The 237,221-nt window shown below is 39.9% G+C and overlaps 1 protein-coding gene and 1 long non-coding RNA gene across 35 annotated transcripts; one reads left to right on the plus strand and one right to left on the minus strand.

The window, feature by feature from the left end:
- Window positions 1-7,002: 7,002 nt before the first annotated feature.
- CALD1 (caldesmon 1) lies at window positions 7,003-236,235 on the plus strand. 34 transcript variants are annotated; one of them, XM_054494609.2, is made up of 15 exons: window positions 41,149-41,454; window positions 106,386-106,473; window positions 130,204-130,315; window positions 194,229-194,375; window positions 198,501-199,590; window positions 201,205-201,282; window positions 206,624-206,769; window positions 213,034-213,295; window positions 215,897-216,037; window positions 223,668-223,711; window positions 223,808-223,889; window positions 225,534-225,671; window positions 226,093-226,188; window positions 230,893-230,973; window positions 233,934-236,235. In XM_054494609.2, the coding sequence occupies exons 3-15, from the start codon at window positions 130,245-130,247 to the stop codon at window positions 233,937-233,939; spliced, it is 2,382 nt and encodes a 793-aa protein (XP_054350584.1). In that variant the 5' UTR covers window positions 41,149-41,454; window positions 106,386-106,473; window positions 130,204-130,244; the 3' UTR covers window positions 233,940-236,235. The 34 variants fall into 34 exon arrangements, with proteins under 34 accessions (XP_063523892.1, XP_063523915.1, XP_063523912.1 ...); XM_063667824.1 differs by having other exon boundaries at window positions 223,811-223,889; XM_054494611.2 differs by having other exon boundaries at window positions 198,501-198,903.
- On the minus strand, window positions 116,395-127,877 carry LOC134739893 (uncharacterized). The gene is made up of 3 exons (XR_010126991.1): window positions 127,699-127,877; window positions 124,649-124,753; window positions 116,395-118,823 (listed from the first exon to the last, which is right to left on the minus strand). It is a non-coding gene; the product is annotated as an uncharacterized LOC134739893 (long non-coding RNA).
- Window positions 236,236-237,221: the final 986 nt, after the last annotated feature.

The following is a 237,221-nucleotide window of genomic DNA, read 5'->3' on the forward strand; positions in this document are numbered from 1 at the left end:
TGTTTTCTTCACTTTGACTATGAGATTTTCTGGCTTAACAACTGTTGACAGCCCACGTGTTGCGTGTGCAATAGTCTAAATTCCCTGTCCTTGCATTTAAGGTCATCTATTATCTGGCCTCCAATTAAATAAATTTTCTAGTAGTTTTAGTGAAGATTTTGATTGTTCACTTTTGAAAATTCTTATTAACAAAGTAGGTGAGAGCTGTCTGATATATAAAACTGTCATATGGATCCTCAACTATAGGACCAGCATTGCGGCATGTCAAGACAGTTTTAAATCTTGATTCTGTCAACTCTCTTATGTCTCTTTTAAAATCCCCTCTAGACTTGTGTCATTGCACATTTGATCAGCATACTTACTGCATCCTCATTCAAGGTACTGATACAAATGTTGGCCAAAAGGAGTCTAAGAGAATAGCCCAACAGTTCAATTGCAGAGCCCTGGGCAGACTTAATTGTGTCCACTAATCATTTTAGATATGATTGTTCAAGTAGTTTTGAATTCATTCTGAAGTTTTGAATTCTTACCATGTGCAAGTGTTTTTATTTATTTTAGGATTCGTTGTATCAATCCACAACTTAGCACATGTGCTGGTCTCAACAGGCACTCAATGCCTGCTTCTTAAGTTTAATTATGGAGGGAACATTGGTGACTTGACTTCAAGTCATAGAAGCAATGTAAGTGGGGCAGAGCTTTACCTTGAATGGTTTTTGGAGCTTGTCTGTTTTCTATAGTGGGAAACAAGCAAAAACTATATGGAAGAGATCAGCCCACACAATGTGACACAAATGGGCACAAACAAAAGGGATTTAGCAATGGACAAAATGGACCAAGACAGTATCTTAAGCCTAGCAATTTGTACAGTTCTGTGACTTATCCAAGGCTACATTTACCCAATAAATGATGGACCTGGAATTAGAACCTAGGTCTTATCACTTCCGATCCATCAACCCCCTATACTGTCAGGTTTAGTACCATACGTAACATGAAATAGCATGTGGGTCCCACCTAAACTATGTTTTCTATCTGTTTTTAAGCCAAGCTTGCTGTTCACTTTCTGGTTTTGCTGGGCACATACATGAAGTGCACTTCCCAGCCTCCTGTGCAGGTAGGGTGGTCATGTGACTGATGTGCACTACTCCCAGGCCTGGGCCACAAAAACGTTCCACATGCCATCATCTCTCTCCTTTCCCCATTAACTGCTGACTTCCTAGAACTGCAAAGAATAAGAGGAGAGGGAAGCCACTAAATAGAAGAAATTAGATTTCCCTAATGACACATGGAAGGCAGCCTGTCAATCAGGATCACTTCATGTGACTTCACGTGAGTGAGAAATAAGCTTCCATTGTCTTAAGCCACTGAGATTTTGGAGGCTCTTTATTGAGGCAGGCAAATATTCTAGCAAATGCACCTTCAAACTAAAGCCTCAAATTGGAGTCCAAGAGTAACAATCAAATGGCATAGTTTTATTCTTAAGTCACCTATTAAATGATGTCCACTACATTCTTCACTGATAATCTAGATGTAGAAATGGATATTCTCATAAAATTTAAGGGAGACACAAGCATTTCAGGAACATTTAAAATAAAATAATATTCAAGAATGTCATAGACCCAGTGTAACTTCATATCAGCAAGGTATTTTGAATAAAATGGTGAAATAGGGATACCTCTCAATGAATTTAAAACTACTTGAACAATCATACCCAAAATGATTAGTGGACACAATTAAGTATTCTGAGGGCTCTGCAACTGAACTGTTGGGCTATTCTCTTAGCCTCATTTTGGTCAACATTTGAATCAGTGCCTTGAATGAGGAAGTAGTAGGTATGTTGATCAAATATGCAATGACACAAGTCTGGAGGGGATTAAAAAAAAGACATAAGAGAGTTGACAGAATCAAGATTTAAAATTATCTTGACATGCTGCAATGCTGGGCCAAGACTAACAACACAAAATGTAATAAGGATAAATGCAAAGTCTTATTTTTAGGTCCAAAAAAGAATTATAGGGATACAGGATGGAGAACATGCAACTTGGCAGCAATTGATGTGAAAAGGCCCTGGGGGTCTTGTTTGACCAAAAGCTTCATGTAAGCCAACAGTGTGATATGGCTCCACAAACTTACTGCATTAATGGAAGCATTGTGTGATGATCGTGAGAAGTATTGGGCTCTGTGCTCCTCAGATGGAATCTGGGACATTATTTTTAAATTCTGTGTACATTGGAACAGTGACAAACTAGAGACTATGCAGAGGAGGTGACGAGGATTGTGAATAAAGATGTCTCCTGGTTCTGCACCCAAGGCATACTGCTGGTAACCTTTTTCGTGCTGCGCTACTCCTCCAGCTCTGTTCTGTGGTCTGTCTTCTCCACTAGACTACAAGCTCATTAGCAAAGGGATAATAATAGCAATACCACCAACAATGGTTGGAGTTAGCATTTATTGGATTCTTACCATGTGCAAGGCCCTTCTCTAAATGCTTTACACATGTATCTTATTCAATCTTCACAGCAATTCTATGAAATTCTTCTACTAGTGTCCCCATTTTATGGATGAATTGAGGCATAGCGAGGTTAGGTACCTTAGTAAATCTGGGGGTCTGGGCAAAAAAATCAGGCATTTGGACTCTAGGACTGATACTCCTATCCCACATGCTATCTGCCCAATTGAGCTCTGTATTATTAGTCCATTCTCACATTGCTATAAGGACACATCTGAGACTGGCTGATTTATAAAGGAAAGAGGTTTAATTGACTCACAGTTCCACAAGGCTGGGGAGGCCTCAGGAAACTTACAGTTATGGTGGAAAGGGAAGCAAACACGTCCTTCTTCACATGGCAGCAGCAAGGAGAAGTGAAGAGGGGGAAAAGCCCCTTATAAAACTATCGGATCTTGTGAGAACACATTATCACAAGACCAGCATGGAGGTAACCGCCCCCATTATTCAATTACCTCCCACCAGGTCCCTCCCATGACACATGGAGATTATGGGACTACAGTTCAATATGAGATTTGGGTGGGGACACAGCCAAACCATATTAGCTCTGAAACTCTTTGATCTCAAGCACTCAATTCATATTCAATAGTTTTAATGGGGTTGAGGCAATTAACACATAAAAACAAAGCTATAGAAAGAACCAAAGAGGCAGAGTTACTCCCTGTCCAGGAAGTTGCTTTAGTGCCCAATGCATATTTTAAAAAAGATATAGATCCCTGAGGTTTTGACACACCTGGGCACCAATGCTAGTAGTCACATGTGCAATAATAATCTGGTGTTTTTTACAGTTCGTTTTTTATTTTCAAAACCCATTTTTAAAAACCTGGATGTCCTTTAATCCTCCAAATTGCCTTGTGAATTAAACGTGGCAAGTTAAGAGATGAGGAAACAAACCCTGAAACTTTATGTTTATTCACCCATCAGTGTATTTATTCAGCAAACATTAATTAAATGCCTACTATGTTCCAGTCACTACAGCAAGATCAGTCACAAGAACTTTGTAAGGTGGTGTTATTTTCTTCATTCTACAGTTAAGGATATAGAAGTCCTGAAGACTGCAGTAGCACTAGCACTGTGAGGTATTGATACACACACACACACACACACACACACACACACACACATATTTGTGATGTACGTCTTGGCCCCATATTACATTTTTCTCTTTCAATGGGTGGAACTGGAACAGTCATTTCCTTGCTGCTTCATTGTTAAATTTCAAAGGTCTGTGCAATGGAAAGGGCTTAAGTGGTATCTAATTAGTGGTTGAGTAGTAACTGGGTTCTTGGTTCCCAAGGTGATGTTCTTACCATGAGATAGGCTATGTGAAAAAACTCAAAGTGACATTCATGCAAAAGAAGGCCATTCCTAACAGTAAGGATGAAAATGCAAATAAATGTCTATTAGTAAATGAGATCACCCTTGGAGAATGCTTTGAGATCTTTGGGGAAATGTGGTTGGGATGGGGGAGCATGCTGGGACACCTTCCCTCTGTGGGATCCAGACATTCCAGGCTCCCAGCCTCCCAGCTGTGGAATGTCTTGGAATGTGCTCGAAGCCCTGTGGGCTTTGAAGCCTGGGAGCAGTAGAGATCTGCTGGCAGGGGCTGGTTGGGGCCCACCTGGGATCTCTGGTGTGGTTCAGCAGCCCCCAGGGCTGGAAGGTGAAGAAACTAATAGGAAATGCAGAACTTGTCACCGCAGGCAGCTCTGAAAGCAGAGGTCAGCCTGGAGATTAAAGGAGAAACAGCGGTTCCTCTGCCCTTCTTACCAGTATCGAACATCTCAGCATAATTTCCCACAAAGACTGTCCAAGTGCCTTCCCTTTGCCCTGTCTCCACTGGAAGTTAGCAGTGTAACTAACACCTACCCTTCTTTTTTATAAATGAGCATCATCTCCCTGAGCAGTGTTCTGTTTCTTTAAGGTTAGGACTGCAGAGAGATTGTGGGAGGTGGCAGGGAAGGCTGGTGAGTACTGATAGTGGAAAGAGAGGGTCCACCAGATGTGGAGGCTCCTGGGAACCCTCCTTGCCTACCTCTCTGCCTCAGTTTGTAAAGCCACAAAAGCCAGCCCTTTACAGCAGCCTTTTAAAGTCAATCTAAGATCTTATACTCATAGGAAAAGATTTTTGCTTCTTTCCTGGGAGGCCTTAGGGATTTCCACATTTCCCAGCACTTCTCAGAAGAGAGCTAGTGGGAGGAGAAGATGACTGCTTTAAGTGCAGTTGGCAAAAACTTGGGGATCAGCCCCCTTGGCCCTGGCTTGGTTCTTCCATGAAGAAGCATCTTCAACTTTCATTGCCAAAGGGTGTTTTGCTTCTGTCGAGGGGAGGAGAAGATAGGAGAGGAAATAAAAGCACAAAAATGAAAAACAAAGAATTCCTGAAGGTCTGATAAGCAGTTCAACTATGCACCAAAACATAAATATTTGGCCAAATTAGTTACTCCAAATGCTTTATATTTCTAAAATTGAGCCTCAGTTTTGTTATACTTTGAAGTTTTTCAGCTCTTCACAATCCTGAGCAAATCTAAGGGGGGTGGGAATTGGAGTTCATTTCCTTCTCTGAGAGCTCAGCAAATATTTAACTTCTTTCCTCTGATGCCTGGTAAAGTGATCTTGCTGTTTTGTCGAACATCTCTTTCAAAGTGGAGATGTTCTCTGTGCAGTGACTCGATTTAGCATTTCGTTAATGAACGAGACATAAGCAGCATGTGCTGGATACTATTCGCTTGGAATCAATCAGAAAAGTGTTGCTGGTTATTAAAATATCTGTATCCTAACATAATCTGTGACAGTGTCTGTAGTCTAACTTCTGTCCACTTTTTGTTGAATTCACCTTTTGAGATTTGCATGACTTTACTTGTGGAGTTTCTCACAAATATAAGACTTAAATCTAGTTTATTTGCACAATCACATAGCAGAAATTACTTGTTCCCCGAGGCAGAAGAATTCACATGCGTAAAGTTGAGGTCTATTTTAGTATGATCCTCAAGGAGTTGGTTAATTTCCTCACTGAAGTCCTCTGATACAATCAATGAAAAATAGCCAATCAGATTAGTTGTTTGCGATCATTTTAAAAATAAGCGGGCTGTGTTAAGGTTTGGATGAGAGTGGACCCCTCTTTTCCTGCAGCAGCCATGGTCAATGGGAAGACCAAGGAGAGAAGATGCAAGAACAGGGCCTCACGGTTAAGCCCTTGGCCACTGGGAAACCTTCTCTAGTAGCAGCTTGTAGTAATGAGAGAGATTTTTATTAAAGCAGACAATGGGTGTTGTTACACAGAACTGTCGCTTTCCTAGGGGAGGTAAAGTGGCTGAGGAAATATTCGAGCCTGCTCTCAGGCCTGAAATCTTTTGACTTCATTCTCAGGAAGCAAGACTGGGTCTACCTCCAGATGTCTCTGATGGGATTTAGTGTGCAGCTTGAAATGCAGGTTGGTTATTTAATGAAGAAAATCAGAAGTCTTGCCTCTTTAAAGTTGGTTTTAAACATTTATTTTATTCTTTTCTATCAGGAAGTTGTGTGTGTGTGTGTGCAGAAAGAATGAGAGAGCAAGATTAATTTAATAATTTTATGTATGAAATGTTGGACATATTGAAAGCAGAGGAGGTAACATCACATATGCAGATGTTACCTGAATTCCTCCAGAAACCAAGCAAAATCAAAGTAAGCTAATTAAAGTAAGTTTACTAGAGCAATATTCGTCACCAAACATTGGCAGAGTAGGCTTGGTTACCATGGTAAATATCTGCAAGTCGTTCCCTAGGGGAGCCTCATCCTTTCCTTAGCTACACCCTTTGTTTCTGCTCTTCCTTGAAGAGCCTTGGAAGGCTTTTCTCTCTTTGCTCTTGAAAGGGCAGCTGAAATGCCTCTTCTCCAGGAAGACTTTCCTGGAGAAAAGAAGCAGCCCACCTTTCTCTGGACTCCCATAGAACTTTACTTCCATGTCTTTCAGGCATGTGTTTAATTGTGCCACATATCATAGTAATTTATGTTCAAATTTCTCTAATCACATTTATCTAATCTCTTCTACTGATTTATAAGCTCCACAAAGGCAAGATTTAGGATAGATTTCACTTTGTACCTCCACGTGGATTTTAGCACAGTACCTTGCACCTTATAGGCACACAATATGTGTGTGTTTAATTAATAAAATAAACACATCCAAACCCACTTCTAGTGTATAGCAGTAACCTATAACCTAAGTGTTCTTACCAGAGAGGATAAAATTAAAACTCCATTTAAAAATTAATCAAATAAATACCTCTGTTATTTTCTCCATCCCAATTCAGTATCAGGCATCTTAAATTTGGTCAGAATTAGTTGAGTAGTTTAGAGTTTCATGGTTTAAGCAAACATTTGTTCTTTTTCTTCCTTTTCTTTCTTTGGAACAGATGAAACTTTGCTGGACAAAAAGGAAAAATATCTGGGTGGGAGAAATTGGGTGGGGCCAGTTAAGACTGCATTCCGCTACTGGATTTAGTTGAAAATATCAAGCTGTTTTCAAGAATTCTGGATTAAACTCCCTCCCTCGCATTGTATTCAGGGATGCCTTCCTTGAAGAATTGAAAGCAGAAAGATTTGGGAGCTGAGAGTTAAGCTGAACAAAAGGTAACTATTTTAAATCAAAACATCTGCTAGAGAGGTGAATTTAACTTAAATTCCAAGGGGCAATTGCCGTTCAGCTCTCACCTCACGGACCTATCTTCTCTGATAAATTTTCCCTGGCTACATTAATAAAAGTTCAGGAGGAAGTGTCGTTTTGCTATACTTTAGAAATAGCAACTTAAAATATACTTCAACTTCTTTTAATGTCCCAGAAGTTGTGCCTTTCATCTCCCAATTGTTCTTTATAATACATGGTGTGATGTGGCCTTAATAGATAAGCAATTCCTGTTCTTTTTGCTCAGAATCCAAGAGTTTTGGAAGATTTTGGAAACCCTTTTGTTGTGGTGATCGTGGTATTTATTTCTCAACTTGTGATGTATGGTGTTATCTACCATGGTTGTGTGGGTTGATGAAGCCACTGCTATTAGTTCATGTTGACTGAAGAGAACCTATGGAGAAGGTAGTAGGAAGAGCTTAACTGGAATCTCCAGAAATGGTGCCTTCAGGAGTCAAAGCTTGGACTCTGTCATTTGAATGCTCTCCCATGCTATGGTCTGAATGTTTGTGTCTCTTCAAAATTCATATGTTGAAATCCTAACTCCAAGATGATAATAGAAGATGATGCCTTTGGGAGGTGACTAAATCATAAGGGCCGATTCCCTCATGAATGGGAATGGGCTGAAGAGAGACCCCTTGTCCCCTTCACTCTGTGAGGACACAGCAAGAAGGCACTGTCTGTAATCCAGAAAGCAGACCTGCACCAGACACCAAATCTGCCTTGATCTTGGCTTGCTAGCCTCCAGAGCTGTGAGAAATACATTTTTGTTGTTTATAAGCCACCTGGTTTATGGTAATTTGTTCTGGCAGTCCAAACGGTCTAAGACAAAAAATTAGTACTGAGAAGTGGGGGTGCTGCTGTATTAAATACTTAAAATGTGGAAGCAGCTTTGGAACTGGATAATGAGTAGAGGCTGGAAGAGTTTTGAGGTGCATGCTAGAAAAAGCCTACATTGTGGTGAACCAACCATTAAGGGCAATATTGCTGAGGGCCCAGAAAGAAAAAAGGAGAGCTGTAGAGAAAACCTCAGTGTTTTTAGAGAATGCCTAAGTGGTCATGAACAGAAAATGTTAGTAGAAATATGAACGGTAAAGGCTATTCTGATGAGGCCATTCAGATGGAAATGAGAAATATGTTATTGGAAATGAGAGAAAAGGCAATTCTATTTAAGAAGTGGCAAAGAATTTGGCTTCTCTGTGTTCTTGTCCTAGTGTTTTGTGGAAGGTAGAACTTGTGAGTGATGAAATTAAATATTTAGCTGAAACTATTTCCAAGCAAAGTGTTGAAGATGTAGCCTGGTTTCTCTTGACTGCTTATAGTAAAATGAAAGAAGAGAGAAATGATTTAAAGATGGAATTTTTAATTAAAAGGAATGCAGAGCTTAAAATTTTAGAAGATTCTTAGTCTATTCACATTGAAAAAATATGAGAAAACTTGTGTGGAAGAGAACAAGGGTGTGGCCAAATGATTATTTGATAAGAAAGTTAGTATAGATTGTCATCTCAATGGAAGCCAGGTGCTATTCATCAAGATAATTGGGACATTTATCATCTCAGCCCTGGAACCAAAGATAGAAGAAGTGACTCAAGGATGCAGAGCAAGGAATAGGTCTTTGAGAAAGCAAGCCAGAAGAGTGAGATAAAGTGCAGATGTGGAATGATCCAGCCTCAGAGGATGTTTCGTACTAAGGTCAAGATGCACATGGAGCCAGGAACCCAGGTGCTCATTCTAACAATGTGAAAGAATTCTGTTTCGCCAACCCTAGAGGGAGTTGTTCAAAGTTCCAGAAAACAGCAGTAGGATTCATGATGCCAAGGAAGGGTGAACTATATATTTCTGTAATTTAATTTAAACGAAATCCAGGACCTATTGTTTGAGACAATGGATTAAGAATGACTCAGAAAGCATTGTGGAGATCACTGGGGCTGCCCTTCCCATCATAGGTCCTAGAGTGCAGAACAATATCAAAGGAAGGCCATCACTGCCCAGAGCAGCCTTATATCAGGGGCTCTACTCGCTGCACTCCATCCCTGTGCCCCGTGGCTGCCCCAGGGCCAGCTTAGGTGGCTCCAGTGCAGCATGCTCGGCACCCAGCAAAGCCATGGGGGCATGGCTGCCTCTACCTGGATTTCAAAGAATGCCCTGGAAAGCCATAGGCCCAGGCAGACAAACACCACAAAGGTGGGGCCACCACAGAGAGTCCCCACTAAGGCAATACCCAGTGGAACCATGCAAGTGGGGACACCACTGAGACCACAGACCAGTAGAGCCCCTAGCATGTGATTCCCATGAACTGCAGGCACTCAACTCCAAACTGAGAGAGCTGTGCCATAGGCTACAACTGGAAAATCTATGGTGGCTGGGCTGTCCAAGGCCACGAAGGCAGGCAAAGCTGCAGAGGTAGGACTGCCATCCCAGTGGGTCTGCAAGGCAGGACCTCTGCCCCAGCACCTAGACAGCGGAACACTGAGCCAAAAATATTATGCTTGAGCATTAAGATTTTGGACTTGCTCAGAACTTGCCACTTCTTTTTTTACTATTTCTCCATCTTGGAATGGGAATATCTAGCCTATGCCTGTCCCATCATTTTATTTTGGAAGCACTTAACATGTTTAATTTTAGAGGTTCACAGTTCAGGACGGATAGTACCTGGGGTCTCACCCATATCTAATTTGGATGACATTTAGATGAGACCCTGGACTTCAGACTTTTAAATTGATGCTGGACTGAGTTAAAACTTCAGGGCTCTTGGGATGAAATGAATATATTTTGCATGCAAGAAGGACATGAGGCTGGGCACACTGGCTCACGCCTATAATCCCAGCACTTTGGGAGGCTGAGGTGGGTGGATCACCTGAGGTCAGGAGTTCGAGACCAGCCTGGCCAACATGGTGAAGCCCTATCTCTACTAAAAATACAAAAAAATTGGCTGGGCGTGGTGGCAGGTACCTGTAATCCCAGCTACTGAGGAGGCTGAGGCAGGAGAATGGCTTGAACCTGGAAGGCAGAGGTTGCAGTGAGCCAAGATTGTGCCATTGCATTCCAGCCTGTGCAACAAGAGTGAAGCTCCATCCCCCCACCAAGAAAAACCAAAAAAACAAACAAACATGAATTTGGGTAGAGGCAGGGGTGAAATTCTATGGTCTGAATGTTTGTTTCTCCTCCAAAATTCATGTTGAAATCCTAGCCCTCAAGGTGACGGTATTATGAGGTACTGCCTTTGGGAGGTGATTAGGTCATCAGGGCAGTCTTCATGTATGGGATTAATGCCCTCATCAAAAAGGCTAGAGGGAGACCCCCACCCCTTTCACCATGTGAGGACACAGCAAGAAGGCACTGTCTATAGGCAGAAAGCAGACTCTCACCGGACCCTGAATCTGCCCTGAGTTTGGACTTCCTGACCTCGGGAGCTGTGAGAAATAAATTTTCATTATTTATAAGCCACCCAGTTTATAGTATTTTGTTGTGGCAGCTCAAGTGGAATAAGACACCCCAATTTGGACTTTTTGGAAAGCGGGACCTAGTGAGAAATAATATTTCAAGAACTGGAGATTAGTCTAATGAGGCCCAATGAATGAAAAAAGAAAAGGGACTTATTTGTTTGTCTTCAAAGGAATACCTCTCAGCCCTGGAACCAAAGATAGAAGAAGTGACTCAAGGATGCAGAGCAAGGACTGGGTCTTTAAGAAGCAAGGCCAGGGGCCAGGCATGGTGGCTCGCACCTGTAATTCCAGCATTTTGGGAGGCCGAGGTGGGCGGATCACTTGAGGTCAGGAGTTCAACACCAGCCTGGCCAAAATGGTGAAACCCCATCTCTACTAAAAATACAAAATTAGCTGGGCATGATGGCGCATGCCTGTAATCCCAGCTACTTGGTAGGCTGAGGCAGGAGAATCGCTTGAACCCAGGAAGTTGCGGTGAGCCAAGATCACGCCATTGCACTCCAGCCTGAGCAAAAAGAGTGAAAAAAAGCAAGGCTAGAAGAGTGAGGTAAGGCATGGATGTGGAATGATCCCGCCTCAGGGGATGCCTGATGTGTAAGGTCAAGATGCACCTGGAGCCAGGGACCCAGGTGCTCATTCTAACACCATGAAGGAATTCTGTTTCGCCAAAACTACAAAGTTTTTCAACATTCCAGAAAACAGCAGTAAGGTTCAGTGATGCCATGGAAGGGTGGACTATATTTCTGTAATTTAATTTAAAGAACTGACATAGGTTTCTCAGGGATACACAAAAGAGGTTCTTACTCTCATAGAAAGAGCTGACTCTTGAATCGCTTTAGGGAATGCAGTTCCCAGTAAACAGGTGCCTTCTATAAGGGAAACATAGAAACTTCAGGGAGGGCTCCCAGAGAGCTGCTGGGCTGGTGTTGGTGTCTCTGAACTTGAAAGAGTGGCCTCATGACACCCAGATTTCCAAGACACAGACCAACTGTCTTGGGGGACAAGTTGGAAGGTTGATATGGCAAGTGTTAAAACAAACAAACAAACAAACCCTGCAAACTAGATTTAGTTGCTGCTTCAGGAAGGTACTGCCATTGCTGGGGTGACCTGAAGACCTGTTCGCCAACAGGAGCAAGGAACCCCCGTCCCTTCCTCCATCCAGGCTTGTGGTCTCTCTCTGGTGCCCCCAATTGGCAGAGCCTAACAGGGTGTCTGCTGGCCAAGCAGAAAGGTGTTGTGCAGAGTCCTAGCCTCAGTGGAATACAGGAGAGTGGGTCTGGAGTTGCGAGGTCACAGCTTTTTAAGTGGCACGTTCTCCATATAGCGTCCCAAGACACATGTTTCTTTCCTAGTAGAACCATGTATTACCAATTACAGCTATAATTGTATTTGAGCCCTTTCTAGGTACCTTCTCTTGGGAGAACCATACCTAGCTTCTGCAGATTTAAAAATCCTGCCATCTCAAAAGCTGAGGCACATGTTTGACTATGTTTATCCTTTCCATTCCTAGCTATTAACAGAAAAAAAAAAGCTACTTTCACTTTCTTCTGAAAAGTCAAGAGCATATCCACCAAACTCTCTAGCACATATCCAATATTTGAAGTTTCTCATCACCACTGTATAAAATATATATTCAATTACCAATTCTACACATTACTTCTCTATTTTTTTTTCATCTGTTCATAATGCATGATTAATTTTCTCCTTCTGGTCAGGTGACCTATACCAAAGTTCCAGAGCAGGTCACTTACATTTTTCTCTGACTCACTTCTCTACAGTGTTTCTGTTTTTGGGTTACTCAAGTGAATATCTTATTGACAGATCATACCATTCAGTCTCCCCTTATTACAGCCTGTCATTTGGGAATATGGCATGCTTCTCCATCACTGTATTTTAATCTGAAGCCCCTTCCCACCATGTCTCAAAAAATAACATTATGGTGTAACCTCAAGCTTGGTTCACTTACAATGCACACTGAGACATTATGATATAGTGACCTCTGGACCAGATTGCCCATGTCCAAATCCCTGCTTTTCTGCCTACCAGCTGTACATGTCCTTATGCAAGTTATTTAACTTCCATAAGCCTCATTTTTCTCCATCTGTGAAATGGAAGTAACAATACCTACCTTGTAAGGTTGTTCCTAAGATGAAAGGAAATATACAGTCAGTAAGTGCTCAATCAATGACACCTATTATTAGTATAATGGTTTTGAGGCTGTTAGCATTATTTCCATCTCCTCTCTGCCTTCCAATACTTTGGGGGTGCAAATCCCAGGCATCTCCCATACCCTTATTCATATTCTCATCTTACACTTGTTGTCTTCCATAGGAACCATGTTCATAGGTTTATCAAGGTGATTGTCCTTCTTTCTTCCTTTACTTAAAGTTTTTCAGTTGGATCACCCAGACTCTGGTCAAATATCCTTCCCTCGCCAAGAATACATCATTTATCCCAGTACCTAGAACCATGGCTTTGGCTTATAAATCTCACTTCTGTTTATCATATTTGTAATTGTACATTCAACCCACAGATTTTTCTTTCTCTTCAAAGTCTTTATTGTTGGTAGAAAAAATGATTATATAAGTTTATCATCTAGGGCTGGGCGTGGTGGCTCACAACTGTAGTCCCAGCACTTCAGGAGGCTGAGGCAGTGAATCGCTTGAGCTCAGGAGTTTGAGACAAGCCTGGGCAACATGGCGAAACCCTGTCTCTACCAAAAATACAAAAAATTAGGCAGGTGTGGTGGTGTGCTCCTGTAGTCCCAGCTACTTGGGAGGCTGAGGTGGGATGATTGCTTGAGCCAGGAGACGGAGGTTGCAGTGAGCTGAGATCGTGCCACTGCACTCCAGCCTGGGTGACAGAGTGATACTCGTTTCAAAAAAAAAAAAAAAAAGTTTGTTATCTATACTCTTGAGTCCTTTGATTCCTCACCCAAGGTATAGTTTCTTTTCAGAAATGTCATTCATGCAATATTTTAGCTCAAGACATACTGGGAGGAGATTTCCAGGAGAAAGTTAATATGGATCTTCAAGTGGCAGAAGAATCAGGAAGATCAGACCTGAGAGCTTAATGGAATAGCTTTCAAGAGCATGATGAATCATCTTGGGTGTGCGACTTGGACAGAATGCTTATTTCATATAGGCTAAGTAGAGAGTATTGAGCCTGTCAGAAAAGGAAGCTTTCAGCCTGTTGCCAAAGAAATTCGCTAGTCAAAATAACCAGTCAAATAATTTCCAAATTAATTATTTTTCATTTTGTTTTTGTATTTGTACATCCAGTCTCAGATTCCCAAAGGAATAAGTTATGATTTTAGCACACAAAAGTTTAGCTTCTTCTCATCACCACCCTAAACCATCTAAATTATAAAAGTGAAACTATGTATTATACAGTGGTACCTTCATAAATCTATTTCCAAGTGCCAGAAAATAGGCATTATGAGTGGGGAATTTCATATGTGTCCATGCATGCACAGAGTTCAGGCTCGGGGAGATAAATGTGTCAAGAATGCATAACCACAGCCGAGTAATTATGCAACTTCTATTTCTGCCAAAAAATTTTGAGCCTGATTTATGTCGGATCAGAATATAAATCCAGTCTTTGCACCGATTATCAAAAATACACTTTTAAGGCTGGGTGCAGTGGCTCACACCTGTAATCCCAGCACTTTAGGAGGCCGAGGCGGGCAGATCACCGGAGGTAAGGAGTTCGAGACCAGCCTGGCCAACATGGTGAAACATTGTCTCTACTAAAAAATACAAAAATTAGCCGGGCGTGGTGGCATGGTGGCGGGGACCTATAATCCCAGCTACTCAGGAGGCTGAAGGAGGAGAAGCACTTGAACCCAGAAGGTGGAAGTTTCAGTGAGCTGAGACGGCACCACTGCACTCCAGCCTGGGCAACAGAACGAGACTCTGTATCAAAAAAAAAAACCAAAAAACCAAAAAACAAAACAAAACAAAAAAACACTTTTCACACTTTTCAGTGTTGAATGTATTATTTTCAGACAGAATATAATTAATGGAATGCTATATTGGGTCCATGCTGCAAAATCCGCTGGGCCTTGGGGTGGAGTGGGAGCCTGTCTAGAGAAAAAAGACAAGACTCAGCTCTGGAAAGAGAACTGAAACGAAGGATCCAGAAATTGTTATGACTTGATAAACCTTGGGCCTAAGGTCTCATATGAGCAAATAATGAGAGGAGCCACCTTAATTTTTATGGGAAAAAAATAGGTGTATCATCTCATTTGCTAAAAAAAAAATCAGATGAAATTGTTCTGAGGGAGTGGATTCCCAGGATTCTCCACCCTTTGTATGCCTCACCTTTGCCAGGTGCCACCAATCACCAACTCTAAATTTGTAAGGCCAGGGCAATGCATCTGAGTCCTGGAGAATCACTTGCGGAGTTTTGAAAAATACTGACATCCGGCTCCACCTAGGAAATGTTAGTTTAATTAGACTGGGATGCAGCCTAGGCATTGCTAGTTTTCTTAAAGCACGCTAGGTAAGAAGCACTGGTCTAGGCCAACTGCCCTGAGGATGGCTCCTGCCTTGCAAAGACTATGACTTTGCGAGACAGAGATGCAGAGATGCACACAGGACAACAGTGGGGCCTCTTCCCTATTCTTACTGCCCTTTCTCCTTCATGTTCTTTATTCTCCTGCCTTGTAGTGCTGGTCCTTGACTACAGATTGTCTTGCATCTATTGTCTATAATCTAATGCTTCTGATACCCAGATGCCTGCTGATCCCTCCCTGGCCTGCTCTGACTCCAGAAATTTGTATTTCCTTCTGAGTATTTGCCCACTCTGTTGCAAACTCTGGCTTTGCAAGCTCCCCTAGCTGCATTGACTTGAAGCAGGCATCTGATTCAACCATCTCAGTTAGATTCTGACTTCCAGTCCCTTCTCTCTGGCAGGAGGCTGGGGACATCTCCACAGGCAGCCCCTGACCATATTTGTTTAACACGTAACTTCTGTGAGATGAGATGAAGTCACAGCCCATCCATCTAGATAGCCATCTTCTTGTCATAGGATGAAACCAGCCTGGGTTTGAATCCTGGGTGAGGAAGTCACAACAGAGTGAGAGAGAGAAAGCCTAGGTGACTAGGGGGTAGGTTCCTGTGCTAGGGCCTGAGATGTGGAAAGGAGAGACTTTATAAAGAGAAGGGAGAAGAGAAAATGATGAGTAAGACCATCTTCTTTAGGTAAACCTAAGTGTGTATTATAAATGTTAGCACTGGCCACTGTCGCTTATAAATTGCTGCTGTCATTTAAAGAATTCTGTATCATGTCTTCTTCATGACTTTTTAATACCACCGTTGTCTCAAAGTACAAGCACAGAAGTGTAAGTTGAAAAGAAAATGTGTATAAAATAATACATATGCTCTAATTTTCAACCAAATATGAAAAGTAAACCTAAAACCCACTGCTGATATCCATGTATAATCCGTTTTGGCTCCCAGAGGTACCTCTGTTAACAGTTGTGTAGTCCCGGAAGGACTGTTTGACATACAAAAAAATACATGTATGATATTGCTTCGTGTGTGTTTTATATAACTGGAATAATACCACATATATCATTAGGAAAATTACTTTTTTTCACTCAACAGTCTATAATAGAGATCTTTCATTTCACCACATATAGATCTCATTCTACTGAACTACTAAATGCTAACTATGGACAAATAAACTATTTCCAATGTATACAATTACAAACAATTGTATAAATACAATGTATAGCTTATATGTGTGTGTGAAGGTTTCTTTAGAGAAGATCAGGAAAAGTAAAATTGTTAGAAAATAGGGTAGATGAATTTTTATTTTAAATAGGTATTGTCAAATTTAAACCTCACCTAGTAATGCAAGAGAATACCATTTTACATTACTCTACTCAACACTATTACATATTTTACTTTATTTTATTATTATTATTATTATTTTTAGATGAAGTCTCACTCTGTCACCCAGGCTGGAGTACAGTGGCCCGATCTGGGCTCACTGTAATGTCTACTTCCCAGGTTCAAGCGATTCTCCTGCCTCAGACTTCTGAGTAGCTGGGATTACAGGCGCCCACCACCACTCTTGGCTAATTTTTGTATTTTTAGTAGAGACAGGGTTTCACCATGTTGGCCAGGCTGGTCTCGAACTCGTGACCTCCAGTGATCTGCCTGCCTCAGCCTCCTAAAGTGCTGGGATTACGGGCGTGATCCACCATGCCCGGCCACATATTTCAAATGTTGCTTCTCTGGAATGGTATTTCTTTGTTTGCACTTAAGTATTTTTTTCATTACTGGTGTGGTGAAAATATGCTTCATTATTGTTTCAATTTGCTTTTCATTGATTACAAGTAAGATTGAACATTTTTGTGTATGCCTACTATTATTTGGTTTTACTCCTCTATGAATCCACTTCCCATATTCTTTGCCCACTTTTCTATTGGGTGGCTTATCTTTCTTGTTATTGATATAGGAGTGATTTATAGATTACGGATTTCCTTCAGGGCACAATTCACATTGTAGTCTACTTGAATGGCTCCCCCCGGTGGTGCACAGTACACAGCCTGCACAGCCATAACTGGCAGTCAGCTTTTGTTTGTGATAAATATGTAAATATTTTATCTTTACTCTGTCTCTTGTCTTTACATTTTACTTGTGTTATTTTTCACAGTGTAGAAGTTGTTTTTCTACTCATATTTATCGTTCTTTTCCTTTGTGTTGTTTGCCTTCTGAGTCTTAAGATAATCTTTCCTACCCAAAGTAAAACATTTTCCTGTATTTCCTCTGATTCTTTTATAGTTTTACTTTCTATGCTCATATATTTAATCTATCTGGAAATGACTGGTGGATGATGTGAGACAGGGGTCTAAACATTATCTTTGTCCAAATTGATAACCAATAATACCAACAAATTATTGAATAGACATCCAAAAGACATCCCTTACCTAAAATACTACCTCCACCATCATGCCCAGCTAATTTGTGTATTTTTAGTAGAGACGGGGTTTCACTATGTTGGCTGGACTCGTCTTGAACTCCTGACCTCAGGTGATCCACCCGCCACGGCCTCCCAAAGTGTTGGGATTATAGGCGAGAGGCAGGAGAATTGCTCGAACCTGGGAGGCGGAGGTTGCAGTGAGCCGAAATCATGCCATTGCACTCCAGCCTGGGGACAAGAGTGAGACTTTGTCTCAAAAAAAAAAAAAAAAAATTAAAAATTAAAAAAACCCTAAAAATTAAAAATTAAAAAATTAAATACTACCTCTATCATATGGCATTTTTTCCTATATTCATAGGTCCATTTTGAGGCTCTGAATTCTGTTCTTATGATTAAAATTATATTTGGAGAAATTATTCATTTAGCTACAGTAGTCATGGGTTATCCCTGATCTGTTAGTAAGTGAGAGGTTGGGTTTAAATAAAAATCTACTCTATATTAAGTTTAATTCATAGTATATAACTTGATGTTATAATAAACTATGTATTATAAATTATATGGAATTCTCGCTTCTGACAGGAGGCTCAATCTAAATAATCCTTTTGTTATCTTTTAGAGCTCCCACATTGAGGACCTGCATGATTCTTAGATACGGATCTTGGTGTCCAGTGAAGCAGCCAACTTGTTTTTATTTCTTCCTGAATATTATTATGACTTGAAACTTGTAACTTGATTCATAGTGTATTAATAAAATTAATTCATATATCTTTTAAGTAAACTGATAATTTAGAACAAGAGTCCAAAAATAGAAATATGAGCTTTTCCGTGGGCCCGTATGAACCTTAAATGCCATCCCATAGCACAGTTTGACAAATAGTAGTCAGTGAATAAATATATGCAGAATGAATGAAAGTAGTACGATGCGTAACTTGAAAACCACCACTTACGCTCCTTTTTCTAGGCACTTTACTGATTTGCTTCATTCAGAGTAGCTGTTTTGCTCTTGCTGTTTTAAGGCACATGATATTAGAACTTGGCCTGAATTGCTTTCTTTGCCAGAAAATTTTGAGTCAATTTAGCTTTTTTCTTGGGCTTTTTTTTTTTTAAAGCCTGAGACACTTAGTTGTTTAGTTATTGGCTATCAAATAAACCGCTGAAGCATAAACCTTATTCTCCATATTGGCTTTCCATATGGTGCAATTGAACGAAAACTGCACTTACTTTACTCTCCCTTCTCTCTAGAGAGCACGGCCTACGTAGACTAGAATGTGAATGACAACCCCTGGAGTTGTGCAGTGCACAGTACTGTTCTCCTTCCATCTCCCACTTCCATTCTCTGTGTTTCTCTGTTCCAAAAGATCCTCCTGGTTCTGCCTATAGATAGATCCTGCTATCTATCCTATATGTTCACTTGTTGATGCCTACAATTTGCAGCTCTGTGTTCCTTGAAGACCTCATTCCACAGACTGCAAAGGTTACTCATGTAATTAGCCTGGAGACTTCTAGCAGTTTCCAGGCATGAGTTCTTATCAGGGTTTGTCTTACAAGAGTTCAAATGGTCTCCTATATGACTATTTTAAAAATATGGAGGCCAGGCGCGGTGGCTCATGCCTGTAATCCCAGCGCTTTGGGAGGCTGAGGTGAGTGGATCACGAGATCAGGAGTCCTAGACCAGCCTGGCCAACATGGTAAAAACCTGTCTCTACTAAAAATACAAAAATTAGCCGGGCATGGTGGTGCGTGCCTGTAATCCCAGCTACTCGGGATGCTGAGGCATGAGAATTGCTTGAACCCGGGAGGCGGAGGTTGCAGTGAGGAGAGATCATGCCACCGCACTCCAGCCTGGGCAACAAAGCTAGACTCTGTCTAAAAAAATAAAAATAAAAAAAAAAAAGGAGTCCAGCAAAATTTCAGAATGGCTGTACAGGAGGATGGCGTGCTCATCCACACAGGTATTATTGATTCTGCACAAGCATCTATCTGATGACAATGCAAGGCTCGTACCTTGAGTCAAACTTGTAACCAGCTGAGCACAGGGACTCTGTTCAGTATAGCAAACACAGTTTATGTGGGCCCACCCAGAAACTTTCTACAAGTACATTCTACATGCTGAGTGTGCGGGTGAGGCTAGCTGATTCAGACTGTTGTGTGCAACTCTATGCTTCTTTCCTAAAGCCTGTGTGAGATGATGCAAAGTTAAAGTCAAAACCCCAAGACTTATGGATTGTTAGAACTGAAAACACTTTAGGGACTTTCTTGTTGAACCATCTCATTTTAGAACTGGGATGACTGCCTGTTGACTCTAGTATATTTCATTTATAAATATATAGGCACACACATTTATAACATATATAATCAACCATATTAATCATATTACTAGCAAATGAATGAAAAATTCATATACATTTAAACTTTAAGTGAACTGGTCATTTGGGATATAAGCATGTGAAGTTAGCTCTCCTTTCTTTTAAATATCTGCAGCTCCCATTGGGGTGTGTGTGTGTGTGTGTGTGTGTGTGTGTGTGTGTGTGTGTGTTTCCAAGAACATAGCAGTGGAGAAGTTACTAATTGCCACCCATTAGACAGATGGGAATGGTTAAAATGTGGAACAGTTTCCAGCTCCCTGTGGAATTCTGGCTGGCTGTTTCTTTACTCCAAAGTCTGTTTTACTTTGTGAAACAGTTTTATTTTTTAAGTAACATTTACTTATTATTCCTCAAAGGGATGCTGGGAAAGAGACTCCCCTTATTGCTGTTCTCATAGTAACATGTGAGACAACTACATGTACACAGGGCTTGACAGTCTCTTCCTGAGAAGATACACTGAGAATAGCTCGGAGGATCTAGGCAAACACCTGTCACTCAGCTCAGCACCCACATCTGTACCCTTCCTTCCCAGCCCTAGGCCCCTTTACGCTGACAGAAATCCTGGCACATGGCAATTCTCCAAATCAAGGTTGTTTAAAAATTCCTACAGGCTACTGATTAGGCATTTATTCCCCTGTGGCTATTTCTAAAGATAAAAATAACACCTTAGAGAGTCTGTGGATCTTTCTAGTTAGTGCACTGTGACCCTATATAGACTTCAGCCCCAAAATGCATGACCATCACATTTATAAAGAGCTACTCAAAACAAGTTAAACCTACAGGCAATGCCCTCTAGCAAACTAGAGTCTAGAATATACTAGTAAGACACCAATCATTCCACAAATATTTATTGAGGCTCTCTTCTGGGCACTGCAGAGTTCATGAGAAAAAAATAGATCTGCCTCTGTCTTCAAAAGTCTAAGTGCAAGATAGAGACTGAAAAGTCACAAGGTGATTGCAGTAGAGGAGAATGAGCACAATTACATTGAAAGTTCACTGTGTGGGGGCTAGGAGGGCTCTTAACTCAGACTTGGGCAGTCATAAAGGTTACCTAGAAGAAGGCCAGAGGTGATCTACCTGGACACAGATACGGAGGAACAGAGCTCAAGGCAGAGAGAACAGCATGTGTGAAAACCTGAGGACAAGAGGCAGCAAGGCACATTCAGGAATGAAAAACAGTTTAATCTGGCTAAAGTGGAGAGTGAGTGTGTGCATGTGTGTGAGGGGGTGAAGGCAGATTTGGGAGGGATGTCCAAGATGCTCCTGGACAGAGGGCTAGGAGCTAAATTATTAAGGGCTGGCCTTTTAAGTCCTTTGTAGATGACTAACCTTTATCCATGAACCATTCATCCTACCATGTGCCAAGAACTAGTACTGGGGATAAAGCAACAAATAAAACAGACAAAGAATGAGCCCTCAAGGAGCTTCCATTCTCGTGAAGGGTGGAGGAAAGTCAATGAACAAGTAATCAAATTGAATATATAGTATGTCAAGCAGCAATAAATGCCAAGAAGAAAAATAACTCAAGGTGGGCGATAGGCAATGTGGCAGGACGGTTCTCATTCTCGTTCTCTTTTCACATAGGGTCAGTGAGGTCTCCTTGATGTGGTGGCATTCAGCAGAGATCTAAGGAAGTGCAGGAAGAAATTATGAAGATATGTGCAGGGGAAAGTCTGGGCAGAGGAAAGAAGATGGAGGGCTGGATCACCAGGTGCTCAGTGTGTTGCAGGAACAACCAGAGGCTACTCTGGCTAGAGCAAAGGGAGAGAGCACAGAAGCAGTAGGAGATGAAGTCTGAGAGATAGAAGGGCAAGATTACAGAGAGACTTATAGGATTGTATCCTGAGTGTGGTAGGAAATCAAATGTGAGTTTTCAATAGGGAGGTAGCATAACCCTGCTTGCACAGTTCTAGCTGCAGAAGAATGGATTGAGGGTGGGGTTTGGGGATAGAGTGGCAGAGCAGGCAGGGAGACCTGCTTATTGCATAAAATCAGATAAGCAATGATGATAACCTAAGCAAGGTAATAATATTGGAATATGTGACAAATTAGAGGCAGAAGAGAGAGACAAAATTGAAGGATGCTAAGAGGACCCTGTCCCTTGATTCCAAAATATTTTTTATCATAACTTGCACACTGACTGAAGTTTTTCTTATTACAGTATCTCTCTTGAGTTTAAAGAATTGAAAGATTCTATTTGGGCAAATGGTGTTTTTGTTTTTGGTCTGAAAAACACAGAATTTAGAGAGAAAAATAAAAGGATGATATATAAAAAAATGCATTTACATAAATTAAAGATGTATGCATATGAAGCAATACTTACAACTTTGGAAGAAGACTTGCAATATAGAAAATGCACAGGAAATAGAATAGGATGGTTGCCTACAGTGGGGAGAAGATAAGAGGATGTTATAAAAATAATAAAACAAAACGAAACGAAAGAACAAAGTTCCAGAACGCAAATTTTTTCCTTCTTTCTTCCTTTTTTAACTTTTGTTTTAGGTTTAGAGGTATATATGCAGAATTATTATGTAGGTAAACTGCACATAGGTATCAAGTATAGTACCCTGTTTTTTCAGACAGATCAAAACAGTAAACGTTGTTGAGCACTAGCAACTCAGTACTGCTTTGTTAGTTGTTCTAGTTTAGAGGAGGCCTCTGAGAGAACAGGTCTCGGGATAGTCAGGCTTTAACAGCGAATGGTGAAAAGGAGAAATGCTAGACAAATGATGCCAAGAAAGGTGGGTATCATGTGACCAGTCAGAGCTAGATCGTTAGGACATAAGAAGTGAGAAAAACAGAATTCTGAAAACGAATTTTACCTCCTCCACAGTTTCACCTAAAATTGGCTCTGCATGAAGTTTTATTTTTACTTCTCCCTAACCCCAACCCCCTGCTCCAACCCAGTTTTCCAAACGATATCCTGTTCTGACATTTAAGAAAAAACTTTAGTGTTTTCCCCTCTGCGCGCAGTGGAATTTCACCAATTTCTTTGGAATGACAAGTATCAGAAAAAGTTCTGCGGCTGCTGCTGAAACCACTGCTCCATAATCTACTGAGGTTCAAGGTCTCGTAGAAGGAAAATTTGCAGTTGATTAATTTAAAGATAAAAAAATAAAACTGGCAGTCAGGAGGTTACTTGAGTTTTATCTCAGTTTTGTGCTGATAACATAGCTAAGTACTTCTTAGTTTACAAAGCATGTTCACATTGCTTAATCTCTTTGATCTTCATATCAACTCTTGTGAGGCAGCTACTTTACAAGTGAGAAAACTAAAACTCAGAGAGTTTAAATGACTTTCTCAAGTTGCTTAACTTGTAATCTGCACTCTTTCTGTGTTAGAACTCTTCCTGTGTCCTGAGGTCAGGTTCTAAACCTGTCTTTGCTTCCTGTAAGTGAACGTTATAACATTTGCCAATTAACTTCATGGGGATATAGAAAAGAAAAGTGATGATAGTGTGGGTGACACAACCCGTTGGATGAAAAATGCCAATAGACATTTACCATTGTTTGTATTATTATTATTATTTTTGAAATATTTGCAATCAGGTCTTTGCAGCTTATAAACCATCTTAAAAGAGTAGTATTTAGCAGGAACAGACCTGGGAACCCCCAGTTTGGCTCCCTACCATCAGGCAACCTTCTCTGTGAGTTTCCCAAGGGAAGAAATAGGTACAGAGGCCAGTACTGGACGAAGGAGCACTTTTCCTATTGGCCGGAGCCTTGGTCTCCAAATGCAGGGTATCTTCCAACTGATCTTAGTTGGACTACAATTGAATCTTCAGTTGAATCTTGGACCTTATCACTCCATTGAGGAAGAAGCCTGGTCCAAAGCCCACCAGCCAGCAAAATGAAGAGGAAGCAGAAAATAGAAATGGCCAGGTGCTCTTCTAAGTGAGTGTAGTCCCAGCTCTCCTTGCCACTCCAGCCTGGTAAAGGGAGCATCTGGCCCTAAATAGATATATTCTATGGCTCTAGGCTCTAGTGCCTAGATAATGTAGAATGGTCTCTTTGAACTTGGGCAGTCTCGAGCATGGGTTTTCTTCATGGGAGGCGAGGAGTGTTACAGTTCTGGATTGGGAGAGTTGCTAAAAGCCATCCTAGCTAAGGGTTCTGTATTAGTCCATTCTCACATTACTATAAAGAAATACCTGAAACTGGGTAATTTATAAAGAAAAGAGGTTTAATTGGCTCACGGTTTCACTGGCTGTGCAGGAAGCATGATGCTGACATCTGCATGGCTTCTGGGGAGGTTTCAGGAAACTTACAATCCTGGTGGAAGGCAAAGGGGAAGCAACCCCATCTTACATGGCTGGAGGAGGAGGGAGACAGACAGCAGGGAGATGCCACACACTTTTAAACAAACAGATCTCGAGAGCACTCACTCACTCACTATCACGAGAACAGCACCAAGGGGGAAATCCACACCCATGATCCAATCACCTCCCACCAGGCCCCACCTCCAACATTGGGGATTACAACTGGGCATGAGATTTGGGCCAGGACACAGATCCAAATCATATAGGGTTCTGAAAGTAAGAAGAATCCCAAAATTTGGAAATGAGATCAGGAAGTTAAAATGCTCTAAAATTCATTCATCCCATAACATTTTGTGTGATATTATACCAGACGCTGGGATACAGAAATGAGTACTTGCTCAATTAGATCTAGATCTAGATCTAGGCCCATATCTCTATCTATCTATACCTCTATCTACCTATTATCTATTTATCTATCTAATCTATCTATTTATCTGTCTATCTATCTAATCGGTCTCTCAGTCTATCTGTCTATCTAGAGTCACATATTGTAAATAGTCTACTTAAATAAAAACTTCCCAGAAATTAACTATTCAACAAAGTGATTTTGAGATTTAGAGATAGTCTTTCTAAGGAGATAGATTCCTATAAAACACCAGGAAATATTCAACTAAACATGATACATAAACATGAGATCCATTACTTCAAAGAAGGCAGTGTAAATGGCAGACAAAGAGAAGGCAAGTGTTTTAGAGTTTGAGCAAGAAGAACATATGAGTAATCCTCTGGTATTATTTTAGGGAGAAGAAGTTCTTCGAGCAATGGGGCTTAGTTTTTCAGACAGAAATATCCCTAAAGAGGGGCAATTTATCAGCCACCACAGATTGCTGGAGCCATCTCTCCAGATTGGCCAGCCTCTTGGGTTATCGGTCAGAACTTTCCCTAACACCTCTTTCTCTGTGTCCTGAGAGGGGCTGTCCACCAGAGAGAAGACTTGTTATAAATGGCCACCTGAGTTTTCCCTCTCAGAATATATTTCCCACTAGCTGGGCGCAATGGCTCATGTCTGTAATCCCAGCACTTTGGGAGGCCAAGGCGGGTGGGTCACGAGGTCAGGAGTTTGAGACCAGCCTGGCTAACATGGTGAAACCCCGTCTCTACTAAAAATACAAAAATTAGCTGGATGTGGTGGCAGGTGCCTGTAATCCCACCTACTCAGGAGGCTGAAGCATGAAAATTGTTGGAACCCAGGAGGCAGAGGTTGCAGTGAGCCGAGATCGTGCCATTGCACTCCAGCCTGGGCAACAGGGCGAGACTCCATCTCAAAAAAAAAAAAAAATGTATTTCCCACTTTAACTTAGCTAATTGGCACTCTAGTTTCTAAATCAGCCCTTAGCCATACTTAGATGTTTGTTATTATTATGGCTACTACTTCTCTGCCTTCCAGAAGATACATGTAACAAAGTGTCCCCAAAGTCCATACAAGGGTAGTTCTGTGTGTGGTATACCTGGCATTCCTGGGCATGTGGGAGGACTGTATCATTAGCTCCCCTTTGCAGACACCTGCACCTCTTAATTAGGGTAGCAACAAACAACCAGACTCCAGGGCTCTTGGCCTGGACCCAAATCCACACTCACCGTTCCCCAGGCACCAACTTGCATTCTCAGATTTGGTTCTGGGTTTGTGTACAAGTTGAATATAAATAATTTTGTCAAGGTACCTTCATATTTTGTTTGCATTTTTAAATTCTGGCTCAGAAAGGGAGTACAGAAAAAGAGAAAAAAAGAGAAATATAGGTAGGGATTATATATGGCTGATGATTTTATGGTATAGACTTGATGTTTTAAAATTGTGTTTGCCTTGTTCACCACGACGGCATTAGGACTTAATAGAGTAACACATAACAGGCACTCAAGAAATATTTGTCAATTATTCATTGATTAATTAGTTATTCATTAGCTATCACTCAACTATTAATTAATTAGTTGTTAATCTAGTTAGGGAAACAGGATGGATATACTTAAATACAATCAAATCAAATAATTCAAGTCAGTAAATGATAAAGAGAAAATGAGAGTCTGACCTCACTTCTTGGATTGCAAGTTGTCCGAGAAAGGGTGTGAGCTGGGTGCTGGGATTTTAGAGGCAGCTTTCAAGTGGGTCTGCAGCCAGAATGGGCAAATGTGAAGCGGGAGAAGCACCAAGACTGAAGTCACTGAGGCAGGAGGTGCACTACATGATGTGGGGCTGGTGCCAAGGAGAAAAGAGAGGGAGAAAGAAGAAGTTTGTGCAGGGAATTGTAGGAAAGGCAAGCAGAGGGACGATGATTGATTCCCCTAAAATGCTCAGCCAAGCCTTAACTTTATCTTATTGGTAGTAAGATGATATTGAAGGTGTCTGAGCAATTGCATTAATTTGCAATGAAAACAAAGTTCAGGCCGGGCGCGGTGGCTTATGCCTCTGATCCCAGCACTTTGGAAAGCCGAGATGGGCGGATCACGACGTCAGGAGTTTGAGAGCAGCCTGGCCAACATGGTGAAACCCTGTCTCTACTAACAATACAAAAATTAGCTGAGTGTGGTGGTGCGCGCCTGTAATCCCAGTTACTCTGGAGGCTGAGGCAGGATAATTGCTTAAACCCGGGGGCAGAAGTTGCAGTGAGCTGAGATTGTGCCACTGTACTCCAGCCTGGATGACAGGGCAAGACTCTGTCTCGGGAAAAAAAAAAAAAAAAGAAAGAAAAGTTCAGGGTATAAATATGCATATTATTTGTTATCACAACAGCTAATTGTTAACAACATGAGAACAATGAGATTTTTTTAAAAACCCTAGTAAGATAGGAATGACCTCTTCCTCCTTGGTTGCCTGACATAACCCCCACTGCACAGAATTTTTGTGGGAAACCCGCCCCACTACCGCACTTATGCAATTCCATGTATATCTGCCAGCAAAAGGCAAACCCCTTTTACGAGAAGGGCAGGTACAGTGTCTTATACAGTATCAACGTATTCCCAGGTGATATTGTTTGAATATTTGTCCCCACCCAAATCTCATGTTGAATTGTAATCTGCAGTATTGGAGGTGGGGCCTGGTAGGAGGTGATCGGATCATGGGGATGGATTTCTCATGAATGGTTTAGCACCATCTTCTTGGTGCTGTCCTCAAAGGTGATTGGATCGTGGTGATGGATTTCTCATGAATGATTTAGCACCATCTTCTTGGTGCTGTCCTCAAAGGTGATTGGATCGTGGTGATGGATTTCTCATGAATGATTTAGCACCATCTTCTTGGTGCTGTCCTCAAAGGTGATTGGATCGTGGTGATGGATTTCTCATGAATGATTTAGCACCATCTTCTTGGTGCTGTCCTCAAAGGTGATTGGATCATGGTGATGGATTTCTCATGAATGATTTAGCACCATCTTCTTAGTGCTGTCCTCAGGATAGTGAGTGAGTTCTCACAATATCTGGCTGTTTAAAAGTGTATGGCACCTCTCTCTCTCTTTCTCTCTCTCTCTCTAGCTAGCTCCTGTTTTCACCATGTGAAGCACCTGCTCCTGCTTTGCCTTCCATCATGATTGAAAGATTCCTGAGGCTTCACCAGAAGGTGGGCAGGTGCCGATACCATGCTTCCTATAAAGCCTGCAGAACCATGAGCCCCTTAAACCTCTTTTCTTTTTTTGTTTTTTTGAGAGGGAGTCTCACTCTGTCACCCAGGCTGGAGTGCAGTGGCACGATCTTGGCTCACTGCAACTTCCGCCTCCTGGGTTCAACCGATTCTTCTGCCTCAGGCTCCCATGTAGCTGGGACTACAGGCCACCATGCCTGGCTAATTCTTGTACTTTTGGTAGAGATGCAGTTTCACCATGTTGGCCAGTCTAGTCTCGAACTCCTGACCTCGGGTGATCCACCTGCCTCAGCCTCCCAAAGTGCTGGGATTACAGGCATGAGCCACTGCACCCGGCCTCCTCTTTTCTTTATAAATTGCCCAGTCTCAGGTATTTTTAGCAATGCTAGAATGGCCTAATACATCAGGACTGAGAAAAGTTTTAGTACAGAGAAGCTACTTCATAAATGTTTATTGTGTGTAAGTAAATGAGCAGTTAGTTCACAAAGCAGCTTCATAGGCATTTTATTTCATTCAATTCTTACTTCTGTCCTGTGAAGTAGGTATTATTGGTTTCTAGGAGGGAGATCAAGCCTGGACCTGGGAGGATGCCCATGTTTAGGGAAAAGAAAGCACAAGTAGAAAACGTCAAGAGGCCAGAGAGATAGGACGATAGGCTAGACACTGGCGTCAGGAGCCACCAAAGACGAAGAGAGAAGCAAGAGGAGTTAGGGAGCATGGCGGGCAGACAGGGAGGGAGGAAGGGAGGCTGAAGACATAATGCCCCTGGATCAAGAGGTGAGGTCATGGACGAAGAACAGGGAGAGGCTGCTTCATAAACTAATCATTTGGAGAAATTTGACACTAAGAGGAAAGAGAAGAGTGGAGCTAAAAGAAACAAGAGTCAGTCAAAGGTATTTTTGCCCCAACCCTTGGACATGTTTATAGACAGAGAGGAGGGACCAACAGAGAGACGAAAGAGCAGGAAGCAGCGTGAGGTGAAATGAAGCTGAAAGGCCCAGTGAGGGTTCAGAAAGGGACGAGACTGTGAAGCTGCAAAGATATTTCAGTTCTCCCTCGTGTATACACACTCTCTCTCTCTCTCTGTCTCTGTGTGAGTGTGTGTGTGTGTGTGTGCATGCGTGTGTGTGTCATAAATCCATCAAACCTCCAGCAGAGATTGATCAGTAGTTAGATGCATCTATATCACACAGTTTGCTTAGTCCAAACAGCCATTTCTCCCCAGTTATCACCAGACTCAGCAATCTCTTTAAAAATATTTTTCGGGTCTTAAAAATAGTCTATCCCCCAAGAGAAATCTCTAGCTTCTTGCCTTTCAGATGACAGTCGGCTAGGCCAAAGCTACAGAATCTCACCCAAAATAGATCAAATATTTTAAATGTTTTCTTATTTGCGCCCCTCACAAGTATGCCTGCAATGCAAAGCCAATTATAAGACTGGCTTTTTTATTTTTTCTTTCTGAAATGAGTGAAGGGCGTGTTTTCTGGTTAGGAGGGGAGGCCAGGCCTCACCAAACAGTCTTGGTTGGATTTCAGACAGGCTTCCTTGAGCATGAACAGGAAGAGGAAACGTGCACGGCTGGGTTAGCACGTGCAGACTTGCAGAGCCAAATGGTCTCTCTCAGGACTTGCCATCCTGGAGTCCATCTCCGGTGCCTGTCAGAGCTTCCCCATTAGAACAGCAGTTCTCTAGAGGCACACACCATGTCTCTGATTCTATGAAAGTGACAATGACAAGATTATAACAAGGACAGAACCTAACACTAAGCCTTGCAGGTAACAGATGTTCAGATGTTGAGTGAATAAATGAATGAATGGACAAATGAATAGCTGAGAAAAATCTAGCCACAGCTTTGCATGACTCAGATACCCATTGGAGACTGGGAGAAATTTCTGGAAACTTTTTGCTTTCTCTAAGGTTACAGCAAATCCAACAGCAATGAATACGGGTGGACTGGGAAGGTTGGAACATGGAGACATCTAGTCATCCTCTATAGCTCAAGAAATAAGGAGACAGAGACTTCCTGGCTGAGGGGATGGCCAGTCCTGTGCCATGGAAGTGAGAAACAGTACCATTTATCTCAGGAGCTCCTTCATCCACACTGGGTCTTCTCTGATCATGCCCTCTTTCATTTTGTCAGGGCCTCAGCCTTATTCCGGACCATCAGTGCCCTTCTTCTTCCACCTGCTGCTCCAGGAGACTGGCCCCATCAAAGTGGGTCAGTGCAGACTCTCATTTCATCTGCACCCTACTCATAAAACAGGTGGCACCAAGCGCTGAGCAGGTGCTGAGCAGGTGCTAAGCAGGCTGTGGCTTAAGTTATTACTCCTTAAAGAGTGACTGTTGATGTTATGGTGTCAAAGCCTTTGTACAAATGTGAGACTAAGCTGAGGACCTCACAGTCAGGGCAGGTCCATTCTCCTGCTAGTTGGGCTGGCCCCAAGTGAGCTACTCTGTTGGCCTGAGGACAAAGAAGCACAGTGGCTTTTCCTGACGTCACAGGAACATCCGAGAAGTAATCTAGAGGACCAGATTACTAGTGCTCTGGGGGGAGAATGTCTCATTTATATTGCAATTTTTTTTTAAAAAAACAAAACAACCAAAAGCTTAAGAATAACACAACAAACACCTGTGTACATGCTCTGCAGTGTTAACAGATGTAATTTTTTTCATATTGCTTAAGATGCTCTTTTATACATTGCTGATACACTTTAAATTTCTTAATTTCAAGACCAGTACCATTCTCCTCTCTCCCTCCTTATGGCCAACAACTATGTTAAATTTGATGTGGTTCTAGTCCATTCTTATATGCATTCTTAAATGATTCATACAAATGGAATAATTCCAATTGCAACCTGCTTCTTTTTTCCCACTTAATATGCTTTTGAGTTTCAGGTACATCTAGGTCATTCATTTTAGCTATTATGTATAATACCCCATCCTATTCCATATATAATATGGTATTAGCTATTATGTATTTTTATAATTATACATATATTTATATAACTAGATATTTAGCTATTATGTTATATATCATGGTTTCTGTAGCCTCTCCCCTGCCAATTGCTATTGGAGCATTTTTAACAACGTTTTTACTACTGCAAACAATGCTCGAATGAGCTTCCTTTGACATGTCTCTTGGCTTAAGAGTGTGAGGGTGTCCCAAGAGGATATACCTAGAAATGGGATTACAGAATATAGATGTGCATACTGAAAGTCACTAGATATTGTCAAATCACTCAACAAAGTGAATGCACCAATCTACTTTCTTATCCAAAATGTGTAAGAATTTGTTTCTGTACATCATCAACAACATTTAGTTTTGCATGATTAAACTTTTTTTCTTTACCAATCTGGTTGGCATTGTTTTAACTTGCATTTTTCTGATGACTAATGAAGTTGAACATCATTTCAAGGCTTTTGACCTTTGCAGTGTTCTCCTAAGTGGACTGTTTATCCTATACCTATTTTTTATTGGGTTTTCTCTTACACACACACACACTCTCTCTCTCTCTGTATCAGTTGATTTGTAGGCATTCCTTGATAGTCTAGATTTTTTTTTTTTTTTTAAGATGGAGTCTTGCTCTGTTGCCCAGACTGGAGTGCAGAGTGCAGTGGTGTGATCTGGGCTCACTGCAACCTCCGCCTCCCGGGTTCAAGCAATTCTCCTGCCTCAACCTCTTAAGTAGCTGGGATTACAGGCGTGCGCCAACATGCCTAGCTAATTTTTGTATTTTTAGTAGAGACAGCATTTCACCATATTGGCCAGGCTGGTCTCGAACTCCTGACCTCAGGTGATCCTCCTGCCTCGGCCTCCCAAAGCACTGGGATTGCAGGTGTGAGCCACCACGCCCAGCCGATAGTCTAGATTCTAATTCTTTGTTTTAAACATTGAAAATTTTCTCTTGGCTTGTCTTTTCCCTTTGTAGATGGTGGCTTTTTTTGAACAGAAATTTTTATTTCTTGATGTAACCAAATTTTTTTCTTTAGTTTAACTCTCACTTAATATTGATAAATATTAGTTACCTTTCTCTTTGTAAAGAGAAAAAATGCTCTCAAACGTCAGTGGCTTACAACAGCAAACATTTGTTTCTTGCTCCCGTCACATGAGGCCTGGGAAATAGTAGCTCTGCTGGTGTTGACTGGACTCAGCGGCCCAGCCCCGCTCCATGTGTCTTCTCATTCTGGAAACCAAACTGCAGAGCAGCCACTATCGGAGGAGGATTCGTTTCCTGTGCTGCTATTACAAATTACCACAAACTGGGTGATAGAACAATACACATTTCTTCTCTCACAGTTCTAGAGGCCAGGAGTACAAAATCAAGGTGTCAACAGGGTCGCTGGCTTTTTCTGGGGCCCTGAGGGAGACTGCACCCCACGCCTCCCTTCCAGCTTCTAGGGGTCACTGGCAAGCCTCAGCATTCCTTGGCTTATAGATGTGTCGCTTCCATCCCTGCCTCTGTATTCACCCCCTCTTCTCCTCCTTGTTTTGTGTATCTCAAATCTCGCTGTCTTTTTCTTGTAAGGCCACTTGTGGTTGGATTTCAGGCCCACCTGGACAATCCAGTACGATTTCATATTGAGATCCTTAATTATACATACAGAGACCCTATTTCCAAATAAGGTCCTATGTGTTTGGATGAACACATTGTCAGGGGGCACTGCTCAACCCACTGCATGTGGTATGCTGTTATCATGGCAAAGGGCAGGTGCTCAACGCAAAAGCAAACATTCGACGCCTCTTTAAGCCTCCCCCATGGACAGGCACGCCGTCACCTCTGGCCACACTGCACTGCTCAAGGCAAACCACATGGTCAAGTCCACCTACTTAGAGTGCTGCAAGGAATTCCATTAAAAGAGGAAGTGAATTGGGTAACAATAACCCAATCTATCACAAGTATATTGTTTGAAAAGTTAAATAATACTATATGACTTTTAACAAAAGCAGGAGTCCTCCACGCCACCCCTTCCTTCAACTGCTTCTTCCCCTGAGCAATGGCTCTCAGCTCCTTCTCAGCCTCCTTTTCTGGGATGTAAATGTTGGGGTGTTAGCTCCCACATCTCTGCTCTTTTCTGTTTGCACTCCCTCAGGTAACTCATTCCTGGTTTTAAATCCTATCTAAAAACTGAAGATTCGCAAATGTGCATCTCAAGCCTGGATCCCTTTTCTGAACACCAGATTTGCATATGACACTCCCTCCCCTCTTAACATCTTAACATGCCTGAAATATGTCTAATATGATTTCCGCCCCTCCCTGCAAATATCCATCCCCCTCAGGGTGCCCGTTCTATTCAATAGCACTCCCATTCACTCCATTATTCAGACCATAACAGGAGACACTCTTGATTCCTCTCTTTTTTTCACAGTCCTCATCTAAGCCATCAGTGAATCTCCATGTCCTAGAAATAAATACTCTCTCAGCTCCCAAGCACCGCTGCCCCAGCCCACAACAGCACCTGTCACCTGGGAGTGGGCAATCACCTCCTGTTTCTGCCTCTGGCAATCTTGCCTGTATTCTAGACAAGGTAGACACAGTGCTTTTTTTTTTCCTGCCTCAAAATCTTCCAATGACCTTCCATCTTAGAACAAGCCCCGCAGTCCTTACCATGGCTAGAAGCCTCTGGATGACAGATCTGGCCACAGGCTCTCACTCCTCCCCAAGTCCCCCTGGGCTCGTTGCTATTTCTTTAATATGCACTTGCTGTCTTGCCTTCTGGAAGGCTTTTCCTTCATGTAGTCTCACTGCTTGTTCCTTCACTTTATTCACGTCTCTGTTGAAAACCTTCTTCAGAAAAGACTTCCCTGTTTCTCCCTATTCCTTTACTCCTTCTTTTCTTTTTATAGCACTTACCACTGCCTGACATTATATATTCATGTATTAGCTAATGTGTATATCTGCCTCCCTCCATCAAAATGTATCTTGTTCACAACATCTAGAACAGGCCCTGGCATGTGGTAGAAACTCAGTAAACATTTGTTCAGTGAGTGAATCAAAGAATAAATGAACTTTTTTTTTTTTTTTTTTTTTTTTGAGACAGGGTCTCACTCAGTCACTCAGGCCGCAGTGCAGTGGTGCAAACATGACTCACTGTAGCTTCGACCTCCCAGGCTCAGGTGACCCTCCCTCCTCACCTACCGAGTAGCTGGGACTACAGGCGTGCACCACCATGCCTGGCTAATTTTTTATACTTTTTGTAGAGATGAGGTTTCAGCATGTTTTCCAGGCTGGCCTCAAACTCCTGGGCTCAAGCGATCTGCCTGCCTCAGCCTCCCAAAATACTGGGATTATAGGAGCAAGCCACCGTGCCCAGCCTTACTGTTCTTTTAGGCATTTATTTCCATGAGCCTAAACAACATACTAATTCTGCTATTTATTACATTTTCAATAGTAGACAGTATCTATGATTTCTTGCTGAATGAAATGAAGGTTTGGCTCTCTTCCCCACCATCATCCTACTAATATGGTCTTGCCTGCTATCCTCTGAATCTAATTACATCATCTTGGTTTTGGTAAAAATCAATGTGCAATATTTCCATTCTTATGATTGTGGTAAATTTTTCTTACAGTTGAACTATATGGTATCCAATGATTACTTTTCCTTTTTTGTACAAATGTTTTTTTTTTAATTATAATGACCTCAATCTTACATTTACTTATTTTCTATGTACTTACTGCAAGTGCTTTTGCCAAGAATACATTGAATAATCTATCTACCTCACTTTTCCTTAAAACATTCCTCCTGGCATCCACTGCTGCAATGTCTAATGGTTGCTTTCTTAATGAGCCATACAGCTATTGTCCTGGGATTTTCTTTTACTATCATGGGACTCTTTCACCTCTATCCTGGGTTTGCATTCTCTGTTTCCTGATTTTTGTCCTCCTTCTTGGTTTCTAATTTTCACTCCAAAGTATTATTCCCCCTTGAGGTGAAGCATATAACCTTGGAACTTGATAATTTCAGAATGAAATATGTTTTCATTCATTATATTGGCCCATTGGGCCCTTTGGATCTGGAAACTTGTATCCTTTAGTTTTCGGAAGTCTTATTTTATTATTTCCTTTGATAATTTTCTTCTTACTATTTTTTTCTGTCCTCTTTTTTACGTACACTCAGGTGTAATTATGTAGTGTTTTTATCTTTTATCTTTTCTATTCCAGCTTGCCTTTTTCTTCATTTTTCTGTAAGATTTTTCTGAATTTTTTTTTTTTTAGGACAAGATCTACCTCTGTTGCCCAAGCTGGGGTGCAGTGGCACAATCATGGCTCACTGTGGCCTCCACCTCCTGGGCTTAAGCTATCCTCCCACCTCAGCCTCCCTAGGACTGGGACTATGGGCGCGTGCCACCATGCTCAGCTAATTTCTGTATTTTTCATAGAGACAGGGTTTTGCCCTGTTGTCCAGGCTGGTCTTGAACTCCTAGGCTCCTTCTTCTCAGCCTCCCAAAGGGCTGGGATTACAGGCATGAACCACCATGCCCAGTTGATTTTTCTAAACCTTATCTTGCATTTCTTGAGTTGAATTTTTGTAAATTTCTGCCATCATACTTTTCATATACAAGCATTCTTTTCTGTTCTCTGAAAGTGCCTTTTTAAAGCCTGATTTTCTTGTTTCATGGATACAATATCTTCTCTTATCTCACTGAGAACTGTAATTGTAGTTTTCTCCAAGTTTTCTTCCATTTCCTACCCAACCTCTCTTCTGTGTGTGTGTGTGTGTGTGTGTGTTTCTGTTGTTTGTTATAATCTCTCTTTCCTTAATGTGATGCTCATATTTAAGAGTGAGGTAGGCCGGGTACGGTGGCTCACGCCTGTAATCCCAGCACTTTGGGAGACCGAGGCAGGTGGATCACGAGGTCAGGAGATTGAAACCAGCCTGGCCAACATGGGGAAACCCCGTCTCTAATAAAAAATACAAAAATTAGCCGGGTGTCGTGGTGGGCACCTGTACTCCCAGCTACTCGGGAGGCTGAGGCAGGAGAATTTGTTGAACCCAGGAGACAGAGGTTGCAGTGAGCTGACGTGGTGCCACTGCACTCCAGCCTGGGTGACAGAGTGAGACTCCGTCTCAAAAAAAAAAAAAAAGAGTGAGGTACTAAGTAGCCAATTGGAAGTTGCTGCAAATGGGTTACTAAAGTGCACTGGACAATGTCTCTCAAATGTCTGTGAGTTTAGGTCTTTTTTTCCATGAGCATGCCAGTTTCTCTGGAATGGAATCCTTCAATTTCCTGTCTGTGGGATACAAACCTGATTGTTGGTGTCCTGGGAGCCCTGCAGGGTGAGGCGATTGGAGATGTTCAGTGTTCAACGAGTTGGCTTTCATTTAAACATTTATTTTCAGCATTCAGCCTCTTCCCTGTTCACTGCTTCACTTGTTCTTCTGAGTCCAGCACTTCATAGAAGAATCAGAATAAACTTCCAGTTTTCCATCTGGTTGAGAGAGAGATGCTCAGCTGGTTGTGTGGGGTAGAGGACGCTATCTGGACTTCTAACTATTCCTTACCCAGACTTTCAACAAATCTGTTTTCTGCTCCACCGCCTGTCCTCAGAGGTTCCCAGGGCTTCCATATCCCGAGTTTTTCCTGATTCTGAGGCTTGAATCAGTGTCCTTCTTGCTGGCATCCTAATTTACAGGACCAGATTTCAGTTTCTCAGCTCTGTTGAGTCAATTTCCAGCCATCTGTCCATTTTCCTTAGTCCAAAATTTGGCTGACATCTGGACTCATGCTAATTCCTTTCAGGTACTCTGTCTTGTAGGATTTATTTATGATTTTTTTATTGCTTTACTATCATTCTGGAGAGGTGTGGGGAAGCAGAAATTAAATGAGTGTTCTGATGTGATCTGCCGTGTTTAACCATATCCTCAAATTTATTAGTCTTTTCATTTGTTAATTCTGTTTTTTATGTTATATACCCTATGATAAAAAAAATTCACCTTCAATTTTTTCTAATCATTTCTAAGTTTGTTTTTTATATAACCTAGTTTATTATAGTGTGTAGTAGAAACTTTGAATCTAAATTTTCTGTTTCCACAAAATTGATTGTAACCCTGCCATTAATAGAGTAATCCACCCTTTTCTTCTTTATTTATAATACTTCCTCTAAAATAATTCATATATGCTGGGGTCTATTTCTAGGCTTTCTGCTTTAGTCTATTGATCTATTTGTTTAGTCTTGTGTGAATAGCGCTTATCTTAATTAGAATTGCTCTATAAAAAAACCTCTTTGCCTATTTTTAGGTCTTTACTTTTAAAATATTTACTATTGTTTTGTCAAGTTCTACAAAATACATCATTTGGAGATTTTAATTAGAATAATGAATGCGGCTGGGCGCGGTGGCTCACGCCTGTAATCCCAGCACTTTGGGAGGCCAAGGCAGGTGGATCACGAGGTCAGGATATCGAGACCATCCTGGCTAACACGGTGAAACCCCGTCTCTACTAAAAATACAAAAAATTAGCTGGGCGTGGTGGCGGGCGCCTGTAGTACCAGCTACTCAGGAGGCTGAGGCAGGAGAATCGCTTGAACCCGGAAAGTGGAGCTTGCAGTGAGCCGAGATCATGCCACTGCACTCCAGCCTGGGCGACAGAGCGAGACTCCGTCTCAAAAAAAAAAAAAGGAAAGAATAATGAATGCATGGATTACTTTGAGGAGAATATATATCTTTACAACTTCCAGGTTTTTCATTCATGAAGATGATACATTTCACCATTTAGTCAGGTTTTTCATGCCCTTAACTCAAGTTTTATAACTTTCTTGCACATATTTTGTTACATTTATTCCCAGGTAATGAACACTTTTTGTTATTATGAATAGCATCTTTTTCCATTACATTTAAAAATTAGAGATGGCTGATTACAGAAACTCTAGGTTTTTGCGTCTTGAACTTAATTCCAACAATCTTGCTAAGCTCTTCTATTAGTTCCAATATATTATAGATCCTCTCAAATTCTCTACACAGATAATCGTACAGCAAATAAAGACCTTTATTTCTCTTTCTAATCCCAGTGGCTATTTTTTCTATTTATTTGTCTTGGTTAGGTATCTAGCACATTTTTTTTAGTTGTAGAAGAGATAGTAGTGGCTTGGTCTTTTCGCTGATTATAATGGGAATGCTTTTAACATTTTATCATTAAGCATGACGTTTGCTATAGATTTCTGGTAAATGCCTCTCATTATGTTTAAAAAGATTCTATTTCTAGTTTTCCAAGAGTTTTTTTTCCAAAATAATTACTAAGTTTACCAAGTATCATTCACCTATTGAGACAATCTTTCTCTTTTCATTTTTCTACTTTTCTTATTTATTTTATTTTATTTTTAAACTGCTAATGTTGTACATTATATCAGTGGATTTTCAGATCTTAAACCATCTCTGGATTGGCCTTATCTCTTTTTTCCACACTGTTGGATTCAATTACTAATTTTTTCATCTGCGTTCATAAGTGCACTTAATCCAAATTCTCTATTGTGTTTGGTACTTTTGTGTCCAATTTTGATATCAAGATTCTACCAGTCTGCTTTTATTGTTTGATAAACCTGGGTGTTGGCAAAGGTTTTATTTGACTAAAAGAATCTGGCAAAGGGTGTTCTGCTGCCTTTTAAAACTTTCAAATCTTCTTTTCTATTGAATAAAGTAGGTACTTTAAGCTGAAAGGAGGTATGTTTTTCACGACTAAATGAAGTAACTAATTTTGAATTAAAAAATGGCCTGTTTTTACTTTTCCCAGGTTGACGTGCAAGCAAAATATAATTTCTTGCTACTGATCTACATCATAGCAAACACTCAGTTGTAACTAAAAAAATACAAAGAATAGTCCAGACATTTCTAAATGTCTTTTTAGATTTATTATGGTTTGATTAGGTAGATCTAGCCTATGATAGACAAGCAGTCCTTTATCTGGGATGATCCAATTGGGACATATATTTCACAGAAATTTCCTATATAAATCTCGTGTATTTTTAGGGCTGTTTACAAATGACCTCTGGAAAGAGTAAATACTATGAAAGTAAAGTTTCCCATGGCAGAGATTCAGCAACACGTATCCTTTTTTTTCTTTTTATTCCCCTTCCTTTCTTTTTTAAATTCTTGATTGTTTAAAAAAAGTAAAAGGACAAAGAAAGAAGAATTTTTCAATATCATGGTATACACTACATGAAATTTGTTAAATTATTCTTCAAACTATATAGTTCCTCCACGATAAGTGTATTTCAAATACATAAAATAGGTTGTGTGGTCACTCATCCACTATACCCTATATATGAGATATCCAGAATTTATCTAGGGAAACATACTATTTTTTTTATCAAAAGACATAACCCAAAAATATTTAGCCATTTATCTTCTAAAAACCATGCAAAATGCAGGTCCCTGCTGTGTTTCCTGTTGATAATATTTTCCCCATTTGTAACACAACTTTTCTTTCCTCTGGAAAGCTGGTATTTATTTTATTCATAGATTGCAAAATTATACCCTGATGCTGTTCCACCAAAGGGCATTATTTATACAAGCAGGGAGAGTGTGGTTTAGGATATAATCAGCAGCGGTAATGGAAAATAGCACTTTCAAACAGGCCTCACTGAGTTATGGAGAATACCACCTGGAGATCATGCACCCGGAACGTCTCTGGACACAGGTCATATCTTTGCACAGAGATCACCGAATGAGCTGTTTTCTGAACTCCCTGATGTCTGCCCTACAATATGTTCAAGCCCAGCAGTTTACCAGAATATGTAGTATTATTCTATCTTTCCTCCCTCTCTGGATTGGGATGTCCCCATCAGCAAAACTGGCCGTGTTCTGAAAATTTATTTCTAAATCATTTATCTGGGATCAGAAGACATTTTCCCACAGGAACAATTTTATAAACAGTGGTGTTCCACAAATGCCTGCTTGTGCCACAGTGTACCTGAAATGCAACATTGACTGTACGATTCCCACCAACCATTATTTATTCTTTCCTCTGGGAAAGTGCATTCCTCTTGGGATGCCTGAGGCTCATCTCTCCCTCTGCCTGGGAGCCTCAGCTATAGCTTTTTGGGGCTGTGCAACAGTAGCAGTCAGGAAGAGGGGAGGGAAGCAACCTTCCCAAGAAAGAGATGAATGTAAAGAGTTGGTATGGATGCTTCTGGGTAACTTGTTAATGCTGGAAGGCTGAAGAAGGAAACCAACAGTGTGAACTGGCTACTTCCCAACTGTTCTAAAAGAGGCACAAAGGGCAGGGACATTTTCGTAAACAGAGATCATTTCTAAGTCACATCTTCATAAACAGGGAAAGGCATATAGTAAAACCTGCCATTTTTAAAGATCAATATCTGGACTTGTAATTAGCCAGGAAAAATATTGTGAAACCTCTTGTTCAGTGATGAAACAGTCTCCAAACATATAACAATGAGACATAGATCTTGCACCTATCCCCAGGCCTGACAAATAGTAAGTGCTCCAAAAAAAGGGGTTTTCAATTTTAATTGAGTACTAATTGAGTGAATTCTATATTGAAAAGGACAAGACTATGTGTGGGCCAGTTACCTTAATTCTCATTAGCATCTGCTAATTCTGACCCTCTTATAGCACACGTCCTAACCATGAAGAGTTGGTCGGAGCACTTTCAAGACGTCACCTGAACATTATGCCACCTCTGCGGGATATATGCATCTGTCTACCCCAGCCCAAAGCAGGTGGTGGGTCTCTTCATACCCTCTCTGATGTGCATCAATTTCTAGGAATTTCTAGTACTATCTCCACATCACCAAATCTGAGGAAACAAAAGAGATAAGGAGAGGAAAGTGAAGCCAGTGAGGATATCCAAGCCTGGAGGACCTTAGGTTTATTCTGGCCAGTATTACTCGCTAAAAAAGACCTATGCTTTTGGTTTCCCTTTGGTCGCTTGTTTTTATAACACATGCAGACACATTTTGGGGAGTTGTGCCTCTTTCAGGCTAGAATTTAGTCTGCTCAGCAGACCCGGGTCCTGTCTCCTTCAGGTTTTAGAATTGCATAACAATTTAAACTCATTTTGTACGTACAAGTACTTTGAAAAGAAATATACTATTAAGACTCCCTCTGGTAAGAAGCCTTTCCCACCCCCACGCCCAATAAACTGATCTGTTAACTTTTTGTTTCAGAGACTGTGCTTTCTTTTTATTGCTGCATTTGTGTTCTACAAGACAGCCTCTTTCTCCAAGATTAACATTTCTTATGATTGTTCCTGACAATGGATTCACTTCCAGAGGCCCTGCTAAGGATAACCAAAAAAGGGCATGGAGCAGGCTGGTTTTGGCAGCCTGCACGCAGTTTCAGAGCTTTTTAGGTCTTGGGTTTTCTGATGAGTGATTTCCTGAGCATGCCTAGGGAATGACAGGCATCTCCACAGGCAGGCTGCATCCACCTTGGCTGGGGTGTCGTCATTGGCTGCCTATTAGAAAAACGACAGGACAATGCATACCACCGCCTGCCGACTGTAAACATAGGGGATATGTGCTCACTTAGCATGGACTTCTGGGAGGGGCCAAGGAAGGGCGGTCTGGAGTTTTATTGAATAGAGCAGTGTGTATTCGGCTGCCTGCCTGCCCGCCTGCTTGCTCTCTGGCTGTGCTCTTGCTTAAAGAAATCAGTCCTTCCTTTCCGACTTAGTCCTCGGGAAGAAGTTTCAGACTACAAGGTAAGGCACAGAAGGCTTTCTTTTTTTATCTTCTAGAGAGAATCTGGGGACTTTCTCCGGCTTTCAGTCAACATTCCTGGCTAAGGTAGCTGGAGATGCAAGAATGTTCAAGGCAATAAACCATGCAAACTCCCGAGCCTGGCTGGGCTTCACTGCCATACGGATATTCCCGGAAGGCAAACAGGATGAGATTTCCAGTTTTGTTTTTAGAGTTTGGACAAGAAGAGCGACCATATAGAGACTTACATTTAGGGAGCACTGGCAACTTTGATGAGGATAGCCTTTTGTTTAGGACAGCCATATGAGATTATACCTGATATCCAAAGGCCAGTGTTAGCAAGCCTACTGCACCAGACTGCTCACACAGTCTCTTCTGCATCTTTTATTGCCAAAGATTTGAAGAGCTTTTGCTTTAAAAACAAAATCAACAATTCTTTAGGTTGATGAGAAGCCAAAAGGGAATGATTTTTTAACCAAAGGCATTTGCGTTATAGTCTGCTGCCAGTATTTAAAACTAGACTTCCAGAGTTGCAAGGAAATATGGTCAGAGATGGAGAGATCACTAGCACCTAGCACTGGTTGGGTTAATGTCACTGATGGGATATTTGCTAAGACAGAAGATGCCTAGGCTGGTCTGTTTCTTATAAAACCTAATAACAAGAGAATGCATGTGCTAGTGGGTGTGTTTTGAGAAAGCACATTTAACGTCCTACCAAACTATTTTTTAAGAAATCTTATTTTCTGTTTGAAAGTGTGCCTGAGTGTGTCTAGAGAATCTAAAGAGATGTCGATTGGAAATGTGTTTCAGAAAGGAAGGAGGCAGGCTTTTATATCGAGATAGACATATTTGGGTGTCTGAAACAGTAGTACAAGGCAGCTAGTTGGTAGTAGCCTGGAATTCCTTTTAGAAAGAGCTGATGGTAAGGGGTGGGGGAGTTTTAGTGCTGTGGCAATACATGGTCAAAAAAAGTGGATGAGAACAAAGTACTTGGTATTTATAGATGCCTTCTATTAACAGGACTATGCAGATGGACTTGTAAACTGAAAATCCTTCTAATGTGTTTGCCAAAACCAGACATATACAGCTAGAACTTGAGTGAAGACTAGATGCTATATGGCAAGCAGGGTAAATCTGATGATTTTTTAGTAGTGCTGGCTATTAAAGACTACCAGTCACAAATGACTGATTCAATTGGATTTTATTCCATGGAATGCGGTAGTTTGGGGTTGGGACTCATTAAATAACCTTTTCTCTTTGTATTTAGAAGTTTGGGGATAATTTTCTTGGGAATGCCTCTTTCTCCTTCTAGAAGTGATATATGAGAACAGAATTCCTTGTGAATTTCCTTCCCTGGAACAGTTCTGAGTAAGTGTGAGAGAAAAGCTGCAGGCGAAAGCTATAGTTTAATTACTGTCCTTCCCTTGAAGAGATCAAGTTCCAAACTATTTTCACAGGGTTTTTAATGTCAATCAAAATATGGAGAGCAATTTTTCTTCTAACTGTTCTCTAAACCATGAAGGGAATGCAGTTTGGAAGGAGATCTATAATCTTGGGATTTGAGGATAAATTCCATTTTGAAACCAACATCTCCGAATCCCTGAAAGTTCAAACTGTGCTATGACCACTCTCTCCAGATCCCCCATTCCCCTCCTCTTGGGCTCCCCACCCCCAACAACCATAAAAACACTCATGTTTTTCCAAGTAACACTTTAGGTATTCTGCTGGTATAGGTAGAGATAGAGTGAGAGGATTTGAGTTTATGCTGAATTTTAGGCAGTTCTTTGTGCTACTTCCTTCCTGTTGAATGTTACCTAGAACACATTTCCCCACATAGTGAGGCCAAAGGAGCACCATGAAAGCACAGTAACTTTCATTTCAGAAATATAATCACAAAATTCCAGAACAAAAAGTCACTAAGAGTTGATCCTAGGACACACAAGGAATGTACGTACAATGGATTGATCCATAAGGAAAGTGCAGGGTTGTTTCAAGTATTCGAAGCAAATAGAATGTGTAATTTAAATCATTCCAATCAAAAGATTGACTTAAGTAAATACACAATTCTTATATTAAAGTTAGGAGAAGGAGAACCAGGCTCAAACTGCAGTTTAAAGGATTTTAAATGAGATACATGAAAGCATTTCCTGACAGTAAGGCAACTGCCTTATTATTAGAATTATTAACAATTCTAATTGGCTCCTGTAACTGGCCTGAGAATCTCCTGGTCTTAGGTAGATAAAACAAGTTGATCCTATGGCCAGCCATGTAAAGTTCCAGAATCTAGCCCAGGTATTCTCTGTTCTGATAAATAAAATGCACCTCAGCAGGCATTTTTATAGAAACACATGTAATTGTCTCCATTTGCCATTTTCATGATAGCATGATTACTAGTTAGTCATTCCTTAGCAAGACGCAAAAGTGATTTAGAGATGGGCATGAAAAGAGATATGCTAGTTCCCCATTTGCCTGTAGTCTATCACATGTCTCAGAAATGTGGTCGGGGGACAGGAAAAATGCTGATAGAGTGGTATGCAAATAGCATGGTAGGACTAAGGAGGAGGTTAGAAAGATGCTGCCAAAGAATTTTCAGACTTCAAAAGGGCGTTTTCTGCATAAGTTCTCTTAGGGCCTGAGAAGATACCATTAGCTCCTTACTGAAAGTCCTTCATCTGTCAGGCTAATCCAAGTTTGCTATTGGAGAGATGCCCATAAGTCCTGAGTAGATGGGTAGCTTAAAGAGAAACTTTTGGCACAGGCTTATGAGCACCACTACAACATCTCAGTTCTAGTATTGGTTCCTCTGCTTAAGTAACCGTGACCTTTTTGAGGAAATCATCAGCTTTTGACTTCATCTGTTGAGTGAAGAATGGACATAGGTAATGCTTCTCCGATGTCCCATAGTGGTTAAGATGTCCAAATGAAATGAAGCTGTTTGCTCCCTCTTCCCTGCAGATTCAATACCCTGAACTGCCTATCATTTGAGTCCTCTGGACATTATGCTCATCTTGGCTGGTATCCTCCACTTCTTACCTAGTATCCCTAATGATCTCTTCCTTTCTCGTATTTGAGGACCCTTGAGTGATATCTTCTCCCTCCTAGTTCTTTCTAGAGCCCTGAGCTGTGTCCAGTGAATACTGGTCTATCCCAATGTTGTCAGAATTTTTACTTTGATGATCACAGACTAAGAGGATACAAATATAAGGAGGTGGAATAAGATGGGCCATCAGTGGTACAAGGCACCAGGAAATCCAAAGATCCACTTGAGCATAAGACCAGTGAGAAAGTGCTGACAACAGAAAGCCCTTAGTAATTGAGGCAGCTTCTCTGCCTCCAGCCAAAAGCATGGAATGAATCCCAGCACGTCATGCCTGGGCCTTGTAGGAGGGGCAAGGAAGGCAGGAACACCTGGCTGTGGTTCCTGTTGGTATTGAAACCAGACTGCTCCACGGAGCTCGCCTCTCACCTCTTTGCCTCTGTCTTTAGTGCTCCCAGCTGTAACGGACCCTGGTTGCATCCCTAACTTCCTTACCCCCAGGCCTCCACCTCTAACCTCTTCCCCAGCTCCCCCATCCCCGTACCGGATAGGGAGCTTTCTTGATCCAACATTGACAATTTGCAAGGGCCAGCTCTAAGATGAGGCCCAGAGTACAGCAGAACACTCTAGCACAGATACGTTCTAGCTAGGGAAAGCCACTTGCACAGACAGAGGAGATGTCAGAGCATGTTTTGTGGTAAGACCCACTCTGCTTCTCACCCCAAACTCATAATTGGCAGGCTGCGGGTAAAGCTATGGGAGGGGGTGGGGGGGAAACTATGACCTGGGCTGTGAGGGAGGGGTGATGAGTTGTTCCCTATGTTGTTCTTCCCTGTGTTGTTGCTATGGAAACCTTTGAGAATCTGATAAAAACTGTGAACACTTAAGGTCCCTTTGTAAACCCACCCTTCATGATTGACAGATAAGAGACCTTTGAGCTGGGGCATGTAAGATGGGGAGTGGGGTCAGATCTGGATTCCCATAGAAGACAAGGGTGGATGGGATCAAAACATGATCTGGAAGGAAGAAAAGAGGGGGTAAATACACAGATGTATAGGTGAAGATTGCATCATATGGCCTCCATTTCGAAGAAAAGAAGGTCATTTCTAGAAAAGAAGCAGTTTTCTATGGGGAGCTTGTGGGGGCTAGAGAAATCCAGGAATGGCTGCTATTAAGTGTACGTAAAAAGAACACCAAGAAGTTAATAAAAGGCTTGCTAAGCAGCAGTAAGGGAATAGTTGAAGGAAAATACATTTTTAAAAAATTTTAGTAAATTGGGTACTCATTTTAGTACACGGCTTTTCTTTGAAAATATATGTATATGTATAAATGATGTATAACTTGAAGATAAATTGCTTTTTGATGGTATCCTGAGGCTTCTGGCATTGTTTTGTGAATACTCCATGAAAGCACTGACTAAAAGGGAATAATCTCACTTGGAGAGAAACATATTAAGTAGGAATATATAATCAGTTCCTTTGACACCCACATATCACATTCCCCCTCGCTTGTCTCAAGATACATTGCTGGGGAACCAGGCTGACTTCACCTTGTGCTGAAGACCAGCAGAACCAAGGCAAAGTGCCCAAGAGGGCCAAGGACCAGTTGGCATCAAAGATATTAGTTCCATTGGGGTCAGGAGGACCAGTCTAAGACAGAATGGATATCAGTTACAAAAATGGGCTAAGTTGTGCATGACAGCCAGGTGAGTAAAGAAGAAACAGCAAAAATCAGAAGTCAGGCAGAGCTTAGCGAAGTAGTGTATGGATGAATAAGGTGAAGTCTGGGAGAGCACATGGCCCAGTGTTAGGAAGAAGTAGACCTCAGTGTGAGCAAACTTTGGTAGCTCAAGTAAAGGGCCAGGATTATAAGACACAGATTAATGAACAGATGGAATCACAGGGATATCCAAGAGCAGAAGCCCAAATAGGACCAGGGCCCAAAGAAAGTAGAGTTAGAGTCAAGGTGGGTGAGAGGATCCCAGCCACAGTCCATGGATGTTTACTCCATCCCTTTCCACTAGTGTGACTCAGCTCAACGCACATGTCTGCCTCTTTCTGTTGTTCTATCAACTGGAAAATTTCTTCTGTGTTTCCAGGTCCAGTCCTGAGAGAGGAGATCTGATTGATTCAGTCAGAGACTATTGTCTTTGGCAAATCCTTTAGTAGGAGGAGAACATCAAAAGCACAGGTGCACCTAAGGATGAATTACTCTAATCCAGGCAGTGGTCATCCCTGGGCAAAGAAGAGCTCAATGGGTAATTTTAGTTAGAAGAGAAATTGAACATGGAAGGCAAATTAGCTGAAATGTCCAACAGCTCTTAATGGGAATCATTGGAATGTTCAGGTGAATATACTCCTAGAGAGGCAAACACCCAATGAATGATCACACAGTTCTTGATGATCACTGTGACATGACCCAGTGAGCCAGCGTTAAGGGAGATTAATCTAGAAGTTTGCACCGCTGGTAACTGAAGGGATAAGAATCATCCATCCCAGAAAGATTTTGGGAAAAAACATTCTGGATATTATCGTTGGCAAGAAACTTCATATGAATCTTCCATGTGATATGGCTCCCTTCAAATGAAAGCAATCTTGAAGATTTAATATGTAATGATTTAACAATTTTAATAAATAAAAACAAGCACAACTCAGTGTAAACCACAATACATAATAAAGTGAATGCATAAAAGCTGGTGTACTCTTAATCACTGGAAGTTTCAGATCTAACCAATATTTGCTATGTAATTTTTAATCCATTGAGCACCCATCATGGTGTTTGTCAAGTGGAGTAAAAAATCCCCTGAGTTCTGCATAGTTCAGATCCCATTTGGGACCTCATGCCCTGTTCTGGGCTCATTTTTCTGAAAGACACGGATACATATGCATTCTAGGGTGAGCATCAAAGGCTGGAGGGAGTCAGGAGGCAAAACATGTGCAGAACAGATAAGGGATCTAGAGCTGTTTATCCCAAAGGAAAGAAAATGAGAAGGCCACATAAATATCTTCTAATATTTGGGGTACTTTTATATGAACATGGGAGAAGGCATTTGTGTTTCTCAAGGCAGCAGAACAGAATTGAATACATAAATTCATAGAATTTTTAAGCTGGGCAAGACCTTAGGAGCTCATTTAGCCCAAGGAGTACATTTAACTTTTCATCTGTATGCCAGCTCCAACCAATTGGCATGTTAAAAAGGATTCTGAGGATGAATCTAAGCTCAGAGGGGAGGGGAAAATGTGATCACTGATAGTGATATCTGTTGTGGAAGAAAAGGACCATATCTACTCAAGTACCATGTTTTAGTCTTCATTAATGTGGTCTGTAGGTTTTTAACCTCTGGGTGGTGGATCCCTGGGAGGCCACAAAGTCATTGCAAGAGGTAAACAAATCCGTATATGCAGCAAGTGCTTTTGGCAAGCTACTCTGAGTAAATAATATATCTTACATCATATGTGCTACTATTTTTCTAATTCTATACATACATTATAATGATAAAATGCTAATTTATTTAAAAGAGTTATTGAATTCATAGTAGCTTTTAGGTTTGTGTTTTTGTGTTTTATTAATGAGTGGACTTAAAACACATAATTATATTATGTGTGGGAAGGTTGGGACAGGAAATTTGGGATCTTAAGTAGAAATTCTTTTTAAAAGAGGAACCAGTGATCTATTTTTTATTCTCCAAAGCCTAGCCACACCAGGTAAAATTATGTATGTATTTGTAGGTTTCTTTGATTAATGTCTGCCCTGTCTTATTGGTCTGTCAGATATATAAGGACAGGAACCTCTATTTTTTTTTCATTCATATATACCCAGTGCGTGGCACACGGCAGAATCTCAATAAATATTTGTTGAATGAAATAACAAACCAAGTGACTTGACCAAAGTCATCCAGTTAATTAGTGGTAAGATAGTTCCAAAACACACAGCTCCTAAGTTCCAAGCAGTTAACCTTTTCAATATACCACATTACTTCCCCTGATAGTAGGAGAGCATGTTTTAACAGTTAGCAAATTTAGGTTATGCAATGCAGCCCAATCTGCCTATATACCCGTGGATCTTAACCAGTATCTTAATCAGAATCAACTGTAGAGCTTTTTGAAAATACACATCCCTGAGACCTATCCTCTAGAGATTCTGATTCAGTAGGTCTAGAAGGGGGTCCAGGCATCTGTAGTTTGTAAAAGCTCCCTGGTGACTCTGATAAAACATCCTGGCTCAGAAACGGTTCTGTGCACCTATCGTTAAAATAATTGATAGTAGATGTATGTAGATACTTATTCCTCAGAAGCCTATTTCTTTAGTTTTGAATAATTTCTTTCTAAAAATTATAGTTGCATATGCCAAATAATCCATTTGGCCAGAAGAGCAAAACCTTTAGTTTTGCTTTTTTTTTCAGTTTAAGCACAAAGTTATCAACTCTGTAAGGTCAAACTTTTCTGATGAGATTTCCAGTGTTTGCTTTTGTAAAGGACTGGAAATGTGGCAAGAATAAAATTTCTGATGGTATTTCCCACTTTCTTTTCCAGCCATCATTACTAAGGGAAATTTAGGCTTAGGGGGAGGGGTGAATCTAGGAGAAAAAAAATTTTAAGTATTTCTGTTCTTAGGAGGTTTTAAGCAGACATTTCGCTTCCTAGGAAAAGCTGAAGATGTTTTTCTCTGTTTCCACTTTGTGGTGAGGATGCACAAATCCTGAAGAGGGGAGAAGCTTCCTCCACCTCCACCCTCACCTCTACATCTTCTCTAGGGCCGGAGTCATCACAGCCCCTGGTTTAGATGCTTCCCTGGGTGGCCCTTTTGAAAGTATGTGGACCCTAAGAGACGGGAGACTTTGAGTGTATGGATGGGGGATAATTTGCTTTTGCAGAAGGACAGAAAATTATCTCTAGGTTCTTCATTTATTCAGCAGTTAGGAATTACATCCTTTGTATTGCGCAGAAGAACCTACCATCTTCAGAGCACTGAGTACATGGATTATATTCACTAAAGATTAGAGAGCCAAAAGTTTCTCTGCAAGAGTGACCTGATCTAGTAAGAATGTCAAAACTGTTACTATATTTGTACCCACGCTCTTTGGTTTAGAGGGCAGGTGCTTCCGTGTGTACATAGAAGCAGAGCTTGTTGGAGAAGAGCAGCTAAAAAGGAATTAGATTAGAATCCACCTCTGTACAATGACACCATCTGGACTCAGTCTCCTTTGTCTCTAACACTGTCCCCACTTTCTCTGCACCCCAAACTCATACTGGCTCCCAAAAGCTCATTGTTAAACCTTCAAGAATTTGGAGAGCCAGTTGTAAAACACAGCATTATAAAAACTAAATCATATAAACTTACAATTAAACACATTGTATGAAAAGCCAAGATAATAAATACTCAAAACTCTTCCTAATTATTTTGCTATGTTTCACTATTATCTATTCTCTTGAGGTTAGTTACATCTATTGTGGCTATATGGTGGAAATACTGTAAAAAATGCTGTGCAACTGAGCTTCTCCTCCCAATTCTTCATTCAGTGATGTCATACCCAGAACTTGAAACTGACCATGATGGAAGTAATTACACCACGGAAATCAGCCCATGCTACAAAGCAGACTCCCCTCCCCTCGCCCAAGAGCTTGTTGCTAAACATTGACTAGCACAGCACTGTCCCTAAGGGATGCAGTGGTAAAATTAGCCTCTGCATTGGAGAGCCAATCGGAATACCTCTGTGGTTCAGTTACATGCATATTCATAATGTATGCTTATGATTGCATATTTGTTTGTTTGCTTGCTTATTTATTTCTTATGCTCCTAGAACATAAGCTCTATGAAAGTAGAGACTTCGTCTGGCTTTTTCAGTGCTGTGATTTGAGCCTAAAAATGTGCTGTGTCCTGCACATAGTATTAATAAATGAGTTAAATGAGTGAAAGAAATAAATGTCAGGCTGGTAGTGGTAGCTCACGCCTGTAGTCCCAGCACTTTGGGTGGCCAAGGCAGGCAGATTGCTTAAGTACAGGAGTTTGAGACTAGCCTGAGCAAAATGGTGAAACCCTGCCTCTACAAAAAATACAAAAATTAGCCGGCCATGGTGGTGTGCATCTGTAGTCCCAGCTACTTGGGAGGCTGAAGTGGGAGGATCACATGAGCTTGGGAGGTCCAAGCTGCAGTGAGCTGAGATTGTACCACTGCACTCCACCCTGGGTGACACAGTGAGACCCTGTCTCAGAAAAAAATAAAAAGTAAAAAAAAAAAAGTCTACAATTTCTTCTTTAAAAATACCTGAAGCCAGTTTTCATGTTGGAGCTCATTGATTCCTCATGAATTGTATCATGCTCAGTGCTTAGAACAGTGCCTGGCACATGCTAAGTAGTGTGTAGATTTTTATTAGGTAAAAATAAAATAAGTTATCTCCATAACAGCTAATTTTACAGATGAAGAAACTGAGTTACGATTAGATTAAGTAATATAGCTAAGGTCCCACAGCTAGTAAGTAGCTGGGTCAGGATCTAAACCCGGGATAATCTGGAGGCATTGCCCACCTTCTTCACCACTGTGCTATGCTGCCTCTTGCTAATTACTCCACGTGACTGAGACTTTGAGAACAAACTTTGGAGTCAGGAGAACTTGAGTTTGAATCTCAAATTTACCACTTTCTTCACTTACAAAATGGGGATGATGATTTCTCCTCCACTTTGTAGTTGTCACAACTACTAGAAGTAATATCTTGAAACTGTTTTGCACGTACGTGATAGACACTAAATTACAAATGGTCAGCTATTGGTTGTGATTTCCTGTGGAGACTACCTGTAAGCGTGGGGCTTAGCCACACACTGTCCCCTGTTGCCTCCTCTAGGCCATCCTGTAGACAGATTAAAAAGGGCTCACTGCTTCTATATTTGAGGTCTCCAGGAGGTAAGACTAGGATCAATAGATACAAGTTCTAGGAAGTCCTATTTCAGATCAGCTTACACACTTTCTAAATAGATATTTCTGTCTCTGAAGCATGAACCTCGCTGCTCTACAGAAGCAGACAACTTCCACTGTCCTCTTCAACCAGAAGGTTTACCTGCTTGCCCTTATCAACAAATCTATGCTGCCTTTAACATTTTAAATCATTTTATCTAGTATAGCTAAAGAGTTGTATTATTCCTGAGATTGGGTTGTTTTGTAGGTTTTCAGTGTTTTAGACCTGGAATGAAAGGAAGTAAGAAAAGAGGGAGGGAGGGGAAAAGAGAAAAAGAAATAAGGAGAGAGAGCGATAGAGATAGAGAGAGAGACAGAGAGAAAGGAGAGGAGAGAGAGAGAGAGGAAGGGAAAAGGGGGAAGAGGAGGGAGGGGAGAAGGAAATTGGAATTTATCTGGAGAAAAAGTACTGAACTTGGGAAAGAGACTGAATAGTAATGGATTGATAGTTATCTGAAGTCCTCACAGGTTAAGGGATGGTTGAGAAGATAAGCTAGCTCATTCAGCTACCTTGCTGGCATACTAGCTATGTGACAGGCACTGTTCTTGTTGAGGACTGCTCTCTCAGAGCAGTAAAGTAAATCAAATAACTTGCCCAAAGTCACACTGCTGGAAAATGCCAGAGCTGTTCAAAGCTCCTCCCTAACTCCAACCCTCTCCATTTCTCTACAGCTATCTGCTCTGTGTCTTCCCCCAAGAAAGCGATGGAAACCAGAGCAGGAGGTTTCCGTAACTAGTCATTATAATTTGTCAGGGAGCCATACTGCAGTTCAACTAGACAAGCACATTGTCATTCCCTGCCATATAAGGAAACAGAGCTAAACACCATTCCTTTCACTATTGACTGGAGAGATTGCTCAAGTTAGAGTCAGACAAGATGAGGATCTAGACCTAGAGCAGTTAAATTAAATTAAAAAAAAAAAGAAAGAAAGCCAGAGAAGTAGTTTGTGTTTTCTTTTCCTGGTACCAGAGATAGTTTAACAAGCAGTTTCCATCCTTCTCCCTGACTCAACAGGAGATTTTCTCTGACCTTAGGCACTAAAGGATTCAACTACTCGTACAAATACTTCAAGCTGTTTTGGTGTTTGATTACGTCAAATTTTAAGAAAAGGCAGAGAATCAGTTCAGGTATTCAAAAGGCCAACATATCCAAAAGGTATTCAAAAGGCCAAGACAGAGCTGCTTCTCTGTGGGTCAGGTAGAAAGTCAAGGACTGTATTTCTCTGTACAGTGATTTACAAAAGAAATTAGTGTCCACTCCCCTTCCCAGCCACTCTCAGAAATACTACTTATTAAGAAGACTTTACATTTAAGTTTGACCTTCTTGTCCAAAGCTGAGAATATTCGCGGGATCACTCTTTGCCTTAAGACTCAGACACTATGGGCACTTTATTTGCTTGTTTGTTTTTTGAGATGAAGTTTTGTTCCGTCACCCAGGTTGGAGTGCAATGGTACGATCTCGGCTCACTGCAACTTCTGCCACCTGGGTTCAAGTGATTCTCCCACCTCAGCCTCCTGAGTAGCTGGGATTACAGGCACACACCACCATGCCTGGTTAATTTTTTGTATTTTTAGTAGAGACGGGGTTTCACTATGTTGGCCAGGCTGGTCTCGAACTCCTGACCTCAAGTGATCTGCCCACTTTGGCCTCTCAAAGTCCTGGGATTACAGGGACCATGCCCAGCCACAATGGGCACTTTAGAATGCGGGTTCAGTAACCAACTTTATGAAGGGAGAAGCAGAGGCATGAACAGTTGAAACTATTTCCTCAAAGACAGCCAGTTCCATCTTGCCATACAGAGTGCCCACACTTTCAGAGAATCCAAAGAGGCATCACTTAGTGTCCCCAGGGAAATGAAAAACAAAAACCAAAAAACAAAAAAACCTGTAAATAGTCTGGTCATCTTCTCCTAACTATCATCTTTGACCAGATTGCATCTGGAGTACCAGTTTATTAGGCATACCCAAGACTGGATAATTTATAAAGAAAGAGGTTTAATGGACTCACAGTTCCACATGACTGGGGAGGCCTCACAATCATGGCAGAAGGCGAATGAGGAGCAAAGTCACAAATTACATGGTGGCAGGCAAAAGAACTTGTGCAGGGGAACTCCCATTTATAAAACCGTCAGATTTCCTGAGACTTATTCACTACCACGAGAATAGTATGGGGGCAACTGCCGCCGTGATTCAGTTATCTCCACCTGGCTCTGCCCTTGACACATGGGATTATTACAATTCAAGGTGAGATTTGGGTGGGGACACAGCCAAACCATATCTGATGCCATAACAAAATGCACGAACAAATTTATTTCTGGATGGAGGTTAGAAGTCCAAGATCAAGGTGTCAGCAGGATTGGTTCCTTCAAGGGCTGTGAGGGAAGTCACTGTTCCAGGCCTCTCTCTTTCACTTATAGATGGTTATCTTTGTGTTCACAAGGCATTCTTTCTGAACATGTATCTGCATCCAAATTTCCTCTTCTTTTTTTTTTTTGAGATGGAGTTTCGCTCTTGTTGCCCAGGCTGGAGAGCAGTAGTGCCATCTCGACTCACTGCAACCTCCATCTCTCAGGTTCAAGCAATTCTCCTGCCTCAGCCTCCCGAGTAGCTGGGATTACAGGCACCCGCCACCATGCCAGGCTAATTTTTTTGTATTTTTAGTAGAGACAAGGTTTTGCCATGTTGGGCAGGCTGGTCTCGAACTCCTGCTGTCAGGTGATCCACCTGCCTCTGCCTCCCAAAGTGCTGGGATTACAGGAGTGAGCCACCGAGCCTGGCCTCCTCTTCTTATAGACACCAGTTGTATTGGATAGGGGCCACCTTCATGACCTCACTTTAACTTGATTACCTCTGTAAAGACTCTATCTCCAAATAAGGTCACATTCTGAGGTCTTAGGGGTTAGGACTGCTTCAACATATGAATACTTGGGGGAGATACAATTCAACCCATAGTACGTCCCAACTCACAATGGTGGTAGAAATCCATATGGCACATTTTCTGAAGCTCAAGTGCCAAAGACCCTACTGCCGCTGGTATTCTATCTTTCCACTGGGTCTAAGGGAATGCTTTGCTAGAAATCCCTCGGCCTTTGGAATTTGCCTTCGACATTTACTTTCTGCCTTTCTCAATATGAAATTCTGATCCCATTAAAAGTCAAAAGAGGTTTTCGAAATGACGCACTGAAGTACAGCTTCACATACTGTGGCCTATCTGTGGACAGCTATGAAACCACGGCGGCAGACCATCTGGTATGAGACCTTTAGGAGCCAAGGAGGGGGCTCAGTGGGAAGGCTTGGCCAGGGCAGCCTGCAAGCCAGGGAGGCAGGCGCTGAGAGGGGAGCAGCTTCAGGGCAGCTGGCCGGGCCAGGGAGGCAGCCACAGAGGGACCTTGTGCATGCCTGCACAGGGCCCAAAGAGGGTGGCCCTTTTCCGTCATTTTTATATATGCTGATCACAACCACAAATCCCCAGACACAAGGAAAAATATTTGAAGCCTACACATATTTGTGCTCTGAATCATTTGTCTCTTGTCTTTGTTTTCCTCTCTCTCCTCTCTATCCATCCTTAAATTTTTATACTTTTTCTCTCAACAGCCCTCCTCACTTTATCTGTCTTTGCTCTAGTTGGTTACAAGTGCCCTTACGTTGTGTCTTGTCTCCATTTTCCATGTTCTATTTTTAAGGTATTTTATTTTAGCCATTATTTCTCTTTGTCCCTTTCCTAAAGCTCTTCTTGGTGCCCATTTCCCAGCTTTGGTCCTGCTCATGGCTTCTCTGTCTTAGGCCAGGGGTAGTCTATAGACAGGATGACTATACCTTTTATCGTCAAACTGGGACACTTTGAAAAGGGAAAGAAGGAGCAGTTAATAATTTCCCCAAAATGCAGTCCTGAAGTGGGACTGTCCCAGGCACACTGCGGAGTGGATGCTTATTCTATCCATGGTGTGGTTTTCTGCTTTCCATAAATCTCTCTTCACCTATCAACCACTCCCTCCATTTATGTACCTTTTTTTTTTTAAAACCTTTTATGTTCTGGTCCTTGTTTTTTTATTTCAACCCCAAGAACCTTTAAGTGTTCTTGTATTTCTATCTTCTTTTATCTCCTCCTCATTCCCTCACTTTACTCTACTCTGCTCTCTATCTTATCTCACCACTTCAATTCTTCTTCTCCCTTGATTTCCTTCTTTTGGGTACAGACTGGACTGCAGCTCACAGAGGCCATGCCTGTCTGCCATGATACATGCAGGACATAGTCCCTGCATTTCTGAAACAAATCAAGGCACAGCTGAGCACATACACACACACTTCAAAATAAGCCACCAAATGTTACAAGCTGCTTTAGGTCTCAGATGAGCCCTGAGTGGACTGTTCACCCTTTCAGCACCTCTACCCAGAGACTAGAACAATCCCTACACCACGCAAGCAGCCATGCCTGTTACTGTTACGGAGACCTGTTCTGTGTATGTGTCTAGGCTTGCACGGGATGCATTTCCTATATGTGTACCTATGTACACCAGAGTTTAAAAATGATGAAAGTATATGACCCAAAAGACAAAAAGAAAGTGACGGGTGAGCTAACTATGCATTGCCTTTGTTATGACTTCAGTAATCTGGATCATCTTATCCTCTAAAGAAATGTATACCAAAGGCCTAGCAATGGCTGCCATAGGTTTTTTGTTGTTGTTGCCAATTGAGACAGAGTCTCACTTTGTCGCCGAGGCTGGAGTGCAGTGGCACAATCTTGGCTCACTACAACCTTCACTTCTCGGGTTCAAGCGATTTTCCTGCCTCAGCCTCCCGAGTAGCTGGGATTACAGGTGTGTGCCACCACGCCCAGCTAATTTTTGTATTTTTAGTAGAAATGGGGTTTCACCATGTTGGCCAGGCTGGTGTTGAACTCCTGACCTCAAGTGATCTGCCCGCCTCAGCCTCCCAAAGTGCTAGGATTACACCATGCCCGGCCTGCTATAGGTCTAACATAAATAACAATAAACTTTTAGGCAACAAGATAGAATAAATATTTATTTTAGTTCTTTTTAAATGTTCTCATGACGTAGTCATCTGCAACTTACGGTTTATTCTGAAAAATCACTTCAATTTTCCAGATATTCCTTAGACTTAAGGTTGTGCAAGGAAGGCCTGAAACTGCTTCCCAACTTGAAAATGAGAAAGGAAGAGTATTTTCCTCTTGTAAGTCACTGGAAGCCAGTCCACAGATACCTGAAATACTTGACAGAATGGTACTGTGTCAGTTGTCAGGAGCTGCTCTCGTCTTTTTTATTTATTTATTTACTTATTTGGGAATTTTGACCATAATTTTCTTTCTCTTTTTTTTTCAAATACTCTAAAAATTAAAGAATGAGGAAAGAAGACAGTTGGCTGTGTCCCCACCCAAATTTTATTTTGAATTGGAGCTCCCATAATTCCCACGTGTGGTGGGAGGGATCCAGTGGGAGGTAATTGAATCATGGGGGTGGGTCTCTTCCATGCTGTCCTCATGGTAGTGAATAACTCTCACGAGATCTGATGGTTTTATACAGGGGAGTTCCCCTGCACATCTTGCCTGCCGCCATGTAAGACATGATTTTTGTTCCTAATTTGCCTTCCACCGTGATTGTGACACTTCCCCAGGAACTGTGAGTCAATTAAACCTCTTTCCTTTATAAATTACCTAGTCTTGGATATGTCATGATTACCAGAGTGAGAACAGACTAATACAACAGTGAAATAGATATTTTATGAATGGAAATACAGGTTTTGTTCAAGTTCTCTTCTTCCTTCCTCTCTCTTTCCCTTCCTTCCCCCTCCTCCTTTTCTTTCTTTCTCTTTCTCCTCATTCTTCACATTTTCCAGTTTTTGTTTCTTCTCCCACTGAGATTGATATGGCTGGAAATGTGCTATTATGATTGGGCAGCCTTGTGCTTTATCCATGGTGGCCTATAGCTCTCTTGCTTATATATATCTTTTTATGAAGATCGATGGTAACAAAAAATACTTCACCCACACTCTGCTGGGTAGATGTGATGGTGGAATGGAAATATCTATCCAGAGAGCTCCCTACTACCCTAAGACTTGATAGAGTCATCCCCAGCCAGCCTGGAGCCACTGACCCACCTATGTCTGGTAACTAGGAAACAAGGAGTGTAGGAGTTTGAGAGTTATTTTTGTTTTTTACTTTTTAAAACTTTCATGCCTTTTCATATTTCTGCTCTCAGATATTCTTTCCATGGGAGTAGTTTCTAGCTTGCTAATTCTTTTTTGAGAGAGTGTTTGCATGAGGTTTTAAGTTTTTTAAGTCTTGGCTCCTATATTTTGTAGGAGCCCTAGACTCCAGATAATGGTCTAATAGAAAATTAGCCCTGGCTCCTGTCTCATATCCGCAGCTGATAATCTGTGTGACTTTGAATGGCCTCCTTGTGCCTTGGGCTTCTTAATTATAAACTGCCAACAGCCTTTTCCCTTCTCTATGATGCCAAGGTGGGGAGCAATGTGATCTTTAATACAAAAGGACGTTAGGCAGTAAAGTGTCTTAAAACACAGACATGGATTTCCTTTCTTCTTCCTTTGAAATATGGAGACTTTTCCTGGTTGGTTTTGGGGGAAGATAGAAATCATATATTCATAAAGGACACACCCCATATTCAGAGTTCAGAATTTGGAGTTTCCAATAATCATCTCATGCACGAGAGCTGACTCCCTCTGCTGGGGCTGCCCCACCCCCAGTTCCAGCCTTTCCTAGTTTTATTTTTATTTATTTATTTATTTATTTTAGAGATAGATAGAGTCTCACTCTGTTGCCCAGGCTGGAGTGCAGTGGTGCAATCATAGCTCACTGCAACCTTGAACTCCTGGGCTCAAGCAATCATCCTGCCCCAACCTCCTGAACAGCTAAAACCACAGACACAGCACCATCGCGCCAGGCTAATTTTGTATTTTTTTGTAGAGAAGGGGTCTCCCTGTGTTGTCCAGGTTGGTCTTGAACTCTTGGCCCCAAGTGATCCTCTGCCTCAGTTTCCCACAGTGCTGGGATTACAGGCATGAGCCACCACACTGGCCCCATCCTCATCTTTAAAAGTAATATTAAGAATCATCTTGTTTGGAGAAACTCTGAAACCCTACAGTGCTGAAAAGGGAGGATTGAGACAGATTGCCATTCAATTGAAGCTTTTCCTCTAATGTGGTAAGAATTTTTTTTTCTTTTTTTCTTTTTTTTGAGACAAAGCCTTGCTCTGTCGCCCAGGCTTGAATGCAGTGGCGCAATCGCAGCTCACGGAAGCCTCAGCCTCCCAAGTAGCTGGGGCTACCACACTTGGCTAGTTGAAAAACTTTATTTTTTGTAGAGACGAGGTTTCATTATATTACTCAAACTGGTTTCGAACTCTAGGGCTCAAGTAATCCTTCCACCTTGGCCTCCCAGTGTGCTGAGATAACAGGCCTGAGCCACTGCACCCGACCAAGAAAACTTTTTTAAAAGCTTTATCTGAAACCAAAGCACATAGTGCACAATGGCAGACTCTTAGACTCTTGTTGCCCTCAGATTTTCTAAAATTGTCTTTTATCAGCATTTAAGTTTCTAACACATGAGATCACATATGTGAAAGTGCTTGTGCTTTGTAATATCTGTGATTTTACTATCTATAGCAGAATATATTAAAGTGTAAAAGTGCTCCAGGAACCTAAGAAGAGTAGAAGAAAAGAATGTTTGACCCCAGCAACTGTGCTTGCAGCCAGACTTGAACGAGCAATCGTGGGTGGGTTAAATTGTTTATTTTTTATTTTTGAGACGGAGTCTTGCTCTGTGGCCAGGCTGGAGTGCAGTGGCGCAATCTGGGCTCACTGCAACCTCCGCCTCCTGGGTTCAAGCAATTTTCCTGCCTCAGCCTCCCGAGTAGCTGGGACTATAGGCATGCACCACCACACTGGCTAATTTTTGTATTTTTAGTAGAGATGGGGTTTCACCATGTTGGCCAGGATGGTCTCGATCTCCTGACCTCAGGTGATCCACCTGCCTCGGCTTCCCAAAGTGTTGGGATTACAGGCGTGAGCCACCATGGCTGGCCAAATTGTTTATTTTTATTGTTCTTTAAATAAAAGTTTATTTTAGAATACTTTTAAATTTACAGAAAAGTAGCAAGAATATTACAGAGTTCTTATACGCCCCACATCCAGTTTCTCCTATTGTTAACATTAAGGCACATTTGTCACAAATAATAAAACAATATTGATGTATTATTATTAATGAAAGTCCAACATTTATTTGGATTGTTTTAGGTTTCTTTAAGCCCCTTAAAATAGAAAAATGTTTCATATGGGGAAAATGTAATGTTCACATTGTAGCTATATGGTTGGAACTCTAATACATGAGTGAAAATGGTTTAAGCTAACTCTTTTCTTGAACATATGCTTACTGGACTGACAATCTCTTGAGGACTTTCCACCTGTAATACCTTAGGCCTCTTCTGGTCTCTGGTTTGTTTCCCTTGAGACCATTAGCAGATTGCTCAGCCTGACCCACACTGGTGCCAGATGTTGGAACCTTCTTGCTGCTGCCAATCTGACTAGTCATTCCAGACAGATGGTAATATCCAGCATCACACCCCCTCCCACAATTTCACAGTTTTAGGCAGAAGTCTTAGAGTGAAAACGTTTACCTGGCTGTTGAATTGCTGAAACTCTGTTTTTAAAGTTGCTTCATACCACAGTGACTTGTGAGAGCTTTGACATTAATAGAAGGTCCAAAAGAAGACCTGAGCGATGTTCCCCCAAATCTTGAGATCTAAAGACTTTCGCCAGTTTTAAAACACTACAATTTATGGAAAATACCTGTTAGTAACAAATAGAGAAATTATAAAGGAGATTGCTTTCTAGAAATCACCCCAATGACAGTATTCCACATCCTGAGCTTCCAAGCTTTCTTTGAAATACGAGTTACCAGCAGACACTAGTGGAAAGAATCTTTTTAATTCAATTTCTGCCTTTGAGCAGCTTGCTGACTGACATCTGGAGGCATCTCAGTCTTCTGGGGTGGCACCTTATGGTAGAAAGCCTGGACTAGATGTGGTCTCTCCTAGTTTTAAATCTGCTTGGATTGGGGCTTTATAACGTTCCCTCAGAAGTCTTGTTGGTGTCCTTTCTATCAGATTTCTTTTTCTACTGTTTCACTTTCATTAACAAATTGCTTCACAGGGGACAAAATTCTAGATGTAGTTCAAATACTAGTTACAAATTCGCTGCCTTCACTAGTTATTTGATTGATCACAGTTGGTTTGTTTTTAAAGTTGATTTTAGGTAGAGATAATCAAACGTGCAACCGAATCAATAAAGTTGAAAATACATCATGATGAGGAAATGTAGGTATCTTCTTTGGTATCTTCATATCAAAAAATTAATTGAGAGGAACCCTTACTAATGAGTGAAACTAATATTCTTGACTCAGAGAACTTCCTTAAAGCCTCAAAATGACAACAATTTGAATTGGTTATTTAACGATAAATAAAGTTGGGAAGAGACACCTTTCATGAAAGGAATGGTTGAACTAACTCTCAAATAGGAAGACATCAAAGTCAAGGAAGAAAGTAAGAGCTCAAGGCTTGGGGTGGAAATGGTTACTAAGTTTAGCCATCTGCTCTGGTCTTTCCTGTTCCACATGTAGCTATATAGTTTACATAAAAGTATCTCTCCAGAGGATCAGAAAGAACAGATTTATGGAACCAGATGTGAGTTAGCATTTCTACAGGTGTGGCTCTGCAGCTGAAAGAACATGTTGTACCAGGGATGAAGTTTCTTATTATGTAATCAATATAAATTACCACTAGACTTTTACAAAGGTTGATAAAGCAAACATGTGTCATTCGGATTGGCCTTCTGGTATATAAAGAGACCCTGCTTCACAACGTGAAAAAATGTACCGTTTGACATTCATAAAAGACTTGGTAGAAAATACCATGACAATAATCAGGCAAGGTTGTTCCCCCTTGCACACAGAGGGGATAGCTGGTGACTAGATGGAAATTGTGCTCATATGTTTTTCTTCATCAAGAAAAACAAGGAACATTTCATAAATATTTTTAAAGTCTCTCAGAATCTGATAAGAAAGGGCCAAGAGGATGAAAATTAGAGGACTGAGGAAAAATAACAGACTGCGAGAGAAAAGATGAAAAAAGGTAGAATTAGTTAACCTACAGAGGAATATATCCTTAGGTGGTATAGAAAATCAGGGTTATAAAAAGAGATTGGTAAATTGCAGATCATTTAAACATTTGCACACAGAGAATTTTAAAATTCTAGACAATAAAGGTAAAAATGTTGCTGATAAATTAATTTGTGTCAAAGTATTTAATACAAATGTTTTGATTTTTTAAAGCTGAGTGTTTTATGCTAGATTTTACAGTGAAACAAAAATAAAAACTTCTATTTTTGGGCTTCTAATTTGCTTAAACTTTTTCAATTTAGTTTAAATGTATTGCTCAAATCTCTGATATTCTTACTAATTAAAATTTTTTTCTTAATCAATTCATTTCCAAGACAGCTGTGTCAATCTCCCATAATGATTGTGGATCTATGACAGTCTCCTTATAAAATTTCTCCTTATAAAATTTGCCATAATTACTGTTCATGTTTCTAACTATGTTGCTTGATACACGTAAGTTTATGATTTTTACATCTTAAAGCATATTTTGTCTGCTATTAATATTGCTACGACATGTTTCTTTTGTTATTTACTTATTACATAAATTTAAAACATTTTATTTTTAATATTTCTAATTATCTTAAAGTGGGTCTCATTAATAGCATATAGATAAATTTCAAAATCTAGTCAGAGAGATTTCTATCATTTAATGTATGAGATAAATCCATTATATTTGTTATTACGGATTATGTACAGGATGTCTGAAAATCTGAAAACAGGGCAAACTTAATTTTAAACAATATATTAGTCACATTTTTAAAATATTTGCTTAATATGTTTTCTTCAAGCTTCAGACAACATTTCAAGTAAAGTATCTTTAAATTTAAAGCAATGTCCAATTTTTTAACCCTAAAAAGTATAATAAATACACTATTTTCTGAATTTCCAGAATTTTTAGACCCTATGTAATGTATTTATTGTACAAAACATATGAGCATATTATTTGAAATGTATCTAACCTACAGTATAAGTGTTTACCCTATATTTTCTGATTTTTTTGGACTCAAGGTAATTTAGTCTTATTTTTAACATCATATTTTGTATTTCTTCTTTCCCATGTGTATTCTTCACGTCTTTATTTTCTCCCTTCCTAGTGTTTTATTATGTTTATTGATTCCCTTTTAGTCTTTACTGTTTGGGTTATATACATCCCTATTCTAGAGAATATTTCTATTAACATTTAATATGCATATATTACAAAGTATAAACTTTATTTTCCCTCCAAACTATCTGTGTTCATTCTATAAGCTATTATTGTTTAATAATCTGTTTCATTTTTAAACCTTGAAAAATTCATTTTTTTTTTAAACAGCCAATTGTTACAATAATTTACCAATATATTTTGTTGATTTCTTTGTTCACTCTTGCTTCTAGCATCTCACTCCCCATTTCTGGGTTCAAATTCCTATTTGATGAACTTATTCTTTAGTAGTTCCTTTAGAGAGTGACTTTGGGTTGTAAGCTCTTAGACTTTGTAAAAATACACTTTTTGCTTTTACGTTTAATTTAGACCTCACTCTTGGATATTTGTTTAGCTGAGTATAGAATATTTTTGCTTGGTACATTGAATAAATCACATTTTCTTCTCTCTCTCTCTCTCTCTTTTTTGAGACAGGGTCTCACTCTGTCACCCAGGCTCCAGTGCAGTAGCACAGTCATGGCTCACTGCAGCCTTGACCTCTGGGGTCAGGGGATTCTCCCACCTTAGCCTCCCGTGTAGCTGGGACTACAGGCACTCACCACTATGCCTGCTAAATTTGTGTATTTTTTTTAAAAGATGGTATTTTGCCATGATGGCCAGGCTGGTCTCAAACTCCTGGGTTTAAGCCATCCTCCCATGTCAGCCTCCCAAAGTGCTGGGATTACAGGTATGAGCCACCACGCCCAGTCAAGATATTATTACATTTTCTTCTCATATCTATTTAGGAGAAGTTGGCTGTCAGTCTTGCTGTCCTGTCTTCTGCCAATGTAATTCATATTTTCTCTCTGGTCATTTTTGTAACTGAAGTAAAAAAGCAAAATTTCCACACAGAGAAATATTCAGATTTTAAGTGTAATATATATGTGTGTGTATGTGTGTAGTATATATACATATGTATGTCTATATATAAGGTATACGTTTGCCATATATGTCAACATATATGTGTGTGTGTGTATGTCATATATATATATCTGCCTATATATGTCAATTTCCATTACCACATTGCCTACCTTAGACATCTACTGTTCTGATTTCTATCACCATAGATCACATGTGTCTATTCTTGGAATTCATATAAAGGGAATCAAATAGTATATATTTTTTGTCTGGTCTGTTTTGTGCAACATAATGTTTTTATGATTCATCCAAGTTGTTGCATGTATAAGTAGTTTATTTTTTAAACTTCATGAATAATATTTCATAGAATTAATATACATAACTTGTTTTCCATTGTCCTGTTAATGGTCATTTGAATCGTTCCCAGTTTGGGATATTATGAATAAAGATATAAGAGATGCTTCTCAACTTATGATGGGGTTATATCCTGATAAAGCTATTGCAAGTTGAAAATATTTTAAGTTGAAAATGCATTTAATACACCTAACCTACTGAAACATCACAGCTTATCCTAGCTTACCTTAAATGTGCTCAGAGCACAGTTGGGCTAAACTATCTAACACAAAGCCTATTTTATAATAAAATGTTGAATCTTATGTACTGCATATCACTAGCCAGAGAAAAGATCAAAATCTGAAATTTGAAGTACACTGAAATTGCAACAGTTCCATACTGTTGTAAAGTCAAATCTTCATAAGTCAAGGACCATCTGTGTAAGATTCAAGTACCGTTTTCCATGTTTGTGTGTGTAAACACAAGTTTTTATTTCTTTTGGCTAAAACTGAGAAGTGGAATTGCTGAGTCTAATGTACATGTTTGACTTTACAAGAAATTGCCAAACTGTTCACTGCGGTGATGCTGTTTTTAACACTTACAAGCAATAAATTAGCATTCCAGTGGCTCCCTATCTTTAACAACATTTGGAGTAGTCAGTCTTTCTAATTTAAACAATTCTAGTAGTTGTTTAGTGGTATCTCATTGTGGTCTTATTTTGCATTTGTCTAATGACAAATGATATTCAGCATATTTTTCGTTCTTATTGAACATAATGTGTATCTTCTATGAAGGATTTATTCAAGTTTCTTGCCCAATCTTTAAATTAAACTGTTTATTATTACTTTGTAGGAGCTCATTATACTTTCTGGATACAAGTCAGATATATGTATTATATTAATACATATTTTCTCCCAGTCAGTGGCTCACCTTTTCATTTCCTTGATGCTGTATTTTGATAAACAAAAGTTTTATATTTTAATGAAATCCAATTTATCATTCTTTAAAATTTTATGGCTAGTTATTTTTCTTTTCTCTTTAAGAAATATTTGCATACTCTAGGTTGCAAGGATCTTCTATTTTAAAAAAACTTTTAGTTTTTGTTTTTATGTTTAGATCTGTGGTCCATGTAGAATGAGTATTTGTGTATGGTGTCAGATAGCAGTTGAGTTTCATTTTTCCCATTTATTTATCCAATTGTTCCAGAACAATTTGTCAAAAAACCTTTTCTTTATGAATTGTATTGACTCCTTGTTGAAAATCGATCATCTCCTGCATAGGTGTGGTTCTATTTTTTTTTTTTTTTTTTGAGACAGTCTCACTCTGTCACCCAGGCTGGAGTGCAGTGGCACAATCTCGGCTCACTGCAACCTTCACCTCCTGGGTTTAAGCGATTCTCTTGCCTCAGCCTCCTCAATAGCTGGGATTACAGGTGCAGGCCAACACACCTGGCTAATTTTTGTATTTTTAGTAGAGACGGGGTTTCGCCATGTTGACCGGGCTGGTCTCGAACTCCTGACCTCAGGTGATCCGCCTGCCTCAGCCTCCCAAAGTGCTGGGATTACAGGTGTGAGCCACCACGCCCAGCCAGGCATGGTTCTATTTCTATAGCTTCTTTTCTGTTCTATAGATTCATTTGTCTATTCTTACAAATACCAAATTGTCTTGATTACTGTGGCTTCATTAATGTTAGACATTGCTTGTTACCTTTCTACTGTTGGAGATAAGGATTTAGTACATTCATACAATCTCCCCATTCAATATGGCATCTTCCCCATACTTTCAATATTACAATAATTGTATGAATACTTCATAGCTTACCACAGAGTATACTATGATTATATTTTCTTTCTATATTACCACTTTCCTTGCTACTATCCCCCATGATTTAATAATGACTTCATTTCTTTTACCTGTTTGTTTTCTATCATTAATGCCTGCCCCAGGGTATCTGACAGGAATGTCAAACCCTTTTTAATACAGTCAAACACATCAGGTAATTTGTCAATTATTTTTCTTTAAAGAGACTTTTCTGGAAACTTCTTGGCATTTTCTAGGTTTGGTGCACAGCTTGCTGTTCTAAATCTTCACTTCACAGTCATCTGAGGCATTTCCTTCCTAGGACTGAAAGGAATTTCCTTTGTATGTGGGCTGAAATTTGAATCCTCCATTTCCTGGTTCCCATTATTCCTCCTTCTTTATACTCTTGTTTTGATGAAGAAGATTGTCTAAGAGCATCTTGAACAAGGGTCCAGGGAAGACAACATTTCTGAAAACTTAATTGTTTTTAGTATCTTTGATTTAAGACGTACTTGATGAATTTATTGGCTGGGCATAGAATTCTAGGCTGGAAATCATTTTTCCTAAAACTTCCCCAAACATACCTGCATTGTAACTGACCAACAGGTTCTCCTTGCCCGCTTCCTAGACAGAGCTGATTTGTCAAGATGGGGAATTGCAATAGAGAAAGAGTAATTCACTCAAAACTGGCTGTAGGGGAGACCAAAGTTTTATTACTGATTACTGCTAAAATCAGTCTTTCTGATAATTCAGGATGGGAATTTTTAAGGGTAATTTGGTGGGTAGGGGGCCAGTGAGTTCGGAGTGCTGATTGGTCAGGTCAGAGATGAAATCATAGGCAGTAGAAGCTGTCTTCTTGAGCTTAGTCAGCTCCTGGGTGGGGACCACAAGCCCAGATGAGACAGTTTTTGGATTTTTATTCATTCTGAACACTATGGGCCTGTTCAATCCAGAAAAACACATCTTATAGCTAGAAATTTTCTTACGTAATTTTGATTATAATTTCCTTCTCCTCATTTCCCATGTTCTGATACACACACTGTCTCCTCTGTCACTGAATTATTGAGAGCTTGAACCTCCTAAACCAACTCTCTGATTTTGTATTTTCTTAACTATATTCTACTTTTCTGTATCTTTTTCTAATTTTTGAGAGTTTCCTTAACTTTGGCTATATATTGTTTTTAGCCATAGTATTTTTAATTTCTAAGGGTTCTTTGTTTATATAACATCCTGTTCCTCTTTCATAGATACAGTAGTTCTCTATGCCCCTGGAAATATCATTTATATTTTCAGTGCCTTTCTGCCCCTGCCTTATCTGAGTTTTCTCTGTGTTCCTGTTTTCTATTATTTGTGCTAGTCTCTGTCTTTCATTCTTCCCTCAGAATCCTGGTGATCCTTGGCTGTCCATATATAGGAGCAAGGCAGTAAAAAGCTGATTAAAAGCTGTGGGTTCAGGAGTGCTGGCTGGCAGAAAATGGGCCAGTTATTTTTCTTCCCATGGCAATCTCCAAATACCCATATCTCTAGATCCTTTTTCTTGAACAAGTTTATCCAAAGATTTTCTTTTTGCTCTGTTACCCAGGCTGGAGTGTAGTGGTGTGATCTCAGCTCACTGTAACCTCTGCCTCTTGGGTTCAAGTGATTCTTCTGCCTCAGCCTCCCGAGTAGCTGGGACTACAGACACGTGCCACCATGCCCGGCCAATTTTTGTATTTTTAGTAGAGATAGGGTTTCCCCATGTTGGCCAGGCTGGCCTTGAACTCATGACCTCAAGTTATCCACCCTCCTTGGCCTCCCAAAGTGCTGGGATTACAGGTGTGAGCCACCACACCCGGCCCCAAAGAAGATTTTCCAAAACTCTTCCTCTGAGTTGTAAGCAAAGGGTCGACATTCTGAGAAGTCTTAGGGCATTACCTGCATTGCAGAGCCATCCCCATGGGATAGTTCCCCCATTTGCCTTTGGTAGGCCCTGTCAGTTTCACTGGTTCTAGGCCATGTTTCACATCAGTGTCCTGGCTAGAATTCCTAAGCAGATAGTTCATATTTGCTTCCCATTCCCTCCCACAAAAAGGGGTTTTTCTCCCCCCAGCCCACAGTTTAGCTGCCTCATTAGTAGGCTGTCATGGGTAGAGTGTTTCCATTTGTGTTCATAGATGAAATGCCACCTTTCTAGCTTGTGGCTTTACACAGGCGCTCAGTTCCAGTTTTCTGCCATGTTACCAATGAATGCTATCATACCCTTAACTCAGGCCAACTTCTCTGTCTTTGAGTTTCCTCTGTATTCTGGAACCTGGAGATGTTCTTCTCTTGCTTACAAGCTCATTTAAGTGTGGTTTGCAAATGTTTTGCTCATTTATTCTGCAACATTTATGCATTTGAAGCAGAGTAGAAATGCTTCTTGGATCTGCTTAGTCCATATTGACCAAAAGTCTAAAGTTATTGATTCAGAATTCTGGACTCTGAGAGCAATCAGTAAATTATAGTGCCTCGGTTTGCTTGTGTGTATGTTATCAATCCTTCGCCAACAATTTTGTCTGTTAAAAAAATTCCTGTTTGAATTTTTATAATACTTATTTTCCTATATCTGTCCATTAGTGTAACACGGTGGTCAAAGGAGAATTTTTTTCTGGTGTTTTCCCTGTCACAACATGGCTCCCAAAGAGTAGATCTAGTAAATGAAACAGATTGCCTTGGACTATCTCAATAACCATTGCCATCATTTTTCCCCCAAATTTCACCTATTTATTCATTCAGCTTGCATTATTAATTGAGGAAAATTAAATCATCTAGTGGAGATTTAGCCTTGAAGGTAATTTCAGATATGACAGCTGTGGTGGAAGATTCTCAGTTTGTATGCAAGTGGAGAAGCATCATCATGGGTAGAGGACTTAGCCCCTGGTCCTAATTTCTATTTTTCCATGCTCAACCTTTTAAATAGAAATGAGTCTTGTAATGGGAAAAATGGAAATATTGCTCCTTGAGGATTTGAAGAATATGAGACCTGAAGACCTCAGATTTTATATCTACTAAAACATTGGCACAACCATGCAACATTCTTTCCATGATACCATGACTGGTTTATTGAGGAGTCTCAACTCACTGGGGTATAAAGAAGAAATGATTTCTATTTTTCCCTATCAGTACTGTTCTGTGTCAAACTTCCTTTTATTACTAGCTACAGGGGGCCTTTAATTACATCTCTGACCAGTTTCTAAACTCAAGAAGGATAAATTGCTCCTACCCTCACCCCACTCCCTCAGGCTAGAGTCTAGTGGCTTAGAATTGTAGGGTTCTGGCTCTTAAACAACTTCTTTTCCTTCATTCCAGTGAATAACCCTAGAATATGGGGGAGCATGAAGAGGGTGGAGGAAGAAGAGGTCTGTACTAGACTTCCTATAATAACTGGTGTTATGAAATGACCTAAGCCAATCTGCCTCTTCACAGTTGTCTGGAGTGGAGTAGTGCGATCTCAGCTCACTGCAACCTCCACCTCTCTGGTTTAAACAATTCTCCTGCCTCAGCCTCCTGAGTAGCTGGGATTACAGGTGCCCGCCACCACACCCAGCTAATTTTTGTACTTTTATTAGAGACGGGGTTTCACCATGTTGGCCAGGCTGGTCTTGAACTCCTGACCTCAGGTGATCCACCTGCCTTCGCCTCCCAAAGTGCTGGGATTACAAGTGTTTTAAGCTACCGTGCCCGGCCAATTATCTCAAATTTTTAGATGTAGGCACCATTTCCTCCCAGATAACCTCAATACCACGTGATATGTTACAATGGAAACAAGTCTCAGAGACTAAATTCTGCCACACGTGAAATAAATAGGCATAAAAACAATTACAAAGCCTGTTCCATACATTTGGTAAAGTCCCCATTCCATCTTTTTTTTTTTTTTTTTTCCAGACAGGGTCTTACTTTGTTGCCCAGGCTTGAGTACAGTGGTGCAATCATGTTTCACCACAGGCCCAAACTCCTGGGCTCAAGCAATCCTCCCACCTCAGCCTCCCGAGTAGCTGGGGCCTTGGGCATGTGCTATCATGCTGGGCTAATTTTTTTTTTTAAGTTACTTTTTGTAGAGACAAGGTCTCACTATGTTACCCAGGCTGGTCTCGAACTCCTGGGCTCAAGTGATCCTCCCAACTCGGCCTGCCAAAGTGCTGAGATTACAGGCGTGAGCCACCGCCTGGCCCCCATTCTATTTTTTAAAGTGCTCTGACAAGTGCTTTTGCACTTTAAGCAAAAGATCCACTCCCTGGCAAGTGTTACAATATTCTAATGGCAGAGCCAGCTCATGTTCTAGTCAGGCCAGAAACTTTCATTAAATGGGCACAGGCCTGAATAGAATCCTAGATCTATGGCATGCCTCTGAATGCTGGGTTTGTCAGATTTCTTAATCCTTGTACACACAAGGATGGAGATGCCTGAATAAGTCTTTCTATCCAACCCAATCACGTATATTGAACACCCACTCATTTGCCTGGTGAAGCATTATTTCTCTGTCCTTTATGCCAATTTGCAGACCTTCAGGTATGGATTTAGAGAATGATATTGAAAACATCAATATTAGGCTTTCTGGAGTGTGTACTCCTGACTAGAGTCCTTCATATGCTAACAGTTCCTAGGGTGCAGATTAGAATTAATTTACATATATTGTCTGCACTGAAGTATTTTAAAACAAATTTTCAACAATATAACATTGGTGACAATGCTGAGCTAACTATTTTAGGTGATGCGGGGCTCATTGCCAAGGGATAAAAAAGTAGTTGAATATTTTAGGATGAAAATAAACTAATGTTAAGAAAATACTACAACCAGGAGAGAGACTATCTCATAGAAAATCTATATTTACTAAGGAAAGAATATGAAGGCTAGAATCCATGAGGATTTTATGTTCCTCCCAGCACCCTACTTTTAAGCTGAAATTACCAATAAAAGTTCATGAGAGACATTGTAGTATAATACCGGGGACACAGGTAGTATACCTACTATAATCCTGCTCATGGGCTCTTGCTAATGAATCATGGTTTTAAATTCTTTTAAATTTTTATGGTTTTAAAATTCTTTTTAATGTAGTATTTTGGGCAGCTGAAGCTGATGGGTCAGAATTGATGCATAAGAGAGAACTTCATTGTAATACAAAAGTCACTGGGTCTGTCCTAGCTGTGAGAACTTAGATAAAATATTGAATCTTTTGAGCTTCCATTTCTTCGTCCACTAAAAGACAGAGGTGAGGGGTGGGAGTTATAAGAACTAAATGAAATAATATAAATAATTTGGCCACTGCCTGTTGAGGCTGGATAAATATCAGTTCCCTCCTCTTGTAGCCACAAAGTTTCAACTAAGCTGATATGTTACATTCTGCTCATGTCTTTTCCAGGAGAACTCCATCTAGAACAAAATGTGCATTCAGCAAGGTATAATTGTGTATGTTTTTACTGTCAGTTTTAGTCATATCTGTCATTTTTTATTTTCCAACATGAAAACGGACGTTTAGGATAGTCACATTGGAAAACAAAGAAAATAAGATTAAAATTCCCTCAAATCAACTTTGGAGCCCTAAAATATTAATGCCTTGACAGCTTACTCACAATCACAAAAGGCTGTGAGCCAACATTCGGCTTTGTATTGCAGAGGTGATGAGAACATATTTTCATTTCTAGAAAAAAATTAAGCTATACAGACAGAAATGGGACATGGGAGCCAAATTCCACAAGAACACCCTTGAGTTTAAGGGTTTTTTCCCCCATCTTTTGACAATATTTAGAAAACCAAAGACTATAAACTTTTAAAAGGAATCTTGGATGACTTACAGAAATAGTAAGGTCACCAAAACACTTTGTAGACATTGAATTTTTATAAAAGTATTTAAGTTGATTAATATTATTCTCAGAGGTAGCATAAACTTAAGGATCGTAAATGCTTACTAAAAGTGAACATATTGGGACTAGTTGCCAACTGCTGCCTAATCAACCCAATTGGTCCAATCCTGCATTTTCAGTGAATTGACTTAAATCCTACTCATATGAAATAAATCAGTGGTCAGAGATAGCAAATCTGCCAATAGGTTACTCTCAGCTGTCTTAATTAGTGTTTCCTACATTTTTCCAGTTTCAGGTACACATTTGAACTGCCAGATTACACCTGGCAGATTACAGCTGATGGAGGATCTATTTGCCCTTTATTTAGTTATATCATAACTTATGTACAAGAATATGTATTATGAGCTCACTGTTAGTAGGGTACATGCATGCTGTTTTTCAAAGAGTCAATATCCTCCTGCCCAGCACCCTGGGACAAGAGTGTCCCCTGTGTGATGGCTCCCTGGGGAGAGAGCTACAACAATCATTGAACTGGCCATCAGAGGATCAAACCATTGACTTTATCTTTAGGGTTCCTCCCACGATAGCTGAAGATCTTCTCTCTTTCTGCACCCACATGAGTGTGGGCCAATTTTTGAAATGGCAGCAGTTTCATAAAACCCAAAGTTTACCTGTGAGGCCTGCTCAAGCCTTCATTCTGTGCTCAGCCTTTGCATTCTCAGTCTGAGAATGCCTCCCATCCTCTTTTAGCTGACGATGCAGCAGCTAGGTGTGTGGGAGTTAGCCTCTTGGCAACTCCTGGGCCATGGAGGAATGGCCAACCACCCAAGTTGCCTACAGATTTTCCCAAGCACATGTCTATCAACATGTGCTGTCAGCCAGGCAGATTGTTTCGATGGTCTTGGATGCTTTTCCATTCACTCTGTACTGATTGAAAATTAATCCATAATTCAAGGTTCAGCTCATATACCTCCACCACCTCCTTATTGCCCCAGTGAGAATAAATGGTTCTCCTCTTGGGTTGCCACAGCACAAACCTCTGTGTATTATATCTGACCAATAGGGTTTACTACTGTCATCTCCCTACTTCGTTAAAAGGCAGGAACAATTTTTATCGATCCTTGTATATCCTTCCCTCAATTCTAGTGCCGAACACAGCATCAGACACAAAGCAGAGGCTCAACAAATGCTGAATTGAACTGAATTCAATTAATTGAAGAAAGGGTTGTTTACTGACACTGTAGTAATACTTTTAATATTATCCTGCCTCGCTAGGGAATCTTCACTGGGAGCAGGGGTCTGGAGTACAATCAGAATCAACTGGACAGTTTTCCAAACTGTACAGGCTAATGGTAGTGGACTGTGTTAAAAAGCTATTCAGGATACTCTGAAATTATCCCTGCTCACATCTCACCAATACTTAATGCTAGTTGAGGACTTTCAAAGAACCCTCCCTGTCCAAAATACATCATTCAGAATCTTCTGTTTAGCTCTCTTCATTTTAATGAAAGTCTCCTAAAACTAGTCCTGGATGTGTTTTCATCACACTTGAAGTTTAATTAACTGATAACTCAGGCACAATGGAAATACTTAGATAGATGCTCTTAAATTACATTTAAACAAAACTATTTACAAGCGATCTAGTAAAAATCTGTGTCTTTAATGGGCTATTTTTAATGTTTCCTAAACAAATTATTGCAGGTGGGCCAATTTTCCCTCTTTACTTGTTACTTAGAAGTCCATTTGGACATGTTCTACCCCGATCTGGTTCTCTCTCCCCACTGGCTACAGAATAGTGTGTTTTTGTTTGAAAGGGTCAAAACATTAAGAATGTGACATCCAAAATATGTGCTATTTTTTTTTCCTGGAGTCAAAACCCCTAAAGTATAAATCCTTTTTAAATGAAGAAAGCAGTGCCAAAAGGAATGAAACATATTTGGTCCTTCTCCAAAACAGAGAGATAGCACTGAAACAGGAAGTGGATGATTTAAATATCCACTCGGCATCTTGGCAACATATTTATGTTTAAGGGACTTAAGGTTAAAAGGTTTTTGTCTGGCCTGGGAACACTCTATCTTCCCTAGGGTTTGGAGGTTTGGGGAAAACTTTTAAAAACTTATCAAATATTTGCAATTAGCGATTTTTTGGAGAACAAATTGTTACTGAGAATGTCATAGGAAATGTTCCCTATATGCTGCATGCTACCATTACTCTCCTACTTCTTATGATAATCTCTTTAGCCACCTAGCTTCACGTGGTAGAAAGTTATTGTTTTATTTCTATAAAGAAAGAAGAATGTGGTTCCAGTTCTTGTAACTACTTCTCCCAAAGTTGGAACTACACAGAATGACTGAATACGCAGAATGCAAAATTGGGGTTCAATTGATTTTGTGTGTGCTGTTTCCAAGGACCACTTAGTGGCCCCATTCTTATAGCTAGAAATCAACAATATTGGGAGTGTTTACACAAGGAAGTAGGCCTTCTCCTACTTCCCACCCTTCAGAGATGACAGACCGCTATTATCCATTTACCAGCACACCACTGGAAAGAATAGTTAAAAAAAAAAAAAAATGAGCTCAAGGTTTTTGGTCTAAAAGACTGGAATAATGATGTTTTCATTTACCAAACTTAGGAAGAACATACAAGGAGGAACTATGGGAGTGCAAGTCAGTAGTTCAGCTTTGAACATTTTATATTTGTCATGACAAATAGGCATTTGATTGGAATTGTTAAATAAGCAGTTGGATATACAAGTCTGGGGTTCAGGGAAGAGGTTGTGAATATATTTATTTGGGAGTCATGCATTTGCATGGTATTTAATGCCAAGAGACAAGACGAGACCAAGCCAGTGAGTTATTAGATAGAGGAGCGCAGTCCCAGGATAATTTTTAGGGTCTTCCAACATTTAAAGGTCAGAGTAAAGACCAGAAACCAGCAAAGGAGACCAAGAAGAGTGGCCAATGGGGCAGAAAGAGAACCAGGAGGGTGAGATGTGCTAGAAGCCAAATGAAGAAAGGACTTCCAAAAGAAGGAAGTGATCAACTGTGTCAAATGCTCATGTATTAATTAAGATGAGAATTGAGAATTGATCATTGGCTTTGGCAATGTAGAAATGTTGATGATCTTGAAAAGCATCAAGGATGGTAGGGAAAAAGCCTGATTGGCATGGGTTCAACAGAAGATGGGAGGAAAAGAACTTGGAGCAGTGAATAGAGACAACATTTTCAGAATTTTTGTTGAAAGAGGGGCGGAGGATTGGAATAGGAGCTGGAGAGTTGTATGGGTTTAACGAAGATTTCTTTTTTTCTCTTAGCTTAAGATGAGATATATTTTGACATGCTTGTATGATGATGAGAATAATATAATAGAGAGAGATCATTGATGATGCATAAGAGAGGTGACAATTGCTAGAGCAATGTCCTTGGGTAGATAAGAGAGCATGAAACCTAGAGCTAAGTAGCGTTGACCTTCAATAGGAGCATGGACAAATCAGGCATCGTTGCAGGAGTAAAGACAAACTATCTGGATTCAGCTATAAGTAGATTGGAACATATGATGGTAGAAGCCTGTGATGCTCTTATCTGATTGCCTCTATTTTCTCAGTTCAATAAGGAAGCAAATTCTTCAACTAAGACTAAGTTAGGGAAGCAGGAGGTTTGGAGACTTTAAGGCAACAGAGGATGTTTGGACTTGGGAAACAGCAGACTTGCCAGGTAGCACTAAGGACCCAGTTGACATTACTGGTAACAAATTTTAAGTAAAAGCACTTAGCTTAGCTGCGTGTTTTCCTCCAGCTGGATTTAGCTGCCTGCCTGCTTGCTATATGGAGAGCAGTGTTTAGAGTGATGAATCAGGGGATGTCAGCTGGTAAAGGGCGGTGGGTGGCTGAGGCATGTGGGAAGACAAGATCATTGGAGGACAGAAGCCCAAGGAACTAAGAGGCCAGGGTATTAGAATGATCACAGACATGAATATTGAAATCTCTGAGAATTATGGCAGAAGTAGCATTGGAAAGAGTTAAAACCAGGAGCTAACATCTAGAAATGAAGGGAGGTAATGCAGGGATCAGGAAATGACTGCAACGAGGAGGGCTAGAGGATAATATTTTCAGGAAGGAAAATAGCTATGGAGCAAGGAGACCATTGCGTCTACTTCCAGGCTCTGTGATACAAAGGGTGTGGAAGCTGTCGGAAGAGCTATAAATCATGAGAGGAAGTATAGAGCATGAAGTTGCAGGGAACATTCAAAGAAGGGTTTGAGATACAGGGTCTTGGCTAATGACTTATCTGGAGTTCCAGAGAAATCAGAAAGGGGAATGACATTGGGTCAGAGTAGGAGATGCATAGAGCCAGTTGGCTATGGGAGTAGGGGTTCCACAAGGATCTGGAAGTCCTGGGGGTCTTGCAGAATGTAAGGCATCATGCAGTCAGTCCCAGTGGTCTCTCATGAAGAGTGTAGTGGTGAGACTGGGACTGCTGTGGAAGGATTTCCTTCCAAGAACACACAGAATTCTGGGGCTCCCTTTCCCCTCCTACTGAGGTTGATTGGAGGCTTGGGAAGGAGTTGGTTACTAAGAGCACACAAAGCTCTGGGGACCACCTTCACTCCTCTAACCCTAAGGAAGATGCTATTTATTCCATACCTTGTTTAATGCTTCAGTGCAGCTGGTCCACAAGGGTTTGCTGTATCCAGAAGAAGGTCAGATAAAGAGTGAAGGCACACCCCTGTTGGAAAAGAAGCAACAGTCTCTCTATGATTGTTGATTCACTGTTTGCCTGTTGACTTCTGGAATTAACACTCAACAGAGTCAAAAAACCTGAGTATTGGTCTTGACTGAGTGTCCTTGGATAAATGCCTCCCCCAATTTGAATTTGAATTTCTTCCTCTGTAAAATAAGGGAGCTGGATCACATGACATCTAGGTTCCCTTCAAGCCCTGAATCTGAGTCTTTAACTGTGGCTTCCTAGCTTTTGGGTTTGGCCTACATTGGCCCCTGGTTCCTACCCTTTATTCTCAGTTTTGCCGTGGTCTAGCTTTTCATTTCTTATGTCAGGAGCGTGGGCCAGCCACAGTACTTTTGACTAGATTGCTTGCTGTCCCTTAGGTAACTGTGTCCTCATCATGTCCAGACAAGTGATGCCAAGGATTGCTGCAATTCTAGCTGGCCTTTGGGGATGAAGTGGGTTAGAACCCAACACACACTAATATGGTTGGAATTTAGGCTGTGCATATTGTCTGAGAAGCAACTATCAAATTGCTTGTATGTCTGTGACATAAAGAACAAGAAGAGATGAAAGGAGAACATATACTCCATGTTGTCTCTCCAGCTGGTCCTCAAGTTGTAGAATTTCTGCCTCTTTTTTTCCCAGTGCTAGTGGGACTTCCCAGTCCCAGTGCCTCCTGGAGAAGTTTCCCCTCATTGTTCCTGGATAAGGAAAACTCTGCTTGGGGTTTTGGTATATGTCACTCTTGCTTTGTGAATATTTACTAAACATGGTTTTGGCTGTATAGCTCTGATGCACTGTAATGATATCATTCACCTATCTGAAGTCTCACTGTTTAGAGGGGTGACCCTCTAAACCATTTCTTGTGGTTTTTAAGGTTGAAGGAATGTTTAACTGAGCCTATGAGGTCCTATACCAAAATTTTACCTATCTTCTGGAAGCTAGTAAGGCCTAGGATTTTTACTAAAGTGAAAAATTCAATGAATTAGTGGAACTGAGAAATTTGGTGTTTGAACAAAATGCATAGAGAAAATGAAAATAGAGACAGAATACGTACCACCATTTACAAATATACAATATTCTCAAAAGAACCAATTATCAAATAAAACATTTTAAGATATCTATCCTTTGAAAAACAAAGCCTACTAATTTTTTAAAAACTATCCTCGAACTGGCATATATTCCCTTTGTAAAATATCAATTCCTTAAGAATCTTTCTTTCAAAATAGCAATTGTGATAACCAGGGTCATTCACTTGTGAACTTGTCTTGTCTCCTCTTAACTAGATCCAGAACATTTGTTTTGCTCAGTGCTGTCCTGCTTTCCCTCAGCCTATCTAAAGTTTTACTAATTTAGTTCAGTTGTATAACTTCCCTACAGTGGGAGTCATCTCCAGCTTTAAAATTTTATTTTTCTGGAATCATGCAAGAGTTTGTTATGCACAAATATGGACTATAGGCTTTAAAAATAAAGCCAAATTTTACGTCAAATTGGAGTTTATCTCAGTGTCTGATTATATAATGTGATGTTGCAAATCAATAGATGTGTCCCTAGCACTGCATCAAGTAAGGATGAGGAACACAGGGGCCATGTCAATCCAAGAGCTTCACAGTTTGTCCACTGGCAGCCATTTATTGAAGGAAATTGCTAGAGTTCTTGGATTTTCCACTTATTAATTTTCACATGCTGGAAAAGGTGCAAATTTGACTAGTTCCATTTAGTTTGCAATTTAAAAGCTACCCCAAAATATTTGAAAGAGCTTATGACATCATTCTTAGATCATGTGTACATGCTCAGAAACCAAACTTATTCCTGAATAGCCCCTTTCTCTTCAGCCAATTTAAGCAATCAGTAGACTGTTTTGTATATGCAACATTAACTCATTTGGAAGATTTATGCTTATGTTGTTGCTCTGACTGAGCTGGTCAGAGGATTTTAGAAGTTTCCAGGCGAATGGGTAAAATATAGGGAGTAAGCACACTTTGAAGTGAACTGTGCCGTCATAGGATCAATGTATTCAGCCAGACACTGGAGAAGACATTTCCACTGTTTCCCATACTAGTTACATTTCATTGACAATCCCATGGCTTCAATAGGTGAGACTCTACTGTGTCAGAAGGTAGAACAATGAGCTTCAGTCTCCTTGAACTTCTCTTGTGGAACCTGTTTCCTTCCTGGCTTTATTACCTTGTCAGAGGATTAGAGATAATTCATTGAATTCGATTATTTGTTGTCACAAATTTTATAACAGTATTGTAGAGCACAGACCAATGGAGAGCTGTTCCCATTTGCTAGGATGTTGTTACTTCTTTGGTTTTATTTTTATTTAATTTTTTTTATCTCTGCTATTCTCCTTTATGGTCAAAATTCTAAAGAGTGCATCTTTGGAGGAATGTAAGGTAGGCAAGCTTGCTAAGAGCTTCTACGAGACTACCTTAAAAGAAGACATATTTAACAAACGGAATCTCAGCATATGGATATAGACCCTCTTGAGCTGGTTAGAAAGGACTTTTTTCTTTATTTGCTCTTTTTGACCACTGATATTTATTTTAATTTTTTTCATTTTTAAACATTTTTATTTTGAAATAAAGTAAAAGATTAACAGGAAGTTACAAAATAGCATAGAAAGGTCGCAAGTACCCTTCACCCAGTTTTCCCCGGTAGTAACATCTTGCACAACTACAGTGCAATACCAAAACCCAAGAAATTGACATTCGTATGATTCACAATGTTATTCAGATAAGAAAGTATTTTTAAAACAAGAAATAATTCATTACAACCATGGGTTTCCTCTAAAAACTGTCCCTTTAACTGAAAAATACCTGATTGTTGTTTATTCAGTACTTCTCCACATTTTGCAGAGGCAAACAAAATCATTTTTATAAATCCCAACCGATGAAGGACAGAACAAAGTCATTGTTCTATTTTTCAAAGTATACAAAAGCTAAATGAGAAAAAAATCATCTGGGAAGGCAGAAATCCATTGGTGCAAAGTTTTTAGAAAGCTAAGTGAAGTAGTAATTATCTTACTCATTCCATTATTGAAGATCTCTTCAAAATTTTATTCATTTGCAATAAAATTGCAATAAATTCATTCCATTCTATTACAATAAAATTTTATTTATTTACAATAAAATTTCCCCATATATTTCTAAAAAGTCACAGTTTTGTGGCAACAAGATTAGAATTTTCAAACAATACTTTTTGTCACACTTGCCTTCAGCCCATTTTGTTATAACCTCATCTGTAATAAACCCAAAATAGTTTATTCTTTTTCTTTATTTCTTGGTTAACTGTTTTTGAGTTTTATATGCACAGATAGCATTCCTTGAAGAAAGAGGCAAGGTATACATACACACAGTTGGGTTGCTATTTTTTTCTTACAATGTATTTATACTGTTGTCAATTTAAAGACCAAAATATTCTCAGGAAAACACAATATTTTACTTTTTAAGGTTCATATTTTATGAGTAATAAATTTAGTTTTGAGGGATAAGATGGAAAACCATAAATATGGAAGCACTCTCTTAAGGTCAACATTAAATCTGATAATATGTAGAATAGATTTAAGACTATTTTGAAGTTTCAACTAGAGTTTCACTCAGTGTGCTTTCTTCTCAGGTTTTAACACTAGTTTACAAAAGGAAAAGTAAATTGCTTTCTGGTAACAAATTATTGCAGAAGATCTTCTACTTAAAGCATAGATGCATTTTTTTTTTCATTTACTTCTCTGTTTTTGAAGGGTTCGATGTTTATTTGGGGGAGGTTTATGTCAATTGTTTAATCAGAAGCAGGCCCCAGAGTTTGCCAGTGATATTTTGGAATGTAGGGTCTACTTCAAAGAAAGGTTCCATGTCTCTTGACCCAGATGAAGCCAATTTTTCATAGTGAAGAGCAAGGTAATTCGATTTTCTTTTTCAGAGCAAAAATTATTTTTAGACTGAATTTGATGGGTCATATTTCTCTGCTCAGTAAATCTTGCAATTATCACTCCATGCTGGAAAATGTAACTCAATAACCCCCCATTGCGCCAGAGCTTCTGTGGGCAGCCGAGCTCCAAGAGGCAGCTGGACATGATGTGAAGTTGGTGTCTATGACATACTACAAGATGGAAACCAAGCAGTCAACCAGTGGCAGTAGTTCACATGCCAACATTTTTGTTTATTTGTAATGGAAAACTTTAGGAGGAAAACACAGGAGACTGGGTGCCGGGGGTGTGAGGTAGAGATTTCAATCCTGTTCAGTCACAGGAAAATCCAAACTGGCCACGCTAAACCAGATCCAAAATCCCAGACTAATTTCCTCTCCTCTTCCTTCTGTGAGTGTTTCTGATTTCACATAAGGCAAGAGCAACTGAGAACAGGTAGCCTGACTAGATGAAGTAGGAACCGTCGTGAGGCCCAGGAGCAAGAACAAAAGGCCTGAAGTTGTAGAACATGCTAGAACATGAATGACAGTCTCTGGGGAATTAAGAAGCATTCTCCATTCTATTCCATGGCCTCTTGCTGACCTAATTCCTAGTCTTCCCTCACGTCTCACCTTAGGATACCACTTCCTGAGGAAAGCTTAACAGACTCAAGTTTGACTTATTACCTTTCTCTATGCCCTGACAATTCTTGATACCCTCTCCAGAGCAGGGTTATCACACCACATTATAATATTTAATATTGACATCCCTACTGGACTGCAAGCCTAATAGAACTGGGGCCATACCGCTCAAGTTTACAATTGCATGCTTTTTGCTTAGCACTGTGTCTAGCACACAGGAAATGCTTAATATATATGTGTTGTTTATGTTAGCCATGCCTTAATGTTTGGGATGCTCCAGATGGCTTAATGAAGTGTTTAACTATCTTTACAACTTCAGCTCAGTCCAATGGTATTGAAATCATCTCTACCAAGTTTAGAAAATTCAGTCAGCATCCAAGAAGCCCTTGTAAAAAACATTTTAGTACCCAATGATGACTACACATAAACCCTCTAGCTCCTGAGCCAGATGTGATGGCACATGCCTGTGGTCCCAGCTACTTGGGAGGCTGAGGCAGGAGGATTGCTTGAGCCCAGAAGTTCAAAGCTGTAGTGAGCTATGATTGTGCCACTGCACTCCATCCTAGGCAACACAGTGACATCCCATCTCAAAAACAAAACAAACAAGCAAAACCCTGGTTTTAAGAAAACAATGAAGATAGCTATGAAAATACACACTGGCCTATAAATGTAAATGCTAAAAGAGAATGGAAACTGAAATAATGGATCTAATGAAAATCAGGCATGGTTTTGAAATTTTGTTAATGTGCTTCTTTTTTCACCCTTCTATTCACTTTAGTTTGATTTTCATAGAAATTCAGATCTAAGAGAGAATTTTGAGTTCATGTCTACACACACGGTAACCAGAAACTTCTAAGACATATTCTCAGCCCATAATGATGAGGGTGGTCTGTCTACATTGTAAGAAGATTAAACTGACAGATCTATGATCTTGTATGTATAGATGGACAATGACCTAAAAGCTATGCTTAAAATTGCCCTGGAGCCATTTTACTCCTGAATCTGTTGGTTTCCGTGGTAAAATATTCAGTTCTATGTTGTCAAAAAGATGAAAAATAAAATCTAGGAGAAATCTGTCATGGGTAGAAGTTGGTGGAACACATTTAATCCACCAGATAAAATGCCTCCGGTCTAAAAGCTGCTGAAAGATACTTGAAAGTCTAGATGTTGGGTGATCTTATCTAGATAGCATTATAAGATATACAAAATATTTGAAGTAAAATCATATTACAAGGAGAAAAATCATTTTCATTGTTCCTGGAAGAAGTCTTTCTGTCTACACTTTACCCACTACAAATGTTGAGATGTTCTGAAGGACTACCTTGCACCTTTAGTAATTAATATCATTTAAAAATTAATCTCTTTTAAAATAAGATTTTCCATAAATGCTAGATGCCCAATTTCAAAGGAAAAATCTATGTGATACTCTGACATATTGGTCAAATATTTTATTCCGGGGGACATGGTGGGTAGCAAGGGGTGGTCGTGGACTGTAGGAAGTGTTGACTTCAAAATATATATTAGCATTTCCATTATTTTAAAAGATTTTTTAAAAGACTAACAATATAACATATGGACAAAGGGATACATTCATTAGAAAAATTTTAATGGTAACATGAAACCACAGTAAACAGTGAAGGAGAGGGGAGGAGAAAAAAGATGCAAACTATTTACTTTCCCTTAGAGGCTAGAATGCAGTTGTTTTCTATTAAACTTAGATTACATTTATGCGTAACTGACTCAATTATAAAATGAAAGCTAAGCAACTGTTGGAATTTGTGATTACACCATGTAAATGTTACATACCTTGGCAATGTAAAATAATAATAATATAATTTTTTAAATAGAGAAGAAAGAGACTGTAAGAAAAAAATGTAAGGGTACAAATTTCCCTATGATTTATAGTAGGGATTCAGATAATGTCTAGTGATAATATCTGTAGTTAAAACAACAACAAGCCCAGTCTTTTAGTTTTTTTCATAATTTTAACTTTTAAAAACCCATATCTCGTTGTAAAGAAACATTTATCTTTAGTTCATCAACTTCTATCACTGAAGCTGTTTCTCTTTGTTAAATTATTGTAAGTAATATTTCTAAATATTAGACTACATTTATAAAACTATTTCTACCTATCCATCTATCTATTTTTATATTTTTAGAGATACCCAGAATTTTATTCACCAAATGTTAACAATTAATTTCTGAGTGCTAGATATAGGTGATTTTTTTAATGTTCTTTATACTTTTTTATGTTTAACTTTTTAAAAGAGTCAACGACATTTTATTTTATTTTATTTTTATTTTTTTGAGACAGAGTCTTGCTCCGTCACCCAGGCTGGAGTGCAACGGCACAATCTCGGCTCACTGCAACCTCTGCCTCCCAGGTTCAAGTGATTCTCCTGCCTCAGCCTCCTGAGTAGCTGGGATTACGGGTGCGCACCACCACGCCTGGCTAATTTTTGTATTTTTAGTAGAGATGTGGTTTCACCATGTTGGCCAAGCTGGTCTCTGGTTCCTGACCTCGTGATCTTCCCATCACAGCCTCCCAAAGTGCTAGGATTACAGGCATGAGCCACTGCACCCTGCCAAGAGTCAACAACATTTTAATAAAAGAGATAGATGTTTATAGAGAGAGATAGTTGACTCTCTCTCTCTTTATTTCTATCTATGATTTCCTTTTTTCTTTCAAAGGTTTAACAATTAATTCTTTAAAACATTGGTTCAATTGTGGCACACCGACCTCTCCTGTTGGCCAGAAACTTATAGGGGGAAGTCTCAATAAAACTATTGAGTCTAAAATCACAAAACAGCTGACAACTTTGTGGCACATCACCCAATTCTTGCAGACAGTGCCAACCCTTGGACAGGTCTATATTATCTTGGGCACGAGACTGCTTGCTAAGTTAAGGTTATATATTGAAGAGAAATCAGATATTTTTATTTCTAGAATTTTCTGTTTGATGAGGGACTGTTGGCTATCTTTTATTTATCTTTTATTTGGGCCAATGCCTAGGCCCAAAAGAGGTTTACCAGATGTGAGGGAAAATGTTATTTCTGCTTTATGTGGTGAGTGATAATGGGTAAATGGGATGAAGGGAAACTTTCCAGAATTTCTAGAATCATATCTTGTCTGAACAAGATATGAATTGATCAGTTCACTTGTCAAACAAGAAAGACATTTGTATCTATCCACAAATTTTATTCTTCAGTTGAATTCAGAATATAGTGATTTTTCATAAGAAATGACAAAACTTAATAAGTTATGCATTTGTTAAAAAAATACTAACTTGTCTAGCATAATCCTGGAATCTCAAACATATTCTGTAGTTGTTTTGTGAGTGAATGCTAACACTCACTGTAAATAAGGCATTGATACTTCCTTGTATAAAAATATTTTAAATTTCTAAAACCTCTCATCATAACATCTCCTTTTCAAACTTCCTCCCCAAATCTTCAAACAACTTATTCTGCTTCATTTGAAGAGAACTAAGTATGGTTTTCATTCATTGCATTTTTCTATTATATTTCTACACTCTACGTTCTATTTGGCAATATAGTTAGTTGCCTTTATCTCCCTGGCTAGATCATGTGTTCTTTGAAAGCAGAAACTATGCTTTGATTTATCCCTGCCTCTCCACTGTAACTAGTTTAGTACTTTACATGTAGAAGCTCTGTACTCAAGTCAACAATGTGGAATTGCCTTAAGATGAAATTGGTGAATAGGTCTGTAGAAAAATGACTTCTCCGTGGGTCACCCTGCCCACCCCAACTGTCCCTCCACATGCCCCCTTAAAATGCAAAATTGCTGGAAGCTTGGGGAAGACGTATGCTTCTTTATGTATGTACATATCATCTCAAAAGGAAAATTTCTGTAATTTTTATCTAAAAGATGCCTATGAGAACAAAGCCAAACAAGTAGCTAAGGCCCGAAGCGCTCAATGGGATGAATAAAATATCTCAATATTTACATGGTTCATTTTGACCGTACCCACAGGGCAGCAAACATCTGCACGAAAAGTAAAAAATTCAGCCTGTTAGATGACTGGTTGTGAAGAGCCAAACATTGGGTATCATGTCATCCACATGTCTGGTTGATTGTATATGAATTGCCCCCTTTTTATCCAGATGGCTTCAGCAATAGATAAAGCATGGAGATTTTTCCACATTTTACATGGTGCTTGGTGTTGTAGAATTCAGCCTTTGTGTGTTCTTTTTCCCCCGTCTTGCTATTGCCTGGATCTCATTAGGAACCATTAGTGATGTAATACTAAACCTATGGAATCTTAAACATGCTTTTAAAATCCTGTGGAATAAAGATGTCTCCTACCAAACCAAAAATGCAGTGGGAATAGACAAAGTTACATTTCTTCAAGAAAAAATGACTCATTTCATAGTTCCCAAACTGTTTTGACTGAAGCTTCTCAAAATAAACTTTCTGGAATATGGAGCCTTTGATGTCTGACTTTGAAAAAAAAAATATCATTTCTCAAAAATACAATTCAATCCTTTTGGGGTGTTCATGTATTTTTGCAGATTAACTTACTTTTATTTCAACAAGTGAATGACACAATATTAAATAGTCATCTGACAAAGAAAGAAAAGTATGTTTGAAGTGGTCTTAACTCCTACATAAACCAAATATAAAGAACATGCCATATGATTTTTTAAATTGCCACAAAAATAGAATTTTCAGAACATTACCAGAAGGGGGATTTGGTCCATTAAGAATAACAAAACAGTTTAGATGTCATGAAAGTAGAAGATTAGGAGTGCCGTTAAGCTTACTAATGAGATTTTTGATTCATATGCTATTTCCTAGGCTAGGCAACATTTTTAATTTTTCACAGTCTTGAACTTTAATCCTTGAAGGGTAATTCAAGTTTCAGAACTTACATACTGCAATTTGTTTGGGGTGGCAATTTGCCATTGATTTGCCTCCGGATTCTTTTGTTCTCTTTCAGCTGGGGGACTCAAAGGTGGTCATTTATTAAGTCCAGGTCTACACATGACCACTGAAACAACTGGTTTTCAATCAAATCTTCTAAATAATCCAACCATTTTTGTGCAGTTGATCAGATTGATTTAAGACATCCATTGCTCTATTCAAACAACAGTGAATGAAATAATTGTATGACTAGACAATCTTTACTTTTCTTTCCTCCTCCTCCTCCTCCTCCTTCTTCTCCTCTTGCTTTTCCTTCTCCTTCTCCTTCTTCTACTTCTTCCTCTTCTTCTTCTTTAATGAGAGTTTCTGTTTGGAGTGGCAGAAGGATTGGTTAAGATGTACATTCTAGCTTCAACTCTTCCACCTCTATCTGATGCTTGAAAAGTTTCTCTTAACCTTTCAAGCCTCATTTTTCTTATCTGTAAATGGAGAGAACAAACGCTCACCTTGTGCTATGTTTGGGACATTAAATAGATGCTGTGGCATTTGATACACAATTGGCCTACAATAAATGCAATTTTTTTCCCAATTCCCCCTCAGTTGTACATATGGAGTTTTCTGCTTTTTTTCATTTTCTATTGTGATGATAACTTCTCAACAGAAGGGTTAAAAGAATATTTGACACTCATTATATACGCTGTTAAAGAATATTAGAACTAGAGATATACCTCACTTGGTCAGATCTGAGCTCCAGGGCCTGATGTCTCTGATGATGGCAAGAAGAGACTGTTGTTGGAATATGTGTTATTCTCTGAGACTTTAAAAATACTACCTTTCCTTCAGAGGCTTTTAAATATCTATTATGCAGTAACATCTCTAAACTACTCTTGAACCTATGCACATTTTTATCATGGTACCAGCATTGAAAGTAATATATTCCAAGTGTTTAATACTTATAATGCAAAGAGGTTTTTCTATTATTTGACCTAAAATCATCACTTTGAAGCTTTAAGATTTAGATAAAGTGGGGAGAAAGGGGGATAGAAAAAGGAGCATGGGAAAAGGGGTAAGGTAATTAACATTTATAAGATGATGGCCAAGTTTATTAGAAAATAGATGGGGTCATACATTTGGGTAGACCTGAGCTTCACTTCCAGCTCTGTCTCATTCCAGGGCATAGAGTTGTTAAGAGAATGTAATGTACCCGCATTAAAATAAATTTGCTTTGTTAACTATAAATTTAAGTTTGGATTTCCTCTTTCCAAGCATTTATTTTTATAAGTGATTAGGGTAATTTAAGGTCTTTAAATTGCTATAAAATATCTAAGCATTAAAGAGGGGTGAGAAAAATTAGCATTTTAAAATTCTCTATATAAGGCTAATTTTGTAGTCGAACTTTTGGATTTATAGATATCTTATGTATATTTTCCCAGAAAAAATGCGAAGATTTCCCTTTTGGTGAAGTCATTTAGGGTTCATTGTTGGTTGGTATAATCTACAAAATTATATTCAATTATGCAATTAATGTAACATATTACATCACATAATAACCCAAGGTCATTTTATACTTACAATAAAAAATTGTTTTGACCCTTCCTGTAGATTAACCTCCCAAATGATTTATTGGTCATTAATAGCTCAATTTTTAGACCCAGGGGTCAGAGTTCAGGGCATTGCAACTGAGAGCAGATCCCTGTGCAGACTGACCAGAGGAGCCTCGGGTATGCTGGGGAGAAATACAAGCACGTTTCTCAATGTCTCAGGCTATCTTTTCCTTCAGTTGCACCAACACCATCTTAATTCAGGTTTCAAGAATCTCCAAACTTACCTACACACTCTAGTTTAGCCCTTTCAAGTATCATTCCATCCTATAAACTGATTTTAAATCTTCCCAAACTACTGTTTATATAAAAAAAACTTAGTCTCAAAATCTTCCCAAACTACTATTTACTTTAAAAATTTTAAATTAAAGAGGGGTGAACAAAACCAGCATTTTTAAATTCTCTATATAAGGATAATTTTATTATTCTATTGTCTGCTCCAAATAATAAAGTAAAAAACTGATGTCCAAGGACCTGGTCAATATTCCTGCTTTCTCCCACCCTCCCAGGCAGGCTTTTGAATATACTCTCCCACGACCACAGCTGCCCATGGCCATAACTGATGTGTTTCTGTTCTGCTGATGTTGCTCCTTCCTCATGTTTGAAATATTCTCACACCTCCTTTCTAGTTATCCAAATCTTAACTCTTTAAGGGCCAATCATCTTCCTGAAGCATCTCCTAAGTACTCCAGCCCACCTAATCAACATACACCAGAGCTTTTCTAGTCCATTCTTCAACTTTTTACAGTTTAGGAGACCCAATTTGCAGAGTTTGTGACTTGTCTGAGGTCACAAAGCAAGTTAGTAGTGTCACCATGACTTAAAATTAAGGTATTTTACCACGAATACTGTTGCCTGAATTCCCTAAACTAATCATGATAACAGACATTTTACTGATAATATTGGTTTTGTATTGTTGGTTCATTGTTCCTAAGTATGAAATCTGGATATGCCCAAATTGTTCCTGGATTATTCTTTCATTTCAGATCCAAATAAAATAATTGGGGCCTCCATCTCAATATTTCTGAGAATCCCCAAGAAAGAGATAAGGTGGTGGGATGCCTTATATTTTTGTCACCTCCTGCTCCAAATTCCAGTCACACATTTACATCCTCAGTCCAACCTCTATCAGCTTAACTCTGAACATGGAAAAGTTCTTTTTTTCTTCATTCCCACAAAGCTGCTGCATTTAACAGACTTTGATGAATGGTTTATGGCATTAAAGTACAGCCCACACTGGATCACAGCTCAAAATTAAATATTTTAATTTGAGAAAAAAATTAACTCTTTAGCTCTTTGCCTTAATTCTCTCCCATGTGATTTTGGGGTGGACAGGGCCATTCAACTTTTACAACCACAAAGCAAGGTCAGGATATTTATGTAAACAAAATATAATAGTTATCTACCCTGGGCTTATGCCCTTAGTAACTCTAAGAAGCAACAGAAGTTTTGACATTAGTTTTTCTTTAACTTGGCCCAGGTTGAAATCTTAGGCAGATCTCCCTATCTCAGTGGACCAGGACAATGTCAGGAGCCAATAGGTATTCATTTGCTACATTCTTAGTTGGGAAAATGAATCCAGCACTATTTTCCAGAATGTAGTAAGATTAGGAAGAATCCAGCACTATTTTCCAGAATGTAGTAAGATTAGGAAGAGAGTAAAAGCAGAAAATGGGCGTTTTTTGCCATTTGCTGAGCTTTTTCTCCATACCAGGTTCTATACTGTTATACATATTACCCCATTTCACTCTCACAACAACCATGCAAGGTAGGCATTCTCCACTTTTCAATGGAGCAAATAAACAATTTGCCAAAGTCATCCAGTAAGAAAGTGGCACAATCCAGAATTCAAACCCAGATCTGCCTGACTTTAAAAGCCTTTCAGGACTTGGCCAGATGACAACGGCAATGGCCCAGGCACAGGAAAGAGTGAGGACCATATCAGATCACATGATATTCCAAATGTACAGAGTGCTGGGAGTCAGACTAAACAGAAATATCAGTCAAAGGTGTTACTTGGGGAAGGTGATGGAGGGTCCATGATGGACTGAGGTTCAGATAGAGATGACTTTTTTTCATTCATTCTTCTGTTTAAAGCTACCGGATTTAACACAAACTCAGGACCTTCTACAGAATCTGAATTGGGTATCCCCAATTCAGATTGGTATCCCCAGGTCACTTAGTTTTTATAACCCAACAAGGGCAATATATTCAATAGACTATCACCAAGAGCCTTTCTGAGCAGCTTGTATTTATTCATCTTGCCTGTGACTGGGCAAAGGGGGCAGGTGTCTGGCTTTTGTTACTGCATAGAAATACAACTTTGGTTTCGTTGATGTGAACCGATAAGCACTGCATGTTAACTGAAATCACACTATGTCCAAACAGAGGACTCCGTGGCACTTTTCTTACTAAAAAGTTGTTAAGTTTGGCAATCCTCACTCTGTTCCAGTCAAACATTTTCTTAACCATATTAGGTTATATGGAAATAAGCCAATATCGCGGCTGGTGTATGAGTAGGTCCTCTGCACCGAGGCAGTTTTCTTGAGAGCATTTTCTCACTGTTTTAAAAGGAATAGAGACAAATGTGGCTCAGAGTATATTTTTAAATGTGGCTGGAAAGAAAAATAAAAATTCACTGATCCAAAAATAATTCAGAATCGCAGCTAGACCAAAGTCAGATTTTTAAGCTGGAAGACTTGGAGAGATTTGGGTATTTGCTTGCTTCTTATTGAAAGACTCAGTCAATTTTTAAAAAGCCCAGCCAACCTTAACACAGATATAGAGGAGGAAATCAGAACAAAATTGCATCATCTGTTCCATAATTGTCCAATGTTGTTCTCGTTGCTTAATCTCGTGGGTTAGAAACCCAGCATTTGAGCTCTGGATTCACTACATTCTGAGTAATCTTAGACACTAGGCTTAATTTCATTGTTTGTCAAATGGGGGGATGATATACTACCTATATCATAGGATTCTTAGGAAAATCCAATGAGATAATGCATGATTCAACTATTACCAAAAAACGTATTATGAGCCTTCTGTTTTTCAAACTACAACACTTGGAGAAAAGTAGCAGCAGAGAAAATAGCTTTTAGGTCTGCCCCTGGTTGCTCTGGTACAGTTATCTGCTTTTCATTTAGATTTATCATATTCTGCTTTGACAGCTAATAACTATTCATCCATATATTCATTCTTTTATTCAGAATATTGAGCACTTAGCAAGTGCCAAGCTCTTAATTAGGAGCTCTTATTCTCATCTTTGCAAATAGATGATAAACCTGTAAAGCTCCCCCCCCATCTTATCGTTAGATACTCTTTTGAAATATTTTTATTTCAAGATACATGTTGGCCATTCATTCACTCCATGTATGTTTATTGAGTGACTACTAAATGGCAGGCAACTGCAAAGTGCTGAAGAATCATTAGTAAACACAATAAATACATCCTCATGGAGATTTCAGTCTAGTAGAAAAGACAGATATTAAATACATAAGTAACCAAACATAAATACCATTGCAAATTGTGATTGTACATGAAGACAAAGAGCAGAGACTTAGAGAATGACATGGAAGTAAAATCTTAAAATTCTATATGTCTAATGCAACAAATTTTAATTTACAATACTTTGGCAATAAATGGATAGGATACTTGAAAACATTATCATCTGATTGTACTGTAACACAAAAATTGGTGTTTTCAGGGTGTTGCAATTATTTAATACTATTCCAACTTTGACTTTGTGGGTTTAAGAAAGGCTAAGAATTATCCAAGTAAGAAGTATGCCTTTATCATTAGGTAACAGTGAGGGACTCATTTCTGGTCTCTGTGGCCAGTAAGCTCTAGATCCATGCAAGAAATTGAAAGCAAGCTTGTGTGACTGGATCACAAAAGAGAGAGGCACAAGAGGAAGCTGGAGAGGCAGGCTGAGCTAGATTATACACGACATTGTAGGTCACGGGAAGAGTTGGATCTGTATTCTAGATGCACTATGAAGCTACTGAAATGTTTTAAGCAGGGGAGTGACATGATTAGATTTATGTTTTTAAAAGGGTAATTGTTTGCAGATGGCTGGAAGATTAGAACAGAAAGACCAGTTGGGAGACTCTTGGAAGGGTCCAGATGAGATGATGGTGGCTTGGATTTGAGTGACAGCAACAATAATGAAGATAAATGAACCATTTTGGGCAAATATCCTGAAGGGAGAATCACCTGGATTTAGTAATTTACTGTAGAGGGAGTAACGGTAGATGAGGAAGGAGGAAGTGTATGAAATGATTCCCAAGTCCAGAGCTTAAGCAACCAGGTAAATATTGGTGTCATTTGCTAAGATGGGAAAAACTTGGGAAACATGGACCGTGTTCAATTCTATCCTGTTTGCTGAGGAAAAAAAAAAGGGGCCGGGGAGTAGTGCTGGAACTTTTTGTGAGTTATAGAGAGGAAACAAAAGTATAAAGCTTAACACCCATCTTCAGAATGCTTGCACCCTAAGCATTAAATCCGCTGTTGATATTTCCTTAACAGGCTTTCTCAAACCACCAGAGGCTCTACTATGATGTGGGTTAGCTCACTCATGGAATTTATTCTCTCTTCACCCTTCCTCTGTGTGTGTCTACATATAATGCAGTTGATTTTAATAATTTAATTTGCTACACCTTTGAATTATCTCATTTATCAAGGCATCAGTCAATCTTAAAAACTAGATCTTTATTTTTTTAAATTTTTAAGTTCAGGGGTACATGTGCAGGATGTGCAGGTTTGTTACACAGGTAAATGTGTGTCATGGGGGTTTGTTATACAGATTATTTCATCACCCAGGTATTAACCCTAGTACCCATTAGTTATTTTTCCTAATCCTCTCTCCCCTCCCACCCTCAACCCTCCAATAAGCCCCAGTGTGTGTTGTTCCCCTCTATGTGTCCATGTGTTCTCATCATTTAGCTCCCACTTATAAGTGAGAACAAGCAGTATTTCGTTTTCTGATCCTGCGTTAGTTTGCTAAGGATAATGGCCACCACCTCCATCCATGTCCCTGCGAAGGATATGATCTCAAACCAGATTTTTAAAGGCAATATTTTTTTTTGGTGCTTCTATAATCTTGGCAGTGAATAATGACAATAGAAGTCTTTACCATTTTATCTTCCTGTTATTTGCTGTAACTCAACTACAAATATTTCAACTTCTCCAGTGGTGTATGTGGAAACAAGAAGAATTCACAGAAAGAAAATGTGATCTGTTTGATTCCCCTGAGAGCCGCTGGTAGAGTACTAAGCTCTACATTACTTAGCAATGCAAAAACAAAGTGGTAGAGATTAAGTGATCAAGATTTATGTACAAGAATATCCATCACAGCACTACTTATAATAGCCCAAACCTGAAATACTCTCAATGTCCAGTGATAAGGGAATGATTACATATAACTGTAAAGTTATCAATCATGTTTTAAAAATTGTATAAAAAATATGTATAATATAATAAGTGAAAAAATTGAGTGCATAACATCACATTTGTTTTTAAAATAGAATCTTACCTTTGTTGAAAAAAAAGACTGGAAGGAAATATATTGAAACTTTAATCTCAGGGTGGGAAGGATGAAAAGAGACTTTAGAATTATTTTCTGCATAATTTCTTTCTTTCTTTTTTTTTGAGATGGAGTCTTGCTCTGTTGCCCAGGCTGGAGTGCAGTGGCGCTATCTCGGCTCACTGCAGCCTCCGCCTCCTAGGTTCAAGAAATTCTCTGCCTCAGCCTCCCGAGTAGGTGGGATTACAGGTGCCCACCACCACGCCTGGCTAATTTTTTTGTATTTTTAGTAGAGATGGGGTTTCACCATCTTGGCCAGGCTGGTCTTGAACTCCTGACCTTGTGATCTGCCCACCTCAGCCTCCCAAAGTGTTGGGATTACAGGCACGAGCCACCGCACCCGGTCTCTGCATAATTTCTGTATTTTCTATAATAAAATGCATATTTGTATACTTTCTATAATAAAATTTATATCTATATAGCACTCAGAGATGGCATAACTTCTACAGATTTGATGATTTTTGTGGAAGAGATCTGAGTTATCTGCGAGTTACCGGCGGCGAATCCATAGGGGTCCACAGCAACTTCAGTCCTTGCCTCCTCAGAAGAAAGAACTCAACTGAGGGGCGTGTAAAGCAGAAAAAGAGATAGAGGCAAGTTTCAGAGCAAGAGTGGAAGTTTATTTTAAAAGCCTTTAGAACAGGAAAGAAAGGCACGCTTGCAAGACACCCAAGCAGGCACGTGAGTGTTAAAGAGAGAAGGTCAAGTGTCCCGTATAACCATGATCCTAGGACTTTTATAAGCTCGTCTTTTCCCCATGATTCTTCCTTGGGGTGGGCATGCACAGAGCCCTTCTTACTCTTGAGAAATGCGCACGTGCAGTATGTTTAGGGAGTTACACACATGCCCATCTGAGGCTTTCTTCCTTCTTCCAGCAGAGTACCCAGGAGATCTTACTTCGTCATTTTTGTCTCTTAATATGCATTTCCAGAAAGCTGTTTCTCTCTGGGGTCTGCATTCAGTTAACACTTTTAAATGTTAACAGGTATGGACCATCAGGAGATTGTCTGTTTCTGGCTGCTCTGAATTATCATTTTTAGAGAGGCAAAGGGATAATTGCCAAACCATCACCTGAAATTTCTAGTGGGTGGTGGGAGAGCCCTCTGCTGCTCCCTGCTCATGACTGACTACCTGTAACAATTTGGGACCTTTTTCAGTAGAGTGAAATAGAAATAAAAGCAGTCTTGAAAACCAGCAATGAATAATTGTCAAGTGCTGCCTGAGATACTGTGGGGTATAAAGTTGTGTGAAAATGTGATTGCTCATTCATGGATCTTATGATCAAGTTCCCACACTCCTGGATTTCCCTTGTTTGGGTTCAAACAGCCTAAGAACATAATAAGGGCAGTTTTGATTTTCGTATCTGAGTTTTTTCTTTTAAGCCACATCAGGAAATGAAGGAACACAGACAGACAGCGGGAGAAATACACTCGCAAAACAACCTAAGTATCTGTGCAGCCTCAATATCATTTAAATTCTGGCTAAGTTTAAGGTTTTTCCTTTTTTTGTTTCCTCCTTCACTCTTCTAGTGTATTCCACATAATGTAGTTGTAGCTCTGCTCAAGGTTCTGGAGTAGCATTTGTATGCAAGCTTAGTTATTTTAAGTTTTTCACAGTTATTTGTTTTTTAACTCTTTAAAAGTAATTTGTCACAATCACATCTTTATGTGCCAGACATATAAGAATTATTGTCTTGTCTCTGGACAGTATGTTTTAGAAGTTTTCCTTATGAAGTTGCAAGACATGTTTTATACTTACGCTTATCAGCTCTATTTAGCCTATAACTGTGTCTGCATAATGCCAGAATTGCCATTTCAACAGAGACCAAGAGCTCCCCAACAGGTATTTGGTGGCAACTGCCAAAAATTTTTATTGAATTAATTTATCTTTTTCACTTAATTCAATCCACTTAGCTATAAATGTTGAACCCACTGAAACTTCTGGTTTTTGGGGGATTTTTTTGGCATATGAAAGGAAGCATTGCTGTGTTTAAAAATGCTATCCTTTGGAGATAAACATTATGGGATGTTCAATATGAAATATCTTATTAATGTGGAAATGGGTTTCATTAACCCATCTGTATCTACACGTTATCCTTCATCTGGTTAAAATTCCACATTTTATAAAAGATAGCAGCTTGGGTTTAAGTTTGTGGCCATGTAAGACTGAAGTTTGATACTGTCCACGTTACCGTCAACCAGCTAATGTATTACCAATAAAAACAGCAGTACTATTCTTCAGTGAGATTCTCATTGTCCACCTTGTGTCCGTTTTCAGTGTAGCCCTGGGAAGAAGGGCACTGGAGAATGTTTCCATCAAGATTTAGAAATGGAAAAGATTGAGCTTCTGGAGACCTCACTTATTTATTCACTTAACACACATTTATTGAGAAACTGCTATGTGATCAGAGCTATGCTAGACACTGGGGATACAGAAATGAATATGACATGAATAATTTAATATTTATTTGCCCACTAGAGTGTTACCCCTCTGAGAGCAGTGATCTTGTCTTTCTCCATCTCTGCTGTCTCCTTAGCAACTCCCATTTAATAACTGGAAATAGAATCCCAAGCGGGTCCTAACTTTTTGTTTCATGAGATAGGAATAGTAGAAGAGCAAATCTCAAACTTTTCCCCCATATGAGGAATGACATTCACAGAAAAGACCCACTTAGAGGAAGACAAATAGGCCTTTTTCTTCCACCGAAGAAAGATGCCTAGAATCCCATTGAATGAGTATCAAGTTTATATGGATAACTTTGAATCCTTCCTAATATTTTAAAAAGTAAATCACATGAAACCTCACATTTCTGATGATACGTCAGAGTAGCAACAATACTGTGATCAGAACTCCACATAGAAAGCTGCTATGGTGGGCCACCATACCTGATGGAAGATCTATTTTGATGTTCAAATGCTTTGAGATTAGGACGGTTGCTTGAAGTATTTATCGCTTGTTACACTTTCTCTGCTGTGTGATTACTGCAAAGACAGGCCAGATTGCAAGGGCCACAAAGGATCAGTTCTTGAGATAATTATTTGAAAACTGTTTAGCCCATGATGGCAGTTAGAAATCGAGCAGTGGATTCTTCCATCCAAAATCAGATGTAGTGATTGATTTGTCCTAAAATAAAAAATAACCAGCTCCTGCTAAATGAACTTAGTTGTTAACTAATCAAACACAGGCAGAGTGGTGTTCTACAAAAAGAACAGATTTGGGGACCCAGCTCCGCCCATCACTAGCTGAGAAGCCTTGGGTAAACCATTTAACCTCTCTAGGCCTTTCTAGGTCTTATTTATAAAATGTTGCCAATAATACTTGTCTTACTGACCTCCAGGGTTGCTATGAAAATCATTTAAGAATAGAGATATGAAAGCCCTGTTTACTGTAAAAGTGCCATGTATTTGTATTCTTAACCCATTTGTGATGTCACTAGGCACTTGGAAATCAGCCCACAAATGGCTGATCTGATTGATGATAGAAGCATAATTGCCCTGTGACCAACCCACTTCATCCCTACCAAACATTCCAGGCATTTCAGTGCAGGAACAAGGTCTATGGGAAAAAGTCAAAAGGAGACTGATCAGAGGAATTCCACTGGCCCTTCCCAGGGCCCTGCGCACAAAATGGTCCCCTGTGCATTGTTATTTTGCTGTGTTTGCCGATGTCCACAGCTTCCTAGACATTAACAGATGGATATCTGGGTGATGATGAACAGACAGAGTGAGTGTGATATTTTACCAGTTTTCTAGTGCAAAGGCCTCTGTATCTAATCTATGGGCTTGCAGCCTTCACTAGTTACTCTTTCAGTTGAATGTGCAAAGAGATAAAGTACTGCCTGCCTTTCTTTAAAATGCTGAGGAATGACATTTAGTGAATTTTTTCAAGGCTACACATACTGATGGTTTTGGTTGCAAGGGTAGGACAAGGTGATTCTAGATCCTGACCTGAGCCCTGTGTCCTGCTGCTGCCCAGATTCTCTCTGTCAGTGTTTCATGCTTGCCACCAACTGAGCTCAAGGCTCTGGATTAGGTCTTACTACACAGCTCTGTGACAGAGAGGAGAGGTGGGCAATACCAGTTGGTTGGAACGTGGGAAAGAGGAACAGGATAATTCCACTTAGGGTGTTATTTTGCTTTGTTTTTTGCTTACCTTAAGCAACTGGCCATAAAGGAAATATATGGCCCTGTCCTTAGGTAGTTAAATTTCAATCAGTAGTCAAAACTAACATTAGAAAAAGTTTTAAGCATACTTTAAACAAACAAGAACATATTATAAATAGGAACATGAAATGTATTTATTACATCAATAAAGTGTGCCTAAATTTTTCAGAGTTGACTTAATTGCACAATAGATACTCCGATCGCTTTGATGACGTGTAGCCTGAACTAGAATTTATTGACTTGAGACACTCCTTCTTTGTGAATATCGAAAATTTCTAAGTACAACCTTTATTGATGAGATTGTCAAAAATTGAGAGTCTAATAGAATTAAAGAGGTTCAATTTTGCCAAACCGGACATTATTAAATTTATCCTATATGCTAGAGGCTGTGCTAAATTCTACAGATAAAAGATAAATGAGGCTAGGTGAGGTGGCTCACACCTGTAATCCCAGAAATTTGGGAGGCCGAGTTAGGCGGATCACCTGAGTTAGGAGTTTGAGACCAGCCTGGCCAACATGGTGAAACCCCGTCTCTACTAAAAATACAAACATTAGCTAGGTGTGGCGGTGGGCGCCTGTAATCCCAGCTACTCAGGAAGCTGAAGCAGGAGAATCACTTGAACCTGGGAGGCAGAGGTTGCAGTGAGCTGAGATCGCGCCACTGCACTCCAGCCTGGTGACAGAGTGAGACTTCATCTCAAAAAAAAAGAAAAAGAAAAAAAAAGATAGATGATATGACTCTTACCCTTGCTCAGATGTCCATCTTGTTTCCTCAGCTTTGCCTCATCAACCATGAGGGTTCTAATCTTCATAGTTGCTTCTCTTTGATAAGTTCTATTTATTTAGGAAGCCATACACAGGCACACAGGCAGAAGAGAACCAGAAGACTGCATCCATTGGAAAATTTAATATACATAAAAATTAAGTGCACCGTTTCTTATCATTTGCTGAAACTTAGGTAACTTAACATCACATCTTACAAACAACAGTCAGTGCTCGCTGATAATGATGACAGTGGTGGTGGCAGTGGTGATGATTACGATGATGAAGGCAAGAGAAACAACTGCCACTGCCTTTTCACAAACATTGGACTTTTTATTATCTACACTAGGTCTTTCGTGATGAGTGGTAGTTATACCCAGCTCAAACTTCAGGTACACTATGACTCTATGAAGAGAAAGATACATTTTTCTCAGTGTCTCTTATGCCTGTAGCCATGGGAAACTTATCAAACACTGACGTCAGCTACTTTCCCATGAGAAGTTCAGAAATTTCATAAGACCACAAATGACTTTCTCTTTCCTATTTGCTTCAGACAAGTACAGAACTTTTCATGAAGCTTAAAAATAAACATCTGACCTTCATGGATACATTCTCATTGCTTCTCCAATCAGAAATCATCTTGCCTGTAAAAATCCACCCTTGTTCTTCTATTAACAATGGAAAGATCTTGGATGATGCAAATAGCATCGCAGATTACTCTTCATTAAATGATTGTCCAAGAGAAAGGAGAAAAGGCTGCAGTGATTAGGCACCATTTTAAGATATCAAAGCCCATCTTTTGTACTATCATAGAACAGGATAAGACCTTTTTTTTTTCATAGTTTTACAACATTGGCTTCTCTGAGAACATACATCTAAGCTATATCCTTTGCACTCCATAAAATTTTAAGAAGAACTCAGCAAAATTTTCCTGGGTAGCTTGCTAGTCTTGGGACCTGACGGCATAGAAATAAACTAAGAATTGAGCCATTCTACTCTCTAGATGCAGAATGACAAAGAAGGCAGAGAAAGAAGCTGATAATATTAAACAAGGGTCAATGGCATGCTAAGTTCAATACTAGGTACTTTATATGTTAGCTCAATCATCACTCAACAGCAGACTTTTTTCTTTCGTTCTTTTTTTTTTTTTCTGAGACGGAGTCTTGCACTGTCACCCAAGCTGGAGTGCAATGGCACGATCTCGGCTCATTGCAACCTCCGTCTCCTGGGTTCACGCGATTCTCCTGCCTCAGCCTCCTGAGTAGCTGGGATTACAGGCACACACCACCACACTGGCTAATTTTTTTTTTTTTTTTTGATTTTTAGTAGAGATGGGGTTTCACTGTGTTGGCCAGACTGGTCTCAAATTCCTGACCTTGTGATCTGCCTGCCTCGGCCTCCCAAAGTGCTGGGATTACAGGTGTGAGCCAATGCACCCGGCCAACAACAGACTTTTATGAAGCATATGATATATGCCAGAGAACATACTAAATGCTTGGTAGGGAGTGATTGATAAGACCACGCCCTTACCATTGGGAAGCCCATACTCATGCAATGCTACCATAGAGGCATTAACCAAGTACAATGGAAGAAGGAAAAAACCCTTCAAGTTAGTAATCACTATCCTCATTTTAAAATTGAAGTAGCTGACATCTGTTAGTTATCTTTGTTAAAGAGCTTCTCTTAGGTTATTAAGTGTAGAGTTCTATGTGACCCTATAGTCAGTCTTACAATTCCATGCTGTTTTAATGGGAAAGATCTATGTTCAATCCAACTGAATGATTTAAAGCTTTGTCTGCTATCCAATAAATCTGTTTGCTACAGAATGCCACAAAAATTCTGACTTTCACTGAATAATTGACTTTTTCTTTAATTATAAGAACAATTTCCTTAATTTCCCACTTTAGCCTGTTTGGTAGCTAAATTCCTAACATATTATCATATTAATACATCTTGTCCCTCTTATCTACTCATTTATACAAATATTTGTATACATTTCCATATGCATAATTCCTAATAACACAGAAAACATATCCCATAAAAATCAAGAGATTCTCATACAGACATAAACCTATACACTAAAATACAAGCATACTATAGATGAATTTGTTCAAGATACATAGGCAAAATCTGAAATGGAAACATACAATTTTAAGAAATAAAGAGGAAACATTGTGCAAGGGCTTGATGCACAAAAGAGCTACAAGAAATAATTTGGGGAAGGTGGGTGGTTAAAAGTGAGGACGAGAAACAGTGTATACTAAGCAAAGGGCTGGATGGATGGTGAAATTTCATGGCATTCTTAAGATGATAAGTAGTCCCTGTATTTGGATTGCCTTGGTATGGGCCACTTGCAAAAACATTCAATATTTCCCTTCTAAGATATGGTAAGCCAAAAAATATATATGGAAAGTTCACTAAGTCATTGGTAAGTAATCCAGTGTTGACTTTTAATTTAGAAATAACTGGCCAAATTGATCCCAGCCTTCCCAACTACAATTCTCCCCCTGCAGAGTACATTGATTTGTATTATCTTATTGTTTTCTCTCATTGTTTGTCTTTCTTTTTATTATTTCATTTTCCTACTGGTACAATACATGACCAGAGATAGTGAACTTTCCTGATTTTATATATTTTGAGCTCATAAATTCCCTGGAGTTGTCATCTTTTCAGACTAAAGCTTCATCTTTTTCTGTTCACATGTTCTAAAAATAATCTTTTTAATGATGTGTAACATATAGAGAAGTGCACAATTTATAATTGTACAGAGTGATGGACTTTCACAGAATGAACACAACTGAGTAGTCAGCATCCAGATCACAAAACAGAATACTACTTGCATTCAGAAGCACCCTAAATGTCCCTTCAGAATCATGCCTTCCCCCACCCAGCCACTGCCTCATGATAATCATTATTCTGATTTCCAACATGAAGTATTAATTTTGTCTGGGCTTCAGTTTTTATATTAATGAAATCATATAGTAATTTTTGTTGTGTTGTTTACATTATGACTCTGAGATTCATTGCCTCAGCAAAACTTAGATCATTCTAATTCCTATATAGGGTTTCATTGTTTGCCTCCCACAATTTATCCATTTTGCTGTTGATAGACATTGAGGTTATTTCCTTTTCACGGCTATTATTAATAGTACTTCTACAAACATTCAAGTTCATGTCTTCTGGTGAATATATGCATGGATTTTTGTTGTATATACGCCTATGAATAAGATCTTTGGGTCACAGGGTATACAAATATTCAGCTTTAGCATATGCTGCCAAATCTTTTTCCCAAGTGATTTTGCCAATTTATATTCCCACAGCAGTGCATGAGCATTTCAGTTGCTCACCAACATTTTGATTTATGTCTTTTAAATTTTAGCTATTCTAGTGGTATGTAGTTTTAGTTCATCATAAGTTTCCATTTGAATTTTTCTAACGATTAATGAGATTGAGCACTTTTTCATATGCTTGTTGACCTTTTTGTCTTTTTTTGTTTTGAGACAAGGTCTCTCTCTGTCCCCAGGCTGGAGTGCAGTGTCATGATCATGGCTTACTGTAGCCTTGACTTCCCTGGCTCAAGAGATCCTCCCACCTTAGCCTCCCAGGTAGCTGAGACTACAGGCATGCACCACCATACCTGGCTAATTTATTTTTTAGTTGTTGGCAATTTTAAATATCCTCTTTTGTGAAATGCCCGTTGAAATCATTACTCATTTCTCTATTAGATCATCCATCTTTTTCTTTTTGATGTGTGGAAATTTTTATATATATTCTGGATGCAAGTTCTTTGTCATCCATATTGCTAATATTTTCTCAATCTATGGCTTGCATCTCCACTCTTTTTATGGTTTTTAGTTTTAATGCAACACAAGTTTTTTTTTTTTTTCTTTTATTGTAATTATTATTATTATTATTATTATTATTGTACTTTAGGTTTTATGGTACATGTGCCCAATGTGCAGGTAAGTTACATATGTATACATGTGCCATGCTGGTGCACTGCACCCACCAACTCGTCATCTAGCATTAGGTATATCTCCCAGTGTTATCCCTCCCCCCTCCCCCCAACCCACAACAGTCCCTGAAGTGTGATGTTCCCCTTCCTGTGTCCATGTGCAACACAAGTTTTTAATTTTTATGTCCCGTTTACAAAATCTTTGCCTATCCCAAAATCATGGGAATTTTTTTTTCCTGAAAGCGCAAATGTGTAAGTTTTCACATGTAGATCCACAATCAATCTGAAAGAATTTGGGGGAATGATGCTAAATAGAGGTCAGGTTTTGATTTTCCTTTTTCCATATAGATATTCATTTAGGTGCGGGATGATGTTACTTTTCTGCAGATAGGGATTGTCTTATCTTCTGGTTGTTTTGATAGAGTTGGGAAAGTTCTCTTCAGTTAAACAGGGGGCTGAGCTGATCTACAACTCATCTTCCATTTTGCATGACTCCTTCAACCTCTGGTTTGCTCCCTCTCCGTGGCTGAACTCTCCAAGGGTCCTAACTAAGGTTGTATCCCAAGACATTTATCACAGCGTAATTTACACACAGTAAAATTTACTCTTTTCAGTGTACAGTTCTGCAAGTTTTGACAAGTGCATATAGTTAAATAACAATCACCATGAATAAGATATAGCGCAGTTCTGTCACCCCAGAATGGTCCTTCCCTCTTGCACTTAAAGTTTTTTCTCCTCAGCTCCACAAGGCTGAGAAGACTGCTCTGCTTCTCAGAAATGTTCTACTTAGTTTCTCTCTTGTATCTTCTTGTCCTTTGTATCTAAAGTATGCCAAATTCCTTGAGGGGGAAATCACTGAATGTAAGATTACTTTTCCAGGCCTTCCTTCTCTCTAAGATGTTGGCCCCTGTAGTCCTGGTTACCACAGCAGCTCTGGGATGCCTCCAAATTAATTTTGGTTTTGTGGAATATTATCCAGAGTTTCTAGTTATTCTCAATGAAAGCACTGGACTGCCACAAGCTATTCCATTGAGGCAAATACCTACGTCAGTCTGGCTACATTCCACAAACTCATCAACAATCTCCTCCAAAACATTTAAAGAAAAATGTTGTATGGAACTCAAAAAGGTAAAAGAAAATGTCAGTGTTGGCAGCTATGGCTGCTCCATGTATCCTGTCATGGAAGGAGCTTTGGAATAAAACAAACCTGGGTTTTAATTCTAACTTGTCATTTATTAACTGTGTGACAACGAATCTTACTTCCAAGTGGGGATAATAAAAAACAACTAGTTTCACAGTTTTCTCATGAAGATTAAATGAAAGAACAGATATCAAATACCTTGCAAATAGTAGGTATTCAATAAATTATAGATATTATTATGTAATATATTATCATTTCTCTTAGAGTTATAAAATGCACTCATCTCTTAGAAATAATAGAGAAGGAGTCAGGATAGGTGGACTTGAAAAGCAATACTCTTCTCTGAGCACCCTGTTAGATGCTGAAAAGGGGGAACTTGGTTGAACTTATTTTATTCAAAATGATATCAAGGTCATTCACATACACAATACATTTTTTTCATGGAAAGATGGTAGAAATAAATCACCTGAATTGAGTACTGTGGCAAATCTATTCCAAATGCTTCATTTTATAGCTGAAGAAATTGAGTGATTAAATGACTTCTATGAGGTCAGTTCACTTGTTAGTATTTATTTAAATGACCCAAATTCCCTAAGATCATATATTTCTTTTCTTCTAACATACTCCTAGCTCCCATGTTTAACTATAAATGTAGAGCAGAGACAATTAATAATGTGTTATTATTACTGGCTCATTCTAACTAAAACCCATCGATCTATTTTTAAATATTTTATTTTAATTTCCATCCCCACAGATTATGTGACTTCCTGCCAACTATGATTGAAATAGCTACTTGCCATTCCTTTCCCATTTTAAGGATTATGTCCTGTAGCTTTTCATTTTTCTGTTATTAAGAAATGATCTGCCTTATCCTCTAATGTATGAAAGGAGCTCGTGCAAGCCTGTAAAACACAGCTCTCTTGAAGTCTACCTAGCAAAAAAGGGAGTGGGGAACCTCCATCCCTCTGGGCACTGGATACAAAGGTGATCATGTGCTTCTTTGGCACTTTCATCTCTGGGCAGGGACAGATCCTCATGCTTTCCAGCAAAGGCAGCCCTGTGGGGATAGTTTTTTGGTAAGACCCTGTGTCCAGCACATCTTTCAGCATTGTGTACTCTACAAACAGACATATGAGCCTGAATGCCACATGGACTGAGTAACTTGGAAGAGTTTCATGATCCCAGAGCACACAGCCATCTCATAAAAGCCTCACACCAGGCTTCTCAAGGGCTCTGCCTGGAACATGCTTCCTTCAGATCTTTACATGGGGGGCTTCTTCCTAGAAATGTGTTTTTAGCCTAGATGTCTCCTTTTCAGAGAGACTATCCCTCACCATCCAACCTCCAGGGACCCTCAGTGGACCTCTTTACACCCTGCTGTTTTTTATTTGCTCAGTCACTATCAGAAATGTGTGTTGTCTGAACTCCAGCAGAGTATAAGCTCCATGGAAGCAGAGCCCTTGTGCATCACCGTGTGCCGTGTCCTGAAGCAGAGGACTCACTCAGTGAACCAGCAAACAGGCTCCTGTATCCACCAAATACACCCAGCACGGTTGGTCAGGCCCTGACTTTGAATACTGGCCTCACCACTAGCTGGGTGAATTCAGGCAAATGACTTCAGCCAAGAAACTTCTCAGTGCTTATCCTAAGATAAGAATATGTATGGGGGGAGGGATAGCATTAGGAGATATACCCAATGCTAAATGACGAGTTAATGGGTGCAGCACACCAACATGGCACATGTATACATATGTAACAAACCTGTACATTGTGCACATGTACCCTAAAACTTAAAGTATAATAATAATAAAATAAAAAAATAAAAAAAGAATATGTATTTTACAAGGTTGTTACAGTCATCAAATGAAATAATGTGTGCAATGTGCTTAGCACGGGGCCTATCACTGAAAAATACTTAACAAACAATAGTTATTATTATTATTTCCATAATGAAAGCAAATCATATTATGAAAAAGTCACAGAGGAATTGTTTTATAAAAATGGTAATGTTGAAATCAGAGACCCTAATTCAACCATGTAAGATAAAATTTTAAATTAATGAAAATCTGGGTCTTCTTGTTAGTTATTTACAATTACTTTTGTAAAGGATCCCTAATTTAACCTTTGCAATGATTCTCTGTTGAAATAAGTTATCATCTCACCCTCCCCTCTTCCCCCACCACCAGCCTCTTAGTATCCATTTGGAAAATGCCGTCTTTCTGAGAATACTTGCAGTAGAAATTTTAAATTAGGATATTAACCATCTCCTGTAAATATATGCTAGCAATGTTTTTCTATTTGTTTAATCTAGAAAGGTGCTAGTTACAGTTTTTCATGCTACTGAATGACTTTAGCTAGAGGTTTCCTGAGGGTTCTAAGAAAATCGCTATCTTAGGGGACTAGAAATCTGATCAAGAGGGAAGAAATTACTTCTTTCTTTTTCTTACACCTTGGTTCTCCTATAGTAAATGTTTTCATATAAAACTCATTTCTCCCCATGCCCGAGGAGATGGTTAAATCAAAGGAGCAATAACTAGTGCCTGGCTGTTTGCCACTGGCTGCAATGGGGACTCAGGGAGGAAGACAGGCTCATTTGCCTAACAGGGCCCAGCTCCCTTCCTGTCTTCCTTCATCTTGGGCCTTTTCCTTCCTTACTACCTCCGGTCTAGACTCAGCTTTCCCTGCAGAGACCTTTGGCAACTGCTTCTGAGCCAGGGCAGCCAGCATCTGTGTGTCGGGCACTGCATTAAAAGCTATGGCTTAAAGGGCTCAAGGGAGAAATGGTTCACCCAGGCATCTATTTGAAGTTGCAAGGTAACTGATGGGAGAGAAAGATCTTAAGACAGGGAGTAAGAGCTTTAGCAACTCTCTGGCCCTTAGACCCTAAATCTGAAAATAGAAAGGAAAGATATTATCTGAAGACAAACTCCACTGTTAGTGACTCTGCCATTCATTTTTTGTTTTCTCTTGAAAGCCTTTCTGTCTTTGTCTCACTAACAAGATAGTTCATGGACATACATAGACACTACAGACCAAAAAAGTTTTCCACTTATAACATTTTCTTCCTTCAGTTTCCCTTTATTCATTATCAAATTTTGAAATAAAATTACTGAGGGGATTGGGAGCAGTGAAAAAGAAACTTGGCAATTAGATACTGTCCCCGGGCTTGTCTTAACTATGCCTCCTTCTCCAGAATAATTTATTCAGAATAAATGGATGGACTCTGCGATAAGTGTATTTTCCTTAAAATACAAATGCACAATAGCTATTTCTACCCCTGCCTTATTTCTCCCTTTAGATTCTAACTAACAACAGTACTTGAGGAAGAAATGATATTTGAAAATATATAGTCTGTATTAACTAAAATTCATTCAACTTAATTATGTTTCCATCCTCCTTTTATTCCAGGTATCACTGGAACATTTCAAGATCATCAAATCAAATTCCACAGGGATTGGTGATCAACCAGAAGGCTCAGACATCTGATTGCTGACCTGTGAGTAAAGTTTACGTTTTATTAATACTTTGGTCTCTGCTCTTAGGAATTACACAGCCTTTGTGCCTGATATTCTAAATTCTTAGATCTAAAGATGCACTGTGAGAAAACAGTTTTTCTGCTGTGGCCCTCCTACTTTACTTACCAATTAATCAGTTAGAATCTATCAAGTTTTGAAGGATCTACCAAGTCTTTTACCCTGTTTTGTAATCTGATTTTTTTTGCTTTATTTTTAAATGTTTCCTGCAATGTAATATCTTTCGCAAAACAGTCCTGGATCAATCATGAAGTCTTCACTTCCTGTGAAAAATGCTAGTGACTTGAATCAATAAAGACAACATGAGTCAGCCTTCCAAGGTGAATAAGCTCACCTTTGTGCAAACACTGGTAATCTCTGGAGCACTAAGTACCCCTCACTTTCAACAAATCTCTCTCACCTGGGAGGAAAACTTCTACCAGAACAAGGACCACCTAGGGAGGTGAAAGAGGGGATTTCCACTTTAGAGGATGGAGAAACCAAAGGGCATTTCACTCATTCACAGTTTTGCTGAGCTTGGCTCCAGTAGGTAGAAAAGTTCTTCAAGAGTTCAGCACACCACTCAGGCAACTGTTGTTTCAAGATTCTATCTGTTGCCCCCATGCAAGTTTTCTCAGGCTACCATAGTGAAAATCCACAGACTGGATGGCTTAAACAACAGAGATTTCTTTTCTCACCATTCTGGAGGGTAGAAGTCTGAGATCAAGGTGTTGGCATGGTGGATTTCTCAAGGCCCTCCTTGCAGATAGCCACCTTCTCCCTGTGTCTTCACATGGTCGTCTCTCCGGGCACACACCTGTCTGGTGTCTTTCTCTCTGTGCCCAAATTTCCTCTTCTTGTAAAAACACCAGTCATATTGGATTAGGCCCACCCTAAAGATCTCATTTTAACTTAATCACTCTTTGAAGAACTCATCTCCAAATGCGGTTACATTCTGAGGTCCTGAAAGTTAGGATTTCAACGTATGAATTTGGGGGAAATACCCTTCAGCCCATAATGCTGCCACCATCATTTTCTCTGTCTAATATGCTGATTTTTTGTTTATTGCACATGGGCTTCCCTCTGTTTCTCCCCTCCTGAACTCCTTTAGCGATTACATTACTCTCAGAGCATCTGCAGTTCCTAGAGTGCATTATAGTCATTTGGGTACAGCTCTCATTTCCCTATGACATTCTATAAATTCTGAAAACAGAGAGTGTGCCTTTTACATCTCTCATAGCACTAGAGGAGGTTTTGTATACAGTAGACATTTTGTAATATTTATTAAATGAATGAATGAATGAATGGAAAGAGGATTAGATGCAGCCTCTGAACCTACAATTTATATGCTTTAAGACTGTCTCCAAATGATGAGTATTAAAGATGCTTTCTCCTCACTTCCCGCCCCCCAAGACAGGTAGAAATAAGTTAAGGCTGAGGAGAAAGATTGAAAGAAAGGTGTGATTGACTAATAGCAGGAGAGTTACCTTTCTCCCAGAGGTAGGAAACAGTAAATAGCATGAGCATGCCCCAGTTAAGGTGGCCTTTCCATGAGAAAACTGTTCGGGGATCCAAGAGGGACTTACTGAGTTTGAAGCCTGTGGGACATGCAAGGGCATGTGTCTAGAAAACAATGCATATGCAGGTCTGAAGGTCAGGTGAGAACCAGAGATGTTCACAGTCACGGCCTACAGGCAGGAAGCAGCAGTGTGTCAATGGATGAGGCCACCAAGGGAGACTGTGTAGAGAGAGAGGAGCAGTGGCTTAAAGATTCCATCAGAAATTGTATATGGAAATTTTTCCTGGTAGATAACAGGAGAAGGACCCGTCCAAGAGGAAGAACACTACACAATACTTCCAATGAAGCTGTGTGAGAACATGTAGATGAGCTAATGTGTGTGTCTATTTTTTCTCCCCTAGTGTTTTTGGACCTATTTTGTTCCTTCTCTGTCCTGTCTTTTGGGGGCTATGCCCCAAACCATTCCTGTGAGCCTTCTCCTACCCACCTTTGCCCCCTTCTAGCTAACTCCACCTATGGTCACTGTCCATCTCCCCTGCTGCCTGCTCAGAGAATCTTAGACAAACTTCCTTTGGGCCCATTTTCTTCATCAGCCAATCAGAGCTGATCAGAATGGACAGGAGGGGAGGCCTGGATGAGAATCCTTAATGATCAAAGAGACAGGGGCAGGTCGTTTTCAGGGTCAGGTGGCTGTGACGCAGTGGTCACAGAGCATCATCTTGTTTAGTCAGTAAAGGCCCCAGATAGGGGTGGAGGGCTGTGCCTCTTTTGCCCTGAACTCCCTCCTTTGTCCGTTGTCCCCTGCTGATTGTCCCACTCCACCTGTTCCCCAGAATAAGTTTTGGCAGTATTTTAGGGTTTCCCTGCCAGACCAGAGAGTAGAGGGGCCAGGCCATGGCCCCTGACAGTCATTACCAGCCTCCTCTCTCTAGGCCTCACCATCAAATGTCATTTCTCATGGAGCCATATTTACCCCTGGGCTGAATTTCCCTAATTTGCTCTGCTAGCATGATGCCAATAAAAGGGGTAAAGGTATTTATTCATCTCTCTTTTATTTTCCAAAGTGTTATTTCTTTTCCTTTAAGTTCTCTCCTTGCTTTACTTTATTTTTCTTCTCTCTCCCTTAGTTCTCCTTCCTTAGTAGAAATGCTTCATCTTCAGGGTGATTTTCTGATTATTAGCAGAAGAGGCTATCAGAGATCCGGAAGCCACCTCCTGCATTTCTTTATTCCCCTACTTCATCCAATTGTTTTAAATGTATATTGAGATACCAGCTTTCTTCAAGAACCCACTTCCACACTTTCCTCTTTGTGTTCTTGGAGCAGCCAGGAAAAAGACGCCCATTTTCTTGAAGGTGCCCAAAGTGTCAGTGACACTTGGGTCAGTGATTTTATGCAAATTACTATTTATATCAAATGAGAAATGTTGAAAGCAAGAGGAAACCCTTTGCAATCCATGAATGGTCTAGTTGGGGTGTTCCAATGAATGATGGCCAGTGGCCAACATAGGTGCCTCCCAACTGTGTTTCATTAATTTCAGTCAGCTCATGGGCTTGGAGGGAAAGATCATTTGCCTAAGAGCATGTAAAAGAAGTGCTTTGAGTTGTAAGCACTTCGAAGGCTTTGCCCTTGTTTTCGAATGGGAGATTTTATAACCACTGTGGGCCAGTATTTTTGAAGTCAGTTGAAGCTCCAGATGGAGTGGAAAGAGAAGCTTGGGTTTTTATTTTATTCTTCTTTTCTTGAGTTTTGCAGAATGAGCCTCCCTGGAAACCCTGACGAAGTCCTTAGTCTCCTTTGGTTCAGGTGGGCCCAAGCTTTTTATAGTAGGATCTGAAGGGATCTTTCTTAAACTAAGATTCCTTCCTGTGGGTTTTTGGTAGTGGCTGTAGAACTAGGCTCATATGGGAGAAGTTCTGGAATCCACTCCCTTCCCTGGGAGTCTCCTCTCAAGGAGACCACTCTCAGGGTCCTTGTCATGAGATATGAGAAGAAAAATCCACAATGAGCCTGGGCATAGTCCAGATGTGGTTAAGGATTGAGGGGACACGAGGTCACAGGTCCCACGGGACTCCCAGCATTCTGGAAACCTTCATAGTAAAGAGGGTAGAGGACATTCCAACACCACCATGTGCAGCTTTAGTAACCTTGCCCAAATAAATGTGTTTCCCCGGCCAGGGAATTGCACCTGGTCTTAAGAGGCACCTCCACGAAAACACACCTTTCTGCCTGGCGTGACCATTGACAGAGAAAGACTGTGCTGAGAAGGTGGACACAGCAGGGAGAAAAACACACAACGGTGCCAGGAGCTCTTGTCTAGAACTCCTTTTCAGGCTTTTTTCCCATAAGCGCAAGTGAGTACACAAGTAGAGAAAAGAATGTTTGTGCTATTTAGCTTTGAACCAAAAACTATCAAGCCTTTCCTAAGGTTCCAACTCTAATAGGATTTGTACAGTTACAGGACACAGACTCAAACTGCTTCTGAACTCTGCTTTAGGATGCCTAACAAGATTAAGTTGTGAACATCTCATACCACGCCGTGCAACAGTACTCAAATAGGACTTAAGCAGAACAAACAGTCTAGGGGAAAAAAAAAACCCTAAGACATTTTCCTTCCTACTATTCTCTGTATCCCAGGCTCAACTTAATGCCAAATTAAATCTGGATTTTTTTTAATAGACGTTTCCTAGAGGAAAAGGCAGAGCTGCATTCCCTGAAACATATTTTAGCCCAAACTTATAACTTGGATTTTTTTCTTTCCTCCTCCCTTTTGCTAATTCAAAACAAAATGTCCATCACATACTCTAACACCAGCCTCTAAGAGCTAGAGACAAATGAAGTCTGAATATTCACGCCAATGTGGTACAAATGAGCTGTGATTTCAGGATGCTGGCTGTTTTACTGACAGGGGAAAAGAACAGTTGACTAGTTTAATATATTTGGCTGAAAACACTTTGCTAAAGAGCAGTAAAGAAGGCCAACGTTAATATTGAATCCTGTTCTTTAATGACCAAATATGATATATCATGGAATGGGGCGTCCTGAGTTTGGGGGAAAGCATTTTATCATATCCACAGGATGCAGACGGGAATGAATGCAAACATATTGCATTCATGTTGGGCCCTAAGGAAGAAGCTCTTCTAGGAGTATTTTCTCCAAGTTCCTCAAAGAATTCCTCCCATAAGTATATGATACCATGATTTTGAATCTGATTTCACACAGAATTACAAAATTATAATTATAAAGACATTTTTTATTATGAGAGACTCCAGGAATCTCTCTGTCTCCCATTATTGGCTAATGGTTTATAAATTTTAAAATGCAACTATAAGTTGGGGTTGATGAGGGAAGCCTGTGACCACCATTAGCACCTTCCTTAAACATGCATATTCAGTCACTCATTAATTCATTCATTCTACAGATATCACTGGACTGGACCTTCTCCATCTCACGTGCCATATTAGTTCTGTGTTACGTTTGCAATTCTAGTATTCCTTACCATAAAATGGGCTTTTTTAAAATTAAATGCAATGGAAAATTTTGTGAATCCAATGACGTGTTCAGTGACGTAAATTGTGATTTCTGATACTGTATATATTTTTCATTGGCTTTGTCTCGGCAAAGGGTCATAATATTTTAAATTTCTCTGCCCTCTCATCCACCTATCATACTTTATTATGCCATTTATAGGCAAAACACAGGCATGCACTGGCTATATCTGTAAATCTACTTTTCTGCAAATCACTTGAAGGGTAATGCATAATTGCCCCCTACATTATTTGTTTCCTAGATTCTAACTTTTGTATAGAATGTTGTTAAAAGCAGACTATAATGTAGTTCCAAGTATGCTCCTTCCTCTGTATCCATAGGGGATTGGTTTCAGGACTCCCGAGGATACCAAAATATATTGATGCTCAATTCCCTGATACACAATGGCATAGTATTTGCATATAATCTATGCATATCCTCTCATATACTTTAAGTCATCTCTAACACCTAATAAAATGTAAATGCTATGTAAATCACTGTTATACTGTATTTCCTGTTATATTTTTTATTGTTGTGTGGTTTTTTAAATTGCATTGGTTTTTTTTAAAAAAAATTTTTCTATCCCTGTTTGATTGAATCTATGGATGCAGAACCCATGGATATGGAGAGCTGATAGTAATTGAATTTAAAAGCAAAATAAGGGTGCTGTGATATTTTTATGAAATGCTCATGAGAATCAAAGATGAGAGACCAGAAGCCAATTTACCGTGAAGTCAGTAGAGTTTAAGCCGCAGGGCCTCTCACGGGGAGAGGTCCCTGCCTCAACACCCCCATGCCTAACTTTTTACATTTATTATTGTATTCTGGTTTTCCAAGAAGGCCTCTCAAATAATCTTCAGGTCCCACAAAACCTGGACCTGCCCTAAAACTGACACAGATAAACTGAGGTGATTTAGCATCATGTCTAAAGCTAATTAAGTGAGCAAAGCAAAGAAATGGTCAAAGTGTGAAATGTGATCATTTATTTTTTTAAGGCTTTAAGACAAATTCAGCTTATTTTCTAAAGTGAACCCCACTTAAGTGAAATAATAAATCAGTTTGCCAAGGCACAAGTGAACATAAACAGAAGATTCATTTTTACTTCATTAATAAACATCAAATATGAACGGAACCTAACATCAAGCAGGCCAAGGCCTCCTGCTGACAGGAAACAGCTCCTAGTAAGAGCATTTGTAGAAGAACATAAATCCTTCCAGGCAATCACGTGATCATTTCATCATTGAGGTCCTTGCTACAGTCTACTTTGTATTATCCATTTACAGGTCTTGTGAGATGTAACAGAGTGTTGTGATTAAAAGCACACAATCTGGGGCTGAGTTGCCTGGATGTAGACCCCAGCTCTACCACTTACTAGCTATGTGACCTTGGGCCAATGACTCACCTTCTCTGGGCCTCTGTCTTTTCATCTGTAAAATGGAAATAATAAGGATTGTCACAAGGATTTGAATTGATATTATCTCAGTTCTTAGAACTGTGCTTGGTACATAGTAAGTGCTACATAACTGTTGTCTAAATAAATCAACTTATCCATCTAGAATGAAAGCTATATGGGATTGCTTGTGGGTTCAGTCTTGCACCTCCTCACAGTGCCTAACATGACACATGGTCAGCCATCAATGAAAGAGAGCAACCCGGGGCCCATGCTGCCCTGCAAGTGTGCTTCCCTTGTCCACCATTGATGTGGTTTGGCTTTGTGTATTCACTCAAATCTCACCTTGAATTGTAATATTCCTCATGTGTCGTGGGAGGGACCAGGTGGGAAGTAATTGAATCTTGGGAGTGGGTTTTTCCCTGTGTTGTTCTCATGATAGTGAATAAGTCTCACAAGATCTGATGGTTTTATAAAGGGGATTTCCCCCACACATGCTCTCTCTTGCCTGCTGCCATGTAAGACGTCCCTTTGCTCCTCATTCACCTTCCACCATGATTGTGAGGCCTCCCAGCCACGTGGAACTGTGATTCAATTAGACATCTTTCCTTTATAAATTACCCAGTCTCAGGTATGTCTTTACTAGCAGTGTGAGAATAGACTAATACAAGCATTTTTTTCAAATTTTGAGTCTGAATGCTCATAGGGATGCAGGGATGCATATGTTCTCCATTTTCCCATAAGCTACCACTCCCCAAATAGTTACCTCTTTGGTCCTTTAAACTATGTGAGTTTGTCATGCCTGATATAAATGAATGATCCCATAACACACGAACACTGCTACAGTTAGTGGCAGCTTTATGGCTCATTGGAGTAAAGAGATGGGCCCATAAGGAAGTGAAATATGAGTCACTTCCACTCCCCGATGCTCTACCTGCAAACCGTGTTCTGGTTAACCTACCTATCCCTGTTTCTAAACTAGAGATCTCAGAAGGGAAATAGGAAATCAGGAATCTGAGCAAGTACTTGCTTAGAAACAGAGACAAGTACAACCTAATGTCAGAGCTGGCCACGGCTCTGTCAGTCATGATAAGCTAGGTTATGCTGGTGTCAGAAACAGCCAAAATCTCAGCGATGTCAAAATGAACGTGTGTTTCTCACTCATGCTTTGTCACTAACCCTGGATAGGCAAGGGTTTCTAGTCCACATCACTGTCATCCATGTTTAGCAACCCCTACTGACAATGACTGTTTGGAAATCTTACCAACCATGATGGAGAGAAAAGAGATCTTTGGAGGGTCTCCTATTGGCAAGTCTACCCCAGAAGTGACATGATACTTCTGCTCAAAACTCATTGGCCAGAATTAGCCTCTTGGCCCCAGATGACCACAAGGGGCAAGCACAATTCTATAATGTGCCCAGAAGAAGTGAAATAAGAATATGGGGCAAACAGCACAAAGGATCAGAGCTGCAACATTATTCGGAACTTGGAGTCTCAGGCCAGAATTCTTCAGCTTTTCAATGAGTTCAACTCAGCAAATATTTCCATTCATAAATAACTGCATAGCAAAGTACTCAGCACTGTGAGGGGATGTCAGAGGAGATGTAGGCCTTGACACTGAGCAGCTTCAGACTTGGTCAAGAGAAAGTGATGGTATAAAACATTTGAACAACAAGCCCATATAGTATTGATCACCAAGAACAAGGCCAATAATTGCTGTAGAAGCTGAAAGGGAGGGTGGTTCTGGGATAAAGATAGGACTTGAGCTGGACTCTAGAAAAATATATGGGATTTGCAGGAATGGAGGGCACTTCAGGTTATGGGCGGCAAGAAGCCAGAGACAAAGGCCCAGAGGCAGAAATGAGGGTGAAATTATTGCAGGATTCAGGAGTTTGGCTTGGCTGTAAGTTGTGTTTGCATGGGAGGGTAGGGTGGGGAGAGGCATCGTGTGGTGGATAGAGTGGAGCCATTTCACAGAGAGCTTCTGGGGTCTGCAGAGAAACAAGATGGTGGTATGTGGGAGGAAGATCATTTTTTCCTGAATAACTCCATTCAAATCCAAGGAATTTGCACCTCCCAATCACCAGCCCTTCCCAGCACATTTATTCCCCAAAACAAGAGTCCCAAATACCCAACAGCTTCCCAGACCTTCTAGGCAGTCACTGAATGGAGACAGTAGTAAACCCTGGGCTGCTCCTGCCTCCAGTTTAAAGCATCTTTGATCACTTCTCCTGCTGACAAAGAATATCCAAGTTCAAGTGAAATAGCCTCTTATTGCTGGGGTCAGTGTAGCCTTTTTGCTATGTAACATCTGTTTTTAAAATTCAGCTGAGAGCTCAGACCTTGACTTAAATCTGTTTAACTTAAAAAGCAGCAAGAGAACATCTTGTTTTCATGAATGTCCAGGGGCTGTGTGTCAACAAATAAAAGGTTTGCTTGTGGTACTCAAAGTGGAAAAGCTGGTTGTGAGATGTTCTGCCACTGGGATAAATTTATTATGGACTGTTTGTTTCTTGGAATCATGCACCAGCATTTGAAAATAAATCAGCATATTTCTGCTTGATGGTGTGTTAGAACCATGCTTTTATTGTTGGAAGTTCACAGAGCTGGATGGGTCTAGAAAGATGCCCTCTTTCATGCCTCCCACCTTAGCCGCATGAAGTTAATGTCTTAACGTGTATTCTCTGGGTCTGCATGAATTCTGGCAACAGCTTCTGATGGATCATTATTTTTATGTGACTTATGTAGGACCTGAAGTGGGAAAGAAGTGGGTGAGACTAGTTCACCATCCCTCAAATCTGACTATTTGCTTTTCTCCTCACCCACCTATTTAGGAGAGAAAAGTGGAAAGGAATTTTATTTATCTGTACCTAGGGGAGCAAATGTCTGGCACGTACTCGATGTCAATTTAATTTGTTGAATGAATACAAACTCCAGTCTTATAAATTTATGTTCCCTGTATGAATTCATGTCTCTATATATATTAATGTCATTCCTTTTGGAAAAGGTGATTACCACCCAGATCTTATTCTAACACATAGGAAACCATTAGATCGTTCCTGTAGTTCTCTCTCATAGTAGCTTCTTTTTTTCTTCTTTTTAGGTTTCTTCCTAAAATTAACCTAATTTGTATTTTATTTGTTGATTATCCATCTCCACCATCAGACTACAAGCACCTTGAGGGCAGAATAGCTGCATTCACATCTTATATGCTACACTAAGCAAGGTAGCTAGTACATGAATATTTCATAAACATTTATTGAATTTTTTATTTATTTACTTTTATTATACTTTAAGTTCTGGGGTACATGTGCAGAACGTGCAGTTTGTTACATAGGTATACACATGCCATGGTTGTTTGCTGCACCCATCAACCCATCACCTACATTAGGTATTTCTCCTAATGCTATCCCTCCCATAGCCCCTCACCCCCACCCCCTGACAGGTCTCAGTGTGTGATGTTCCCCTTCCTGTGCCCATGTGTCCTCATTGTTCAACTTCCAATTATGAGTGAGAACATACTGTGTTTGGTTTTCTGTTCTTGTGTTAGTTTGCTGAGAATGATGGTTTCCAGCTTCATCAATGTCCCTGCAGAGGACATGAACTCATCCTTTTTTATGGCTGCATAGTATTCCATGGTTTATATGTGCCACATTTTTTTTAATCCAGTCTATCATTGATGGACATTTGGGTTGGTTCCAAGTCTTTGCTATTGTGAATAGTGCTGCAATAAACATACATGTGCATGTGTCTTTATAGTAGAATGATTTATAATCCTTTGGGTATATACCCAGTAATGGGATTGCTGGGTCAAATGGTATTTCTAGTTCTAGATCCTTGAGGAATTGCCACACTGTCTTCCACAATGGTTGAGCTAACTTACACTCCCACCAACAGTGTAAAAGCATTCCTATTTCTCCACATCCTCTCCAGCATCTGTTGTTTCCTGACTTTTTAATGATCTACACTGAATATTTTTATTAAAGTTCTCATTGGGATGATGGTTGTAGAGTCTCAGCCACTCTTGATTGTATCTGAATTTAAATATAATGCAGAAGACGACAAGACTTTTAATGCAGCTGAATATGTAGGGGCTTTTTGTGTGATGACACACTCACATTCATTTGGCCATACACACTACTGAAGGTCACGGCGGGATGGGCTAAACTAACCATCTCTATTTTCTCAGTTTAAGGTGGTCAGCTACATCTGTCATATAGCTGGCCTGGATTAATGTCATAGCACAGGGCCGTAGTTCAGGATTTTTTTCCCCTCAAATGAGTAACTCATTCCTGGTGGGATAAATCTGTGACTTTAGCCTTATTAGCAAGAAATTCTGGCCCACAAAGCTATCTGGTAAAGGCAGTGTGATATGGTTTGGATTTGTGTCCCTGCCAAATCTCATGTCGAATTGTGATCCCCATTGTTGGAGGAGGGGCCTGGTGGGAGGTGATTGGATCATGGGGAAGGATTTCCTCCTTGCTGTTCTCGTGATACTGAGTGAGTTCTCACAAGATATGGCTGTTTAAAAGTGTGCAGCACCTCCCCTGCTCTTTCTTCCTCCTACTCCGGCCATGTCAGGCATGCCTGCTTCCTGTTTGCCTTCCACCATGATTGAAAGTCTCCTGAGGCCTCCCCAGCCAGGTTACTCATACAGCCTGCAGAATCATGAGCCAATTAAACTCTTTTCTTTATAAATTACACAGTCTCAGATGGTTCTTTATAGCACTGCAAGAGCAGACGAATGCACAGTGCAAGGATCTAGGGTCAGAAAGGTGTTTTGGTACTCAACAGACCTATGGCTTAATGTCCACATTCACTTGTCCAGTGGTCAATGCAGATCTTTCTGGTGATCAAGCACAATATGAATACTTTCACTTGAGGGGTACGAAGGTGGATTCATTTGCTCCATTTTTCTTTGGCTGCCTGTGTAGATGGAATTGAAATGGGAATGATATGTGCATTCCAAAGGATCTCAAGAGAAATGCTCATTCGTTTACAAGAGGTGCAATCCCACAATAGTTTCTTGCTTTGTATACTTGAAAACATTCCCAAGGAAACAAAATTGGATGCAGAAAAAATATTGGGAGAAAAGAAAAATAATACTCCAAATTCTGAACAATTCTACTTTAACATGTTGATCTGTCTGCCAGCTGGCCACAGGGTTGACTACTTGTAATATATACTTTTGGTAGGCCGTATGTAGTTCTTGGAACTGTTTATATTCGGCTGCAGAAACTTAATTATTCTAAAATTGGCAGGGTGATCTTCGGTTACTTAATACAAAATTGCTTAGTCATCTTTAAACATAGTGCGGACAGCTTTTGTTTAAGTGTGAAAAATTAGGAATTGCAAATGTACTCCAAAGAGATTTTAGGTCAGGGAGAAAAATAAGAAAGTATCATTCTTTCAAGATATTTAGCAGGTGGTTGCCACATGTTTTAATTTGACAAGCTAGGTAACTGTCGAGTTGAAGTCCTTGATTACAAGTATTTTTCCATTTTCTTTGTAGATATTGTCAGAAGTAGAAAGCTGTTGCTGCTGCTTCTTAGATGGTATTCTAATCCTACACTCTGCAGAGTATAGGTTTTTCAGCAAGAGTGTGAGGAACTCTAACATCAGCTGCTGGAACAGCTTTTCTTGTTCTACGAAGCGAGCGAGGCTGCCATTTCAAGCTGGTTGTCACAAAGATCCTCCTTTTGCCTCTCTTGGTTTGAATCCTCGAACCGTTGCCTTCCACGTATAGTACAGAGCTATAGTGCTTTAGCGAGGAAACAGGCAGGCAGAGTGAGCTTCTTCTGCATTTTTTAAAGTCTAAAGTGGTGCCGGAAGTTTCTAGTTTTTTCAGGAATGCCCATGGCAACCTCACACTTTTCCTGTGATCTGGGCTGGGGCTCCTAAGAGAGATGGTGAGAAAAGATAAAAGTCCTATAGCCAATGGGTAGCCACGCAAGGCCTGGGAAGGGTAGGTTCCCAAGCAAACCTCCAGAACGGTGCCTTATGTTTCTAATTACTGAGCATGGTTAGAGAGCAAAATCAGGCAACACTTTTTTTAGACTGATGGAAACATTTAATTGGCTCTGAATGTCAGTGTTTTCTAATTATGATAGAGGAGTAGCAAGAAGTTTCCAAAGGCTGCAGAAATTTGAAGTGTATCAGCTGAATTCTGATTCTCTTCTTTTCTTATTCATCCTGTCTTCTTTTTCTTTCAACATCCAAGAACAAACCTATTCCCTCAGTTAAATGCCTAATACTCCTCTTCCTGAAATCGAAATGTCTTTCTAAGACCAAGTTCTTTTCCACTAGAGAAAAACAACCACAACTACCAATCAGAATATAAAATAGAGTTCCATAGTAAACCACCACCATTCCCGAGGTTACTAAGAGCTCAGCCAGAGAAACAGCCTTTTGATAACGTCTTAGCCAAGTTCATTTGTTTAACAACTAAGTTCAACAAATAAGCACTGCCCTGGCATCTGTTCCAACTCAACAAGTGTGAGCCTAATGCGGAGTATAAGAAAAATAGTCAGTTAAGAACTTTGAGGGATCACGAAAGACAGTAATCACTTCTAAGAGATAACAACCTTTTACAGAAGACAAATATGTACTTGGTAATTAAAATACAAGCTATAGACTAAGTGCTCCAATAGAAATACAACATGAATATCAGTACAAACTCAGGTTATTGAGTCAGTTGTTCAAAGATCCTATGGTTTTGTGCTATTCTCTTTTTTTTTTTTTTTTTTTTTTTTTGGAGACAGAGTCTCGCTATGTCACCCAGGCTGGAGTGCAGTGGCGCGATCTCAGCTCACTGCAAGCTCCGCCTCCTGAGTTCACGCCATTCTCCTGCCTCAGCCTCTCCGAGTAGCTGGGACTACAGGCGCCCACCACCACGCCCAGCTAATTTTTTGTATTTTTAGTAGAGACGGGGTTTCACCGTGTTAGCCAGGATGGTCTCAATCTCCTGACCTCGTGATCCACCCGCTTCGGCCTCCCAAAGTGCTGGGATTACAAGCGTGAGCCACCACGCCTGGCCGGTTCTGTGCTATTCTTAAGCAGACCCCAACTGTGAAGCCATTCCCTACCTGAAGAAAAGTCCAGGTATCCCCAAACTAATAAATGAGTGAAACTACTATCTAAAGGACTCATTACTATCTAAATTACTATCTAAATATAAAGAAAGAGGAAGCAATCTAAGTACTTTTCAACTTATTATTTATCTGTAAATGTATATGCTTAAATTATATGTCTATTACATCCAAGGGACATAGCAGATAACATCCTTTAGTTGGGTTTCAAAGCTTTCCACCTTGGATTATAAACTTCTAGAAGATAGTTTTTAACCTGCTTTGCAGTTCCAGAATACAGTAAACACACTTGATGATCATGATGAATAGAAGTCAAATAATTCACTAGAGAATAATTAGTCCCTGATCAATAACAGCTTGTCCTTCACATACAAAAATACTGCTATTAACAAAGCACCTCTAGAACACACCCTTGAATTGTTTTCAGCAATATAAATGGATTTGCATCCTGCCATCTAAGCTATCCTACTTTATATTAGCAAGATAGCTGGCCAAGGATCTGTATCACTAAACTGGAAGTGTTAGTTGAACAAACCAGTCACAAAAAGCAGGCACATGAGTTGCTGACTTTTTTTTTTTTTTAAGATGAGTAGTTCAGCAAGTCCAGAAGGTCATGCACAAGTTAAACTACTTTTATGTAAAATATGGTGATCTCTGCAGCATGTTTACAATTGGGAAAGGCCTATGGCTTCTGAACTTTCATTCCATGTGAACCACTCTTGGGCCTTGTTACTTAACTTGAAGTGTGATCTTTCTTCAGCCAGTGTCTCAGCTTCTTTTGTATTTGCCAAGCATTTCACTTTCTCAGTTGCAAGTGCCCAGTCACAGCAAGATTGCCCCCATCCAAAAAGCCTCCATAGGGAAATGGAGAGAGTACCAATGAGGGAATTATGAGAGCACAGCCATGCTTTGAGATGCTGACCTATACAACACTCCACAACTTATCACATCTTTTCTAGGAGATTGTAAGGTCTTTGAAGACAGAAACCATATCTAACATACCTTCATGTCTCTGAAGTGCATAGCATTACTTCACTCAGTACAATCACTTCATATTAGGAGTTGAAAGATTTTTTTTTTTTTCTTTGAGACAGAGTCTTGTTCTGTCACCAGGCTGGAGTGCAGTGATGTGATCCCGGCTCACTGCAACCTCCACCTCCTGGGTTCAAGCGATTCTCCTCCCTCAGCCCCTTGAGTAGCTGAGACTACAGGTGTGCGCCACCACACCTGGCTAATTTTTGTAATTTTAGTAGAGACAGGGTTTCACCATGTTGGCCAGGATGGTCTCAATCCCCTGACCTTGTGATCCACCTGCCTTGGCCTCCCAAAGTGCTGGGATCACAGGTGTGAGCCACCACGCCCAGCCAGGAGTTGGAAGATCTTATAGCAGGGCTGTCCAGTAGAACTTTGTGCAGTGATGAAAACATTCTCTGCACCATCTTATATGGGGGCCACTAAACACATAATGGCTACTGAGCTCTTGAAATGGGACTGGTGAAGCTGAGGAACTGAATTTTAAATTTTATTTATTTTCAATTAAATTTAAATGACCTTGTGGCTGGTAGCTACCATATTGGACAGCATGGCCTTAGAATCCTAAAAAATATATTTTCACCATAACCCTAAATAGATGGCCACTTCTTCTCCCTGGCTTTTTCAGAGATAGGGGTCTACCCTTTCCATGCACCCCCATTTTTGGGTAGTTGTGCTGGAGCCAGCCCTCCCTGTATCTGAATTATGTGTGATAATATTGTGAATGCCTCTGTTAGTCAGGCATACATTTAGAAAGCATGTTTACATATTTGTAGCAAGTCTATGCATTTTTTCTCACATGGACACAAGTTAGTGGAGAATTTCCACCTTGCCTTAGGGTTTATGCTTATGTCATTTGTTCTCCTCTAGGGGCCAAAAGAGCAGCATGCCTATTCTGATTTAGCATTAAACTCTGTCTTTCAGCCTAATTCACCTTGAGTTTATCAAGGAAAAGTATTTAAATGCTTGAAAACAAAACAGAAGTCGTGTCCCAAATTTTCACTTCTCTTCACTCTTCTAAGCAACTTTCAAGTTGGTTTAGAAATTAGTCTAAATGTCAATCCTGGATTTGTAGCAGTTAAGGAGCTAATGTCAAAGCTTTATATGTCTCAGTCTCCTTTCTTTAAATGGGATTGAATTGATTCTTCTTACTTGGGAGGATCAAATAATGATAACCATAAAGTTTTGAAAAATATAAAGTGCTCCAAATTAAGGTGGTGATATTTGTGATAACACTTGAAGATGCAACCTAAAGTCCCTAAACATGGTGTCTTCCTAAGTGTTGAATTAGTATATACAAAAACCATCATTTCACAAATCTAAACTACCCAAACTGTCTGCTACTCAGAAGGTGAAAGAAAGGGCATAAAGACATTGGCTTTAATAATGTTAAATCTGCCAGGTCTTCTGTTTGCTAGTGGAGAAGTACAAATAGAGAAATGGTAATGCTAAAAGATTGTGCAGGGAAGGCAAGGGAAAAACAGGTCATAACCTGTTAACCTGCCCTTAGTATGTTGGATTCCATTAATTAGAGAAAAGAAACACCTTGAGAAGACAAAGTGCCTCAGGTTGATTGTATTCATTCTTATTTCTATGCTGCTGTTCTTGACAGACCTGCCTTGGTAAATGCAGGTATTTTTTTAAAGTAGCACAGATTTTTGGAACAAGATGGTGAAGGTTGAGCTAAAGTTAAGTGCAAACTGTACATTATAATCCATTTGTTTATTTGGTTTTTGAATCCCAAATGAACCACTGAGTTCAGAAAAGAGCAAAGTGGGTTGATAAATTGATTTTGTTTGAAAAGGACAAAAGTTCATTTTGTACAGTCAGAAAGAAAGTGCTGCCAGATTTACTGTGTAACTACTGCAAATGTGGGTTTATATAATTTTTGAGATTCATACATAGTCAATTACCAAGGTCTTTGATTCACTTTGTAAACACTGATCAGTCAAAGTACAGAGAGATGAATTGGCTTGAGTTACATTTTCCATACTCAGAATGGTATAATCTAGAATAAAAATCCAGTGGCTCAAACTGGCTAAAATTTCTGAGTGCCTACTCTTTCTCAATTGTGGAAAATTTTTTTTAAAGACTATATCTTTTCATAAGAGGCCTTAAGAACAAAAGCATATGGAAAGTAAAATATTAATACAAATATTGAAAGACTAGCTAAAGAGAACAATTGATGAGCTGCAGCCGACAGTGTGTTATTGATTATCAAAATGAATTATAGATATTCAAGGAGGGAATTGTCACTTTTAAGCTAGGGTTCCCAGAAAAGGGTATCATGAGGGAAGTAAAATTTGAGCCTGAAATTCATGATTGAATAAAAATATGGATAGTGAAGATGTAGATTAAAAAGAATGAGTAAAAATGTAGAGGTAGAAAGTTGTAAGACATATTTGAGAGGTGATAAAATATTTTTATGTAGGATGCTGTGGTATGATCAGCTTGAAAGGAAGGTTAATGGTTTCTATATCAAAAAATTAAATGAGAACAGACTTAGATACTCAACACATTTACATCTGGGAAGGAGGAAGAAGCATGGATATGTCAAGTGTGATACCTCCAGCTTTGCTGGCTCAAGCAGGTATACAGCCATAGTATTATTATGTGGTGTAAGATAAAACTTTGAATATTATCTCTCCAACCAGCTCACTTTATAGAGAAACAAAGCTCATAGAGCTTCAGTCTCAGTCTCCTAGGTCTCATTCCAGGTCACTATTTGCCAAGGGTTTGTGAAGGAAAACAGTAAAAGTGTCAAGGTGAGTGATGATCATTGCAGATCAGAGGTAGGAAATCTGCTGGAGTATGTTGTACCCAGAAATCACCCAATACCTGTAGGATGAAGAGAAACATCACTGAGTTGCAGCGATGGCCCAACTGAAATGAATGCGAATCTTTAGGATAGACACGACATGCTCCCTTTCTCCCACAAAGCGCTGAATCTCAAGAACACAAAACAGAAAGCAGGTGATGGGTGTGATCCAAGGTTGAAGATGGATGTGATAAGCCTGGTGGAAGTTTAAAGAAGCAAGAAAGTCTGAACTATCAATTCCAGGAAGGCAAAGACCTTTTCTGTCTTGTTCACTGTTATATCCCAGCGTCTAGAACAGTACCCAGCATATAGTAGCTGTTTGGTAAATATTTACTGTATATTGATTGTATAAATGTTTTTGTGAGGCCTCATTGAAGTAGCTGAATCATTAAATTTACAGTGGGTGCAAAATGATGACTAATCAGAGAGGACCTGTCTAATAATGGTTTTGAGTGTTCCAAGACTAGAGTTCCTTGCAAGAGCAGAGAAATGATGATGTTGTGAATGAGGATACAGTGGGTTAGAGGAGGAAGATGTGTAATGAAGAAGGTGCAATATAAGAGAAGAAACTAAGATATTGAAGAAGAGTATGCAATGATGCTGTTGAGGATACAGCCATCCTGAGTTACGAATTTTACAAAGCACTAACAATAAATTAACAGAGATGAAATAAGCATTTGGAAGGCTAATTCAATTGAGATCTTTTGTGACTTGATAATTCTATGATTTAAACCAAACAGGTTGTAAACTGAAGGCATAGGTAATTTTTAGGATTATTTCTTACCTAAGGTTATATGATCCAATGAATCAATGTGGCAGTCACTGATAATAGTCCTCTCAGAACTTCTTTGAGGCACTCTTGTTTGTTCCCTGAAATGGGAAACAAATCCTAGAAATAGTGGATTAGTCCTATTATAGTAGTTAAGTGTATGCACTTTGAAATTCCATAAAATGGGGATTATACTAGCTACCTCACAGATCTGTTACCCAGATAAAGTAAAATTACATATATTTTAATGGCCCAGCAGAGCTATCAGCCATGAAAAGACTTGAAGGAAACTTAAATGTGTGTTGTTAAGTGGAATAAGCCAATCAGAAAAGGCTACAGGCATACTGTATGATTCCAACTATATGATATTCTGGAAAACTCAAAGCTGTAGAGACATAAAAACATCAGTGGTTGCCAGGGTTTGGGAGTAAGGAGAGGGAAGGGATGAATGAGTGGAGCCGGTGGGGTTTTTAGGGCAGTGAAGCTATTCTGTATGATGCTACTATGGTGAATACATGACATTCAGTATTTGGTGAAACCTATGAAACTGTACAACAAAGAGTGAACCTTAATGTAAACTATGAACTTTAGTTAATCATAATGCATGAATATTGGTTTGTCAATTGGAACAAATGTACCACACTACTGCAAGATGTTCCTAATAGTTTCCTAGGGCTGCCATAACAAAGTACCACACACTAGTTGGTTTATAATAACAGTAATTTCTTGTCCCACTGTTATGGAGAGTTGAAGTTTGAAATGGAGGTGTCAGCATGGCCAGGCTCCCTCTGAATGCACTGGGGAAGGGTTTGTCCCATTTCTCTTTCCCAGCTTTCTGGTGGCCTTAGGTCTTCCTTGTCTCCATTTTCTCATGGCATCTCACCATGTCTTCACATTATCTCCCCTCTGTGTGTGTCTGTCTCTGTGCCAAATTTCCCCTTTTCATAAGGACACCATCATATTGGATAAGGGACCACCCTAATCACCTCATCTTGACTACATCTGCAAAGACTCTATCTCCAAATGCAGGAGAAAATGTGGACAGGAGCTGGGGAGGGGGGAATATATGGAAACTCTGTACTCTCTATTCGCTTTTTTTCTGCTCTAAGAAATAAAGTCTATTCATTAAAAATGTTAAAGGCTTAAAAAACAGCCTGCCACATAGTACATATTCAATAAATGTTAGTTTCTTTTGGATGCTGCATTAACTTATTCAGTGTCCCTGACACAACAGATTTTATTCTTCTTGCATTCCAAGACCAATATTGGCACTGCCCAAAAAGTAGATAAGACTTAGCTTCTTCCACATGGCCTTGTCCCTAAGTGTTGAGTGCTGGGTTAGAAAGCCACCTGCTCACAAACATCTCCTGCCTTGACTGCATTTACACACATGCTCGTGCACAGGTGACACAGGTGAGCATACCCACACACACCTAAAATGGCTTATCTGCCACCAACACTGACCCAAACAAAAGCAGAAACTTACTAGTTCTTGTTATAAAGGTATCACAGGAAATATCTATAGTGAGGGCTACATGCCCATAGAGGGAAAAAGAAAAACAGCAAAAACTTTGTGAATATAAAACATAATACATTTCTTGGTTGAAAGATGCACATCAGCTATTGAACTAAATTTTTAAAGGAAAACAGCCATAAATTGATTTTAATAAATATAAATATACTTTCATTTCTGACATAGGGTGGGAGATAGAGAAGAAAAAAAAGTGACAAAGAAAGAGAAAAATTTTTTTAATGTCAGAAGAAATACCAGTCAATATTCTGCCTTTGAAAAGAGGCAGAGAAAAAAAAGCAAGGAGGAAGGAAAGGAAAGACAGGAAAGTCCCGGAAGCCCTGGTATGGTGGTAAGATGCAGTACACGCCTCTTGTCACATCATGCCAATCCCCTGGGCCGCAGGCTTTTGGCTTTGTTCAAAAAGAAGGGCAGGCCGAGCACGGTGGCTCACGCCTGTAATCCCAGCACTTTGGGAGGCCGAGGTGGGAGGATCACCTGAGGTTAGGAGTTCGAGACCAGCCTGGCCAACATGGTGAAACCCCATCTCTACTAAAAATAACAAAAATTAGCCAGGTGTGGTGCTATACACCTGTAATCCCAGGTACTTGGGAGGCTGAGGCAGGAGAATTTCTCGAACTCAGGAGGCAGAGGCTGCAGTGAGCCGAGATCACGCCATTGCACTCCAGCCTGGGTGACAAGAGTGAAACTCCATCTCAAAAAAAAAAAAAAAAAAAAAAGGAAGGGCAGTGTGTTTGGTGATTTGAAATCTTTTTTCTTTCCTTTTTTTTTTGAGATGGAGTCTCGCTCTGTCGCTCAGACTGGAGTGAACTGGCCCAATCTCAGCTCACTGCAACCTCCACCTCACGAGTTCAAGTGATTCTCCTGCCTCAGCCTCCCAAGTAGCTAGGATTATAGGCACCTGCCATCACACCCAGCTAATTTTTTGTGTGTTTAGTAAAGATGGGGTTTCACCATGTTGGCCAGGCTGGTCTCAATCTCCTGACCTCAAGTGATCCACCCACCTCGGCCTCCCAAAGTGCTGAGATTACAGGCGTGAGCCACTGCATCTGGCCTGAAACCTTTAACACTGACTTATTTCTTAATCATGGCAGTGTAGGCATGCCCTGTTTTAAAAGAAAATCCAATCTATGAGAATCTGTATTGAAAACACAGACATATCCATAGGTAATGACATCTGCCTCTGTTGAGATTTTTGTTTTTCCCCTCTTTACAAAAGAAGTCACCTCAGTAAATCTTTCAATAGCATGACCACAATCCCCCCTCCAGCACAAAAATTTAGATTTTCATAAAACTCTCCAAGAACCCATCTGTCACAAACATCAATACTTAGCTCTTTCACACTACTCTATTTGTGACACCCAGAGCCTCACGACTGATGGAATCACCCTGTCTTGACTTTTCATCCCTTCATTGGTTGAGAGTTTGTTTCCTAACCAATGTTGCTGAAAAGAATTCAGCACCGAGTAGGGGTAGGGCAGGAAATGAGGGATTACTGCCTGCGGACATAGAAGAGAAAAAAAAAATCACTTACCATTCTACCTAGACGTTTCTTCTCTTACAAAGGAAAGATGCTAGAGAAGGGCCGAAAAGCTCTGTGATATAAGGGTGCAGGGATGAAGGAGGATCTCCAGCCCCATCCTGGGTTGACACTGAGAGCCATTTTCATAAACACATACACCTTCTCTCCCCCACACAAGACACACATACCACCGAGAGTCATACCACATGGTACACAGATGTGGTTTTGCGCTTTCCTCTAAGCTACACCCACTCATGTGCACAAAGCCTTACCTAGAAAAGCACTGGTCTGTAGGAAATGGCACACACTCTCTCTCTCCCTCTGGGTGCCCCCACATGTATACTCAGCAGCATTCAAATGACAGGTAGTTTTTCTATGGCTGGGAAAGAAAAAGTGCCCAAGTAAGCAAGAGAAGGTGAGGAGTGGGAGAAGAGAATGGGTAGGAGAAAAAGAATTTGCGTGGGTTAAGAGCCAGTGAGGATGGTCAGCCAAACTGACCTCACGATGTTAGTTTCACTTCCCTCTTAAGTATTCCAAGACACTGAGGGGCTCTGCAGACCATGTGCATCTCCAGCCTGCTTGGAGATATTCATTTCACTGCTCATTAGCACCTCTACCAGAGGTATAGGCTGAGAACGACTGTTGCTGACAAACAGCCAGAATGACTACTTAAATTTGATGAGGTAGGAGCAAAAACCAGACAGAGGCTTAGAGGATGCTCTTCAAGCTACTTGGATAAATTTTAAAAGGTAAAATTGTTTGCTTATAGACAGACCTCTTTTTCCCACGTCTGTTTGCTATTGCTATAGTTATTCAAGAGGCACTTTATATGCAACAAAAGACCACATTGAAGGAAGAGAAGAGTCTACTCTCCCACTGCACCTGGCATTTGAGTCCACGAGTTTAGACCCTCCTGCCCACAGGGCTGTCCTCACACACTCCTGCCCTGTGGTCAGAACAGGAGCCTACCCCAGGGAGAAGGGCCCTGGGATGGCCTCTTAGGGAACTCTCAAATCACTTTTTCTTTTTCCATTCTGATAATTATAGACTAGATTGGAAAGTGTAGAAAAGTTTCTTTATGGTCGATGAAATAATAAGAAGGAAAATGGGTTGTTTCCTTCATAATTAGCAAAGCCTCGGGAAGTACTCTTGGTAAGAGTAAGATAGATAAACATCAAAATTTTAAAACTCCAAATAAACACCAAGATTTGAATTTCTAAAGATTTATAAGCAGCATTAATAATACCCTAGAGGATAAAAAAGGGGAAAAATTCAAACATTGTATAGTTTTGCTTTTGTTGGCTGAGATTTTATTTTTGTTTTTGTGGGGTTTTTAAAGAGGGGAAAAAAACCTTTGAAAATAAAATAATTGGACAATTTATTTAAGAAGGTTTCCGAACTTGGCTTCAAAATCTAAGTTTTGTTTTTTACTCCTTCAAACAAAGATGCCTTCAGGTGTGATGGCTTTAGGTTTTGTACAGCTCCTTATTTTTTCACGCAGGGCAAATGGCTTGTCTCATGTGCACAGAAAGGGCTGGAAAATATTTTTGTGATTCAAGTGCAGCAGAGAGTCTAGGATTCCAGAGGAAGTGGAGGCCTCCCGTTCCGCACAGGAAACAATCTTCAAGCAGGCCTTAAATGCCAGATTCCAGGCCGAGTTTAACTAACCACTGACAGCTCTGTAAACAAAGCAAGGACAAAAAGAGCCCGCTTCCCCCTTTCTGGTAGTCATTTTGGGTTTGGGGGCTGCAGGGGAATTCTGGAATACTTGACTCCATGGCACAGAAACGCAGGGGAAACGGGCGCCTCGTTTAAAGAGCTGGAAGAGGAAGGTCTTTCCGGAATTAAAATCATCACAGAGGAGGGAGGAAAGGGTGAAATGGTTGGGTTACATCTGTAGAAAAGCAGTGATTTTAGAGCTTGGAAAACAGCTTGATCACCACTTAACTGCTTTTAAAAATGTTGCTTCATGATGTTTACTCATGATGTTACTGCTCCAGTCTTTATTAAAATCCTGATGCTTCTTTGAGAATATGCACATTATATGCCTAGACACTGTATTATTTTATTTCTGGCTTTCACTTTTCTCCTGGTTCCTACATATACCTCTTCTTGCCAATTTTCTTTTCTGTTTATCATTCCTGTTTTCCTCTTTCTTTGTTCACTTTTTCATAACTTTGGTCTGGGGTTCAGCAAGTTACAAAGAACAAAATCATTCAGTAGAATTTCAAGTGATTCTACCAATATTTCAAGTCTTCAAAAGCTCTCTGTCTCCTGAGGTCTTTTTTAAAGAATATATAATCTTGGGATCTTACTTATTTGTCTCAAAGAGATTCATGAATGAGACTGAATTTAACTCGGCTCAGGAGTCAGAAATTGATCACTGGCTACCTTATCAGCTTTCTAAGAGTAAAGAAAAATCAGGAGAATGACAAATGGGAAAGAGGGCCCACGGTGACTCGGGAGAGGTAACACGCTGAGTTATCTATGATATTGACTCTACCTCCTCTCCTTCAGGTCCAGACATCAACTGGTCTCCCTGAACCTGAAATCACACCATGGATGATTTTGAACGTCGCAGAGAACTTAGAAGGCAAAAGAGGGAGGAGATGCGACTCGAAGCAGAAAGGTAAGGATCTAGGGTGAAAAATACTTGTAATCCCTTATTAACAACGTTGGTTTCAGGCCTCAAAGACCATCCTTCTGAAAGGCCAAATATGGTCATATTGCACACTAAACTGTTTGCAAAAGTAGTTATGGAAAATTTTTCTGATAAGACTCTAAATTTAGCATTTAAAAAAGGAAAACAAACAAGAATCAAGGAAAAGAGAGATTTGAGAGGAATCAATTGATAATTGCATATTGATAATTGCATTTAATCAATACCTTTCACATTGGAATGTTTTAAATGACAAAAGTAATGTGTGAATGAAGGTTTAAAAAGCTTATATAATAAGAAATGACAGAAAAATGCCAAGTATTGAATATTGGAACCATTTAGGACATGAGAGTCTTCAATCTGAAAAATATAAAGGCAAAAAGCCCTGGATGAATCTTGTGAAACATTTTCATTCTTATTAGAAAAGTATCCAACTCTAGGGATCCGCATAGTACAGGTTAATAATGGGCTATGTTACCGAGGAGATTCTGGGTGTAATTGGAAGCTGTTAATGTTGTGTGAGGCCTCTACAGTGGTGACTATAAGGTCAAATTGGGGAGATAAAGCATTGGCATATAAAACCTGGGGCATAAATGCATATTTTAACATTTTAGGCCTCAGAACAAAGGACAGTGTGGTATTTGATGTGACTTAAATCAGACGTTCTTTTGAGAAAGCAGGTTAGGCATTCACAGAGAGAAAAATGTTAAACAATGACCTTAAAATCAAATCGATTTTTTTCCCAGTAACTCCAATGCTCAGATGAAAGATGACACTTTAACGATACCACAGCAGAAAACTGGAAACTTACACCTATAATGAAAAGTATTGTTCTTATGTTCTACTTATTTGCATGGAGAATGCAAAAGCAAAAGATAAAATAACTGCCTATGATAAACTTGGCCAGAGTCAGCTGGCATTCATGAAATGACTAAACATGTCCACAAGGCACTACGGATGGTACCTGCATTCTGTTGGTTCAAATCCTAGCTCTGCCATTTACAAGCTGTGTGGCCCTGAGCAAATGATTTCTCTGTAAGCCATAGTTGCCTTATATATAAAACAGGCATAATATCTACATAGCCTGTGTGATTGTTGGGAAGATTATTGAGCTTCATAAATAGCCTAGTCAGGTACCTAGCACATAGTAGTTTTTCATAAATGATAGTTTTTCACAAATGATAGCTATTATTATTATTAACCATTATCACTAGCCAAACAAGTAAGAAATAGCATAGCAGCATAGCCAGAGCTAAACAATCATGCCAAGAGAAGGAAAGGTAGTCATCATCCTGCAATGGAACTAGTCAGAGAAAGTTTCTTGGTGGAGGTGAGCCATGGAGGAGGTAACGATGGCAATGAAGAGGGAAACGGAGCCTGTCTAGGTGAAGGAATGACACCAGCAAAAGTGCAGAAGTGGAAATAAGAATCCTGGTGCAAGAAACCTGTTGAGTGTTTGAGGGAAAAATGGATTGGACTTGTATATCTTGGCTGTTTCTATTTGCCATACAAGGAATAGACAGAGACTTAACAAGGGAGTTATGTGTGATGACACTATGCTGGAGAAACTCATCTACAGTGGACTAGAATATGGGGATAGCAGCACTGGAAGAGATAGTATGGTAATGAGGGCCTGAATCAGGTCAATGAGTATGGAAATGAAGAAAGATCAAATATGAGAGTCCTTACAGAGGGAGAATTAGCAAACCTTTTAGGAGAGCAAAGTACTTATAGATGATTCCAAAGAATATACGTCTGAGGAGCTGGAAGGAAAGTCTCTGCTTTGTCCCAAATGGAGGATTTCCTTCTTGAATGGTCAGAGGAGCAGTGTTTAATTTCAGGTAGAAACCACATCCAAAAGGAGATTTCCTGCAGGCATGTGGAGATAGGAAATTTCACTCTTTGTTCAAAAAGGGAAAGAAATTATTATTAGAGAAATAAATTTGGGCAGACATAGTATGGTGGTGCTAGTACAAAAGCTGAGGGGATATTCCCAAAAATGCAAGTGTAGAAAAAGTGAGCGGTCATCAAGGTATAATGGAAACCATCAAAGAAGACAAAGTACCAGGGAGATGGGGGAGAACCAGGGAGAGTATGAGGCCCAATGTTGAGTGGACATGGTGGACATGGAAGTCTTGTGGGCAGTGTCTGGGCTCAGTGAACCACACCTCTTATTCCTTCCAATGCTGTGTTATTTCACCTCAGGTTCTCATGATAGTCTACAAAATACCTTCATCCAACAACTATTTATTAAGCACTAACCAGGTTTAAGTGTGCCAAGATGGGAAAAAATAATGGTGGTAAAGAAGTAGACATGGTTCCTGCCTTTATATAACTCACAGCATGCTAGGAAACCAAAGTGTAATAGAATCAGGAAGCAGACAGGCCAGGGTGTAGGGGCAGACCTGATAGAGTTGTGGCTAGAGAGGCTCAGGACTGAGGATGTAGACATTGGGCATCAGGCTAGATTGCCACTGTCAGCTTCTTTCCTTTCCACGTGAACAGGGCGTCAGGGAATCATTGACAGAGGTGTGACGGAACTAAATTGGTGTGGTTAGGGCCATACTGTCATTAGAGTGAATAAACCCAGTTTCTTCAGATTCAGGACTTTGCTTAAGAACTGACCACACGGCTACATGGTTTGTTCCTTTGACTTTTTTGTTTTGTGTGGAAGAATTTGTCTTCTTTTAATGTCAGACGTAAAAGGAATGTACACAGTAAATCTTAGTTATGTACCCTAAATAACCTAAAATAAACGTACACAAATTAATCCTAACCTTGTTTAATTTACATTTCTGTCTGTATTACTTCTTTTGGGATATTATATTGTTTTCTTTTCTGTTTTTTATTTCTTCTTTCCTTCCTTTTCTTGCTTCCATTCATTTCCTTCCTTCCTTCCTTCCTCTCTCTCTCTCTCTCGCTCTTTCTTTCTTCTTAAGAGTAGTACCTACATAATTCCTTATACTTGTACTAAGTTTACCTTTCCATGTTTCAAGGTGAGCCTTCTAGTTCTGCTATTCTGAGATTTGGTAAGCCCATGCCCACCCGTCAGCATTTTGTAAAATCTGATCATTTATGGGAATAGTGAAAGTCAGGCTTCATGGTTCAGCCAGCTCTGGTGGGAAAGTGCAGGGTGTGTGCAGGAAACAGGTGGCCAGAAGCTGAAATCAAGGCCATCTAAAATCATGGTTTTGATCTGAAGACAAAGGGCACATGAGACCCTGAGCGAGTCCCTCTTCCTTTAGCTCCAGACCTTGGCTTCCTCCTCTAAAATAAGACTAGCCATTTTCTCTGGGGTATTGGTGGTCATTTTAATTTTTTTTTCGCTTTTGTATTATTGACTTTTCTTTACTACGATCATATGTTACTTTATTTAAAGCCAAATAAAAATTAAGGCAATTTTCTGTCTTGAAAAAAAATAATTCTATGGCCCTATGCAGTATACCTGAGCCCAGATGGGAGAAGACTTAGCTTCTCTTTGAATTTAGGGAACTAAAAGAAAGATTTCATCCTTGATCTGGAGGGCAGTTACCAACTACCGGAAATAGAGTGGCTCCAAGGCTCGGAGCTGCAGATTCATTCACTTACTCTCAACACATTTTTACTAGGCATCTATTCCACTACAAGCTCTATTTTGGGTACTGAGAATAGACCCACAGAGTAACAGTGTTGGGAAGTGTGTGCTTAATGTTTTTCAACCTATCTAAAATGAAGAAAATATCAAGAAATTATACTTTTATATCCCCAAACATAACATGTACCCCGTATGGGTTCATACTTATTAGAGATGACCCACAGCCTTTGTACACTTCACCCCTGCAGACAGTGTGGGGGATGGGGTATACTGCAGAGAAGAGAAAGTCCATTGACTTTCCTTACCCATAAAAGCTTTTCAAATAAAAATACCCTGTTATTTTTATTTAATTAGTATTGAGTTTGATTACCAAGTACAGTTTTACTTTGAAATGATAAACAATTTAAAACTTGTACTTTTACCTGGTGTTATAACCACAGATTAAAATAAAGTGAATTTTTATGCATTTTATTCTTCAGAAATAGACCTTTTCAAAAACTATTTTGCAAGCTAATTGCAGGCTTTGTGCCATGCTGGCTTGCACGTGCTTGGGACTGGCATTTATTCACTGCATCCAAGCTGTCCTGAGACTCTGTCGTCCACATATCTCCTTCTAAGGGTTTTAGCCCAGTTCATTTCAAATAACCTCGACTGCAAACATAGTGCATCAAAAACGTTCTTCCAGCTGGGCACAGAGGCTCATGCCTGTAATCCCAGCACTTTGGGAGGCTGAGGTGGGTGGTCAGGAGTTCGAGACCACCCTGGCCAACATGGAGAAACCCCGTCTGTACTAAAAATACAAAAAGTAGCTAGGCGTGGTGGTGGGTGCCTGTAATCCCAGCTACTCTGGAGGCTGAGGTAAGGAGAATCGCTTGAACCTGGGAGGCAGAGGGTGCAGTGAGCCGAGATTACGCCACTGCACCCCAGCCTAAGCGACAGAGTGAGACTCGGTCTCAAAAAAATAAAAAAAAAAAGTTCTTTCTTCTTTGTCTTGCCCCTTAGCCTGTGCAACTTTTATGCCATTACCTCGTCCTTCCTTGTCTTCCATTTGGCTTTCTCACTCTGAGTTCTTGAGATAAGGTCTTTAGATTTGGCAAAAAGGAAGGAAGTACTTCATTTTGTCATAAAAAGAAATACAGACGTTGAATACCTACAAAATGCAAGATACTATACCGAACCATAGGAATCAGTGGTCACCAGTAGAGACAGTATCCCAGTAGTCACTAAGCTCCTATTCTAAGGGGATTAGTAACTTTAGAGCAATCATGACCAAAAGAGGGAGAAAAAAAATTCAGTAGGCCAAATGGAATGAGCAGGTAATCAGTGAAAATCCTTAATGCATTGTTTCTAAGCAAAAGGCACTATTTGCTCACATCTCAAATTAAACTATATTTTAAAAGCAATTACTCATTTGAACAAATAGATAAAAATTTAGTTTTGCTGTTTATTATTCTCCACCAATCTCATGGGAGTAAAAAGTTAAATAGATACATTCTGGCCGGATGCGATGGCTCACTCCCATAATCCTAGCATTTTGGGAGGCCAAGGCAGGCAGATCACTTGAGGTCAGGAGTTCGAAACCAGCCTGGCCAACATGGTGAAACCCTGTCTCTACTAAAAATACAAAAAAAAATTAGCTGGGCATAGTAGCTGGTGCCTGTAATCCCAGCTACTCAGGAGTCTGAGGCAGGAGAATCACTTGAATCTGGGAGGCAGAGGTTGCAGTGAGCCACAATCACGCCACTGCACTACAATCTGGGCGACAGAGGAAAAAAAAAGAAGCTATATTCTGCTTCCCTTTCTGTTTCTTTTATTTCAATCCCTCTCCTCTGCCTTCATCTCTGTATTCCTCGGTGCACCTTCATGTGCGTCTTCCCCGGTCCACGTGCATCTTCATCAACACTTGATTTGTTTGTTTCTGTGTCTCTTCCCATCTGCATTCCTAATCTGTCTGCTCTGGATTATGTGTGGATGTGCTGTTGCATCGCCAGGAAATACATACTTCTGAACAGGAAAGAGGAAGAGAGAAACCCAGTTCTCTTCCTGTTCAGCAAGTATAAAAAAAGTGCTAGATATTTTATGTGTGTCTAGTAAAGACGGACCGCCACCGGCCCCAGAATTAGCTATGTCTGAATGGAACATTTATGCTCTATATGAATGAGGCAATCCCAAGACATATAATGATGGGAGGCAGTACAGTTGGCAGTTAAGGGCATGAGCTTTAGCATTGGGCAGCTATAGTGTCAAATCCCAGCTCTGCCACTTATTAACTATGGGATCTACCAAATTATTCAATCTTTCAAATATTTTGTATCCTCCCTTACAAAATGGGGGTAATAAAAGTATCCACCTCACTGGTTTTTTGTGGGGATGTAAAAAGATAATACATGAAAGTATTAACACAGTGTTATTCATCTAACAAACATTCAATAAACTCATTATTAATTATTATTATCTAATTTGATTCTCTACAACATGGAAATAAAAAAATAAAAATATGAAAGGCTTGTGGATTGTTTTGCACATCATAGATGGTACAAGAACCATAGGCAAGATGAAAGGCAGGAATTCGTGACTGACTTTGAGCTTTGAGTGGCTGTGATCAGTAACAGTTTTTGAGGAAGGACTGTGTTGCCTCAGCTGGAAGAATTAGCACCAGTTTAAGTTATTTTTAAAAATTTGGTTGAAAGAATGTTGAGCTGTGGTGTATTTTCTTTTTTTCTTTGTTTTTTGTTTTGTTTTTTTGAGATGGAGTCTCGCTTTGTTGGCCAGGCTGGAGCGCACTGAGTGGTACCATCTCGGCTCACTGCAATCGCCGCCTCCCAGGTTCAAGCGATTCTCCTGCCCCAGCCTCTCGAGTAGGCACACGCTACCACATCCAGCTAGTTTTTGTGTTAATTAGAGAGGAGGTTTCACCATGTTGGCCAGGCTGGTCTCAAACTCCTGGCCTCAAGTGCTCCACCGGCCTCAGTCTCCCAAAGTACTGGGATTACAGGCATGAGGAGCTGTGACGTATTTTCTGAGAAACCAGCAGTGATGCTTTTATCCATGAGAAAATCTCCAGCAGACATACTTGGCCGACACTGGGCTTGGTTCCCCAACAAACGGCTCTCCTTTCCAAGATGTGCTCATTACGTTCCCAGCATCTGCTTTCTGCACCCAACGTGAGTTCCTCTCACTGATCAGAAGAAAGGCCCCTATTGTAGAGTTACGTTATCAGATTCAGAAGCTCACAGACATAAATAAAGGGAATGAAAACACTTGCTGTTGTCATCATTCATACATTTTTACGGGCCTCTGAAATAGCTTGATGATTAGACATTTGAAAGTAAATATTTTTACTACACTATAAAAAGAAGCAATTTTTTAAAATCCATGGGGTCTCTAAAGTCCCCTCCCAGAACTGTATCACTGAGACTTTTTTTACATGACTTAATAGAAATGGCCAATCCATGATTATACAACACACAACCCCTCACACACGCAAACACGCACACTTATTCAAAATGCTTAGCATCAGGACCTTGACATTTTTAAATAAAATCTTTTAAAATGAAATTACTGTTATTTTATCATCAGAACATTATTTTCCATTAAGAAGTTAAATACGATATTCCTTTGAAACTATCTAAATTATCAAAGTAGCTAGATTTGCTCAAAATTTCCCTTCAGTTCTCTCAGAAAACTGATCACTCCAGGGGGCAAAAGAAAGTTAGAATTTGCCATCTAGTTTTCTACTTTTATTTTTTATTTTTTGTAGAGATGTGGTCTCGCCATGTTGCGCAGTCCAGTCTCAAACTCCTGGACTCAAGCAGTCCTCCCACCTTGGCCTCCCAAAGTGCTGAGGTTACAGGCGTGAGTCACCGCATACTTTCAAATTAAAAGATCTGTCACTGGGCGAGGTGGCTCATGCCTGTAATCCCAACAATTTGCGAGGCTAAGCGAGGTGGATCACCTGAGGTCAGGAGTTCGAGACCAGCCTGGCCAACATGGTGAAACCCCATCTCTACTAAAAATACAAAAAATAAGCTGGGCGTGGCAGTGGGCACCTGTAATCCCAGCTACTCAGGAAGCTGAGACAGGAGAATTGCTGGAACCCGGGAGGTGGAGGTTGCAGTGAGCCGAGATCACGCCATTGCACTCCAGCCTGGGCAACAAGAGTGAAATGCCATCTCAAAAAAAAAAAAAAAGAAAAAAAGGCTGGGCACGGTGGCTCACACCTGTAATCTCAGCACTTTAGGAGGCTGAGGCAGGCAGATTATGAGGTCAGGAGATTGAGACCATCCTGGCTAACACGGTGAAACCCTGTCTCTACTAAAAATACAAAAAACTAGCCTGGTGTGGTGGCGGGTGTCTGTAGTCCCAGCTACTCGGGAGGCTGAGGCAGGAGAATGGCGTGAACCCAGGAGGTGGAGCTTGCAATGAGCCAAGATTGCACCACTGTACTCCAGCCTGGGAGACAGCAAGACTCCGTCTAAAAAAATTAAAAAGATTTGTTTTCAAGTAATTGGTTTGAAAGACATTTAAAAATATTTCTGGAAGGTTTCATATCTATTTGACATAAAAATTAGAGGTTTTGGTATCTATTTATACTTTTTACAATCTATTTCTTTAGTTTCAGTCCAACTTGAATGTAAGGGAATGAACAAGATGAAGTAGATAATTCCCATGTATAGGGATCCTTATTTGTTTGTGTCCAGTCACATAAAAATACACATACACATTGATATCCTCCCCCTCTTGTACTTTTTTTCTCTCACTCACTCTAAATACACATTATTTGTTACCTTTGTCAATTTATAGGTAAAGATGACATACTTTGACCAATTTCCACTAGCCTAACAATTCCTCTCAACCTAAAAGTAGCCTATGCTACGGTTGCCAGGAGAATACCAAGAATTAGGATCTACCCAAAGTGGCATCCATTCAATAACTACATCTAAATTTTTGGTACAAAAAATTAAACATCTAGATTCTTAAGGGTCTCACATACTGATCCATCACCTCATGCGTAGCTGCAAAAAAAAAAAAAGGTAACAAATATGTAAGTCCATACATTTACATATTAAAAAGCAATTTTGTTTTGTTTCTTTGTTTGTTTGTTTCCATATGTAAAATTTATAATTTAACAATCCTCCATCACCTAGGGAAAGGGAGGATGATGTGGTAGTTAGGTGTGTGGGTTATGAAGTCTGACACACCTGGGTTCAAATCCTGACTTGGACAGCTATTAGTTGGGTTACCTTGTGATAAATTAAATATTTCTTGCTCCTTTTTATTTATCTATAAAAAAGCCTCACAGAGTCATTGTAAAGATTAGGCTGGGCACGGTGGCTCACGCCTGTAATCCCAGCACTTTGGGAGGCTGAGATGGGCAGATCACTTGAAGTCAGGAGCTCAAGACCAGCCTGGCCAACATGGTGAAACCCCATCGCTACTAAAAAATACAAACACAAAAACAAAAACCAAAAAATTAGCTGCGCGTGGTGGCAGCCACCTATAATCCCAGCTACTTGGGAGGCTGAGGCAGGAGACTCGCTTGAACCCAGGAGGCAGAGGTTGCAGTAAGCCAAGATCACACCACTGCACTCCAGCCTGGACGACAGAGTGAAACTCTGTCTTTAAAAAAAAAAAAAAAAAAAAAAAAAAAAATTAAACTAGTTGGCCCATCATGTAGAAAAATTAGCACAATGCCTGGCATATAGTATATGCACAAAAAATGTTAGATGTTATTATTATAATTGTTTTGATGTTTTGGTAGGCCTTTGGTACAAAATAAAATTTTACTGAACACAAATTTTTTTTTTTTTTTTTTTGAGACGGAGTCTTGTCCTGTCACCCATGCTGGAGTGCAGTAGCACGATCTTGGCTCACTGCAACCTCCACCTCCCGAGTTCAAGTGGCTCTCCTGCCTCACCCTCTCGAGTAGCTGGGATTACAGGCACGTGCCACCACGCCTGGCTAATTTTTTGTATCTTTAGTAGAGACGGGATTTCACCATGTTGGTCAGGCAGGTCTCAAACTCCTGACCTTGTGATCTGCCCGCCTCGGCCTCCCAAAGTGCTGGGATTACAGGCATGAGCCACTGCATCTAGCCCTGAATATGAATTTTATGTCTCTGTCATCTCGGTCATTATAACTTCCTGCATCCTTACCACAAACCTTCTTTTCTATACTGACCTTGAATTTGCTGAGATGTTTTTATTGCAGTTGGGAAAGAAAACTTTGGCAACATCGAAGTCTACCTGGCAAATATTATTGCTCCATGAGGAGTTCAAAATTACATATTGTAGACATGTGGCTGATTTTCTAATTCATGAGTGACATATTCTTTATTTTAAATATAATGTCTAAAACATCTCTCTGAATTTCACGTTAAAAGTTTAATTTAAAGTAGTTCTCAAGTAGAAAAATAGTTCTCAAGTAGAAAAAAAAGTATCAGCCAATTTTTTTGTCTAATATTAATAAGAAAATGAACCATCATTTGTTTAACATCAACCAAATTCCAGGTACTAGGTGATATACTTTATATACATTACCTCATTTAATCATCCAAACAATGCTATGACCTGGATATTTTACTTACAGTTGAGGAATCCTTGGGTCTGAAAGTCTAAGTAACATGTTCAGCTTCCTATAACTAAGGACTACAACCCGGTTCTGCCTGCCTGCCTCAAATCTCAAAGCCTTCCCACTGAAACAAATTGATCCATAGAGTTTTTTATGTTTAACTGGTGGTCTTGGCTGAAAATCCATAATCTCCATAATGGCAAAATAACTCCCCAAGATTGGGGAAATTTATTCAAAGCGGTTATGTGGCAATGAGACAGCCAGGTGGGAGGGAGTCCCTGGAGAAACTCCAATCAGCCTGCCCGCTCAGGTGGAGCCTCAGGAAGTTCACGAGATTTGCAGCTGGGAGGAGCCTGGCCCCGCCTTTTCCTGTGCGGAACGGGGCATTCAAATGGCCGGTGGGAAGAGCTCTAGCAGAGGGACTCTGGCCTTGGGAGAGTCCCTGTTTCCCCCTTTACTTCCTTTTCACCCAATAAAATCCTGCTTTGCTCACCCGTTAAACCATCTGTGAGCCCAAATTTTCGTGGCCGTGGGACAGACAAGAACCCTGTCTTTAGCTGAACTAAGGAAAGTCCTGCAACAGCAATGGACTAAACAAAGACTATTGTGCCTAGTTGAACTATTTTTTATGCTTCTTCAGGTAAATTGCTTACATGTGTAGGCACAGTCATTGTTTTGTTTGCCCTCAGAAAATCTCCTGTGTTATTCCCGTTTAACAGAAAAATAGAAACAGAGAAGATCGAGTTTCCCTGCTTAAGGCAAAGAAGGCTGTTGATACGACTATTCTTGACTTTTCACCGGACTTTTTTCAACAAGACTGTACATCATTAGGACAGGGACTTAGTCACATCATCACTCTTAAAAACTTAAGGCTGTCTCTGACCTTATGAATCATCTTCCACAGGGGAACGTTATGTATTCAGTTTTGGACCACACACTATTTTTGAGGCACTGATGAAAGCTCTGGACCCTCCTCCAAGAAAAATGCACATATGCACCCACCAAACTTGGCACTTACATTCAGTGGCATCATGAACCTCCGTCCGCAGACCTCCTGGAGGCCGATGCCTTCTGGCCAAGAATCCCTGATCTAATGAATTTTAAAACTGCCTGTTAAATATTAAGAAACTCAAGCCTAGGAGACATATCCTCTTAAGATCACCCAGCTAAGCTGTTTGCATAGTGTGGGCCCCTAGACAAACAAAGCCATCCTGATCCTGCTGTATGTAAAAAAGTCTATGGCTATTGATTAGGAAAATAAAGCATACTTTTGGAAAAGAGTGTATTCTACAATGTACTGCATGTAGAGTGCTTTCTAAAACTTAAAAACCGTTTATGGATAATATTTCTAAATAAAGGAGATTAGGTCAGATTACAGTGAATAAAGTGAAAAATAAAGAAAGATGAGTGGATAGGCAGAATGATACCAGTTAATTGTCAGGAACTGGGAATCGAACTTTGGCATCTTTGTCAACAAGGACAAAAAAAACTATGGTGATTTACTACAATCCCATTTTCCATCAATTTTGGAATTCTTTTATTTGGTATATGTTGTGTTAGCATGATTTCTTCAAACAAAGCTTAATTATGAAACTAAGTTATGTAGGATTTCTCCATTGTTACCAGTTTTTAGAAAATTCATCAAATGACTTTTCTCTCTAAATATGAAAAAGATAATAACTGATTTGATTCCTAACAGAGAAACTTATATTTTACATTTATCACTACTATCTTTGGGGAGGATGGGACAGATTTGGAGTGGGACAGGTGCCTTTCAGAGAGTAGGATCTAGAGTCATGAAGACTTAGATTCAAATCCCAGAATCCCAGCTGGATTCTCAATGGTGGTTCTACTCCGCCTCTCTCAGCCTATTTCATCAAGTGGAAAATGGCCATCGAAATAGTTCTTCCTTATAAGGTTTAATGCAGATTATAAAGCACTTAGTAATTCCTAAAACATGATTAGTGCTCAGTCTGTTACCTCTTGTTGCTGTTTTTCTGCTGGCTGAAGGACATGGTAAGAAAGGCACTCTCAGAAAAGCCCTCTCTGGGGTCACCTCCCAGGAAACTCAGCCTTTTGGCAGCTACCATCTGGGGTATCACTGAACAAGGTACAACTCCATGTGTCAGATGGTCCAGTGTCTAATCTCTTCTCTGTTTCAGATCTGTTTTAGCAGCTACCTTTAAAGTGATGGGAGAATTATGGATATAAAGGTCTCCCTGTAAAAAGAAAATTTACCTTTTTGTTATTAGGAGTTCTTTTCCATTTTCCCTACTTGTTTGAAATCAAGACAAAAGCATACAATAGTCTGATACATATCAAGGTCTTTGTCACAATGATATATACATATGTGTATGTATGTATATAATTTAATTAATCATATATGGTCAGCTCTCCGTACCTGAGGATTCAACCAACCCAGATCAAAAATGTAGTTAGGCCTACCATGGTTGCATCTGTGCTAAACATGTACATACTTTTTTCCTTGTCATTATTTCTTAACGATACAGTATAACAACTATGTACATAGCATTTATATTCCCCTGCTGATACTGAGGGATGACTATATTTAAAATACTTTTTGCCTTGTGAAATTATCATTTCTCTTCTCATATTGCATAATCTATGGTTTCATTACGATTAAAGCATCAACCAGAAGCTTCTCAATGCCAACATTATATATAAATATTGTAATAATAACATAAGGAAAATCATATGCCTAACTGTTACAAAATGACTTTGAAAAAATGTATCCCAAATTACTAATTTATTCATTTTAATTATGAAAAAACTGATGCATACAAAGCAATCCTATGTAATATATATGGAAGTTCTAACTCATCCTAATGCGTATCCTATAAACTCACCATACAGCCTAAGACCTAGAACATTTCCAATGCCCCAGGCTCCTCTCCAATCCCTTCCCTTCACCTCCCCACCCACAGAGGTAACCAGTGTCCTGAATAATTCATTTATTTTAAAATAAAATTTGAAATGAGATCATACGAATTTAGATACTAGCTTCTCCAAGGCCGTGGGATGCAGGCATTCCAAAGATTCTCTCCAGACTCTCAGGTAAAGGTGTCAGTGAGAGCCCACTTCCCTGAGAGGGCAAGAAGTTTGTCTTTCTAAACACACAGGACAGGCTGGGCATGGTGGCTCCTACATGTAATGTCAGCACTTTGGGAGGCTGAGGCGGGCAAATCACTTGAAGTCAGGAGTTTTAGACCAGCCTGGCCAACATAGCGAAACCTCTTCTCTACTAAAAATACAAAAATTAGCCGGGCATGGTAGTGGGCGCCTGTAATTCCAGCTACTGGGGAGGCTGAGGCAGGAGAATCACTTGAAACCAGGAGGCAGAGGGTGCAGTGAGCCGAGATCGCACCACTGCATTCCAGCCTGGGTGACAGAACGAGACCCTGCCTCAAGAAAAAATAAAAATAAACACACAAGATAAACGTTCTTATGCTGTCTAAAGCTGTAAGAAGTATACAGTGTGAACAAAGAATTCTCATCAAAATAAAATAAAAATATAGGCCAGGTGCAGTGACTCACTCCTTTGGGATCCCAACACTTTGGGAGGCTGAGGTGGGAGGATCACTTGAGCCCAGAAGTTTGAGACCAGCCTGAGCAACATAGGAAGACCTCATCTCTACAAATAATAATAATAATAAATAGCTGGATGTGGCAGTGTGTGCCTGTAGTACCAGCTACTCTGGAGGCTGAGGTGGGAGGATTACTTGAGCCTGGGAGTTTGAGGCTGCAGTCAGCTGTGAGCCATGATTGCACCACTGCACTCCAGCCTGGACAACAGAGGGAGACCTTGTCTCAAAAAAAAAAAAAAAAAAAAAAAAAGGTGTAATGAAAGCTATCCAATACTTACATTGAACCTCTCTCTTTTGCCCTGTGGTTTTCTCATTGGCCAGCAGGAGTGACAGATCTGCATTTGCAGTTGTCATTTGGTCAGGTGGAACTGGCAGACAGAAATGATGACTTCAATTGCTTTCAAGTTTTCCAAGGAAGTTCTTGACCTTTATTATCCCAAAGGTCCCTAAATGGTGCTACAAGAAAGTACCACAGGGCATGAAACATGAGCATGTTGGACCAATGTGGTGGGCTGTGTAAGTGGATTCTCATTCATCTGTGAATCAGGTTAAAGAGGAATCATGTGCATATTTTGTGAATAAAATCAGTTGTTTCCACTAGTTTGCTATCTAATGAGCACTATTCATCAGCAGTGAAAAATCAGTTTTTAGCCTATCCTAAATCTGCATTAACGCAGACTGTTTTTGAATTTTTAATCATTTATTCAGGAACATTAGTAAAGTACAACTTTGAATTATTTATAAATAAAGGTTTTGGCTAACATGTTAAATATGGAAGCTACATTCCATGGCTTAGTTTTTAGATACTGGAGAGTACAACTTTCTTTAAACCTTTTAAATAATTTTAAAAACATTCACTTACGTTGAACAGCTTAATTTGTTAATTATAAATCATTTTTATGTATTCACCATTTGAATAAGCTTCTAATGTTTTGCTAGCGTGGTGGAAGTTACCAGGTAGGTAGACTTGAACATTTTTCAAAATTAAATTTCTTTTAAGGTATTTTATAACTTTGACTGGCCTTCCTTCTAGTTGATCTATTTTAGTGAGACCTGACATTGCATTTGAGATGAGCACCAATGACTAGGTTAGAACGTGAGGGCTTATTTTCCATTTTAATAACTCCCTACATCACATACAGTTCCTTTGTTGGGATAAAAATCTCAGTAAAGTACACATCGGTCACTATAAATAGCAGCTACAAGCCTGTACATTCAGGAGAGTCTCCAGAGAGTGTATTTTAAACCCCACATTGTTTAGAATAGGAAATTCTTCCAATGTTCATATTTTCCATTGTGGGTGACATGGACTATCCCATGTCACATCTTCACTGGCTTCTGTTTTCCTGTACCATTTAGGAACTCAACTGACGGTTTCCAGTAGATTGTTCAATATGTGCTTTTTATTTTTCTAAGGGTAGCCTGGGTCTTTTTGTCCAGTGGGAATTTTGCATGCTTCATGGGGCTCTCCAAATAAAAGCTAGATAACTCAGAGCCGGCACCAGCAACTAGGTAATGAAAGAGTCCTTTATTTCTGGAGCTAGTAGCACTACTGTGCCCGCTTAGAATAACAGCAGTCAACCCATTTTTTATTCCCACAGAAAACTTTACACTGTTGGAAGGTTTTCTGGAGGTGGGGGGAGACTCAAGAGACTAATATGAAAAATAACTGAGTAAGAAGTGAGCAAATAAACAAGCAGGATGAGGTGATGGGTTATGATGCTGATTCAAAGACAAGAAGCATCATCAGGTGTAATCACACTGCCTCTTTCCCAAGGCACGATTGGCAGCTACAGTACATGTATATCTCTGCTCACTTCTTCCTTGAACAATTCTTCTGTTTCTCTAATCAAAACTGTTGTGTAGATCTTGATCTTTTTTTTAGTGGGGTTTCATTTGGGGGATCTAACATTCCCTTAGTATTTGTCCTTTGATGAAGAAGATGAGAAAGGACCTATTATTAAGGGGCCTTGCGCAAAAATTGTGATGTAGAAAGAACTGATATCTGATACCTGTTCTTCCTGCTACTACCTTTTAAGATCCTTTAACTCTTCCTATCTAAGCATCAGAGTGTATTTTCCCTGAGCCAGCATTTTCATAGCATATCCTGGCTACCTAGGGATTATCATTGCTACAGATGCTCAGTGGCTTTTGAACTGAACAGAATGAAGTTATTTAAAACTCTAGGTTGAGGCCGGAGAGAAATTCCCAAATCCTTTAGTCCCTAAGTGCCTCACATCATATAAATGATGTCTCATTGTGGCATTGTCGGAGCTATGGTAGAGCTGAAATCAGAGACATATGCCCTTCAGAAAGGTGTCAGTTTTCCATGAGAACTCTGCCTGAAGTGCAGAATTACTTCTAGAAGACAGATTCTGGTGTCCAGTTGGGTTATGTCATCAGAAATTAACATACACTGTTTTTCCTACGTTCTCTGAAAGGGGGTTGGAAGCCCAAATCATTGGACCCAGGCTTGTAGAGCAACATGTCCAAGAGCATACAGTCAGTGGCAAGGTCAAATTCAGAAACCTTGTCATTTTCTCCAACTCCGGCACTTTTTTTCTTTGCGTCGTGCGAGGCCCCACTCTCAATTTATTATCACATTAGAGCTAAATGTCCTCTAACTCCTGCTGAAGAGACTGCCTTTTAAATCAAGGATAAAAGAAAAGACACTGAATAAAAGTTCAGCAGATCAGGGCTTCCTTATCTATAAGAGAGAACTAACACTTCTCAGAGTGGCTGAGAAAATTAAGCAAGATATAGAAAAAATGTTATCGAAAGTATAAAGGGAAAGTATAAAGGATAAACGCATGACATACGTTTATCATGTTGAAGTGCCTGGGTGATTACATTGGATTCACTTCTATATTAACTACATGTAGAGTTGCAGGTTTCATGCTGGTCATGTGCTGTGTTTCAAAGAAATTTTCACACATCTCACCCTGCTGCCTTATGCTAGCTGACTGGCTGTCAGGCATTATAGTCTTTCAAAAATCAGATGCTGAGAAAACACAATGAAATAAAATGTCACCTGTCACTCTCCCTAGAGCCTGTCACCTCTGGAGAGGGCTTAGGACCTCAATTGCAGATTAGAAGAACCAAAGCCATTTTATTTTCCCTTTTCCTCTAGTTGTGAAGATGATTTAAAATTCTGGCTTTATCCCAATCAGAAGGAAACTGTGCTGTGCTTACGAGGAGAACCCTACTCCCACCTGGGGTCTTACATAGCACTTTTTACATATGTTAAATATTATCCTCTATTTTATATGTTTATTTGTTCTCGTATCTGTTTTCTCCACCAAATTGAAAGCAACTGTAGATCAGAAGCTACATCTTACTCACTTTTATTTCCCCAAGACCAGCATACAATGTTGAATGAACACTAATACTTGTGTATCAAGGCACAACTGTGACAAATTTGCTAAGCTACTTGTGAGGGAGGCAGAAATGTTAGTGACACTCGTCGTGTCTTCTAAATACTGACACCATCAATAACTCTCCTGGGGTTTCACCACTCCTCTGCTGAGCCTTCAAGCCATTGCGATTTCAACTCCATATCTTTTCTCTAGAGAAATGAAGAGATTTATCTCATGTATTTTTTTGATTATTAAGGATAATTGGACCTTTACAACATATAATTTTGACCACTTATGCTTATTTAGTTGCATTGTGGAGGCAAATGATATTAATATGGTAAGAGTCCATTTCCTTTTGTTGGCCTATTTACTCTGGTACTCAAGCCCTTAGTATATTTGCAATTAGTGTCTGCATTATAAATCAGATAATCATCAAATTACAGGGTTTATGCCAAATGTACAGGAGTCCAACAGTGAACAAACTGTATAATCAAAAATTTCTCTAATGAAAGATCAAGCTTGTGGTCAGGAGGAGTAAAGTATCCAGTTAATCCCAGAAGAATGGGCAGAAGTAGGATAAGGGTAGGGCCAATCTCTGGCATGTATTTATCAACATTCTTTCTGATAATAGAATGTTTAGCATACAGTAGAATGGAGTCTTTAGCATACAAGTTGAGTTCAAAGTTTAGATTCCAAATGGTAAATGGTTTTCCAATATTGGGATGTAATGATGGACCAAAAAAGAAAAAGAATAAAGTAATACATTACAGCCCAATACTTTTTAATCAAGATATGAGGACTTAATCCTTTTTTTACAGTAAAGTCGAGCATTTTTATAAATAGTTTGTGCTCCTTGAGTAGTACTATTTGGAAGAAGGAGGAGGAGTATTTATAAATGGAGTTTCTTCATCATAAAATATACCCTTTGGTTAATTTGTTAACATAAAATTTGTAATTAAAATAAAGTTAGTGAACTGGAACACTCAAAGTACATAGACCCAGAAGCACAATAGAATAGCCTCAGAATTGTATTTCTTACCTTTCAGCTTAATTTTTGATTCTTAGATCTACTGGGAAAGAGTCAGAAGGAAAGGTAATTTGAAGTTATCCTAGAAAGACTCTGAATTCTAAAATACCTAGGAGAATCTCAGATTACTTCAGCCCTCTCTACTTTGCAACATATTTTAGAAAGCTGAATTCATATTTCAGATCATTGGCTTTCAAATTTGAAGTGACTGTCTGCTATTTTTTTTAAGTATCATTATTTTATTTTTTGTTGTTGTTGTCTTCATAATGTGTTAACATTAAAAAGCTTTCCAGATGGCTTCTGGCTTTTAAATGAGAAAATTGAATATTCTTTTTACTAAATATTTTCCCTTAAAAACCTGCCAGGCTGGTTGTTATTATATTAATTAGTGAGGTTAAAAAAAAGGCCCCATTTGCTTTTCCGGTTTTAATCTTAATAAGAGCTTGATTTCACTACTCGATAATGTCAAAGTAAAATAGCATCTTAAAATGGAAAAGCTTTCTTCTCCTACTCTGTTTCCAATCTCCTGCCTTAGGCTACCATCATAAAGATACCTAAGATTCTACAGAAGAGCATTTCTGATAAACACAATGCATAAGGGTCAAATTGCATTAGGTCTCCCAGATTTGAGCAAGTGGAGTCCAACTGTAATCCACGATATTAGTGAGTGTAAAGAAAGAATGGCCAGTAGAAGCTGGCCACGGTGGCTCACGCCTGTAATCCCAGCACTTTGGGAGACCGAGGCGCATGGATCACCTGAGGTCAGGAGTTCGAGACCAGCCTGACCAACACGGTGAGGTCTCTACTAAAAATACAAAATTAGCCAGGCAAGGTGGCACATGTCTGTAATCCCAGCTACCTGGGAGGCTGAGGCAGGAGAATTGCTTGAACCTAGGAGGCCGAGGTTGCAGTGAGCCAAGATCACACCATTGCACTCCAGCCTGGGAAACAAGAGCGAAACTCCGTCTCAAAAAAGAAAAAAAAAAGAATGGCCAGTAGAAGAAGCCTGCATGTCTGCCAAGTTCAAGACCTGGTTTGGCCCTGGGGATCTAGGAATATCCAAATGAGACAGACCTTGAATCTCAGGGTTGGTTGAGTTTCAGGGTGGTGACATGAGATTTATGGCTTGAATCTCAGAGCTGTGACATGAAAAGTATTCTCTCCACTTGGAGAAGTGTTTCCTCATGTCTCCCATTGGCTTGGGTAAAATATTACCTGTGATGATTTCACCTCCCTTTGCTCTGACTTCACACTCATGAAGAAGTCTCTATTGACTATGCAGCTTCCTGACATCCTGGCTTGGGGAATGGGAGGTGCCCTGGTTGGGGATGACAGTTCTCCAGGCACAGTAGATGGAGGGCATTTATTCTATCTTAATTGGCACTAGAGATGGCATCAGTCTCTTGTGCATCTGTGAGTTCATCAATCTTCCTGATACCTGTCGATTCTGGACCTCCCAAGATCCAATTTCTGGTGCAGAACTGTTATGAATACTCAAAAAAAAATGGCTAATCTGTAGAAACTTTTGGAAAAACAAGCCCTGATGCAGCAAACAAACCTTGGTGCAGCGTCTCTACTCCATCGTTGTCCCTCTTCACTCCAGAGAACAAATGACAAGTACTTATTGGCCATCTGCTATATAACTAACACCCTTCTAGGCTGTATCAGGTGCAAAAGTGGTGGTAGGAAATATCCCTTCCAGCAAAAATGTTACACTGTAACTTGTTTGATAAAAACAAGTATATACACAGGAACAATGAATAAATAAGACTGTGTATTTGTATTTATCCATATATTTCTTTCTTTCTTTCTTTTATTTTTTTGATTTTTTTTTGAGACAGAGTCTCACTCTGTCACCCAGGCTAGAGTACACTGGTGTGATCTCGGCTCACTGCAGCCTCCGCCTCCAGGTTCAAGTGATTCCCGTGCCTCAGCCTCTGGAGGGGTTACAGGCGTGCACCACCATGCCAGGCTAACTTTTGTATTTTTAACAGAGATGGGGTTTTGCTATGTTGGCCAGTCTGGTCTCTAACTCCTGACCTCAGGTGACCCTCCTGCCTCTGCCTCCCAAAGTGCTGGGATTACAGGTGTGAGCCCCAACGCCTGGCACCATACATTTATTTCTATCTGTAGATCACAATCAAGTGCTGATCCCAGTCAGATGTTATTACAAAATATAACAGAACCTAATAAAGTGTTACTATATAATGTAAATAATAAGCACAACACCTAAAGTATCTGAAACACATAATGGATTATTTCTCTAGCAATAGGAGCAATATGCTTTCACCCAGGTCTGACCACCCCCCAAAAAGAAGGAAATCAATATTTTTAAGACTTTATATGGTATCACTGGAAAAAAATCTGGATTTGATTCCAGCTATAAAAGCCATGTGTAAATTTAATATCCAGATGCATAAAGTGGACATCCACAAATAAATTTATGATTGTGGAAATATTTAGACACTTTGAACAAGAGTGGTACACACTGAGAATTCTGTGGCTTATGAACTAATATGCTTCCTTTGAAGATTTGACCTTTTCTTCTGCACTAGAATTATCTCCCGAGTCCTTATAATAATTTCCTTCACAACCTGCACCTATGAACAACAAATCTACATTCTAAAATATATCACTATGGCCTAGATTCAGTTTCTTATGGGTAGAAATCACATTCTTCATGTACACACTTCTTTCCTAGAATTATATAAAGCAGACATTATTATTCTCATTTTCACTGAAACCAGAACCAGAATTTTGTAGATGTGCACCAGCCACCATTCATTCAAGAAATTGTTAGAGCCCTGCTATTTCCAAGCACTGTTTATTGTTTTAAAGATATGTTTCAAGTTGGAGGGCAGAAAGGAGTTAGAGGCATGATCCTTTTCAGATAGAAACTTTTCAGGAAAAGAAAATAGTCCAGTTGTTTAAAAAACCCTGGATTTTAAAAAGAGCTTAGAGAGTCGGCCTAAGTAATTGGTGCAAGACAGTTTAAACAGAAACAGGGAGTCTCACAGCAAGTTGGCTGGAGGGGCTGACTCATACATTGCAACATAATCATTTCTCAAATAACATGCAAACAAGAGTGGGCTCAAGCTTTCTGGTCTCTCCCTCCCTAACAAGATAAATTAGAAAGAAATAAAGTCAAATCCAGGAAGACTTCATAGAGGTAAGGCCAGGAACTGGTATTTAAAGAACCACTAGAATTCAGAGAAGCAAAAGGAGTAACAGTGGGCATAGGACTTACAAAGCAATTCATTTGGAGAAGAAAAAAGAAAAAGCAAAAACCCTGGTTGTAGCACAAAACTGAATGAATGATCTCTCTGAGATGCTATTATCAATGTGAAAATAATGTTAGGATGTGTTAACAGGAACGTGGCAGGCAGCACTGGGACTTCAGCCAGGCCTTGGTCAGCTTTTATTATGTCCAATTTTGGTTTCCCGTTTGAAGAGTTGTTATAGTCAGGCTGATATTAAAAGGATGGAAAATAGGTATTGGCGTCTAGCCTAGAAAAGACGAGACTAAAGGATGACTTAATACCTGTGGCCCTCGTAGAGATAAGTAGGTTTCTATTTCAGCAACAGGAAATCTAGTTCGATAACAGGATAAATTGAGCATGAGAGTGATTAAACACTGGGACCTTGATCACAGGATGTCACCTACTGAAGTATAGTTCTTTAGCTCTACTGCTTTCAGAGTACTGTTCACTTTCTGTCTTGTAATAGAATTTTTGTATACATGTCTTATCTGCCTTTGGGACTGCCCTTCTTATCTTTGCATCCCCAACAGCACTTAGTGCAATGACTTGCTTGTAGTAAACGTTCCAATAGTGCTAAGCAAAGCAAAGCAAAAAGGAATGTGCTGGGACAAAATAAAACTACATGGTCACCATTATAAGGGCAATAAGACAGTGTCACAACCCGAACCCCTATTACAGGCCTAGAGATAGTTGAGGCAAAGAATAATTAAGAAACGTGTATCAGCACAGGTCACGAGGACACTGGTGAAGAACCACTGGAAGACTAGGATGAGGAGTAAACTGTGATTTTTCCACAGCAGCCCCTACATTCAATATCACAGGACATGACAGAGCAATATAGTTTAAGTGAACATATTCAACGCCATGGTGGGGGCAGAGGATGGGAGATGCCATCAGCTATGATGGGAAGACTATGAGAGGCCAACAGAAAGGAGGAAAGAGATGCTGCCTTTGACTATGTAAACTCCTTTACCTACATTCCTGTTCACCTTGGGGTGGGGGAACAGCTGTCTGGGCAAGATTTTTTGCCTAGTTCTAAGAGTACAGAGCCTATGAATTTCATCATAAGAAAATTTATCTCCAACAGCCTTTTCAAACGTCCCCTTTTTACTACTTGAACTTTTGCCTCCCTAGCGGTAGATTTCCCTTTGGTTTATGTGAGTTTCTGTAGTAACTGAATGGTTCTGTGCATGTTGTGTGTGTGCATGTGTGCATATGCATGCATGCGTGTATATGTGTGTGTACGTGTGTACGTGCATGTGTGTATATGTGTATGTGCATGTGTGTATGCATGCATGTGTGTATATGTGTGTGTGCCTGTGTGTGCATGTGTGTCTGTATGTGTGTGCATGTGTGTGTATGCATGCATGCGTGTATGTGTGTGCCTGTGTGTGTGTATGTCTGTATGTGTGTGCATGCATGTGTGTATATATGTGTGTGCATGTGTGTATGCATGCATGTGTGTATATGTATGTGTGCATGCATGCATGTATATGTGTATGTGCATGTGTGCATATGCATGCATGTGTGTGTGTGTGCCTGTGTGTGCATGTGTGCCTGTATGTGAGTGCGTGTGTATGCGTGTGCCTGTGTATGTGTGCACATGTGTATGTGTGTGCATGTGTGCGTATGCATGCATTCATGTATATGTGTGTGTGCCTGTGTGTGCATGCGTGTCTGTATGTGTGTGCATGTGTATGTGTGTGCATGTGTGTCATAAGTGCATTAGGGCGTGTGCACAGCGCTTCCCACATACCTCTCTTCCCTAGGGAATTGTTCCAAGGTAGAAGCTGTTCTTAAACAACTGCTGCAGACTCTAAAGTCTGGAACAGATCTTGTGGTCCAGTCTCCCACCTCCATGAAGTAAAGTTATTTTTAAAAAATCATATTTTCTTAATAAAGGACCACCCTGTGGTGGGAGCTGTTCCTTTCTATTACAATCTGACCTTCCTCAAACCTTCCCAGCCCAGAATCTCTTTGATGAAAAATTAAACGATAAAGTGTCCAGAAACAAAGGATACTATGAGTAATCTCAGAATGGGCCAGACTTTCATTTTTCCCGGTAAGAGTCCTGAAGCATCATCAAATTCATGATACCTATTATTTTGCTGAAGGATGACTGGCCCACTTGTTCATGATGCCAATGAATAGTCATTAGTTCACTTCTCAGAGACACCAGTTCTGGCAGCTGGACACTGGGTACCATTCTCTGTGAAAGCACACAGGCCTGTAGGTCTCTGCAGGACCAGAACACTGTGCACAAATAACCTTTAGATTGTTATTTCTCAATCCTCTTACCTTGCCTCTCCAGCCCCAGGCACCAGGTCTCAGAGGACTCTTGGAAGCACTTGCCTAGCCCAGCCCTGCTCTCAGCTCGTGATTCACTTGTTATCTCTATGCATCTTCCCGCATTGCCTGTCTTTCATTGGCCTTTGTGTTCTTCCTATTCCCAGAGAGTGTCTGAGCCAGGTCCAAGATTCACTTCTCTCTTCACTGTTCCCATGTCAGTACCCTACCAGGTAGCATGAGCTATAACACCACTGGGTTTTACTATCACAAACTGAAGACAGACAGCTGCTTCCCAAATGCATGCCCCTAATAACAAAGGAGGGTGTGCGCTGTTTCCCTTTCCCTCTTTTGGCAATTAGGGAGATAGCCTGGTGGACATCCTGTGTATAGCCGGCAATTAGCACACTTTCTGTACATGGGTTCTGCACATGAGTGGAAGATTACTAAATTCTTGCTCTCCTCCATGGAGAATACTGGCCAGAAAGAACCACAGATTTTTTTTCTAGGTTATTCCATTTTATGAACCTATTCTGAATATGCCAAAATTATACTTGTCACCTCAGAATTGGAGTGGGGGGCTGGGGAGGAGGGAATCAGGAGGTGATAGCTTTCTCGCATGGCTGCGAGAAATAACTACAAACTTGGTGGCTTTAAACAACACAACTTATTATGTACAGTTCTATAGGTTAGACGTCTGACACAGGTCTCACTGGGCTAACATCAAGGTGTCAGCAGGGCTGCGTTCCTTCCTGGAGGCTCCAGGGGAGAATCCATTTCCTTGCCTTTTCCAGCTTCTAGAGGAAGTCACATTCCCAGGCTCTTGGACCCCCTCTCCATCTTCAAAGCCATCACCAGTCTGTCTGCCCACCCTGAAGATATAGCTCCTCTAACCACAGCTGGAAAGGGGTCTCTGATTTTAAAGAGCCATGGGATTCGTTCCAGCACACCTGGATAATCCAGGATGCTCTCCCTATCTCAATGCCTTTAATTTCATCACATCTACAGGGTCCCTTTTGCCACGCAAAGTAACATGTTCTCAGGTTCTGGAGATTTGCGGGAAACGTTATGCCACCTACCACAGAAAACCACTGACTTTTGTAAGTAATTGAAGGGAAAAAATTAATTGGGCAAAATTCGGTAGAAAGAAGAGCAGCAGAATGCCTCGATACATGTTTCTGTCTCAGTTCTAGAGCGAGAAACTCAAGACAAGTCAGTGTATATTCAAGTCCTCTTGTGTGAAGGCAGATGTATCTCTACTTTTATGAGTGTCTTATGTGCTACTTTCATCAATATATGTTCGGTGATCATATGTGTAATCAGAGATATTTAAATGCATATATACATAATGATATATGGAGATAATTAACTTTGTTTATTAAACTGTATTTACTCTATAAACTATGACTTCATTTTTTGTTTTGTTTTGTTTTTTGTTTTTTGAGATGGAGTCTCACTCTGTCGCCCAGATTGGAGTGCAGTGGCGCCATCTCAGCTCACTGCAACCTCCGCCTCTTGGGTTCAAGCGATTCTCCTGCCACAGCCTCCCAAGTAGCTGGGACTACAGGCACCCGCCACCAAGCCTGGGTAATTTTTGTATTTTTAGTAGAGATGGGGTTTCACCATGTTGGCCAGGCTGGTCTTGAACTCCTGACCTTGATCCACCCACCTCAGCCTCCCAGAGTGCTGGGATTACAGGCATGAGCCACCTCGCTTGGCCTATAAACTATGACTCTGATGACTGCATAGTATTTAAGCAAGAAAACAATCAAAATGTTCTAGCTAAAGTGAAGAGACCACTTAACCTAACCCAATTAAACTTTAAGTTGAACACAGTTCAGCTCCATGACATTGCGTGAGTTGTCTAAACGCTCTGTGCTTTGGTGTCCTTGTCTACGTGTGACATGAAGCCACAGATCTCAAAGATCTCTTTCATTCCGTGAAAGTGCTCTCAATGTGTGAAGTTGACTGCTTCTCCTGCTGTTTACCAAGAGAATAATCTTAACCCTACATTGTGGAGATCTGATTTGTTCTCACTTGACAGAAAGCCAGTCCCACGAGCAGCTTGGTACCCAAGTACCAGTCTGTTCAGTGCTCATTAGAGATGAAGAACCATATTCATAAGTCAAGCTGAGACAGAGTGTCATCTCCAGACAGAATCAACACCACCCCCTCCTCAGGAACTGGGATTTGGCTGCTTTCCAAGCCACTGCTGACCAGGCTCCATTGCCCAGCTTGGCTGATGAGATCACTGGCAGAGTACCATGGGTGCAGACAGGGCCTGCTGTTTCAACATGTTCTCAGGAGGGCTCTTGTGCACATTTCTTGGAGAGGTGTGAGCACCAAACATGCTGAACCATCCAGCCCATCACTGAGCAGGGCCATCTCTCTTCATCCCTTTTCATTTGGTTTGCATTTTTATGTCATGCCTCCTTCCCTGGATAAAAGGGATAAGAGGAGTTTCTCAGATTTGATTTCTCAGTGGGAACTGTTTGCTTTGGAAGCCACCTACACCAATGCTAATTGAGAACAGAGCTCAGAATGGGAGCCTGAGAACTGCACCCGGATGAACTTTTTGGTGGGCTGATTTCTGTTGATCTTGTCAGATTTAGGTTGTATATGCATGTAATACCATGATCAACTATTTTCCAAAAGGCTGAGCAAATGTATCAGTGTCTTTTTCCTTTGACCAGTTACTTACCTTGGAAAAATTATTTGTAGTTAAGCATATAAAGTCTTCATCATGAAAGCTACTGGGGATCCTGGCCCTGACTACCCAGCAACAACATTTCTGGAACTCTCGAAGCAATCAGTGCTCTCTAATCGCTAAACATGATGAGCTTCTATTAGAGAGATTACAGTAAAAAATAACAATCAGCTCTCTGATGATCCTGTGAGGAGGGAACGGGTGGGGAGGAGTAGATTTGGCTGAGGACAAGCCCAGACTTTCGTCACAGGGACAGACCAACGTGTTAACACAAAGGGAGAACACGGGAGCATCCTGCACCGTGCATTTCAGCCACAGATCACATGGCCCCTCCGCGGGCCCGGCCCACGCCCTGACCGCCCGGCCCGGCCAGGTCTCCGTATCTCTCTGCCCCGCCGCCCCTTCCCAACTGCGGACATGCTGGGTGGATCCGGATCGCATGGAAGACGCAGCCTGGCCGCGCTCTCCCAGTGAGTCCTCATTTCGCCTCTTTGGTTTTTTCCTTTCTTTTCTTTTTTTATAAAAAACAAACGAATTGTTGTAAAAAAAAAAAAAAAAAAATGTGGGAGTGGGAGTGGGAGGGGAGAGGAGGAGACACCAGGCAGGAAAGGAATGCAGTGAGTGTGTGAGTTTCAGACCTGTCTGAAACTTTCTGGTTTCCACTTCATGGTTGCTCTGATTCACTGGTTTTTCTCGTTTCCATTTTAATGGTGGTTTGTGGACCATTTGCCAGGAGTTTATACCTAGGCACGGGTTTCTCCGTTTCAAATACCAATCCATAAAGCATTGTGTTTCTAAAGGTCTGCTGTTAATTTAGACCTTAGCCCTCCGTTCAGAATGATCCATTTGCAGGGCTCAGAGATTTTGGCTAAAGCACACATTGCCCAATCCTTAGAGTAAACAGCCAAAGCCCTCAATATACTGACCATCTGACTAAGACAGAACAAGACCCAGAGCATATGCTATTGATCAGGGAATTGTTCAGATAACGGGCTCCAAGGGTTTAGGATCATGAAATCCTGGAATGTTAAAGCCAGAAGGGAGGCCTTTAGCCTCTTTGGTGCAATGCTGTCTTTCAACAGGCAGGGAAACAGAACGCAGAGGGGTAACTCAACTTACCCCAAAGCAGACAACAGTCGGTAGCAAAGCCATGTCTTTGTACTCTCATGCAAAGGGCCATTTTCACACTGGTGTTTATGAGGTTTGAAAAACTTACTGGGTCTTGGGAAAAGGTACCGCACAAGAATTAGAACACCAAATGGCCTTTCAGTAAATCTTTTCCATTTTTGAGAGTTTTGGCACCGATTCAGCATGACAATTGTTGTTCCAGTTGTTCCAGCGTTTGTGCAACAGTTAATCAAATAAACAGAGGAACTCATCGGGGTCCTAAAAACAAGACCCATGTCCATTACATTAGCAGATCTCTTGGATAGCTAGTTTCTGTAAGTGTGGTTATTCACATGGGAGAGCTCAAAGGGACTTTAGAGGTTATCTGTATAGTCCAGTGCTTATCAAACTTCTTTAAAAATCAAATTTAATCTTAAGGGGAATGCTATTGTGTAAAGGAGATGTTCTGGTTAAAGAAAAGGTTTGGGATCTAGAGCTCCTCATCCTCGCTCTACTCTCCAGTCATAGCCCACTGCAAAATTCTATCCCTCTCCTCATCCCTCTTCTACCCCACCTCCCCACCCTCTTCATCAAAACTTCCTTGGAATCCTAGGTCTCCATGGAATAGTTCAGAAACCACTGATCTCATTGAAAGCCTTCATTTCAGATGAGGAAACTGAAGCACAGGAAGGGCTTGCCCAGAGGTCACACAGCTGATCAGCAATAGAGCGTGGGATGCTAGGAAAAGAGCCCAGTCTGGCTGGCTGTCTCTCTTTCTCTCAACTCATGGTCCTGAGGCTTGTTTCCACTCCTTCATGCCTATGATTCTATCAGTCTCTTTTTCTGTGTCTCTCTTCTCTGTTTACTCTGCCATTTCCTGGATTTCAACAGCTATTACCTCTCACCGGGATGGTTGTCATTGCCTGCCATCTGGTCCTCGGCCTCTGTCTCTCTCCCCTTTCTGATCCAGCCCCCTACAGCCTCCACCCTTGAAGATAAAGTCCATTCTCCTTATTACAGCATTCAGATTTCTCCACAATATGCCTTCAGTATTTCTTCCCATTCTGACTTCCGCCAGGGAGAATGTTAAAAACATTGCGGGGGAAATAAATAAATGATGGGCATAATTTTATCAGATTCTGCAGAAATGACAAAAGAAATGCATACAGGGATGTCGAGATTTGTAAAAAGTATAGGAGTACCTGATCCAGTGAAATAAGATCACTCACAGCTCCCCAAACTCAGCATACACAAGCCACCACTGTTCCGTGATTCATTCTATTCCCTACACAGGGAATACCCTCACTCGCCTGTTTCTGACCTCCTTCCTGTTCTGCAAGGCCCTGATCAAATGCTCCCTTCCTCTATAAATCTTCCTCATTCCTCACTTCTTTCACTCTAATAACCTTTGTCCATCCTTCTATTACTAGCTTTGTACCGTCAATCGAGGAAAATGACGAGGCAAGTCTCAATCATTTTAGGAGGTTTATTTGCCAAAGTCAAGGATGTGCCTGGGAGATAGGTCTATGCCTTTATCTGAAGATGATTTTGAGGGCTCCACATTTAAAGGGGAAAGGGTGGGGATATTGAGAAGTATACGGTTTTCATGTAAGTGAATCTGTATTTTGTACATAAGATCACATAAACAAAAGGGGCAGAGGAAAAATGTGGGGAATCTGCATTTTACGTATGATAGACAAAATGGGGTAGGGCAACACTCAGTTATGCATTTGTGTCTGGTGGGCCAGGGTGACTGCACCTATAAAGATAAGCTGTCCATTTGCATTGCTTTGGTGAAGTTTTAACAGCTCACTAGGAATGTCCTTGTGGGCAAAATATGGGGGAGGCTTGTGTAGCTTTTCACCTTGTAGCCATCTTATTTAGGAACTAAAAGGGGAAGCTTTGAGTGACCCAGTTCCCAGCTTGACTTTTCCGTTTGTCTAAATGTGTTCGGGGTACCAAAATTTAATTTCCTTTCACAGTACTAAAGTTATTGTTGAACACAGCTATCTTCCCTCCCAGTAAATGGTAGTTCACTTGAGGGCAGGAACGATTTTGAATCTTTGAATCTTCAGCATCCAGAACGGTGCTGATGCTCCAGAAATATTCTTTAAGTTTCCTATTATTGAGTAAATCAAACTCAGTTCACCTTAGTTTACCTTTTTCATTTGAGCCGTTTGAACACACGAAGCCTTCACTCCTTTTGCTTTGCTAGACGTACTAGGCTAAATGCTAAAACAGGTGCCCAAGAAAATGAATTCTAAGTTCCTTTGCATTTCCATCAGATAATTTATCTCTGTTTCATCACCTGTAGAGCAAGATTGGCTGTGATTTTTTAATGAGGCATGTTAAAGTTCCTGAATGCCAAGACTTACACAAGGGCCATGTTATTTTCAGGAGCAGTTGTGAATGGTTGTTCAGTTATTTAGATCTCCAGGCATGTTTAATTTGTTCCTACCAAGATCACTGAGAGATTCTGTCATTTGCAGTTTAATATTTTCACTGGTACTTTTATCATTTTCCCAAAGCCTAAGGAAGTTTACTTGCAACAAGATTTGGGGTTTCCTGTAAATATTTGTTTTAGTCCATAAAGGGTTATTTTTCTTATAGAGAAGTGTGCTTTTATATATCCTGCAGATGAAAGTTAAAAGTTTTTTTTGTGTGTTACATTTTGTAACAAACATGGAAGGGTATATAAATTGTAAAATCATGGAGTCAAGGAAACATAGGAAATTATTTAGTTCATCCCACTGTTTTCTGAGGGAACTGAATCCAAAACAGTGCTGAGAAATAAATGAATAAATAAATAAATAAATAAATGATTGGCATAATTTTTAAAGATTCTGCAGAAATGACAAAGGAAATGAACACAAGAATATTGAGATTTGTCAAAAGTTTAGGAGTGCCTGGTTTATTCAATGTTATCAGGAAATGTAGCATTATAATTATCCAGGATGCTAAATTTTGTTTTATATGTGTGTGTGTGTGTGTGTGTGTCTGTATGTTTGTGTGTATGTATTTAGTGGAAACTCTTTGCCTTCATTAAAGCAGATATTACAACACATTTAAAACATTTTCAGATTGCTAGGAGTTGTCCTTATGAACATAGTTTTTTAAACATGCTATAAAACAGTGATACCTCGGGGGATAAGACTCTCATCCAAAAATGGGTCCAGTTATTATGTGATGTCTTCCATCTACTTATTGACACTTTTAAATCTCTTCTAATACCTATTAATCCATCTGCCTGTCGTGGTCCCACTCCCTGTTTTGCTGTAGCCAAGAGTAACAGGACACCCACTTGTTAGAATTACTTTCAAAGTAAAAATCAACAATCTGGTGAGAGAGGCCTTCTCTCTTACAAAGTAATGGGCACTTACATTTTGTGACTATTGGTTTGTAGGCCAAAATGTTAAATATAGTGAACTTCAAGTTTCTCTTCAAAGAATCAGTATGTCAGTATGTTCAGCTCTCTCATTCTTTAATTCTCGATTTTAAAGTTTAATTTCCTGGTTCTCTTTGCCCACTTGCTTCTAGTTTCAGTAAACAACTTTCCCACCAGTCCTAATCAGTAGGTTCACATCTGTTCCCCTGGTCACCTGCTCCGTCCTTTCTCATCCTGGTCACATGCTTTGACCTGAATCACCCCTGGTCATCTGCTCTGACCTAAGTCAGCTTTGATTACCTGTTCCTAACCATCCTTGCATCCAAACTACTCACCCTGCCACTCTGGCTCATACCCCTGCCCTCTTTAAAATAGCCAGTCGGAACTGGCTTAGACTGTGCGATCCAACACTAGCCAGTAGGGAACGACACAGCAGTAGGGGCCACTTGTGTCAGGAATAAGAACTCCTGCCCATCCCCCATCTAGGTGTGCTCTTGCCATTGTTCCATCTTTGAGGGGCACCCTTTCTGCAGAAAGTAAAGTTTGCCTTTCTGAGAAAATTGCATTTACGTTAGAGTGCTATTTCTTTGCGGCACTGGGGAACAAGCATTTTGCATTTCTAACACTGACCAATTTTGCCTACTTTTTGGTTCAAAGAAAGGTTTCAAATGAACTGGACCCCTTATCTGGTTATAGATAAAATTGCTACTGCTGTTTATAGATTAAAAATAAGAAAGAATGGCAGAGAAATAGGTCACTGTGCTTTGCATGTATTGGGTACTCTATACATGATATTGCAGCACTGCACGAGCAGTGGTGATTATGGAGGTGGTCTTGACCTTCTGTATATGTGTCTTCTCTACAAATGGCCAGCCCACCCACACTCACACTGGTTCAATACCTGGTGGCCACAAGCCTTTCAAATCTATTGAATAGCAATTTGCATTGCTATCTGCGTTTTTCCCTCTCCTTACCTTTGATCTATTGATCCTTGAAATGAACCCTGCCTATGCTGCTTCTCACATTCCTCTCAGCCCATCAAAATCACTTTATAGAGACAGGCCTAACAGTGGCAAGAGGAATGAGAAATGGGGAAGAGGTCCTCTGTCCTCTGGAGGCAAACTTACCCCTGGCATTTTTAACCAGACTAGTGAGGATCCATTTCCCTATAGAAACACAGCTTCGTTTCTCCATACCAGCTTCAGACACACCTTGGGTTTAAAAAGGTGGTTGTAGGCTGGCCTGAGAGCCCAACTACCATGTGTCATGGTGTTGAAAGTTTCAAAAGCCAATTTACAATGAAGGTCTTGGAAACAACCTCTTCATAAATGTAGTGCTGCCTGGATCTATTTCCAAGTCTAATTGAATTTTTAAGAGGAGTCTTTAGAAAATCTGTAAACCTCATTCATTTCCAGTCATTCATTCAGCAAATACTCATTGAGGGTTTCACATTCTAGTGAATACTGCTGTACTGACTGAGCATTAAGAACATCAAAAAGGACAAAGCTCAGGCTCTGGCCTCAAGGGTTCTGTTGTCTTCTGACCTCCCACCCAGCTTAGCATTAACTACATCAGTGTTCTCAGTTTTCATTTTTTTTCCTGTGATCTTCTGAAATAAATGCATTTTATTTTGTAACCCCAATACCTATATACTATATATATATATATATTTGAAACAAAAATTTCACAAAACAGTGATCATGCTTGCTGTGTACAATGTCATCTGATATTTTCTATACGATTCTATTTCATTTTAAAATGCTGGTCACCCACTAAATAGATTTCAGAAGCTGCAGATGGGTCACAAACCGAAGTTTGAAAACCATTGAACATATCACATGACCTTGGTATCTCTGGTCCCTGCCTTCAGGGCAGCTTAGGAAGCTATGTTGGCTGGTGACAACCCAGGCTGCCAGCTACAAGGGTCAGCATGGAGGTTTTTTGTTTTATTTTGTTTTTTGTTTTTTTAATTTAATTAATTTTGTTTTTTCAAGGGAAGGTCTCTGGTCACTCAGGCTGGAGTGCAGTGGCACAACCTTGGCTCACTGCAGCCTCAACCTCCTGGGCTTAAGCGATCCTCCTGCCTCAGCCTCCCAATTAGCTGGGGCTACAGACGTGTGCCACCATGCCCTGGTAAGTTTTTGTATTTTTTTGTAGAGATGGGGTCTCGCTATATTGCCCATGCTGGTCTCAAACTCCTGGGCTCAAGCAGTCCTCCCACCTTGGCCTCCCAAAAGTCATAAGCCTCCACTATCTCGGCTCACTGCAACCTCTGCCTCCCAGGTTCAAGCGATTATTCTGCTTCATCCTCCCGAGAAGCTGGGATTACAGGCATCCGCCACCATGCCTGGCTAGCCTGGAGGTTTAAGAAATTTTTTTTGGATGGGAGTCAGAGGGTCTGGATTCTGGTCTAACTCCTTCAGTAATCAGCACGGTGATCTGCAGCAAGTCGCTTCAACTTGCTGCAACACAGCTATGAAGTGGAGATGCTGATGCCTGCTCTGTGTAATTCACAGGGTGAGCAAGAACATCCAGTATAATAATGTGCATTAAAGTGTGCAGAAAAATATTAAGTACAGAGCAAATGCAAGTTACTATTAAACAGTCTTACTTTTACAATTAAAATTTAATATCAGAGGAACAACTTGGAGGGACCATTTGTTCTTTGTAGATCTGGGAAAGGATTCTTGAACAAGGCTATAATATGATACAACTTTATAAATGGAAATCTCAGGGTAACTTTTTTTGTGATATTATAAGTAGATTTGAATTGAAGAAACTTAGCCAAGTTATCCTGGTCCCTCTTCCCTTAAATACTTTTTTCTGGTTTTATTTTTTATTTTTATTTTTTTGAGATGGAGTCTCACTCTATTGCCCAGGCTGGAGTTCAGTGGCATGATCTCAGCTCACTGCAACCTCCGCCTCCTGGGTTCAAGCACTTCTCCAGCCTCAGCCTCCCGAGTAGCTGGGATTACACGTGTGATTTTTGTATTTTTGTAGAGACGGAGTTTCGCCATGTTGGCCAGGCTGGTCTCGAACTCCTGACCTCAGGTGATCTGCCAACCTCAGCCTCCCAAAGTGCTGGCATTATAGGCGTGAGCCACTGTGCCTGGCCATTTTTCCGGTTTTAAAATCAAGGAAGCAACTAGGTGGTTGTTGGGTTTTTAAGTCATGAGCCTATTTGTAAAGGAGCGTGCTTTGCCTGATATTATCTGCTCTAACCCAGTAGATTTATAAACACTAATTTCTACTGTTCTTAAGACCACTTTTTATTAAAAGCAACTAACAGTAAATAAAACCAACCACTAAAAGAGATAATTTTATCAAGAAGGGTTTAAAACAATAAACTTTTAGATCAAATATGGTACTTTCCTCATCTATCTTTCACTTTTTCTTTTGTAACTATCCTAAACCTCATCTCACACATCTCACACAGACATTGGTGAGAACTAATGCTTCTTTCTTTTTTTTTTTGAGATGGAGTTTCACTCTTGTTGCCCAGGCTGGAGGGCTGGAGTGCAGTGGCACAATCTCGGCTCACTACAACCTCTGCCTCTCAGGTTCAAGCAATTCTCCTGCCTCAGCCTCCCGAGTAGCTGGGATTACAGGCACCCACCACCACGCCTGGCTAATTTTCCATTTTTAGTAGAGACGGGGTTTCACCATGTTGGCCAGGCTGGTGTTGAACTCCTGACCTCAGGTGATCCACCCGCCTGGCCCTCACAAAGTGCTGGGATTTCAGGCATGAGTCACCACGCCCAGCCAGAATGCTTCTTTCAAAGCCTGCTGAATTCCTATTCGGAGCCTAACCCACCCTAGAGCTGTGCCTTACAGGCTAGCTCTGCCTGCTGCATTAGCTCTGTGTGTCTTTTCTCTACCTTTCCATGTCTGTTTATTGATCTTTCTTTTTTGTTTTTGTTTTTGTTTTGAGACAGGGTCTTGCTCTGTCTCCCAGGCTAGAGTGCAGTGGCACTATCTCAGCTCACTGCAGCCTCAACCTCCTGGGCTCAAGCAATCTTCCCACCTCAGCCTCCTGAGTAGCTAGGACTACAGATGCTTGCCACCACTCCTAGTTAATTTTTAAAATTTTTTTGTAGAGGCGAAGTCTCACTATGCTGCCCAGGCTGCTCTCAAACTCCTGGACTCAAGAGATCCTCCTGCCTCGGGCTCCCAAAGTGTAGGGATTACAGACATGAGTCACCACACCCAGCCTGTTTGCTGATCTTTTTTAAAAGAATGTCTACATTCACCTTTTCTAGGACTCAGTTCTCCAAATCACTCTACCTTTCATTTTGTAAGTAACAATGGGAAGAATAAAATAATAATAAAATAAAATAAAAACAAAACTATATTCACTCCAAAGAGAAGAAAATAATTCCCTTTTGTCCTTTAAAGAGTGAAAGTATTCATTACACAAATCAGCAATGTCCACCAAAGGCCACTACTCATCAGCACTTACTGTAGTTTCCAGAGAAAACATCTAAAATGCATAAAAGTTAAGCAGTTTTTTTATACCTAGCTTTAAGCTGATTTCATGACTGTTGTATAGCTTCTTTGTAGATACTTTTCTGCAGCTGTTTCATGAGTGTTATGGTATGCCTGCAAATTGAATGAAAAAGACTGAGTTCCCACGGCTTTTGAATCAGTAAGCTGAAGCCCAGAGGGGTTAGGTACACTGGACTGGAAGCAGAAGGGATGGTTTTAAAGAGCAGCTGATTGTTCACCTTCACTACTGGCAGGCGGCCTTTCTGGGGTGTAGCTGCACTGCAGGTTGCACAAAAGAGTCTCAACGCCCCTCCTGCTACCCAGGCCTAGCCCTCGCAGCACTAAATGGGTACATTCTTGACAAATAAGAAACTGGGCCCGACATGCTGATTCCCACATCTGTATTTAGATCCCACTCATGACACACTGTATGACCACAAGCAGGTCACTTAATTTCACTGGCCTAAGTTTCTCCATCTGTTAAAGACATCTATTGTCTGTCTTATAGGTGAAAATGAAAGGAACTAGCTATGCAAATTATATAAACCACAGTGGATGCCTGATCAGTGTGACATTTCCATCCTTTCCCTTTCCCTCTGAATACTCCCCTCCCCAAAGACCCCCAAAGAGAAATGGCATGATCTCTTCTGCCAACAAACTGATAGATGCCAGGGTGAAATCAGCGGAATTCAATTTGTGATTGACATGCATTTATTAAAACATTCTTCTGCTTTCAGGAAAATCAGAGCCCTTTATTTCAGATGGAGTTATCTTGTTGGCTTACTATTTAAAATGAGAATTTGTACCACTATATGCTGGCTAACTCTGATGTTAAAGGAAACTTGCTAAAAACTGATTTTTTTTTTTGGCAAAATATAGAATTACTACTTTTCCTGGTGGGCCTAAGCCAGATTCAGTGCCAAGAGGGAGGTAGGGAGAAGTAAGTTTTTTTTTTTTTTTGCCAGCAGATGCCACCAATCTTGAAGTATTCTGGACAAGTGAGGAGAGCATAAATTAAGACTATTGATGTCAAAATCCAGATAAACCTGAATCCAAATCCTAGTCCCATCATTTTATCAACTATGTGCCCTTGAGCGAGTTACTGAATCTCTCTGAGTTTCTCAGCTGATTGATCTACAAAAAGAGGAAGATACATGTAAAGTGGCTAGCACAGTGCTTGGTGCTTACTCAGTGCTCAAGGGGTGGGAATGTGGGGAACGTAGGTGTTTAACAATAATTATTGCCACGAACTGGGTACGTAGGGGATGAATCTGGGGGAGCTTCTGGGTAATCACAAAAGCACGAGTGACTGTGATGAGTTGTATTAGTTTCTGAGGGCTGCTTTGCTTGTAAAGTACAAAGTACTATGAGCTGGGTGTCTTAGAACAACAGACACTTGTTGTCTCACAGCTGTGGAGGCTAGAAGTCTAGAATCAGGGTGTCAGCAGGGCCATGCTCCCTCTGAAACCTGTCGGGGAGGATCCTTCCTTGCCTCCTGTAGCTTCTGGTAGCCCCAGATATTCCTTGGCTTATGCCAGCATAACTCCAGTGCTTCCATAATTTCATACAGCATTTTCCCTATGTCTCTTCACAGAGGCTTCCCTCTGTGTGTGTCTGTGTTTGTGTCCAAAGGGCACCAGCCACACTGGATTAGGGCTCATCCTAATGACCTCACCTTGATTACATCTGCAAATATTCTGTTTCCAAATCAGGTCACATCCTGAGGTACTGGGGGTTAAGACTAACATATCTTTGGAGGTGGAGTATACAATTCAACCCATCATCTGAGTATACATACTTCTAGATTAAATGCAACGAGCCTGGGCATTACCTCCACATTCTAAAATTGGGCACAATCTCCACACATTGGGCCAATTTCTTGCAACCTAGAGAGGCCTATTGTGAAAAATGGTATTGTGATATTGGTTAGCTTTCTAAGTGAATATTTTCTCATCACAAAAGAGCAAAAGTTCCCTAGACTCAAGCGTAGGCAGGGACTTTCCTTTTAACCCCACTGAGTGAAGGGCAACCAGGAAGTGTGTGCATGTCCATTCACCCCAAAGGAAACAGCCTTGCATCATAGACTGAGCCATCCCAGGTCTACATAAGTTCATACCATGGGGAATATTTTTCCTACTTGCTTTCCCTTTCCTGTATATATGTTCAAATGTCTGACATTAATGAAACATTCAGTGTGATCCAGGGAAGTATTATGAGTCTGTTTTTCCTGAATCTGAAGGTTTTGGGGCTGGGAGGGAGATCATGTAAACCACCCCCTACTCCCAGGGAATGGAGTGGCTCTGTGATCCAGCTACCCCTGGGAGCCTGGGAAGGCTTAGGTTTCATGAGCCCACCTCGGAGCTACAGGGAAATCTCCATCCAAGATCCCCAGATACCAGAGGACAAAAGGAACACAGCAAAGGAAAAACTGAACATCCAAGAGAATAAATTTACAACCTACAACAGAAGGCATCTGAAAAAGTAAGGTGGGCTGCCGCTTCAGTGCAATGAACCACTCACCTAAATAAAGAGTACAAGGTGCTAGAAATTGTTGAAACATGATTATTAACAAAGTAGAATCCTTCAATCCTTAAACTGACTACTGTATTCCTTTCCTAGGGCTACCTTAACAAAGTATCATGTACTTCGTGGCTTAAAATAACAGGTTGTCCTTCAATAGGTGAATGGATAAATGACTTCAGTGGATGAGTGGATAAATAAACTGTGGTGCACCCAGACAATAGAATATTACTCAGAACCAAAAACAAATGAGCTATTAAGCCATGAAAAGACATGGAGGAAATGTAAGTGCATATTACTAAGTAAAAGAAGCCAGTCTGAAAAGGCTGCATGCTGTAGGATTCCAACTACGTGACATTCTGAAAAGGCAACACTATGGAGACAGTAAAAAGAACAGTGGTTTCTAGGCGCTAGGGCAAGAAGAGAGGGATGAATAGGCAGAGCACAGGGGATTTTTAGGGCAGTGAAAATAGTTGGTATGACACTACATTTGTCTAATCCCATAGAATGTACAATGGCAAGAGTGAACCCTAATGTAAACTATGGACTTTGGGTGATACTGATGTGTCACTGCAGGTTCATCAGTTGTAACAAATGTACTACGCTTGTGGGGGATGTTTATAATGGGAGAGGTTATGTGTGTGTGAGACGGAATATACGGGACATCTCTGTATCGTCCTCTCAATTTTGCCATGAATGTAAAACTCCTCTACAAAAATAAAATCTTTAAAAATAAATAAATCACAAGCAGGGTTGGTTCCTTCTGAGAACCGTGAGGAAGAATCTGTTCCATGCCTCTGTCCTCACTTCTGGTGGTTTGGCAGCAAGCTTTGGCATTTCTTGGCTTGTAGATGCGTCACTCCAATCTCTGCCTTCACATGGCCAAGATTGTCTCCCTGTGTCTCTTCTTAGCATCTGCCCTCTGTGCAGGTCTGTCTGTGTCTGAAGCCAAATGTCCCCTTTTGATAAGGACATCAGTCATATTGGATTAGAACCCACCCTGATAACTTCATCTTCACTCAGTTACCTCGGTCAAGTCCCTGTTTCCAAATAAGGCCACATTCTAGGGTACTGGGGGTTAGGTCATCCACATATCATTTTTTGGAGGACACAACTGAACACATAACAAATACTGAAAGATTTAAAAATTTTAATGTGCAGTTTCATAATTTAATCCATAAGCAATAAGTGGGATAGGCCAGGCATGGGGCCTCACGCCTGTAATCCTAGCACTTTGGGAGGCCAAGGCAGGCAGATCACCTGAGGTCAGGAGTTTGAGACCAGCCTGGTCAACATGGCGAAACCCCATCTCTACTAAAAATACAAAAATTAACCAGGTGTGGTGGTGCGTGCCTATAATCCCAGCTACTCGGGAGGCTGAGGCAGGAGAATCACTTGAACCCAGGAAGCAGAGGTTGCAGTGAGCCAAGATCATGCCATCACACTCCAGCCTGGGGTACAGAGTGAGACACCATCTCAAAATAAATAAATAAATAAATAAATAAATAAATAAAGCAATAAGTGGGATAATTATTGAATACATTTAAAATGCCAGCTGGCCATGCATGGTGGCTCACACCTATAATCCCAACACTTGGAGAGGTCGAGTGGGAGGATTGCTTGATCCCAGGAGTTTGAGACTAGCCTGGGCAACATGGTGAAATCTCATCTCTGTGAAAACTAAAAAAATTAGCTGGGCATGGTGGCACACACCTGCAGTCCCAGCTACTCGAGAGGCTGCGGTGGGAGGATTGCTTGAGCTGGGAGGTCGGTGTTCTCGCCACTGCACTCTGGCCTGGGTGACACAGTGAGATGGTGTCTTAAGATAAAAATAATAAAAATCAATAAATGAAATGCCAGCTGGCTGAAGTTTGTTGGGGCAGGAAGGACAGCTGGGTCCTTCCCTCACAGGTGAAAAACCTGTATAAAACCATTAGGTCTAGGGAGCTTTTGCCTCTTTGTGATCAGGAAGTATTCGCTTCTTAGAAAGCTAACTAATCTCCCTGCATCGAGCTCTGATCCATCAATTCTCCATGAAGTCTGGGTATTAAACCAGCCCCAAAGAAGAACAGAAAAGGGGATTATCCTCTTCCACTAGGACACATACCTTTTCTGGCATGGGAAGATAAAGCTCTCTGATGATAAATTTCCAAGTACATTTTAATGAGAAATGACATGGATTAAGAAAGAGATAGAGAAAATAAGAGATGAAAGGCATTCCATTTGTTGGACATTTTTAGCCACAGTTCTCCTTGTACACCCCTCAAAAAAGAAAGAGAAGAGTAATCAACAGGGAGGAACAAGGGAAAACACAGAGGAGATATATTCTGCATTTCTCAGCCTTCTGTGGGGTTACTACCATCAATGAAAAGGCATTTAAGATCCTTAAGTTAGAAAAATCTTTTCTGCCCAATTCCCCACTTCTTGTTTGGAAACAAGAACATGCTCTCCAAGACCTGTAAGCACAGATTTAATTTCCATCATGATGATGACGATAAAATTATAAAAATGGTGAACACTCATATAGTAGTAACTATATGCCAAGCACTGTTCTAAGTACCGTGCAACTATTAGTTCATTTAATCCTTACAACTCCACTATGACTTCCGTGGTTAGCTAATAATGTGTTACCTCCATTCGCAGATGAGGAAAATGAGGCCAGAGGGGTTCACTCACTTGCCCACCTCCTCCCTGCTTGGGCGTGTATAAGACTGGTGCCTGGTTTTTGGCTCCAGGCTGGCTCCTGGTGGCTCCCCTGCTCTCTCCAGCTTAGCATTTAATGAAAGTTATTCCCTGGGTTTTCAGAGCTCTAACCGCTAGTCTTTGAGTGGGTGAATCTGGCAGTAGCTGTATTATTATATCAGATCCTGCTTGATGAGCAAATTTCTCCTCCTGGAGGAGCAGGGCTGGAGGGCTGGAGAGGAAGGATCTAGCAAGAGACTTTGAGTTCTATAACTCTTTCCCTTAAATAGCTAGCCCAGGGGTCTAAATACTGCTTTACAGGCCCTAAAAAGAGGTCATGAGTGTACCTCTTTCCCCAGCAGGAGACATGGACTTCCATATAACTAGCCAATCCTCTAACTCCATTGTTATTAATTAATCTCACATGACTTTGTATGCCAATTCAAGGAAACGAAACTCGGCATAATTTTGGACCTCTCTATATCTTTTTTTTTGAGACAGAGTTTTGCTCTTGTCGCCCATTCTGGAGTGCAGTGGTGCGATCTTGGCTCACTGCAACCTCCTTTTCCCAGGTTCAAATGATTCTCCTGCCTCAACCTCCCAAGTAGCCTGGGACCCACCACCATGCCTGGCTAATTTTTGTATTGTTAGTAGAGACAGGGTTTCACAATGTTGGCCAGGCTGGTCTCTAACTCCTGACCTCAGGTGATCCACCCACCTCAGACTCCCAAAGTGCTGGGATTACAGGCATGAGCCACCACGCCTGGCCGGACTTCTCTATATCTTAAGTTCTAACCCCTGTCCTGTCAAAGCCAGAGAACTGAGACCTGGAAAGAAATGAATGGGCTTTGCTGTCGTGTAAAGAGCCCCAACTTTGGGGTTGGCTGGGTGATGGCTAAAATGCTGTGTGTATAATCCTGGGTGAGTGATTTGACTTCTCTGTGCCAGGTTTGCACATCTAGATTGTAAAATAGAGCAATCATGTCTATTCAATGTTGTTCTGAGGATGAGATGAGATGCATCTGCCTGGCACCTTGTAAGTCCTGCACAAATGCAAGTTATCACTGTTAAGTAAGCTTCACCATCCTGTAAAACAATTTGTTTGACTCACTTATGCCAAGTAAGATCGACTGGACCTGTACATTCTTCTTTATTTAAAACTATCAATGTTACTGTTCATTTTTAAATATACAGTGGCTATGATTTTTAGTTTTTTTAGCCTTACAAATGAGAAACTTAGAACTTCAACGAGGAGTAAAATTGAGCAGGTTAGGTATTCCTCACTAGCAGCATAACCCCAGCAGGGTGAGGTGATTCCTGGGGCCTCCTATAGTCTCCTAGCGGCCCTGATACCCTTTGTTTAGGGGTCCCTAGGGGAAGTTGAGGACTTAAAGTCTCTCTAATAGGCTTCAGAGCTCCTTATTTGAGCAGAACGGTGACATCTTGGAGAAAGAAGAGAACACTACCAGTCAGAAAAGCCCACAATTGTAGTGGTGTCCCAGTTCTGAATACAAGTCACCTGACACCTCTGAGCCAATTTCCTCAACTATGAACTAGAAATAATAGTGCCCATCTCACAGATACTATAACTATGAAGATCAAATTAGATCGCATATACGTGATGAAAGTGTTTTGTAAAAAGTTGCCATCTGTTTTTGCTTGGATGGACCTGAGTTCATGAGTTGGCTCTGAAAACAGCTTACCACGAAACAGGATAGGATTAGCAGTACAGCCTTGCTGACACAGATCATAACAGGGAGATGTCTCATTTTGACTTGGAAGTCGCACTAATATCATAGAAAAAAAAAAAACAGGTTTAACTGTTGGTTGGTACCTTGTGAGAAGAGGAAGAAGGTGATAAGAACTAAGATTCAGAGCGTAGTAGAGAAAGTAGCCCTGTAAACAGAAGAGAAGCAGAAAGAGAGAAGGGAGGACAGAGCTTTTATTCTGCTACAGGTTAAAAAGAAAAAAAAAAAAAGCACATTACAACTCTATGTTCAGGTGTCTGTCCCAGGTTCTAGAACTGGAACAGACCAACACAGACCAACAAAGCCCAACCCTTCTTAAAAGTAAGACTAGGTGCTTCCTGATTATATATTCAACTCCCTGGAAGCATGCAAGTAAAATTTCCTTGATGGCATTTCTAAGATTCAAACATATTCTTCCTAAAAATGCATTTACAAAAAATATTAGGATTGTGTTTTTTTGGTTTGGACTTTTAAAAAAAATTGTTTTCCAAACCATAATTGTGGCCTACCCCAAATGGATTCTCCTCCCTACAGTGAGGATTTCATTTTTCCAGTCCTCCCCGCCTTTTCATTTTTGATGAACTGCACATGTTGTGGGAGCCACTCGTGGGCCCTCAGACACGAGCAATCCCTCTGGCCGCTGCCAGTGTCCTAATAAGGGAATGAACAAGCGCCTATTGGTGAGGGAAGGGGAGTCAGGCGGTGGATGATATTTTTGCTGATTGAAGAGGATAAGGTGTGGTTTGGCAGGTATCTCATTGGTTTGGCTGGCTCCAGACCTAGGTTTTTTCTCTTTTTTCAGTTTGAATTCTGTAGAACAGACTGCTAAGAATTGTTTTTTTCACAGATCTCTAACTGAGCTTTAGGAATATCATGCTGACACAGTTTATCTATGTTGAAAAAAGATAGGAATTTGGGGTTACATAATGTTTTCATTAAAAGAGGTTGAGGATATAGGTTAAAATCCTCTCGGTCACCAGGCGATGAAGGTGATACTGGACTTGATCAAATTTAGCCATGGAGAGAACAAGGGATATACCATTGGATATATTTAACAAATGTTTAATAAGTTTTAAACATTTATCTATGCAACAATATTAAGTAACACCTACTTTTGCTCGTAAATATTTATATTCTCCAATTTTAAAATAATAAAAGAAACAAAAAGAGCCTGGCACTTAGGATCATAGTGATGAGTTGCTCATCTATTTCCTGTCTGATCACTAAATGCCTGCCAGTGACTCTTCTCTCCACTCTGTTTTCTGAATGACTCGACACTGACTTTTAACTTAACTGCATCTGGTCCACAGTGTTCTTAAGTCACTCATTATACATCAGTGTTTCTCACATGAGCTGCAGGCTGGAATCATTTGGGGAGCTTTAAAAAGTTCTAATGTCTAGATCAGACCTCGAGCAGGATTCTGGTTTAATTGATTTGGGGCATGGCCTGGGCATCAGGATTCTTAGGCACTCCTCCAGGTGATTCTAATGTGCGGCTAAGGTTGAGGACCTCGAGAAGCAACGGCTGCTCTGAATGCATCCTCTATTGGATCATCTGGCCCCCTGAAGGGCCAGGCAGTTTTTCTTCCTAACGTTTTGAAACCTCTCAAGAAAATACTATATATATACATGAAACAAGTTAGACAGGTTTCCTCTCAAGTTGGTATATTCAGTTCAGTTGTTTAAAACTCAACAGTAGAGAATTGTGCTTTCAACCAAAATCAACTTCTAGACACATGGGTATTGTTTAAACTTTATTTTCCATGCATATAAGGAGTGAAGTACTCTGCCAAGTAGTTGAAAACGGTATCCATTTCAAAGTCATAAGTAATGAGATGAGATTTTTTATATTTTCTGTGTCCCTGCAAGTGATTCATCCCTTGATATTTAATTTAGTTAATACATGCCTCTTATTTTACTTTTTCTTATAATATTAAGCCAACTTCACATCCTAGAATTGTGAAATTGCTGTAGCAAGGATAGGATGATATGATTGAGAAGTTTAAAAAATTTTTTCGGATTATCAATTTTTAAAAGTAAGAGGATATGGAAGTGCAGTGCCTGCATGGAGAGAAGTTTTGCATTTTGAAAGAATTTTTGATTAATCAGGTGTCTAGAATTACTCATTACTCTCAGCTTCCTTACTGGATATTTCATTACCAAGGAAGAAGGCCATTTAGAAATTCAGGAGTGCAAACGCCGGGCGCGGTGGCTCACGCCTGTAATCCTAGCACTTTGGGAGGCCGAGGCAGATGGATCACCTGAGGTCAGGAGTTCGAGACCAGCCTGGCCAACACAGTGAAACCCTGTCTCTACTAAAAATACAAAAATTAGCTGGGCATGGTGGCAGGCACCTGTAATCCCACCTACTTGGGAGGCTGAGGCAGGAGAATTGCCTGAACCGGGGAGGTGGAGATTGCAGTGAGCCAAGATCGCACCATTGCACTCCAGCCTGGGTGACAAGAGCAAAACTCAGTCTCAAAAAAAAAAAAAAGGAAATTCGTTCGGAAGTGTAGACTGAGCTGGGAATATAAATTAGAGAATCCTCACCTTAAAATTGACAGACAAGTTATAAACATAGATGACATTATCCAGGGAGCATATGTTGGATAGGATAAGAAAGGAGTTGAGGAAGAAACCCAATAAAAGGTACAAAAGAAACTACAAAATAAATTTAAAAACAGAGAATCTCAAAAAGGGAGATGTGGTCAACAGTGTCAGAGCTCTCTGTGGGATCAAGTAAGATTGAGAGCACAAAGGGACATTGGACAATTTGTCTCAAAGGACAGCTTAGAGAGCACAAACCCATAACACAATGTCATTTTGGAGTTAGGGCTACTAATACCTGCATCAAAAATATTGAGTATAGTCAACACAGTGTTCCAATATATTTAATAATGAAACTGAACTGTTCTTTTGATATTTTGATCAACTGGTCAAGTGAATAAGATGTCTGGAACTAAAAATCACTAGCCCCGTAGAGATCCATCCGAAGATGATTTTAGGTCAACTACCAAGTAGCTTAAACTAACTGATGAACCTAACTCCGAAATTGAATGTAAACTGACAAGACAGCCCGTGATAGAGTGGAATTAACTATTTTGGGCTATTAATGACTTATCCATTGAATTTCAGAACCAGTTTTGGCTACAGCACATGAAAATATTTCCAAAGGACTGCTAAATCAAACATGCTCAGTTTACCTAGTTGTACTGAGTTCTTTTTGCTTCCCACAGACATTGCAAAAGGCCAAAACTAACACTAGGCTTGATAGTGAAAAGAGAAAGAATATTAGAAATTTGCAAGGGAAGATGGTGCAGGAGGAGTTATGGAGGTAAAAAGGCATGTGCTAGAGTTGCAGGAAAATATAGAACTGCTCTATTCATGAGCCAAGCCAAGGCCAATCACATGACAATAAAAAAGACTGATGGCACATGCACACACATACACACACACACACACACACACACACACACACTCTTGAAGCAGGCCAAAGTCCACAGTCTCACTGGAAAACACCGGTTGACTCTGTTTGACTTTAGCGCCTGATCATTGACTAGGTTCAAAAGTCAAATACTTTTCCTGTCCATAATCACTTGGTCTTCTTAATAAGTAAAATATCCATCTTCCAGCTCTGAACTCAAGGGGATTTTCTGTATATAGTTGCAACATAATGCCATCTCCAGAGAAAATAGCATGGGAATGAGAAGCAAAGAAATGCATTAAAACATTTGCATTCTGGACCAATGAGCAAAATGCACCAAGAACCTACCTAAGCAAACACTGGCAAGAAAGTTTGTGGCTAATAATTGCTTCCGACTATTGGCAGGAAGGAACTGAAAGAAGTGCAAAGTGTTGGGGGTTCCATCTCCTGTATTTTTTTCTAAAAATTCTTCTGTCTCCAAGCCTAGCTTTTAGTAGGCTGCCACTGCCACTCCTCTGTTGGTTTAATATGGTTTTGTCATGATGATGAAACTGAAACCTGAGAGGTCATTTCCTTTTTTTTTTTTTCTTTTTTTTTTTTTTTGGTGAATGATCAGGCTTCACCTTCTGGAACTGATGGTCAGAGAGTGAGCCCTGCAGCCCATAGCAACATGGCAGCAGGCATAGCCAGGTATTCCTGGTTCATATCCATGAGCCAGTATGAAGTGTCTGCTTTTAAAGCCACTCACAAAACTTCCGACAGAGTGTATGTGTGCTCTGTGTGTGTGTACACGCTTTGGTTTTGGGGATGACCTTCTCCCACCTCTGTTACTGAGAGAAGGTAAAGCTGTAATAACTTTAAACACCATTTTTGCAGTAAATACTCATGAGCCCAGCATAGAATTGTCAGCCTTTCCCTACGCATGGACTGGAGTCACATTTCATTGATCTGCCTTTTAAGGAAGCACTGTTGCTCTGTATTTGACACTAAAACTTTAAAGTCTTGGAGTATTTGGCCTTTCCATGTTCTGATTTAGATGAATCCACATGAGCTTAGGCAGTTCACCTCTTATTCAGGTATAGGTTAGCCTCATGATTGCTATTGCTTTGTATTTTAATGCCATATGCCTTCTTGACTGCAGTTAACTAAAAATACTTATTAAATCCCTGCTTTATGCAAGGCACTTTGAGAAGGGGGCTAAAAATGTATAAAACTTGACTCTTGCTTTCAAGAAACACATGCCATAATACGGGAGATAATACACAAATAACAGCAATAGAGCAATATGTGATAAATAACTGGAACAACCACAGAAATTTCAGAGGTGTTAAAGAGCTCCTTCTAGTTGACTTCCATGATGGAAAAGTGTAGCATTTGAGCTGACATTTATGGACAGATAAGCGGGGTCTCGGTAAAAATGGAGAGAAGGAAAGAACCACTTAAGTGTAATCAAAGAGGGCAAGAGAGTATAAAATGAAGTTGAAAGAAAAAGAAAGAAAGCTTTACTGATGTTCGTTATGCTTTCTGGCACCAACACCTTCCCTCAATTTCTGACCCCATGTGACTGGTCCTGAGAGCATCGCACAAAAATAGTGCCCTGGAAAAATGGAGCATGAGTCCCCTGCACCCCCAGAGGGGAGAACAGTGGGGCCTTCGCTTGGCCCTGTCTTTTCAGCATTCTGTGTCTCAAGGCAGTTTATTTGTAACTGACTGGGTAAATGGATTTACCAGTGGTAAACCTTATCTAGGTTAAAGTTCATGAGATAGACCTGTACTGAGAAGGATTTCTGCATAAGCTGCAAGCAGAGGTAACACTAATAATGCAAACATAAGGCAACGCTGACACTTACACACGGAGAGGACACTAATGCTTGTGAACGCAGACCAGTGCGTCCTCAGCTCACACTTTACCTGTTCCTTTCAGCAGAGGTGGGTTTCCAGCAGAGAGGGGGAATCCCACTGCTTTTCAGAAGTAACTCATGAGTGGGCAGATCTTTTGGAAAAATGGCAGCATTTTTTTGTGATTTTGCTGGTGAAAAAGATGTAAACATGTAACCTATCAAGACTATCATATCTTCACACTCCACCTTGGAAACATTTTCTAATGTATTTAAAAATCTCCCCAGTGAAGAATTTCAGTAGGTTTTGAAACTATTTATTTAAAATGTAAAATTGAAACACCTTGGGATTACTTTGAGCTGGAACAACTGACTGACATTAGGACAGACAATTTTTGATACAGTTTTCTAGGCAAATTGTATCAAAAAATTGTGCATGGTTAGTGGGGCAGATTTAATATATTAGTACTGTGCTTCCACCTGTCAAGCCAATGATGTGTTTCTTTGTATATCTTTGGGGATTAAAAAAATTAAGCGGGGCTGAGCCTGGTGGCTCACATCTGCAATCCCAGCACTTTGGGAGGCCGAGGCGGGCAAATCACCTGAGGTCGGGAGTTCAAGACCAGCCTGACCAACATGGAGAAACCCCGTCTCTACTAAAAAAATACAAAATTAGCTGGGTGTGGTGGCACATGCCTGTAATCCCAGCTACTTGGGAGGCTGAGGCAGGAGAATTGCTTGAACCCGGGAGGTGGAGGTTGCAGTGAGCCGAGATTATGCCATTGCACTCCAGCCTGGGCAACAAGAGCGAAACTCCATCTCAAAAAAAAAAAAAAAAAAATTAAGCTACAACTGTCATTTAAAACTAAATGCCTAAATAAACTGAACTTAGAACCAGACCTTCACATTATCGATTACAATGCGTTCAGCCAAGATTTTTCAAAAATAATTAAAGTTTTATGAACATTAATAGATTAAATTTAACATTACTTTAAATATATCTTTGTTTTATTGTCATTTTGTCCTTTTAAATTTCTGTTCATTGTGTTTTGTAATGTCTACAAACATTTAAATAACACTACATGTAATTTATAAATGACTATACATATACGTATAAATGTATATGTATACATAAATATATATATCAGTGTTAGTGGTGCATGCTTAATTTTTGAAATTGATTGTAGTATAGTATGAAAAGTCATTTAGAAACCATTGGCTTAGATCATGGATCACCAAACTTTTTTGTAAATGGTCAGATAGTATATATTTTCAAATTTGTGAGCCATACAGTTTCTGTCGTAATAATTGAGCTCTGGCACTGAAGTGCAAAACAGCCATAGATGATAGAGGTGTGGTTGTATTCCTATAAAACTTTATTTGCAAAAACAGAGTGAGCTGGCTCTGGCCTGCAGGTCATAGTTTGCCAATCCCTGGCTCAGATGACTGAAGCTCTTTGTTAGTCTCCAGGGCACCCTAAGAAAGCTTCCTACTGTAGAAAGAAAACAGGTATAGGAACTTGAAGACCTGGGTCAATCCTGATTTTGTAATTACCTGGATGAGTCACTTCACCTCTTAGATCCCAGGTTACCAAGTATAAAATATAAAGCTTGAATTCGAAATAACCTCAAAATTCCTTCTAGTTTCATTGATCTATCATCTTAGATGCTCACTACCTTGCCACAAGCAGTGGATTTCAGCTGGGCGCTGAATAGAAGCAGAATAAGTGAAAATCCAATTTAATACAAGGTGGGCAAAGTGAGTTCAAAACAGTGGAGAAGGTGACAAGAATAAAAAAGGACAGAAATTCCATTCTGAAAAATGGAAAGTTACAGCTTATGGCTCTTGAGGGGTCCTCCATGGTGCTACTGTTCTAAATGATTGTAGGAATTGTTGAACTGAAGTCTCCTCTTGCAGCTAAGATGGATGGGGTCCTTGATGTGGGGTAGCTGGCCCTAATTTCTTTTATTTCTTGGGGAAAGCTGCAGAGTGAAATGAAACACCTGGAGTGGAGATTGAAACTGGAAAATGTGTGCTGCCCTTCCGGGACTCCCTTCCTCAGGGCCATAGCCTTTGGAAGGAGCTTATACTTCGTTAAATGATTGGTCTGCTCTTCTCAGTTCTTCAAAGCCATCTTTCTGCATGCACCAAGCACAATTGGTGCCTCACTAATACCCTTCATGCCTTCCAAGCCCTAGCCAGATGGAATTGTGTGCTTTTCCATAACCATATTCCCCGATTCTGCAACCTTGCTATTTGAGCTTTCTGTACATGGAAAGGTCCTCTTTCATCCCGTCAGCTCCCAATCCTAGCCATCCCAAAAGAGCCAGCTTGAATACCACTTTCTTTATGAAGCCTCCTCTGATCCCTTAGCTGGAATTGCTTTCTTCCTCCTCTAAATTTTAAATCACTTTAAGTCTTCTGTAATATTTACCACATTCTACCTATTATCACATTCTTAACAGGTTTTAACTTCCCTACAGATTATGAACTCCTCTCAGGAGTTGAATTCATCTTGGTTTCTGCCTTCACTGGCTTGAATGGAGTAAATGTTCAATAAATATCTGTTGAATGGATGTGCTAATTCCAGCCACCTGTGTGTCTGTTTACAGGTTATAGCAGCAAGCATTACCTACCAGCATCCCACAACCACAAGTTCAGACTCCACCTTGGTATCTGGCAGTTGGTTCTGAACAATGGTTCGCCACCTCCTCCTTGGAACCTAGACCTCCATGCCTCCTCCTCAGAACCTAGACCTCCATGCAGCCCCCTTGCTGCCCAGAGCTCACCACTCTGACGACAGTTCTGAATTGAACTGTCCTTGCCTCCAAGTCTAGGTTCCACATGGATCAGTCAGGGAGAGGAATGTATACCAGATTAGCAACCCATAAGTCAGTGCCAGTGCTGTCACTTTGTAATTCAGAAATATGAACTTTTTTTTAAGTCAAGTCAGTGATCTCCACCACTGAAGCAGTTCCTCCTGTATTAGGTAACAAGTTTAAGGAATTAATGATTACATTGGTGATCTAGTCAGAAGACAGCATAAGCCTTGTTGGTTAGTAATCTAATCTAACCAATGGATTAGGATGGAATTGCCTTGTTGGGATAGAAATCTGTTCCAGGACAGACAGGAACCCTCAAGTCGTTTAAGTGCTGTTGAATGTCTCTAATGCTCATGCTCCCTCTCTCAGAGTCCTGGTTCCCTGAGTCTTAAGCTGTTGGTGATTCTAACTCAATTTGCACACAGAAATGTGGGTGCTTAGTTATTTAATATTATTCTATCTGTTAAAACATTCACATTTTATAGGGGTCTTCTATTAACTCAAAGGGAGTCTTTAAGCATAGAAGATTCTACTTGGTTTGGTTTGGTCAGGCTGGCTTTTTACCAAATCCCAACAAATGGGTGTTTGCTTTTCTCCCTCCACATTGAGCAGGCCCTGTGTTAAGCAAGGTTTCCACTGATTTAGGAAGATGATCTATCAAGAGCAGAGCAGACTCCTTGACTTCCTTTCTCAACAGTAGGGAGATGGGACCCATGAACAGCGGTTGACTGCCAAGTCCCCTGCAAGAATAAATATTCTCTCCAATGGGCAAAGCATCCATGATTTGGCCCTTCATTTCCCATTTCCTGTCTTCACTCAAGGTTTGTCTTTCTACTTTCTGCCACTTGTACACAAAGCTCTCCAATGCTAGCACATGGAGTGGGGGTATGAGCCAACTGGATGTTAGATAGGTGTGTGCAGGACCTCTGGATTCAGGCAGGTAGGGTTCACCCCATTCTTGTTAGAATGGCAGTGACTTCTTCACTAGCAGAGCTAGCAACAATGCCCCAGTGTCAGATCTATCATATATTACAGTTTCCTGTCTGAAGAAGAGATGAGGGGTACAAGAGGGAGGAACAAGATGGGAGTCAATGCCACTCGAGTGGAAAGGAGCCCTGGGAAGGAGGAAATGAATAGTAAATCTTTTTCCAATTAAGAAAAATGAGAGTGGAAGCAGAAAAGCTCCAGAGGGCACTTTTCAGGGAGGGAAAGATCATAAAAGGCCTGTTATGAAAATCCATTACCCATAAATTTCCCCGCATTAAGCAGAGCCTGTCTAGAGAGGATGCTGAGAATTCACTCAGCTGACACAAGATATGTGACTTGATTTAGCGGCATCCACATGTCGTGTACCGTTTCCATTGGCATGTCTGCAATGCCACTTTCCCTTGCAGGGATCCCCTTTAATTACTCGCAGGCTTATAATCTCCATTTAAGGACATCTTGCTTTCATTTTCCAATCGCTTTATGTCTTTTGTCAGATGTTTACCGATGTGATAGTGGTACCATAATTTGAAGCTCAACCACATGAGATTATGGACTTTAGTATTGCATCACATGAACACTTCAGATTTAGGGATGAGACTTGAACTTCTAGATCACTCTAAATATAAGACTTATCTAAAAGGAGTTAATATTTTTTACATTTGAAGATGACAGTGGAAATTTCTCTTTCTAGGTGATTGTCTTCAGACATGAAAATAATGTGTTTGTTTATATACCTGTGGTCAAATGTCATTGCATCGAACTCAGCCAGTAGAAATGTGAGAATATCCCTGCATCCTGCTGTGGAGCAGGTGTGATTCAGTTGCATATCCAGATCTAGACCTCTATGCAAGAGAAAGAGCTGGAAAAATATAGTGCTGCCAGCCATCAACACCTGGGTCTGAACTGTTTCCTAATGTTTTACTTTTTTAAAACAACTAAGCCCAAAGTTTATTGTCCACATCTACCATGCACATTAAAGCAAAATTGTCCTTTAATAGATAATAGCATTCAAAGAACAGCTCCAACTCAGATTTTACTTTTGATTGACAACATTTTTTAAAAGCCTAAGTTCATTGAGGATCATATTTATTTAAAAAAAATTTTTTTTTTTGAGACAGAGTTTTGTTCTTGTTGCCTAGGCTGGAGTGCAATGGCATGGTCTCAGCTTACTACAACCTCCACTTCCGGGGTTCAAGTGATTCTCCTGCCTCAGCCTCTTGAGTAGCTGGGATTACAGGTGTGCGCCACCACGCCCAGCTAACTTTTTGTATTTTTAGTAGAGACGGAGTTTCACCATGTTGGCCAGGCTGGTCTCGAACTCCTGTCCTCAGGTGATCCACCCTCCTTGGCCTCCCAAAGTGCTGGGATTACAGGCATGAGCCACCGCACCAGGCCTATTTAAAATTCTTACTCATTATTTAAGACTGTTATAAACAAAGAATTCTAGGCTGGGGATGAAGAAAAGGCAAAGTTCATGAAAACTCAGGTAGTAACTGGGCTTATCTTTTTTAGCCACATTTATACCAGTTGAATCTTAAATAATGATGGAAAGAGAGGAAGGAGTTTGGTTATTTTATTTTAATTATCTTTCTGGCCACTTATGCATTGATAACTCCTTTTCATTCATTTCCGCTAAAGTTTAATTCAAGTAACTAAGTCAGGAGCAATAGATGTCTTCTCCACCATCAACCCTGTCTGTCCTTACATATTCTTTGTAAACATTTATAAATTAAAAAGTGAATGTTTGTATCTGAGCAAGCTTATTGATTTAATAGGGTGGGGTAGATGGGGTGGTGCAAATTCTGTCCCTGTTTGTGGCAAGATGAATAGATTTTAGTTTATCTTAGGAAACTGTCATGGAATTATCCTTCCAAAATCCATATTTACTGGGGTTGACAGATGCATTATTTCTTTTAAAAATAAATGTGAGAAAAATAGCAACTCAATAAAAGATAAATCCAGTTTCTATTCATTTTATTTGTACTGAATATCACAAACCATTTCTGGACGTTTTAAAAGAAAATAGCACCCATTGAAAGAGAAGTTAAACATCTATCCCATACAAATTATAATCTCAAGAAATGTTTGGAAAATCTTGTGCTTCATCTGTTGCTATAAACTACCGCTATTCATATAAATACAGATGAATCTCAAAAACATAATGTCGAATGAAAGAATCACAGAATGCATGCAGTATTGTTATGTATAGTTTTTTTAAGGCAACACCAAAAAATGTATTGTTTAGGGATGCATACCATGCTGGTAAAACTACGAAGAAAAGCAAGAGAATAATTCAGAGATCTTAAAATTCAGGCTGGTGCTTATTTGGAGGCATTTAAAAAGAGATAGGGATGCGATTGAAGAGGATCACATAAGGATCCCTAACAACTGGTGCTGTTTACATTGGGTAGTAGGCACATAGTTGTGTGTCTGATTGCTCTTTAAAGTAGTCGTGTACACGGCTGGGCGTGGTGGCTCATGCCTGTAACCCAGAACTTTGGGAGGCCGAGGCAGGCAGATTGCTTGAGCTCAGGAGTTCGAGACCAGCCTGGGCAACATGGGGAGACCCTGTCTCTGCAAAAAATATAAAAATTAGCCAGATGTGATGGCGCACACCTGTAGTCCCAGCTACTCGGGGGGCTGAGGTGGGCGGATCACATGAACCCAGGAGGTCGAGGCTGCAGTGAGCCAAGATTGTATGCACCAGCTGGGTTTCAGAGGAGATCTTGTCTCAATAAATAAATAAATTAATAATAGTAATAAAACAAAGTAGTCATGTACTATACATTCATTTGTAGGTACAATATAAGTCATGATAAAAGTCTTTTTAGCTTGAAATAATAAACCCAAACAATTAGAATCCATCATTTTAAAATGTCCTGTGAATATGTGCATGGATTCAGAAATGAGCCTGTATGCTTGGGGATCTGCCTGCCCTGAAGCAGGATCATTCCAAAAACTGTCCTTTTATAACTCAGAGTCAGAATCAGAACTCTCAGTACTCCCTGGGTGCCTTCTAACAATACAGGACCAACCAGACCTGATCTATTTGTTGGACAGGATGTTCCAGTCATAATGATGCTAAGAACCAGACTGCTATGGTATGTGTAGACACAAGAAGAGGATTTTATGTCACTGTGTACTCTGTTCTGCAGCATATTTCCCGTTAGGGTCTGTAATTATAGAAACTCATCCAATTATGGGATGTCACCATTGTATAAAGCAAATGTTGGGCTGGTGGTGACAACTTGTGAGTACATACATAAGAACACTAAAGCTTCCAAGTACACAGTGTTTTATTATTGAGAGCCCAAGTATGGTTGGTATGCAAACTTCAGTGACTCTCAAATATGTCTATGTATGGGAGATGGGGTGGGAGAATGGGGAATAAATGAAGTGGGAAATGCTTTGCCTCCTGAGTAACTTTCTTCCAAGTAATATATCCCCTTGCATGCTGTCACCCCAGGAAAAGGCACAACACTGATACAGCAATGAACCCTGCAATGAAATAATACAGCACTTTACCATGAAAATTTTTTTTCTTCTAAACCAAGAGGGCTTTCTTTCACTCTATCCTGTATTAATAACAGACCAATTGACTATGGACTACTTACTAATAAATGTCTAAACATATTCTAATATGAAAAATATTTTTATTATCTTGATTTTTTTTCCTCCATAATTTTTAATGCCTGCCTTTTAAGGAATCCAAGGAAAAAAATTCAGAGTTGGATTTTATGTGAATTAAATGAAACCACAACATTTTGCAGACACCACATATAAACAAAATCATATTTAAGAGCCTGGAATGTTTCTATAAACTTCTTTTAACTTTCAAACATACAGTAAATCTGCAAGGCAAATATGACTCATTTCAGTAGCTCAGGATTTTCCCTCCTGATCACAGTATGGTCCGAGATTTTGCTAAGAATGTTTGAGCAATTTATAGAGCTATTTGGATATGTTTGGTGAATGTGCTTGTATTTCATGCTAAGAAATAAAATCCCTGGGGGTTTTGGTACATGAAAAAGAATAATGAAAGTATGTGTGAGTCATTTTGCCTCCAAATAGTTGATAAGCATGTTTCCAACCTACATGAGGTTTTAACTTTTTAAGTTGGATCCCAAATTAAGACCCAGGTTCAGACAATGCCATTAGCAGAACCAATAATGATGGAAATCAAATAAAAGTAATTGACTAAGAAGTCATCCTTTTTTGAGGCTGTGAGCCCCAGGCATTCTTCTTTGGGGTGTGGCTTTCATGGGGAGTGTATTGCTGCAGAAAGCTGGGGACAGAATAGTGTTCTGGATTGAGTATCTCAGTTACCAGCCTGAAATCTCCATCGAACAACATCGCTTTCTCTCAAACGACTCCTAATATGAAAGTGGACAGACAGTGGAATGCAGAAAGATTAGAGCTGATCTTGGGGACCAGTCAACGGTCTACTGGCCAGTAAGTTACTATGAATTCACAAATGGTGAACTTCAATAGCATTCATTCTGTCAGATGGTGAGTTTATTTGATCTGTTGGAATTTTAGGTGCAGAGTTCTTTTTCAAAATATAGGAATGTGGCAGAAACAATTAAGGAAAACAGACTTGGAAACTTTGATCTGAATGGAGTCCTCTTTAAGTCTTTTATAACTGGGCTTCACTACAATACCTTGAGCCTTTAGTTTTCTCTGAGGCTTTTTCTCACTTAACTTGTGGGTCTGCATCTGTGTCTGCATTTGTGTGTGTGCTTATCAAGCACAGGGAATATTGAAGAACACAAAAAAGTTTGAAGGTGACAGTTCAAAGTCTATCCACTGGCACTCTTGTAATCTCTTTCAATACAGCAATGGTTCTCTAGCGGTGAAGATTTTGAAAGAGATTCCCAAATTCACATCCACACCAAGTATTTTCTGTAGTCTGATGAACAGTTGTCTCATGTATGAAAGACTGTTTTTCAAATAAGCATATATGCACTGGTTTATAATATACAGATTCCTTTTTATGCACTATTGAATTTATAGATATTTTATAAAACATTTTATCAATAAATAACAAAAGTATAAGCAATTGTCATGAGATCTTAATTTTTTCTTAATATTTTAAAAGGATCCTCATTCTTAAAATGTTAGAAACCATTGCAATACAAGATATAGAAGATCACATCTTTTCTCTAATCTTACCAGTTAGCAGTGGCTATCTTAGTGTGTGTTGATCCAACTTGGCTATTTGAAATGACAAAGCATGGGAATGTAAATGAAAACAACTGCTGTGGTCGGGCATGGTGGCTCACGCCTGTAATCCCAGCACTTTGGGAGGCCAAGGCGGGCAGATCACCTGAGGTCAGGAGTTCAAGACCAGTCTGGCCAACATGGTGAAACTCTCTCTTTACTAAAAATACAAAAATTAATTGGGCATGGTGGCGGGAGCCTGTAATCCCAGCTACTCGGGAGGATGAGACATGAGAATCACTTGAACCGGGAGGTGGAGGTTGCAGTGAGCCGAGATTGGGCCGCTGCACTCCAGTGAGATTCTGTCAAAAAAAAAACAAAACTGCTGTGCAGGGCAATTTGATCTGATCTTTTAAATTTTAAATTTAAATGAACACATACTATTTCACTTCTCAATATCTATCCTAAAGAAATACTTGCATCATGCAATAGGGGAAAAAATGAAAGAACCCAAAATATCTTTCTATAGAATGGTTAAACTGTGGTATCCTATTACATAAATGATGAAAACAAAGGTATGCCCTAGTGAACTGATTTTGGCAAGTCCTCAAACACGTTATTAAATTTTTTTACATGGCAAAATAACTATATTATATATCCCATGTATGTAAAAAATACAGCATTGCAAGATGCAAATCCAAACTTGATTAACTATTTGGTTATCTAGGTAATTACTCAGAGTAGTACTGTGATTATCAACATAAAATAAGTAAATATTTGTACTCGCTATAGACTTAAATTGTTCTTTTTCATTCTCTCTGAGTCTTTAATGCTCCTAAACATGTAATAAAATCGGCACCCTCCCCATAAAAATGTCTATTATTTTTTCCCTGATTTAATTTTTAAACATGGCTTCCTCATAAGAGATCTTGTCTTGTTAATAAAATACTATTGCCACGATTTTACTTGAACCTTTAAGGATGATGTCCTACAATCTCAAACCAGAAGATACCAAAATGGAGAAAAGACAAAATGAAGGGAATAAGAGCAACATTCTTTAAACTACGGGGAACACGGAGTAAAAAAATCAAACAAGACGATCTATACTATAGTTGAGATGATAATAAGAATTTTGCCAGTGTTGCAGAAGTTTTGAGAAATATTTGATAGGGAAGCTGGGGTGGGGGGACACTGGGGCAAGAGGAAAACTCGTGCCTTGCTCCAGTGTCTTGCTACGGAAGCTTCTGCAAGTTCCTCTGTCTCTCATCTGGCATATGTTTAGACCCTGGCCCTTCCAAATGTAATAACATCTCATTTATCTCCTCATTTGCCATGTCTGCAAGACTTCAATTCATTTGAACTTTCTATCTAAAAGGCACAAACTATAACATGGTTATCTTGTTACTTAAATACACTGAGGCAGCAAGGTCTGGTGTTAAAGACCTAAAATATCTTTGGTGTAAAAGCCACAGCATTAGAAGAGAGCTTTCCCATTGCATATATGTTTTTTTTCTTATCTTGTAACACCAGGGTCCTTAAGCAATGGTTCCAGGAATGGAAGAAAAGCCAGTCCTCTCTATTTTTTTATACTACTCACACAATCAAATAACATCATATGATTATTATGGACTTTTAAAATTCTTTGCATTTATTCATCAGTGTGTGAACACACATACACACACACACACACACACACAAGATTATTTCTCTTTCTCCCAAATATCCAATGAGACTTGTTGCTGTCAGCTGACCTTTGCTGCAGAAAGGTACCTTTCTCCAAGTGTTTGTGCCAAAAGATGAGCTAAAAGCAGTTACCAAGTAACAAAGTGGAATACTCCACAATAAACCCTCTTCCAACCAGCATAGGTGGGAAGTTCATGGATTCTGGTCAAACAAACATTTTATTTCATAGAGAAGTACCTTATAGATCATTTGTGGATTACCAGTTTTTTTTTTAAATAGATCTACAATAAAATGCATTTGATTTAAACTCTATTAAACATAATTCAATCATTCTCAGATGATTCAGATAAACTTCAGGATCCCACACTCCTTCTGAATCATCTGGGAACATCACTTGGCTTTGTTCTGTAGCATATGGCAGACAGGTTAATACTGGCATCTGCTGAATTTTCACAGAAGGAACAAATGGATTATTATGCTTTTATTACAATCCAGTGGTTGGTTAGGTATGATTTTTACTAGTCAGCAGCATTTCAAATACATTTAAATCTGGCATGTGGAAAATCAGAAATGTCAACATTTTGTCTTTCACTGAAGCATGAAGCAGACACTGTGCTATCATTCAATATAATAAGGATTCTGTGTACTTGTCTTTTTGGACAAATTCTGCTTTGTGGTAAAATTAGCTTTCATGCATTACTGGTGTTAAATTGACAATTTGTCGATGATCATCAAAAGCCTTTAAAATGAGCATGCTCTTAAACTCAGAAATTAAACTCAGAAATTCTAACTTCTGAGAAGTTTTCCTAAGTAAATAATTGAACAAGTGATTAAAGTGAGTCTGTAATAATGTCCTTAGCAGCATTGTTTATAAGAAGATATAAAGTTGAAAACAATCTTAAATGTGCCTCAGTAGAAAATTGGTTAGTCACAGTAGATCCATGTAATCATTATGTAGGTGTATACCTAAGTGGAATACTGTGTTGCTATTGAAATTATATATTGCTAACATGTTAAAAATAGTCATAAACAAGGTAAACTAAAGAAATGGTTTGTGAAGTGATATGTATGACATAACCCTATTTTATCAAAAACGAAAAGGTCTGTGCATGCACGGGAAAATGGTGGAATATATCACATACTCATCATGTTCAAATCTGGGTGGTATGATTCTCGGGAATGGCATTTACTTTCTCCTTTATACATTTTGAATTGTTTGCTTTTAAAAAAAAATTATGTGTGTGTTGCTTTCAAAATCCAAAAGAATGAACAATTGAAGGTACTTTTTTTTCAATTTCGGAAGAAAAAATAATAAACCTGTGGTGTTAGTAGGATGGGAAAGTCACCATGAGGGAGAGGCCTAAGAGCTAAGAACTGACTGTTTGCTTTGCTTGCCTAAGGCTAATGTAGGGAGCCTCAGAGTTGAAGAATTTTCACCCCATCAAGTCATTTGGCATGGACACAATTTTACCTATAAAGTCAACTGATATGTTCTTGAACCAGGAACTGGACATGTTATGATTGAAAATGCCATGAAACCATTTTAGCTCTTTTTTTGTTCTTAACTTTGTAAATAATTTTAATATATTTCTTTATTAGTAGTCATAAAAAGATCCTTAGAAATTTTGCCCCATGATACGGTTAGGCTTTGTGTCCCTACTCAAATCTCATCTTGAATTGTACTCCCCATAATCTCCACATGTCAAGGGAGAGACCAGGTAGAGGTAACTGAATCATGGGTGCAGTTTCCCCCATGCTGTTCTCATGACAGTGAGTTCTCACGAGATCTGATGGTTTTATAAGGGGGGCTCTTCCTCCTTCACTTGGCACTTCTTCCTGCCACCTAGTGGAGAAGGTGCCTTGCTTCCCCTTCACCTTCTGCCATAATCGTAAGTTTCCTGAGGCCTTCCCAGCCATGCTGAACTGTGAATCAATTAAACCTCTTTGCTTTATAAGTTACCCAGTCTCGGGCAGTTCTTTATAGCAGTGTGAAACGGACTAATACACTCTAGTAGCTGTGTATCCTAGAAAATGGGCTCCCAGTGGAGAATGATTGCCTATAAACTTTAAGCTGTACCGAGCAAGAAGAGTTAGAAGAGACAGTGGAGATGATCGGTTGTTCAGGTCGCTCCACTGAGAAATCAAAGATGAAGAGAGGTTACAATGTGATGTGGCCTACGTGGCAAATCTAGTTCATGTCAGAGCTAATAGCCAGCAATATCCCCCCGTGAAGCCCAGTGGGTAGGTGAAAGGAGAAAGATGGTAAGTTCTCAAAATAGCGGGAAATTAAGGACTTAAGGTTATATTCCATTAAGGGGACAGAGGAGTTTTGCTTTTAGGATAGGTGTATAAGTTCATTCTCGCACTGCTATAAAGAACTGCCCAAGATGGGTAATTTATAAAGAAAAGAGGTTTAATTGACTCACTCATTGCTGGGGGGGGCCTCAGGAAACTTACAATCATGGAGGAAGGGAAAGCAGGCACCTTCTTTACAAAGTGGCAGAAGAGAGAAGAGTGAGCAAAGGAGGAACTTGCCAAACACTTATAAAAACCTTGCGAGAATTCACTCACTATCACGAGCACAGCATGAGGGAACCACCCCCATGATCCAGTCAGCTCCCACCACATTCCTTCCTCAACACCTGACACCTGGGTATTACAATGCAAGATGAGATTTGGGTGGGGACACAAAGCCTAACCCTATCATTAGGGATGTCCCATATGGAGTTTTATGCCTCTTGCTTGTCTTGGAAGAAGAACGCCCCAAGTAACAGTCATGACCTCATGGCTGATCCAGAGATGTGGAAAAGCAAATTGAGATTTCCTGTTTGATTAGTTTGGGAAGCAGTTATTAAGGATTGATTCTCCCTGTTGTGGTTAAAGCTGTCTACCAAGAAATAAGCCAAAGGAACATTAGGCCAAGAATCTGAAGGGTGAAGCCAAACCACTGGGAAGGGCTTTCTACTGCAACTACAATGTGATTGAATTAGAAAGGAACATTTGAATCATGTCATGTTGTCACCTCAAATTCAACAAGTCTAAAATTGAACTCATCTTTCCTCACAAAGCGGCTCCTTAACTGAACTTTCCTAATAACAGGAAGACACTGTAGTGTAGAATGCTTTGCCACGACATATCTATCTATTATTTCATTTGATTGTCACACACAAGAAAATTTAACTCTAAAATTTAACTTTAAATTTAACTTTAAAAGGTTAATCAAAGGGCTGCAAATTAGTAAAAGACCAATTCTAAAACCCAAGTTTTCTGAATCCTAATCTAGTCATCCATTATCGACTATATCACACTGCCCCCCCCCATATTTGTGAAATAAACCAGCCCATTTTATAGAATTACTAAGTGACACTTTATTTGTATTGGCTTTTGAGGATTGCACATGAGCAGATTTTAGTAAATATGAAGTCAGATTTTCTCAAGTAGCAAAGAAGAAACCAACCAACCTTCGGAATCATTAATCCTGTTTTTTATGAGATATCTCAGTGAAAAAACATTCATAGCATTCTTATTATTGAAGTCAAAAGATGACACAGATGAAATAAAGTACCGACTCTAAGCCTAAAAATGCCTAACTTATAACTCTAACATGAGCAAACCATCATCAGTTATATTAGGTTAATATATGGTATAAGTGGTATGGTTCTACTGTTTTGTTTTAATTTGCAAATTGTTTTGGCTTTGCAATGATATAAGAATTATAAGCCTGTTCTAGAGAAGTGCCATGCAACATTGTACCTATGGTTAACAATTTTAAAGTGTATTGTACACTTTAAAATATGTCAACAGGGTGGATTTCATGTTAAGTGTTCTTACCACAATTTTAAAAAGAATTATTAGCATGAAATGTTTACATATCTGGGTTTCTATTTTGTAGATATGTAAGTAACATTGTAATAAAAACACTGTGACTCTCCAATACAAAAAGCAGCTTGCTACACAATGCAGCCCCATATCCATACCCAACCCATTGACCCGTCAAGCCAGCACCCATCCTTTCTTGGCACTCTGTATCTCAGTACACATTCTACCTTCAAAAATAGCTAAGTCAAACATGTGTCAAAATAACTATTTCCTCTTGAGTTTGAGCATCTGCAGTTCCCCAGCCCCAATTCTTTATTTGGAAATAAGTATTAGGAGAAACATATCTAGCATAGTGATATTGATTTGTAATTTCCTCAAATAGACATTCACTTTAGATGACTACGAAAGCTAAATCGAGCTCAGGAGCTCGAGACCAGCCTGGGCAACATAGTGAAACCCCATCTCTTAAAAAAAAAAATACGAAAGTTAGCTGGATGTGGTTGTGTGCACCTGTAGTCCTAGCTACTCAGGAGGCTGAGGTAGGAGAACTGCTTGAGCCTGGGAGGTCAAGGCTGCAGTGAGCTGTGACCACACCACTGCATTCTGGCCTGGGTGACAGAGTTAGACTCTGTCTCAAAAAAAAAAAAAAAAAAAAAAAAAAAAGCTAAATAATATATACACATGTGATGTCCTCTGTGTCTCTTCTGCCTTCTTCAGCTCATAGACGTCTATCTAAATACACACCTGTGGGCCATTGTGATGTGCCCAGCGTGTAGGTGGTATGATACTAAGGCACGTTTTAGAGCAAAAGAGGGGGCTTCCTCTTAAAGGGAGCTGCCACCCCTTCAAAATGCACTGACTCTGAAGCATCCTGCCAATTGTCAGTAACACCTTTTCTCACCAGTGAAAAGGAACCGGAGGGAAAAACAAAATCCAAGCAAAGACGATATCCTACTCCCAATTTCAATAATATTTATTATTTAATATAGTATTTAATTTTAATAATACTTATGATTTAATAATATTTATTATAATATAATATTTATTATAATTATTAAATAAATTTAATAATTTTGGCTTATTAGCACCAAAGTCCCGGTTTGGTAGTGTAACTTGATTCTTTTCTGATCTTCGTGACAGTGTCTACACAAATAACTCACGCAACATGCTGTATCTTTTGAAGTAAGCATTTTGTTTATTTTTGATTCAATACTTTGGGTCCCTTCTTCTAAATCTTACAAGGCCAGGCCCAGTGGCTCACGCCTGTAATCCCAGCACTTTGGGAGGCCGAGGTGGGCGGATCATGAGGTCAGGCGTTCGAGACCAGCCTGGCCAGCTTGGCAAAACCCCGCCTCTACTAAAATACAAAAATTAGCTGGGCATGGTGGCATGCGCCTGTAATCCCAGCTACTTGGGAGGCTGAGGTAGGAGAATCACTTGATCCCAGGAGGTGGAGGTGGCAGTGAGCCGAGATCGTGCTGCTGCACTCCAGCCCGGGTGACAGTGCAAGACTGTGTCTCAAAAAAAAAAAAAAAAAAATGCTAACCCACAGTTTCCAAAGGCAACTTGCCTTTGTGCAGAATGTTTTAGTTTAAGTTGTTATTTGGTTATTGTAAATTATCTTCTGTAGCTATTGGATTCATGCTTTTCAAATAGTTAAAAGTTTGAAAGCTAGTTGACTAGGTCTCTAAACTTAAGGAACTAAACCAACCTTTTAGACGTATGTGGTTCATTAAGCAGTTAAGTTCAGAAAAGGGCTCAGGGCTGTTCCTGCCAAGAAGTTGGTGAAGACATTTGGCAAGTGGCATGCTCAAGAGGTTGTCTTTGTAATGTTGCAGAATCGCCTACCAGAGGAATGACGATGATGAAGAAGAGGCAGCCCGGGAACGGCGCCGCCGAGCCCGACAGGAACGGCTGCGGCAGAAGCAGGAGGAAGAATCCTTGGGACAGGTGACCGACCAGGTGGAGGTGAATGCCCAGAACAGGTACTGTCCTCTTTGGGACAGGGAATTTCTAACTTGCATCTTAGCCTGTCTGTTGAATGGAATTTGTTGAGCAAAGCATTCCTTTCTCAGCCCAACTCAACCTTTTTCAATTTAACTTGTTTAATTATTTTGCAGTCATTTTAGGCAACCAATCTGATTAGATAGGCAATCTGATTTAGACACTAGGACACACTATTCTATTTCTCTCCACCCCATTCCCATCTCATAAAAATACCCCAGTTGAAGGCTTTTATTTCATTTTACAATCTAGCATTTGTTTATTTATATGTGTGTGCTATATCTTACATATATATATGTATATTTTTTCTGTTTAATTCTTTTTTAAAATTTCAATAGTTTTTGGGGAACAGGTGGGGTTTTGGTTACACGGATAAGTTCTTTAACGGTGATTTCTGATATTTTAGTGCACTCATCACCCGAGCAGTGTACACCATACCCAATGTGTAGTATTTCATCCCTCACACCCCTCCTGCCTTTCTCCCTGAGTCCCCAGTGTCCATTACATCACTTTTCTACCTTTGCATCCTCATATCTCAGCTCCCACTTGTAAGTGAGAACATATGATATTTGGGTTTCCATTCCTGAGTTACTTCACTTAAAATAATGGTCTCCAACTCCATCCAGGTTGCGGTGAATTCCATTATTGTGTTCCTTTTTATGGCTGAATAGTATTCCATGGTGTGTATATATATACATATATATATGTATGTATATATATATACATATATATATGTATGTATATATATATACATACATATATATACATATATATGTATGTATATATATACACCACATTTCCTTTACCCACTGATTGGTTGATGGGCATTTAAGCTGCTTCCATATTTTTGCAATTGCAAATTGTGCTTCTATAAACATGCGTGTGCAAGTATATTTTGCATATAATGACTTCTTTTCCCCTGGGTTGATACCCAGTAGTGGGATTGCTGGATCAAATGTTAGTTCTACTTTCAGTTCTTTAAGGAATCTATACTGTTTTCTGGTGGGTTATATCTTTAAATAAGGAAAAGTATTTACATTTATTCTGTAGGGTATTGCTATCTGTCTTGAACTGAAGATATGTTAGTTTAGCAGAGTCCTCCGTGGCTACCATTAATAGGTAACACATGAATTTTTAAAGTGGGCATGAATTGCGGATGTCTTCTTTTTTCTAACATACAGCCTGAATCAATAGTCTCTGATCATTATAATATTCAACAAGATGCAGAATTCTGCTTAATTTAATGTGATTATTCAAACACACTTAGTGAGTTTGCTATTACGTATTTTCTCACTCAGGCCCTGGTAGAAATCAGGGAAGTTGAGAATGCCTAATAGGTTCAACTTCTTCAAAGAGGGCTTTTGCAGCAGAAATAAGGTCACATGGTTCATTATGCTAATGGTTAGTATATGTCATTTATATTGTCATTTATGTGCCCCAAGGTCTAAAAAAGTTGAGGATATTTGAGGAGGAAAATGGAGAAAATAATTTTAATTTAAAACCATGGACTAATTATAATGGTTACACTATATAAGATCTCATATGTGGTTTTGGTTTTAGTTTGTTTTGTTTAATTCAGTCTATTTAGAAAATTCTAAAGGGAATGGGTCCTGGCCTCCTTAACCCAAGTTTGAGAGGCTGTATTAGAAGGTTTCAGAAAGCAGTCTTGAAAATGTTGGCCGGTAGCACAATATTGTTTACCCTTTCCCTCAGTAAGTAGCTTCTAATTGGGGAGTAGGTATAGCAAAGGGGAAATAGGTATAATTTCTAGGGTTTGCTAATTGACTTTGACTCCCAATTTGACCTTTCACTAACTGTATTTCTTCAGTTAAATGGAAATAAAAATTATACCTTTCTCCTAAAAATGCTGCTAAACTTAAACTATGGAAAAATGCATGTAAAATGCAGAGTGTCTTACACATAGTAAGCACTCAATAAATTTTCACTGTTACCAGATTCTTAACACGGGAGGGCAACATAATCATTCACTGCCTTTTCCATTTTCAAGCTGAGAGAGAAATAATAGAAAGAGTTTTAAAAATGGCATTTTGATGCCTTTCCTGAATCTTGTTATTAATGAGTGGTCAACAGGAGCTTTAAAAGTTACTGGTGGTCTGTAGTTTTCTTGCTTTTAAAATCTTGCTTTTCCTTGTGCTTCTCTTCTCATATTTGGCTGTTATTCATTATTTCATGCTATTAATTGAATTCAAATTCTTTTTTTTTTAGAAAATCGTATTGAGGTCTGAGAATGTGTGATTTATCTCTGACATATTAGTTAGCCACAGGAAGAATAAGTCTTCTTGGGGCTAAACAACTCTAACTGGCATTTGATATCTACTGATGACTGTGGTCATGATTTATAAATAGGCAAAGAAATGTTCAATACAGTTTGTTGGTTTCTTAGCATAAGAGTACTTTAATCTGTCTAGCACTTTGGAATTTTGGGGCCTTTTAAAAATTATTAGAATTCAATTGATCCAAGTGCCCTTTCTATAGACTTCCCCTTAAATTATAAAGTTTTTGCATTTGTAGGGACATTTAATCCTTATAGGTCTAATTTCATGGAGGCAATATCCTGAAGCAAAAGTAAAGGCCAAGAAAGTTTTAAAGCTAGTTTTTACTCTGCCATTTTTCATTGTTAAATATGAAATGTGTTTTTCCAAAATTAAGTGAATTTGAACGTCGAAAGGGCCAAGTTTGGTCTGAAATATGAAATTTGATGGAGTTTCTAAACATTGCAAGACAAATTCTTCCAACTCTGGTCACAGTTCTGGTATCACATGACTGGTTGTTTCCTGCAAGTAGAAACCAACACCCTGGCTTGGACAGTGTCCAGCATCCTGCAGTAGTGAGGGAGGTGATGGACAACAGTTTAACTTTTGGAGATTTTCTTTCCTTTTTAAAATAAATGTCAAATTTAACTGCCCTTTTTCCACTGTAGAAAAGATAGACAAGAAACCCTTTATTCATGGAAATCTTGACAAAGAAGGTAGATTGTGTATACATTAGTTAGGGTAATGCTGGCTGCTATAACGATTAGTGCCCCCAAATTTTAAGTTTAATGCAGTGACACTTACCATTATGCATATTTCTGTCTAGTTGGTGGAACCAGCCACACATCTTCTTTTGTCTTGTGGCTCTCAATCCCTAGGGCTTGGCGCTCACTGATCTACCAACAGACAGAGATAGAGAAGACAGGGAGTGCACCTCTGTTCATTGCCTTGGTTGGACACTTTTGTTTACATTTCATTGGCAGTTATTGATCACATGGCCCTGCCTAGGTGCAAAGAAGGGAGAGGGTGCAAATTTAATCCTTGAGTGGTGATCACTCCCCCCAACTATGGAAGGAGGAGCAGGAATTGTAGGGGACACTTAGATGTCTCTTCCACTGGGGTCATTGGCGTGAGTGTGGAATCTCAACACTGTAATGTACATTTTCTTCCTCTCAAAGTACCTTGGGAGCCTCCAATCCAGATCAGGAATTCTAGATGACTTGGTGACATGGGAGAATACTTCATGATGCCGAAGGAATTCACTTATTATTTCAGTTTGATCCTTAAGTTTGAATTCCCCAAGAAGCAAGTCCAGAAACAAAGATTTGACTGGAAGTCGTTTATTTGTAAGGTGATGCTAGGAAACACTGGTGGGGGTGTGGGAAGGTAAGACAGAAAAGGGAAGGCCACCCAAATAAAGGTTGCATGACCAAGCACATCACCACTGTGGGTATCTGGAGCTTCACTCCACTGGGAAACTCCGAGGTCCAGTGTGGAACACACACCTCGGAGTTATCCCACTCAAAAAGTGAGGGGTGCTGAGGTATCTAAACACTAAGGCTCATCAATTTTTGTTTGAAAACTGCTCCCAGGGGACATTAATACCCAAAGCACTTCTGGCATGTTGAGTAGACTCCAGTGGCCAGAGAAGGGCTTGCACATGCTGTCAGCTGAAAGCCAGGCAGGCTCGTACTAAAATGGTAACGTACTGGGGATATGGGCAAGCTTGGCACTACTGGCATCTGCTGTAGTCCTGGGTAGCACAGGCTGTATGAATGCTGCTGACTGATGAATGAGCAAGCTGTCTTTGGTGTTGTTCTTTCTGTTGTACAGTGTGCCTGACGAGGAGGCCAAGACAACCACCACAAACACTCAAGTGGAAGGGGATGATGAGGCCGCATTCCTGGAGCGCCTGGCTCGGCGAGAGGAAAGACGCCAAAAACGCCTTCAGGAGGCTCTGGAGCGGCAGAAGGAGTTCGATCCAACAATAACAGATTCAAGTCTGTCGCTCCCAAACAGAAGAATGCAAAATGACACAGCAGAAAACGAAACTGCCGAGAAGGAAGAAAAAAGTGAAAGTCGCCAAGAAAGATACGAGATAGAGGAAACAGAAACAGTCACCAAGTCCTACCAGAAGAATGACTGGAGGGATGCTGAAGAAAACAAGAAAGAAGACAAGGAAAAGGAGGAGGAGGAAGAGGAGAAGCCAAAGCGAGGGAGCATTGGAGAAAATCAGGTAGAGGTGATGGTGGAAGAGAAAACAACTGAAAGCCAGGAAGAAACAGTGGTAATGTCATTAAAAAATGGGCAGATCAGTTCAGAAGAGCCTAAACAAGAGGAGGAGAGGGAACAAGGTTCAGATGAGATTCCCCATCATGAAAAGATGGAAGAGGAAGATAAGGAAAGAGCTGAGGCAGAGAGGGTAAGGTTGGAAGCAGAAGAAAGAGAAAGAATTAAAGCTGAGCAAGACAAAAAGATAGCAGATGAACGAGCAAGAATTGAAGCAGAAGAAAAAGCAGCTGCCCAAGAAAGAGAAAGGAGAGAGGCAGAGGAGAGGGAAAGGATGAGGGAGGAAGAGAAAAGGGCAGCAGAGGAGAAGCAGAGGATAAAGGAGGAAGAGAAAAGGGCAGCAGAGGAGAGGCAGAGGATAAAGGAGGAAGAGAAAAGGGCAGCAGAGGAGAGGCAGAGGATAAAGGAGGAAGAGAAAAGGGCAGCAGAGGAGAGGCAAAGGGCCAGGGCAGAGGAGGAAGAGAAGGCTAAGGTAGAAGAGCAGAAACGTAACAAGCAGCTAGAAGAGAAAAAACGTGCCATGCAAGAGACAAAGATAAAAGGGGAAAAGGTAGAACAGAAAATAGAAGGGAAATGGGTAAATGAAAAGAAAGCACAAGAAGATAAACTTCAGACAGCTGTCCTAAAGAAACAGGTACAGTAAACATTTTGCACCAAATGTGTGATGCCTGTGACTTGTGAAAAATGTAATGCACATCTGATTTGGGACTGAGGCCACATGCATATAGCTCACATGCTTGATCATTTGGCAAGCTGTTCATTTTTTCAGGCCATAGCGATACACAAGCATGCAGCAATTGATTGATGGCTGAATATTCAATCAACCAAATTTACTGGGACAGCCAGTAAATTTGGCTGTCCAGAAGACAGAGAGAAATTAATTGCTCTGTGCTTGATTGTTATGAATACCCAAAAAAAGAATTAATTCAAAGATGATAAATGTGGTGGTGGTGTGTTGGCTTCTGATTCTGCGCTTGTGTCTAAACTCAGTCTTCTAATTATCTTTCCTCTATCCGTAGGTCTGCATGAGGCAAGAGGCCCATAACTCCTTACCTCACTCATGGGTTTGACGTTGAATTAAAAAAATGATAAAAGCTGGGGTGGGAAATAGACATGAAGAATAATGGTCAGACATTTCATCTTAAGAAGGCAAAAACAGCCTGGGTACAGCACTTTGGGAGGCCGAGGTGGGTGGATCACAAGGTCAGGAGATCGAGACCATCCTGGCCAACATGGTGAAACCCCATCTCTACTAAAAATACAAAATTAGCTGGGTGTGGCGGCACATGCCTGTAATCCCAGCTACTCAGGAGGCTGAGGCAGGAGAATCACTTGAACCTGGGAGGTGGAGGTTGCAATGAGCTGAGATTGTGCCACTGCACCCCACTGGGCAACAGGGAGAGACTCCATCTCAACAACAAAAACAACAACAACAACAACAAAAAAAAAAAAAAGAAAGAAAGAAAAGAAGGCAAAAACAAACCCCTGGAAATTAACTGGTAATAAAGAGGGGAAAGGAACTGGTTGGAAACTTTCCTTAAAAAAAAGTCAAAACCCTGATTTGCCAACATGTAGACCTCAGCTTAATGTAGACTTGCAGAAAACTATTAATTTAGGGTAGTATTGATTTATAACTGACTGGTAATTAAGAGCATACATGCTGCTTCTTTATTATCTGGGTGACACAAATTCATGTGGCCTGAGGAAGGGTGGAAATAGTAGGGGGGGAAATGTTTGTAAGCTTTGAGAAAGATTTTTTTTCTGTCTGCAAGACTGCATTAAAAGCACTGTACCTAATCACCACCACACCACCACCACCACTCCTAAAAAATCAAAAAAAGAGATGCTTTCACATTCACCTTTCCAGAGCAAATTCTCTGTCACTAAGCCTGCATTGCACTGAAGGTGTCTTTAACTCCTGCTTCTGTACAAGAGGCTCATGAACACAGCTAAAATTGAGATCATGAGCAAAGTGCACCAAACCACACATGAGGTTTGTAAACACACGAGGAGTGCCACATCATGCTAGATTTCAGTGAGCGCAATGGCAGGCACACGAGAAGATGTTGGGGTGGGAAGAAAATATCCCACCTTGCTCTTTAGAACCACTGTGCTGTGAGCGCTGAGACGGCAGAAGAGAAGCCATCCCGTGCGGCACTTGCAAGGCAATCCGAGCACCCTGTCACTCTTGTAAACTAGAAAGGGCTTCTTTTACTTGTGTGACCTTACCATTCTTGAAAATAAAAAGGGAGAAGAGAAGGGAGCTAAAGTTCAAGCTAAAAGAGAAAAGCTCCAAGAAGACAAGCCTACCTTCAAAAAAGAAGAGGTAAATATGATTGAGAAGTAATGATTGTAAAGCAACAGAAAAAGCAGTCAGTGTTCCAAGATATCTCAGGTCTGATGATCTCAAAATTGTAACCTCATATCCAGTGTATTTCAAGCCATGACTCACAATCCATTGAATAGTGAGATCAGCTTAGAGTGTCTCAAAATTAATTAAATGTATCAATCAGCATTTTTTAAAAAAATGAAACCGATGGAAGGCATCAGAGGGCATTGTAGGTAGTAAGTATTGCACTGTCATGTAAATTGTCTTTTTTTCAGTGGGACGTCATCAAAAAGGCTTGAAAAACACTGCTGGAATCAATTTATCCTGTTTTCTATTCTTCTGAATGCTAATTTTTTTTTCCTTGAGCCATTCTACTTTCATTTCAATTATGAAATATTTCCAACTGGCCTCAATTAATGCTTTAACTTTTCAAAGGAAAAACACCCACACACATCTCAATAGAAAATTTGGTGAACTGAAGATGATATTTGGTTTTCAAAAGGAAAGTTTGGCCAAATGTTCTGCATTGCATTTCTGAGGCACACACAGGAGCAGGTGCCAGGGTATTTGACTGTAAGTAAGTGAACAAGGAGCTATACAGATAGAATGGCACGGGGTTTGACAGGAATCAGAACACCATATCAGAACACCCGATTGCACTTCAACTCTCATGCTGTGTTTGCCCCAAATAATCTTAAAAATTGTGACTATATCGAATAAGTTCACAATACTTATTAGAATGTGGTGAAACTGAATTATTAGAAGTAGGAAGGCCCAAAGTTCTTCGCCTATGAGACTGCTGAAGTGATTTGTAGCCAACAAGCTCCAACCCATCTATTAACAAAACTATGGCATCTATTAAGAAAACTCAAAATCTTAAACAGAGAAATCCATATTTAGAAAACATGGCCAGATTAAATAGGGGGTGGGTTATTTTCTTAAATATGTTTTGTCAATTTCACGTGAAAAATGAAAACCCCTAGTTCATGTTACATATTACATTTCCGTTAAGATGTATGTTCCTCTGTTTCTAACAGAAGTTGGGGTGGTTTGGAAGTGAAAATTGAATGTGAGCACAGGCCATGTAAAGGAAGGAGAAAGTGTAAATGCTAATAACAGGAAAACTGAATTTAGCTCTCATGAGGCAGTCAAGGAAATCATTCATTGAACATGTTGGGAAATACTTTTCATTTGGTGACCAAATACCTACAAATTCATTCATAAAAAAAGAAAAATGAAAGTTACCTCAGAACTAAACTCAGAAATATGTCCCACATGGGTTCTTGTAATGTTTCTTGGTGAATGTCTTTATAAAAAGAAGTGGGCATGAAATGATGACTCAGGAATTAAACACATCGGGGAAGGGAGGCTGTAGAAAACACTGGATTCTATATTTAAAATTTCATTCAGTTCACTAATTTGTTTTTATGACCAAAGCTTTTTATACCTATGTAGAGTGTCTGAGAACTAGAAGGGCCCATCAGTTGCCACTCGGGTGATCCTTTTGTCTCTTTTCAGATAAGGCCCCAGTTCAACAGCGTCCTCTGTGTCAATCAGATACTCCCAGGAATGATTGAGCCCTGCCCTTTTCCCAAGTTGCCCCTCAGCACATTCCAGCCAGTTCCAAAACTTTTGGCCTGTTTTTGACACAAGGCCAGATAAGCTACTCAAACTGGTTTAAAAAAAAAAAGAAAACAACCCCAATCTATATTCCTTTTTTAACACTGTGTACATAACCTGCTGGTCGAAAGACTAGGTTTTCCCCTTTTCAGCTAGTTGTGTTGTTTCTTTATGTAGACAGCTTTAAATCATGTTTACATGATTCAGCCATTTTAAACAACCTCTTCCTATTTTTTTTCCTTTTTGTTCAAAAAAAAAAAAGAAGAAAGCAACTAACTAAAACCTTTCCTTTCAAGGATTTATGCAGCATAGGATAGGGCAACCACAAGTAAACACAAACATCACGTGAGCCTTCTTAAAGAAAACATTTCCAGAAAGCACTCCAATGTCTTAAAAAACACACAAAATAAAACCTGTCTTTCTCCACTGCAGTTTAACTGTGGCAGTGAGTTGCAGACGATCACCAACATTGAAACTTAATTTAGCTTTTTTCTCTCCTCTCCAATTATAAAAAGTCTCATTTTAGTTCTTCATGTAGGGGCTATTTTATTTCTTTTCTAGCCTCTAACAGGAAAACAGAGTTTCTAGCCGAGCTGCTCCTGAGGTATTGAAAGTGATGTTCGTGTCATGCGGATCAACCCTTCCCAAACATTAGTGCGCATGCAAATAACCTAGGAGTCTTGTTAAATGCAGAATCTGATTCCATGAGGTCCATGTTGTCCGTGGACCAAACTTGCAGTAGTAGCGAGGAATCTAGAAGATGTCCATGTTATAGAAATTGAACCGAGGAAAGGATTTGGGGCTTATGAAGCTGACAAAAGCACGTAAAACCCAGCCTGAGAAACAGTAGCTACACCCAGCTCTTGTTGCTATTCCGGAAGCAAATAATGCAAAATATGCTTGAGACACATCTCAGTCCTTGCTCGCTTGACTTTCTGAGTGTCTCTGTGGCACAAGGGCCTGTCATTTGAATTTCCATCCCCCACCTCATCCCCATGTGTTATTCCACTGGATATCCCAAATATCTAGAGTTTCAAAACCCAAATGATCACATTTGACCAGAGCCTTTCTTATGAGTATGCTAATGTTATCTGTGTATGAAGCACAGAAACTCTTTCAGGATACCCGGCTACCTATTAATCCTTCAGCACAGATGTTCTCCATGGTAACATACTGACCTATAAGATCTAATACCTTTCCCAGGGGGCTCAGAATCCCATGAGTTTGGGTTAAATCTGCCATAACATCTAAAAAAAAAAAATGTAAAGGCTCTATGAAATTACTTTCTTTATTCATTTCCCAGAAAGAGAAAATAATTTTCAGTTGAACCCAAATCGTCATTATTACATCGACAAGGTTTCTAAGGTTTTCCAAAAAGAATATAAGCCTGCCATCCACTATAGCCTTTGCCAATAAAGGCAGAGCTTGATAAAAGGGGGAATTTTTTTTTCTGTTAGACATATATCGTCTTACAAATCTATTTTAAACACTTTGGGGACCAGTAAATCAGATATAATACATTTGGGGAGAATGGAAATTTTTCTGACTGCAACATAGGAGAAACAAGTTAAAGGGAGTGTCTCCATGCATAGTGCTCCACAGACTGTGAGCTCCTACTCAGAATTTATTTCATGGTTATCCCTAAAATGGGTTTCCCTCACATTTGGAGCCACAGATGCTTCCTAACCAGAACATAAACCCAGTCCATGGTTTCTGGGGCTAAGTCTAACAACAGTAGGCCAAAATGAGAATATATTTTGTTTCCTCCTTCCTGTCCAGTGAATACTGATGTATTCTTGGGCAAGGACAGCCATCAAGGAGCCACAGTGAAGCTGTCATTCAGGCTATGAGCGTGCTCCTTTTTTCTGTAGCCTCTCATGACCCATGAGGACCCAAGAGGGAAATGACAGGATGAAAAATTCGGAAGGAATCATCTGGTCCAGCCACATTTTTTCACGTACGTGGGACCAGCATCCCAGAGCAGTCAAGTGATTTGTCCAAGTAACACAACTAGTTTGTTATCAGCACTGGAGCCAAAAGTCAGGTTTCCTGATTTACAGACAAAGCTCTTGCAGAGAATGGCAAAGTACAGCCCCCATTTTCAGTGTGTCTGAGGGACATCCTAGGTATATACCCCATGGTGAAAGATTGAAGTCTTAACTAATTAGGGAAGCATAGAAGTGAATCCCTAGTAATTAACCAGATAATACCCAAAGAAGACAATCAAATGACTTAAAACTTATCAATAAAGAGCAAAAAACTGTGCTCTGCTTTGTAAAACATGTACTTCAGGCCAGGTGTGGTGGCTCACACCTGTAATCCCAGCACTTTGGGAGGCCGAGGCGGGCAGATCACTTGAGGTCAGGAGTTTGAGACCAGCCTGGCCAACATGGTGAAACCCCTTCTCTACTAAAAAATACAAAAATTATCTGGGTTTGGTGTTGCATGCCTGTAATCCCAGCTACTCAGGATGCTGAGGTGGGAGAAACCCTTGAACCCGGGAGGTGGAAGTTGCAGTGAGCTGAGATCGCATCACTGCACTCCAGCCTGGGCAAGAGAGCAAGACTCTGTCTCTAAAAAAATTTAAAAAAAAATGCATTTTAGGAGTAAATCTTCACAGGGTATCTGAAAAATAGGTGAGAAGAGGTGAGTGATCAGGTCAGGATAGAACCTCCTAGGCCGCAGCACCTAAAGTCCTGAGCTCTTATGGCCTACCTTTCCTCTGTGGATTTCTTTAGAATGCTCGTGCTTTGTAACTGTCCTGAAAAGAACCATTGTGAATGCACCTCACCTGTTTTCACACTCATCTTTTAAGAATGGATGAGATGATATAAGTGAAGTAATTTGAATTCCTTTACCCCCTCCCCCACAAAAAGCTATGTAAATTCAGTTTACTTTTAAATAATCTGTCTCACTTATTGTAAGAAACACAAAACCCACAAAATATGAAAGCTAACACCTGCCCTCCATATATCATCTTCCTATGTCTCCCACCACAACCACAAAACTACTTCCAGAGAACTAAATTTTTATTGACAATGGAAATCAAGGTAAACCCTGGAATTTTTCCTATTCCATTCTAACTTTAATGGTTTAGATGACTACAGACATGTTCTCACAGACCCCACATATCTTTGGATCCTCCTACTAAAGGTAGGGTTAGTAGGTGTCCAATCCTTGGGACGATTTACTCAGTTGATTAAAATACTGGTCTTCACCAGAATTGGCTTGGCAGATCTAGCTAAACTGGTAGGTTTCCTTTTCTTTGTTTCTTTCTTTCACATTTGTGTCTTTCTCACAGATTCTCTCTCCATCCAGGAAGAAACCTGCCTAAGTCAACGTGGTCATCCTTCCATCAAAGCCATCCTAATAATTGCTCTTCCCAGTGGGAACTGCAAACAGCTACTTTTACATGAAGTTCCCAGAACTTAGTGGTTTCCATACAATAGTACTACCACTGCTCTTGAAAATAAAAACCTCAGTGAGATCAGGGATGATCTTACCTTCTTAAAATTGTGGTAAACGTGTTTGTTCACAGGCTAAAGGACCATAGCTTATTCTCTAAGAATTTCACCTGATTCCAACTCTACCACATCTGAGTGGTTTCTTTCTGAGTTTTCTGCCTTCCTAACAATTTTGGGTCTTATTTGATGATACCAACCAAAACCTAATAAGATTTTTCTTGTTCTGTTTCTTCCTGATATGTACTGTTGGTTAGATCAAAGATGAAAAGATTAAAAAGGACAAAGAACCCAAAGAAGAAGTTAAAAGCTTCATGGATAGAAAGAAGGGATTTACAGAAGTTAAGTCGCAGAATGGAGAATTCATGACTCACAAACTTAAACATACTGAGAATACTTTCAGGTAAGAAGTAGCAACTAGTTAATAGTAACTGTGTTCACATGCCAAAAAAAAAAAAAAAAAGTCAGTCTTCCCATCCTGTGCTTCCAGACAGAAACGTGCTAAACAGGCAGCATGCTTTTGTTGTGAGGTCATTAGCCATTGTCTTAGAGATACTCAGTCAGCAGGTCCAGCTCTTGTATCACTAACAGCAGTCACCGCTGAGACAGGGCTTAGTCTGCTTTTCCCATTATTTTGAAAGGCAGATCATGCTTGGCATCCATGTTTTTGTTCACTGACCTTTTGAGAGATTAGTGTATTAGAAAACATGATTGGGGGGGGATTCATATCATTCAATGATTCTCTGTATGGTCTGACCAGCTTCCTAAGAGACCTTTCTCAGTACCATTTTCAAGAATGCATTTTCTAAAGATTGTAAATAAATATTGCATAAGACTAAGGTCGTTTTGTGGCAAAATACTTGGGAAACACTGGATTAAGCTAAATTCATCAGATTTCTTTACCACATGACTTTGAGAGCCCTTCATGTTCATTTGCATTGGAAGTCTCTAAGAGGGAGTGAGAGGGTATGGACCTACTGCTCTATTTTATACAGTTTGGAAAAACTGTCTTGTATAGCTTGAGCTTTCCCCTCAACATAACCCCCTACCCCATCAAATTGAAAATCTGGGCAACTGTTTATCAGACAGACGAGATCAGTATATTCAGGTAAATCCTCATTTCTAAATACAGTCGAATCCTGAGAGCTCTTTACCAATTTTGTAGAAGAACTTGAGGTGCAGACACTGGGCTGGCTATGTGATTCCTGTGCTCCTTCCCCACAAAACACTCCCTCCAACCACTGGGGCCAAATTCCAACCTCTGTTATGTCACTGGTTGCTGTGCCAGATGTGCCGGAGAAGAGTCTTGGGTCCCTGCAATGTGGATTTCCCCGGGCTTGATCCTTGGCTGCAGCCTTGCCTAGAGACCCTGTTTTTCTGAACACTTCAAATAAGAAAGTCATCAAGCAGGTATGAGGGAGAAATTTGACATGCTCCTCACACCAAAGCCTTTGTAATATTCAAAAGCAGGCAGAGCTACTAGGGATGGACATTTCAGTCTCATCCAGGAGGCTAAGATGGATAAATACAGTTGCCCCAAAATGATTTTTCTGTACATAAATATGAGCAGAAACCTACTCATATTTATCCAAAGGAGAACCTAAAGCACACAGAAGAAAAGGTGTACATAAAAGATCTAAATAAAATGATGAAGGTTTAAGAAAGGTAGAATCTATAGATATTACTTGGGATTGCCAAGAGAATAGATGTGAAAATTAAGTTTATTGAACATTCATGGAAAATCTACAAAGCAAGTTGATTCAGGTTGGTAAGTTGAGTCTAAAACTTGCTGAAGTGTCTGTAGTTTAATGTTTTAAAGCCCTAGAATAGTATTAGGTTCATGAAAAGTGTTCAATGAATATTACCTAGTATTACTATTTTTGAATTAATAGTTTAAAAGATGTCTTGTAAACGTAAGGTTCTTTTAAGGTATAAGTTTTTTGTTAAGGGAAATAACGTTTAAAAAAATCTGTCAGTAGAAAAAAGTCTGTTTAACAATTAGCAAACTTGCCAACAAGCTTCAAAGCTCAAATTAATAATTAACATGCCTATTGTGTAGAAATCCAAAAAGCTGGGTAATTCGAAGAGAGGAATAGTCACAAAGGATGGTGACAAGTTAAGTGCTAAGAACCCTTACACGTGACTCTGGCCTTAATTTTTCTATTTTGGGCAGGAAAAAAAAATACAGGAACAAGCTGCTACCATATTATTTATTTTTGTTTAGCCACCAAGGTATGTGAGTTTTAGTTTCAATTAGAAGTTCATGCTGATTGAAGCAGAGAAGTATAGTTTTGCTCCATATACATATAAAATGAGGAGAGAGGAAGAGAGTATCAGCCTAGCCTCTATTTAGATAAGTTTAGTATCTACCAGCTTAACTGAAAACAAGCTGTGTTCTTAATGGTCAAAAGCCTGATACTCATCTTGACTTACACCTAAGAAAGCCAAGGACGGGGGTAGGGTGGCGGGGGCGGGGTTGGGGGAGAAAGAACTTTATGGAAGAGATTTCCACATTAAGTGGCACCCTAATGCTGAGGTCATGCACATAGGCAGAGGTGGTGTGAACAAAACTTTTGCTCCTGTTTTGAGCATAGTTGCTTATGTGTGATTTAATTACTGTTCCCTTTGATATTTGCGTTTTCTTGTAACGCGTTTTCTCTAAAACATGACATAAAAATCTCAATTCAATGAGCAAGATATAGCAATGCAAATTATACCAAGGGTTTTATAGAAAGTGCAAAATGAAGAGTTTTTTGATTTTTTATTTCTGAAGGTGGAAATTAAAAGATTTTTTCCGATTATAGAACAAAAAGTACTCATTATAAAAATGCTCAGAAAATAGAAGAATAAAAATAAGCACCCACCACCCAAAGATAACTACCAGTAACACTTTTTCCAGATATTTATCTGTGTGTATAATATTCAAGATACACACACATGTGTATATTTATATGTAGTATATACATGTGTGAGTATACTTATAATTTTACATTGATTCTTGCACTGTGCATTAGAATGTATCATAGCTTGCTTTCTATGTCAATAAATATAAGCCTATAATTAATGATATTAGATTCTACTGGATGGATATATTATGACTTATTTAGCCAGTCCCTAATGACGGACATTTTGATTGTCCAAAATGAAGACTGAGTGACACCTAGTGGATTCCACAGATGTTTCTATAGGCATATGTTTTGCCGGTCCAGCTCCTGTACAGTAATATGATGAACACAAAGAGAGAGCAAACTCATTTTTGAAAGGAAAGACCCTAAATTGACTGAGAGAGGAGTCACAGGCCTGTGAACCTAGAAGACCCTGAAAGAGTCTTTGACGGCAAGGTTTTGAGGGACCCTTTAACCTTGTTTGAGTTCAAAATAAAAGTTTACCTGTAACTGACAAAAGCCTAGACCAATAGTCATAAATTTTTTAACTTAAGCCGTTAGTAAGAAATAAATTTTACATAATGACCCAGTACACGCCTGTATATATTTTTATAACTGAAACAAGTGTATCAAGAAATGGTACTTTCTTTTGCTCTATGCAGTGCACTCTGATATTTTCTGTTTCCTTTTTTAAAAATGTTGATTACAATCTACTAAATTGGTTTTCTGGTCTGCAGCTTGAAAATTATTGTTCTGGAGGACACAGTATATTCAGAACTACTTCAGTGTTTAAAAAGCATGATATATAATATACATATATATTATAAAATCAATATTGCACAGTGTATTTCTTGAGCCCATTTCTTGTTTTATTCTTTCTCTTGTTCCACAGCTAGAAACACTGTACCATTCTTTACATATAGTAAATGATGTTAGGGTGTGATAATTCCTTTGTTCCTTAGACAAAAGTGTCAGGAATAGGATATCCATGTTGACATCTAGTTAAGAATGACCTTACTACTTGCTAGTAAGTATTTAAATGGCAAAGCTGTATCTCTGTCTCTTAAAAACTACTTATAGCAAGGGCGTTCAAGCCTAAATTAAGCCACTAAATTCTGCTTACTGAAGTCCCAGGCAAATCCAACTTAGGTGAATTCTGTGTTAGTGAAAACGCTGTATTCTACTGAAGTTCTACTTTGAGTATCGACATGTTTTAAAATTATCAGTGTTCTAACTGTATCATATAGCAAATTTATTAAAGAAACTCAGGGGTTACAGTAGGTGCTAATGATATGTCTCCATCTTTTTATAGTTGTGTAAAATACTAAAAATACCAGTTCCAAAATAAAATTTTACCATAAGGACTCTTGGGATAGCATTCTGTCTGAAGTCTTAATATGTTCCGAATTCTGCAATGAAAGCCCTGTGTATCCTCCTTAATCACAAAAGAAAATTCAACATAATTTCAATTTTAGTTCTTACTTATATAAAAATGTACCCATTTTCTTCCTGTTTTATAAGCTGTTCTATCTGATGAAGCTTCTGCTTCATCTCAGGCATGGAAGGTAGCTAGACCTAGACTGTAGAAACTCTAGAGACAGAGGTAGGAAACGCTTCTCTCAGACTCTATCCTGAAGGTTTGAGGTAAGAGGTGGACAGATGGAATAACATGTTCTATTTCAGTTTACTCATTCTTTCATAACAAAACGTATTTAATTTCAGGTATAATTATAGTTACAAGAAGAGTACAACTAATAGATAAGCATTAGAATCTGATCATGGCTCGACTGCTTTCTAGCTACCAAAAGTTTGAGTATATTATTCTCTCTCTTACCTGTGGTTTCCTTGTTTGTGTGATGGGGATAATAAACCTAACCTGACATCTTCCCAGTTATTGTGACTGTTAAATGAAGTAGTGGATATGAAAAGGGTTTAGAAAGCATAAAGAATGACATGTAAGTAATAACCTTAACCACATCATACCAAGCTAATTTCATAATTTTAAGTCTGTATAAGGAGTATTCCGGTTGTATTGGGGTCAAAGAGCATAGAAAATACACAAATTGAAGCCATAGGTTAATGCAGTCATTAAGGACTTTCCTGGAGCAGCTCTGTAAGAATAGACATAAATCACTGTGTTAGCTCTTAATCAAGAGGCAATGGGTAATTTCATCTGCCAGAGATCAGCTGCTAGAGTCAAGCTCAAGGCAAAGTTGTGGATAGATGGATTTACTTCAATGCCTACCCTTAGTTACAGCCACTTTTTCCCATTCCCAGTGCCTGAACCTTTCTGTCTTCCCTCCTGATCCGTTACTCCAGGCAGACCCAAGTTAACCAGTAACTTATGGGAAAGGACTAGTAAGGCCACTACAAGACTTTTGAACTCATTCACAAGTAACCTTTTGGACTACGTGCCTTCCTTTCTAATAACAACTAATATCTATACTGTAGATAATATATAAATTATAGTATATCAGTATGATATCTGTCATATTGATATAATACATAATCCCATGCAACCCACTGAGGTAAATAGAATAAATAGTATTCACCCATTTTTCCATGTTGTAGCATGTATCTTCTTAAAAATTGTGGTAAAAACAAACATCACCTAAAATTTACCATCTTAAGCATTTTTAAAAGTACAGTTAAGTAGTATGAGACATATTCACATTGTTGTGCAACAGATCTCCAAAACTCTTTTCATCTTGCAAGACTGAAAGACTACACCCATTAAACAGCAACTCTTTATTTCCTGCTACCGCCCACCCTCTGCCTCTGGTAACTACAGCTGTATTTCTGTCTCTATGAATTTGACTACTTTAGATCCCTCATACAAGTGGAATCACACAATATTTGTATGATTTCCGTGATTGGCTTATTTCACTTAGCATAGTATCTTCAAGGTTTATCCATGTTGTTAACAGGTAACAAGATCTCCTTCCTTTTTTTTTTTTTTTCTTTTTTTCTTAGAGACAGAGTCTCACTTTGTTGCCCAGGCTGGAGTGCAGTGGCACAATCTCGGCTCACTGCAACCTCTGCCTCCCAGGCTCAAGCAATTCTCCTGCCTCAGCCTCCCGAGTAGCTGGGACCACAAGCACACGCCGCCACGCCCGGCTAATTTTTTTTTTTTTTGTATTTTAGTAGAGACAGGGTTTCACCGTGTTGCCCAGGCTGTCTTAAACTCCTGAGCTCAGGCAATCCGCCCGCCTCGGCCTCCCAAAGTGCTAGGATTACAGGCGTGAGCCACTGCACCCGGCCTCTCCTTCCTTTTTAAGGCTGCATAATATTCCATAGTATAGCTAGACCACCTTTTATTTATCCATTCGTGCCATGATGGACACTTGGGTTGCGTCCATCTCTTGCTCCTTGTAAATAATGCTGCTATGAACACGGGTATACAAATGTCTCTTCAAGACCTTGCTTTCCATTCTTTTAGATGTGTATCAGAAGTGGGATTGCTGGATCACGTGGTAGTTCTCTTGTTGATTTTTTGAGGAACCTCCAACTGTTTCCACAGCAGCTGCACAACTTTACAATCCCATTTTACAGTGCATATTTGTCCCACTTTACAGCTGAGGAAACGAAGCACAAGTGGCAGAGCAGAGGCTCCCGGACTCTGTGATTCCGGGCAGACCCCTTCCCCAGCCTACCCCCTTGGGCTAATGAGAGGCAGTGGGTGTTTGGTCTGGGATGCAAAAGCCGCAGACTGACCTCCCCTTCCTCCAGGGAGACTACAGGCAAAAGCATGTAAACCCCTTTCCATTGCCCCCCAACCACAGCCGCCCTGGAGGGAGGGCCAGCGTGGACACCAAGGAGGCTGAAGGCGCCCCCCAGGTGGAAGCTGGCAAAAGGCTGGAGGAGCTTCGTCGTCGTCGCGGGGAGACCGAGAGCGAAGAGTTCGAGAAGCTCAAACAGAAGCAGCAGGAGGCGGCTTTGGAGCTGGAGGAACTCAAGAAAAAGAGGGAGGAGAGAAGGAAGGTCCTGGAGGAGGAAGAGCAGAGGAGGAAGCAGGAGGAAGCCGATCGAAAACTCAGAGAGGAGGTAAGGCGGGCGCTAGCCCCTGAGAATGTTGCCCAGGAAAATTCCCTAGTGCCATGCGGCTGCTCTTTTGAGCATGCGCTCTCAAAAATATTTTTTAAGAATAATAAACTTACCATGTGCTAGGTACTGTTCTATAACTTGTAGACATGTTAATTTGTCCACCGCTTCCAAGAACTCGCTGACGTGGGTACTAATCCCCATTTTACAGATGAGAAAACTGAGGCACAGAGAGGTTTTGTTTTTTTGTTTTTTTTTTGTTTGTAACTTTCCCGAGGTCTCCCTTGTGTCTGCCTGACATGCAGGAGGAGCCCCATCCTTAAAACCCTTTACTGCCTCTCAAAAAGGAAAAGTTAGAAAGCTGAAAAGGATAAGAGGTCTGCAAATTAGTTACCAGAATGAAGTTATGGTTTTCTAATAGTTGGAGAGTTTTTATAGAGAAGATTTTTTTAAATCTTTTTTGTTTTTTAATGAGCAAGTAAGTACATTAGAATGTAAACAGGCAGGGACAGAATCTGCGTTGTTCATTACTGTATACCCAGGACCCCATACCGTGCCTGACATGCAGGAGGAGCCCCATCATTATAAACAGATGAATTTGTTTCATCTTTTAAGACAGAGCTAAAAACAGCAGATAAAGTTACAAGGAGGAGTATTTTGACTCAGCATATGAAATAATGTTTAACCAACTACAACTTACCGTACTACAGTTTACAAAGTGTATTCTTTCCCTTCATCCTGAGGTACGTTGTTCTCATTTTATGGGCAAAGAAACCAGGAATCAAATAATTTGAATGACTTATTTGAAGATTCTTGACTAATAAATGGTAGAATCAGTAAGGAGACCCCGCTCTTCCAACTCAGAGCCTAGAGCTTTTGAGATAGCGATCTCCCATCGTTCAAAATATGAAAAGAAAAAAAGACTTTCAATGGCATTTTGACAAGGATCCTATGCAAAATTTTCCTGAACTGTATGGAAAATTGGGATACATTATTTTGAGGTCTCTTTTAACTCCAATTTTCAATGAGCCAATGACCTTTGGTTGGGAAGTATGGGAAGTAATCAGGATGAAAGAGTTTTGGGGTTAAACACACCCAGGCTTCTTTTTTTTTTTTTTTTTTTTTAAACGTAGTCTTACTCTGTCACCCAGGCTGGAGTGCAGGAATGCAGTGGTGCAATCTCAGAACACACCCAGTCTTCTATCCTAACTCTGTCACTAACAAGCTGGGGCCTTGGGAAATCTGGACTGCTCTGTGACTTCTTTTCCTTATCTGTGAAATAATATCTACTTTGCAGGATTCTTCCAATAATTTAATAGATCATTGTGCTCCCAGTGCCTGGCACATTCTAGGCACTCAAAAATTAGTAGATATCATTATTGCCATCATTGTTATTATGATTATTATTCAGAGGAGGAGAGTATCGGGAAAGGCTAAAGGGAAATCATGAAGTCTTAGAACTGGATTGGACCTGGGAGATGATTTGGGCTAAACTACCAAACACAGGATCCTTCTATGACATCCTCTGACAGATGAACGTCTAGTCTCTGCTTGAGAACATGCAGTGATAATGATCTCACAGCTTAAGAACTACCAAAGACTGCATAAATCTCTCAGAAAATCAAGTTGTGCAACTTGATCAGAGCCCTGATAGAGAAGACAGAGTATTCTAGACTAGGAATGAAGACAAAGAGGGGTTAATGAAACAGTCTCTAAACATTTGCAATTGCACCACTATGGTGCAATGTCTACAGCATTTCAGGTTTGTCAAACCATCTAAATTATATATTCACTTGAAGCGGAGAGGAACCATAAAATCACTTCTTGTACCATCTGGCAAATATAGTACCACAGATTTAGATCGCTTTTCACATAAGTTATTAATTTGTCTTCACAACTCTCCTAGGATGTAGGTAGAAGGAATATTCATATCCCTTTTACATATACAGAAGTGTGAGGTCATCGTTAATGACCCATAGGACGGTGGTGATTATGTATCATCCTATGGGAAATCACCATAATGAGTGTTAGTCTAAGCCAGGGGTGTCCAATCTTTTGGCTTCCCTGGGTCACATTGGAAGAAGAATTGCCTTGGGCCAGATGTAAAATACACTAACACTAATGATCACTGATGAGCTAAAAAAAAAAAAAATCACAAAAAGGTCTCATAATGTTTTAAGAAAGTTTACTAATTTGTGTTAGGCTACATTCAAAGCCATCCTGGGCATGATGTGGCCCCTGGGCTGTGGGTTGGACCAGCTTGGTGTAAGCATTTTACATGTGCTTTCTCACTGAGTCCTCACGAAAGCCCTATAAAATGAGTACTATTGTTATCTCTATTTTACAGATGAAGAAACTGAGCCACAGAGCAGATAAATAACATGGCCAAGGTCAGGCAGTTGGAAAGTAGCAGCACCAGAATGCAAATGCAGGCAGCTCGACTCCAGCTCTCAGGCTAAACCTCTGGTGACCACCTAGAAGGGGAGTGTCGAGCCTGCAGCCTGAGTCTGCTGCCTCTCCAACTGTGCTCTCTCTCCTACAGCACTCTTCCCTTTGGCTGTGAAGCTGGTACTGATGCCTCGTTATTCGTTCTTTCTCTCTTAGGAAGAGAAGAGGAGGCTAAAGGAAGAGATTGAAAGGCGAAGAGCAGAAGCTGCTGAGAAACGCCAGAAGATGCCAGAAGATGGCTTGTCAGATGACAAGAAACCATTCAAGTGTTTCACTCCTAAAGGTTCATCTCTCAAGGTATTTTTTTCCCCAGAAAACCTCTATTAGAATATGATAGAGACTGGATTTTAGCCCCTTGTTTGGTTATTGATTATACAGGGCCTTTGCTTTATTTATCTTTTAGCTATCCTTCCATGTTAATCTGTTCAGGCTGCTATAACAAAATACTTTAGACTGGGGCCAGGCACTGTGGCTCATGCCTGTAATCCCAGCACTTTGGGAGGCTGATGTGGGCATATCACCTGAGGTCAGGAGTTCAAGACCAGCCTGGCCAACGTGGTGAAACCCCATCTCTACCAAAAATACAAAAATTAGCCGGACATGGTGGCACACACCTGTAATAATCCCAGCTACTTGGGAGGCTTAGGCAGGAGAATCACTTGAACCCAGGAGGCGGAGGTTGCAGTGAGCTGAGATCATGCCACTCCACTCCAGCCTGGGCAACACAGCAAGACTCCATCTCAAAATTCATCACTCACAGTTCTGGAGGCTGGGAAGTCAAAGATCAAGGTGCCAGCAGATGTGGTGTCTAGTGAGGGCCTATTCCTCATAGATGGCACCTTCTCCGTGTCCTCACATGGTGAAAGGAGAAAGGGAGAAAACAGGCTCCCCTAGGTCTCTTTTATAAGGGGACTAGTCCCTTAGGCCTCTTTTATAAGGGCACTAGTCCCATTCACAAGGGCCCCACCCTCATTACCTAGTTACCACCCAAAGGTCTCGCTTCTTAATACCAACACATCAAGGATTCAGTTTCAACATATAAATGTGGGACCACAGCACCTCCTTTCAGCTGTTTCACAGCTTCTCTTTGTTTACAACATATGGAAAGGAGAGACAGTAGTGAAATTTTTATCTGTTGTTTATTAGATGCTTTGGCATCAAAATGACATTCGGTGATTATCTCTCAATTTCACTGATCCACATTATCCATGTGCCTCATTCCTTTGAGCAATTGAGAATAGAGACATTTAAAATTTATAAAATGGGAAAGTATATTTTAAAAGTTTAAGCTGCTTTTCATGCTAGCTGTCCATTTTTTCTTTGTCATGATTAAAAGCCAGCTGGAAATGGTACAGGTGCAAATTTTAAAGCAGTTATTATGGGAGGAGGTGAAATGTGACTTGGAAAGGGTCCTTTTCCAGGATGGCTTTGGTCCTATGACAGCCTTCATGGAGCACAGCTCCTATTTGATGTAAAACAGAGTGCTGCCAAGAGAACAGAGAAGGAGCAGGAATCAGCTGAATCAGGGAGATGATAGAATAGTTGAGATGTAGGGAAAACACAGTGGACTCAAGAAAGTAGCATCCTTGATTTATAATCAGTCCACCATTATTGCCAGTGGCAGTTTCTTTGAGGATTAACATCGTTGAGCATCTAGCACAGTGCCTTACATCATATTGAAGATACTTAATAAAAATTTCTTAAATGATGAATAAAGGAATGAATCTTCGGAGATTGGGACTTTTAACATTTCATTTTCCATCAACCTAGCTAGGTTATAAGGCATCAACAATGGACAAAGCCATGAGAGAATTATACCCAGGTCTGGCCGGGCACAGTGGCTCACACCCGTGATCCCAGCATTTTGGGAGGCCGAGGTGGGTGGATCACCTGAGGTCAGGAGTTCTAGACCTTCCTGGCCAATCTAGTGAAACCTCATCTCTACTAAAAATACAAAAATTAGCCAGGCATGATGGCGCACACCTGTAATCCCAGGTATTTGGGAGGCTGAGGCAGGAGAACCACTTGAACTTGGGAGGCAGAGATCGTGCCACTGCACTCCAGCCTGTGTGACAGAATGAGACCCTATCTCTAAAAAAAGAAAAAAAAGAATCATAGCAAGGTCTGGATGGTTAATTATGTACATATGTGTACGGTTATATCAAGTGGCACACCAAAATGACCAAAAGCTGCTTACATTTTACAGTTATTACTTGTTCCACATGAAAATCAGAATTTTTTAATTCCCAAATAACTTCACTTAGTCTTTTTTTTTTTTTTTTTTTTGAGATGGAGTCTAGCTCTGTTGCCCAGGCTGGAGTGCAGTGGCACGATCTTGGCTCACTGCAACTTCCGCCTCCCAGGTTCAAGCGATTCTTCTGCCTCAGCCTCTCGAGTAGCTGGGACTACAGGCGCACGCCACCATGCCTGGCTAATTTTTGTATTTTTAGTAGAGATGGGGTTTCACCATATTGGCCAGGCTGGTCTCGAACTCTTGACCTCATGATCCGCCCACCTTGGTCTCCCAAAGTGCTGGGATTACACGCATGAGCCACTGTGCCCAGCTCACTTAGTCTTTATGATGGTCTGGGTCCCAGTCATATTTCTGATACCTCCCAAATAAATTATTTGTACTTGAACCCTTGTCTCAAGGTCTGCTTCAGGGAAAATTTAAACTAAGCCACAGAGGGATTATACATTTAATATCTGATTATTTATGAAATACTTAATGCATGCTATGTCCTATGAGGGAAAGAACAAAGCAAGGTGGCTGCCCTGATGGCACTAATGACTGCCTCAAAGAAACAATTCAAGAATTACAAAAGTAAGCAGAGCAAAATGAGTAGAGAAAGGCTTTGTGGAGTAGGCAAGCTTTATTTATAAACTCTGAAATTTGAATTTTATGTAATTTTATTGTGATTTTCTAATGTCATGAAATATTACTCTTTTTTGGATTTTTTTTTAGCCATTTAACAATGTGAAAACCATTCTCAAGGCCAGGTGCAGTGGCTCACACCTGTAATCCCAGCACGTTGGGAGGCCGAGGCAGGTGTATCACCTGAGGTCAGGAGTTTGAAACCAGCCTGGCCAACATGACGAAACCTCATCTCTACTAAAAATACAAAAATTAGCCAGGCAAAGTGGCAGGTGCCTGTAATCCCTACTCAGGAGGCTGAGACAGGAGAATCACTTGAACCTGGGAGGTAGAGGTTAGCTGGGCGCAGTGGCGCATACCTGTAATCCCAGCTACTAGAGAGGCTGAGGCAGAAGAACTGCTTGAACCTGGGAGGCAGAGGTTGCGGTGAGCCGAGATCGTGCCATTGCACTCCAGCGTGGGCAACAAAAGCAAAACTCCGTCTCAAAAAAAAAAAAAAAAAAAGAAAAAGAAAAAGAAAACCATGCTTCTCTTTCTACCTTCTTTAAAATCCCACCCAAGCCTTCCTTGAACAGTCTTGGTAATATGAAGAAAATAGTAGTCATCTAGACTTCCAAATTCTACGTGGTTTTTTTTTTTTTTTTTTTTTCAGGAGAAACTACAACCTACCCTCCCCTCCTCTTTAATTATTTCTTCTCTACCAAATTTCTCAACTTACTTATTTCTCTGGTCTTTCCCACAACCAGATGCTGGCTTCCGGTTTCATCTAGTACCCCCAGGAAGCCATTTATCTACTCCCTCTGGTGGAGAGGCATTTGTCTGCAATTGATTAAAGGAGATGTACAAAAAAGGTCTAGGATATTTTAAATTTCTATGTAAGAGAGTCACATATTCAGGCGTAGACAGTCTATGCTTCCCTCCATGTATGTGCCTTGAAGAACTTGCTGTGACTCTGATTTTCAAGCTCAATTTCATATTCTACAGTGTAATTGGGATAGCTATTGATACCCTTGGCCCTGCAACTTTTATAAGTGGTCACAAGTTAGCATTGTAGAATACCAATGGGAGGAAAAATATTTGCTATTTGACATCAAAATACTATTAACTAGTGTATTTTTAAAAAATATCTCATGATTTCTATTCCTTGTTTGGGAAAGTCTGTACCTGATTTTTCATCATTAAATTATGTTAGCAGTGACTGATTTTCATATGTAATAAAGAATAGATTTTAAGTAAATTAAATTCAAAGATTTTTTAATTTATATTGCCTTTATTGGTTGGGGACAGGGTGTGGAGTAATGAGAGCACCAATTTTCTAAAACGAATAGTGTGCTTTTATTCCAAGTTTTATCGAGACAATACTGCCACCTCTTGGTCTTCAGAAGAACCAATTTCCCTCGTTAAACTCCTTAAACAGAACATTTAATATACAAATTCAGTACAAATTGTTTAGAGTCACTAAGTTAGATATTTTCTAGCAGGAGTGCATCAGTAAACGGACAGTGCATCCTGACAAAATGTGCGAAATGCAATGATGAAGTCAAGCTATGTTAGCTATGATAGAAGCAAAAGGAGGAGTAGGAATCTGAGAATCTCGGTGATTTGAATAAATGCCATGGCCAAGTTTAGAAAAATGATCCCTGAGTCATAAAGATGCTGCAGGTGGGACAAAGAACAGTTCTCACCTCCGCTATCCCCTTCTGCGGTGCCTCTATCCCACGACACTGAATTTTTCTTTATCCTTCAGTCTCACCATGCTGCGTGCCTTGTGGCTCTCCAAATCTTTGTACATGTGCTTGCTTTGCCAGAAATGCCCTTTCCTGGCTAAGCCATGCACTTCCTTTCTCACTTTCATAAACTCGTTTCTGAAACCATGTAAACCAGAAACTACTAATCTCAGCTCAAATATCAACACTACTGAAAAGCCTTCTCCAACTCCCCCAGATAGTTACTTCTTACACACACAGCATTTTTTCTTTAATATTATACCTACTGTTAATTTTTAAATATTTTATTTTATATACTTTACTAGTCTTCTCTACTAAATTCTGTGTTCCTTAAAGAATAAGACCTTGTCCGTCGGGCACAGTGGTTCAAGCCTGTAATCCCAGCACTTTGGGAGGCCAAGGTGGGCGGATCACGAAGTCAAGAGATCGAGACCATCCTGGCCAACATGGTGAAACCCCGTCTCTTCTAAAAATACAAAAATTAGCTGGGCGTGGTGGCACGCATCTGTAGTCCCAGCTACTCGAGGCTGAGGCAGAAGAATCACTTGAACCTGGGAGGCGGAGCTTGCAGTGAGCCGAGATTCCACCACTGCACTCCATCCTGGCAACAGAGTGCGACTCTGTCTCAAAAAAAAAAGAAAAAGACCTTGTCTATCTTAGCTTGCTCAGGTTGCCATAACAAAATACCATAGACTGGATGGATTAAACAATAGAAATGTATTTTTCACAGTCCTGGAGGCTGGAAGTCCGAGATCAAGGTGCGAGCAGATTCAGTTTCTGGTGAGAGCCCTCTTCATGTCTTGCAGATGGCTGCCTTCTTACTGTGTCTTCACAAGGTGGAAAGAGAGCGAGGGAGCTCTCTAGTGTCTCTTCTTGTAGGGATAACAATCCTGTAGGATCAGGGTTCCATCGCTATGATCTCATTTAACCTTAATTACTTCCTTAGAGGCCCCATTTCCAAGTACAATCACATTGGGGGTTAGGGCCTCAACACATGCATTTTAGGGGGACACAATTTTATCAATAGCACTATTTTATTTATTGGTATTCAATTTTATATAGAAGGCACTCAATATATTGTTTATTGGCTAATTGTTTGGCTGACAGCCTGGCAGGGATAAAAATAGGATGGATGGATGGATGGATGGATGGATGGATGGACGGACGGACGGACGGACGGACGGACGGACGGACGGGTAATATTTATTAAAAGTGCCAGTGCATTGCATGGTTCTAAACTGTTTCACCTTACTCACCTGGGAATTTTTTCTACAGAAATATACTTCTAAGTTTATAATTAAAATCAGAAAAATAAGAGTTACTTTACAGGTGTTTTATATATTCCCATAAACTCAGCACTACTTATAGTACTTTTTTGCATAAAGTTTTTTAAGTAAGAGTCTGCTTTTGTCTTTGTAGGAAATCATCAGAAAGAATGAAATGCTCTTACTAATATCTATAAAAGTGTTATTCAACTGATATTAGAGAGGAAGCATGTTTTCAAAAAAAAAAACTCTATGGTATTTATTAATTGCTCATGAATCCCAGACCAGTCTGGGTCAGAAAGAACCCCTCACATCTTGGAGAATTGTGTGTATCCCCTCAAAATTCATATGTTGAAATCCTAATCTGCAATATGATGGTATTAGGAGGTGGGATCTTTGGAAGACAGTTAGGTCATGAAGGTGGAGGCCCCGTTAATGGGATTAGTGCCCTTGTAAGAAGAGACACAGAACCTTATTTGCTCCCTCTCTATTCTGCACTATATGAGGACACAGCAGGAAGGTGGCCATCTGCAAACCGTGAAGAGAGGTCTCACCAGACCCCAACCATGCTGGCAACCTAATCTTAGACTTCCCAGTCTCTGAAACTGTGAGAAATGTTTGTTGTTTTAAGCCACCCAGTCTATGGTAATTTCTAACATTAACCGAGACCCACTGAGACAAGGGGCCACTCAAACATACTAGCCTAGGGCAACTAAAATCCAGTAGATTTCCTGGCTGTCCTGAACAGGGAAGAAAATGGAACTTTTCAGCGTGCATGTGCTTTGGCACATGCAGTCATAAGCAAAGAAGGTATTTGCTCATGGTATTGATAGGTGATGGGTGGCAGAGGATATTTCTAGCCTGGAGTTGGGTGTGGCATGGATTCAACAAATATTTGCTTATTGCTAACATCTAAATTTAAGTGTTACAGTTTCAGTAAAATATAATGTTTGATTTAGCAGCTTCAGTTGTAGCAAAAAGTTCCTAGCTTTAAAAAAAAAAAAAAAGAATTCATCAAAGACTACTAACTGCTGATTTTTTCTGTCCACCCCTGTTTCTCTGGGCTTATTTCCTCATTTCACACTTGGGCTAAGAGGGGCTTCATGGGAAGCCTCAGCCATTACAGATGAGCTGTGCCCCATCCTCATTCTACCTGCATCCCATCTTTTACGTTCCAAGGCTAATTAAATTCAATAATAGGCTTGATCATTGACCCTTGTCAAGTTAGAAAATCAGGTTAAGCAATAAGGGACTAGTTCACATTTCCTAGTTATTCAATCCTGTTACATACCAAATACATAGTTAAAACATTGTGGGAAAATTTTGTTACTCAAATAGCATGGCATGTGTCTAGTAAATACATCCTAAGAGGTAACAGTGTGTATTTTTGAAAAAATTACTTAAGTTTGTTGTTGTTGTGTTTTGTTTGTTTGAGACAGATGCTCGCTCACTCTGTCACCCAGGCTAGAGTACAGTGGCACAATCTTGGCTCACTGCAATGTCTCCCTCCCAGGTTCAAACAATTCTCCCATCTCAGCCTTCCAAGTAGCTGGGGCTACAGGCACATGCCACCACACCCAGCTACTTTTTGTATTTTTTAGTAGAGATAGGGTTTCACCATGTTGGCCAGGCTGGTCTTGAACTCCTGACCTCAAGTGATTTGCCTGCCTCGGCCTCTCAAAGTGCTAGGATTATAGGCGTAAGCCTCAGCGCCCAGCCAATTATGTTAGTCTTAAAATTTAATTATTTTGCCACTGATTTATATTGTTTTAGAGGCATTTTTATTCCATTTCTGTCTGGTCTTTTATTTTGCCTTGAAAACTCGATTTTAACACATTTTCTCTATTCTGTATCAATCCTACCTTCATTCCCCCAAGTCTCACTATCAAATACCTTATATGTAGTTTTGCTTTCTAGCAGAGCTATGCACAGTAACTCAAATACCCTTATATGCTCTTTGGTGTGTTTAACAGATTCAGGGATGATATTGGCCTGGGCTGAGAAACACTGTTTATAAGCTTGAAATATTAATTGGATTTATTTTCTTTTGCAATTCCTAGATAGAAGAGCGAGCAGAATTTTTGAATAAGTCTGTGCAGAAAAGGTAAATATGGTTGATGGTTCAATTGAGCTAATCAGCTAGCATATGTACGAGAAGATTCTCTCTCATATTTTTATATGTATGTGTTTACTTTTTTAGCAGTGGTGTCAAATCGACCCATCAAGCAGCAGTAGTCTCCAAGATTGACAGCAGACTGGAGCAGTATACCAGTGCAATTGAGGTGAGAATTGTCCTCAGCGTTATGGTCCTGCTGAACAGAAATAGATTCTGACAACATAGAAGATCATAAAAACACTTAGGACAATAATCAAGTCCAATAGCCCCAGGAGTGTTAGAATTTTTTTTTTTTTTTTTTTTTTTTGAGACGGAGTCTCACTCTGTTGCCCAGGCTGGAGTGCAGTGGCAATCTCAGCTCACTGCAACGTCTGCCTCCTGGGGTCAGGCAATTCTGCCTCAACCTCCTGCGTAGCTGGGATTACAGGAGCCCACCACCACACTTGGCTAATTTTTGTATTTTTAGTAGAGACAGAGTTTCACCCTGTTGGCCAGGCAGGTCTCGAACTCCTGACCTCAAGTGATCCACCCGCCTTGGCCTCCCAATGCCGAATGTGAGCCACCACACCTGGCCCCCAATGGTGTTAGAATATTAATGATGCTTTATTACACTTTGAAATTCTAAGTTCTAAGAAATACAATAATAAAGATAAATTTTAGAAGAGTTTTAAATAAATTATTTTCTACTTTCAGCCTGAATACTGTTTAATGAAAATGTTTTTTTTTAACGAATGGGTTTACTGGTATTTAAATATATATATATTTAAGTCTTCTTTCAAGTCTTCTGTCAGATCTGGGGTTTAAATGTCACTTCCTCAGAGTAGCCTTCTTTGCACCCCCAAACTAAGTACTGCCCCCCAATTGTGTGCCATGCTTTATGGCACATCATTATTTTTCATAGCACTTAGCACAATGTGGAATAAATACTTGTATAACTAGTTGCTATCTTTCCTTTCTATTAAAATATAAGCCCACTGCAGCTGACTGTCTTGTTTTTTGTTTGTTTGTTTTTTGTTTTTTATTTTTATTTTTTGAGATGGAGTTTAGCTCTTTTTGCCCAAGCTAGAGTGCAGTGGTGCAATCTCGGCTCACTGCAACCTCTGCATTCCAGGTTCAAGCGATTCTCCTGCCTCAGCCTCCTAACTGTCTTGTTTTGAGCACGATTGTATCCCCAGAGCCTAGCAAAGTGCCCTTCATACAGTAGGCATTTAAGAAGTATTGTTGAGGCCAGGTGTGGTGACTCATGCCTGTAGTCACAGCACTTCGGGAGGCCGAGGCAGGAGGATCCCTTGAGCCCAGGAATTCGAAACTGGCCTGGGCAACATAGGGACTATGCCTGGCTAATTTTTTCATTTTTTTCTCTACAAAATAGAGAGAGGCCTATGGTTCCAGCTACTTGGGAACCTGAAGTGGGAGGACCACTTGAGCCCTGGTGGTCGTGGCTGTAGTGAGCCTTGATTGTGCCACCGCACTCCAGCCTGGGTGACAGAGCAAGACCGTGTCTCAAAAAAAAAACAAAAAAGTATCTGTTGAAGAAACAAAGTAGAATATCAATTTCACAATAAATTGTGTCCCAACAAAAAGCATATTTCATTTTTGAAAGATTCTCTGATCTAGCTGTGATGGTTTATTTTGAGGGACATATGTCATCAGCATACAGTTTTACAACAGAAATTATCACTCTCATTTTTGGTGGAGGTGTTTACACAATGAATTTTTAAGATGATAATGTTGAGGAAGACAAACTCACTATAATTTTATGAGAACAAACTTCCCAGCACCAATCCTAAAAATAACTCACAAATTTCAGGGAACAAAAAGCGCAAAACCTACAAAGCCGGCAGCCTCGGATCTTCCTGTTCCTGCTGAAGGCGTACGCAACATCAAGAGTATGTGGGAGAAAGGGAATGTGTTTTCATCCCCCACTGCAGCAGGCACACCAAATAAGGTGAGCATCTGATTTTTGTCTTTTAAGTGTAGAGGGGCATATTTTTTTGCATGTCGATTTTGATTTAGGAATCACACTAGTAAATAATAAAAGCAGTGAAGAAGGTGCAATTTGTACTTTGTTTTGCAATGACCACAAAAGCAAGCTCAGAGAGAATGTGTTCATGAGGTTGCACGAGGTACTAAGCCCGGGCCATCTTACTCCAAATAAAGTGCCTGAGCTGAAATGTCCACCCTTGGAGTTGGAGTCGGGTGAGTTACAAGGGAAAGAAAACCAGATAACATATTCTGTAAATATCAAGTGTTAAGGTTTATGGTTATGTGAAATCATACTTAATGATATTTTGAATTTGCTTTGAAAATTCCTTCCCAGGTAAAGTTTACTTCATTCTTTAATATTTTGGATGATTGCCCCTTTGTAGGAAACTGCTGGCTTGAAGGTAGGGGTTTCTAGCCGCATCAATGAATGGCTAACTAAAACCCCAGATGGAAACAAGTCACCTGCTCCCAAACCTTCTGTAAGTACCTTCAGGTTTTTCTGAGTTTCTTTGATCTCCCAGCTTTTACCAGCAGAAGAAAATAAGCAGTTGGTCTGTTTACCTAGGAATGGCAGTGCTCCTGTTCTTTGCTTTCCCTGATGAATAACAAACAGGAAAGTGTTCAGACTTACAACAGTTCTAAGAAGCTGCATCTCAGTTACTCAGAGGGTAAAATGGAACCAAATAATCACCTCCACACCCTAACTGAGAGGAGGAATCAGCTAGAATATTGAGGCAGTTCAAATTTAGATCCTTTACGCGTCTATTTGTTTAGCTTCTATTCTATAAATTCTGGATAGAAATTTGAAAATGAAAGGTCAAATCATTTTGGCTACTTCTTTGTCAAGAGCACCCCTAAACTTATTCCCAAAAGAATATGTATGTTGCCTATTGGGAACCCATATGTTCCAATTTGCCTAATTTTTATAACTTGGCACAAAAATGCAGTTATTGGGTAGTTGTTGAAATAATTGGTCTAATTGTGTTGTCAACACCTCCTGAGGAAAGTCATAAAACTGGAAACTAGAAAAACTGGTTATGAATGATGTTTTTGAGAATCTAAAATTTTCTTAATTTATTAAGTGCAGCTATCTTACTAAACAGTACGTTTCTTTTCACCTTTTCGTTGAATATATACGACAATTGCTTGCATTTGTCATTATAATAAGAAAACGTATCAAGCTCCCCCTGTATATTGCTGAGCTTTCCCTGTTAAGTTTGCTTTTATAGCTTTGTTGGTGCCCAAGGGAGCTGAGAGTCCACTGTCATAATCCTACATTCTGGAGGAAGAAGAAAAACTTTCCAATCCTAGGCCTCTGTGCATTTAATTGCATCCATTGGCTCCATGCCATTTAATTGCATTCGTTGGCTCCATATATAATCTCCAAAGTCATTAAATTTTGTCACTTTCCAATTTAAAAAGGAAGAAATGGAAATGTTCACAAATCCTTCTTGGGCACAACTCCTTGAACCATTTAATTAATCTACACCCCGAGATTCTTTGCATAAAGGCTCACAGGAGGTATAAACTAATATCAACCCAATTTACAATTGGAAAGTCTTTATACATTGAAAAAAGCAACTTTTCCTCCCCCTCTCAATAGGTACAAGAATGGGGGTTTATAAAAGGACACAGTTGAGGCAAGAGACTGGACCCAAAAGTTATGTGTTCTTTAGCGCCTCAAATTTTCCAAGCATCTCTGGTAACATAAGGAGTAGAAATTATTTTCAAATACAAAACAAACAAAGCCATGGCAGTGTATATAAGTTTTGTGGTTCCAGACCAGTGATTATTAACCCTTTTTGAATTATGAACCCCTTTAAAACCTAATGAAATTTAAGGACCCTCTCCCCCAAAATATACATATAAAAAAACAAGGCAGTCAATGGATCTACTGAGTAACTCTCAAGATAGTAAGTAAGGAGAGAAAGATCTATGTTTCGCTCTTCGATAAGTATGAAATATTTGGAGGAGATGTTAATTTTTGCACGTTTATGATATTTGCAATCTTTCATTTTTGTAGCAGATTATACTCAAAAATTTGATCCAGAACTTGGCCCCTATTCTTTTATCAGCACTTTAACTTGTAAACTTAAAAGTTTACCATCATCTATATGACATCCTAATGAGGTTAAAAAGATAAAATTCAGTTATTATTATGATAGGTATAACTGTATCCAGGTTTCCACAGCAAAAACAAAACAAAACAAAACATACACCATGTTCTGGGGCTATTGACAGCCTCCTAAAAAAAAAAAAAAAAAAGGTATTGCAGAGAAATTACAAGATCATTGCCTGCTTTACCTACTAATTAGTATGTGACTTGCTAGATCACCCCCTAGAGGGTGAAGAAAAGGAAAGAAGAACATGGCAGTTAGTATAGATTTTAGTGAGATCCTTCTTCCCATTAGATTTTGTAGACTAGTGTGGCTTCCTGAATGAGAACCAGATGGAAGAAAGTTCTATGAAATCAATGTTGTAAATACACCAGACTGCTACTGGGATGTCCCTTGCTATTTGTGGGTAGAATTTATAGGATTTCAGTGTAACTTTGTAACTGCAATTCAATTCTGAGTATGTCTGTTTGAGCTGGTTTGTCTATTCTTTGTGTCTAAACTACATGTTATGCAGCAATTAAAAAGCTAATTTGTCTTTCTTTTTGTTTAAAAAAAAAAACCAACAATGTCTTTCTCAGCTGACCTTCTGTTCCTCACTCTTTGGTCTCTGGTTGATTGGAAACCTGCTTCTCCTGCCTTCATTTCTCCCTCTTCTTCCGGAGTGGGTCTTTCTCTAAAATGTAGTCTGGTCAGGTAATTCCTTTATATTTCCCCTTTGATTAAAATGCCAACTTATAACTCAGATGTTAATATTTTCTTAAAAGGACTCTTTAAACTCTTTAAGTGATCTTGAAAGATTCATCGGCAGGATTTATGGGAAGTGCAATCCATTCTCTTAGGTAGAAGAACATGCATGAGAAGGAAAAATATTTGTCTCATATGAATCAAATAAACAAAGCGATAATAGCTGCTTTCCAGAGCTTCCCTCAGCATGTTCCTAATTATAGTTTCCAAAATTTTAAAACAGTCTTCCAGACAGTTTGGCAGCTTCCACATACGCTGGCAAATGTAGTGGAATTCTACAAAAATAATCTGATTTGTTGCTTAATGGCTCCAAGTTAAATAGGTGTAACTCTCTAATAGAATATCAGGAATTCATGCCACAGAGGAAATCCAGAAACTCAGTAAAGTTTAGGCAAATCTGAAATGCTTCACAGGTATCATTTAACTGTGCATTTTCAGTCTTACAATCTCAATACTATCTATCAGAAATATGTCCATTTAGATCAGTGTCCACGGGTAAATGCAATTGCTGTTAGCTTTGCCTTCCTCCTGAGAAAAGGGTTTGCCAAGATAAGCATTACTATTTCAGTAAAACACATTTATTTTCTACAAACTACCTTTTGCCAAGTACTAATATAAGCAAATGCTGGAGGAAAAGTAAATTGAAACAGAAATTTGGATCTTTATCCAAATGAAATTAATTATGAGGTAGTAAATAAAGACTCTAAGCTATATAACTGTTATCGATCATATTTTAGTGTTTCCATCCCAAGATTTCCACATGTTCTTACATATGTCATCAACTGTCAACTTCTCGCATGGGTTCAATTTGTGATGAATGTTTATATTTGCTAGGTTCTACTGATCCACTTCTGAATTACCCACTTGCCCCTTGGGAGACACAAAATGATTTTAGGGTGAGGAAAGTGCTGCTAGAAAAGGGACTCTGTGGCTGGGCGTGGTGGCTCATGCCTGTAATCCCAGCACTTTGAGAGGCTGAGGAGGGCAGATCATGAGGTCAGGAGATCAAGACCATCCTGGCTAACATGGTGAAACTCCATCTCTACTAAAAATACAAAAATTAGCTGAGCATGGTGGCTTGTGCCTGTAATCTCAGCTACTCAGGAGGCTGAGGCAGGAGAATCACTTGAACCTGGGAGTCGGAGGTTGCAGTGAGCCGAGATTGCACCACTGCACTCCAGCCTGGGCGACACAGCAAGACTCTGTCTCAAAAAAGAAAAAGAAGAAAGAAAAGTGACTTTGTTTGGGCTGCCCGGCAATGGATCCCAAGATAGTGATTCCAGAGCAAGTTGTTTACATGGAGGTGAAGAAAACCCTACAGGGGCTGAGGTTGGGAGAAGAAGGCAGCCCGCACAGAAGGTGTTATTAAGCAAGTCCCCACATGGACTGTTAAACCTTCATCCCATGGAGGAAATCCTGGAAGCCACCAAAGAACACATACTTCAGAGGTTACCCAAGCTGAGGCGAGAGTGAGCCTGAAAATAATATTGCACCAACATTCACCAGTCAGCCATTGAGGACTGCTCCTGGGGATGTTATAATAACTCTCTGAACTTTCCAGCCTGCCTCCTGGGCAGGCAAAACAGGCATCTGTACCCAGAGAAAGTCCCTAGGCAGAGAAGTGCTGTGTGGGCAGTTGGCAGTCAGGCTGGTGTGCACTAAAGTAGTCAGGGCTGGGGGAAAAGAGGTGAGTACAAATTGAGTTCATCTGTGAGGCAGGAAATGCTTATCAAACCCCAAATTAATTATTTTTAAATAACCCATGATCTATTGACTTGTAAGAGTGCAGAAATTTAAAATGAGGCTACATTATTTTAAACATGCTCCTGTTTCACTTTTACTGATCAATAAACAGTAAGTCCTTAGGAAAGGGCAAGGACCCAGAGGCTATAGTTCCAGCCCATTCTCATATCCTAAGACATGTCACTGTCTATATAAAATCAAATGACAGCTAACCCCATCTCTACTAAAAATACAAAAATATTAGCCAGGCATGGTGGCACACGCCTGTAATCCCAGCTACTCGAGAGGCTGAGGCAGGAGAATCACTTGAACCTAGTAGATGGAGGTTGCAGTGAGCCAAGATCACGCCACTACACTCCAGCCTGGGCTACAGAGTGAGACTCTGTCTCAAAAAAAATTTAAAAAAAAAAACATCAAACAACAGCTGATGGTCCTTTCAATTCCATTTCAGATCACTGGGGTAAAGTGTATTAAACAACAAATTGATTCAAATAAACAATAGATGTGGCCATTTATTTAGAGCTGGCTAGAAAATGTAAATGGCCACCTATCAATGTTTTTCTGCTTTCTTTTTATTAGGACTTGAGACCAGGAGACGTATCCAGCAAGCGGAACCTCTGGGAAAAACAGTCTGTGGATAAGGTCACTTCCCCCACTAAGGTAATCTATTGGGAAGACTAGTATTTCAGAGGTTTGTTTTCCTGATATATGGTGTAGTATAATGTCTTGGAGTCAGATGAGAAATATCACTGACCTATAGATCTTTGCCTGCACACCCATCAGTGTCTAAAAGACCAGTACATAACACAGTGAAAGGAAAAGTGCATTGCAAGTTTGTCAGTCATACAACATAAACAGCCCAAATCCATGGAATGGTTCTCACTAAGACATTCTCAATACACCACAGACTGCGGTGGTAGGAACGCTGGCAGCAGAAGGCCGTATGGGATACCATGGTCTACGTTTCCTTACAAGGTCCCAGCTTGGTGCCACAGTCATTTAAAAATCACTTGGGGAAAACATCTGTCTCCCTGAGTGTTTCCAAAACTGCTTTCTGGAACCATTTTAGATTATATTGCCACTGCCAGCAGCCTAAGACTCAGGGTTGCTATGGCAAAAAAATTAAAATAATATTCAAAAGTAAGGCAACCATTTACCACCCTATGAAAATGAATGACTAAGAATGATTGGGTTCCTCTTACTTTTAGTCTTCTGGTCAAAAGATATGGTCATTCTTCAGAAAGGAGGCTCTGAAGAACATCTAAGTGATGCTTAGACTGCAAATGGGACCCTTTGTGGTACAAGGAGCTCATTCAACTCCCAACTGTAGCCTTTCCCCATTTCAAGTAATAGACCTAGTCTTCTCCTTCAATAAAAAGAAAATTAAAAAGGGAGAAACTGGAGACCAACAATAAGCAAGGTTAGAACAGGCTGCTTATGGGTTGATTTAAACAGAAGCACTTCGTAAGCAAACTCAGGACTAGAGAGCACATCAAAGGCAACTAGAGAATCGCTACAATTCACTGCAGTGAGAGAATTACCTTCCCTTTCCTACTTTCTACATGCTCTTAGTTCTGGTGCAGGTACCTAAACATATTACCCCACCTTCACTATTAGCTACGTATTGCGCTTTTATTCCATTAAAATCCACTAGCCTTTCTAAGTCATTGCTAAACATATGAAAAGTACCTGCTGGTAATTATCACATTGCAAACTACTAGCACTACAAGTGAGCACCCCACTATATACCAGACACTATTCTACCTTCTTACCCTCCATTATTTCATTTGATCCTCCAGTCACCATGTGAGGTAAGTAGTGTATCATTCTCATTTTGCAGCTGAGAAAAATGAGGCACTGAGAGATGAAGTAACTTTCCCAAAGTCACACAGTGAATAAGTAGCATAGCCTGCACTGATACTCCAGCAGTCTGATCTGAGCCTGCATTTTTAACCATTATACATGGTACTTTCTTTTAGGATGCATATTCAGGAGAAAATGTATAGTTGTTCAATTCCTTGCATAATTTTCTCTTGGTGGCAGAGGAGAAAACAACTTTCTTTGTTATTTTTTAAACAAAGAATGAGCTTGTCGACCTAAGCTTTTATGACCTCTCTAGCCTATGCTATTAGCGCATAGCAGGTTTGTCAGCCATGCAATGTAAATAGCCCAAACCTATGGAATGGTTTTTAGGAAGACGTTCTCTATACACCACCGTGGGAGGAACGTTGACAGCAGAAGGCTCTCCTCTCAGACCTCTGAGAGGTATCTGACCTCTCAGAATGGCAGTCCCAGTGTTTATATAGGTTCTTGTCTGAAAAGGAGATGTCAGCTGGCCATAGACCATCATCACCAGTATAATGGAGTCTCTCTGGATAACATTCCTCCTAGCCAGAGCTCTGGAAAGTGGAGCAAAGATGATGTGGAATGGTCAGACTCAGAGAACTCCACTGACATACAAACATGAATGGTACTCCCTGGAGTTATGTAGCATCAGGGCAGTACAAGGTAGGAGGGTAACAGTGTGAGTTTTCACATGCCACTAACCTCTTTCTACAGTAGTAACAGTATAACCACCAGACCCAGAACTGAGTTTATGAGGTAGCAGATTAGGTACCTCTTTTGCTCCAAACTGTCAAACTCATTTCTTGTTACTCAGTCATTCCTTAGAAATGAATACAATGAACACCCTTGAAAATTGGAATTCACAACACTTTAAGATTTCTTAATAGCTTGGCAAAAATTTTTAGCAACTAGCTGAGGGGGAAAGAATAGTATAAGAATAGGACTATAGATCAGATAAGTCTCATGGGATAGAGGTGTACTAAGAATAGGAGGGAGAAAATAGAGATTGCTAGATTAAAAATGGGAGAAAACTAAAGATAAACATCTTCCTTCACCATCATACATTGATGTGGCCCTCACTGAGCTATTCAGTCGCATGTGCCTGTTCTGGAATACACACTGTAGATTTTTGGCTCTTACGGTGGAGCTTAAAAATGAAAAAAAACAAAGCAACTTACTTGACTCTAAATGCTATGAGCAAGGCCAAAAGTTAAGACAGGAAAAGAGGACATGAAGGAGAAAGACAGGAAGAGGGAAGTGAAAAAAATCAGCAGAAGGAAGGATAAAATAAGATCCAGCCAGGCGCAGTGGCTCACACCTATAATTCCAACACTTTGGGAGGCCGAGGCAGGCAGATCACTGGAGGTCAGGAGTTTGAGATCAGCCTGGCCAACATATGGGGAAACCCCGTCTCTACCAAAAATACAAAAATTAGCCGGGCGTGGTGGTGTATGCCTGTAATCCCCAGCTACTCAGGAGGCTGAGATGAGAGAATCGCTTGAATCTGGGAGGCAGAGGTTGCAGTGAGCTGAGATCACACCACTGCACTCCAGCCTGGGCGACAGAGCAAGATTCCGTCTCAAAAAAATAAAAAGTAAAATAAAACATCATATTTGAATGGAATGCCGATAATAATCCTCCCTTTCATAAATATTTATTCCTGCCATACTATTATTCCTTTTTCTTCTGACTATAAAAACCATCTGCCTGAAACACTGCAGGCTGTCAGTTTCACACTACAGGCTGTCAAATTTCAAGTTCTCTTCTCTTGGCAGGTTTGAGACAGTTCCAGAAAGAACCCAAGCTCAAGACGCGGGACGAGCTCAGTGGTAGAGGGCTAATTTGCTCTGTTTTGTATTTATGTTGATTTACTAAATTGGGTTCATTTTCTTTTATTTTTCAATATCCCAATAAACCCATGTATATTATCACTATATTTAATAATCACAGTCTAGAGATGTTCATGGTAAAAGTACTGCCTTTGCACAGGAGCCTGTTTCTAAAGAAACCCATGCTGTGAAATAGAGACTTTTCTACTGATCATCATAACTCTGTATCTGAGCAGTGATACCAACCACATCTGAAGTCAACAGAAGATCCAAGTTTAAAATTGCCTGCGGAATGTGTGCAGTATCTAGAAAAATGAACCATAGTTTTTGTTTTTTTAAATACAGAAGTCATGTTGTTTCTGCACTTTATAATAAAGCATGGAAGAAATTATCTTTGTAGGCAATTGTAACACTTTTTGAAAGTAACCCATTTCGGATTTGAAATACTGCAATAATGGTTGTCTTTAAAAAAAAAAAAGAAATGTACTGTTAAGGTATTACTTTTTTTCATGCTGATGATTCATTCATATCTAAATTACATTATTATGTTAGCTGACAGTGGTACTGATTTTTTAGGTTGGTTGTTTTGTGGATTTCTTTAGTAGTGATAGTAGCCTGAACCACATTTTAGATAACTCAATTATGTATGTATGTGCATACACATATACAAACACACTAATGGTAGAATGCTTTTTTATGTGCTAGACTATTATATTTAGTAGTATGTCATTGTAACTAGCCAATATCACAGCTTTTGAAAAATTAAAAAATCACATTATATTAATATTTCATATTTGCCAATAGAAACATGGCAGATAGGTATCAATATGTTTTCAGTGCCTGATGACCTATAAGAAGAAAGTATTGAAAAGAAGAGAGATTAGAAGTGTCACAAGGAGTTGAAATTTTCTAAAAGGCATAGTATTTAGTTTATAATTAAATGCATTCTTGAAGTCCAGTGTGAATTTTATTAATGCTATCATCTCGACCAAGCTCAAAGCCTACTTATTAGAAACAATGAAGTTCACAATAGGTCATAAGGTCTCTTCCTTTTCTAAAATTGAAAGACAAGAAATTTAGTGCCAATATTGTACAGATAGAAATTCCATGTATGAGTCTCAACAAAGACTACCTTTGGCTAAATGTCTGGAAGCAGAGAAGTAAAGTGAGCAAAATCCAGTATTGAGGAGTCATGACAGTACTTTGATCTTTATATACTCTGAAGCATTTCTTTAAACTTTTCTACCTTTGTCATTGGTACTTGTAGTAAGTTGACAATGTGGTGAAATTTCAAAATTATATGTAACTTCTACTAGTTTTACTTTCTTCCCCAAGTCTTTTTTAACTCATAATTTTTACACACACAATCCAGATCTTATTATATAGCCTCTAAGTCTTTATTCTTCACAGTAGATAATGAAAGAGTCCTCCAGTGTCTTGGCAAAATGTTGTGGTATAGCTAGATACATACAGTGGAGTTATATAAACTCATACCTCAGTGGACTTAACCAAAATTGTGTTAGTCTCAATTCCTGCCACACTGAGGGAGCCTCCCAAATAACTATTTTCCTATCTGCAGTATTCCTCCAGAAGAGCTAACCAGGGCAGGGCTGGCATGAGAAGTGATGCCTGCGTTACAAAGTCTATCTTCCTCATAAGTCTGTAAAGAGCAATTGAATCTTCTAGCTTTAGCAAACCTAAGCCAAAGGAAGGAAAGCCACGAAGAATGCAGAAGTCAAACCCTCATAACAGAGTAGGCACAAGTCTACAATAAGCTAAATCAGAATTTACAAATACAAGTGTCCCAGGTAGCATTGACTCCCGTCATTGGAGTGAAATGGATCAAAGTTTGAATTAAGGCCTATGGTGAGGTAACATTGCTTTGTTATACTTTTGAACAAGAGCTCCTCCTGATCACTATTACATATTTTTCTAGAAAATCTAAAGTTCAGAAGAGAATGTATCACTGCTGACTTTTATTCCAATATTTGGATGGAGTAAGTTTTAGGGTAGAATTTTGTTCAGTTTGGATTTTATCTTTTGAAAAGTAAATTCCTTGTTTACTGGTTTGACTATAATTCTCTGTTATCTTTATGAGCTAAAACTGCAAGCTGACTAGCACGTTCTGTGAATCTGCCATTCCTAAAAATTTTATAAACACTTGATATTTTTCACTGATAATGGATCGCTCCAATAAACATATATTGTGAAAATGCATCCACAATAAATGGAATTCCTTCCTGCAAAATGTCTTTGTCTCACTTATTTTTATGTACAATATTGATAGTGAGAGGTATGTCTATTATAATAAAGATTATGGCACAGTAAAACCTATATTTTAGGTTGAGTCTTGGTTTCACTCTTTAAAGAAGAAGAGCATTTTCATATTTTTAAATTATCTAATAAAATATAGAAAATTGGTCTTATGTTGACAACTGACCAAACATGTATGGAAAAGGTTGAAGAGGGATTTTGCATATCATTTCTAAAAGAAACTATCGTCCAGGCACAGTGGCTCACGCCTCTAATCCCAGCACTTTGGGAAGCAGGAGGATTGCTTGAGCCCAGGAGTTCAAGACCAGCCTGGGCAACATAGCAAGACCGCTTTCTGTACAAAAAAAATTAAAAAGCCAGGCATGGTGGCATATGCCTGTAGTCCCAGATACTTAGGAGCCTGAGGCAGGAGGATCGCTTGAGCCCAGGAGGTCGAGGCTGCAGTGAGCCCTGATAGCACCACTGCACTCCAGCCTAGGTAACAAAGCAAGACCCTGTCTTAAAAAAAAAAGTAACTATCGATTGTCCCTCCATCCTCCTCCTCATTGCCAGTGTTGTCACATACCAGCCCCTCTGGCTTCTAAGATGGGCAGTACTGTTTTCTCAAAGGTAGTGTCTCTTATATAGAAACACCCATTTAATATATACCATTCATTTGTAGAATACTTACTACTTGCAAGGCACTGGTGATTACATGTGAATCCAAAGTTATTTTTTCATGGTAATTTTGCATGTTTATGTAGCACTAATTGGTCTGAAATCTGAAGTTCTCATGAAGGTTTTAAACTGTGGGTTCAAAGCTCCTGAAGAGTTCCCTCAACCCTGCCTATAAAATTGACACAATGAACTAAGTTACTATAAAAAAATTAGTATTTTTATTTCTGTGTCCTAACAAGAAGGGTGATAAGTATAGACAATAATATAGTTGTTATCAAAATCAATTTGCAAAATTAAGCAATG

The sequence above is a fragment of the Pongo pygmaeus genome, chromosome 6 (genome assembly GCF_028885625.2).
Source record: "Pongo pygmaeus isolate AG05252 chromosome 6, NHGRI_mPonPyg2-v2.0_pri, whole genome shotgun sequence".
NCBI lineage: Eukaryota > Metazoa > Chordata > Mammalia > Primates > Hominidae > Pongo > Pongo pygmaeus.

Excerpts from the sequence above, each read along its gene's own strand:
- CALD1 (XM_063667822.1), top strand. The coding sequence starts at position 130,245 with ATGGATGATTTTGAACGTCGCAGAGAACTTAGAAGGCAAAAGAGGGAG. Across the intron at positions 199,591-201,204 it reads CAGCTGTCCTAAAGAAACAG|GGAGAAGAGAAGGGAGCTAA; the intron begins GTACAGTAAACA and ends GAAAATAAAAAG. Across the intron at positions 223,712-223,807 it reads AATAAGTCTGTGCAGAAAAG|CAGTGGTGTCAAATCGACCC; the intron begins GTAAATATGGTT and ends TTACTTTTTTAG.